Here is a 288,358-nt window from a genome sequence, read left to right as displayed (position 1 = left end):
GAATGACTATTTCTACATGGAACATGTTAGCAGAGGCTTACTCACAGGTCACTCCTCGACATGTGGGAGTTTGCTTTACTTTCACACTGGAGGATTGGGCTTTAAGCGGGGGTCTAGTTTTCCTCTCCTAAGAAATGCTGAGCATCTTATGGTGCACTTGCTGCATCGTACACATGCTGATCTTCCACAAACTCATCCAGTTGCCATGGGCTTTGTCTATGCCTGTGGTTTTTCTTTATAACTCTTAGTCCATCACTTCCTATGTGTTTTTAATGTTGCTTCTTGCTTCCTGTTTTTTTTCTTTTTCTTCTTTGTTCTTTTGTCTGTGGTTCACTGTTGCTAGTGTAGGTTTGCTAATCCTGTTCCCTCTTTTGTTTCCTGCTTTATTTTGAAGATTTGTTCCTTATATGGCTTCAGGATTTTTGGCTTTCATTTCACATCCCAAATATTATTGCTTTTCAACCATGCACTTAAACTTCATTGAAAAAAAAGACAAGCATTAATAAACCTGAAGTGAGTTTTTGATCCTCTCTTTGATCCTTCCTTATTTTCTGTCACATGTATACATACTGTTAGCCCAAGATTACAAAGACTACACCCTTGCCACATTCTTGCTCCAGCACAGCCAATGGAGCTAAACATGCTGGATGGCGTTACAGAAGCATCCCAGAATTGTCCCAGACGTGGCTCTCCCTGTGGTTCAAAACGGCTCTATTTTACAATGAAGTAACGTCATCCTGGTCAGAACAGATAAGGAGGACAGGAAGTCAAATGCAAGAATGCCCTAAACAATTGGGTAGAATTGTAAATTTTCAAAATAAGAGACATTTTGCAGGCTTATCAGGTGAAACAAAAACGCTTCACAGGCAGGCACCTGATGTACAGTATTCCTGAGATTATAATGGTGGATGCTCATAGTAAACATTTCAGTTAATGAGGTCAGTGCATGAACAAGTAATCTCCACGAGTCAGAAGCTCGGTCTTCAGAGTAATCTGAAGCTCAGTTTCTTTCTGTTTTTGCTTCGCAGAAGAAAATTCACCAGTAAAAGAAAACCAATCATTTGGCTTAAAGGGAATGGGTTTCCTTTAGTGGAAAATAGCTAAAACTGCTTATTACTAGGAAGGAGGGTGGGAGGCAGGGGAAAGGAATACATTGTGTATCTGACAACAGATACACAATGCTCATGCTGGCATGTGGTCTACTAACTTCCTCCTCCGTGTTGCTTACCTGCTTGCTGAATGGCTGATTGCATGGCTTGATGAGTCAGTGGCATGCTGGGCTGCTCGAGTGTGTCTGTAGTGATAGAGTAACTGATTTGCTGACTGACTGGCTGTCTGAAAAACTCAGATAAAGCCATCCCTCGTCAGAGCCAGAAGAAGGCCTCCACACCCACCAAGGACTATGAGATACAGGAGAGGGAAAAAAGAAAGGGGCGGGGTTGGGGGATGGGGAGAATAAGAAGCAGAAGACATACGAGGTGACTGAGAATAAGAGAGAGAGAAGAGTACTGTGAATCCAATACTGTTCTATTAGGAGTGATTAGATTTTGAAGCTCTGAGCTGAAGCATAGATCTCGTGGGAATATGGCTAGAGTTACAGCTTTGATGTTGACCTTGCATGAACTGATCTCACTCTGTAACCCACATTTATTGAAATTTTTCAGCCCCCAGATCCACTCTGAGTCAGTGCATTCCTCAGAGTTTATCATTGTTTATCACGCCACTAGTCGCTTGGATGGTTTATCCTGTGTTTTGGGGAAAATTCTGCAGTGTTGATAGTTACCACCAAATTCCATCCAACTTTTGGCTTTGACATTTTCATGATATCGATTGTATTTACTACTGCATCTCAAAGAAGAGCTGAGGATGGGCAGGGTGCGATCAGACTGCACCCTATACTGCACATATATTGTTATCAAATTTTGTTTTCATATTTATTTGTTTTTAAAGGCTTGACATGGCACTTTTTGGGAGATAACTAATATAGATTATACATAAAAGATAGTTACCAGCCACTGTCAGATAAGCCACTGATTATGGAAGTCCTGTGGTGAAGCTTCAAGCTGAGCATTTTTGCCGTCTAGTCATGAAAATAAGTTATACTGCACACTCATTACTTAACCATAATTTACAAACCCAGCGTCAGTGTGACTTGAAAAGTGGTCATGACCATAAACTCATTAGAAAAGGGTTTATCGAGGTCATAGATAGCTTTAGCGTTATTTTCCTGTAGACTTCTATCTAACTGGACTTTTTGTCCAACCAGGCGACTCACCCATGGTGGCCATTAGAACAAGGCAGGTTTGGTGCACTTATTGACTGGCTTCTCATCATTTCTTCATATGCAGTCTTTACTAATTGCCCACTGTTGAGGTCCCTGAATGTCTTCATATGGCTTTTTTTCTTGTTTGCACTCATTTAATCAGTCAGAATGTTAATGCAGTATAATAGGCAGTTGGTAATTGGTATTACAACAACTGAGCTACCCCAGTTTTTGAACACCTAAGGTTGAACAACTAGTTCAGTCAAGTTTGGGGGATTTCCTTACCTGGTTGATCAAGACAAACAACTGCCACAAGCTCAAAAAGTTGGAAGATCCCAGTTCTTTATAATCTCAACAACATCAAGATGGAAAGATGTGTGGTTGAAAGCATCAATTTTGTGCTCCTTGGACTTGTATAATGCACATTATACAACAAGTGACAAGTATTGCTAAGCATGCAAAGAACCTTAGACCTCCTCTGTGCCAGAAGTAGTAGAAGGACTATTTGCTGGTGTGTAGGCCCGACTATATCAGTTCAGATGCGGTTTGATAATTGTGCTGTTCTACTTGTAACTTTATTTCAGCTTCATCTACACTGCTTTGCAGTGCGTGGATGCTTCACATAGCTGAGAATAACAAACCTCTTGTATTTGCTCCAAGATTTAGGGTTAATCAAACCTACACTTGATGGTTGCTTCACTTTTCTGTGTTTTGATTAATTTTTAGAGCTATGTGTTCAAATTCTTCATACAATGCCTCTGGTAATATTTAAAGTTTTGTTCTTTTCTTTTTTTAATATGGCAGCTGCTGGTGCTGCACCACACAGTCGGAAGTTTCCTTTTGAGTTGAAGAGGATCTGTCCTGAAGTAGGAACTTTAATGGCTCAAAATACAAAAACAATGGACGTCCATCAAGAGCGACACTTATGAAAAGGTTCGTGACAGCAAAGGAGCTTCTGGCATTCAAAGCGGGTTACATTGTGTCATGGGGAAAAGACTTTGTACATACATTTCATGTTTTCATATCACATATATTAATTTAGCAACTTGCACTATCATGACAGATTTTTCCTTTTCCTTCCCACTGTCGCCAAAGTGCTTGCTCATAGGGGGTCATATGATTGTTGGGTTTTTCTCTGTATCTGTTATTGTAGGATCTACTGTGCAATATAAAGCGCCTTGAGGCGACTTGTTGTGATTTGGCGCTTTATAAATAAAATTGAATTGAATTGAATAGATTTAAATTGTTTAAACTTTGTTATGACTCAAGCAGTTATTACTTGGAAATGAATTTAAACTTTGATGACCAATAAAGCATTAACATGAACCAGTACAAACCACACGCCACAGACTCTAAAACAGGCTGTGAAACACCTCTGTACTAAAACACCAAAATGTAGTTTCTAGAAAACATTCCCACAGCAGGGGAAACATAAAACCAGTAACGCAACACTGACTACACCTTCAGTTAGAAGTTCCAAAGCCAGAAGGACGGTAAGTCTGTGGCTGTGACATTTGACACCACTCTGCTGCCCCACTTCCTAAAAGTCAAGGTTGGTTTCTTTTAACTACAACTAACCTCAGCTTAATGTTTTCATTTGGCGCTACACCTAACCAAACCTAAACTGTAGTACTGACACACCAGAAAGTACAATTGATGCACAACGCTGTCCTCTTGATATGAGTGCAAGATGAGAAAACAACTTTTGGGCAACCTTTTCTGTCATTTAGATTGGAGAACTTGTCTGCTGTGTGATCATGTTGCTAAACAATTTGCCCTTTTAGGAGGGAAGTTGGGTTGATAATTTGACTGCGGTCAGTTTGCTATGAGAAGCAGCCTGACCCGAGTTTGCATTTGTATGAACTTTGCAACAAACAAGATAAAAATTAGTCGTATAAAACGGTCACTTTAAATACATGTGATGCTTCTTATCAGACAGCTGAAAGATGTGCATCCCTTCAATGTCATTGCAATTGTCAGATGTCATGTTTGCTGTTATTAGCTTTGTATGAGCAGGTATTAGGAAGCTAAAATGAAAAACTTTCCCAGGCTCCTCTAACAGAGTGGCTTTCACCCCAAACCAGAAATCAAAGGTATTTGCAACTAATACTTAAAACCGAGCCAAACTTACTCTTAGAAAGCCTCTGAGCGGAGAGCTAAATCTGTTCAGGGAATCTGTTGCCTTGGTTCCTGATGCTGTACCATTGCCATGCTGGCTCTGGGCCCACTACTATACTCTCCTCTTTCAGCAACCAGTGAGGGAACATTTGGCACCATGGCAATGCCGCTACATCACATCAGGAGTCATTTTGAGTGTTTAAATGAGGTTTAATTTAAGGTGTCCCTCAGCTGTTCAGACTTACGTGAATGCAATTTGTAATTTTTATGTGGCTTTCTATAAGAAGTTGTTGTGTAAAACATCAGACACAGCCTTATATAATCCCAAGGCCCCAAAGCCCAGAACTCATTTGCTAATCAGAAGACATCCTGCAACCTGCTGCAGCCCCATGGCTACCCTCTGTAGTGCAAACTGGGTGTACCTGAGACAAAATATTCATCCCAAAGCATTCATCTGTGGGAATCCTCTAAAAATGAACCAGCTGTTTTCTAAGTATTTGGTTTCACAGGAAGGTTATGTATGAACAGACTTGTGTTTGTGCTCAATAGTGTTCAAAAAATAGGTTCCTGTGTGGTTTTGCAGGCGCGGGGGTTAATTTGGGTGATTCTCAGAAGAGGAGGCAAATATCTTGCACTCATCAGTTATGCAGGTTTTGTAATGCAGTACATCTATAAAATATCTCCAGTTGTATGCATTAGCGACCTCAATCCATCTCCAAGTCCTGGGCCTTCTCTCCCATAAATATTAAGCACACAGGCTTGCAGACATCTGAAAATCATTCTAAAAGTGACAGGTATACATAAAAGTCGATTCTGCAGAGAAGCGCATTAATACCATGTGATGAAATGGAGCAAACAGGATGAACACTCAGGCAAGAAATGCTTCAAATACCAAAAGGACCAAGCAAGCAGATGGGGATGGCAAAAGAAGAGAGAGAGGAAGAGGTGAGTAAACACCACTAGACATGGTAACAGATGGAGACATAAGAGAGGAAGACAGAGTCATTTAGGGACGGAGCACAGGAGCAGACGGAGATGAGGAGAGGCAGAGAGCAAGTGAACAGATGAGTGTATTAGAAAACCACTCGGTCGCTTTAGACAGCTTGTGGAAACAGACCACAGAAAAGGTTCGTGTCAGGTAACGGCTGCTGCATTCATCCATACAGCTGATAATAAGACAACTGAGCTGTGAAAAAGTAGAGCAGTGAGAGGTTAGCCAACTCTGTGGAGGATCATTATCTCCAAAATCACACTCTCAAAAGAGGACTGAGCTGTCTCATATATTTCACTTTTCAGTATTAGTCACTCACGGGGTTTTTTCCCTCATGGTGGGTAGCTCATTTGACATTGTCAAACAGTTTGGGAAAAGCTTCTGTCTACTTAGATTTGAAGCACCAGCAGCCAGTCAGCTTAGATCAGCATGCACTTTGGAGAAGAGCTAACCAGACTTCTACAATGTAAAAGAAAACTTCTGCACTTACTGGTCACCTTGTTGGGTATACCTGTTCAGCTCATTAATACAAATATGTAAACAGCCAATCACATGGCAGCACCTCAGTGCATTTAGGCATGTAGACATGGTCAACATGAACCTGCTGAAGTTCAAAGACAAAAATACAAAAATAGTTGTTTTAGCCTGTCCACAATTGATGCACACCTGCAGGCCAATTTGCACATCCACCACTTGGAAAATGGGGAACAAAGTAAGTAATCCTTCTAACTGATACATGTGAAAAACTATTCATGCTTTTTTAACAAAAAGGTCAGTTTTGGCCTCCTCCAAAATATAGGGTTAATGTAGGTTAGCACCTATAATGACTTAGGCCAGACCTCCATCCATTTTCTTCCGCTTATCCGGGGCTGGGTCGCCAGGGCAGCAGCCTAAGCAGAGAAGCCCAGAACTCCCTCTCTCTGGTCACCTCCTCCAGCTTATCCAGGGGAACACCAAGGCGTTTCCATGCCAGCTGAGAGATATAATCTGTCCAGCGTGTCCTGGGTCTGCCCTGGGGCCTCCTCCCAGTGGGACATGCCTGGAACACCTCAGCCAGGACGCATCCTTATCAGATGCCCGAGCCACCACAACTGGCTCCTTTCAATGTGGAGGAGCATGCCTGAACTCCTCAGGGAGGGGCTTAGGCCAGGCCTCTGAGGGTTTATTGATGTCATCTATTGTCATCTGTTCTGTACTGTGCTAAATTACTGCAGAATGGAAAAAGAATATAATACATTTAGTCATGAGAAATGGTGTAAATAAAACAAAACAAAGTTAAAAAATTTAGTGTGGCAACCTTACTACTGTTTCCCTGCATCCAGGATTCTTGCAAAGTTTAAGTGAAGGAGGATGGGCTATTTCAGCTAATTCCAGCTGCGTATCACAAATGAGATTGATATTGTCCTATTTTTAACTGTAATTTCTTAAGATGACTGAGAAGTAGAGCAGAGGGAAATGCAATAAATCACAATGCACCACAACTCCTACATCCAACAGCAAGAAAATGTCCAGCTGCTCTATACATTATTAAACACAGCAGCATCCTGTTTGTTCTGCTCTAGCAACGCATTTACTATCATGAGGAACAGCAGCTGGCTGATGATTTGCTATATATGGACAATTATTATGTCATATAACAACTAAGGAGCAAACTCAAGGACATCACAGAATATTTTCCCTGCTTGCTGTTTGACTGTTTCTCTATCAGCCGAAGGATTACTCTGGAAAAAGAACCAGCAGCAGTGATGAAGCGCAGATGCCACGCAGTGTGACAAGACGCATTTGCAATGAGCTTTCCAGGAACTCATTTGTTGTTTCATAGTTGTCTGGGAGACTCAGCTGCTGACAAGCTTTTTGTTTGGGAAAGGGTAGATGTACGGGAGCTCAGTCAGGCTGAAAGTCATATCTGAATCACTCCAGTACACTAGCTTCAGTCTCACTATGATAGTGAGCAAAAAACAAGCAGAGACCCTTTGACAGGAAGTTCAGTCATTCAGTTTAAGCTTTCGTTCTTAATAATGCAGCTGGGTTGTGTGCTTAAGAAGAAGCCAATATAATCAGCACTGACAGTAAGTTAAGATAACGGAATTTCTATTGAATCATAATTGTTCAGCTGTAATTCACAGGAATTCTGGTCAGGCTTGAGTCTGGACTGAGATCAGCGCCACAGCTGTTTTCATCACCTCACTAAACTCTGGGAAGGGGCCACAGAATCAGCTGCCAGGGGTCAGTGAGTGTGCCTGTGTGTCCATGTGAGAGAGAATATCAACTGTAAAGTAAAAAAGGAGGTCACTGAGTTGGTGGAAGATTGCCCAAGTGTTGTTACATGTGTGTGTCTCGCTCTGTGTTTGTGTTTGAGTCAGCTGGATATGGAGTCGCTGAGGCCTAAGTGAGGGTGAGGTAGAGCAGATCAGCAACATTAACCAGACATGGCAATGAAACAGCCTCACGGCCTTGGAGATGCTACACTTTCCTGGAAAGAATGTGACCTGTAGCAGCATACCTCTAACTGTCCATGCTTTTCCAACAAAGAACATGTGGACAGCCAGGAACCTGTGTTTAACTTTGCCCCTAGTCACAAGGCTGGTTAGACTCTGATACAATTCTGACGATCTAAAATGAAGCCTTGAGCCTCACAACATTCAACTTCACATTGTGTGAAGTTAACCCAAAGCATGTTAAGTTGGACTGTAGGGATTTCATGCTACAAAGTTCCTTTTAAGCTCACTGGTGCTGCCTGGAGAATGTTCCTGAAGCCCGAGGAATGCACTGACATCACTTTTAGCATTTTGCCAGAGCTGAAAGGTTGGGAGTAGCTAGATGGACCGAATCTCCTCACATGTTTTTCTACCACTGTGTGTCTATATAGTGTGTGTGTGTGTGTGTGTGTGTGTGTGTGTGTGTGTGTGTGTGTGTGTGTGTGTGTGTGTGTGTGTGTGTGTGTGTGTGTGTGTGTGTGACTGTGACTGTGTCTATATACTACAGATGGCTTTCTATTCCTTCACTTTGGACCAGAGTGAAAAATAAGATTTGCCACTGAGGACAAATGAAAATGCTTTAACTCACCTACAGAAGGGTAACTGAGATTTCAAGTGAAAGACCTTTCAAGTGCTACATGAATCAAACAGATTTGTGTGCTCTCCAGACTTTGAGACTGCCAGATGGAATTTTTGGATGAAATTAACCTGAAACTGCTGGAACAGCAGCATCACCGTCTGCAGTGAAGTGAGTTGCTACGGATGGGGAGTGCATACAAGAAACCTGGTCCAAAATCTGCATCTTCAAGTTCGATAGAAATTCACAGCTAGCCACATAAACAAGCCATATCCTTCCAGGAGAACATTTTCATGGTCAGACAAGACAAAGGTTGAGCTATCAGGCCAACATCACATGAGGTATGCTTGGAGGAGTAACACTGAGACCTTCATACCTAAGAACACTATACCAACTGTCAAGAATGGTGGCTGTAGCTAGGTTGTTTTGCGTTCATGCTACTAGTGTATACCCAAAATAGAGTGGAATAATGATGAAGGAAAACTATCTTCTAATCATTCAACAGCTAGATTTTTGAGACTTGGGTACAACTGGATGTTCCAACAGGATAAAAACACAGTAAAAACTGGTTTTGGGAGAAATACTGCATTATTCCTTCCAAAACCAGTTTTTGGAAGGAACAGCTGACATTAACGTCTGGAATGATCTTTCCAAAGGCGCAACCTCAACCTTATTTATAATTAATTTGCTTTGCTTAAAAAACAGTGAACCAGTTTTGACAAGAAGAGTGGTCAACAAAACGTATGACGCCTTTTGTATGGCCTGCTTTAACAACGTGCTAACCTTATTTACAATCAATATTGTATGGATGTAATAATGGTGCTAATATTCAGCTGGAATTATGCCAGAAGCGTGTTGAGGGCTACCAAAATCCTCTGGTCGAGGTACAAGTTTCTAAGAGACATTTGATCAAATATGGTGGTGGGGTTGTACGCATATATCTGTACCTCTATGCATACTTTAAACCCTACGTAAATCAGAAAAAGAAACGAATTCAGACTTGTGCACACAGTTCCCATCTTTGAAGCAACCATTTCAAAGGCCATGAGATTGCACACAGTCACAATAATTTCGATCATGCTGCAGACTGTAGCATAAAGCAGCTTAAATGACAGCCAGCCCAGTCTGTGGGCTGGCCGAGATAATGATCTACCAGGTTTGTTTCAGCTTTTTGCTATCAGAAGTAACATTACTCATTTTCTGATGTATGACTTCGGCATCTTTTAATGTATTGTAGCCCCACCAGCATTGCATGAGACAGGGTGCCCTCTCTTTATCATGTGTGAACAAAGTTGTGACACTCACAGAATTACAGCTGCATTCTCATTTGGCATGTCATCACAAGAAAGCATTCCTCTAAGACGAGTTTGCTGTAATTTTACATGCTGGTTGGTAGGTACCCAGACACTTTGCAGAACTGAGATATCATCAGTGAAACTTTTATCACATGTCTGTTTGTTGTGAAGAGTCAAAATGTCTACACTGAATTATTATAATGCGGGCCTTACCCTGGGCCAACAACGTCTACAACACCAGAACCTGGAAACTGAAGATATGAAATGGAACTGAGCTGTCACATCTTCACAGGCAAGAGTACACAATACTTAAAATATGAAAAAGTGCTTTAGCTTCCTAATCCCGCCCAAACCACATAGAAATCTCGAAGTTTGGGTTAATGCTATGAAGCTTGGAAAACAAGGAGCAGCTCATGGATGCATGTATAATATGTACACAAAAAACTCAAACTAGCCTGTTATTAGTTGTTGTTATTTGTTTTTCTGCGTAGACAAAAAAATTGTAAAATCCTATAAAAGAAAGAAAGAAAGACAGAAAAATAATACCAGGTGTACTGACTTTTTGCTGTTGAGCTGATATTCTTATAAAAACAATCATTTACAACCTTGGAAATACAGTTTCTTCTATTCCATATAGAAATCAGTTTCCCCTGCTTCCTGTAAGGTCTACATACAATGCATGTTCATGTTTACATAATAAGAAAAGCCGCTATGGAAGGCACAAGTCATAAGACAAAATAACCTTGTTATTTGCGAAAGCAGAGGAAAAAGCCTTCGGCCTGAATAGTAATATACAGCATCTAAATGGATTTTTTCACACTTACGCATCACATATGTAGCCTACTATTGCTTAATCAAAAAAAAAATGACACCAGGGGTCTCAAAAGTATCCATCACTTTCATTTTAACAAAAACAATACCAGCGTGAACATGGGGGTACCACAGGGGCTGCATGGCTCTTCTAGGAAAACTGCTCTGACCACAGGCCACCGCAATGTATGCTGTGTTATTATAAACAAACACACGAGGATGTGCAATATTAATCACACAAACCTCCCGCCTGCTTTCCTGTGTAGCCACACACACACACACAAATATACTTGTGTGCAGAGGAACAAACGCACATGTTACAAACATGAGGCAGGGGTGCGGATTCTCTGGAAGTGTGAGGTTTAGATAAGAACAGTTCTACGGAACAAGTAAGACGCAGCCACATGACAGTTGAGAGTGAGAAAGCACAGGGGTAGCAGGGGGGGGGGTGGAGTTGAATAAAAGCAAACCCATCCAGGACCTCTTGTAGCGAACGAGTGGCTGCACTCCTTTGTTTCTCTGGAAACATTCTACACGGTTTGTTGAGGGAATAAAAATGAGTCACATTGATAAGGCCAAAATAGCTCCCAGCATGCTCACTGAAGCTGTTTTATGGCTTAACTCCCTCTCTTTCTGCATTATTTCCCATAGTGGGTTTGGATGCTTCATAATATCTACAGTGACGCTGCTGAACTAACAACTAAATATAGACCTACGATGGATTTAGGCTCATTTCCAAATAAGATGATTTGCATTTGTTAATACCAAACACTAGTGTGTTCTCACTAACTGACAGTCACCACCGATATAACTACGAATCAACAATGGATGGAACATTTTGCTCTAAAGTAAGGAGCTGCTAATATTGCTGTAATAAATTGCCCTTCATAAATGTCTTGAATTACCCGTTGTCTTTTAATGACCTTTAATAGTGCGTGTTGTTTTAATTTAATATTAAAGTATTTAATCTTCTGTTATTTCCAGCTCAAGATTTCAGTTTTGTGCACAGATGAATGTGTATTTTACTTGTGCACCCAAAGGGCTAATAACTCACATCTTGGTGCATCAAAGTATGCTCATCTAACAAATGTACCCTGTGGTAAAGTCAGCGTGCCAGATGTGTGACAGACAAAACTCAATGTTCTGCCAATTCTGTACCTGGAGTCACACCCATAACACTTGCTGCTGCCAGATACTGGTGTGGTATTACACTGATAGCTTATTAAGCAGCCTTTTGTGTAGGTTATTGGCCGCATACAATATGAATAGGCTTCTATTAAAAGGTTAGCAGTAATTAACCCAGGAACTCTAATTGAAATGCAGAAAACTAATTTAAAGACTTCTGAAAAATTTGCTAAATTCATTAAAGGTGTGGTTTAGGCCACAGCAAACAGCACATAATGTTTTGCAATCTCTCATCTGAGTTGGACAATTTAGCTTTTATATTATCTTGGCTGCATGCATGTTTACCTTAGGAAGCACTGTTGTAAATCAACTCCCAATGTGGCTCATCCAACAAGTACAAGGACTTCTTGGTCTTCTTGCACAAGTTCAGGAGTGCCTTTTGAGGGGAGGATGCTATAGCATACTTTGGCTTGTTACTTAACCCTCCTGCCATCCTTTAAAAAACTCACACCCATCACCCTAGGGACCATTCTCAGCCACGCCATAAAAAGACCATATATCCATATTTTATTCCACTTTAAATTAGCCAACCTTGTAAAACTACTTCTCCCTGAAATATTCATGTAAAGTTTTAATTATATTTTCGTTGTTTTAACCCTTCAAATCCCAGTGTTATTACATGAGCGCCCTGTGTTATAAGCCCCAAAAACCAAAAAACGAAACTAAATATTTCCACAAAAAACCAGTTGAAGTAATATGTGATTGTCATTATAAGTAGGCCTTTAGATGGACCAAAGATTGGCACCAACATACATTTTGACCTGCCATTATTTTTTTTGCATTTTTTTTGCAATTTAAAAATTAAAACTTCAAGGCCCTGAGTCTTCATTGACATCCAAGAAAAGAAGAAAAAATAAAATCATATGATGATAATTTGGGGTTGAAAAATAGCGTTTATAATGGAAGTCAATGGGCAGAAAATGGTCCCCAGGGTGATGGGTGTGGGGATTTCTGCTGCTCAGCCATTTTAGGCTGATTTAAGGAATTCACACTGGAATATTAACATTGACAGGTAAAAACTATCCTGTGGCAAGTTTGGTTATATTCCACTGAACACAGTGGAAATGGCAGCCATTTAACACATAGCAGTGGCACAAAAAGGTCCCAAGAAGGCAGGAGGGTTAACTGAGGCCCCTCCAGCATTGCATTGAACTATTTTAGGAGCAAGAGAATGCATCTTATGAGGGTTGAACTATTTGGAAGCCAGGTGCAGTGACTTCCTGAAATGTTATCATTATCATTCTTCTAGCAGGAACTTAACAGTGCATGGTCAGAAAAATTGCCTCTTTTCTCGGTACTTGGGGTTTTCATATGGCTTAAACAGAAATACAAAAAGTAATAGAAAGAATTTGTGGCTTTGTGGCAGTCATCATTCTTATGATTAGGTCACTGGCATTATTATCATATCTAGTCAACAGACATCAGAGTGGTGTTCAATGGACCCTTGGTTGTTAGGGACAAATCTGTCTTTGGTAGAATCTGGTAGAGTCCAAGAATAAGATTATGGTGCAAGAAAATAGCATAACAGATTGATGATCTGAGCGCATGAAAGTGAAATTTATCCTGCTACTAGTTTTCCATGCTTTCACAAAGAAGTATGAAGGAGCATGCTTATTTTTGTGTGACTGTAAAATCGAGATCTAAATCTGGGGCCAACAAAAAGTCACCGTAACATAAATCATTAAATTTGAAATAATGATTATCCATCCATTCTTTTCCGCTTATTCTTTTTCAGGGTCGCGGGGGGGCTGGAGCCAATCCCAACTGTCTTGGCGAGAGGCAAGGTACAACCTAGACAGGTCACCAGTCTGTCACAGGGTTAACACATAGACAGTCATTCACACCTATTGGCAATTTAGAGAGACCAATTAACCTAACCCAACTCACTGTATGTCTTTGGACTGTGGGAGGAAACCGGAGTACTGGGAGAGAACCCACACAAACACGGGAAAACATGCAAACTCCACACAGAAAGACCCCGGTCTGATGGTAGAACTGAACTCAGGACCACCATGCTGCCCCATAATGATTGTTGTAAAAAAAAGAAGTTGCTGAAAAACATTTAGGTTGAGAATGAGGTTTGGGAAGCAGGAGTTATTGTTACATTAGCATAAAATGTATGTGTGAGTGTGAACTATTATTAAATGTTGAGTACACAACACTGACCTGAAGAAAAAAAAAGCAGCATCCACTTGCATCCAAGTTGGAAAAAAGAAAGTGCCACACCTTTTTGCTCCTATTTCTCCACTTCTCACACCCCACCCAAGCCACACACGAAACCAAACACACCCCGGCTAAATATCTGTTCACGTGACCCTTTGTTTTGCCGCCTCCACCACGTGTTAGATGCTCTGCCTTGTTGTTAACCTGCGCTTTACTTTCACACTTGCACTGTGACTCATAAACAGAAAGAATTGTGCGTGCGTGTGTGTGTGTGTGTGTGTGTGTGTACACGCATGCATAACCATCTTTGTTTTCATGTTCGTGGCTGTGTGACTCACATCCTCTTAGTTTTATTAAGTGGACAATCAAGTGCTGTAAACAGTAGCTGTGTGAGTAAAAGGGCGATCCACTTCTCTTTTCTTTATTTCTCATACTCTATTTTCAAGCTTTCTGTTTCCATATCTCTGTCTGTCTGTCTGCCTCCTACACACGTGTTTACTATACAGATGTAGGAATTTTACAACAAAAAAACATAACTCTCAGTCCCATTTTCCCCAGAACACTATTCTCATACTGCAGGTGCTTCAGGTTTCTGATTTTAAAACAGCTGTGCATTTTAAGAGGCCTGTTTTGTAGCTTATGGCCTCACCCATTTTTATTGTCATACATGAAAGCATGTTCTCTCCTTACCACATATTTAGACAACAGTTACTGTACAGGAGTTCTCACAGTGACAAGTTTGTATTATTTATCCACAGTCTTTCTGGTTGCACCCAATAGCTGCGATTAATAAAATTAACAATGAAAAGCCGTCCTGTCCTCCTGGCGTTGCATAACACCTGCGCATATCAGTTCTCTCTCTCATGCAGATTCAGCTGCAGCATTAGTGTCTCTATCACACCTGACCATGATAATAATGCCAACTTCCTTACAACAGAATAGCTCACTTCATTGTTGAACAAATGGAAACTAGGTCGGAAGAAATCCCCATTGACAACTGCTTTCCAGTTCCCTTCCAGAAGATATAGTGTCACTTCCTCATTCTCGGCTTTTTTGGGCAGCCAGTGACCTGCTAGTGATGGTGATACTGTTGACTGGAAGGCAGCTGTTCCGCATTGTTACTCAGTGGCTACATAACTTCTTCCCTAATGTGACGCACAACGAACCAAAACTTCATGTTTCTGCCTTATCCTGTCTCCAACTGATTGACCGCTGCTAGCAAGTCAATTCATCTGGATCAGTCTAACTTAAGCAGCAAAGAACAGCTCTGAGCTTTAAAGCACTTCAGACTTCGATTTGTGATGAACCCCGGCTCAAAAGCTACTCTTTCTATTCACTGCAACCAAAAAAAAGTGTCGTCCGAACTGAATAAATTTCTCTAGACATCACAAACTTTACAAAACTGCTCTTTATCATGGAAATTTGGTCCATGCTGTTAAATAGCATTTGTCTTATATAGAAAAACATCATTGATTCATTTTGTGTTCAAGAACCCAACAGGAAGTCTAAAATGTGCAGTGTGTCTCTCACACTTGTGAATGGGTAGCCATCTTTAAACATTCTACCCGGCTGTCCCTAACACACCCACAGTCTGGCTGTTGAATCCAAAGAGCGTGAATCTGGCTGAGACATGCTGACCACTAAACTGAGGAATTGAAAGAACATTACCGGGATTAGAAACTGTAACTAACTGCTGAATTTAAAATGAGAGGAAGCACATATGTAATGTTTCATTGATTTTGCACATTAGGGTGATAAAGCGTTGCTTCCATAATTACTGTATATGTTCGTGTGTGTGTGTGTGTGTGTTATAATTTTTTGTGCCAAGTTAATTTTTTCTGCTTTTTTAATAAAGTAAGCCACATACTCAACTCTCCTGGCGTTCTTGCGGCAGCGCCGTTGCTATGTGATTGCCATTAAAGCAATTCTTGGAAAAGCATCGTTAATTGATGAGTAACACAAGCGACCTGATTCCCAACCAGTGAAATGCACTCAGCAGGGCGTCCAAGCAGCCAGCAGCACTGATGTTTCGGCACAGATCAGCATGGAGGTATTGTGGTGCTAACTGTCCCTGGACCTCTATTGTTGCTCGATGGACCCTTGCAACAATAGGTCGCATTCCAGTCCTGCTGGGCCTGCAGCCGCGGTCAGCTACTGTGGCTGCACAGGCCGATGAGAGGTATCACTGTCGTTGCATGTGTGTGAAATGTGCACGCCAACTTTGTGCGTTTGCACGGTTCATTTCATGCACCGCCACCTCCTGCAGAGTGCATGGTTGTCTGTGTGTGGCCTGTCTGCCCACTGGAGGAGTTTGTCAAAGTGAACTTGCCCTTGATGACACCATTGTGGCTCCACACAGATTTTGCCCCTTCATGTGCTGCCACAACGATTCTCATAGAGGGGAAAATGGAGAGAAAGAAGAAAAACAAATGAATCTCCGGAAAAAAGCAGTAAGTGCTGAAGAGGAGTCTGTAAATCACAAGCCTGTTCTGCAATAGGAGGATTTTTAATAGGCCAATATTCCTCCTTTTGGTATCTGACTCAGAACATTTTTGGAGCATCATGCGAAACAAATGAAAGACATCAATGAGTGTGTGTTTTGTTTTTTGTTTTTAATGAAAACAGACACTTTCTGTGCCTGGGGCTAAGTACCAAATGGGGATGTCCCCTGGAAACTACTAACTTTTCTGTTTTCATTATTCTGCTGCAGGCTGAATGCTGAAGTGATATCATAACCAGATAGCAGCTGGTAATACAACATCACTTTTTGTGATGGGCTTTCATTTTCTTGTTATGCTGTTTTTCTTTTTTTTTCTCTACTTTGTCCCGTGGTGTGTGGATGCTTAGTTCTAACACAAAGGAACTGGTAGTGAAGTTTTTGATGTTTTGCTCTGACTAATTAAAACTGATTTAGATTTCCTCCATGGCATACGTGATTTTAAGCTCTACTGACAATAATCACATTATACTATATTTAGTGTGTTGGTCATTTCAAAGTTTCACTAACTTTGAAATTAGCTGCTTCAAACACTACAAATGTTTATTGATTCTGGTTACCAGCAGATTCATGCATTTGTCAATCAACACATGCTCACATCTACAGAGTTCCTTTTATGGAGGGAAGGCATGGTAGTCATTGATAAAAATAAAAAAAAAAGAGTTCTATGAACTACAGACCCAAGTTGTTATAGGGCAGACAGTTATAAGAGCTGAAAAATTCCTGTAGCATCTATTCGTATATTTATCACATTCAAGTGTCTCACTGGCCATAATTTAGGGAGGAAAATTCAGAGGACTCAGATGCTACGTGTCAATCAAAGTACATCAAATAAATTAAGACAAAGACAAATTTAAATTTCATTTAAAAATTTTCATCCATCCGTTTTTCTTAATCCCAGTCAAGGTTACAGAGGGCTGAAGTTTATACCAGCAGTCAAAGGGTATAAAATAAGCCAACCCAAAAAGGGTCACCAGGCTATCACAGGGCTAACACAGAGAGACAGATGATCATTCATACCAATGGTCGATTTAAAATCACTAGAATAAATTAACTTAGCAATACTTTTCCTGCAGGCCAGAGAAAAAATCAAACAAATTACAGGAAAAATGCATCATCATCTTTGAAAGTGAGGGAGGAAGATGGTACCTGGAAAAAAGCCACTCAGTCTCAGGGAGGGCATGCAAACAAACCAGAAATGGTGAGAGCCAGTTAGTGAATTCAAACTCAGGACTTTTTAGCTGATAACAATTCTAACCACTGCACAACTGTGGTGCTAAGGTGCAGTCACGTACATTTAGAGACCGGATGGTGACCATTTGACAACCGCAAGTCACGAGGGAGAAAACTCATTTCCAGTCAGCTGATGAGAGGATGTTACCAGTTGCTGTTAAATTGATTGTTAAAGCTCCATTCACACAGGCCTAGAGACCAGTCAGCTTCCCCCTGGCAACTGCTGGTCACTAGCAAAAAGTATTCCCCAACAGGTTGCTGAGTGGTTGCGTGAAATTGGTCATAAAGAGGTATAACATGCTGTACTAAAAAATCTCCTTGCACTCACTTGACTCATTAGCAGGTTGACGTGGTTGCCAGTAGACTACATGGAATACGTCGAGTTTCCTAACATGAAAACCTTGTGCCTTTTAAAATGTGTTGGCTGCATTGGTAAAGGACAACTCTGTGTTTCATGCAAGCTGCAGGTGATTGCTGCAATCTGCTAGCAATCAAAGCAAGCACGAGGAGGAACTAACTTATCCCAGTGTTAGCCTGAAAAGAATAAAAGATTTTCCCTTGTAGCTGGTGGTTGCCAGATGAATAAGTCCAGGTCTCTAGGTCCATGTCATTAGTGCTCGTTTTGCTATTAGACAAAAATATCTGCTCACGGGTGCTGTTGCTACCACAAAAATTCCAGAGTTTCACATACAACCACAGCAGTCATTACAGGTCACACATTGCCTAATGCCCCGTTAAACTCTTGCTTATCAAAAATCTAAAATGTAGTCTCTTTCCCAGGGATTTATTCTCATTAAAACATATTATCATGAGGGGATCCATCACTAATAGGCCCACAACCTATTTAGAATCCTGACCCACAGGAAGCAATTCAAAAGGAATTTCCCCAGAGAAATGCTTCATTTCTCCCACCCTCTCTCATCCACTTTTTTTTTCATAATCTATTGATCCAAAAGAAGAGTTGCTCTTTTCACATCCCTCCTTCACAAGGAGGTCAGGGGTCAGGCTGAGCTATAGAGCACCGTTGGAGATAGACGAGATTCAGTATCTAGTGAAGGACACTTGCTGCCTCAGGGGCCTTGATCAGGTGGAGCAAAGGCTCCCTATGAGCACAACAGCAGTTCAACTCTGTGTTTTCCACGCTAAGCAAACATTGCCCTTTGTTGCTGTAATTAAGCTCAGTTTCACTGCAAACAGCAAAAGCTATTTCCCGATTGAGCTACTCCAGAGAAGATATGTAACTGGCATAATGCAGATTTATTGGATCAGCACAATCTCTCACTCTGTCTGCTCGATAATGTGCCCACTGTCAACCTAGTTCTGAACTATAAATTGTTTCCACACAGCAGAATTTCCTGTATCTGTCAGTAATAAACGGGGACTTCTTGTGTTCTACGATCTTCCCCCTTAAAACAAAAACCAGCCAGCAGTAAAAAGTTATATCAGACTACTCAAAGAGATTATGGATGAGTCATGAGAGATCCCAAAGGTGTTCTCACCAGCACCTCACAGGTCAAACAATTTATGTTATGCAACACAACAAGACAGTCCTGAGATACCGGATCTTTGAGAACCTTTGAGAAACCACACTCAAACTGCTTTTCCTTAAATGCATTCATTCAGAATGAGAGGTCAGCAATTATTGTGCAGTTACTGTTTGTAGTTAAGTGCAAACAGATTTGAATTTTGATTTGGTTTTTCCCTTCATAAATGTGTTTTCTAGAGCATTTTCTCCTCTCACTTTCTTAGGAGCCTTTTGCTCTTAAAGTTTATCTGAGCATTGTCCATACTGTCAGACAAGATGGCAGAAGATCCCAGTTCATTTTTTAAAAAATGAACATATGAATCACTTTGCAACTTTTTTCCCCATCTGTGATCTGAACCACTCGGATCACTGTTTACCATTTATTGATAATGGAACAGATGAAAGCCTGAGCAGGAAAAATTCAGACACATACAGACACAGTTTGTCTGTCTTTCTACAAAGTCATTCCTCCAATCTTGTTAGCTTCTCAAACAAAGCTTTCATAAGGGGCGAAGCCTGCCTTAAATTGCATTAAATGACCGTTCAGCCCTACATTCGTCAGCTAGCACTTGATTAGACCTACTTTTAGGAGCCCAAAGTGGGCCAAGAAAGTATCTCGCATATACTACTATGGCTGTGAGCGCAGAAGCCCCACCCACCTTCTGTCCGAATCTTCTGTTTACCTGCAGCATCCAGTCAGATTAAAAGCAGTGGATGAGCTGATGAGCTGCAAGCTCAGTATAAAATAAATAAGGATTATTTTGAAATGTGAATCTGTAGGAAAGTATGACAAGAATGACAATATGTAGATAAACACAATAGGTTCCTTTTAAGGTATTCTCCTAAAAATACTCTACAATTAATAATCCAGGAAAGACAGTAAGGGATAGTGTTTATTGAAGTGTCACATATATATCAAATATTAGCTAAGAGTGGCCAGATCACCAAACACAGTAGGAAACATGAATAATTTACCCTCACATCCTTAATGGGTGTCTCTGTGTGCAGTTCTGCTTCTGTGAGTATTACATAAAATCTGACATTTGACTTTTACGCAACTGAATTTCAAAATACATGCATTTGTCTCCTTATGTGCACAATGTTGACCTTGCAAAGCCTGTACTATATAGGGCTCACCCTCTCAGCTGATGTTTATACCCACGTTTGTAAGAATTTAACCGTAGCTCTGTAGTAGCATACTCAGCTTCTCCTTTCATTCCTGCTCGCCACTCAGAAACAGTGCTAAATGTTTTACCCAGGCCAGCCATGTTTCACATCAGCTCATTTTTGGCTCATTAAGTAATCTTATCCATTAAATGCAACACTCCTAAAATGCATGTGCAGAGTGCTCTGCTTGCCGATATGGATCATGTTCTTCCACCTTCCAGCCTGTCTTACCAACAGATGTCTGTTTCATTGCTCTAACACTGGGAAATGGACACACTGTTCCACAAAATGTGAGCTTTCTATGAAGACTTTGTGCTTTATGGAGAACATCTAGTTCTCTCTGTTTAAGAAGAAATACACTTTTGTTTTAGTGGTTAACATTTTTCCATTTCTGACTTTACTTACAGATGATGAGTCATTACGTATCTTATATAGTCTCCTAAGTTGACTGTTTATAGATTCAGCTCAGGGTTTAGTACAAAAATATAAAAATTACACCAGCAGGTGCGATGAGTGCATGTGGCAGTGCAAGAAGTAAGATTGTAACTAATCACTTTTTCTGCATTACTTTTTCAGTAAGGAACATTTTTTTGTGAGTGGCTCTCGCTCCCGACGCATAATAACCCGCCAATTTCGTCCCGAGGACGATTTGTCACGTCCCGAGCCGTTCCATGGGAATGCGTTCCTAGGCTAGACACTGGATTTTGGATGAAATCGAATAGAATGAAGCTCCCACGGCAACACACATTCCACCTGTTTATTCCAGCCTAACCCGAACCTTATCCCTAACATTAACCACCACCTTAATTGTGTTAGTGTTTTCCTAAGCGATTTAAGTAAAATAAACGTACTGTACATGTGTAGATTCATTCCAATCAGTTTTTACATTTCCTCATTTTTCCGAACTCATAATATAGGGACGTGTTGGGTGGCTGAAAGCATAATATACCGACAATTTGTCACCGAGCGTAAAATGTTACGCTTTAGGAGTGAGAACGTGTTGCAGCAATAGGCCAATCTTTTTTCCTTAAACTTTTATTCAACTAAATTTCTTCTACCTTCGCATAAAGTGGAGAGTGTAGCAAGTTTTCTTTGTGCTGTGAAGAATTATTGATGATGATTCCTTGGGTGTCCCAAGTGTCCTTTGGCAAAACATTGAATCCAGAGTTGCTCCTGATTTGTTCATATGTGTGTGACTGTAAGACAAAAAGCACTTACACGTAGAAAAATGTGCTTATATGAACGTGTGTGAATGGCTGGATGAGGCTTGTTGTATAAAATGTATTGAGCGCTCATGTTTAGTAGAAAGTTGGCAAATCTCATATAGGGCACACTTTTTAAGCTGGTTCAGCCTGACCACACTTGCTACATCTTGGCAAGATGATTCGTAACCCACCATTGCCCCAGCTCCTAACTTTAGACCAACAAGGTCTCGATCATAATTGGTACGGGCCCCAACACTGATTTCAACAGAAAAGATCAGAGGACAAAGAAAATAATCACTCTGACACACATCTTGTTTTTTAAGTACTTACAGGTTTAGTGTTTGGAACTAGGGTCACTAATGATGACTTAGACTTCGGGGGCTTAATTAATGTTATATCTGTTACTGATCACTCTTTTCCATGCTGTGCTGTCACTACCTATGCTTCCTAAACATGCATATCCCAAAACATGGACTCGCTACCAAATATAAATGAGCACAGATGGAAATAGCAATCCCTTTTCAACAATAGTGGTCTCAGCTGAAATATTCCTGACAATGCACCACAAGCTTCATTGCTTTATTTGTATCATAAAACTGTCTTGATCCTATGTGTATTGCTGGTGCAGCAGCTGTCAAATCGTGGTCATCTGCTTCACCCCACTAGAGTTACAAAAGCCGACAGGCGATCACCCTCGAGGCCCGAAACTGTAAGAGCAGGTCCAACCAGGAGATTACTGGTGTTACAAAAGTTCAAGTCAGAACTGCTTTCCTCACCTGCGTGAACAGGATTCCTTTGGAAAGTATTACCATGACAATTCATGACTAATAGCACAAAGTGAAATGTATGAATTTCGATTGCTTGCAGAGAGAAGCGGAGCACTTGGGCGCGGCCTGTGTGCATTCATTCCTTGACAGCTCACCTGCTGTAAAAGTTAAACCAGCATATTACTGAAAGGCATGTAGCTGTCAGCATATATTGCGTAAGAGGAATCCACTGTCATGAGAACCGAGCACAGGAGCTGCCTTTCCACAGTTGCCCCCAGGGCAATACCTCAGAGTCAAATCATAAATGTCACATTTGTTATGAATACTGATGGAGCTGCTGCTGCAGGGCTGCAGGATAGGTGGAGCTAAAGTGGGAAAGTTGCAAGTGTCAACTGCTCCTCCCTGACTTGAATCCGAATGAATTAACCGAGAAAAAGGTGCGAAAGGTGCGAGTGAAAGTCGAGAAATCAGTTTGCGTGCATCAGCGGAGATATACACAGGCGAGCGGTGAGCTCCAAGGGGAGGAAGGGGTTATTAACTGGGCTAAGCTCAGAGTTTCAAAATGGAAATCTCTTGTGCGATGCCTGACGTCTGCCCGTGGCTCAGGTTACCTGGAGTGACGACTCCTGCTGCGGCAGCCTGTATTTGCTTAACAAGGCCGTGCAGCTTTACCTTTGGCTTCAAACTCCTGTCTTTTTCCACACAGTGTTTTTGTTATCGGCTCATTCTACGCTTCTCCCTGCTTCTGTGTTTCCATCCTCCCCATCTCCTGTTTGCTAAAGATGTAGCAGAGTGCTACAGTAATTTTCCCAGGTAAGTAAACAGGACCCTCCCGTATGGCCACTGTTGATCCACCAAGCCCTGAGCTCGCCGCTGACGTCAGGGCTGGAGAATGTAAACAAAGGTTGGGACTCCAGGCAGTGCCTCTCCCACGTTTTCCTTACATTAATGGCTGCTGTTTATAGTAGGCTTCCCTGTAAACAAGCATCCACGATGGTGTGTGAGGAACATTAAAGGAAAGTTACACATCCGTGTGTGTTGTTAAAACCTGGGCTCAGAGGTTTTGCGTAGCTTTTGTTTGACCTGTCCACATTCTGAAGCACTGTGAGTATAGCAGGCGGTCATCTGTGGGAGAAGACCAAAGCAAACAGCTGCTCTGACGTAAAACAAAGTGCACGTTCCTCATAAAATATAGACTGTTTTACACTGTACATAACAACAGACTGCTGATATGGTCATGGAATTGAAATTATGTCTTAAATATAACAGGTTCATGATGGAACGCTACAGTCAATCATCTTGTTTTTATTACTTTAAATACAGAACATATGACGAGTTTGTAAAATATGAGAAACTGAAGTGGACCTGTTGCGCTTTTGCTTATATTCTCTCATACATTGGACATCTAACATTGCCAGAGTATTTATATAATGAGGTCATTGGATAAACTGAGGAACTGCTGGTAAGCTAAATTCTTAGGAAGCCCCAACTTCCTCTAAACACTCCATTACAGACCACTTTTGTCCAGGTCTTTGTAAACTGTATGTTCAATATTTCTCTTCCTTTCCACTGTCAAATATTGTATCTTGGATTTTGTTTTTAAATGTTATTGTTCATCTAACTTGGTCATTAAAATGCCTCTTTGTTTTCCTGCCAGTTCAACCAGGTTTTCTGTCTGTATTTCCTACTGTTGGGTCTTTGTGATGTCAAAGAGAGAGGATATCCCTAATATGGTCCTCACAGGCACACAGCTGCTGAAACCTGTTTGTATGCAAAGGGTAACAAATCTGAAGAAAAGCAGATTAAAAGGTGCTGCAAGAGACCTAAAACAGCGTTTCTAATGCTGTGGATGAACTAATAGACAGTACCAAAGACCGAGGTAAGATTTTAAAAAAGCATTAATTTGAACTGTGACGCTAACTCTAGAGCACAAAAATAAAACAGTGGAGCTGGAAATGAGTATAAAAGCTTCTTGAAATACTGAGACAACCATATACACACACTCACCAGCCACTTCATCGCGTGCATCTATTCAACTCATTGATAATACAAATATGAGTCACATGACAGCACCTCAAGGCATCGTGGCATGTCGACAATGGTCGAGTCAACCTGCTGAAGTTCAAAACTAACCATCAGAATAGGGAAAACGGTAAATTGGAAAAGGAAAATTAAGTGACTTTGAGTATCAAACTGCCGATTTACTGGAAATTTAGCACACTACCAACTCCAAGATTTACAAAATATGAGCCAAAAGGAGAAACTGTCCAGTGAGCACTAGTTCTCCTCATTCAAATACCTCATTCATACTAGAGGTCAGAGGAAGGTTGTCCAACTGCTTCAAGCTGATAGAAAGGATAAGCTAACAACAGCAGCAAAAGAAAATACCTCTAAGAACAGGAAACCAAGGCTACAAGTTGGACTGGCTCACCAAAATTGGACACTAGAAAACTGTAAAAATGTTGCCTGGTCTGATAAGTCTCAATTTTTGCTGCAAATTTCAGAGAGTAATGTCAGAATTTGGTGTAAACACTATGAAAGCATGGATCCTTGCTGCCTTACGTCAATGCTTCAGATTGCTGGTGGTAGTGTGATGGTGTCGGAAACATTTTCTTGGCACACTTCAGTTCCCTTAAGACCAACTGAACAATGCTTAAACACCACAGTCCATCTGTGTACTTTTAGTGACCATGTCCCTTTATGACACAGTGTAAATATCTCCTGATGGCTGCTTCCAGCAGCATAATGTCCCAGGTCACGGTGTATCTGATATCCCTGTGCTGTTGTTCCTACATCATCATGATAATGTTGGTGCAGGATCAACATTGCAACTGACCAATCACGTTGTCATGATGCCATGGCTTTGCATTGCGAGTAAAAAAGAAAAACATGTCCTTGTTTATATAAAACTCTTTTTTCTGGGACAAATCGTAAGCTTTATTCATTTATACAATATAATATGTAGTTAGGTTTGCTGTTAATGCGCAATAGTATTAGCCAAGTGAATTCTCAAACGTCATTAGTAAGTTGTCAGTAATAATGTTGGTCCCAGACCAACACTGATATATGAGCACATAGCTCACCACCAGTTCCTCAGTTTAACCACTGACCTCAGTATATAAAAACTTTGTCAATGTTAGATATCCAATATATGAGAGAACACCAACAACATATCAGATCACAAAGCTCAGATGATCTCAGTGTAGTTTCTTGAGCATGACAGTGTGTTCAATGTACTCAAATGGCCTGTGCAGTCACCAGATCTCAATGAAAACCAAACAGGAATCAAAAGCTTCATATGAAAAAATAATCACAAACTAAGAGCACTGCAGCAGCAGTAAAACCAAACAGAAAACAAAACCTAATAACAACAAAGAGAAACCCTGGGAACGTGACAACAGATCACCTTTAAGCTTCTCACAGTGTAGCGAGAACTAAAACAGTTCCTAATAAAGCACCACTATAATTATCATACTACTTTTACAATGTTTTCATGGTGGCAGCACCTTTTACAAGATTACAGATTAAAAATGCCAGATGACATTTTTTTTCTACCAAGGCAAAAACTCTTTTTTTTTAAAGTGACAGCAGCTGCTATCATTCATCCGGCCAGCCAGCTGCCATACACTCATTGAGCTGGACCAGCAATTTGCGTGTCACCATGTGCTTCCTCTGTCATTAACTTCCAGAGTGACCCTCAACCGCAGCCTTAAAGAGGGTGGTCAGTGGCTGAGAGCCGAGAGCAAAGGCCACGTGAGAGAAGACAAAGAAAAACACAAACGCAAAAAGCGCTGCCTCGTGTAATCACATCAGGCGCAAAATCGTCAGTCCCTGAACAGTGTGTATACAGAATATCAGATCTTTTGGTGCTTACGAGAGCAAAAAGAAAAAGACAGGACATGTTCTTCATACCCCGGAACTAATTAGCACTGAATGTTTATTTACAATTTTATGAAGTGGGTGGTGTTTTCATTACAGTTTATCCCTGGGAAACGATATCAGATCTGAAAAAGGCAGAGTATGTGTCATCCTGTGATGGCACAGAGACAAGATGTAATCACTGGAGATAGAGGGGAAGAGAAGAAGGTTGGGAGCAAAGATATGTTTTTTCTCTGCATTCCCTCCCTTCCCTCTGGGGACCGCATGGCCAGATGACTCCTCATGCTTCCTCCTTCAACGCTACCATCCACCCACACCCCGCACACACATACATATATAGAGATATTTGCATGTGTGTGCAGGATGTGCAAGTGGGGAGGACCAGAAGGGAAAGTAGGCCAGAGCCAGCAGAATTATGCTTTGTGTCCCGCAGCCATTTAAAGGTAAATCAGTTCATTAGGGGGTAAAATAGGAAGCACTAGTGACACAAACCTTACTGTTTCAATGTGAATGTGACCACAGAGTCATGATTTACTTTGTTAAATGCATTACATTTACAAACATGGGTTGAAGCTCGGCGAGAGGGCTGCTGAATATTAAATAAGCAGTCACATGTCACACAGAAAACTGAGATTTACTCATATGATAAATATATTTTCAGAAGTATATTTATGTGGTATGGCATGTCAAACCACATGGTGCTGCTCATCAAGATCAATAAAGTATTTGGTAAATATTTATTCAAATTTCCACTTCCTTAGTTGTGGTAGTGACCAATGTTCCCTCTAAGCTGCGCAATTGCGCACACACAAAAATCTAACCTGAATTGAAATTAAAATTAAAACTTTAACAATTCTGTTTTGCAATGTTAGTCAGTAAGTCACTGGCTGCTCCCGTATGGGATTAGAACGATGCCACCTTATCCCATAGTCCAGCCAATAATGCAATTCACATTCGTATATACGCAGCTAATCAACGTCGTTGACAGGCTATGACAGCGTCCTCATGTGCCGACACCGGTGTTTTAGCTAACAAAGTGGCGTGGCTGATGTGGAGTGAAGCCACGTTAACGACAACGTGTACAACCATTGGAGATGTGAGCAGGACAGAGGGAAAACACGTGGACTTTATACCAGTTTTTAAATTGTGTTGATAGGTACGTAAAACCGGAGTTATGATAAAATTATATGCAATGTTTGGTTTTCTTCCTGAATACTATCATAGTTTATATCTTATATAAAAACTGTGTTTTATAAGGAAAACGCTAAAAAGCACTCTCCGCCTGTGAGAAAAGCCAAAACCAAAAAAAAAACCCAGCCTTTCCTATTGGTCGAAAAATGTACCATGTCGACCAATCAAAAAATGATATGGCAACATGGCATTTAGTTTTGTTTAGGAAGGGGGAAGTTTTAGAAGTGACGGCGGTGTTTTGAGATGTGAGTGATTTGCGACATTCAGCGCAAATCTTGTGTCGTTAGTGTGTAGTGTAGTCAATAGTTTTGTTGTGTGTGTCAGAACAATGAGGCGACTTCTGAATGTTACAGGTGTTACAACAGTGATACATCTCCTGTTGTCAAGCCTGCAGGTATCAGGCTGTTGTTCTCCTTTATCTCATAGTGGACAGGAATTATTCTTTGGAGTGGCACAAATGATTTGTGTGGCATCAAATTTGATACAGAACAGCTGATTGTTGTGTAAATATTGTGAAATGTTTGTTTAGAAAACACCTTGGCTGCATTTTAGGTAAACAGCTGCAAAAACCTTTGTTCGCAAAACTCAGCAACTTTTTTGAAGAAGTAACTATAAAATTAATTGCCCAGCATTGGTCATTATATACTGTATTTTGCAGACAGAGAGTTACAGGACTCTCTCCCAGACCACAGACTCATAGTACAAGTCAGAGCTTTATAATATGTAAAAGAAAGTTGTGTTTTCAAAATTGGAGTCCAAGTTATTTTTACTTCCAATAGTGCTAACATTTTTACACAGGTCATGAACAAGACTTTTTAAAATTTTGATTGTAAGTGGGCTAAAGCACTTAATTAAAAGTAGTCTAACATAAATGTAAATTCTGTAATTTGATTATTTTAATTAACCATGTAACTTATGAATGGATTCGATGCTGGCGTGACCACAGTGCACACGTCTGCTGTTGCTCACAGTGGTCCAAGGGACCGCTCAGAGAGTTTGTGCGTTCGCTCAGACACATGAAAAATTAGAGGGAACATTGGTAGTGACGGAGATGTTGCTGCCACAGGCACTATCAACTTCTGCAATTATGGTATTATAGCACCATAACAACTACCCTAACAAGTGACATTCCCTGCATTAGGAAGAATATGCAATAATGTGAGATACACAAAAGCAGCTGACAATGACACAGCAGGGGTTAGAAAAGTGAAGCCATACAGTTAGGCCTTGTAGATGTCACCGCTAATAGTAGCAAGCTAGGCTAGTTAGCATTTTCCCCCTGAAAATAATAAATGAAAAGAAAGATGATGCTTTGGGGATTTGTTTGGTAATGTTTCTGTTGCTAATAGGTGTTAGCAACAAAAACCATGTTATTAAAATGACAACAGCACAGCGGGTTTCCAGGGTTAGAAGAGTTACTATTCATGGGTGGCAAAGGCCTACAAAGTTCTCCAGTTGCAACAGTAAACCACAGTAGTTAACAGTTGCAGCAACTGCCATGGAAAACACTGACTCACAGGTGGCTCCCCAACTGTCCATAACAGTACTGTGAGAAACTTACACTTGACAGTCTATAACTCCATATAAAGCAATGGATAACAAAGAAATTGATAACATTGCTGATGCATAAATGGAGGAGAATAATATTCTGCCTAAGAAACGAAATATTTTATTGATTCTTGTCAGAGAGAAATAGAACTTTTGACCTTTTAAAACACAGGCCCTCTTCTGTGCACCAAAGTCTCCAGCTCTTCTATGAATGGTGTTGCTTTGTTATCTCAAACATCACCTGCTCCAGAACAAATTGTTGATGTATAAAACAGACAACAGTAAAAACAAAATAATTTTCGTGACAGTGGAAACTATAGTGAAACTGGGCTAACCCCGAAGTTACCCTGTAGTACAAAGCCCAAACTCTAGCTTTGTACAAAGACAGCCTGCAGAAATGTGTTATACTAGAATCTGGATTATGTAAAAACTATATCTCTTTACCATCAGTAAACAAGTCTCCTCCAATAAACATGCTCTTCCTAGTTCAAAAACACCAATCAGTTAGACCTGCTGAATGCACCCTTTTGTTTTGGGTTTCATAGTCCCCTCTTGTTCTCCTGTTGTTAGGTTGAATCAGCTGTTGGATATTTTTACTTGATGACTCATCGACAGCTGTATTTCATGGCTGCTTGTGGCCTAAGCCTGTATGCATGAATGCACAAAACAGCAACACAAATAATAAATCACAAATACTGGCAAGAGCTGTCTTTTTTAGAGCCGTGTTATATCCTTATTTTATTGCTTTAATGCAAATTTGGGGGGGGGGGGGGGGACAGGCAGATGAGTAGCCAAGCCGCTTTGGCATTTGAGTTCAGTGGGTTCACAGTGGCCTCTTCAACCAGCAGCGGATGGGAACCTAATCAGAAACCTCACAGTCTCTTCCAAGCTGCTCTGCTATAACAATCAAAGAGCGAGGGGGAAAAAAATCGTCTGGACTTCCTGATATGGGGTTTCCCAGGGAAGCAGGACTTTGAGCAGTTTCTGGGCCATGACATCACCGGCAGCAACACAGAGGTGTTTTGATTCAGTTGGAGGAGAGGGAAAAGCTGGTGGGAAAACCCCTCTACCATCACAACAACAATAACTGCTAACCCCACTCTCTGAGCGACAATGCAAATCAACTGTAGACACTCTAGGGGATGGGGGAGTGAAAAAGAAATGGAGAAAGTTCGACAGGGCACCGAAACAAGATACAGAAACCAAACAGATCAGTGAAAATAAATGCTAAAAAAAGATAAGGCAGCATTAGCTGTAACTCTTGTGGGGACTTTTTCAGCGTTCCATAACTTCGTCAGGGAATCTTAGTTGTTTGGGACAGGGCTATTTATAGGTGGCATCAGTGTAACCTGTCTCTAATTTCTCGAAATGAAAACAGACCACCTGATTGCCAAACATAAAGAAAGGGCAAAGGAGAAACTCCTTGTTCCATCCCTGTGGGAATTTTTTTGAAAGAACCCTGCCGCCAAAATTCTTTGGCCGTGACTGGTTGCAGTGTCACTGAGCTGTTTGTGTGATAGCAGTCTAATATGTCACTACTGTGTGTTTCCCACGTGGATGAATGCGTACTGCCCCCGCTAAACAACAGCTCTTCTCTCCTTCAAGTCCCTACCCCCTTGATCCCCCTAACCTCTGTGGGAAGGTGACACTAGCAGACTTCTTCCTGGTTCAGCACATTCCTTGCAGAAGCACACAGCTTCACAGCTCCCCTCAGTTCACCATTTCCTCACTGTGACCCTCAAAGCCATTACAGAACCAGTGGAAGGCCATTGCTGAGAGTGGTGTTTTCAGCAGACCTTCACCCAGGCATCTTGGGGGAAGGCTGGTTATTGCTATTTTAGCATAGCAGTGCAATTTCAAGAAGTCCTTAATGTCAAACAGAAACAACCAACAGGGCCCCAACAGAGAAAGCAAATTTCCCCCATATTATCTTCTCTTCATTGTCTCCCTGTTAAATACAATATCAAATTTGTAATCCTTCTCCTCTCATAGATAGCCTCAAATAATCAGATCCCATCTTATCTTTAAGACCTTATAGTACTATATCACCCCAATAGAGCATTTTGCTCCCATACTACTTACCTGTGGTACCAAAGATAAAAGTAAAATGGGAGGCAGAGCCTTCAGCTTACAGGATACTCTTCTGTGTATCTCCCAGTATCTCCCAGTTTGGATTGAGGAACTGGACAGTCACTCTACTATTAAGATAAGCCTTAATTTCCTTTTCATGAAGCCTAGTAATAAGTAGTAAAGCTTACCTTGAACCCTCCCTTAGTTCAGCTGCAATAGGGTTGGACTGCTGGGGGCTTCTCGTGATGTACTAGGTTTTTTTTCATCACTCATCTGTTTTCACTCTCTGTGTTTATACACTACTTTGCATGTAATCAGTAGTTATTATTATTATCTATGTTTGACATTTGTTCTGCTGTCGATTTCTTCCTGTTAAAAAGGGTTTTTTTCTCCCCACTGTTGTTAAGTGCTTTCTTATAGGGATTTGTCTAATTGTTGGGGTTTTCACTCTATTATTGTAGGGTCTTTACCATAAAGCGCCTGGAACTCAACAGGAAAGTGTTTACAGAGGTTACGTCAGAAAGCCCAATTCCCATGGACTTCTATACGACTGGAACTTTTTCTTCAACAACAGCTATCAGGTCTTCAGATAGAATTCCAGTTTAAAGCACTTCCTTTTTTAAAGCCAGAAGCTACGTCCATGTTTTCTATACAGCTGGAGCAGATGTGTGGCTTAGCAGATCAGCTACAGCTCCTGTGACACCTCTAAATTATAGTGGCCACATGCCAAACTCCAATATTCAGAGTGCATCAGGCTGTAAACATGCTTTTGATGTTTTAAAGATGGGCCCTTTAACATAGGGCCTGACTGGCCACTGCAGTTCCATATTAGGTTCATTTTTCTGCTCATAGTAAAGTTTTCAACTGTACACAATTACTTCTGGTTTAGAGCAGGTTCTGGTTAGTACTGGTTTGGCCTCATAGCAAAGAATAACATAACTTACCATGACCTATAACCCCAAAGCAGTTTAAAAAAAAGTAATGCTACTGCAGGTTATAGCCAAACATTCTAGTTTGCACCTTACATAAAAGCTACCAAAAACCAGTTTAACCATTTCCTTACACTATCACAACTCCACGTGTCTGCATTTTTATTTCTAATTACTGAACATTTTTTCAGGACTTTAGTAAGGCCATGTCATATGATATCATATAATCCTTTCTATCAGTAATGTCATTATCAGCAGTAATTGCTGGGATGAAGTTGCATGTGTTATTTCCTATGATCTGAAAGCCCACAGTAACAAGGCTAAACCTCACAATAGTTCTATTATTGTAACCGCTCGCAATGTGAAAAGCAGCCTGCCTGTTTTACACACTGATTATACCAACTCCTCTTTAACCAACACAACAAAGATCATAAACAACCCTTCAGTAGCAGAACCCCTAATTGGGACAAGTGGGGATAATTTCCTTAAAGAACAGTCTGAGTGGCCCAGGACAGGTATGCTAATAACCTCTGACCTGAAATCAGGCCTGTGCTGACATGAAAGTTGACCTGTGGTGACCTATGGGACTCTGTAGTGCTTTCCCACATAGGCCTTCTTTTGATGTGTATTGGAACCTTTTCCCATGAGCCCCACTAGCCAAGGCCTCTTATAACCTGAGGAGAGCAGTGGATAAGAGGCTACCTGAGGAGAGGTCAGGCCACACCGGAGGCTACCCAGCCCACAGCGAGTCTTTCTGCCTTTAAGTCATCTCTAAATATAACTTGCCCTCCCCATCTCATTCCTTAAACACACACAATCATTCACACATGCCCATGCTTTCCTTATTTAGGGGGGAACCTAAAAAGACTTTGCTGGTAATTTGGAAGCATGGCAGATAATGTTTCAGCGGTTGTATTTATTTGTGTGTGTTTAAGTGTGCACCACCTTTGGTGGTTGGGTTAGCAACTTCCAGGTCCTGTGTCGTAGCACAGGGCAATGGCCAGGCATTGTAACTTTCACCCCAGACATTATGAAGCACTGAAATCAGTGACTGCTCAAATGGGAAAGCAAGGGGAACCAAACTTTCAGCACTAAGCATTCATTCCTGACTATCCCATATAAATAACAGAACACAAGGACCCTGCAGGCTTCATTGTCATTCGGCTTCATTGTCAACATAAATGACACAGGCAGGCTTTGTTTGTCTGAGAGCAGCAAAGCTCCTGCTGAGCTGCAAGACAGTATTACGATCCTCCTCTAATTACGTGGTCATCTTTGTCAATCACTGTCACAGAGCACACACCTACCCATGATAATCGGCTATCAGTGATGAGCATACAGATGCCTTTTTGAGGTCCTTTGGGGGGATTTTAGCTGATGATCATGAGCTAATTGTTGCATTTGTTACACACTTTTTCATGCACATGGAATCTTCATTATGACAAATTATTTTTTTCTGCTCAGAAAATGACAGCAAAGCATGTCTATATGTAAAAGATATTAGGAGAGCTATATTTTTCTCCATTAGCATCATTACAGCTGAGAGGTTATTTGAGTTCACTATAGACTCACACAGCTTAAAGCAATTAGAATATATAAACAGCAATTATCCCTGCATTGGGGGGCTCTGCATTTATTGTGAGCTCTGAAGGTGCTGTCATGAATGATAAGGCTGTGAGTGAAGTATCAAACCCATTATGGGGGAAAATTACAGAGAATGTCCATTAACACAGTCATCACTATGCGTATCATAAGGAAAAGCCTGCATGTTTTTACTTAAACCAGCTATTTACAATAATTACCCGTCTCGATTCCACACAGACAGCAAAGGCATAAAATACAAATCAGTATATCTTATAATTATACATGCTTGTGTCGCAGGATTTTATGTGACTATAACAACATTGGAGAGTTCAATCTAGTGTTTAACTCATTGGAACCACTAGTGGACCTTTATCTCGTGACCTTCTGTAATCATTTTCCTGCTACTTACAGCAGGTGGGAACTGTGGTTCAGCTAAAGAAGGCGGCCCGGCCAGCAGTTAATGTTTGATGGATAGACACGTGTCTTAAGTGGTGTTTCACTTTTTACCCCAATCCAGAAAGACTGAGAGGAGTGAAAAAGAGGTCACACATGTGGGTGAGAGAGAAAGTGAATCATCTCCTTGAAAGGCAATGTGTTCTTAATAAATATGTCATATCGGACATTTCATAACTTTTACAGGAAGCGCGAAGGTGGAGTAGCAAGTCAGGAGTTTGCCAAAAGGTAACAGAGATAATAATTTTCTTTATGGCAAGCTCCCTCCCAAAGAAGCCAGCTCACAGTATCAAGATTTTCACTGGATATGATGTCTTGTTTTGTTTTCTTTTCAGGTTTTTTTGTTTTTTTGTTTGTTTTTTGTTTTGCTACGTTAAGCATTTAGCGATCTCATAAAACTCAGAATAAAAGAGCCTTTTATCCAAATATTTACAAAGGGTTATGCACATACTGATTATGACCAGTCATTCTACACAAACATTGGTGTTGTGAAACTTTCCAGTGGAAATGGTATTCATTTCTCTAGAAAGAGGAAGTAATTCATAGACATATTATGCAAGCCAACTTTAGCTATGTGGCTTTTTTATCCTGTGGCCTCTAAAGTTTCAATATGCAGAATAACACTGATGTAAATGAAAAACCTGCTACAAATTTGAGCCCACCAGCCCATTACACGGGTCACTGTGGCTCTGTTTGGCGACCATAAAGAGCGGGATGCCCTGCTTTACACTGAGAACCTGCCGCCCTCCCCTTAGGGGAAATACGTCAGGATATTGGAGTGAGCAGCTGGTCCCAAACTAATAACCTGTCCTTTTGACAGATGGGCTTAGATGGCTGTCATTTGAGCATTGCTGATCATGCAGGCAGGAATATCTGCAGCCTACAGAAAGATGATGCACTCACTTGTGGCATTTCACTGTGGCACTCATTGCTTTGGATCGTTTCATTTTCACACACTTCTCCTGTGCCCCTAACTGGGCATGAAGCGCACACTCCCATCAGAACCCATGCCACTGTAACACCACTTACCCTTACATTATTACAGCAGGAACATAAACGCATTAACAACAGTTTCATAGATTATCCACTTATTCACATATATTTCGACACTGAAGCTATGTTCAATTCGAATACAAGTGTGGCAAATGTGATTTAAGCTACAAAGCCTGGTCAGTGACATTAAAATCAAGGCCTTAAAAGGTCATAGTCTGATTAATGCAAACATATAAAGGAACTGAAAGGTGTGTAAATGAAATCTGAATGAATACGAGGTGGGCCTACCCACTTGGTGCATTGCATTGTGAAAAACTGTTCGAGCAAGTTGCTATCACCATCTCAGAAAAGGGTAACACAGAGATCAAGGGAGCCAAGGGCCATTTTCCAATAGACTTCTATACAACTGGATTTCTTTATTGCAGCAGAATGAGACTGTACACTGTACATGAGCATGCACAATGCTGGTTTAAATATTTGATAAAACAGTGCTACCAAAAGCAACATGAATGCTAATTGAAATGTTTTATATAAAAGGCAAGGGGAGGGAGGGAGTGTACGTGTTATGGAAAAGTGAAGCATAACCTAGATGCAAGAAATTGCATGAAATCTGAAAGAAGAAGAGGAAAGGTTTGAAGCTTACACGTTAGTGTTTTGGCCACCATCATGTTAATGACATTTTACAGATGAAATGGTATTATCATGACGTTTTCTGAAACCAAGCTGGCAATGGTAAAGGCTAATAAAGGCTAATCTCAAGGTTTCAAGATGTGTTCTTGCTTTGTTTTTGTTTTTTTCTTAATTTGTGCTATGCAAATAAAGTTTATGTTTATGACTTTTTGGAGCCTGCCTCAAGTGGCACTAAATGGGATAGCAGTGTTTGCACTGGCTTCTGTTTTAGGAATTTAGGCATTTCAAAATCTCTTCAGTAAAGTGCAGAAGGTTTTGAACATGGGGAGCAATCTTGCTGAAGCATAGCCGCTATTAAAGTCTATTAAAGTCTGGGGGCGGGGTTGTTATAAATTAAGCAAATGAATTTATCATTAATGTTATCAGATGACAAGGTTATACTTCCCCAAACAAAAGACACAAACACAGCCTGATGTCACACAGAATTATAAACTCATTACAGTTTGACTCTGACGTCTGGAGCCAAGCAAACAAAACAGGACAGAGCAAATAATGCTTACATCTTTCGACTCAGTGGGGATAATGTTAATGTGGAAAGGGTTCAGAATAATCCTTTTAAAGCAATGCAGGGCCTCACAGACATTCCATACATATATCCAGTAGATGTTGAGCTGGCGATGCATTTCTACTTTCAAATAATGCAGAAAAATGTGTGCAAACTGGCGCCTAAAATTTGCAAAAGAATGCAGGAAATGAAGTATCTGAAAGTCAACAGTTACTGGGGGCTACTTCATGTGTGTGTCCCCTTGCCTCCCTGTTGTCCTCAAATGGAATCTACACCCAGGAAGAATGGCTGGTGTAGATCCTAAAGAAAGAAGGAAGGTACATATGTTTGGTTACAGAGCCCTCATCCACACCAGTACTTGAAGGAAGCCTTTTAAATGAGATTGACATTTGGTTACATTGTTCTGCACCTGATTTGCATATTGTCTTCAAACATTTTAGGGCTGAAGGAATTTGCCCAGGGTGTCCCAAATGCATGTATCAACAACCCCGCTTTCTCTCATTGTCATTCCACTAAGCCAGACTGACCTGAAAATACCTTAAGAGAGTAGCCCACTGAGTCTTTTTTTCCTTACATGCACTCAATGACCTTCATGGTGCATTAAGCACACATTTTTGTGCATGCTAGCCCGTGCATTAAAAAAAACTACAAAAAACGAATCTCTGCCACTAAATGCAAACCAAAGCTGCAAAATAGTAAATCATCTGCACTTTATCTGTCACCTTTTTTTAAACTGTAGTGTATCTACAAAGCAGTGCTCCTCATGCACCAACACACCACTTACTGTTTTATTCTTTTGGGGTGCGTCATCTCACGACATACATGTGAAATGCATTAAATCAGCAGCATGACCGTTTAAGATCTGCTGTGAAATTTCAAAGGAAAACAGAATGCAACTTAAGCATGGGTGGGGGAAAGGGAGCATGCCATTCCGACAATAACATGCGCGGGAAAAAGAAGGCGGAGAGAGGAGGAGCAGAGAGGGCAAAAAGAGGAGGGGGCCTGGCAAGGGGGGTAAATGGAAGCCTATTTATCTCTAGTTTCCCACATCCTGTGAACGGCTGCAGACACGGCCACCCAATTTGAAAGAATGAGTGGAATGCAGCTATTCTCACTAGCGCCTCTTTGATGCAGCAGCCAGTTGAGAGGCATTGTCAACTGAAAGCGCAGTCCTGGGCTTCACTTCATCCCGTAAAGCTTTGTGTTGAATGTGAAATTAATCAGGTGATTGGCAGGGGGTGAGCATAACTGAAGTGCAAATTGATGAACTGCTCTCAGGTCATATCTATACTTTGAGTGCATACAAATGTGTGTGTTATAAGCACAAATATCTTTATGAAGCAATTTGGATGCTTCAGTGCAGCAACAGGGTGTTTATTTTGTTAAATGCAGGCTTAGCAAGTGACGTGCAAACAGTGGGAAAAAAAAAAGGAAAAACGCTCTGCAGGTGATATCAAGCTATGCCAGAGAGTAGACAAAATGTTATATGCAGCTTCACCAGTGCCGCCCTTTTATCTTCAGTCTTATTCCTAATGGTCTAGTTATATCCCCCTCACCCCACCCGGTTTGGTTTCCCGAGAAGGGAGGAGACAAGCACTTGGCCTTGGATTTGCATTTCCCTCCAACATGAATTCATAATTATTACTTTAGTCTCTCCCTTTTTGGCGCGTTTTGATTCCCGCCACGTCTGTGTCTGGCAGGCCGGTTAGCTTTATTTTCAGTCTGTGATTGACATGTGGTATTTGCTTTTTATTGGTGTAGAGGAGCGGAAGAGGGCGGGACCAATGTAGACGTCAGCATTTGGTACCCGCCTCCTTACTATAGTCATATAAGGGTCCTCCCCCCCCCCGATCAGATATTTTCAGGAGCCGGTGTCAGACTGAGGCACTAGGTTGAACCCTGCCTTATCTCCTTATATCGCGCATTTTTACTCAACTGTTTACAAAACATTGCAGGGGACTGCCGTAGCTCGCGTTAGGTTTTCATCCTTTTGCCGGGACTACGTTTTTGGCTATATTTTCCTGGACCACAGGGACTGTTTTTTTGTCTGCTATTCGGATGAAAGGATCCCTACCGCATTTTTGTTCCTGCAACGTGGACTCGGAGCTCAGCACGGGAAAGACGCACTGTCGGAATAAAACTACTCCTTTCAACAAAACAAAAACGAAGACGGAGGGCACACGTCGTTGACCTGCGGTGGATATTAAAGGAATGCTGCTGTCCAAGCTCAATTCTCTGGCCCACATCTCCACCGTAGACATGCCGGCGAAAATCCAGCTCCAGGTTCATCAAGGTTAGACGCCCTTTTTCTCCCCCCGCTGTGTTGTCATGGAGGACGGCGCTGCAGCAGTGGCTCAGTCTACACACGCTAGCAGCTAGTTTAACTTAATAACTGCCGAGGACGGTCATTTATTAACAGTAATGTTAGCCATGTTGCAATATTTTATATTCTTATATTAGCGCCGTTATATTGCGCTGTTTCCAGCGCGGATAAGCGGGTTTGCTCTCCGGTATTTACCGGCTATGTTTATACTGTGTTGCAGTGAAAGAGAGGGAGCCTTTCGAGAAGCTTTATCAGGTCGGCGCCGTGCTGGGCAGCGGCGGCTTCGGAACCGTCTACTCCGGAACGAAGATAGCGGACGGAGCTCCGGTTAGTACGCCATGTTTTAATATTAGAATACGTTTTTTATGTGCTCATTTATTTGTCATGGTTATTACATGTGCGGTTGTTGTACACGTTGTGTGACGCGGTCTCTCCTTTGCCATGGCAGGTCGCTGTCAAACATGTAGCCAAGGACAGAATCTCGGAGTGGGGAGAGCTGGTAAGAAGCAGTTTTATTATTAGCGCCTTTTTAATTAAGATGAAAAACATATTACTTATCAATACCCACACATGCGGGTTGGTTTAGGGCGTGTACGTGTGTATTGAGTGCTGTATTTGTCATTTGTCTCTAAAGCCTAACGGCTCTCGGGTCCCAATGGAGATCGTCCTGCTGAAAAAAGTCGGGACGGGCTTCCGCGGCGTTATCAAGATGCTGGACTGGTTCGAGCGGCCGGACAGCTTCATCATTGTAATGGAGAGACCCGAGAACGTCAAGGACTTGTTCGACTTCATCACCGAGAAAGGTGCCTTACCGGAGGACCTGGCGCGGAGCTTTTTCCGCCAGGTGCTGGAGGCCGTGCGGCACTGCCAGAACTGCGGCGTAGTGCACCGGGACATCAAAGACGAGAACATTCTCATCGACCTCCGCACCGGGGAGATGAAGCTCATCGATTTCGGCTCCGGAGCCCTGCTGAAGGACACCATTTACACGGACTTTGATGGTGAGTTCACTGCGCTCAGTATATAGTGCGCTGTATATTGTTTTTGTTTTTCACCTAACTTGTTTACATATACTTTTTATCGACATCATTAGGGTTATAAGGTTTTTGCCCGTTTAGACCACAGCAGAAATTCCCAGCTTGTGTAATCATACTCCACACAGCCGCCTTTTAGTACATGCTGGAAGGTTTTGCCTTAGTTTTGTTGCCCCCCACTGGAGGGAAGTGGTATTTTTACAACTCAAAGTTTGTAAACAAAGTCACATGTCTGCTCCCCCTCCCTCCAGTGCACTCTGTTACCGCATGCAAAAACTGCCTGTCACGCTGCCTGGCACCTGAGCCCAGATAACAGCCTGAGAAACAGGCTCAGCTGACAAATCCCCAGTCCTTGTTTATCATTCAACTCTCCCCAGAAATATTTTCATTTTCACTATTACTGTGTTATGATAAGTCACATGGTTTTCTGAGATTTTCAAATTTTCTTTTAGAAAGAGTACACCTTTTAAGCTAATTTGTTTCTTTTATTTTATTTTTGTCTCACAGGCACAAGAGTGTACAGTCCTCCAGAGTGGATCAAGTACCATCGCTACCACGGGCGCTCTGCCACAGTTTGGTCCCTGGGTATCCTGCTGTATGACATGGTGTGCGGGGACATCCCATTTGAACATGATGAGGAGATCATGAGGGGGCAGGTCTTCTTCCGGAGAAGAATCTCATCAGGTAAACCCACGTTGCAGCTCATATACCAGCCTTTCAGTCACACGTTGCACATCATCTACTTTACTCATGTGTTGACCAGGACCAATTGCATGTTGCTTCCTTTTCACCAGAATGCCAGCAGCTAATCAAATGGTGTCTGTCTCTGCGGCCAGCCGACCGCCCGTCCTTCGAGGACATCTTCAACCACTCGTGGATGCAGAGCATGTCCTCCTCTGTAGTACCGTCCTCGGTGCAGACAGAGAACCAGACCACAGAAATCAGACTGCACAGCATCGGCCACGAGCCCTCAGCCTTCACACCCACCCCCGTGGCCGTGGCTCGATGATACGGGCGCGGACTGTTACAATTGGGCTGTTCTGGTCCGAACTGGACTGCACTGATACAAAAGACTTGAAGCAGAGTGGAGAGGAACGTTGGCCACCCACACCCCAGAGCAAAGTGTATGCAACTGCACACATCTGGCAGTTTCGGCCTGGCGGGTCAGACCCTCTTCACTGTCACGACCCCAACTACTTGAGTTTCCCAGCCATTAGTGTCATGACATCATCCTCGCTGGACGCTGATCTAGGCACCGGACGTCCGTGAGTCTGCAGGAGGGCGTGCTCTGGACACACCTGCTTTGAGCAAACACACACCTGTGTGGCTGTTGTGCTGAATGGCAAGAGGACAGAGTTACATAAGCTCTCGTTGCACCGCTCTCTCCCTCGAGATCACAGCAAAGAGGGAAAAGCAAAGACGCTGGTGAAGAGAAGCTTGACTTTAGTTTTTTTTGTTTTCTCAAAGAAAAGTGCCTTCTGTGAGATTGTTGGGGGGGGTAGGCGCCTGAAAATACTTGAATTTGTGAAGCAAAAAGGCTTTTCATCAATGGCCTTTTTGCTCCTTACGCTCTACAAGGCTTTATAGCGTTTATTGCTGTCACTGTTTTTCCTCTCGTGGGCCTAGATCAGTAAAGCCTATGCCATTTATAACCACTACTATCACTATTTCTACTACTCCAATGTCATTAGCAACCAGACAACCTCATAGCTCTGGCAGCAACCTGTGCAAACAAATCATAAAAAAACTGGACTTACCTCACTCTTTACTACAGCATCCACCTCTATTCTACAACCTTTTCTTCCTCCTCCTTCTTGTGTTGTATACAAACACAAGGCTTAGGCAACCGCTCATTCAAACCCACCTGAATGCACACCACAATGCAAAACCATACCGAGATATAACATCCTCTGCTCTTCAATTTTTTTTCTTATAAACAGTGCCTCACACAGGTCTTAAAAAATCGCTGGGGACGAGAATTGTAAATAAGAACGATATTTATTATTGCTGTCTTCTTTTTCACACTCAATGAGGTTTTGTTTGTTTTTGGTCACAGATCTTATTTATTTATTTATGAGAGAATTTCGGCTGTTGATGTGTGCGCGTATGTGTGTATATATACAAATATATATATATATATATTTCATTCCACCATCACTGAAGGGCCCACATTATTTAAAAATAATAGCAGAGATGTGACCATATTTATGGCTTGAAAAATTTGAAAAGAGCAGATGTGTATGTTTGTATGTGTTGTAAATAACATGTAAATAGTCCCAAAAGCACTTCCATCCTAATGTATGTAAACATCCAATGTCTACTGATGGTAACTGGTTTTCGTTGCGCTGTTTGAGTGAATGTTGTGAGTGTGAGTGCGAGACTCAGCAGACTTTTCTGGCTGCATGATCGCAGCTTGGATATTTGTTTTGTTTTTCCATCTTTTCAAATTAGAATTGTAAATTATTTTAGAAGCTATTTTTATACAATTTCAATAAATATGTTTCTTTAAAACTATGACAACTTGTGCTCCTTTGTATTGCTTCAAAGAGTTCATTTGTTTTCTGGGGTTAAAAATAAACTTAGAACTGCAACAGACTAAAAATGGATTGACAACACTGCTTTTTTTTTTTTTTTAGGGTTGTTTTGGGGGGTGGGGTTTAAGCTAGAAACAACAATGGCCTATGCACTGTTTTTAACGCCTACAGAGAATTTACTAGGCCAGAAGGTTATACAACTTCCTGTTTAAGACTGTAGAAAAGCGTCAGAAACGGGAAACGGATGAAGAGATAAGAGGATGGTAGATGGCATCAACATAGGGCAGGGTGCCTATATCTATGTTAGCGAAGAGAAAACAAGCTCTGCGCTTGGCTTTCAAGTGCAGATAGATATACTCAAGCACTAGCTTCAGTATTAATAATTATTTAAAGAAACAAAAGAGGAAAATTAAAAAAAGATTTCTAAGCAAGAGAATATAATTGTTCATTATAATTGTTCATTCATATACAACAAAGACCTTTGAGAGGAGTTGGGGCTTCTTAAAGTGTTCAGTTTTTAATAACAGGGAAAAAGGGAAAACCCAGGCAATCATTCGCTTGCTTATGAGTAGCATCTGGGGAATGCGGGAAGGAAGAACTCTTTTTTTTTTTTTTTTTTTTTTTTTTTACAGGAAAAGACTTCTCTGACAAAAGTCATGCAGAAGTGGAATGTTAGTGTCTAGGTGATCTTTCATGGATGAATAAAAGCATTTACCCCAGGAAATAAAAAGGCACGCTTATTCCCTGAATTCAGCGAAACAACATTAAGTATAACACGAACAACGATGGAGACCGTAGGAGAGTTTTGAAGTCTTGAGTGATGAAACCCTCCAGTAAAAATCAATATAATTCTACCCAAACAACATCAAGTAACGCTTTTGTTGACAATGGATCAAATATTTTATAATCAAAATTGCAATAAATTGTCAACAGTAAGTCTTAGTAAATATAATACAAAATAAATAAAGCACAACACTGCTGCATGCATTTTATTTCATTGTACTACAAGGAGTCCTCTTCACTTTTTCACCTCTTCACTGACTTTGTACCCTCTCTTAACAGTGATGAAGGGTTGCATTTCAATGATAAATAGCGGTATATAAAGGGCATAAAAAGGGTAAGGTAAAACTAGCTGCTCATCAATGAGGGAAAGTATATTTATATGAGGACCAACACTAAGTCAATTTTTAAGATGTGTGTATCTGTGGTTATTTTTGCTTTGTTCTTTTACTGAAATACATTTTAAAGGATTGTTTTGGGGGGTTTATTACATCTGGCCACTACAGTTATTTTGTAGATAAAGATCTTACTGTAAAACTACAAAAGTCAAATAAAGCAAGATTTGAGTTGTAAAACTGAATTCTCCAACAACACAGCTTCATCGACTTGTTTAAGGGTCCTGAGCAGCTTTAAAAAATGAGAATTATTAGGGACTATTTTGGAGTATTTTTAGATGGATACATAAAAGTGAAGGATCTGAGAATTTTCGTCACCACCGCTCATTAAAGTATCAGTCATTAGGAATAAGGTTTGAACTAATTGCCCTCAGCCAATTCACAGCAGGATGGCCGCTTGTCTTCATGGGTTTAATCCCACTAATAGGCTGCAGATGCTCTTGTGGGTTAATCTAGACATTTGAGTGGTGATAGTAACCAGTGGGCAGCAGCCTATCGTGGATCTGTTCTCTTGGATAGATAAGAGCAGTAGGTTTAATCAGTTGTGATGCTCCCGGGGGGACTGCCGGCCTCGCCGCTAATCTTCCTTGAGATATCTCTGCCAGCACCCCACCTACAGCGAGACAAAGATTTACACAACATCAAATTACATGGAGGTTGGAAATGCTGGCGGGCCATCAGTCCCAGTTAGTGTCTGTCAGGTGAATATAATGTGTGTTTACAAGCCGAGATTTAAATGGACGGCTGAGAACTGAAATAAAGGACATGGGTGTGAAAGCGTTTATAGTTCCCCTAAGCTCAACAAAGCTTATTAGCATCTTTCAGATTATTGTTTTAGCCTCGCCGCTCTCAGGTTTACAGTTTTAGCTCCAGCTTACTGGTTACAGGAAGCAGTTTTTAATAGGAATGTTCTGAACACATTTAGCCCAGCCTTTCTCACATCAAACAACCGGCAGTTCCAGTTAGCAGCTAGCAGGTGACATTCCTCAGTGTCAGCTGAAAGGATGAAACGGTTTGTTTGTAGCTCCAAAGTTCATTAGGGATACCCAGAAGTGAAAAAAAGATATTACAAGTGTATTGATTTTTTTTTTTAGCTAGGCTAAGGAATGGTTATATAAATGGCAATGTCAGCTTTGGTCTACCCTGAACACAACTACTCACAACTACTTTAATGGTCCCACAAATTACCTTGCATTAAGCTTGCTAATGTTAGCTCATATCTTAGCACTCTATTCTCTTTCATATATTGCAACTTCTAGCTCCAAAAGAACCAACACAGTGTACAGGGGTGGCTGTATCTCAGGAGGTAGAGCATCCATCCGAATATGAATGTTGTTTAGGAAACGCTAAAAAGCTTAGAAGAAAGTGAATGTGTTGTATATGAGTACGTCAGGAGAGTAGAAAAGCGCTATGTAAGAATCAGTCTGTGTATTGTTGTGCAACAGGATAAAATGTAACAACTTTAGAATCCATTAACTTCTTAAAAATGTATTGTGCAACATTCCTGAGCCACCCTTTATTTCTTTCTATTTTGCTAGAAAATGGGAAATGAAATGGGTGTAGTTTTTTTAAAACATGCAAACATAGAGGGAAAAACAATGTATAAGCCAAAGGTTTAAAAGTCAACGCCTTTATTATTCAATGCAACCTGGACCCTCTCAGGCAAACTTTCTTATAATTTCTTTAAGTAGTCTTCAGGAATAATTCTCTAGGCTCCTCGAAAGACATTCAAAGTCTTCTATGAATGTTGGCCTGTTGCCTTTTATTCTGGTCTTTGCTAAGATGAAATCGCACTGCTCCATTCTCATCATTGTTGAAAAAAGCAGTTGGCAGTGAAACATTTTGCAGATTACATGATGGATCAAAATCTCACCGTACCTTCCTGAGTTCATAATTCCAAAAACATCCTCAAGACAACCATAATGTCCCCATGACAGAGCCTGCACCGTCTTTTACAGCCTGTAGACACTCACTGCTGACAATCGGGACAAAAAAAATATGTTTATATACAAATTTGGATTCATCATTCCATAAATACTGCTGCTATTGAATTTCAATCCAGTTTCTGTATAATTTAGCAAACCTCAGCCTTTTTCCCCCTCAGCCATTTCTGATGAGTAACAGTGTGGTCAAAGGCATCTTCCAGGTCCTGTGAATTAAAAAAAAAAAGTTTTCTAGTCCTGGCACTTCTACTTTTGTTTTCCATTTGATGTCTCTTAGCAAATAAAAATATTCTTCTAAAAATGATCAGGTACAAGGAGTGGACTAAAAAGGAGCAGAAAAGCAGCCAAGGTCCAATAAAAAGCCCAGAGAACTATTGCTCGCAACCACTTTATAAAAATACATGAAAGTTTGGTTTCTTGGAAGTAAAATATAAAGAAATGAGGGGTGACTCGAGGCGCTCGCACAGTACTGCAAGAGTACTTGCTAATTAGCTAAGATGATTAAATATTTGCAGTGAACATTTACACTCTGTGCATGTTAGTTCAAATTACTGCTGTGCCTAAGGACAGCCTCACAGAGTATTTAACCAGGCTTCCAGTGGCCAGAATTAGCTTTTAGGCTTTTAATTGCCTGTAATCTTTCCCACTCATTATAATTAAAAAAAAGAAAAACATTCAGAGCTAATGTTTTAATGACTTGTCTTAATATGCTGCAGGATTTCTGACCTTATGTTGCAGTTTAGACAGGACCCCATAAATGACACATAATCACTGATTTGTGACATAAAGGGGTTTAATTCAGTCATCCTAATGCCTCACCCCTGCTGCACACACACTCATATAATCAAACTCTGGGGGTCACGCTCCTGGAGCACCATTTAATCCTCAGCCTATCCCTGCTATCTGTTCTTAGGTCAGCTTGTGCAGGCCCTTAAGCCCATCAGCTTGACACAGAGTTAAAAGCAGAAAATGGAAGTGGTTCAAGTCCCTACATGTATTTTTATAACAGATAATAATAGACAGGCGAGGGGTGTCTTTCAAAGGACAACACAACAAAATTAACTAAATATAAAATGTCATCTGCAGCATGAACTGAAAATGTCATGTCAGTGTTCGAGTTTCTTTGATCTGACGCTGGGTTTCTTCTTTTTCGGATTTTCACACACCGCTCTATTTCCCTGAAGAAGCTGCAGTGTATCGGAGACCACAAGTTTCTACGAATGACACCACGATTCATTTCCCCTTTCGTTCTGAGAACCACATAACACTTAAAAGGCCGCCTCTGTTCTGTTGCACACTTGGAGCACGTTGGCTTTTATTCAGTCGGAGACAAAAAGTGGAAAGCAGGCAACAAGGGGCAGAGAAAACGTCCAGCAGAGCCACAGTTGCATCAACCCACACAGCGAGCTGCTTCGTCCTATTGTTCATTCGAAGGACTAATCATGCAAATCGCCTTCAGAGTCAAATGCAGGCTCAGGTATTTGCATGGACTGTCGTGAGTCACTGACACGCATCCATCCCCCAACCCTTGTTCTGTGTTCATTTGACTGCTTTGCTTCAACCCTGAGTCATTACAAAAATAAGCCACAACGTGAAAGAGCAACAGCAAACACTATGATTAGCTTTCAGAGGCACACTGATAAGGCTGATGTTTCCCTGTGAAGAGACCCTGTGTGTGATTCTGACTCAGTCAATGTGTCATTTGTTTTGATCAAGCGTGTTGGGAATATGGTCTTCTCATCTGCAGCCGATATGAGCCAGAGGCTTCTCAACACCTTAGCAATCAGAGCTGATTGGTTCATCTAGGCCTTTTTCCCGTAAGCCGTGTGTCGTCACCTTTATCTTGTGAGAAAGAAACAAAAAGCCAACTTGTTGCCTAATCAACCTCCTCCCTGTTCCAACTGTTAGATGTAGAGCAGGGGCAGTTGGGCAATGTTCTGAGGAACTTCCTTCAGCCCCTACCCCGCCCCTATCGCTGTCACTCTCTCAGTCTGTAAGCGTTTGGCCCCCTTCTTATCTGCCTGCTTCCACTACACGACACACTACACACACACATCTACATTCTTGCACAAAGGACTTACTGAAAGATGAATGGGAAACCACGTGCTCCCTGGCCCAACCTGTAATTTACCTCCTTGAGAAATGTTGATGTTGAAGTACTATGAAATATGCAGTGTTGGGCTTTACATTAAAGAATGGGGATCAGAAACAGCACAAGTGGAACAGCAATAACTCAAGAGTTATTAATACATAAGTGATAAATGGATTGATTTTTACACAGCGCTTATACAATATGCCTCATTCACTCATTTACATCCATTCATACAAACACGTTTTTCTGCACCTAAGTGCTTTCTAATGGCCCTTTTCCACAAGTACCTCCTCGGTTTGGCTTGACTCAACTCAGTTTTTAAGGTTTTTCATTAGGTGGTAGTACCTGTTACCAGGTACTTTTTTAGCACCTACTTGGCCGTGGTTCTAAGCGATTTGAGTCAGTCCAAAAGTGTGACGTCAGCAGACTGCATGCCACCAATTGGCCAGTCAGTGGGGTCACTCGATGAGTCATGAGTGCATCTCCTTCTTAAAAATCAACAATGCCATTTTTGAAACCCCAGCAACGAAATTGCCTCATTGTCCTACATTGTTGTGCTGTAAAAACCCAAGCACATTAAGGTGGTACTCAACTGTAATAGAAAACGATCCAAACCAAGCAGTGGAAAAGAGGTATAACACACACATTCCAAGGAATGCATCAGAGAGCGACTTGGGGTGCAATATCTTGCCCAAGGTTACTTTGGCATGGAGACTCGAACAGTCAATGATTGTAGCACCAGCCTTCCAATTAGTAGATGCCCTGCTCTGCCTCCTGGGCTGCAGTCACTCCAAACTAAAGTGATAAAATACATAAAAATCCTGCTAGCTCATTAATGGAGTTAGAAATGTAAATTTATCTTGGCCTGATCTTTTGTTAACACTATCAGAGCAAGATAGCGATACAAGCGGCGTAAATTAGCTTTCCCCAAAGGCTGGCTGCTCTTTCTCTTAGCGCTAGGGTTTAGTCATTCAGGAGGGGTTCAGAGTAGGGCTGTTCCTCCACATCGAAATGAGCCAGCTAAGGCTGTCGCCTCCTGGGTAAGGTGTTCTGGTCTGGCATGTCCTACCAGTGAAAGGCCCCGGCATAGACCCAGGACACACTGGAGCGATTACATCTATCAGCTGGCCTGGGAAGGCTCATTGGTTCCTCGGATAAGCTGGATGAAGAAGGAGGTCTGGGCTTCCCTTCTTAGGCTGTTGCCCCACGACCCAACTTCAGATAAACGTAAGAAAATGGCTGGATGATTTATTATTTCGTTATCTTAGAATTTTAACTTTTATTAAAGTGATTGTCACAAATTTTCAAACTGCGCATCATTGATAATGCACGGCACAACGGGCCACACTTTTCCATCATAGTTTAAGGGTTTTTCGGATGTTAATTTGTCATATTTTAACAATACATGAACAACTTTTTGTAGTAACATATTAAACATTGGTTTATTGTAAGTGTTTTTTTTTCTTCATTGTCTGTCTGGAGTACAATACATTACACGTGGCATGATTCATTATTAAAGAATGTGATTAATATTAATTTTTCATATTTTTAATTTTTTTTTTATTTCAGATGCCTTTTTTTAATCAGTTTTTGACATTTTCAACTAAACATTCTCAAATTTAATTTAATATCTGAGTGTTTCTTAGTTTTAGACTAGTCAGTTAGTCTAATGTTTTTCACTCATTTAGCCCTAGCATAGTCCTATTAGTGAAATAGAAAGGTTGGAGTAGGACAATATGGGGCCGAATGCGTTAAAAATGGAAGGTGGCATAGGTGGGTTGTTCCGTGAAACATCAGTCAGTGTCTCAGACCTAACGCCTTCAGAATCAGCTGATAAAGAAGTACAAATGGGTGGGTCAAAATTTGTGCTTTTTAATTTTCAAAGATTTTGTTTTGCAGCATTTTCAAAACATTAATAAATAATTTCATAAGTACAGGTGATAGACATCGTAAAAAAAAAAACAGCAGACTGTTCCAACCTAAAGTTAACTCAAACTCAAATGAGTGAGAGGGGCTTGCCATCTTATATCAAAAAAAGGTGAGCAGGAAATGAAGAAACAAACTGTTTCCAGACACTTATAGCATTCTGGAAAAACCACAGGACATGTTAATAATGTCTTTTGTTTGTTTTATTTTTAATTTAACAAGCTATATAAAAATTTGACTACATTAGAAAATTATTTTTGATCAAGTGGGCGCATGGCAATGAGATGAGCTTGGTGTCAAAATGTAGATAACACGGAGCCCTTTCATTTGCTATAACTGTTTTGTAACCTGACGTTAACCACCTTTTAAGGTGTACCCAAATATGCTTATAGAACATTTCAACAGTCATCACCCTGAATGCTGTATCTGCCATCTGATAACAAATGCTTGTTTCTGTTATTCAGTATTATAATTATCAATAGACAACAAAAATATATGAGCATTTTTGCTGCTGACGCGATGCTATAACCCATGGTCCTAATGCTCAAAGTGTATAAAAAAAATCCATGGAACAAAAAGAGAATTTTGGATTTGGAAACTTTTTTTGAATGATTTTGTTACCTAATAAGTCAGTGTTCAGCTCTGAAGCAATGCTATTGCTGGCAAGTGTGGGGCCAGTTGACATTTAGGTGACAATGCACAAGACACCTTTCAGTTCCTTAGAACACTATTTATAGTTTCCGAAGAAGTTAAAGCGGGTATGTAAAAATAAAAAAATACGTCAATTCGCTAGATGGTTTATCGTCCTATACGTGCATCTCTCATGAGGACTTTGCCTTTTGAGTCTTGAAATCCACATTGTTGGTAATACTTTTAGCAAAGTAAATATGTGAATGCACTGCTGTAAATGGCGCACACATAATCTTTTTTGAACCCTTTTTCTCCACACTGTATTTTCCTTATTCCATAGTTTTAAAGAGTTACTCTTGTAACTGTTCCTCATCATAGATTGATATCCAAAAAGCAAGCTCTGATCTTTTTGTGGAAATGGCACACATTTTTACAGGACACGCTGACACATGAAGCGAGGAGGAGGAAAATAGCTCCAGTTTCTTACATGGTTCCACCTTGATAAGGTCACTTCAACCTCATAATGGAACTCACACAAACAGTAAACGAGTAATAATGGTGGTCAGCCAGTGTCTGTGTCACTTGTTCCAGGGCATGATGCTCTGGTAAAGGTTGAGCTGAACTGCCTGCTCATACAGCAACACAGTGTTCTTGATGTCACCACTTGGCTCTGGCCTTCTTTTTTTCCTTTTTTTCACTGTCTATCTGACAGCTGATCCAGACTCTCTCCCTCTCTCTTTCAGTGTGTTGGCAGGGGTTCGGGCACCAGACTGCTGGGGCCTTCCTGGCTGCTATGCTCAATCAAATTTAGCCTATAAGGAGTAATTTGTCTGTCTGTTGCCAGATTGAAAGAAAAAAATACTTTCCAGAGATCAGATCATAGTTTCCATCCTCACACACTGGAGTGAATCACACATGGTGGGTAAAAGCATGGCCACCAGCTGCTGTTCATACAAATTATGAATTGTGTGAAGAAGAATATTTTGAATTGGTTGTGGGCCATTTGAAGTTATTTAAAGGCAGCTGACGGAGCTGTGCAGAGTAACTAAAGCTGAGTTTCATTTTCCAGAGAGTAACTGCTTAAAGCTTTTATGTAAGTCCAACACTAGCGTCTGCACAGGATAGCGTGAGCAGCATATTAGCACAGCAGCAGCTTCAGTGCTTCAGGGCACTAAGTGTAGGTCACCCACATTTTAGCAGCCTTCAGAGCCACAAACACATTCTCACTGTAGTTGCGTGCATAAGACGCAAATACACTTCATGCTACATTTACGCTGAAATTATATGTTGCTGGAGAAGACAGTTGGGTGGATAAAATGAAGTGTGAATAATTCCTGTGCAGGCTCATATCCCAGTTTGCAGATATTCTATTGGGTGAAAAAGATTCAGTACCTTTTTGGTGTCAGTAATATATAAACATCCTATAAGTTTCTATGCGTTTTGTTTTCAAGTAAGCGAAAGATGGTTTAACTTTTTTTCTGGCGGTCTGGTGAATTCTTCCATGCAACATCGATCCACTTTTAGCTCAGTTTTTGGTCTCCTCCATCTCTAAAGGCTTCATCTGGCTGTTTGGCTGCTAAACTCTCTGCTTTATTTAAGAAATGCTTCAGTGAAACGGTTCCATTAACAGAGCATTTTAAGCACGCATACCTTTTTTGTTTATTACCGGAAGCAAGCGGATACAAGTTGAGGATATTACACTGACATATCTAAGTAAGCAAAAAGTGTTTTTGCTTCAAACATCTGTCAGTTTCTCTGCCACGGGCAAACTGAGCATGAATTTAAACTCACCCAAGGACAGGGATCCGAGGGTTTGCAAAGATTGGAACAAAACCTTCCTGGAGAGGAATTTTGCAAACCTTCACAGTGCATTTGTATGGTGTCAGAACTGTTCCACAATACAGTCAATCAAGCTCACAAATTACAAAACCTACAGTTTGATCTTCTTTTTAAACAGTTAGCAGCTGGAGTGAACTTTAATTCTAAAGTTTCTGAGTTAAAAACTACAGTGAAAAAAGTTTTATTTATTTATTTTTTTCTGGCATCAAAGAAATCTGTCCCTTCTGAACTTCTGATCCTCCTTCTTCTTAAATACATTCCTCTGAAGCTAATATGAGGTTCCGGATCCCACAGTACAACAAATCAAGTGGCTGTTTTCCAGAGTTACACAATTTTCAAGACAAAATTCCTAATTTACGATACTGTCTGCTGTCTCTGAGCAGTCAGGGGAAGGTCAAAGAGGGGATTTTACACAAGACGTCAGTAACATTGGAATAGTTTATTTCAGTCTGCTGAAGTCTGGAATGCATTTCAACATATATTAGAGACTGTTTAATCCCAAAAGCTCCTCAGATGTCTCCCTCATAATTTTTGCTTCTCTTCGCACATTAATCATCGAAGAACCCCACAGTTAAAACTACCTCTGTTGACCAGCTACAACAGAAAAATCCTATGTATAGAATACCCGATGAACAGTTCCTTATTTACATATCCTTCCGTGGGGAGTTTCCAGCCACCTGACAAATGGGAGAAATAACTCTCAACATTCTGTTTGATGCTCGTTTTTGGACTCCCCCAACTCCACAGGGAAATGCTCCATGTTCACCTCACAAGCACATACGTGCTATTATTTTGATGCATGCTCATCCAGGAAAGGTGATTCTGTTCATCTGGACGTAGCGTTTTCATTTAAAATGCTACGTCCAGATAAACAGAATCAACTTTTGGGGATAAGTGCTGTTAGGTTACTGGAAGTGCACAGGTTTTTCAGAACTGTAAAACAGAATCCTCCTTTCGGCAAAAACAAAGCTAACTATTTATTTTTTAATTGGCACCATAAAGAGCGCAATCAAATTACACATTTCTAAAGATTTTCATTACTAGCTCTAAAAAGGTGGGAAAGCAAACACTCAAATTGTTGAATTTTGAATTTTAACAACCTTGTTTCATCATTTAATTGTAAAATTACTTTGTATTTTAAAAAGAAGAAGCATTTATAAGAGTGCTGATATGTGCAGGGCATTTTCAGTGTCTGCATTTCTTTTGGAAGCCACCAGACCAATGAAAAGGAGATGATGAATGCAAACACAATAATTGTCAGAATTACAATGCAGTGGCCGTTAGCCCCACCCATAACTGACTGTATGAGCAGTAAATAAAACAACAAAGCAATTCTTTTTAAAAGGCGCTTTTCCAAAATATTCATTAGTTTAATCTTAGTTTGCACTGCTGGCTGTTGCAAAAATCATCATCGTTTTGTATCCATAGTAAAGCTGCAGAACAGAGTATTCTCAGAGCACCGGGGGTGTTAATTGTATTTTGTTCATTTGAAGATGTGAAGCAAACGGAAGACAGCAGTGCGTGAAAATAATGAAAGCGAACTGGGCTGCACAGCATTTGTTCGTCGACTGATGTTCCCATGGCAATGTTATTTATTGCCTCATTAAGTAAGACTGTTTTCCTCTGCGCTGTGCTTAAACAACCCCTGCTCGGTTTAATCTCTACCAAACAGCCAGCAGTCATTCTTTGCCAACTTGTAGTCACATGAAGACACCTGTGTTGTTGACTTTGTCTCCACATTTTTGTGAATGACTCAGCCCTCATCATAAGAAAGGGAGAGAGGGAGAGGGCTGACAGCTCACTGCCCCACCTCTGCACTCTCTCTGAGAAGTTACGCAGGATCCCATGGGTTGTGGCCATCACCGGCCACGTTACACCTCCACTGCTAACAAGCCTGAACATGGAGGGGAGTACAGAGGGAGCTTTGGCCTGGGAAGGCTGCATAAACACACAGGTACCACCATATTGTGCAAGTGTTCTTGCGGCAACCTCTTTTCTCACCCAGTTTCTCCCTTACTGATAAGAAATATTAGGAACCAGAGGGCGTGCATTGTCATGTTGGCATTTTTGTCTAGCACATTGAAATTACAAACTACAAAGGCGTCAATTAACATCTGGGAGCATAATTTGAAGGAAATCATACTGAGGAATGTGAATCAGAGTGTAAGTACAAAACACCAGGATCTACTCTACACGATAACCAGTCAACAGGAAGCATTTCTCCTTCCTAATTGTATGCAAACTGCAAATTACAGCTTTACGTGTGCAAGCCACTGTGGGGGAGAAGAAACGGTTGTGCTTGGTATTATTGCACCCCTACTGGTTACAATGGTTAGGGTTAAACAGAATAGCAAAATTGTTTTAGTCAATCCACAACTCTGCTAAAAGATGATAAAACACACAAAACACACACAATTATGTGACTTGTTGTTCATTTGCAGTAGAAACAGCTTTAACACACTGATGAGGAGTTTTGCATTTGCAAAAGGTTAATTTGGGTCTGTGCCAGACAGACCAAGCAACTCAGGATGAGCGGAACTTTTCTTTTCTGTCTGCCAGAGGAAAACAACAGATAACACATTGAAGCTCTGAAGGAAATGGAGACTTGTGAGGCAATAGAGGCCAGTTAGAGCTTCTCACCAAACAAACTCAAGCAGCCTCTCAGCTTTTATTTGCCTTACATTTTCACTGGGTATTTTTCCCAGGCCTGGCTGGGAACTGTGGGAGTCCAGGAACTCTGTGTGGTAGCTCAGTGACTCTGTGTTTGTCTCCAGGATGCCTGTTGGGTTTCCAGGGTAGTGGGAGTAACTTGTCTGAGCCAAGGGTGACCCTGACTTTCTCTCTGGCTAATTCCCTGAGCAGCTGATAGGCTGCGGAAGGGGGAGGCAACGGATCCTTAAATCTGAAAGGTTATGGGAAGGGGAGGTTGAGGAAGCTCGGAAGAATGGTTCCGGACAAAATCACCAAAAAAGGGTTCTGCTCTGCATTCATGATGGTGTGTGAGCTAAAGTACATGTCATGACCTGAACGTGTCATTCTCTCTCTCGTCCCCATAAATGAATGATCAGCCCCACACTGGTCCCTTAATGGAAAAACTCAGCATTTTGAAAAGATATACATATTTGTTTTCTTGCTGAGGGTTAGGAGACGTCATTTGTTTACCTTCAGTTTCATTTTGAGTAGTTAGAGAGAGGAACTCTATTCACTGAACCTCATTTTAAAGTTGGCTGCACCTGACTTATTTGAAAACAGGACTGAGTTTCTGCTGCTTCGAAATAAAATCCCAGAACAAACGATAACATCGCTTGAACTATTTGGCTGCATGAAGTCAGAGAGTGGTGGAAGTTTTCTATGTTTTTTTTTTAAGTGTGGAGATTTTATCACATAAAAAATACTATCTAGAAAAATACTATTCACTTTTATCTGATCAATTATATCATACCAAGGTTGTTCTGTATGTTTAATATGTGAAAGAATCCACAAAGTTGTAACCAGTGAATGTTAATCCTGTTATTATTAATATAGCTTACATTTTTATGACAGGCTTATGTATGGGGTGTAGCCACTCTGTCTTGCAGGTGACTGCCAACACACATGGCTGCAGCTGGCAGCCTTCCTGACCTCGACCTCTTGAACCATTTGTGGTGTTGGTGCTTATAAGTGCTATGGTTTAATCTGCAGTTAATTTGACTTAATTAACTTTGCTCTATTAATTTTACTTGGGTGTTTGTGAAGCATTGCTTTCTATGGATAAATGCTGTATGGACAAATGTACTGGGCCACCTACACATTAAACCTACAGGAACTGCTGAGCCATGCAAACCCATGCCATGAAGCTCCTGGCACAGAGTTGTTATGCTGATATTAATACCAGAGGGGGCTTGAGACTTTTACATACTATTTGCCTTAACATTCTGTGACCCCGCTCTGTAATTTTACATGGTCTGCAACTTTGTGGCTGTGGTTGACACTTCCACTCTGTAGTAATACCACTTTTAGACAGACAGTCATGAAATATCAAGGAGAGAAGAAATTTGATTTGACAAAACTGATTTGTTGCTATGATGACATCCTTTTACACTAATATCATTGAATTCAATAAAATCCCCTCCACCTCACCCCCAACTGGTTGAGACAGATAGCAGCCCCTCCATGAGTCTGGTTCTGCTGGAAGTTTGTTTCTTCCAGTTTTTCGTTCCCACTGTCACCAACGTGCTTGCTAATAAGGGGTCATCTGATTGTTGGGGTTCCCTGTATTATTGTGGGGTTTTTACCTTACAATATTTAACCTCTTAAGCCCCAACGCCTAACTGATATCCTGCCTTTTGCCCCCGTATCTGGGGGCGTTGGGGCTTAAGAAGTTAAGTGCCTTTAGTTGACCGTTGTTGTGGTTTGGGTTATATAAATAAAATTGGATTGAGTTGACCTGAACTCTTTAGAATGACCCATTCTTTCACAAATGTTTGTAAAGGTAGACTGCACAATACACCGTACTAATGAGACTGAAAACGCCTGATTTCAAAGATTAAGAGATGTGGCGCAAAACTTTTGTACATATCATAAACCTTATATAGACAGAGATACTTGACAATAACAAGAAGTCAAATTCTGGTGGAGCAACACATCTACAAGCACAGAAAACAAAAGAAGAAGCCTAGAAGACAAAAGGCCCTTTCACAGATGTTGCATGCACTGCGCTGACCGCTACCTAGTGCGAATGGTCCAAAATTTGTGATGGCTGTTGCGTTTTTTTGTTGTCATTTTTTTTGCACCCGTTCTACATTTACTAGATGCGCCTGCTCCATGTCATGTGAAAACATGTGTCTCTCATCCATAAAGAAGTGAGCTTTGTCATGATCTCTACTAGTGAAGACTACTTTTCACCCCGAGGTCCTCAGAGACATTGAAAGGAATGACTTAGTCAAGGGCTCTGGCGGTGCCTATGTATGCACATAAACCTAAGTTATAAATTTCACTGAACTCCGATATGCACAGAATGCTTTTGTTCATTGTGTGTTTGAACTTAGCACGGCTGTAGGCTTCGTTTCTATTCGTCAAAGGTACGTCACAGCGCGCAACCGTTATTGTGCAGTGCAAGCAATAGAAAAGAATGGAGTTCAGTACAGCGCTGTGGGGCCCGTGTCCAATGTGAAAGGACCTACAAAGTGTTGAAGAACAGAATAAAACATCACAAACATATTACAAACTTCATACACGTCACTACCTCAAACACTTACCTGTAGAATCTCTCTCACACACACACACACACTTGCACACCTTCATACATCAAGTTTTTGCTTAATTCTCAGTATTTTGCACAACTCACTGTTATTGTTCACTTTTCTATTACACTGTTGTGTCTGCACTCTCTTGTGTCTGTATGATTCTGTTCTGTCTGGTGTTGCACTGTCTTTGTTTTTGTTTCTTTTTTGCAATTTTTGCACACTTGCACTTTAGGTAGTCATGTGTTGTTATATGTTATACATAGCACCGTGGTCTTGGAGGAACATTGTCTTGTTTCTCTGTGTACTGTACCACTGCACATGGTTGAAATGACAATAAAGCCGCTTGACAGGGCAAGCCTTTACTTTGCTCTTAAACAAGTATTCAGTGTTTTTAGCCTAAAATGTTAGCATGGTTGTTTGCAAAGTCTGTGAGCTACTTCTGCTACAAAGGTTAGCATTAACTTCTTCAGGATGGCCCAGATGTATAAAGAGAATTAAATATTAAATACTAGGTCCTACTCATAGCATAAATGCTTAATGTTACCACCAAGTGTGGTAAAATATGCATGTGTTCATACTTTTTTGTGGGAGAAAAAGGTTGAAATATATTCGTGTTTTTGGTTTAGAATCTGAGGGGCTGAACATTAACAATCACTGAATATTTTTGTGACATCGATGGTGTGAACAAGTACATGTTGCGAGGTTCTGACATGTATTGTGTGGGTGTACTGGCTGGTTTATGAGATAAACATGACTTATTTTCTCCAATTGCATTTTAATATTTCTGCTAAAACATACTTTTGTGGTTGTTTCATATGTAACAACATGAAAGGAAATATGGGTGAGTGGTATCAGCTCCTGTCAGTCTTCCCTAAACACCCCTCTTAGCTGTCTATCACTCTGTGAGAACCTGTGTGATGTTTACAGGAGATTCTAGGGGAGTGCCACATTCCTCTCCAACTGACTCACAGCATTACACATTGTGCTGGTTGGTGCCACGTCCGTTAAGGAAAGGTCAGCCTGCTTTCCCGCTCTGTCAGCAGGCAGTTTGGAAGTTGGGCAAAGGGTGAGGAGACACACACAGATCAATAAGGCAAACACATACATGTCAGTGATCTGTGATCAGCTTCACATTGTGTATTCTGTGTGCTGCAGTGCTTGCAAAGTAGAACACATCGTTTTTTTAATGGCATTGTGAAAGGGAACAGAATGTATGATCACCCCCAGCTATAATAATTCCCTCTTTGAATAAGCCATCCCTTTGCCAAATAAGACTCCTTTCACAACAACCACCGGTTTGCCAAGACATTGCAAGTAGTAACACAGGCAGGGCGGGTACACAACAAACCAACCGCAGTGTGAGTAAGATGAGAAATGAGATTATCCAGCCTCAAATGTAATTAAAGTTTTCCACCTTTGCACTTTGCCTTCTTCTCATCCAGCTCTTCCTGTCTGTCTTAACAAATATTTGTCATAACCTCCCTGCCCACGTGCATTCCCATCCGCCCCTCCCTCTCACACTGGCTGTCTTCCCGTAAAGATGCTGCCTCACTCACTTCCTCATTCCTGAAAAAACTAATAAAGAACACTGATGTGGCAACGCTCAAACTTCTGCCTGCTCGTGCTGGCTGCAGTGCAGGGTGTCTGATGCTTATTTACAGATAAGCTCCTCGGAAGCCAAGACAACACGCTTCATTTTCTTAAACGCGTCGTTATGGACTGTCAACTGCTGATGACTGATACTTCAAGGATTAATGATTAACAGTGTGAAAGAGGTGCAGGGGCAATAAAAAGGGTTTTACTGTGATACTGCTTAGTGTATCATAATACCTCGAAGGATTGGAGGGAAACACAAGGCGGGAATGTAATCCTTCCCTTTTGTGTTGGTCATTTGTTTGTTTTATCGGAAAAAAAAAGATTCCGTTGAGAAACTATAGATGAAAATGACAAAATAATCCTAATTAAGGAACAAAACAAGTCTGCATTCAAAATCAATGCACTGCTTCAACAACTGAACTTTGTGGAAGAATTAAACACGTGCAACATTTATTTGTAGCAACAATACAGACAATAGCAAAACATTATTCTCAGCATAATGAAACTGGAATGCTTGTATAAATATTATTTGGTTTTGGTCCTCTGTACACCACAATGCACAGTTTCACTTTCTTCAACATACAGCCATTAAACACAAAGCTTATCAAAAACTGCAGCATTAACTGATCATCAGCAAACGTGAGCACCTGTAGAAAAGCAGACGTTTTGGCAGTTTGCTGGTCTGAAGCTACATCTGAGACTCTACACGCCTCAACTAGCGTGTTAAATGTTGATGTTCGTGACAGTACAATTAGAAAAAGACTGAACAAGTGTGGCTAGTTTGGAAGAGCTGCCAGGGGAGTCTCTTCTCTTCAAAAAGAAAATGGCAGCATGGTGTCGGCAAACTTGCATCTAAGGAATCTGTAAACGTGTCCTCTGAACAGATGAAGCCAAAGTGGACATGTATTGCTACAATACATAGTACCACATTTAACAGAACCAAATACAGCACATCATAAAAAACCCGGAAACCAACTGTCAAGCATGGTGCAGAAGGGGTGATAAGCTATAACACCTGAGCACGTTGCATTGCACTTTAAGTTACTGCTGTTAAAGGTCATTACATAAGCTAATATATCATAGGGTGTATTTATTTTTCCACACGACTGCAGAGATTCCGGTGAAAACTTCAGTTTTTAATGGCTGTATGTATGTTTAACTGTATGTAGCACTGATACACATAGATATGACAATATGCATTAACGCGCCCATACTATTGGGACAAAAATGCCACAATCATCTGTGCAATGTGGCCACGCTTAAAGGCTTTTCGTTAACGTGGCATAAGGGATCAATAAGAATGTGCAGTGTCTTCCTGGTGTAAAGAACAGATATAACAGCAGTATTGATTTTCTCATCTACTGCTTGGAAAGAATATAAGCAGGCTCATTTCCCGATGTGTGGAATGATTTCTTAAAGCAATAAAGAAGAAAAAAGCTTGCCTCAGCAGCAAAGGTATCATCTACACTGAGTACTGATGTCTTCATAATCGGAACAACTCCTCCTCTGCACTCCATTGATTCTGTGGAATCTTCAGAGCTAGCACAAATAAAAGGCTATTACCGATCACTGAACACAGTACCTGACCAGCATAGGGGAAATAGTGACCTAGTTGAAAAGCTAAAAGTGTGTCCTGGTATTTAAAAAATAAACCAGTTAAAAGGAAGAGTTTATTTATAAACATGTAATTTAGTATCACAGAATAGACTTACTTTATTGCTGCAATCCTCAAAAATGAGCATTTAAAAATATTTCCCAATTTTCACGTGTCGTCAGATGCTGCAAGTAGTAAAATGGTAAAATGGTAAATGGCCTGTATTTATATAGCGCTTTACTAGTCCCTAAGGACCCCAAAGCGCTTTACATATCCAGTCATCCATCCACCCATTCACGCACACATTCACACACTGGTTGCCGATGGCCAAAAACAGCACTGTTGTCCTTTGTCCTCCAGCCTTTAGCCAACACACCAGATAGTTGCTGTGCTATCAGATGCACTAAACAACGCTTATTTAAAGACAACATTACATTAATGTTTCAAATTAATACTAGCAGAAATCTTGTGCCCGTACACCATCAACCAAGTCAACAAAACTAAGAGTTTGTTTAAGATAGCTATGTAGCCCTTCACGTTGCTTTAACGTCTGTACTTTGAAAGCTTTCATCCTTTAGCTGTGCTACATGAGGGATTCTTTACAAGATACCAATAGGTATCACTAAATTGAAGCTCTGGGAGAGACCTTGCAACTTTTAAATAAACCCAGGGCAGAATATGAATTTCCGAAAATTTTTAAATTATTTTCATATCTGCATTTTTCATCCATGGATAGAACATCCACAGAGTCTTTGCTTGAGACAGGTGAAAAAAAACAATACCTCCATCCTGCAATACCACCAACTGTCCACTACTGGCCGACACAATGGAGTAATGATTTTCCCACAAAGGTAGTGAGTCGGTGGCGTGACTAAAAACTGTGCAACTTAATAGGCTTATTGACTTTTCTAGATGTAGCTAAAGTCATTCTTAATGACTATTTTAGCTGCAACCATGTTGTTGGTAAATTGTCTTTAAATTTAAAGAAAAAACACCAAACCAATAAATTGAAAAACTGTTGATTAGGCTTACTTGCAAATCTTGTCATCGAAATGTTTGTTTTTTTTAACTCTGCAGTTAGCAGGAAAAATAAAACGTAATAAATTTTCATCTAAGATGCTAAGAATGTGGGAAAACGTTGAAAAAGATGTAACTTTGCTGGGGTTTTTGGCCCTTAAAAGGAGGATTTTGAAGATGATGGTAAGTTCATCAGTTGTCAGCTAATATTATTACATTTGGTTGCATGCACACCACAGACACAGGTATGTGCTAATTAATGCTAGCTAACAAACTAAAACGAATTTTCTCTCAACAAAACCACAAGTGAGGGCTGCTAACACACCTGACTGTGTCAGCATCTACCTATGAGTTAAAGCCAACACACCAGAAAAACATTCATGTTTTGAAGCCAGCCAATAGAGAAAGGTCAATTTTTATTGTATTTTTCAGCACCTGGTAGTTAGGCCCACAGTACGAAGCCAACCACCTGTATGAGCCTGAAAACCTGAATTTACAAATCCTTCTTACTAATACAGGCCTTTGTTGACTAGAAAAACCAACCTAAAACCAGTACTGGATGTAACATGTTACTGTAATCACATTATATTTTTAATAATGTAGAAATATGACACATTACTGTGCTAAAATCAGTAATTACAATACAGTTACATGATTACGGTATGCTAACGCAAAGCTAGCCAAAACCCCAGAGTGATTTAAAGAATCACGATAAGTGTAACAAATTGTTTTCTCCACTGAGGGATTGAAAATGGTTAATTTACTGCATTACTTTGAAGTAAAGTGCAGAATAATGTGTAATCATTAGTTTTCTGAGTAACGATTCCAACAGTACCCACAACAGACTTAAAAACTCCTTTGTCCCACACGCCATCAACTGTTTAACTCCTCTCTGGAGGAGAAACAGGAGGACAAAGGAGGGGGGAACAACTAAGCTGTAGGGCCTTTTCTCTTCGCTTCACTGTGCAATACTTCTTGTGCAATACTTTTTGTTAATAGTCAACAGTGCAATAGACTTCAATACTTGAAATGTGCAATTCCCTTGTATTCTTATTCCCATTTATCCCTTTCGTATATTTTATTTATATATGTCTCTGTATTTATATATGTGTATATATATAATATTCTGCTCACGTTCTGTAACTTCTGTCGGTGCTGTGCTTTTGGAAACCGAATTTCCCAGAGGAACCCACCCGAGGGATTAATAAAGTTTTATCTTATCTTATCTTAACACAAAAGACAAAACCCTTCGATACTCATCGTAGAGCGGTTTATCTTTTGAAACAAAATTTAGAAATCATTTCATCTCAAACACCTTTAATTCCTCTCTGCTTATTTTCCGGAACAGAATAAAATGGTGTAATGAATTTCCCACTCGAATGTTGTGAGTGAGAGCAAGCTTTCCGGCTCCTGCGATGCTGATAGTAACTGCTGAGTAGGGAGAGAAGGTCAGCAGTCGCTGACCATCGGTTACATAAAGCTGTGTCCTTGCTGAACTTTCCATTGGGCTGTTTGTTAATCAGTCATTATTAGCAGAGGAAACTGACGATTAAGCCGTGTGAGGTTTACAGTAATGTAGAACTCGAAAAAGGTACAAAAACAGGAACTGACCTCGACTCTTCCTGCTGACTGTTTGTGTGTGCATGTGCCTGTGTGTATGTGTGCGTGTCTTTGTGTGTAAATGGACATTCTTGCTTCCTCTGAGCCACCGCAGGTAGAGAAATCCATGTGTGTGTGTGTGTGTGTGTGTGTGTGTGTGTGTGTGTGTGTGTGTGTGTGTGTGTGTGCTGTAGCTGGAATGTACAGAGGAGTCTTTCCTGTGTGATGAAACTGGTCGATTGCTTGCTTGTTACTGGCATCACTTGTGGCAGCACACACAGTGATGACAGGACAGGACACAGTGATCGCCGGAGAGACAATGCAAACAATGCTGACATTAACATTACAAATATGGGTGCATGCAGAATGCACTGTACAGAATCGTGATAAGGAGACAGATTTTAAAGGCAAATGCTGACTTTCAACCCCATTTGCCTTTAATTGAATTGAAACTTGAAGTGCTGTTATCAGACCGCAGCAGTGTGTGATCATTTGCACATGAACCTGACAGCACAGTCTGTGACAGGTACGAGCGCAAAGCACATGTTGATTACTCAGGGAAAGTGTCTGTTCCATTGAATCAGACATTTGTGTTATCATTTGCAAGCCTAGCTTACTCTTCAGGGTCACATCAGGGTCAAACGTGAAACATAAATAATGTCTTATTTTGTCCAACTGTAATATTCTTCTTCTTTTTTAAAAACATTTTATTGTAAAAGGCTAGTTTTTTTCTTTACTTTCACAGCACATGTGACCTCAATAGCAGGACACTTGGATTGAGTTTGAATGGCTTGTTTTACTTGGGACGTTTTCTAGTAAATGAGAGAAGTGAACCGGAAGTATCTGTGAGGAAACCATATGAGGAGCTGGTTGAATTCTCTGAATTAAAACTCCTTTATTAAGAGGGACCTCTTCTGTATCAAAGCAAAGGAGATAAGGCTGTCGCACAATTTGAAGCAATGCACTACCATAACACGTTACACAAGCGACGCTGTCGTGGAACGAGAGGTCTGAGCAGGTCACCAGTTAGTCACAGGGCTGACACATAGGACAGGAAATGATTTCAAATGAAATTTCATTCATCTTGTTGTTATAGTTTTCTGTTAAAAGTTTGTAGGAGTTCCAATAAAAAGGGGTGAACATTAAAGAAGCCCTAAACCTAATCACAGAAACCTGAAGGAAGACTGGAACATCTGGAACAAAACATATGTGTGGACAGCAGGATGAGCATCAATTCTTAATACTGCATTTTCATATCTCTGTTGTTACTAGGAAGCTATAGTGTTTTAAAGCAGCTGTCCCCAACCCCCGGGCCAACTGAGCGGTACTGGTCTGTGAGTTGCTTGGTACCGGGCCGCGAGAGTTGAGGCTCGAGTGTGAAATTTATGGTTTTCAGGGTTTTTAGCAGTTTTTAGCGTTATGTTTCATCGTTTTTATCATTAACCTGGTTTCCCTGGGTCTTTTCACATGTGTTATGAATAAATCTTCTTTTTTTTGGTACCGGTACTGGTTTTATTTTGTTGTATTTATACGCAACACCTTAAAGACCGGTCCATAAAATATTTCTTTCTTGAATCTTGGGGCACTTTAGTTTGTCAAAAGTTCAACATTTGCTCTCATAATATAAAGATGTCTTTGCTCAGAATCTATGAATAGACACCGCTATCCTGTCCAGTGTGCGAGGCATGGACAGCAGTGCTTTAAGCTAAATGCCAGAATCAGCATGCTAAAGCCTTCATTCTCCAAAGCAGGTATCGTTTTTTGTCTTGTGCACTGCTTCAGCAGCATAGTATCACTGAACAAACTGCAGCAAATGAACAAATCAAATAAAAAGACATTCACCGATCGCCCTTACCAACACTCTGTATCAAATCTTATCAAGGGTAAGCACTTTCAAAATAAAGAGTTGAGGAATTAGACTTACATATATTATCTTCACACTATTTTCTTTCATTAGAATAATCTTTTTTTTAAAAACACAAACACACAATAATGTGTTTTGTACACGGTATTGACTGTAAAAGCTAAAGTGCTACTTCCACTTTTTTCTGCATTATCAGAAAGAATCCATTTCAGTAAATAATTCCTCATCTCCAACAAATATCTGTTAATTCAGATCTGGGCTGATGTCATTTATGGACTATTTATGTAATCTTTAAAAGTATTTTGTCCTAAAGTGGAGCCGAAACTAAAGAAAATGTTATGGTGTCACTAACATAATTACATTTCTTCCCAAGGCGCCCATATATGTTTGCATTACATGAAGTAACAGTCCGTGCAGCAGTTATCAGGTCGTTTCATTTGACAAATGTGAGCCTCGCGGTGGTGGGTGAAAGTCATCAAAAAAGACATCAAAGTCTGAGAATCGTGACAAAGTTTAACCTCGCAGGTGTTGAGAGTGAAACTTTGACCTGCTTCTTGCAGAGGACCACAGGAAATCAATCCATCCATGTTTGTCTGCTTATCCAGTTGAGGCTTGCTAAAAACAAAAAATCGACAGGCGTGGTGGTACCTGATCAGGTGATGACCAGTTTAGCTCTAAAGGGGTTGCAAATGGATGTACTAAAATGTATCCTGCAGCAACTGAGATACACCATGCACCCTGTGGTGGCACAAGAGGAAAATTCAGGAGACAGTTAGTTGGAAGTCATTAGACACATCTTGAACCTGTGGAAGCCCGTTTCTGCCTCTTAAAAAAAGTATCCATATCTTTCTTGAAATTTAGAGTTATTTTCTTGAAGGTTCAACTTATTAACTCGAAATTTTGAGAAAAGTAACTCTTCACAAATGATAAAATTCTTGTGTTATTAGCCGAATCACATGGCGTTACTATCTGCAAACGTACTCTCGAGGGTGCCAATTTGTTGCAATCCAGTTTTGAGTGTGCATTCCTCTGCGCCATATCCTTCCGGGTAACAAGAAAATGACGTCATTCATGTAGATTACTGGTTGGCAGAGCTAACTCGAAATTTCGAGTTACTTTTCTCAAACTTTAGAGCTAATAAGTCAAAATTTCAAGTTAATAAGTCAAAATATCGAGTTATGTATAGCTTTTCTTTTTTTTGTGTGGCAAAAATGGGCTTCCATATGAACCCACTAGCTGTTGAGATATTTAAAAATATGAAAGGTCAACCTCACAGTGATACTAAAAAAAGTGATAGTGTTACGAAAGTTAGCATAACTTGTTGTGAAAGTATTCATTATATCCTGGGCTAACCAGTCAACCAATGACATGGTTGGCATACCACCATAGTCGCACTTGGAGTCACCACGCTACTGTTGCTAAAGCTGTATTTTTGCACAGGATTTCCTTTTTGCAGTTTACTTTTAGCAGAATGTTTGTTCCACTAACATAACATGGGATTTTTTTTAGCGCCTTTTTTAGCAGCATGCCAGTAATGCTGCTTTTTATAAAGGGTAATATATTGGTAATATTTATAGATGTGTTCTGGCACTTGGAGAGGAAAACTGACATACCACAATAGGAAATTAGCAGTTGTGGTCAAAGATACAATGGGAGTCAGAGGGCACATGTTCCAGCCTATGAAAGTGGTGCTTTTACTTCCAGTTATTGTTAATGGGACGTACAAAATAACGCTAGGAATGAAGCAGCGGGCGCTATCTGCCGTCGCTGTGTCTCCTCGTAGAGACCCACAGGATAAACACGCAGACACACACCCTACATTTTATGAGAAACTGTTATTGATTAAGAGTGCACTAACACATCTCAAAATCCTGCTGATGCCTCTGCTTCCCACTCTTCCTCTTTACAAAACCAGAGCAGGGTGACTCTGACCCACTTACATCCTGCTGTGACCCACATCGCAATTCTCTTCTTCTGTCCTCTGCCTGTGCAACATAACTGTATACTAACACAGATGTAGGATTTAAAGGAAATACATCAAAGAATTTAAAAGGAAATCTTTTTGTTAATAATCGGTTTTGTTAAATTGTTTGAAACTGGCTGATGGTGCACATTCTTGCCATTAAATCATAACCCGAAACTAAAAGTCAAACATCAGCAATGGTTTGAACTTTGCTGATGTTTGACTTTTAGTCAGCATATTTTTGATGCTGATATATTCAAAATATATCAGCATCAAAAAAACAAAAATGAAAACCGCATGCAAACTACCAGAATTCATAGCAGCAACATTGCATTGACATTTAGGGGGAAAACCGCTTCCACAGAGGTGTTTGTCTGGAGCTATTATCGCAGTGGAACGATGAATGCTGCGTGTTTCCTGTGGGAGATTGTGCCGTGGCGATGGCCCTCACTGACAGTGACATGTGTTTCTGTTTCATGACCCTGGCAGCTAACTAGAATGTGGCACTCGCAAGTCAGCACCAACAACTTCTAATCTGGAAGAAGCAGAAAAACAGGAGGTGGATATATAACAGGAAGATTTCTGTGGCACAAGCAATGAGTGATGTGTAAGGGATGAGACCAACTGCTGTGCAACTTATAGCACTTATTTGCATAGAGATCTAGATTCTGACTGGCTGGCTGGAAGGCATGGATTAATTTTTGGTATATAACAAGTGTAGCTGAACACCTGTGCCACATGTCATTACGCACCAAAGATTCTAAGTTTTCCATTGATGTGAGCACAGAATGAATGCATGGTTAAATGTAGCTTGTAGACTAAAGAGTAGACACAGGTAGAATAGTAGAAAAGTGCTAAATACCAGCCCGGTGTCATTCCTTGCACACAAAAAATACCCTAACTTTGAATCATCAACAGTTTACTTTGTAAAATTAAATATCTAAACTCATACATGCATAAGTAAATGGCCTGTATTTGTATAGCGCTTTACTAGTCCCTAAGGACCCCAAAGCGCTTTACACAACCTGTCATCCACCCATTCACACACACATTCACACACTGGTGATGGCAAGCTACAATGTAGCCACAGCCACCCTGGGGCGCACTGACAGAGGCGAGGCTGCCGGACACTGGCAGTTAATAATAAATTGTAATGAGGATGTTTTCACATTACTGATGTAAATATGTTCAGTTTAATCTCTAAGCATGTCATGCTGCACGCTGAGGAGCCCTCGTGAGCTCTGCTGCCTGCAGATTTCCTCAGGTTTGGCTGTTACTGGTGCAAAATGCCTTTGGCTCTTCTGCCACCTTGTGTTCACTCTGTTAACTGCAGGCCGCTTCATTTTGATTAAAAAACGCAGCACTCCTTGGCCCAACTTTGTGTGCATCACATAGAGCCACAGCCCAAAAAAATATAATGCTTTATTTTTAATAAGAGAAAAGAAAAAGAAAGAAATACATAATGTGGATTGCACAACACTGGACATTATATTCTTCATTTCCAGTTAATACTTGTACAGCTGCTGTTATTGTGTATATATTTATTTATATTTCTTCATACATTCTTATATAGTTCTATATTGTGTATTTTGTTGTACAGTTATTTTCAACTTTAATTTATATATTTTATCTTATTCTTTCCCAGTTAAATTTACCCTTCATTCTAATTTGTGTTGTACAGTTATTTCATTTTTAACCTTAATTTATATTTTATTCCTTCCTAGTAAATTTACCCTTTTTAATTTTTCATATTTATTTCCTATCTTATTCATAGCCTTTTCCTTTTTTTTTCCCTTTAGGTCACGAGCAGTTGTCCAAGCATTTCACTACATATCGTACCGTGTATGACTGTGTACGTGACAAATAAAATTTGAATTTGAAATTTTGAATTTGAATTTGAAAAGAAAAGCATGTGTTGCGGTCCTAGCAGGGCCTCCTCCTGAAGTTGCCTGTGTGGGCGTGTCCTACCATCTCTCCTGTGCCAAAGGTGCCACCTTTTTCTTTTGTGCAGCTGTGAGTGGTTGCTGCTAGTGAGCTGCGTGTTTGTGTGGTTGCCGCTAGTGAGCTGCTCTTTTTTGACTTACTTTTTTTGACCAACACTTGAGTTTTGTTTGTTTCCTTAAATGGTGATAGCGGCTTGTCCATCTCTTTTAGTTGAGCTACTTTAATAAAACTCTTTAATTTGACCCTTTTGCCTCCTTGTCTCCTTTTTCTGACCTGGACACTTTTTGTTACCTTCCGTCATCGTCTTGACCCTTTTAGGGGAACGTAACAGCTGGACAATCTAACTCAAAAACACACAGTTAGCTCGAGGTGTGATCTGTTTGCCTCTCAGCTCTGATTTACAGCTGAACAAAAAACTGTAGCAAGAAATAATTATTTACCTATAATTATACAATAATCAAGAAATTACAGTTCAACAAATTTATACATAGTAAAATCATAAATAACATGCATAGAACATTACCTTCGTAGCTTCAAAATTCCTTGAGTTTGAGCTGTTGTCCATCTTTCCTTTGTCATTGTCCAGTCACTAGCACTTGGATGAAACTGAGCATAAAGTATATTCTTTTACACCTTTGATTAAAAAAATGACTGCTATTGTCTTCTGTCAGGCCATCAGTAAACACACATGATCCATCAGCATTTGAAGTGTGCTTCCTGTTTTAAAAATAGTAAATGGTGATCAGCACAGCTGTGAATGCTTCTAGAGAGGGTGCACTGTATAGAGATACTAGTGACCCATCACTCAAAATGATGTTTCCTGACCACAAGGACAAACTCAACATAATCTTTGCTGCCTGGACATTTTGAAAAGAATCAGTGAGTGAGATTTACTCACATCTGGTGAGGCAAATCCACAAGCAATGGAAGTAGTCTGATCCAGGCTAGTGTGATATGCATGACACAGACTTATTCCATCAACACAGCTTATGGTAGCATACAAAGAGAGACTCCACGTCTTCAACTCTCTCACTGTTTCTTAGAACTTTGTTTGTTTGTGACCTCTTGTATCTTGTGGGTTTATGCTTTTATCATTGGTAGCCTCTACAGGTTGCTGTTATAGACTGCTATGCCATAAGGGTTGCTAGATTGCTACCCATGGCTGATGTTAAACTTAGTCTGATGATGTATTTGTCAAATCCTGAAGAAGCTTTTCATATTGATATATGCTGGTTTGTTTTTTGTCATTATCCACAAAAAATAAAGTTAAAATATTACATCATTTCTCTCAGTATACTTCCACCGCATATATACCACATTTGGAAATATTTTACATATAGTGCTGTTGAAAGAACCTTTTTCCCCTCTTCTTGATATGTTATGTTTTGCATAATTATCCTGTTTGCATATTATCATTAAACACAAAAGTAAATACAAAATACAGTTTATAAATTAAATTTAAATTGTAAAAAACTTATTTCAAAAGCTATATTTCAACAGTGATTGTGAAGGGAAAATAAGTTCATCATTATAAGGTCACATAGGCCTGCAAATTTTTATGGTATTTATTTTCTGTTGTAAGTTGGTACAGGAGAACACAATTACACACAATTATATTGGCAAAATTCATTTTTCACCATGACAATGATCACAAACTCTCTGCCAGTTCAGTAAATGGCTATCTGGATAGAAAAACACAATGGACCATCATAAGTCATGACTGTTCGGAGCTCAGGCCTTAACATTATTGAAGAAGTGTGGGATCATCTTTACAGAGAATGGGATCTGAGCTGATACAGGACGGTGTATTATTGCAGGGTCTACCTTACAATATAAAGCACCTTGAGGCGGCTGTTGTAATTTGGCGCTATATAAATAAAATTGAATTGAATAAGCCTCCACATATCTCAGAAATACTGAGAGAAAGTTTCAGCCAGCAGAGACATTTACTTAAGTCTGGTTGTCTAGCACAAGGGTGTGAGACGTCACACCTGGGTGCAGCCCATGTCTGAGTCCCAAAGCTATCATTCAGCTCTCCATACAGCTGATGAGCATGGGACAGACACTGATGAGGGGTTACAAGTTCATTCTCAGGGGTCTTAAGAACTGAAGATTCTTATTTTTCCTCTTAACATTAGGCATGCACCTCCTTTCTCTCCCCGTTATCAAGGAGTTTAATAGAATAATGATGAAGTGACACTGAACTAAACAACTGTTTTTTGTCACTTTGTCATTCAGACTGTTCTAAAAGCCTTATATGATTTTATAATGTAAGATGATGTTCAAAGTCAGGAATATGATCCAATATTTCATAATAAAACCACGAATTCAAATCAAGAAGCTTGTTGTGAAGCCACAATGCTGCAGTACTGTACCACACTTCTAAATGGATTATTTTTTCTGGAGCCTTCTTCAGAATATATCACACAACATATTATAATACTGTACAGATTATCTTTGTTATAGTACAGCCTGCACATGATTGACATGGGATCAGAGCAATAAGGGAACACATAGTTACATTCAGCTATTTTAAATACCCAAAATACCCATTGCTAGCTTTACCATATAAATATATCACAAATAACAAAAGCCAAAGATATTAAGACATACCCACTACCCCAGCTTTTGTTAAATATATCAGCAGGGTAATATAGCTGTAAACAGTATACAAAAAGAGGACACAGTTGTACAAACCCACAACATGATTCAGTGTGCCAGTCTGCATGCAAAATGCCAGCAATGATAAGAAGTCCTTTACTGAGGTGCTCTGTTGGGTCTGTTCAGATGCATGTTCAGGAGGGATTTTTCAACATCTTGTTCCCATTATGATCGATTTGGACCAAACAGTTTCAACATTTTGTTTTTAAAATCTCTCATCTATTTCTTTTACCATAATAAAATTTCCCTGCTCCATCCATATTTATTTGAGTAGATTTTTATTTATTACAATGTATTTATTCTAATCTTATACTGGGTCTAAGAGCAACCCCTCAGTTGAACCTTTGTTTCGAACAGATTGTTTTAGCTCTCCTGTCCTTTTGTTTAAGCCAGTTTCCTTGGAAAGGCTCTCCTTGTATACAGAAGGTTTCCCACGGGATGAGATAGCTGCTTTTTCTGACATCAAACCAAGCTGAGTAGAGGGAACTGTCTGAAATAGCGTGGCAGTCTGAAGACTGAATTTTGAATCATACAACTGTAAATGAGCTTCAAGCCACATGAGATATAAAACAAGGATAAGCTGAGGTCACCGTCCACATTAATATAATAAGGCTTTTGAACTACTGTTAATAATTATGGCATAATAAATAAATAAATAAATAAATAAATAAATAAATAAATAAATAAACAATGTTTTCATATTTTACACTTTCAGTTAATGTGAACATGTCTCTCTTCCTTTTATTTTTATTTATTTATTTAAATAAATGAATAACAAATTATTTATTTTATCAAAATAACTAAAATAATAATAAAAGTCCTTTTATTTTTCTATGAAAGTCCTCGTACCGGAAGTTGCACACTACTTCCGGGTCGAGCTCGCCACACCGTTCCACATCATGGCGGCCCTCTTCGGATCTACCGTACTCCGCAGAGCGTGGCTGGGACCTTCCAGCCTGTGCTGCAGGACACCGGGGGCTCCTGTCTCTGCTGCCGGGCTCCGGTTTGTGAGTAATGCTGCTCCAGAAGATAATCGGTCGCCGATAATAGAGTCCACGGAGGAATACAAGTACGTTGAGCGGCTCATCCCCTCATCACGGATTCCCACTCCGCCTAAACACACCGGTCCTACCCCATCGGGCTGGATCCCTCCTGCGGATTCACCGCCGTCTCTGCCCTACATGATCCGCCGCTCCCGCATGCACAACATCCCGATTTATACCGACGTGACCAATAGCAACCGGAAATTAACGTTGATACGGAAAGTGGAGGGCGACATTTGGGCTCTAGAGAAGGACGTGAGGCAGTACCTGCAGGAGGTGACGGGAAAAGAGCTACCTACACAGGTCAACGAGGTCACCATGACCCTGAAGGTCAAAGGTCACTTCGATAAGGAGTTGAAGGACTGGCTGGTCAGCAAAGGTTTTTGACTGAAAGAGCTTCAGTTGCTGGCATCGACCTGCTGAAGGGACAGAGAGCCGTGGAGGAGGAGGCCTGTCAGCAGGAGCACACTTCAAAGCCTGCTTCAGTCCTTATGGAAGCGAGACTGCTGACCTGGGCCAATTTAATGAACTCTTTGACAGCAGTGAGATGCGATGTGACCACTGAGTGTAAAATGATGCAGGCCAGTTTAAGTCATTGTGATTAAACATTGAAGCATAGCAACTGTCTGTTTAATGTCATCCATGCTTTCTCCAAAAATGATGTAAAAAATCTCGACTCACAGTTTGTAGATTATTCAGACTGAGACTGAGTGCGCACAAACATTAAAATTACCTGCTTTAACAGTGACACTTTTCTGTGGAGGTCAATGTGCAGAAGTGTTACTGGTGGGCGGTTTGTTTGTTTGTTATTTTCAGTTTGGCCGACAAGATGACGTCAGATGTCTGTGATATGAGTGTGACAAACGCTTTCAGCCTTAAAGGGTCCAAAAGCATTTATTCACTAATGAAATTCACAAATCTCTACATCAACACTGAGTGCAGTACTTTCCCAACATGTCAGTCATGCTCATATTAAAACAGGGTGTATGACTCCAGTGAACACGCACCTCTTTCTGTCCCTCACAGTTAAAGAAAGAGGTGTGTGGTCCTGTAATGATAGCTGTGTTGTCTGTGTCTTAACACAACCACAGCTCAGACCCTCCTCCATGATTTTGATGAGTCTGTCACTCTAAACAACATCATTAATTTAGCTGAGAGAGAAAGTCTAGAATTCACCTGATAACCTTTTCCAGTTGAACAGCTAGTGGAGAAAAAAAAGAAGAGCGAGGAAACAAATATTAAACAAACTCTAAATGTGAGCGTGAGTATTAAAACTGACGGCTCCAGTAGCGAGGCTGTGTTTGAAGCTGCTTTACCTCCTCGCTCATGGACTCAGAAGCTTCTGACACTTCCTTCAGCATTTCCAACTCCTGACAGATGCACACACACACACAAGAGGACAGAACATGTCACTGTGTTTTTGTCCTACGAGACCAGCTCTGTTGAAGCTACACCCAAGTGTTACTTTATTGGTTACTCCGACCTGATATCAGTCCTGCAAAGCATCCTGACTAACTGAAGGTTCAGCTTTTGTTAAAACTGTTTCTGAGACGTTTGGACAGATAGATTCAGAATCTCTGTGAAACACTTCCAAGATAGTAGACACTTCTAAGTAGTGCTGCCAAATAGATAAATAGAATTTCATGTACAACAAGCCTGGATAAGCCATTAGTATGACCAGCTGCACTGCAGCACCAAACCTAGGACCTCGAGAGGTCCAGATCAGTAAGTAAAATGAGATGAATTGAAGCCTAGCAGGCAGAGGTTGGCTGTATGGCTGCCTGTGTCTGCACACCTTCCCATCAAAGTGTCACTAAGTGTAAGTTTCAAAACAGCTGAGTTATAAAAACAGAACAATCAAAACACCATTCAGTAGTTAAGTAAAGGGAACATAATCTAGCTATAGAAACTGGTTTTTGTTTCTGGCTGTAAAATCTGAACCACGTCTTCACTTAGATTGTCGGTGTTTCTATCCGTGTCTGAGACTGGAGTTTGGGAAAAGCTTCATTGCACCCTTCTGACTGACAGCAGGTACTAATGATAAGTAAGAATAGAGAAGGGTGTGGGCACGAAAATGAGAACAAAAAGTGTGTAATGTGGGAATACAATCAGTTATAAAACTAAAAGGGGAGTGTATGAGGTGCAGTCCCACTCCCAGAATTAAGACAAAATATTTTAATTTCACTAGCAGGGAACACATCCTCAGTTATAGTTTCTTGAAAGTGAATGGTGGATGGAATAAACTTTAAGATTGATGAAAAAATATATAAGTGGTAGGCTTCCAATGACCTTAATGAGTTGGTCGGGGATTCTTTTGCGTGAAGCTGCTCTCCTTGTATGTACCCGTCCCAGTTTAGAAGGAAAGGCCAGAGAAGGGATCGGGAAAAATTCCAGGCAATGAGAAAACTTAATGGAAGTCTGAGTAGGACCAGAATCTGGCAGCAATGTGGCCGGACTCAGTGATGACTGGAGGGTCTGAAGGGGAAACTTGCTGGGATTTCTGAAGCTGGAGGTAACAGGCTAACTGCTTTCAAGGACTTGGGAGTTTATCTTGAAGTTAAACATGGGCAGGGGGCTGCTGCTTGCAATCTTATGAAATTAAGTGAAGGCTAGAGACCCACCCATGATGATCTGGATTGAATTTGGTTAGTTTCAAGTCTGAGCAGCGTAGGAATTTGAAGAAAGCAAGCTGGGAGTTCAATTGGAAGTACTAGCTGGACTCAAAGGGCTATTTAAAGAGTTAAACAGTTTACTATTCATTATAGGGAAACATCAAACGGGGGATGTAGTCGCTGTGGAACAGGTGAAACCATTGAATATGTTCTGTTGCGTTGTCAAATTTATCAGGAAGAAAGAAGCCAACTGATTCCAAACCTAGGGGAAAACAAGATTAAGCTAGATATAAAGGATTTACTGCAAATGAACTCCAGAAATTGTGGTTATAAATATTTTGTACTTGTAAATCAAATGCATATTTGTGAACTGAGTTTTGTAACCTTCTAAATTAAAATATGTGAAAATTGTATGTTTGTGCATCTACAGATGGTAATTTGTGTGTTTACACGAGTTACACATTTTTTTAAGGTCTGCTTACAGATACAAAGCAAAAAACTACGTGTAAAACTGCGCTCAGGTTCCCTGGCTGTGTGTAACTCTCAACTTAAAAGTACAACTTTTGACTTGATTTTTCTTCCTTTCAGCTGATGGTTAAATTTGTGACTGACATGACATTGACCAATCTAATCAGAGAACAGATGGCTTTGGCTGTTGGAGGGGTGCTTTACTGAGCTTCAGGTCCTGGAAGGGTAATACTAGTGATGGGAATTCCAACTCTTTTTAGAGAACCGGCTCTTTCGGCTCCCAACCGGCTATTCGGGTTGTTTTGTTTCTTTAATTAATTTATTATCAACAACAATATAAAATTATGCACAAACGGAATTACTAATATAAAAAAAAAAAAAACGTGGGTTTTTTACATATGTTTATATATAAATATATACGGTGGCCCCTAGAGACAAAGCACGTACAAACTCCAAAACACATTTCTAGCATGAACTGAACTTCCAAAACAGAGCTACCTAGATCACTTAAATTACACAATTGAAAGCATGAAAGCATGTGTGTATTGTTTGTGTATTTATACACAAACATTCATTCATATATATTCAAATAATTAAAAAAAAAAAAAAAAAAAAAAAAAAAAGTTCATTTACCTGTTACTACCACACACCAAATCCGGTCATTGGTACTTGCTGGCTTGTGTAGCCACTAGGTAACAAAAGCTCAACACTGCCCCTAGCATCCTGGAGCACTTCTGTTGTGTTTTGGAGTTTGTACGTGCTGCTTTGTCTCTAGGGGCCACCGTAAATATACTTTTATTTATTCACTCCACATAAAATGTAATAAATAAATTATATAATACAAAAACCAACTATTTACATTTCAACTTTTTCCTTTTAAACTAATTTAAAGTGAAATAACACAAAACACTGCAAACCACAACACAATTAAATATAAATTACAGTATGCAAAACAAAAAGAAGATGCATATTCTCTGTCATATGGGCCTGCATGAATAAACTTTCTGAATCCTTTATCATCTGCAACTGAAAATAGTTGTGGATGATTACTATACCTTTCCAATGTGACGATGTTGTCCCTGGCTTTCTTTCTCTCTCTCTCCCTCTGGCTCTGTTCCTGTGCTACTGCAAGTGTAACTACCGCCCCTCCTCCCAGCGCAAAGCACAAGGCTCGCATGCGGAGTGAAGCGGAAAAAAAGGATGAGAGAGAGGGTGAGAGGAAGAAAAAAAAAACCCACGGCTCGTGATAAGGAGCCAGCTCACGTCGTTCATGTCAAAGATCCGGCTCTAAGAGCCATTTCGTTCGTGACCGACACATCACTACTCTGCAGTGTTAACATCATCCTGAGAAGTAGTGCCTGGGTTATACTGAGCTGCCAGGTTGTGCACAAAGGACTTTGCTGCTTGCTGTATCTGGTGACTGAAATCAGTGATTTGGATCTAACAGGCAGGCTCCTGCTGGTGTAGCATCAAACTGTGTGGAATCAGGATTAAGAATAGCAGCAAAACGTTCTCTTAAACACTTCAGCAGCACTTGATTCCTAAAAGGACTTGTCAGTAGATGTGCCTCGAGGTTGAGCAGACATGGCACTACTTGTAATTGAGAGCGACTGGCTGTCACTCTGAAGATGGTCTGTATGAGCGTTCAAACAGCTTGACAAGGTTCTCCATCTTGGCACAATCATTTGTGAGAAGTGTGTCCATCCTCAGCTGCTCAAGCAGTTGGTTTTGTTCAGCTCTGGTTTCTAGCAGTCATCTGAACATGTCAAAAGTACTTTTCCAACGAGCAGTACAATCCCGGATCTGAGTTTTGCCATGTTTTTTGGACATTTCTTCATTTGCCACTGATGATTTTCTGACAGCATGTACCAGTTTTCTTGCTTTAGTTATGACCAGAGATGGTAATCCGATTACTTTTTTCAAGTAACGTGTAAAGTAAGGGATTACTATTGCAAAAAAGGTAATTAGATTACTGTTACTTTCCCGTAAGCACGCTGCATTACTGCGTTACTAAAACCGTGATTTTTTTTTACCAGAATGTGTCATGACAATGACGTAAGCAAGTGCAACATTTGTGGCAACAGCTGTGTGCAGATCAACAATGGATAATATATCGAGTGCAGGAGAGAGTATGAGCATGCAACGTTTAAAGCATGTAAGTACTGACCTCACTGAGTTTCATTCTGTGATAAAAACATTAGCGTCCATTGTGTGTGGGAAGAAAACTTCTCTTTACAGCGAAAAAAAACCCCTAAACTTCCAAGCAAGCACCGAGTGCGCTACGACGTAATGGGAAATTCACCTCGCGGATTCTTCCACTGACCGCTGCGGCTCACCTGCACCAGGGTAAACCTCCGCCTACCCCACTCCTGGTTTACAGGTGACAATAGAGCAAAAGGACCGCTAGTCTTTGATTTTATTTATTTTCTGCTGTGATCTGATGTGAAAGACTGAGTGTAAACACAAAAAAATATTTTATTTTATGTGCTGGAATGTGCAGAAAATAGGTTTAAATGTTAAACAACAACAACAAGTGAAAAAGCACAACTTCACCCATCTCCCTGCTACCCAAAACCTTTCTGCAGAGAACCCAGCGGTCCCGTTCCCAGCTGAAAAGTGTGTGGAAGCACTGGACATGCTGAAGGTGGAGTTCAGTGTGCGATTCCATCAACTACATGTTCATGCAAAAGAAATCCGTCTTTTCCAAAAACCCCTTTGTTGCCGACAACGATGAAGCCCAATAAATGTTTACATTTCAGCAAACCTGCAATCGTCACACTTTTTCTGTTACAAACTGACCCTGGCCCCCCATCAGAGAAGGGAAAAGTTATGTGGCCCTCACTGGAAAAAGTTTGGGGACCCCTGCACTACACCATCAAACACAGCGGTTACTGTGAATGAGCAGCAGCAGCTAGAAGATGTGGACAGGTTCATGTACCTGAGTTGCACTTTTAGCAGTGATGGGGACGTGGAGCATGACGTTAATTGGGAAAGCATGGGCAGCCTTTCAACGTCTACGACCTATATGGATGACCACCGCACTGCCTTTACCAAGTTGCTGCTCCTGAAGACCATCGTTATACCGACGGCACTGTACGTAGCGGAGACTTGGAAATCGACTGCAAACATCAACCGCCATCTCGACGTCTTCCAACAACGTTGTCTTCGACGGCTGCTCAAGATCACATATCGGGATCGCTTTGCCAATGGGGAAGTATATCGCCATGCGGGAGTAGAGCCGCTCAATGTCCAAGTCACCAAGCGTCGCTTCAGATTTGCCGGTCACATCCTTCGGCTACCGGACCCGGGACCTGCCCGTGTCGTGGTTCTTTGGAACCTGAAGAATGGAAAGAGATGGCGAGGAAGACCCAAAATAACATGGAGGAGGACTTTCCTTGAAGATTTACGCTCAGCCGAACTGGGATGAAGCAACAACTGCCGCAATGGACCGAGTTCAATGGCGCTCTCTTGTCGCCCGATGCGCGGGAGGATCTAAGTCTAAGTAAGACACCTGTCAAGCCTACACTTAAGATACAGTATATCATCTCATCCTAATTAATGTTGAAAAAAAAGCTTGTACTTGTCTTATTATATACTTTTTGTACACATTAGTCTGAGTCCAATAATCAAATAGGCTGATCGGAGAGTACTATGAAGAAGTCAAATATGGTTCGATTATTATACGTTTCTGTCTTTCATTTATTATCAGTGAGTTCAAAGTCAAATAACTTCATGATTAAAAAGGGCAAAGCCTGGTTCACTATTTTGCTTTTTATTATTTAGTGTAGTATCTATCAATACCAAGTGAATACAGGCTGGTATCGCTGATAACAATACTGATACTATTCAATAAATAAGGTGGATGCGTTATTGAATTGCCAAATCTCAATTAATTTTCATGACCTTAAGTGTTTTTTGTGATGTTTCCTTTTGTATTATTAAATAGTTAAACCCAGGACATAATTAGGACAAAGTTTATAATTATATAGAAAATGCTTATAGAAAATTAATATTCTTCATCTTAAATAAAAAGTGCACACAAACCAGTAAACAAATTAAAACAAACAAGTACAGTCCACAGCATTGCAAACAAGAGCAGAACTTAAAGTAAAGAATCGATCTCACCAGGCTAGTATCGATCCGATACCGATGCCGACTGGGTATCGATACAATCGATATTTGGGTCGATCCGCCCACCACTAGTTTATTAGTCAAAGAGTCAAGAGACCAGCTCACAGACAGGTCAGCTGATACTGCATGATTAGATGTCCAATCAGCTGAACTGTCACTGCGGGGTACAGCCCAACCACACCAGGATTACTTTTGTCAGTATTACACTACTGGGTATTTAAACCCGTCCAACTTCACTACCCTCTATTCCTTGCAGCTTCAGCTAAAAATGATAGGAAGAGATACAAACCTGTTTGAACGACAAACAGCTGCTATAACACTCCATGTAACACTCCCAACTTCAGGAGATTTGTTTTTTCAGATGTTTAGAGAAATGCACCGTTCCTGGAAATACTGCAATACCAGATTCATGTGTGGAGTGGACGGAGCAAGCCCCTATTCCAGTGCTGTCCAAACCCAGGCCTCGAGGGCCGGTGTCCTGCAGGTTTTAGATGTGTGCTTAATCCAACACAGCTGATTTAAATGGCTAAATGACCTCCTCAACATGTCTTGAAGTTCTCCAGAGGCCTGGTAATGAACTAATCATTTGATTCAGGTGTGTTGACCCAGGATGAGATCTAAAACCTGCAGGACACCGGCCCTCGAGGTCTGGAGTTGGCCAAGCCTGCCCTATTCCACTTCCCCATCCTTAAAATCAAGTTAATATGTGTTCACACGTTTGTGAAGAAGAGAGCTATCTAGCTAAAGAATCAGTAGTATCCATCAGATATTTTATGCTAACACAATGTATACTTACCTCGTGTAGCAAAGAAATCCTAAGGTTTCACTTTAATTGTCTTCAGAGAACATGTTGAAACACATTCAGAGAGAACTGAAAAAGTTAGAAGTCTTCCTCCATGATATCAGGGTAAGTTTTGCCTTACTGAACAATTATTTGGTGAGGTTTAATACATATTTAGTCAAAATGTGTACAAAAAATGTGTAAATGTGTAAGTCACACTCAACAAGCACCAAGGCCAACCGAGCTCCAAGATCAGTGTGTCCTTAAAAAGCACAGGGAAAAAATGTACAGGAAGACGTGTGATATTTATGAAGTGCAGTGTGTGCCACTCCGGAAGCGAGAGCACGAACCATGTATTTGCCTTTGACAGTGTATAGAGTTTCATTTGCTTGTAGTACTATTCTCTTTCATTGTGACATAAGTACTTTCGTGAAGGTGTTACATCTAGTACTGTGCAAAAGTCTGAAGCCACATCACATAACCTCTGCCAGGGAGGTTGTTAGTGTTTGCATCTGTGCCTGATATTCTGTCATATTGTCTGTAAATAGGATTACTCAAAACTTTTTAATGAATTCAGATACAAAAATAAAAAAAATTAAAAAAAAAAAACCTTGTGGGGGTGTAGTGTGGGCTCAAGTGACCAATCCGTTTGATTTCACCCAACATCCACAGAGGTTTTCAAGGTCAGTGTCATGATCTGTTGGTCAAAAATTGACAAAAAGCCTTATAATTTAGAAAGTATGACTCTTAAAAGTGTACTGTGTATTGTCATCATGTAGAAAGTAGTGTATAAACATATGTCACATTTGACCTGTGACCTCTTCGTTAATAAATTGATCTGAAGGTCGAAGTGCTAGTAATGCCATATAGAGCTATTTAAAACCATGTTTCTTACTGCCAGTTTGACAGCATATAGACATATGGGAACAATTTATTTAAAAATGAATTGAGTTTCTTATTTCCTTCTAACTGTCCCATCTTACTCTTGTTTTAGTTTTTTAAATACATTTCCTGAAAAGTCCACAATTTCTATGATCAGACATGTGAGACTGATCTCACTAGATTAGATTAGATGAAACTTTATTAATCCCTCAGGTGGGTTCCTCCGGGGAATTCAGTTTCCAGTAGCACTGACAGAAGTTGCATGTTACAGATACAATCAAGGGGAATCAGAGCAGAATTTAAACATAAATATACCATATATATATATTTATATATATATACACAGAATATATAATATGGATAAATAGGAATACCTGTGGATTGCACATTTGAGTGAGTCTATTGCACAGTCGAATATAAGAGGAAATATTGTGAATATTGCACAGTGTAAAAAAACCCACTACAGCTCAGTTGCTCCCACTCTCCTTTGTCCCCGTTTCCCCTCCCTCTCTCCTCCAACGAGGAGTTAAACAGCTGGATGGCGTTTGGGACAAAGGAGTTTTTAAGTCTGTTGGTTCTTGACTTTGGGAGAAGCAACCTGTCGCTGAATAGGGGCTACTTGGGGCTAGGGTTAGGCAAATGAACAGAGAAGAAAGTCCAGCCTTACAGTCATAACATTTATTTTTTTCATTTACATCATACTGGATATTATTCTTTGGTCCACAAGGTGCACCAACTTCAGCAAGTTATCTGTCACTGTACTATGCAATTAACAGCATTAACCCTTCAATGCCTAGAAGAAGAAAAACTGAACGTCCTTCACATGATCCAAAGTGGGCCCTTCAAAAAGTCCAGAACCTGGAACTGTTTGTATACTTAATAATATATTGCTGAGCTTCTCTAAGTTACAGTAGCTTGTGTTAGTATGTGTACACAAAGATTATAAAAACACAGAATAAAATTGTAAGAAGTCATCAGTTGATGCAGTTTAAGGACACTTGTTCTTCTGTGCAGTCTCACCTGGAGCTCACGTTTGTAGTTCATGCCATCGTGACAAAAGACGTCCATGAATGCACTGCTAACTGCTCTTCAACCTTATAAAATTAACGTGCATTTTGATTATGAACCACTTTTACAAAACCAAAAGCTTCACTGTCTTTAGTGATTTATATGTCTAAAAAAACGGGTTCAGTTTGTAACTGAGAGAGCGGCTCAGTGGCGCTGAATTATATTTCCAATAGAAACACAATTTCATATGTTGTAGTAACAACACACTGCCACAAGATGGCAGAGCCTTGAAAGAGTGACAGTGACACTTTTTATGAACTCATCTGTAATGTGTCACCTTTTCTGTAGAATGAAGAAGTGCTTCCCTTCTTTTAAAGTAAATACAGGCTTACAAAGATCCTCTAAACATGTTTCTGAAATAATCCTAAACACAATCATTAATTCAAAAATGCAAGAAACAATTTATCTAATCACTTTTCTTCACTTAATTACTGAACTTATTAAAAAAATAAACAAAGACTTTTTCTTTTTTTTTAAAGAGACATTTCTGCTGTGACTTCACTGTGGTTTGTATGTGCAGGCAGGAGTGTGAAATCTCAGAACAGCAGAGGATTGTCGAGCACGGCCACTCCTGCTGCGACGCCCCCGTCTGAGTGTTCTGAGCTCTTGGTCCTCAGCAGATGGCCCACACACTCATTTGTCACCATGTCTTTACCCTGTCTGTAAGAAAACAAAGAAAAGGCTAAAATTAGAAACAACCACTACACTGGGAATCTGCAAATACTTCTAAAAAAACAGCCACAAACAAAATGCATTTAATATCAATGCAGTAGTGGTCACATACCTTACATATGCTCCAAACACTCCCAGTTCACTGAGACAGTTGCTTATTTTCAGGGGGCTGCCTTGTCTCATCAGGTAGTTCCTTACAGGGGTTGGATGGATTTTATCCATCAGAATATAGGCTGTACGCTCGGTACTCTCCTTCACTTCTTCCAGGACCTGGCAGATCTCTGATCCATAAATGTTGTTACCTAGAAAAACAATTCTACACTTAAGTATAGATAAAATGGACATGGCTAGATAGGAATTATTTCACATTAGCAGATGAGCAAACTTTTGTAAAACACTTTTTAAAATTAGTGAAGAGAAAGTTCAGTTTTACCCAGTGAACCACACCTGGCTACACCCGGCCAGTCTGACAGGCAAATGGAGAGATCTTTATTTGGCTGGGTTTTTTCCTACTTATGTTGGATAATGCTAGCCTGCTTGCTAGTACAAGCAAGTTGCTACATATTTAGAATAAAGAAATATTAAACAAATACTGCCTCAAGTAGTCTTTCTTTCAGATGCTCCCTTTAGGGGTTGCCACAGCGGATCATCTGCCCCTTTGTCATGCTATCCCTAACATCCTCCTCTGTCACACCAACCCTGTGCATGTCCTCCTTCACCACATCCATCAATCTCTTTGGTTTTTCGCTTCCTCCTGCCTGGCAGCTCCATCTTCAGCTCTGCTACCTCCAGCCCAGCCTCCTGTCTTTTTGTCAATGCCATTGTCACCAAACCATACATCATAGCAGGCCTCACTGCCATCTTGTAATCCTTCCCTTTCACTCTTGCTGCTATCCTTCTGTCACAAATCCCCTCTGACACTTGTCTCCACCCACTCCACCCTGCCTGCACCCAACTCTTTACTTCTCTTGTGTGCTGTCTGTTGCTGTGGATGACCCCAAGTATTAAATCTCATCTACCTTCACTATCTCTACTTCTTCTATCTCCACCATTATACCTGCCTCCCTCTGACTCACATACATGTATTCTGTCTCGCGTCAGCTGACTTTCCTTCACCTTCTCTCCAGAGAATCTGTTGTGCTCTTTTCAGCACGAAGCCACACTCCTGCTCACTGAACGTCACCTCTCATTTTCACCTAGTCTCAGCAACTTTGTCCCAAAGCTTCTTGATTTATCCTTCTGTAGTTACTACAGCTTTGCACATCTGTCTTGTTCTTGAAAATCAGCAGCAGCACACCTCTCCATTCCTCGGGCATCCTCTCAGTCTCTGTTAAACGGTCTGGTCAGATTGCCCTCTCATCTAACTCCCCTCCTCCATCCTCCTCTCTCTTTCATCTTCTACATTCATCAGCTCCTCAAAGTTCTCCTTCCAGTTCATGTGTAAAATTACTGCTAAAATAGCTCATATGAACCCTGATACTGACCTAAGTATTTATCAAAACAAATGCTCTGATATTACAAAGAAAACTAATGATTGCTTTTTACAGTATTAGCCCAGAGTGATGTAAGGCAGGGTGGTTAGTCAGCCATAACCTGCTGACAACTTGTATCTGGTAGCTTTTTCACATCCTGATCAATGTTGTTGTCAAGTGTGTCTCATACACACTATTATCTCAGTCACAGTACAGCATGCATGAATCACAGTAGATACACAGTAATGCAAAACAGCAGGCAGTCATGTATGTGTCGTTACTGTTTTGACTGAGGCTAGCTCATACGTGGAATGAAGCAAATACTGCACGTGTGTGCAGATCCATGCACTGCTTAAACTTCCCGAGTTTAACAAATGGTGAGCAGCAAACACAAGTTCCATCATTTGCTTCTGGTGTTAACATCAAGTGTGCTTTATTAAAAAGTTCAGTTTACCTCCTCCTTCTCGCTGAGGCTTCAAGACAAACCGCTCTGGTGCTGCCAAGGCCATTGACACTGTTTTGTCCCCCTCTGGACCCTGTAGACGAGCACAACCACAGAGAAATAAATGAGAGGAATAAAATGTGAATGATATTGCTTACACTGAACATCAACACCCAGGTGAGGATTATCTAATGCCAAACTTTCCAAACAATGAAAAAATCGTGTGCTTTTTCTCACCATGTCTAGAGTGTAGAGGCCGGCGAACGTCGCTCGGATCTGCTGCACAGCTTGAGGCTGGTCCGGGAAGAACCTCTCCAGGACTCCGGGTCTGGCGAGCACTTGCTGAACCTTCTTGGTACCAGCCAGGTGAGTGCTGATATCTGGACACTTCACAGCTCGAGAGCGCTCCATGAGGAGACGAGCATCCCAGCTCTGTAATTGAAAACAGACAATGAATTCTCTGCTTGTCTTTTTATCATTAGATGATTTTCCAGCATAAAATAGCCTCTATCATTTCACTAACTCTTGGAATCTTATTTCACTGCTGCTAATAACGTTTTACACACTGTCGCAGGTTTTTTTTAGCTTCGTTCGTACAAACTTTCTCGTGGTTGAGATTCCAGACAAAACAGCCAGCACACCGACCAGCAGAGCGTGACAATAGTTGGTTTATATTATGCTGAGATTTGACAGAGACAGAAGAATGAAGGAGAACAACACAGAGTCACACTATCAAAGAGAGCCTGGACAGTAGATTCAGCAGTTTGGCTTAAATTTGCAAACTGTTTTAACTCGTTATGTCCAATTAAGTGTTGGTTCCATGGTGCTCGCCAGTTTTCCTTCACTTCCTGTTCCTGCCTGCAGAATTAACACACAGCTGCACGTATCTACACACAATGTTGCAGAGAACATTGTGGCTCAAGAGTTGGCAGTTTGTCTTGTAATCGGAAGGTTGCCGGTTCGAGCCCCGGCACCAACAGTCTAGGTCGCCTACTGGTGGTGGTCAGAGGGCCCGGTGGCGCCAGTGTCCGGCAGCCTCACCTCTGTCAGTGCGCCCCAGGGCAGCTGTGGCTACAATGTAGCTTGCCATCCCCAGTGTGTGAATGACTGAATGTAGTGTAAAGCGCTATACAAATACAGGCCATTTACCATCTAATCACCCATTCAGACTGACAAGGCGACAGGTCTGTTGTCACTTATATCAGCCAATCAGGGCTAGACTTGGTGTTGCTAGGCAGGGAAAGAAATAAACTGGATGATAATGACGTTCTAGTTTCTCATGAATACGAATCATTTTAAGTAAGTCTGCATGTTGCATGTTTCTAACTAAACTCTAATGTAATCTTCCATTCTGTGTGCAAATCAAAAGTTGGACCTGTTCAGAAGTGTAGTTGTCAGGCATGTAACCATTCCTGAAATACACCACGGCGACCTCTTTGCCGTCCCTGAAGTGAAAGCGACATAAAAGACACATTAAGGACCACTGCTATGCGTAACACAGTTTTTGTTTGAGAATAATACACTTAAATAATGTGTCAGTGCATTGTGAGCTGACAGAAATCGACTTACACAAAAAGCCTCTTGTCCTGATCAAGGGACCCTGCTTTAAAGACATCTTCAAACCGCAGTCTTATTACGTGAATGTTTCTGAAACACGGCATGTTGGTGAAAAGCACAACTCTTCAAATGCTTTAAGATAATGTTTTAACTTCCACACAAAGAAAACATGCAGGTATGAGAGCTCTAACCCTTCACACACACCTACCTCTTCCAAAGTTCATACTCAACGAATCGCTGATCAAAGATATTTCTCTGGACGTCTTCCACAAAGAACGCGACGACTGCTCTGCAACGACAACAACTGCATCTCAAAATTTCTGGACTTTTGGTTCTCACGGTTTTGATTTTAACTGAAATGATTTGCTTTTTGGTGCCCCATACTACCAAAACTGTCACTGGCCTTTGTTGTCCTGAAGAAATGTTTGTAATATTATGATGCACTGAGCAACCACACCAGCAGAAGCAGTGTTTGAATGTACAGCTCCACTGGCAAGATGTTTTATTCTGGATGTACTAATTAATTCATCATGTATGGTGACATAATTAGACCAAGTGAATAAAGCAAAGAGCGATCAACAGCATGTCTGGCATGTACTCGATGGATGTACTTCATTCTTACTTCTCTGATCCATAGAGCTCCCAGGCTTTGGCAATAGCCCTGGCCAGACCAGCTGCAGGATTATTATCCAGGATACGCTTGCTCTCCTCCAGCCTGCCGGCCATCTTCAGGATATGTCTGTCAAGCAAGATTGTAAGCACTCTCAGCAAACCTAATCACAGCACATTATCATTATTATCATCATTATTTCCTGACCATGCCTCGAACAATCCAGTCTCACTCTAAGTCGCATGTGACGCCTTAAGATGAGCATTTTCGCTGCCATCATCTTGCCACCTTGAAACTGATAAACTGAGGGAAATTGTACAGCCATAGGCTAGCAACTTGTCGATCAATCCTGCCTTTTATAGTCTATATTAAATTAACTTTATATTGTATTTAATAAGACATGACATTAATGAGCCTATAAACTCATAACAGGGGCATTTTCATGTAGACGTCTATACAACGGAATATCTTTCACAACCACAAGAGGCGCCCCCCCCTGGCCATTGAAAAGAATGCAGATTAAAAGAACTTCTGCAGTGGCTACATTTTTCAGACACAAAAGCTAATGTCTATCTTTTATACAGGGTGGACCATTTATATGGATACACCGTAATAACATGGGAATGGTTGGTGATATTGAAGTCCTGTTTGTGGCACATTAGTATATGTGAGGGGGCAAACTCCTCAGGATGGGTGCTGACCATGGTGGCCATTTAGAAGTCGGCCATCTTGGATATAACTTTTGTATTTTCAATAGGAAGAGGGCCATGTGACACATCAAACTTATTGGTAATGTCACAAGAAAAACAATGGTGTGCTTGGTTTCAACGTAACTTTATTCTTTCATGAGTTATTTACAAGTTTCTGACCACTTATAAAATGTGTTTAGTGTGCTGCCCATTGTGTTGGATTGTCAATGCAACCCTCTTCTCCCACTCTTCACACACTGATAGCAACACCGCAGGAGAAATGCCAGCACAGGCATCCAGTATCCGTAGTTTCAGGTGTTGCAAATGTCATATCTTCACACCATAGACAATTGCCTTCAGATGATCCCAAAGATAAAAGGGGGGTCAGATCGGGAGACCTTGGGGGCCATTCAACTGGCCCACGACGACCAATCCACTTTCCAGGAAACTGTTCATCTAGGAATGCTCGGCCCTGGCACCCATAATGTGGTGGTGCACCATCTTGCTGGAAAAACTCAGGGAACGTGCCAGCTTCAGTGCATAAAGAGGGAAACTCATCATCATGTAGCAATTTCAAATATCCAGTGGCCTTGAGGTTTCCATTGATGAAGAATGGACCCACTATCGTTGTACCCCATATACCACACCAAACCATCACTTTTGTTGTTCCAACAGTCTTGGAGGGATCCATCCAATGTGGGTCAGTGTCAGACCAATAGCGGTGGTTTTGTTTGTTAACTTCACCATTCACATAAAAGTTTGCCTCATCACTGAACGAAATCTTCTTCGTGAACTGAGGGTCCTGTTCCAATTTTTGTTTTGCCCATTCTGCAAATTCTGTGCGCCAATCTGGGTCATCCTCATTGAGATGCTGCAGTAGCTGGAGTTTGTAAGGGTGCCATTTGTGAGTAGCTAATATCCGCCGAAGGGATGTTCGACTAATGCCACTCTCCAGTGACATGCGGTGAGTGCTACGCTGTGGGCTCTTGCTGAATGAAGCTAGGACAGCCACTGATGTTTCTTCATTAGTGACAGTTTTCTTGCGTCCACATTTTGGCAAATCCAACACTGAACCAGTTTCATGAAACTTAGCAAGCAGTTTGCTAACTGTAGCATGGGAGATGGGTGATCTCGTAGGGTGTCTTACATTGAAATCTGCTGCAATGACCCGGTATCACCAGATATTAACGCAATTTCGATCCGCTCCTCACGTGTTAACCTCTTTGACATGTCAATGGCTGTGAACTAAGAGAAACTTGTAAATAACTCATGAAAGAATAAAGTTACGTTGAAACCAAGCACACCATTGTTTTTCTTGTGAAATTACCAATAAGTTTGATGTGTCACATGACCCTCTTCCTATTGAAAAAAAAAACGATATATCCAAGATGGCCGACTTCTAAATGGCCACCATGGTCACCACCCATCTTGAGGAGTTTGCCCCCTCACATATACTAATGTGCCACAAACAGGACTTTAATATCACCAACCATTCCCATGTTATTATGCTGTATCCATATAAATGGCCCACCCTGTAGATTGTTTATAGCTGTATTAAATCCCAAACCTACTGACAGCAAAGCAAAGAGATTGGTGTCAACTGTAAGGGAAATAAAGGAATGTGGGGTTTTTATTTATCTTTTTTTTTAAATAAGGGTAAAGTAGCTGTGTGAAACGGTGGCTATAAAGATGACAGTAAATATATTTGAAGGTCTTGGCCAACATGATCACTCTTACTGCTGAGTTCTAGTGGCTAACCTACAGAATATGGGTGACACATAAATGACCTGCTTACCTGTGTACATCTGGCGTGCGCGATGAAAGGCCTCCGAAACTGGCAGCAATGGTGTTGATCTCTATCTGCTTTAGCGATGGCGTGTCATTCTCTCTCTGGTCCAGCATGTAGTCAGACCGATTGAGACCCAACACAATGGACTGTAACAAAGGCAAAGAATCCCAGCTGCAGCATTTGGTCACTTTATAATCCATTAATAGATTTTTATGGTCCCAGCTACACTGTTGTAAGAACCTAATGGTTTTCTTCATTCTATGCTACAGCAGATCTAAAGATGTCACAGAGTTTTAGAAAATTGTGAAGAACTTTGTCAAGCAATAAAGCAAAACAGCTGATAATTGAAACAAGATTTTAGTTTTAGCCAAAATATAGCTTTTGCCTCTCACCCCTCTCCTCCCTGTCGTTCCCTGTCTTTTTTTCTCATAAGAAATCTCTCAGGATTTAATGGCTAGCATACGAAGCCCAAAAAGAAAAGAGCCTGCATCATCGTTCCATTTCTAACTTTTTAAAAAATTCCCTCCAAAAATGGCCCCAAAAGAAGCCAGATAGAAAGGTTTTCATGGTGAAAATACATAGTGGTGAAGGTAACCCAAAACAGCCAACACCCCAAAGGAACAGATAGGCTGAAAAATCATTCCTGTAAACGTTTACACAACCTCACACCTGCAGTGATGACCCAAGATGTTCATTCTACAAATACTCTATTTGAAATCCAATCTTCCTTAACTAGAAACTGTTTGATTTTTTATACACTCTTTCTTTTCACTACTTTTGAATCCTTATTGAGTGCAAGCAAACAGCTTTGTTGGATTTAGCAACACACCAAGGCCTTAGAGCCCAAACAGCTCAAGTACAATGATGATGGGAAATGGAATGATAATTATGCAGCACTTTGCTCTAACTGAAAGGCGCATTTTACTGCAAACCCTATTCACCCAACCACACAAAAGCCTCCAAACTGCCTTGTCTAACTTCGCACACACTGGATGCACTGGGGGAAACTCAGGGTTCATCATCTTGCCTAAGAAAACTGGAATCTGGACAAACTGGGTAATCAATCCGCCAAACTTCCAACTTACAGACTCTGCCTCCTGAGCTCCCCCTAACACCAGTGTCGTCGGGGCTGTGCTGACGTACCTGTGACCTGCCTTCTTTAAGGATCTGTTGGTGGATTTTGAACAACCTTGCAGTGAAATCATCCACAGCGATGGTGCTGTAAACAGACACTTTGTTCAAATCTTGTCAGCAGGTTTTTCATCACAGTGTATTCATTTTGAATTAAACTAACGGGTCATTTGAAGACAGACTTCAGAGACTGTGACAATAATGAGTTTTTTTCTTCCAAACCACATACATGAGGTCATAATGCATCCTACCTAGCCAAAGCTTCTTGTAGGAAGTCTGCATCCTGACTAATCTTGTCCACCAGGGTGTTGTAGTGTGTTTGCACTGCCAGAGCCTGGGAGAATACAGCTTTAGGTACAGGTGTGGGGAACAGTGTGAATGGAGCAAAGGAGACCACCTGAAAAACAAGATGTAAAATGTGAGAAAAGAATGCTGACCAGGGGAAACAAAACAAAACAAACAAAACTGTTGGACAAACATTGGAGATGGCTTGTGGACTCAAAACACGGGCTTAATAAAGATCTCTCTGAAATCCTCTGCCCTAAGGCAGAACAAATTCCTAACATGACTTCACATTCAACACGGCCTTTTCATCAGCAACGGTTTAACATTCCACTGGTATGTGATCTTTGTTGTTGAGGCTTATTACCTAACATATGAATTCTGTTAAAGATGCTGAAAAAAATGTTTACTTACTTTTTTTTTTTTAGTTTAAGCATTTATTTAAAGTATAACTACTTCACTACTTTGCTCATGGCCATTCAATCACATTCAGCTAAAACTGGACAAACAGATTAAATCAGTTGTTAAGGTCAGTCTCATTCAGTTCAGTATGATTGAATTAACCCTTTGTTTTAAAGACCTGCAACTGGTCATACGCTATATTCCCAAAAGTCTCCGTCTGGCAATCCGATGGACGACTCTGGGTTTGTCCGTTGCCAGGAGAACTGTGCATTGGTCTTAATATGACATCTATTACACGTTTGCAGCTGGTCTAAAATACTGTAGGTTACCTATTAATGGCTAAAGAGAAGCAAGACCAGATTACTGAAATTTTAGCCTCCCTTCACTGGTTACCTGTTTGTTTAAGAATCAGTCAGTCAACATGTTCCCAGTAGTTCCATAATCCAAAAGCAACAAGGGAACGTGCTTTGTTACGTGGCTTCACTAAACCTAACACCAGGAAAAGTATAATATTACAAATATACACTACATGTTACAAATATGTAGCGTCTTCCCCTGAATGAATATTTTGAGGAAATGTATTCTCATGGTCTGTAGCTTTACTCTTTCAGGTGCAGTTGTTGGATGGGGCAAGAATGAATATAATAAGACGATTCAAAATCATACCTGAGCAGACTTGCAAATTTTATATGAGTTTCACAAGTACACATTCCCTCTTTAAGATTATATAACTATACTAACACTTATCCAGCAATGAAAAACCAGTGAAAGTGCTTCTACATGTAAATGGTAAATGGACTGTTTCTTATATGGTGCTTTTCTACTCTACCTAAGCACTGAAAGTACTTTATACAACTTGCCTCATTCACCCATTCATACAGGCACTTTTTTCTATACTTTTTATATGTGTTTTCTATCTAACATTCACACACATTCACACAACTTGTGGATAGTATCTTGCCCAGTGACATTTGGCATGCAGACTGGAGCAGCCAGCCACGATCAATGACCTGCTCTACCTCCTGACCTACAGCCACCCCTCAATGCTACAACCGCTACATGCTACATGTGTGTATAATTCGCACCTCAGATGAGTTGGGGGTCTCCTGGAGCCTCATTAGGACACCCTGTGTAACGGCTGAGTCTTTTGCCTCCTCTGCCAATTTTTTTATCAAAGCCGAGTTCATCAGCATCTCGTCTGGTAGCCCTTGCGCCATTCTCATTCACCTGAAGTAGGATAACCAAATAAGATTACTATTACTGCTAACGTTATTACCGCAGTGTTTGCTCATCACTTAAATTTCCTAAACTGCTTTAAATGATACACATATACATATACACAATACACAAGCGTAAATACTAAAATCAATTATATTTAAATAACAATAATTACAATGAAACACGTCATACATCGATAGTAACATTAAACAATACATTAAACATTTTCTTTTCTGTAATAATCGTGTTATAGGATAGTTTATAACATCAAAACAACACATGTGGCTAACTTACCTGCTTAAGTTTTAACCAGGTCGTTTAACACCGTCTGTTAGCAGTCACCGGTAGTAGAAGCTAGTTAGCCATCAACCTAGAAGGTTCCCTTGGACTGTGTTCTCATCAAGTACTTGCACACTTATGCAGAGAGCGATTAAGACTGCCACCCTTTACCTTCCACGGTGCATCACAAGACCTAACCGGAGCATGTACACACTTCAATCCCTGACGCATTAACTAGATGAACCGGCTGAACGGCTACTACTAACCAAAGCTGATTGGTTGACCGGGGAGCTAACCGGAACCACATGCTTCGCTTAGCCAATCAACGGCCAGAACGTCATCGGAAAAGCCAGAAGTTTTGAAAAGGCACTGCTGACTGAAGAATGAGACAGCATTTAATGTAGAACAGAGGTAAATGCGTGTGACTTATTAAACAAGCGGGTTTACTTCATTTTCGATTAGAAGTAATATTGTTTGACCAAACGCGGCACTAACCTTTATTTCGTGTTGCTATTATGTCAAAATATTAAGAAAATAATTTATAAACTGTACGATAACAGTGTTTGAATGTTAGTTAAGACATCAATCTCCTTAAATAAACAAATAGAAACACACACTTATTAAGAGAACTTAATGCTGGGGAAATATACTCATGTTTATAACGTCCATGCTTACCCAGCCTTTACCGCGCATTTTAGCTTGCTAAACGATGGGGAAGTGTAAGCGCAGAGCGGAGAGTGCCGGTGTTGCAGGTTAACTGTTTTGTTAACTGGTTGGATTTGTTTACATATTCCATTCTCCGTGTTTCAGATGTTGGATCCGCAGATTCGTCTTTTTCACCGCGTGGTCGTATGTCATATAGTTTGACAAGATTAAAGACCTCGACAAAAAAGGTTTCCATCTCCAGCTCGTGCAAATGCATACACGTGTCAATATTAAATAATTTATTTATTTTTTTAATAAAAAATAATTTCATTGTTGTCTGAAGATGATAGTGATACCTGTGTGTCATACTGGCAATAGAGACGACCGCTCGGTGAAAAGGACGAATCTGGGGGACCAGATTGTTGAGCCATCTACGGATCATTAAAACATCCATGCGCACAACTGCAAAGAATGGATTTGAATTCGAGCAGGAAAACTGAAAAAAGGAATAAACTTGACAAAATATATATGTTTTGACAGATCAAAGGAAAGAGTTCCACAAAACAAATTTGTGGGTTATTAGTGTTAGGTATTTTAGTACCATGGGAGCATTTACTGGATATTGTTTTATAGTGACATTATACAGGAAAACTCTGTCATTCAACAAGGTTGAAATACCACAGAGATCACTCCCTCAGCTACATTAGTTTCTTAATCTTTTAGACGCCTGTTGAAGGCCAAATGGTTTGTTTCAGATTTCACTAATGAAAGAACTCTTCGTTTTGTGCCTTGAAAATATGTCGCTGAGATAATCACAATTGTAGCTGAACTGATACACTACACAAAGGATGCTTCTTCACCCAAGGGCAGGAAGACGCTGCCTTATCTTGTTCTGTACTGGTTTAAACTGATAAATCTGCTGTCTCATGAATTTTACCCTCTATATAAACTGTTGTACTTGTGAATAAAGTTGAGTCACTTTGGGAAGACAATCTAAAGCAGTCTCTGTTTTCTTGTTCTCCCAAGCTGCTCCCGAGCTGCTCGTACTAACACGCTGAATGGCATGCTTGAATATTACTTGAGAATATATTTGACTGTGTTACAGACTAAGGGACATTCTCTGCTGATAGGTGAAGGTACATTCTCTGCTGATAGACGTCCACGCCTCGGAGGAAGCCGATCCACGGAGTAGGCCGATCCACGGAGTAGGCCCTGGAAACAGTTTCCTTCAATTAGCATTTTCTCAGTTCTGGATTACATGGTGATGTATTTTATTCATACACTGTTGCAGAGACGTCTGTGTTTGCACCTTCAGCCACTTCAGCACACAAAATGTCATCATAGGCCAGACATGATTTATTTTGATAGGCAATCGATCAAAATTAGAAATGAGCATGAGTTTCCAATATTTAACTGGATATAAAGTTAAAAAATATCTAAAAATGTTATGGCCAATGTGACGGTTTTGGGGTTTTTTTGGTCTGAAATGTATATTTCACCTTATTTTTAGTGCCAGCTGTTTGGATGTAATGTTCTACCACTGTCAGAAGGTGGCAGTCATACTTCAATCATAAAAACCTTGATTTTAGAGCGTGTTTTAATGCTGTTCATTGTTGGTTTTCACTAAACAATATTCTGACTCACTGAGTCTTAATTGGATCTTCTCTGTAGTGGGTCTCCAGTCGGTGGTGCCCGTAAGGCCCATATGGTTTGCTAATATACAACACTAACCCTGGCTGCTGAGGATTTAGCATAATTTTTCCAGTTAGAGCCTAAAGTATAAAAGACTGAAACTGAAAAAAAAAAATCAAAATTAAATAACTGACTTTGAGCAAAGCATCTTTAGTCCATTTTTAAATGACAGCCTCTTTCAATTTTAATGAACTATAAAGAATTTTAAAAAGCTGACCAAAGAATACATTAATCTGAGATCTGAGGAAATACAGATTAATTGTTTTATTTTGTATGCTTACATTGTTTTACTTTGCACACAGAAACAAAATAATTTCATAAAAATGAAAACCACCAAGGTCTAAATTAATTCCCTCCCCAATGCTAATAGTCAGTTGTGATTCCTTTTTGCTGGAACAGCCTGCAACCATTTGTTGTAGTTTTCAGCAAGTCTCACACACATCTCTGATCAATCCCAGCTCATTTGTCTTTCTTCTTCTGAGTCTCACATACTCCTCCATATCCTCATAAAATAGACTTGCCGTTTCTGTGCTGACTTGGTTATGATACTGAATGAAAGGCAACTGTGTCAAAATTCATAATCATATTCCAAATTTTGAGGAAAAGTTCACTATGGAACAGGGATTATCTCACTCGACAGTTTGCTCCACCCCAGTAGAGGGAGCTAAAGCTTTCCCAATGCAAGTCACTCAGATCTGTTGTGTTTTTTTTTCTGCATACAAGCCCACAGGCCTTCCAGCTAATCAGTAGGTTTCATTAAGGTCTGTTGGCTCAGCATATGAGGGAGAACAAATGACCAAAAAGAGCAGCTATAATAGGATGATGTCACTTTGGTAGCACATGGTAAAAGAGGGCATCCAGCCAGTGTGTTCAGGAAGCACTGAACTGTGACTGTATAATTTAGCACTGTGTTTGTGTGTATGCTTGTAGATGGCGAGTGGACAGCTGTCGAGGGCGGAGGCATTGGCATGCTCAGGCTGCAGGCATGCGTGCCATGTGATGCTCTACGCTGACACGAAAGCTCAGCTGTTTGGAAGAATTCCCATCAAACATATCATACTGGTGAGGTGTGTGTGTGTGTGTGTGTGTGTGTGTGTGTCATTTGAGCTACTCTAACACACACACACCTTTACATGTCTGCCTCTTTGAGTGAACAGGCATATTTCTGTGTGTCACTTCCACAGATGCAGATGCGCTTTGACGGTCTGCTGGGTTTCCCTGGCGGGTGAGTCTTTCCTGGTGCTGCTTTTGCTCCTTGCAAACATAGGTACATTTTAGCTTTTGGTTTGTAAAGCCTTCTTGTTCTTCACAGAAGAAAGAAAAAAGAAACCCTTTACAGCTCAGAACAAACATTCAAACACTGATGCTACAATCCTCGTCCTGCAAGGATTGGCGATGATAAAATGTGCCTGACGGCTTCTTGTTTAAAGCGACTTATCTTGCCTTAAACCCCTATTTGTAAAGATTGAGATTGTCACATACTGCTTAATTAGTATTCTGCTAAATGAATCACTTGTGCCTTTGTGATTTACTGTAGTCGCTGCCAGGATCTCTGGCATTTCATTTGCCAGCACAGTGAAATTATATAACGAGGAGGCAAAGAGACAGGGCTGAAAAATGATAGAGACATATGCAAAACAAGAGAAAACTACGTCAGCAAATAGCAACAGTGGCAGCTCTATTGATACAACTACATATGAATTGTGTAGCCTCTGTTTTTAATATACTGCTGCAGGTGGTGTATGAAGAAATCTTTCAAAAACGTGTACTGCCTGGCAACATTAAACATCCAAAACACTAGTTAGTTGTGTAAATTTGGTCTGCTACTAAAGTTAGCTGTTAGACTTGTGCAGGCATTCATACACATCCATCCATTTTTTGTCAGAGTCACAGGGGCAGCAGTCTAAGCACAAGTCCCCTCTCTTTCTCCCCGGCCAGTTCCTCCTTCTCATCTGGGAGGGACTCCGAGGCATTCCCCGAGGCATTCCCAAGCCAGCCAGGACACATGATCTGTGTCCTGGGACTGCCCTGGCATCTTCTGTCAGTAAGACATGCCCAAACCACCTTAACTGGTTCCTTTTGATATGTAGGAGTAGAGGCTATACTCTGAGTGCGTCCTAAATGTCCAAGTTCCTCAAACTCTTTGGCCAAGGGATCAACCTTTGAAGGAAGCTCATTTCCGCTGCCTCCACCCAGAACTTGTGGTCATAAGTGAGAGCAGAAGCGTAGATCAACCAGTAAACTCACACTTTTCCTTTCACACTCAGCTCTTTCTTTATCACAGAATACCTGTACAGCATCTGTATGACTGCAGACGCCACAGAAATCCATCTGCCAGTCTGCTGCTTCACTCACCCTCGCTTGTAAACTAGATCCTGATATACTTAGGGCAACAACTCATCCCTGAGTGTTCCACCCTTTTGCAGTTCAGGACCATGGTCTCAGACTTGAAGGTGTTACGGTAATTCCGATTTGCAATTTGGAACAAACATTCATGTCGCCCTTTTGGAGGCAGTCTGTTCACTTTGTATCAGTGGCCATCGTCAGCTCAAATGAGAAATTTACATTTTATTTGCGACAAAATGTTTTTGTTTTGGGTTTTTTTGCTTATGAATGCTAAACTAATATCTTCAAATCATCAGTCTGTTGGCACTGTGACTGATTCTACATGCCTGGATAAATTGAGTGAGAGTTTGAGTTTCTTTGGCTTTCTTATGCCTTAGACCAGTCAAACAAATAGTTATTGGCTGATTTTGAGTTTGAGGTTATACCAGAATTACATTAGAGCAGGTTGTGCCACAGATGGCTGTTCTATTGAAATGTGGTTATACGTTTCTCTAAAAAAAAAAAAAAGTTTTTTAATTTCTGAGCTCTTTGAAGTCTGTGTATTGACACAGTGTGTCACTACATTTCATGGTTACTTTTAGCCATATATTTGTTGTAGACAGCATCTGGGTCACTGCCCTCTGCAGCAGTGCCAAGTTGGAAGCAAAATCATCTCAAACTGGAAAAAAAAAGTTTGAGTTTATTTGAACCACAGCTCATTCTGCACTACACTCGTCTCGCATCATCAAAGGGGCCCTCTACTGCTTATTTCCATTTTAGTTTTTTTTAACTGATTTGATCTACTATTGTAGCTTTGCATGATTCACAATTCAAAATAGTCATTCATCTTATACTGAGCCTCTACAGTGGGGCAAAATAGTATTTAGTCAGCCACCGATTGTGCAAGTTCCCCCACCTAAAATGATGACAGAGGTCAGTAATTTGCACCAGAGGTACACTTCAACTGTGAGAGACAGAATGTGAAAAAAAAATCCATGAATCCACATGGTAGGATTTGTAAAGAATTTATTCGTAAATCAGGGTGGAAAATAAGTATTTGGTCAATAACAAAAATACAACTCAATACTTTGTAACATAACCTTTGTTGGCAATAACAGAGGTCAAACGTTTACTATAGGTCTTTACCAGGTTTGCACACACAGTAGCTGGTATTTTGGCCCATTCCTCCATGCAGATCTTCTCGAGAGCAGTGATGTTTTGGGGCTGTCGCCGAGCAACACGGACTTTCAACTCCCGCCACAGATTTTCTATGGGGTTGAGGTCTGGAGACTGGCTAGGCCACTCCAGGACTTTCAAATGCTTCTTACGGAGCCACTCCTTTGTTGCCCGGGCGGTGTGTTTTGGATCATTGTCATGTTGGAAGACCCAGCCTCGTTTCATCTTCAAAGTTCTCACTGATGGAAGGAGGTTTTGGCTCAAAATCTCACGATACATGGCCCCATTCATTCTGTCCTTAACACGGATCAGTCGTCCTGTCCCCTTGGCAGAAAAACAGCCCCATAGCATGATGTTTCCACCCCCATGCTTCACAGTAGGTATGGTGTTCTTGGGATGCAACTCAGTATTCTTCTTCCTCCAAACACGACGAGTTGAGTTTATACCAAAAAGTTCTACTTTGGTTTCATCTGACCACATGACATTCTCCCAATCCTCTGCTGTATCATCCATGTGCTCTCTGGCAAACTTCAGACGGGCCTGGACATGCACTGGCTTCAGCAGCGGAACACGTCTGGCACTGCGGGATTTGATTCCCTGCCGTTGTAGTGTGTTACTGATGGTGACCTTTGTTACTTTGGTCCCAGCTCTCTGCAGGTCATTCACCAGGTCCCCCCGTGTGGTTCTGGGATCTTTGCTCACCGTTCTCATGATCATTTTGACCCCACGGGATGAGATCTTGCGTGGAGCCCCAGATCGAGGGAGATTATCAGTGGTCTTGTATGTCTTCCATTTTCTGATGATTGCTCCCACAGTTGATTTTTTCACACCAAACTGCTTGCCTATTGTAGATTCACTCTTCCCAGTCTGGTGCAGGTCTACAATACTTTTCCTGGTGTCCTTCGAAAGCTCTTTGGTCTTGGCCATGGCGGAGTTTGGAGTCTGACTGTTTGAGGCTGTGGACAGGTGTCTTTTATACAGATGATGAGTTCAAACAGGTGCCATTCATACAGGTAACGAGTGGGGGACAGAAAAGCTTCTTACAGAAGACATTACAGGTCTGTGAGAGCCAGAGATTTTCCTTGTTTGAGGTGACCAAATACTTATTTTCCACCCTAATTTACGAATAAAGTCTTTACAAATCCTACCATGTGGATTCATGGATTTTTTTTTTCACATTCTGTCTCTCACAGTTGAAGTGTACCTCTGGTGCAAATTACTGACCTCTGTCATCATTTTAAGTGGGGGAACTTGCACAATCGGTGGCTGACTAAATACTTTTTTGCCCCACTGTATGTAGCCACACTTTTAGCTACTGTCCCTTTAAGTTCACTTTCCCTTTCAGACAACTTTCTTCTGATTGGCTGCCCCTCAAGAAGAGATGTTGTTAACGGTATGTGGGTGGGGCTGTTCCCGCTCTGTGACCCAAACACTGAAGCCTGAACTGTTGGCTCATGAGGATTGCCTTAACTCACATTTTCCTCATTATTTAAATCTTTAGCCCTGTTAATATGGACATGCATAATAGCACCATTTTAACCTATTATTAATTGTGGGGCCACAATTAAGCTGTGCATGAGTTATCACTCATGTTCTATGGAAAAAAAAACAAAAGAATCCAAGCACCACAGCAGAAAATACTCAGTAAGCGTAACAAAGATTGATAATGATACCAATAATGATAATAAACGTGTTAAAAAGGACTCCCAACTGTGCCCAGTCACAGTTCTGTCCACACAGCTTTGTTAGAGAGTGACCTGCTGAGACACGATACATGTAAAAGCAGCGGTCACTTCAGTTAATTGCACGACAGCAAGTGGCCTTTTCTGTCTCTTCCAGTGACATTTATGAGGGTTAAGAACCTCTCTAAAGAGCTGCTCTTAGTTGTCGGTGTTCTCCTAATGATAATGGAAATGTGCATCTGGATGTTGACCAATGCTTTGACACTATGGCAACAGTACAAAACACACCTAAACTCCTTCAGAGATTTTTATAGAAGCCTATAAATTGCTCTGAAATATATATAAAAAAAGAAAACGTGACAAACTTGATATGTTAGAATCACACGGAGCTGTTGATAAGCAAGTGTTCCGTATAAAACAGTTGTTGGCTGATATCCAAAGCGATTTGCTTTTAGGCATTTAACATCCCGCTAGCTGTTACCTTTTGCTTTCCTTTTGCTGTACTTGTGCTCTTCTGGATACAAACGTCACTCTGATCACTTTGGCAAATGTTTTTATTTTTGCGCACTGTCAAACACAGTGAAACTGTATCTTTAGCCTCTGTGCATTTCGTCCATTATGTCCGGTATATTGTTATTGTAACAGCTCAGGTTGAGCTTTTGTTACTATATTTTTTTTGCACATTTTCTAAGATGAGACTCGAAATCTAGTGACTTGAAGGAGAAGTGATCAGCACCATCACCTGGACAAACTAACTTAGGGCTTTAAATTGAATTAGCCTTTCAATTAGTGTGATTTATTGTCAGGAGAGCAGTGCCTCTGACATCGTTTATCTACTTTCACATCTGTTGCTGACCTTTGATTCTCACACTTCAGGCTCGTTAACCCTTCGGAGGAGACCCTTGAGTCGGGGCTTAGCAGGGAATTGTCAGAAGAGCTAGGCCTGGCTTTGCCAATCTCTGTTGAAGATCATGTGGATTCTTGCTATGCACCTCCTTCCTCCCCCTCCTCCTCTTCACGTCTTATCACTCACTTTTACGTGAAGAAGATGGATGAAGAGCAGATTAGGGAGGTGGAGAGGGCAGCTGCATCCACTGCAGCAGATCACGGTTTGGAGGTAATGTGTCCTTCCAGAGTGACTGATTGCAGCGATTTACCTGATCTCATGCTCTGATCCTCACCACCTTCTTTCTCTGCCTGACTCCAGGTCCTGGGAATGGTCAGAGTCCCTCTCTACACCATGAAAGGAGGAGGAGGGCTCGCATCCTTCCTGTCACACTCTTTCATCGGCAACGCTCGCTCCCAGCTGGTCCACTCGATGCTGAGACTCAACCTGGTCGCCCCCGGGGAGTTGCACAAAGCCCTGACGCACTCTCTAAAGACTCATGCACACACGAAACAGGACCTGCAAGCAGCCCTGGCACTGACCCAGGGATTGAGGAAACAGTTTTAAAAAAATGCAGCTGCATTGCTACATCCTCTCAAAATGTAAATACAGATCCATCAGGACTGTTATAGACAAAAGATGATTTCAAATCCACTGTAACTTATACTCTGGAAACTCCCCGCCATACATGAGTATGGAAAGCCAAAGGTGGGAGGCCAGCAGCAAGAACAGAGCAGGCATTAAGGACAACGGATATGACACTAATTGAGTCAGACATGGCATTAAAATAAGAGAGGCAGGAGTGGAGGTGGGTTCCAAAGCGGCTTGTAGATGCACAGTAACCGTGGGCAGACTGAACCGGCTTAAATAGCGTGCCCTATTTGACATTTGTCAATTAACTGTGTAGAAGGGTCTCAGCTGAGCTTGATTTCCGTGGCCCGCCTGAACTAACCCTATGCTCGGTTTTGACCCTCCGCAGCACAATCTCACACATAAACCTCCACACTCACACTCATGCTGTCACGCTGACTCTGAGCTGGTGACTCATAATTGCATACTGTGCACCAAACAGTTTGGGGCAAAACATTATCAGCTCCCTTACAATTAATGGAAATAAAGCTGTTCACACTGCCCATCACGTCTGAGTCTTTCCTGTCATTTCTCTTCATTTCAGTCGTCAGCACTGTGTTGATTTCAAACAGCCAAAATTGAAATGCTAATTACAAGGCGCGAGAGCATTTTTAAATTTTTTTTTTTTTTTACATTTACAGTCACATCTTTATGTGCTGGTGAAGGTTACTTTTCTGTTATTCTAGCAGCAATTTTGACACTTATCTCACAGGCATCTATCAAAAGTGCTACACAGCACTCAGAGAAGCAACATAAGATGAGGGGTTACCTTATATGGCATTGCATAGGCACCCTGTGGTTTCCTTTATCTGCTGGTATCAATAATGAGGCAGGATGTGTATGATCTACAGCCTTTTCAGTCAGAAGGGATTCTTTGTCTGTGTGCTCCTCACATTTCCTTTTCTTTCTTTCTTTCTTTTTTTGTTGTTGTTGGTAGGTTTCATTTGAAGTTGTAGCACATCAGCAGTGGTGGTGCTGGTGGTGGAGGATTAATTACGTCCGTGACATACTATACAGCCTGCAGGCGAAGATTTGATTCTGTTTAAGTGCACCCTTGGTGCACATAACGCGCTTGCTCCAGATGTTAGTAACCTCATTCCCCAACATTATTGCTGCCAGTGAGGAAGAGCAGAGACAGGATGTTGCTCAGCGTTCATGATACCTACTGTACTGAAAGTATAAGATCCATTCTCTGGTTTTATTTTATTTTTATTTATTTTTAAATCAGTCAACTTCTGCAGGTGCAGGAGCATCATTTATCCATGTCATATTATTACTACACTGCATTCATCCTCCTGCATTCATCAGATAAAAGCTGGAACGCGTGGAAGAAATGTGCAGAGTATCCCGCTCGTTCACTCATCTAACATAATGGATTTCATGGGGACTTATTGCATTCTTACAGGGGTGTCCATTAATCATGGCTACATGCAGATTGACTCATCATCGAGCAGGTGTTAATGCTATTAGTGATGAAGGTAGAATTAATTTGTGCAGCGGAGTACGGTGCGATCTGCTGTCGGTGCGCGTCTCTCGATCCGAGCGTGTTTTTCTGAGCTGTGAGGAGGAGGGGGGGAATACGCACCACATCCGACACGATAGACAGGAAGCAAAAGAGACTGGTAGTACCAATCGCTCCTGTCTGTGGTTGCCTTTTATGTGATCCTGTGGCCCTTTTTGTGTTTTTGTGTGTCGACGGTTGCATCTTGCATGACAGTAAGGTGTGTGTGTGGGGGGGGGGTAAAAGGATGCTGTCGTGTGCTGCAAGGGAAAATAATACAAGGTCATTAGGAAACATTTAGAAAAAGATTGGTGGGGGTTGAAGGGTGGTGCAGTGTAGGTGAGGGGGAAGGATGGATGCAGGGGGGAGAGAGCAGGAGCGAGGGATGCTGAGGGAGAAAGACGGTATATTCATAGCAGCAGCGGTATTTATAGCCGCCCAGAGGAGAGGAGAGAGCGCGGGGGCGTGGCTTTTTGCGCTGCTTCGCATGGCGGAGAGGGAGAGTGGGGAGGAGAGAGGCAGCTCTGGCGCGAGTGAGTGAGCGAGAGGAGAGGCTATTTGGCAGGAGAGGGAAGGAAGAAAGAAAGGCGGGAGAGAGGGAGGGCTGTTTTTTGAGTGAGCGAGTTTGTGTGTGTGTGTGTGTCCCTGAGAAATAGAGAGAGAGGGTGGAGAGTACTGAGCTGAGAGAAATCTGTCAGATTCAAACACACTGTCTGTGTGTGTGTATGTGTGTGTGTGTGTCTGTGGTAGAAAGAGAGCGAAGGATGTAAAGAGAGGTGGAGAGCTGAGGAACACAGAAAGAGACCGAAGAGGACCACAAAGTGAGGTATGTACGGCTGTCATGCTGCTCATAAATCCAGAAACAACCTGTGTGTGTGAGCATGTGCATGCGTGACTGAAGTGAATGTGTCTGTGTGTTTATATATAGTTTGGTGTCTTAAATGGACACTGTGTCCTCTTGGGGGGTTTGTAAGTGGACAAATGGAGCTACTGGCTGTTAGAGGAGTATCAATTATGTAATACAGTGTGCACCATTTTCACTGTTGATGCTCTGTATATGAGTGTGAGTGTGTGAGAGAGAGAGTGTGTGTGTTTGCGTGCTTGTGTAATTATGCTGAGGTGTTTATGTGGCCATTGTGTGGAGCCCTGCCACTGTGCCTTGACCATATGGGGTGATTTACAGCCACTGTTAAAAACAAAAAAACACCAGTGCTGATGGAGCTGTGGAACCTTAAATCCCACCTGCTGGCCTTCTCACCTATAAGGAGTTCACAGCTATTTTCATGTTATGTTATTAAGGCACGCAGATAAACAAGCTTCTCAGAGGCATCTGCAAAGTAGCGCTCCCTTTGTGCTGTTGGTTCACAGTGCAACAACAAAGATTGTGATAGTAATGTAAGACAGCAGCTCGAGTACAGACACAGCAAGCTCAAAAGCTTATGTAGGAAGCCGAATGGTGTGTTTTGTTTTCTTATTTGATGAGCTTACCTTTAGTTAAACCCAGGAGGAGCAGCAGATTCGAGAGCGACATTGTCACGATAAAACTTGAAATTCTCACGTTGATTGAAATCGTAGCCCTTCCGGCTCACAGGTTGGCCTGATCTAAGATGCAAATCCCTGACCTCAGATGGCAACACGAGCGTCCTTGCTTTCACTGCATCAAAACAACTGCACAGACAGTGGTGTGCTTCAAGCGTGTTTGCTGTGCTTGCGCATGCATAACGTGGTGCTAATTTTGACCTACTCCACTTCCCTCATGTGTTGATTTGCCAATGAGCTGTGCCGGACACTTAAGTGACATTACAGGAAATCAGGCGTGACACTTTTTCCACAGAATTTGAAACCACATGTGGTCACAGTCTTTAGGTCACAGTCATTTTAACCCAAAGGATGCAGAACAATTTAACAGTAATTTTACTTTCTATCTATTGATGCAGTCATATGCTGTAACCAATTCAATATAGGTGAATGTATGTCAGGTAGGGTGGACCTGCTTTATAACTATTTTATGACCATAACTTCAAATTTGTAATAGCAGGTCTGGCTAAAAGATGGTGGAGTCAAAAGTAGTTTTGTTTCCGTAAATGTAGAACAATGGAAATGGAAAGTGGCCTCAAATATGCTTACTATTAATATATATGCATATCTTAAAAAAACTGTAGTTAGATTTAGTAGCAGTGGAGATATTTGTGTAAATGTCCCTGATTTCATATTACAGCAGTGAGATTTTCTCTTTCAGTACTGTAGACCCGAGGAGCAAAAATATCAGTAGAACTAAACCTAAAGCGCTGATTAATTATCTCACTTAGAGAAGGTTTCAGCGCTGTGCTCAGGCAGTTTCAGCTGTGCCTGAGGAGCGGATGTGGCCTGACAGCCTTCCACCCCCTCACACTGCCCAACTGTTTCATTTCACCTTTTTTTTTTTTTGATATCTGACGGGATCTACAGGTATGCATTCCACAAACATTGCCTGTAAATGATCTTCTGCATTAAAGTCAACTCTCCGTGCTTTTGCAATTAGGTATCATGCCAGAATCTAAAAGGCGCCTGCCATGTGTATAATATGGCTACTGTGCTACTGCCAGAAAAAATGTATGTCCTTTTGCAAATGTAAATCTTTTTGCTCTGTGCCGGTACTTAGTGGACTGCTGGCCGCACTTTCTTTTATGGGATGAATTCCGTGTGGTTCTCCTCTACCACCTTGAAACTAGCTGACCCTGTGCTGTGTGTTTTTGGCTGTGACGCGAGCCAGGATTAAGCTGCTGCTAAAAAGATTTGGTGAGATTTTCAGGTAACAGAGTAATTCTCTACAGATGGTTGTGAGAGGAAAAAAACCTGTGGTAGCATACTATTATGCAGTTTCCTGTTTGCTGTGGAAGTTTCTGCACAAGCAGCACTTCACAGGGTACACAGGAGTGTATAGAAACTCTGGCAAGAAGCAAACAAACCTGGATTTTGGCTACTTTGCATGGCGAATATAGCGTCCTAAATCTCATGGCAGATTCTTAATAAGTTATGGGCCTGGAGTCGGTATGAGTTTGTGCTACCTTTTGTTGTGATGCAGTCACGTTGGCTGTATACTGTGGTTTCAGAATTACCGTCATGCAGCCAGTTGGCTGACAAATAAGGTAACTTCCAGCAGTTGAAAGTCGGTTGATACCCACTACCTTTCTAGTTATCTTGATGACTCAAATCATTTTACACTGCAAGTCACACTCAGCCATTCACTAATACTGTTCTTTTGTAGAGTCTAAGCAAAAAAACTGTATATCAAAGATGGATGTAGCCACAATATCATCACTTGGGTTTTAGACTCCGTAGCTTGAAACCTCAGCGTTAGCATTTTACCTTCTGCTGTGCTGTGCGGGGGGATTTTGTAGATCCATATAACCATATCTGGAAGGGAGTTCTAAGTGCTAAGTTATTAGTTAATGCTAGCAAGCTTAGCAAGGTGCATCAGGTTGTAAACCTGCTAATTAATGCTACGTAGGATTTCACTCACTAAAACTGAATCATTAACTTTTTGGGCAAGAAACTCCGCACCACACAGCAGGCCATATTATTGATCAGATAATTTTCTTTAAAAATCCGCCAAGTGGCACCAACAACACTAGGGCTGCCACGATTAGTCGACTAGTCACGATTACGTCGACTATCAAAATCGTCGACGACTGATTTAATAGTCGACGCGTCGTTTGAAGCTTTGTAAGATCACAAAAGACGCAGGAATATGTAGTAGGATTTAAGAGTGTAATAACGGATTGAAACAGAAGATGGCAGCACTGCATGTACAAGGATGCCAGCTGCCGTTAAACCCCGAAGAAGAAGCTGTGTCCCAGAATTCATAGCGCGGCCCAGCTCAGTTTCCAACAATGGCGGCAGCTAGTTAGTTTTAATATTACTCTTATTATTCTTTCTGGGTCACAAAATAAACGTTTAACATATTTTCAGGCGGGAATGTAGCTGTGGAAACCTCAAATATCTGCTCAGTTTATCAAGACACCGCATATTTTCAAAAGCACTCCGACGTTTTCGGAGACGTCTGTTACCCACTAGCTCGATAGACATTTTAACAATGGAGCAAATGGGACGTGACTCAGTTTTGGAGCCAGCATCAAGTGGACAATAAAGGAAGTGTAGTTTTCAGTTCATCTACTTTGGTTAAATGTAAAACCTGTTGAAGTTGCTGTTGGCTTTTAGCATGTGTCAATCTCCAGCTGTGATTTGTAGTCACAGAGGTGAAAATTAAAAAAAAAAAAAGGCTACAAAAACTCACTGTAAGAGTTACTACAGAAAGTCAGTGTTGCATTTTCACAAAACTGGGATACTCAAACCAGACGACTTTTAGAAACAGTAGTCAAAACGGAAGCAGCCAACTTCTAAGATATCTACACATTCAGCTGGTTATATGAGAAAGCTCTTCATGAACCATATCGTGACTGGACAGCGGGTTTTATTCAGTCTCTTTCTGCCCACTACAGAAGTTTTATTTATTTTTTAATTCCACACCCACGATGTGTGGCATGCACTTACTCTTTAGATAACTCTGATTACATCATCAGGGTTTCCTCTAGACCATTAAACATTTATGATCATGTCCTGAGAAGTACTTATCATGATTAGTAAACAGAATTGGCCGAAGGTGTGATCCCTCATTTAGGTTACCTCCCTATGTGTGGAACAATATATGCTTAAAAATACATGATGCAGCTATATTTTTCCATCCACAGGTCCAGATTGTTGATCATTTATGCAAATTCTGTTTCATCAGTATGCTTTTTTTACATTGCACATTGTACAATAATATGACGTGCCAGACACAGTATGGGTCTATACTTTTCTTTTTTTTTTTGTAAGCCATGTAATGTAACATTTTTGTTAGCTGATGTTTATCCTACTCACTCCTCCTGCAGTATAAGCTGCAACCAGCTCCATCCTGTCCCAGGTCCTGATTGCATCTAAAAGAGGCTCTCCAATCAGCACGTCAATTGATCGGTGTCACACCTGACTCTGTCTGACTTGGGCTTTCACATCAGTCAATGCACAGCTAGAGCATACATTAGCATGATCATGCATTCATGATTTTCAACATTCATCTGTGGTGACGAAGCTGCTTCAGCACCTGTGTCTGCAGTGCTGTTGAGCGGAAGCCTAATAGTTCCCAAAAGTCAGCTTTTCGGGAAGTTAGATCATCTGGCCGAGGGTCCCGCTGGCTGACACCCATATGTTTCCTTACTTGTTTTTATGATTTTTTTTGTTTGTTTTTACGGTTTGGCTATGTCCTGAGTTCAGGGGGTTTTGGGATAGTTTTCCTCCGAGGCAGCTGTGAGAAGTCTTACAATTTGCAATTAGACAGCACAACATAAAGTTCTGCACATTAACACGGTCAACATAGCAAATCGTTGCTGGCTAACAGTAGTGTCAGGAAATCCCCGTGCAGTATCAGCATAACATCTAACACAATATCATCCTTGTATTGATTCTGCTTAGTGTCCCTTTTTCTTTTTTCCTTTAACTGACATTAGCAGGAAACCCCCTGATGGCAGTAAAGCTCTAAGACACGCTACCACATTTATCCTGCCCTGTCGTCAGTCTGCTTTATATTCACCACGTGCACCACGTGACCTCTTTCATTCAGTGACCTTGACTTTAAGTATGAAACACTGGTCCCCTCTAACCTCTGTCTCTCTGTCCCGGCCGCCACCCACCCACCCCCACTGTTTTCCCTCGTCTTTTGCTGAATCCCTCACATCCCCTCCTCTCTCCTCAGATCATTTACAGTGGCTTTGTTCTGTGCAGATTAAGGTCGCACGCTGATGAAGGCTTCCTGTGCCTTCAGAGGTCTCGGGACCCTTGGAGTCTCATTTGCAGATTTTCTCTTCGCGTTCGCTCGCTCTGCTTCCAGATTTACTCTCCACTTGAAACCATGACTGACTATGTCTGGATCACATTCAGTGCACTGTTTTTGGAGGAAATGAAAGCACAGGTCTGACAACAGTTGTTAAGATGGCATTGAAGAGATGCCAGGCCAGCTTTCTTGTTTGTTTTTTATCTCCTTGAGTGTGCCGTACTGCCGTACAATCTACCTGCATCAACAGTATTAACTTTACAGTATAAATGAAACTGCATTAAACCACCTGGTGTCTTTTAACTTCAGTTACTTTTGTGAACTGAACACAATTGATTGCTTGTGGCGGATTGAGGAACAATTTCCACTGAAGGATTTTTTTTTTGTATCCTTCACAGGGTTCTGAAACCTGTTGAGAAACTGACACAGGATGTGGGGGGTGAAGCTGCCTCTGTATATATGGGTGTGTGTGTGCTTCCTTGCATGTGTGTTGAAGTTAAAAGTGAGAGATGAGTAAGAAACTGATTTTCATTGACAGCCTCGAAGGACTTGAAAGTCGTCCTCAAAGTACAGAAAATCAAGCGCACTTTGCATTCTCTAAATATGTTATTTTCTCCCGGTCTCTTTCCTGTTGGCTTCTCTTCTCTGTATGTTTAGTTATGCATAGGCACAATATATTTACATTGTGAACTTGTGAACATGACACGTCACAGCACTATGATTTGACTACAAACAAAAGATAACCAGACCTTATATTACACAGTGAATGGTAAAAATGTTTAAATATTAAGAGCACTAGACCAGAAGATGATTTAAGTTAAAAAAAAACCCTCACCCAGTTACCAAGCTTAAAAGGTTATTCTGTGTTGGAGAAATCAGCTTGTAGCCATTTTTAAAACCCAACCCAGTGTGATATTACGAGGTTCAACCAATGAAAAACCTGCCCACTAACTGAATACACTGAGGTAGGGAATAGACACCACCTGTTTGCACAGTAGAAATCATTAGCAAACATAGACTGTATATATGTGATGGATGTAGCCACTGTTGTTTCATGAAGTCCTTTTATGAAACCCCAAAGTCAGAGCGCTGTCTTAGTATTTTGGAAGAAGTAGTAACTATATTTAGGCTGGGGATGTGCACGTCGGGACATTTGTATGTTGCTGCTCTTGTTCGTCTGCGTCAGAAATGCTAGTAGGTTAAACATAGTTTATTAGTGCATAATTGCAGCTGTTTCAGAAATGCCACTAGCCAGGATGATAGCCCCTTATTTCTTTTCTTTTTCTGCTATTCTTTTCTAGATTAGCTGGGATCATTGTCCTGTTGCATCACCCAGTTTCAGTCGAGCTTTAGCTATGTCAAAGTTTTCCGTGTCCGAGAAGTGGCTAACTTTTTCATCCGGCTAAATCACCACGGTAACTTATGCTGAACACATAATGTTGTCTGGAACAGGCTATTCTCAGAGTTTCCACTTAAAATCGACTGGAAGCGCTACGTTTTCACTCATAAGCAATGTCTGAGATGAGGTGTTTGCGCTGTTAAGCTGTGTTTGGTTGTTGCTGTGCTTTGTGACCAGTCATCTCCAGTTTGGTCTGGTCTGTCCAGAAAAGGTTATTACAGAAGTCTTGTGGTTTCTTCATGTTGTTTGCTCAGATACAACTTTGTAAACCTAGGCTGTGTTTCCATGCACTCTCATTTAACATGCTGTCTGATGCCTGTACTGTCTGAGATGTGACTCTTGGGTTTTTTGCAGTTTGTGTGAGCTCTGCACAGTCTGACCTTGAGTTGGATTTATTGGACTACCCACTCCTGGGAAGATTGTGACATTGTGTGAACACACACCTGGATGCTCCGGACCAGAAAACTGCCAGAACGTCTGGTTTTATAGAGGTGCTCAAGCAGGCTACTGATCAATTAATGAAGTACATTTGATTATCACTACCTGGCTGCTACTCCCTCTTAAGTAGTTACCCATAAGTTACGCTTAATTCCTATGGAAGCAGTAAGTGTGTACTTGCTTTTTCAGAGGAGACTGTGAATAATGCCCAACTGTTGGGAAATTTAAAATGGGAATTGACTCACTTCTGAAGTCGGCCTCTACTGGCCATTTTTAGGAACTGCAGTTTTTTGTCTCTTACATGTTAGCATCCCTTTTCATCTTGAAGGTGGCCTCTTGTTTCACCAATGCCTGTAGATGGGTATAACAAGTATACAATACTATAATGGGTATAACTTGAACTAATGTTCTCTATAGTGCTTCATAAATAAAGTTGTCTCGGATTAAAGTTGAGGAGCAGAATTAGGGGATCTCACAACAGATTTTTATGTCTTTTACCTGATGGTTGATGTTCTTCTCAGCCTGAGTAGCACATACACTGACTTTGCTGTGGGGTCACCTCTTAACACAAACCAACCCTCAAACCAAGAATGACAAGTCATTAATAGATCAGCAAACCACCAGTGATTGAAAAAACAAAAACATAGACCAGTGTGTGGTTGTTCTCTAACCAGCATTCATATATATGTGCTTCTGGAAAAGAAAAGAAAAATCACTGAATCACTGGAGGTATTTCCTTGCCTATTACCTTCACGGACATCCCCAACAACCAACCCTACGAGGCTACGACTGTCCTTCATTATTGGTGTTACTCATCATCTCTCATCTCCCTCCCACCCCAGTCCTTAATCCTTCACATCCCCATCACTCTGCCCTCTTACTGTCCCTTCTCTGCACCACCCTTGTCTCTCCACCCCTCCTATTATATCTCCATCTCTGGTGTCACTGTCCCTTTCTGTCTTGTCACCCTGCCCCCATGTGTCCACTTCCTCTCATTCGTTCACTCTCTCATTGCGGCCTCCGTAAATCTGTTCCTGCTGCCTTTTTCCTCATCCATATCCAATCTCATTGTACTTCTATCTTTTTTTTTCTCCCCTGCCCGCTGCTCAGGCCAGCTCACCTATGGATCACCGCTCACATCGGAAACCCAGGGGATTCCATGGACGCATCGACCTGACTCACATCCCCGCCAAGAGCAGCCAATCGACACTGATGCCGATGCACTGCACTCAGCTGTAGAGCAGTGAGGCCAAGGGGTCAAGGGTGAAAGGTCACAGGCTACTGATCAAGAGCAGAAGCTGAGGTTACAAGGTTTCAGAAAGAGGGAAGGACAGCGAGACTCCGAGAAGCTATCGGGAAGGAGCGTCTCAGTGACAGACGAGGGCCAGGGGATCGAAGATGATGACTTCACACGGAAAGCTGAGGCGGGAGAAGGGGAGCCTGGCTGAGTATGAATCGCAGATGAAAGGTGAATATGCATGCGCTTGTCTCCGTGTATACGCTTGCGTTTGTACATGTGCGTTTGCCTGCACACATGACTGCACACAAGACAGCACACGGGCAGTCATGCATGAATGTGTGCACTGCGCAGTCATCCACACACACCCACACAAATATACATAACACACACAGTATCTGAACATATGTGTGCGTACTCAAACCTAAGCTCCGTGCAGAGTAAAGGGAGGAGAGCAGAAAAGCTTGCCTAGAAAGAAGCAAATCATTTTTGTGTAAGTGAAAACAAAACAACAGCAAAAATGACCAGTGCTGGCGTAATGAGGTTTTCTCGTGACACCAGCATGTTTTTGTGTGTTTGTGTGTGCGCATGTGTGCGTCGTGATTTGGAGGCTTCATGCCGTGGCTGCCTGGCTCTGTGTACTGTACTACAAGGGTGTATTTATAGCTAGTATTAGTGATGCTGTCTCCTCACATCCAGTCAGCCCCGGGCTGTGTACTCACACAAAGACAGAGGAAAAAGAGTAAAGAGGGGAAAGAAGGAGCGGGCGGAGTAGAGGGATGAGCAATGAGAGGGTGGGGGTAGGGGGGCAGGGGGTGAGGTGAAAGAGCCAAGCGAAGGTGGTGTTTTCTGAGAGAAGGATGTTTGTATTATCCTTTTTAGAGCAAAGAGCAGCACTGGGTCGCTGTGCTACTGCTTTAGTTGTGTTTGCATACAAGCTAGTGTGTAATACATATCGATATGATTATAACAATTAGTATATCACTATCACATTACAGGGGTAGTCAAACAGCTGTATCGGTCACACCACTGGCTGCGTTTTATAAACCTGATCATAAGACATGAATTATTATTGATCCTCTATCTGAGTTAGAGGGAAAGAATTCCAGTGAAATGATTCATATACTAATGGTGAATGTGCGTGCATTATTTCCAAATGTGCAGAGATACAGTGTGTCTCCAGCTTGTACTTCAGGAGCCGTTGTGATAGGGGTTTTTATTTTTCCTGTCCTCTGTTATTGGTGTCTGGGGATGCCTGTCTTTGAGTGGTGGTGGTAGACGTACTCTCATTCTTTGCAATTAAAAGTAAAAAAAAATACTTACAAATGTACAAAATGTCCTTAAACATGAAAAGTTTGAGCTGATTGGCCCTTGTGAGAACACCTTTTAAGACTGTAAACACTGTTTTAATCTGATTTAAGTCCTCATCCTGATGCTCATGTTTGAACTTCAGATACTCATATTGTCTGCATCTTCATGCCTCAGTGCAGTGAGTTGCTGCTTTCTGAGTGGCTGATTGGATATTTAGGTAAGCGAGAGGTTGCACCTGATAAAGTGTCTGAGTGCGTGTAGCAATAATAAGTCAATATAAGTCACAAACTCCTTATTCAGTATTTTTTTCTATTTATAATGTCAGTGAAGACAGATGCCCCGAATAGGGTTGTGCAATTATCCACATTTTAATTTTTGTTAATAATCCAAATGTTATTAAACACACACAGGGAAGATAAACTGTGTTGCTTTCTAACGCTTTAAATAAACAAAATTAAAGAAAAAAACACTGAAAACAACCTATACAATACTCTATAGTAGCTTTTGAATCAGTTATAAAAATCATAATCCTTATTTATTTTCCTGTGCTTATGTTATTTTAAAGTTCGTTTCCAAACCTTTATTTAGTGATTCAGTTGGACATCAGGCACATACTGTATTTTATGCACTGGCTGAGCAGGTAATTACATTTGCTGTGATTGTTAGAGGTTGTGAGCATGTGTTTACTTCAGTGTCTAATCTATTTTTTGTCTCCCCTGTCTCCATCTCCCTCGCATCTCAGACCTGCGGGCCCAGCTGACAGACCAGATAAAGATTTTAGACTCCCAGGTGGAGGTGAAACAGCAGCAGCTCTCAGACCTGTCTGAGTTTCTCCGCCGTCGGGGTGACATCGAGTCTGAATATGCACGGGCCCTTGACAAACTCACAGAGAGGTTTACTCATAAAACAAAAAAGTAAGGCTGCATCAGTTGTGTTTATACATTTGGGTCTTTTCTGTTCCTCTCATGGGTCTGACGTGCGTGATCGTGCCATAATCTCGGTGCGCATCTCTGTTACTGTACAGGAAGGAGCAGTGGGGTCAGTCCGTGTGTCAGGTCTGGTCTGTTCTGCTGACTCAGACCCGTCTGGAGAGCCGGGAACATGCAGCACTGGGTGACACCTGCTGCAACACGCTCACACAAAGGCTGGCACATGGTACAGAGGACACACATCGCCTGCACAAACGGGTGAGAGGATGTTATAGTGTAAGGTCACATGTATGAAAAGCAGCAAAAGGTAGAGGGAGAGTCCTTCTACTCCAAAACAAGCCAATCATTTATTTTTTTCAAATAAAAAGATGATTTTACTTCTTTTACTTTACTCTAAAATGACTCCTTTAAAACTGAGCAGGCTCCCAGATATGAACTTGCAGCTTTGACAAATACCAAATACAGTGACGGCTTTAATATAGATCCTAATTTGTCTTGGTAACGCTGGGCCTCATTCACTTAAAAAAACATTACACAGACTCATCTTGTTCAAATTACTGGATGTCAGACATGCTCTCCGTACCTTCTTGTGGTTGAAATGTGAGCAGAATCTTAATTAAGCCACTACAGACATGTCAGAGGAGCTAAGAGGTTTTGTCTGGCCCGACATCAAGCAGAGGAACTCTTTTAGTTTTTCTAATATCACTTTCAGCACTGTATTAAATGAATTACTGCTACAGATCAAAGTAATACTATGGAAACAATATGAAGTGAAGAGATAATTTTACCAAGACAGAATAACTAAATCATATTTAATAAACCTCCAGGTTTTAATGCTGTCAAGCTCTGAAGGTCCTAAATTCCCACAGACTCAAATTTAAAGGTTCCATGTTTTTCACCCTTTTCACTCCTAATCGTACCCTAATTCTAGCGTTTAGCTGCTAGTACTATTTCTAGTACTCTTACCTGTACTAGGAGACTTAGTGTAACAGGCCTTTAAAGTGTAAAGGGCATATTGCATTGGTGGGCAACAGGAAGCCATTTTTATATATTTTGTCTTTATTTCAGAGCAAAGAAGTTGGAATCCAGATGCAAGATGAGCTGCTGAAGGTTACCACTGAACTGCAGACGGTGAGCACATTATACAGCCGTCCTGAGTGTAACAAGACAAAATACTACAGTCACTGAGACTAGCATGTTGACATGGGTTTGTGCTATTGATGAAGGCTCTGAAGACATATAACCAGTACCACACCGACTGCCTAATAGCTGAGGGGAAACTGAAGGAAGCCGAGCGGTTGGAGGAGAGACACACCGGCAAGTCAGCCGAACTGGGCCCCGGACAGCTGGGAGGGCAAAGGCGAAGCTCTGTTAAGAAGATGGAAAGACTGATGGAGAAGGTGAGCCTGTATTTCTGTGAACGATAAAGAACAACAGCAGTCTTAATATGTTTTTGTTTTTTTTATTTTTTATTTTTTTATTCATTTTCAGGCACAACAAATACCTATATTGAACATAAAATACACAAAACAAAAAACAAAACTTGCCTGAAAAAGGAGTGGGACGAAGAAAACTTATTAAATCCCACCCCTATACTCACTCATCAACAAAAAAAAACAATAAACTTCCCGCAGCTACGCCCATCATTGCATACAGACCCATGTTTCTCACAAAGCAAACCACTTCCTGTATTCAAGTGCCAGATACTTGAGTACTGTACATCCGGATATTTATCACTAGATGTGCTTTCAAGTTGTTATTCGTGCTAATTCTCTTTCTTACTTTTTATGTTTGTGTATGCACACGCAGAGGCATGGCAGAGTGCAGGAGACCCAGCTGAAGTGTACCAAGGCTCGTAATGACTACCTGCTGAATCTAGCAGGAGCAAATGCTGCCATGAACAAGTACTACCTGCAGGATGTCAGCACCCTCATCGACGTAAGAAACATGCACTTTGTGTCGGGTGATTGTATGTTCATGCATTTATGACACACCTCAGCAGAATAATAAATGAAAGTTGTCACAGGGAGAAGAAAAACAATAGTTTGAATGCACATTCATCCACATTTTCTCACGCTTTTCTTACACCCTTCATTTCTTCTCCCTCTCTCCTGCCAGTGCTGTGACCTTGGTTTCCATCTGTCTGTGGAGAGAGTGATGAAATGCTACCTGGCCAGCAGGTGGCGCATCCAAAAGACTGAGGAGACGGGGCTTAAGCAGTTGGAGACTGCGGTGACATCGCTGGACCAGAGCGGAGACAGAGATGCATTGCTGCAGCAACATGACGCCGCCTTCTGCCTTCCTTTCAGATTCAACTACCACCCACATGAAGGAGACCAGGTGAAGCTACCGTACCTCTGGTAGAGCTGTATGACCCAGCTCAAAGTGTTCAATAAAATGTGTGAAAGTCTAAGTATAAATGCAAGAACAGCCACATCCATTTAAGATAAGGTAAGGTTCATTTATTATAGGTGACCTATGTGTTAATAACAGACCTATACACAGGGTTCTACCATTTCCTTTATTTCATTCGCCTCTCTCTCTTTCTACTCTCTCTGAGCAGTCCCATGAAATAAAGGCTAAAATGCTCCCCTAACATCTTAAAAACAATACAAGTTACAAGTTTTCATTTCCTAGTGCTGTGTGATTTCACTGGTCAAAATATACCTGAATGTTTGCTGAGATCAGCACCACTTTTCTTTTACTATACCTTATTTGACATTAGTTTTATATCTCTTGTGCATTTCAGGTGTGCGAGGTCAGTGCGGAGAGCCAGGTGAGGTACGAGTTGGAGACCAGGTTCCAGCAACTTCAGTCTCGACTTGCTGCCGTTACCTTGGAAACAGAGGAGGTCAGCTATTTGTTTTCTGCCTGTTTCCTTAATGGTCTGTCTGCCCTAGTCTGTCTGACACTGCGTTAGCCAGGGTGGAGCTTTGCAACATGAGCCTTAAACCTTGAACTCGGAGCAGCTAAACCCACAAATCGCCTTTTTTTTGCCTTTCTCAGATCAGTAAAACGCTTAAAGCCACACTCGCAGCCCTTCTGGACACTATGTGCGACAGCGACTGTAACCCCTCCCCCGATGTGCCCAGCAACCTATCACACGAGCCGCCCGGTGGAGGCACCCTTCCAAAACTTACCCTTGCCAAGCGTCGAGCCAATCAACAGGAGACAGAGACCTACTACTTCACAGTGAGTTAATGAATTGACATGATTGACAGGAGTTTCCTGATAGCAGTTTAAATGAGCAGTGGCTTTTTTTTCCAAACACAGATAAAAATGATCAACTGTTTTTGATTTATTCACTATTTCTTTCTTTTTTTCATCTTAGAAAGTGAAAGAGTTCCTTACCAGCAGCTCTCTGGCCTCCAAACTTCAAGCCAAACATGATATCCTACAAGATGCCATACAGAAAGGTACAAGGAGGATGGATTTAATGCAGTTTGTTCCAGTGTTGCCTTTGATTATGTCTGCAAAATATCCACATACATTAACCAAATTCCAACATGGCCACAAACTGCCTCTTGGCTTAATGAGCATCTTGCAGGTTTTGTCACTCATATGAAAAAACCTGTTAAAAATAAAACAGAAAGAAAGCATGACTGTACATGCTCCACAGTAACATTTAGAGCAGCTACAACAGGCCAAGTATAATAAGACTGCATCAGTGGTAGTCTCAGATTCTGATACTGTGCATTGCACTGAACTCTGTCATACACACACATATACATATGTTATGAGAGATGTCCTCACGCTCTCCAAAGTTATAGACTGTATACAAAAGATGGACATAGCCATGATGTCACTCTTTCACATATTTTCTGTTTCTGTCTTCCAGCTGAAGCCGTTGACAGCGACCCTTCCAGGTAAACAGACTGTATATAAGAGCTGAGAATAAATCAGTGTGACTGAAATGGAGAGAGTACAGAGGACATGGAGAGAGGACAGTGATGGGCTAAATTTAAACCAAAATTGCTTTTTCCATGATGTATACGAATCTATTTCTAGAGGGGCGGACACCTGACTTTGCAGTTATCAACAATACTACATCTTGACTGTCACTATGGGATCATGCATTTTATCTATTATATTTCCCAGAATGCAATGTGCTCGGTCAGTGCGCGTTCGGAAGTCCAGACCTGTTTCCCAATTCTGCCACACACTCTTCAATACAGACATACTGTCCTACATAGAGGTAACACTCACATTCATTCACACAGAAAACCAAATCCGCTCTTCATTTGTTTTTACTTGTCTTGTATTGTTTGCTGCGCTGCTGTTCAAACCTTCCAAATGAAAACCTGCCACATTGATGCAGAAGAATTGGGGATTGTTGAGGGTTCTTGCAGCACATGCGCACAATGACAGCCCCCCACCCCCCTTGCCCCCTCCAGTGTAGTTACTGCTGCCTTCGTGTGTATGGTCATGCTTATGGCTTACTGCTGGCTTTCTCTCCTTTCAATCCATTCCCCCTTTTATCTCCTCCTCTCTCTCTTGTGAAAGGATTAAAATGCACTGGCCTCTTTGCTGCCTCCTCTCAACTCCTCTATTCAGTGTGTGTGTACATGAGCGTATGTGTGCGTGCGCGTATGCTTATGTGTGCCTCTTCCCACTGCCTCTAAATCTTTATTCCCCTTATTGTCCCCTCTCCCTTCTCTTCTAATCTGCTTTTTCTGTGTCCCCGCTCTGCTGTGTTTGGCTTGGTGCAGAAGAAGAAGGCGAATGTCTCGGACACAGGTACTCAGCACCGTCTGTGTGACTGCTTATGCAGTGCATGCAGACTTGGGACTGTTTACCACAAAAAAGCAGTCACCATGTCTAAGTCGTGTCCAGTGCAGCTTTTTTCAGGGAAGTTTTAGCAGCAGGTGTAAAGCTCTTTTTATGAAATGTGTATGCAGTATTCCCCCTTCAGTCTGGGTCTCTCATGTTCATTAGCCAACTTGTAAAGCACTTTGCTCAACCTTTTACGATAGAATGTGCTATAGAAATAGAATTGACACTGGCAGCCTGGCCTCAGCAACACGCACCGTAAATGTTTAATCTACTGATGCCCTGAAAAACTGGTGAAATACTCTTAATCTAACCATTTGCATGTTTACATACAGTACAACAGCTGAAAGTCATAGAAGTTGCTGGGTTTTTATTTATTTACATTACACCTATAGTTGTACTATATAATACAGTTTTTTTTTTTTCTGTGTACAATATCTCATCTCTTCATTGTCTTCATCATTCACCTTCCACACACATTTGAGTAGAGTTTTTCACCGACTAAAATGCCCAGTAGACAAAAAAGAGCAGACAAGAAAAACTGGTGCAGCTGCAAATGCACAGTCACGTTAAGCTCCAATTTAACAACTAAAGAGTCAAAAATATTTCCCATTTTCTCTCATTTGATGATGATGATAGCTCAGTCATTTCAATGCACACAAAAGTTCAGGCATGAACTTCTGTGCACAATCATGAGACTGGAAGGTTGAGTTTATTATGAACCTAATAATAATGATATTAATTTTATGCATCAGTGAGGAAATTGCCTAAAAATCACCTTTACTGGTGAACTATCAAATTGACAGTCATTATCAGTGTCACAGCCCTAATTTACTGTAGCACTTTAATCGTTGAAAATATCAGCTGTCGGTTAGCCTAGCATAGCGCATAAACTGGATGCAGAGAAGAAGAGTTAGCTGAGTTTTGTTGAAAAAGTTGTTTTTTCTAAAATATTTTTTAGATGTTTCTTTTTTTGTGTGCCTTAAACTAACATAGGACACTGTCAGTCTGCATGCTAGCTCTTGTTTCCACTGTGCTAAGCTACTAGCTTTAGCCAAAGTCTTTCTAGAAGTAAGTCTTGTGACTGGTAATGCCCTGTGCAGTTATGTGGGCAGTTATTTTTGATGCCCCTATTTGAATGAATGAGAAAAGAGCCATAACCCTTTAATTATCGCTTGGTCTTAAAAACATCATGTGTAGAATCGACAGTCAAATCTGTTTAGAAAATGCTTTAAAGGTTAGCTAAACTTTTCCTGTGCATGTGCAAAGTTTCATTAAGGCTGCATATCCCATCTGAATCTTGCAGTAATACAAAAAGGATCATCATTACATTACAGAAGTGTCCCATAGATTTCTATTCAGGACTCTTTAAGTGTCGACTTGCTTTTATAAAGTCTTTGTTTTAGCTTTACATAATGGACAACGGTGGTTGTATAGTTTTTAGTTACTTGTAGCCAAGTGCCCTTAAAAGAACCTCAATTGATGAAACTTGTACTTTTCAGTCATCTTTAGTTTCTTGCATTGCATCTTTCTGTCTTGCATATTTCCCTTCCCTGTTATTGGTCTTCCTTTCTTTCATCCTTTTTTTCCTCCCCCTCTCTTTGCATCTCCCTCTGCACTCTGTTTCTGTCTTCAGCACCGCATTCTCGTCTCATCTCTCTTCTTCTAACCGTCTTTTTTCTGCAGAGCTCTGGACAGCAGATTCCTGTGGTGGTTGAAAGCTGCATTCGCTTCATAAACCTTCATGGTGAGTCAGTTTTTGTCATATCAGTAAGTCATGCTGTGAGAGCTTTGGACAGTGAAAATGAGTAGGTGGAAGGACCTGTTTTGTATTTTTTTTTGTGCACTTGTGCATATCAGGCATCTATGAACGCGTCATATGGTGTGAATATGTGTTTGTGTGTATCGCAGGCCTCCACCATGAAGGAATTTTCAGAGTTCCAGGCTCACAGAGGGAGGTGAACCTCCTCAGAGATGCATTTGAAAGAGGTAAGTGCTTTCCTCGTTTTTTCTTTCGTTTTTTTTTTTGTTTGTTTGTTTTTTGTACATGTGCTGAGATAGCAGAACTTTTTCCTCAGATGGAGAAAACTAAATCAAAGAAGGGAAGTTGTTTATTTACATTGCAATAAATATGTCAGTTAAAGTTTACACAATTAAAACTGCAGAACACTATAGTTGTTCCATTAGCACAAACTAGTGGTTTACAAAAACTGCGTTTGCAATGAAGCCAGAGCCAGTGAATGTAAGTCTAGCATAACTGAGGGTTGACCTCAATCGACCAAGTAAATTTTAGCAACTCGAATGTGTGAGCTGGATCATTCATGGCCATTTATTTACACAGGAATACTACATTTGTCTTTATCAAGCTTGCACTGTTTCCCAGCCATCTATCTTCTTCCACTTATCCAATTCAGGATCATTGTTGGGGTGGCTCGTGGATTCAAACCCAGGAAACTTCCTGTCATAGTCCTGGGATTTTTGAGCTTGGAATTTTGAACATTTTTAGTTTTGTACAATCAGTTGGGTTTTTTATTACTCACAAAATGAGTTTGATGTCTTTAGAATCTCTTTAGTTCCAGTTTCCATTTGTACTAGAGATTTATTGTTCCTCAACGTTTGATTTCCTTTTATTCACCAATCTCTGTGGTTTCATAGTTTCAGGTGTTTATTGTTTAGATTTTTGTGTTCTTTGTTCCCATTAGGTAGTTGTTTTCCTTTTCTCATAACCTTAAGTAGTTTCTGCTGTGTAATTAAAAACATTTTTTTTGTTTACCTAGTTTGCCAGTGAGTCCTGTATTTGGGTCCTGTTTCTTCCAGAACCATGACACTTTTTTGTTGTTGCTGTGAGGCAGTGATGCTAACTACCACACCAACATACCATCCTAAAATGGTTTAATGTGATTAATTATAGTTTTTCAACCATCCATCCATCTACCAATCACCATAGGGCTAGATGCATGCTACATTCTGGGCCGTGTCAGTAATCAGTTTTCAGTTATTTTTTTGGCATCAATGTTCCACCAAATCATTATGCCATATGTGGCTGTTTTAGACAGGATGCACTGCCTGAAACTGCACCTGTCTCTAAAACCACTAACCTTATCCACACACACACACACACACAACATTGTCCAAATACCCCAGCAAGTTTGTCTGCGGCCTGCTTGCCCATCTGCTCTGGATGCTCAGATGTCAAATTGCATGTGCCTCAGGATATCTCTGAACCCTAGTTTAGGTCTGACATGGTTTTTTGTTTTTTTGATGAAAAAGATAATGTAAAAATTATTAACTTCCCGCTAACCATTGGCCACAATGAGTTTTAAGAAACACCCCACAACAGCACACATAAAATAGGTCTGGGAGAAATTACAAATATAATACGTCTATAAATAAATATCTGCATATGACCACACAGATATCTGTAGGTAGGGGACGTGACTTTTGGTTCTAAAAGCTTTCTGGTTTCTGGTCCGCTTCTAGTTCGGTTGGTACTGACAGCCAGTGGCTTTGTTTGCGAGCTTGTAAAAAGGTCATGTGAAGTGCAGAAGACTAAACGTTTTTCCCAAATCAACCTCAAACTACCGGCTGACAGTTTTAGCTTCTTAATAGCTCTTTGTATTCATAAACAAGAACTAGTACACAACGTTTTGGCTCAAATGTTCTTTAGTTACAGCCCTGAAAAGCAGACCATGTTCCAAGAGGCTGACACCAACGTTACAGTGTCCTCCTCATGATTCTGCAAGGGCTTGGATCTGCTTGGAGAGCGCCAAACATAGCACTTTCTTCACTTTTCTTTTCTTCTGTGTTGCAGTTTTTAATACCAAAGCAGTTCATCATTTTCTCCTCATGTGGATGTCGCTTTTTTGAGAGAGAGAGAGAGAGAGAGAGAGAGAGAGAGAGAGAGAGAGAGATATTTAATGTGTGTGAGTGAAACAAATCCTTTCAGTTTACTCAAGTGGAACTAAACGAGTATAATAGGATCACCCACTTGTCCGTGTTGTCAGCAGCTCTTCATGATTGAGTCAGCAAGCGAGTATTAGCCTGTAACCTGGTCTAAGTTAGATTGCAAATACATCTTACCTTTACAGTTTTGCAAATTCTAACTGGCATGAATCCTTTTTGCCAGTGACTTTCATCATCTATTCGCTAACTTTGTCTTTTCAGCACTGAGCTGGTAGCATGCAGTTTACACTGTAAGATCTGAGACAACAACATAGAGCTAAAAGGCTTCATAGAGTGAAGGAAAAAGCTCATGCCTGTGTCCTCTGCTACTCCGATTCAGTCATCTCACGTGTGTTTAACCTCTGTGTAGGAGAGGATCCTCTGTCAGATAGTGAGTGTGACCTGGACTCTGTGGCCGGTGTGCTGAAGCTGTACTTCAGAGGCCTCGAGCCTCCTCTCTTCCCCTACGACAGCTACACTCAGCTGCTGGAGTGTGTCCGTAAGACCCCTTATGTAACTTCTCTATGTGTGTGTGTCTGTTTTCAGATTGTGTACTGGTTTCACTTGGGCTTTTTCATGTCTGCTTTCAGTTACTCGAGTATTTCTGGAACATTGTAGTTCCTAGATACTTTCTCAACCTTGGTTAAGCTGACTCAGCCCGTCGCGTACTGTGCAGTGAACCATTTTTTGCCTGTGATCCTGTTTATCTTGATATAACTTCACTGATGCTCAAACACAAAGCAGCAAAAACAATGCAGCATTGATGCAAGAAGATGCAACTTATACAGCTGGTTCTTGCAGCGCATAGTTTGCTGTGTGTTTATCCCTTCCACTATCTCCCTGTTATTTCTGTAGGTCTCTTCCCAATTCAGTTTTTTTATTTTTCCAGGACAGATGCTCTGAGTCACAATTTGCACAGCTAACCAGTGCAGCAAACCTGCCTGGGGGTTGTTTACTCCCCTTAAATTTGTAGATTTTCCATTAGTGGCATAGCATAATCAATCCATCCTCCTCGCCTCTTTCTTTAAGGAAGGATTTTGGGTGAATTTTGGTCAATGCAGGCTTGGAAAAACTTAAATGCAACAACTAAAAGTTTTAGTTCATCAGGTCATTTTGTTTTCTTCCTGTCATCAGAAATCGAGGAGGAGGTGGACAAAGCCGTCCAGATTAAAACGATTGTCTCGACCTTCCCGAGGCCTCTCCTCATCGTGATGCGTTACCTTTTTGCTTTCCTCAACCAGTAAGTTGCACCAAAACCCAGTGTGGGATATTTTCACATATCAGATATGTGCCATCCTCATAAAACTGCACACTCGTGCCAGAAATAGAAAGTCACCATGTGCGTGTTTGTGTTTCTCTTTTTTTCTCAGTGTGTCTCAGTACAGCGACGAGAACATGATGCAGCCCTACAACCTGGCTGTTTGCTTTGGTCCAAGCCTGCTGAGGGGGATGGATTCTGATGACGCTGTTGCTAGGCAGCCACAGGTTAACGACCTTGTCAAGACCATGATCCTTCAGCATGACAGCATCTTCCCCAGCCAATCGGAGCTGCCGGGCCCTGTTTACGAGAAGCACATGACTCTGGAGCAGGAGTACTGGTGAGAGGAGTACTCATTGATAAAAATGTTGTTTTTGCTGCAAAAAGACAACAACTCTAAGTTCTTAACAGACAGCAATTTCAGTGAACACAACGCAAAGTAAGAAAACAACTTTTTCAGTTTGACATCAGAAGCAGCGAGTTGCGACCTGCTAGTCATGAAAATAATGTTGTCTAGTCCCTTTGTTAACCCTTTGTTTAAGCCAACGTTCATTGCATTGGCTGCCCCTCACAAACCGATGGTTTGAAATGCAGGTGGGTGGGGCTCTTTGTTTACATCGAACTACAGAGGACTGATTTCAAAGACACCCTGAAAATCAAAGTGTAAAAGTTCTGCAGCAGGCTAGTTCATTTTGCAGAAATTTAATTGTAGCAACTCAAAATGGTACTCAATTTGTATGCCCCCACCTGCTCGTATACATGCATCACTATAAATAAGATGGTGGATAGTGTCCTGGGGATCTCCTCCCACAACTGGACCATCGCTGAGCTCCTGGATAGGCTGAGGTGCAACCTGGAAGCATCAATGGACGGAAACATAATTTCCCCGAGGTGTTCCATTAGGTCAGGTGGGGTCCTCAGGCCACCACATGAAGTCTGTTTCACATTGTTGGTCAGAGACATTCACACCAGTGTCCTGCTGGAGGTCATTTTTAAGCTCTGGCAGTGCTCAGCCTGCTCCTCCTTGCACAAAGGAGAAGATATCTGTCCTGCTGATGAGTTAAGGACGTTCTACATCCCTGTCCAGCTCTCCTAGAGTAAATGCCTCTCCCGGAGTCTCCTCCATGCTCTTAAGACTGCGAGGAGACACAGCAAACCTTCTAGCAATGACACGTATTGATGTGCCATCTTGAGGAGTTGGACTACCTGTGGAACCTCTGTAGGGTCCAGGTATTGCCTCATGCTGCCAGTAGTGACACTAAACTAATGCAAAACTAGTGAGAAAAAGTAAAAATACGAGGAGGGGAAAAAATGTCAGAGGCCTCCAGCTGTAAAAGCATTTCTGTTTTAGGGGTTGTCCCATTGTTGCCCCTCTAGTGCATTACCACCAAAGCAACTGAAACTGATTAATACCCCCTCTGCTACAAAACTGAGAGGATCAATATCCCAGAAATTCGGCTGATGTTTGATCCTGTACTCAGATTAAAAAGTGTACCTTTGGGCTTTTTTGAGCAGTAAATTAAGTAAATACATAAAAGTGCCTATCACGCTCAGTCTGAAAAGATATTTGTTGAAGTATTTACTGTCATCAGTAAATAATTGGGCAGCAGCCTTTTTGCTCCAGAGATTTGTTGTTCATGTCAAACTTTTAAGACTCAGGCTGAGATGGTTCCAAGTACATAAAGCATCTTCACCCCTCAGCCCCCTTTTCATGGTTCATCCTCTTGAAACAGAATTTCATGCCACGCCAAAGGCACTTCTGTGTAGCTCATAATGCTTTGTGTAAAAACATAACGCGTAATGCTATTAAGCCGATTGCTCGCTAAAATGGAACACTAGCCTCCAGGCTAACCCCCTACAACCCAAAGTCAGTCTGTTTCCTTCATGATCTTTTTATTAAAAATCATTCAGTATGACATTAGACCAAGCCTGAGGTTTTAGGGTCATTTGGGAAATCTCACAGCAGTATGAAGTCTTGCATAAAGAGAGGCTGTGGTGTGACAGTTAGCGGAAGAGAAGAGGAACTGAGCATGACTTTGTTTTTCTGCTTTTCTGCAGTGAACCAATCACAGAAGAGGGAGATGGTGAGACCGAGCATCTGCCCAGTGAGGATGGTCAGTACGCATAAGCACCAACCCTGTCACATTATTGTACTGTTACACCACAAAGGTACATTATAACCTTGCTTTGTGTGTCTGCTGGTGTGTACAGAATGGGAGGCGGTGGCTATGTTTGACTACGTGGCGAGATCCCCGGCGGAGCTTTCCTTCAAGCAGGGAGAGCCTCTCATCCTTCACAGCAAGGCCTCTTCTGATTGGTGGCGAGGAGAGGTGGGAGGGGTTAAGGGCCTCATCCCTCACAAGTACATCAGTGTGCTGGAAGGGTGAGTGACATTTCTATGTCACATAACCACTGCCAAAATGAAATTTCATGACACCCTTAAGGCATCATTATCATTTCATACAGAATTTACTGTTTTTGCCTGCTATTCAGGTCAGTTTATTCAGTGCCACAATTCAAAGTGAAATTAAGGCAAATCGGTTTCCCTGAGTGAGCGCCACGGCAGCCTGCAGTATGACTGGATAGATTTTCTTTAATAACTCATACGTTTGGATACTGTTAAGGTTTAAAGTTAGGAGTGTGGCTGCTTTGAACGACAAGTGCCGACACGGGCACCTTGGGTAATTCGATTCACTGAACTGGACCTCTCCATTACAAATGGCCCTACTAATATTCTTTACCAGTTAAAGTGACAGGAAGTGACAAAATGAAAGAAAAACAGCGTCTGTGTGTGTGTGTGTGTATGCTGATTGGATGCCATTAAATCAGATAAACTGGTAGAATTTAAAACCCACAAGTGGAGAGAGAAAGTATTTCAGCATCAATTCATATTCTCTGCTTGTGTGTAGGTGTCTGAACTGCATATCTAATTCATAGCGCCTTATACCAATCCCCAGTTATCTCTAATACAGATATGAAGAGATAACAGTGCTATGATATCCAACATTTATCAAAGTTAAAAACTGTGGCCTCAAACATTCCCAGGAGGGTGATTAAATATCAGTGCAGACTAAGCACCACCAGGACATCACAAGTTTCTCAAAGGTCATTTTCTTTTTTGAGGAGCTGTTGCTTTATTTTGAAGTTATTTTGTTCTTGTCACACATAAGTTCACCTCTGCTGCTGGTCCCTCCTACAAAACGTTTGTTGCTCAGTCTTCATCCCATATTTAAAACTGTACTGCTTGTGCTTTCTCTCGTGAAATATATATCTCTCTCCTTCTCCTCCCTTAGGTCAGATCGAGGGAAAAGAGAAGAAGGAGGAGGAGGTGGAGGAGGAGGCAGCACTGGAAACCTGACAACAGAAGATCCACAGACAGAGAACACAACCCGGTACACAGAAGCATACACAGACGAACAAACACACTCAAATGCACACTGCGGTTTATTAAAAACATGTAATAGCCATAAACATCTAAGTACACAAACTCATACGTCTACCCAGCTCCACATTTTTGTACAAAGAAGCATATAAGCTCGTGTGCGTAAATAGACTTGAAAGTTCAGAAGTTTCTGTGTGTGTCTTCACAGGATGCGGGTGAACAGCGATAGCGCTTCGTTGCCAGGACGGCAGAGAGGAAGTGAGGGGAGCCCTAGTCGAAAGCCACCAACCTCCCCCGCCACACGACACCTGCCAGTGTAAGACTCGCACCTATCTTGACGCACTGCAGGCCTCATGCATGTGCAGCGTTACTCAGATTGATATAAATTAGGTTTGCAGCCAGTTGAGACTGTGGATAAACTCTGTTCAGGAAAAAACTGCATGAGGGGAAGTAATGTACACGTGAGAGCCACGAAGGTTTTGCATTACATTTTTTGTACAGCACCACATCACCCTCTGTTTGGACTGCTTACTGAGAGTTACAGTGGGAGAAAATAAAACTGTCATTATCTATATACGTGTGCATCTGTCTATATAAACAATGTGCAACATTACCATTTACATAGTAGTACACAGTCTTTATTTGCATACATCTGGTCATTTGCAAACTGAAGGCATATTACATCCACTGTAATATCTCATTTTTTTCCACTTACAGTCAGGTACATTCAGTAATTTTTTTAGGTTATGAATTACAAAAAACTGTATCATAAGTCTACACAGAAGAAGATGGAGAGAAACTTTTCCAACACATTAAAGTAAGGTTCAGATCAGAGGTGGCATCTGCCCGTGTCTTTCAACATCTCTGTTAAGCTGTTTATGTTTTTTTCTTTCAGGTCTCAGGAGCGAAGGCACACGTTGGACACTCTGAGACAGGGAAACTTCAGACCCCCTGACAGACCTCCATTCATTCAGGCAGAAAGAACACCAATTGATAAGGTTAGCGGTGTAACATATTCAACCCTTTGTTAACAACCAAAACAAAAGCATTACATTACGAAAAATTCTAAAATGTGGGTATGACTTTTTATAAAAAACATCCAGAAGTTCAAATGTATGCACAATATGAAGCAGTAACTTTGCTGGTGGTGTTTTTTTACGATGTTTCATCTGACGAGTGTTAGCTTGCTAGTTTTGCTCGTTGACGTTAGATTTATATTAGACTTTTGCATTGTGGCTCACAGCTGCAGGTCTATTTTTGCTTTAAAATGTTAGTTTTAGAGTTGCATCTCTGTCCTGGCTTGCTTTACTGGGGGTTTATTATGCACTCACATAGTCTAAAAGTAGATGTTGGTGCAATTTATGAAGGTTGGTATTACTACATAAAGACTATTAAAAGCAGCCGTGGTGGGCTTTGGGGTTTTTTTTGCTCTTCTTTCTGGTTAACACCACTAATGCAACTGTGAGAAAGGCGGTTATATATATTCAGAACTGATGATTAGAGAGGGGAAGTACTTTTTATTTTACAGAGAAGGGCTCTAGATAGAAAAATCTGAAAATCCTCTGGAGCCCACTGAAACTCTGAGGTCTTCATCACGGCTGTTTTTATTAGTTCATTTCATTTATTAGTTCAGATTGCTTTAAAAAAATTCATTTAAACAATCAGTTGCCATATTTGTTCCAAGTGACGCATTTTTGTCAACCTGCACAGTAACTTAACTAACCACTTACCACCACTGCAAACCATGCATGATCAATCACTGCTCTAAGGCATTACTATCATCACATAATTATTTCCCAGCATACAGTAATGTTTAATCAAAGCATGTTTTCACATAATAAGTGTGTGGTTGTGTAGCATTACTTCTTGAGAGCAATTTCCTCATACTCTTTCCATCCTTGTTAAATTGGACAAGTAACGCATGTGATAAAACACTCCAATAATCTAAACAAAGAATGACACCATCCATTTTCTTGGAAATGGTCCTTTATATCAGCGGTCCCCAACCTTTTTTGCGCCACAGACCGGTTTAATGTCAGACAATATTTTTACGGACGGGCCTTTAAGGTGTCTGTGATAAATACAACAAAATAAAATGATACGATCAAGACAAAAACTGTGGTATTTTGTAAATATAATAATAAACGCAAATTCACTGTGTGATTGTGTAACTTTATTAGCAGCGTCCTGAAATGCACCAACAACATTGAGAATAACATCCTCCTCTCTGCCCCTTAAAGCTCTCTGGTCGCTATGGTAACGCATAAATATTTCTTTCAAAATAAGACACACAACTTCAACACGGGAAACCGAGTTAACGATAAAAGCCCCCGAAAACCTTAAAATTTACACCCGAGCCACAACTCTGGCGGCCTGGTACCAAACGACTCACGGACCAGTACCGGTCCGTGGCCCGGGGGTTGGGGACCGCTGCTTTATATGATATTTGGATCACATCACTTCTTGATTCTGAGTAAGTAACTATGATGTTAGATGTGAGAGTGAATTCATTCTGCAGTGAGAACACCACCAGCAACTTATGTTGTTCAGTCAGTGGACTTTCTGTTAAAGTCTAGATTAAATTGACTTTGTATACAAAACTCCACCTTCAGAGTCGCTCAGTTATGAGATTCCAAGTTAGAGCCTTCACAAAAAAGTGATGAAAAAAAAGGACCTTCCAGTCTTTAACAGTGTCAGGATGCAGCAGTAGAATAATGCAGTATGTAACAGAAAAACTTTGATGTTCACCTCCCCTCCTCCTCCTCCTCCTCCTCTCGCTCTCTCAGGAGATGATCAACCGTCAGATGAACTCGGTGTTCAAGGAGCTCCTGTCTCGCCAGCCTCCCTTGCAGGGGTCCGGCATCACTGCACCTGTGGCCACTGCAGCCCCTGCACCCTCCTCTTCCTCCTCTTCATTGTCCACCTCCTCCTCTGTTCCTCAGGCTGCCCCTGTGGCCAAAAAAGCAGGATTCGGTCTCAGGGGACGGGCCCTTTTCAGACCGGTGGACTGAGACTAAGGAGGGGACAGCCAGGAAATTATTGATTCATTGTCTGACAATGATAATTATCCCGCTGATGCCAATTGTGCATTTGGGAAAGATCTTGATTTTTTTTCTTCTGTTTTTTCCCATTTTTTTTTTGGACACGTGTATAATAAGTGAGTCTCTGCCATCTCATAGTGCCACTATTCCCTGTGCCGTGTATGTCCAGTGTGTCTGGTTTTGGTCTCTTTTTTTGCTTTGTTGTTGTTTTTTTATGGCCTGGTCTGCTTTTGTTCTCAATCAGGGATGTGACTTCACCAGACTGACTATTTAAACACAGTTGCCATGATACTAACTGTACATCAACAACAGAAGACTAAAACTGCCCCCTAGTGGCAGGTCTGAGATCAGTTCACCCAAAAACCTTTTTCCTTATTTAAAAGAGAAAAGAAAACTGATCTGGGGCCTGTGTCTAGGAGTGCCTTCACATCTTTTACTCTACATGTTTAATTCACTTGAAAAGATCTGATAATTTTCAATTCTGCATATTATAATAAAAATGTGACCCAGGCAGATGTGTATGGAACCCAAAGTGTTCAGTATTAGCAGCAAAACATTGTGGCATGATAAAAAGAAAGTGCTCCCTGTTTCAATTCTAAAGGTTTGACACATCACTGCATAATAAAAATAATCTTTAGCAGATCTTAAAATTAAGTAAATAAAGCCTCAGATGAAATACAAAATACAACACATTTTATTGAGGTATTGAAGTGTGTGAAGAATTAAGTACTCCTTTACTGCTTTCATATGAAGTAACAGGAATAGTGTCCAGGTGCTGCTATTTAAATCCACCTGATTAACTGAATCAACAAGCAAGTGTCACCATGTATCATCTGCAATGATCTTGGGAGGCATCTGTTGCTGTCCATCAGTCTGGAAAGGTTTTTTTTACACATTCCAAACAGTCTGAAGTCCATCATTCTACAGTGGAAAGGAATATTTACAAGTGATAAATATTTAGGAATGTTGTCAATTTTCTCAGGAGTGAATGTCCTGGGAAATTTATCCCGAAGTGATATGAGCTACAACTGAGTGAACAGGCCTCATTTAGAAAGTTTAAGTTATTAGCAGTATACCTGGAAAAACACTGATCCAATATGGTTTGTATGGAACAGGAAATGGCCGATTTTAAACATGACATCAGCTAACTACTTCACCAGTTAACGAAAGTTTACTGTCTAACCCATTTGTTTTTTCCAGCTGACTCTTTTTGGAGAACAACATGCTAGGCACATCATATTTGTTGCTTTATATAAAATAAGTTTATTGGAGTTACAGCAGTAGCTAATTTAGAATTGGTTTGGTTTGGTTAGCAGCTAACCCTGCTAGCTCAACAGCTAGCAAGGTTAGCTGTTAGCTGCTTTAGGATGGTAGCATACTGCTAAAAAAAAGGTAGTGGAAAAACACCTCTGTCATTAAATAGTGTGTTATTGGAGAAAAAAAATGAAACAAAAAGGTTTTTTTTAATATTTTGTGAATATTTTTTGAAAAATTCCTTTCAAGCTAAAAAAAAAAAGATCAAACAACTTTTTATAATGATTATATCCTAAATCATCTCACAAATTACAACTTAACATTTACATTTATTATTCTGTTGATTTTTTATTTCATATTAATTTATTGAAAACTGAACACTTTGAGACTCCGTGTGTGTTAGCTAGATACGCTGTTAGCATTGAGGTTGGTATACTTGGTCTTTGCATAACAGCATGTTGTGTTGAAAAAACACAGAGAAGAAAAACACATTCCCCTTCATATGTGACGTGGCCTGATATGTTGGCCAAATCTCAGGGCTTATGCAGAGTTAAGGACAGGCTAACTCAGGTTTGGCTTAGAAGGAATAAGAAAAGGTTTTCTCTCAGGTCTTAGGTCGACTTACTCTTCAGCTGGAAACTGTGCCCTTGTCTCGAGAGCCAAAACGGCCCCTATATCAGAGAGGTGTCCGACTCTTTCTCTGATTTAAACTGTGAACACCATGGCGCCATTTTGGTGCCACAATTGAAACTCTTGTCTCATTCATCCACACTTTGGGCCCCCCTTGCTGTGTTTATGGCATCATCATAGGCACTATAAAACATGGACGTAGCTACCGTGATGTCACCTGTTGGTGTCTGAGGTCCCGTTTTGAAGCCACAAGATGAACATTTCTGTTGTCGCCATCTTGGTTGCAAGACACTGGCTCCAATGAGGACAAGCAGCAGTGAAACTGCTTGTTCATTGCTCAATATCTTGTGCCTGACAAGTCGTTAGACAGTGCATGAGCAGAAAATGCCACTGCTAATCTTCCTTTTTGAGACATGATATAACCAAGATTTTACTTTTTATTATTATTGTATATGACCCAAAACAAGTGACTAAAGTAAAGTTTTACCCAAAGACCCCTACAGTCTTTTTCAACAACAGCTATTGCCATCTGGTGGCCTTCAGAGAGAATGCAGGTTTTTAGGCACTTCTGCATTGGCTTTATTTTTAGGACCAGGAAGCATGTTTTTTCCCCACAGGTCCCATTCAAACGTGTTTCAGGATTCCTGCAGCGAGGTGAACAGCTCCTTTGACTCTAAAAGCATTTTAAAATCTTACATACATCATCTCACATTTTTTGTGTTTCAGTATTGGAAAAATGAAAGAAGAGTTGTTTTGTTTTCCCTTCTTTTATTGATTCTGCATCTATGGTTAAAACACCCTGTTGTTCTGGATCACTGTTCGATGATGTCACTAAGTTTACTGCGTCCAACTGTATATGTGGTTAAAAAAAATGAATAAAGATGACAAAGTGATGAATGGTTAACAGATTGTTGTTGTATTTAAGGGGATTGTTGTTCATTTGACTGGTGTGACTGCCACACGTGGTTCAGCTGAACTCGGGCATGATGGGGGTACAAGTGGTTGCGCTGTGCTTCTGAACATGGCTCTCCAGTAGTCACTCAAAGATTTTGCCTCTGGAAAAATAAGCAACCCCAACTTCCTGCGTGTGACAGTCTCTCTTGCAGTCTGACTCATCACTGTGGTGAATCAGTGTTGTATTAATGTTAATTGAAACATGTTTACGACATAATTGGTCTCTGTGGGTGCATGTGTCATTGTTTCTGTTTTAGGAAACCACACCAATTCTGTAATGCGATCATTCGGACCCGTCTGCTCCTTCTCCTAAAATAACCCCTTGACACAGCCACCCAACACACACGCACACACACACACACACACACACACACATAGAGAGCTACTGTACCGCATTTGCACTCCTGACACACTAAGTCGGTGTCAGACACTGTAGGTGTCTGTGTTGTGTCTCTGCATGTCCTGTAAATTCCACTTCAGCTTCGAGGGACATTGTGATGAAGCCGCTGAACTGATCTCATTGACATTTCAGATTAGCACTAAGCAGAGCACCCCTGCCCCATCTTTCTCTCTCTCTGAGGGTCTCTGTCAGTGAGAAAGGATTAAGATAGCATTTTGTTTTTAAAAAAAAGGTAAGTCAGACATGATTTATTCATATCTTTGCTGTCTCTGTGGTGAATCGTAAATCTTGAATTGAAAGTTTCATAGGACGCACCGATATATTTTTTCACCTTTTTGATAGAAATGTTCTAAATGCACACGTGTTAGATCCGACCACTGGCTGCACTGTATCTAATGCGACCACTGGCCGCACTGCAGAGCTTTCCATTTAAAAATGCCGTCTTAAAATTACCAGCTGCTATTTACAGATTTTGGACTGACTTCTTTTTCGGGAGGCTGAAGAACAGGTGGAAGTGCCAGAGCTCAGCTCGCTTTTACACTGGCCTGCAATCAGCTGGAGGAGTGAGTCTCTCTGTCTGTGGGTTGAATCTAGTTGGCTTCAACAATTCTGCGTGATTCGAATGCAAACATTTACATTTGCTTTTAGCGAAGATGATGATGGTGAGCGACGACTGCCTGGTGGAGTGTAAGATTGACGACAGCGATGAAAACGACGAAGGGGAAGAACAGATAAACACTCCCCCTCCTCCCCCAGAGTTTGCATCCAAATCCTCAACCCCTGCACCCAAAGCTCCAACTCCACCTGGAGCTCTGACTACGCCCAGGGCCCCGACTCCACCCATAGCTCCAGCTCCACCTGCTGCTCCTCCTACAGCAGCAGCTACTCGTCCTGTCAGCAGGGATCCTCGTGGTATCAACCAGCACCTAAAGGTCCTGATGTTTGTTCTCTTTATTATCAGTCTGCTTTGTCACAACATCTGCCCTTGAGTCCTAAAATCCAGATGTCACATGCATAGACACAGTCCTACCAGAAAATTGTTTTTTTAACCTTCTAATTGGATCTGACCAGTCTCAGAACTGTTATCTATATCTATGACAAAATATCTGAGATAAAAATGTATTTTGGGGGAATTTGTACACTCTTTATAAGACTATCTTGGTTTTTAAAATGCTGCACACTTGTGAGGCTACACAATCATTTTCACCCTCATTTTCCCATCCGACAGACAGATGTCCCTGTTTATTTATTTTTTTCCCTGGGTTTCTTTTTGGCTTTTTTGGGAGGGGGCTCTTTCTCTTTGGAAAGAGTTAAATGGGACAATCTATAGATGACACAAATAAAACCCCAAAGAACACAACAAAACAGCAGTGAAATAACCCTTATTGATTGAAAGAGTTAATGCAACAGAAAACCTCAGATAAGCCAGACATGACACATTTCATTTTCCCAAACTTTGTGACATTTTGATAATAAAACGAATTTAAATCATTTTATATTGTTTTATTTTGAAGTTAACTAGATCATTTTTAATCATTTTTAATATAACATTAAGCTGACCAGAAATGCTGTGAATGGTATTCCCAGAGTGATCGCTCAGATACAGATATTCCAGATAATTTCCTGCTGCAAACATAGTTTCCAACATGAGTTGTCTGAGTGAAAAAACATAAAATATAATAAATTATTTCTGTTATAATGGAATATCTAGGAATAGGAATGAAATAGCTTTCAGTACAGATACACAAACCAAAACCTGCATGTTCCCAAAGCACATTGTGCATGGTTGTCATGTTAAAGATCTAACTGATCAAGATAGCAGTTGAAACTATCCTGATAAAAATAGAATTAACGTTGGCTAGTTTATTGTGTTCAGCCTCAGCGTTCTCTCCTGTTACCTTTTACAGGTGGAGGTCAGTGATGTGTTGGCAGAACCCAGCAAACCTCACAGCATAGACCAAGTGTGGATTTACAGCGTCACTGGCTTTGAGAATGCTCGTATCTGGACGTACCAGTGCCTCTCCTTGCTTTTTGCTGTGCCCTGCGCTCTCGTTTGTGGCATTTTCCTGGCCATTCTTGCCTGCCTTCATGTCTGGTATGTTGGAGAGTTATTAAATATTTCTCCTCTGGACACACATTGCTTTATCTGCAAATAACCACAAACACACATCCACAGTATTATTAGGATTATTGGCATGTTTTTTTTTTCCTAGCAAGAAAGAGTGTAGTTAGCCTCTAATGAAACATCAGACACAGTCTCTACTTTAAAACATGTTCAATATAACATTTGAGTGCATGGACTATATATCAGAGATGGACAAAGTTGTCACGTAACCCCTTACATATTCGTCTCTGCCCAGTTCATACCAGCATCCTGTTTTACTGTGTGTATACAGTTAGGATTAGGACTAAGGGGCAGGGGCAGTTCTTTATGGCGCAATTCACATGTGCAGAAATACGTTTGCAGACAGTCACATGTTTAATAGCTTTCTTTGCAGATTCCTGCTTGACATTATACCAATGTCACATGAATAAAACTCTCTTCTAGACACTGAGGAAGGTTCACTAAAATGAAACCTCAGTGGACTAAGGTCATAAGTACGGAAGAGCCCACTTTTCTTTTTCCAGTGGCCCTAATCCTCTTCCATACACAAGCAAAAGAAACCTTATTTACAGTCTTGGCTATCCTGTTAGCAGTATTGCAGATGTCTCACTTATAAATGTAAAAGGATTTTTGGGTCAAATAAGACTTTGTTGTTGTTGTACTGCAAGTGTGGTCGCACCACAGCCAGCAGATATTCAGCAGTACAAATTTTCAGCTTTGTTACATGCGCGCAGAAATTTCTCCAATTTGTGTGAATCTTTTGATTATGTCCTATAGATGATGAGATATGTAAAATCTTTGTAAATGTGCAGCTGTTGCAGCTTTGGACAAGTCTTGTGTTTTTGTTACTGGTGTTTGAACAATTGTTTCACAATTTATAGATTTATTTTTGCAAGCTGGTGAACTTCTGCCCCTCTTTACTTCTGAGAAACTCAGCCTCTCTTCCTGTAGCTGTTTGCCACATGAGTGTTCAGACACATTACACAGGTGTTTCTGCTGCCTAAGCCGTCTTCACTAACTTACTCTGATCTTTGTCTGTGCCTAGGTTTCTGGTTCCCTGCATACAGCTGAGCAACACTTTCCTTCCATGCCTGCGGTCCTTGTGTATGTGTGCCGTCAACGTTGTCATCTCTCCATTCTGTGCATCTGTTGCTCTCTGCTGCAGCCAAATCGCAATTTCACTGTCGAACAAGGACTGGATTCAAATGAAAGACAAAGACACAGTATGAATGCAAGATATGCACTCAGTGGGTGACTGAGTGAATGCTTAAATTGGGGGCCTATTTCTCATTTCTTTCTTTTTCTTCATGTTTTTTTTTATTTATGTTTTATTAACCTGCTCTGTTAATCCTACTCAAAATGTTTTCTACATGTAAACCAATTTCTGCTATTATTTCCACCATCAGGCTATAAAGAAATGTACTGCTACTACTGCTACTACTATTATTATTGTTGTTGTTGTTGTTAATCATTTGATTTCTGGTTTATTTGTATGAAAGCTGAAACAAACTACAAATAAAAATGTCAAGACTTCCACGGGTATTTTTTTTTTATATTGGGTATTTATTTATTTTCCAAAATGAAATAGATATGAGTGTAAATCAAACAACTTTCAAGAAATATTAAGGTCACAAATATTTTGTTTTTAGTTAGTTTTTTTTTTTAAGTAGAAAGTTTACACATACTATAAAATATAAATGTTCAAATAATTATCTCGTCTTAAAAATAATTTATGAAGCAAAAATATAAGTCCTATTCATTTGTTTCAAACTTGGCTTTGGGGCTTTTTTTCAGCTTTTCCTAAAAAACTATGGATGATTTTCACAAATTAATCAGAACATTTTGATTGATTGCTTAATCAGTAGTTGAAGCATGCGAACTTAGTGTTAATTGCTTCGAGAGAGAAATTTTTTTTCCACAATTATTCCGAGCTTCCCTGAAGCCCTTGAAGGCATCGTTTAATACGTAACTACCCGGCATGCACTTCGCCGTCGCCATTTTTCTTGTTGTGATTTGCGAGATACGCTGTCTTTACAGTTCTGGAAAAGTCTCTGAGAGATTTTATTATTAATCTTGTATTTGAACAAATATCTTTTTAAGCTCATTTTGAAAACATGGCGCAGTACAAAGGCGCTGCCAGTGAGGCTGGCAGGGCCATGCAGCTCATGAAGAAGCGTGAAAAAGAAAGAGAGCAGCTGGAGCAACTAAAGCAGAAGATTGCAGAGGTTTGGAACTTCTCCCCCTTGATTATAACAAGTCCAATAATAGTTCAGTGTCAATGAGAGCTACTTTAGCCGTTTATAAGTGGTCAAAACGACAGAACGCAGTCGCGTAAGGCCGGGAGCAAAGCGAGTGAAGGACAGTGGCGGAGCCAGGAAATTGTCCGTGGGGTGGCCAGGATGGATCTGTGATGATTTTAGAGGGCATACATCTCTCACAAAATATTGTATTGCTATTTAAGCTCCTTAAACTACACGCCTGTACAATATTTGAATCTAGGTAGTGGTGGCAAAGATCAAATGCTATCTCTAACATTTTTTCTTATTTGTGCAGATAAAGTAACAAAGAAGCACAATACAAATGTAGCACCACTTATAGACAGTTGTACTGTGTATTACTACTGTGCTGAGTTTAGCTTATGGTGATCAGCAGTATTATGAGCTAATCTGCTGTGTCATCAAGATACACAGATACATAATTAACTTTTTTTTATGTAGTTCGATCCAGGTATTTATACACGAAACAAACTACTTTACCGTTACAATCGCATAAAACATGGGAAAAATGTTTAAAATGAGAGATTTGTCCAAATTTCTGTTTGAATTCTAAGATTTTTGAGACAAAGGCTGTAAGGGCTCTCTGATCTGTTCTAATATTGTGACCACACCAGGATAACAACATGCCTGACCTGCTCTTCACTGAGCCTTCACTGTGTGTGTGTGTTTTCTCATAGGACAACATGGTCAAGTCCAACATTGACAAGAAGTTCTCGGCTCACTATGATGCTGTAGAGGCAGAGCTGAAGTCCAGCACAGTTGGTGAGTGTGTTGTGTTATATTTAGATTAGGATGATTTGTTTCTGGCATTCTTGCTTACTTTTTAATTTACCTGTTGTGGTTTTTGTTTGTTTCTTTGTTCTCTTAAATCTCTTGATCAGGTCTGGTGACACTGAATGATATGAAAGCCAAGCAGGAGGCGCTGGTAAAAGAGCGAGAGAAACAGCTGGCCAAGAAGGAGCAGTCCAAGGAACTCCAGCTGTGAGTTTTTCTTACTGATGCTCTGGGGCCTCTGTTACGATCCAGGATTCAGTCTTATCTGGTTAAATTCAAGTTTCAACCTTGGTTGAGGAAAACAGCTGGATTTCCAGTAATTTAACAACAACTACATTTCCAGAAATTAGCGTCACCGTTCCCAGAAGATCAGCCAGACTTCTGGGCGTGGACATTTGGAGGAGGGTCTAAAGTTTTTGTTTTTGCCCAACGAGCACAGATGGACATAGATTCTTAAACACCACTTTATTACTTGATTCCTATTGTCTGCGAATGGTTTCACAGCAGTTTTATTCTATGAACAATAATTAATTAATTAACTATTAATCAATTAATATATGACATAGCGCCTGTTTGTATTTGCTTACCTCATATCAAACTTGCATGTAGACTAAGCCTACGTTTGAATTTTCTTTTAATATGAATTCTTTATTCTCTTAAACGGCACCGATGCTGCAGAAATAATTGATTGCTATCCATCAGATTCTCTCATGTCCTATTGATAGAGTTGTGATATTGATAAGTCTGTTGACTCACACAGTCAGTTTTGTTTTCTTTCTTCTGAATATAGCAGCTGTTTTCCAGTCTTACTGACCGGAGCAGTTAAAGTGCACATTTTTAATACTGTAACACTCCACAGTGCTTTTCCTCACACTCACATCGCCGTGTGAATTTCAGTTTCTATTATGTGTTTTACCTCGTCATATTTTCTTGCACTATAATTTGATCTTCTTTTATGAAATCAGTCGCTCTGCTGCGAGGATACTTATCCATATTTGCGATTAGTTAGATGCAACCAGGGTCAGCCCTGTCGTGCGAATGTGCAGGGGAAACGCTGAAATTAATGAGAGGATTACCCAAGTTAGGATAAGTGTATCCAGATAATGTAGCATCTGGTCTGTGGCTGATCTAACTCTCCTTGGTGGTGTGGTGTGTGAATAGAAGAATAGAATAGAATAATCCTTTAATTGTCCCACAAGGGGAAATTTGGTTGTAACAGCAGCCAGAAAGACACATATACAAACAGGACACAGAACAGAAACATACACAATTTTTCTTAGATATTTACATTAAGGACAATGGTTACTATAAACAGAGTACTGTACAGTTATTAAATAAAATAAAATTAACTACAGATAAGAGGCAAACCAGGTTGTAGTGCGAATTGGTTGATTGAATTATTGCAGTTACAGCGCAGATGTAAACATCTGTGATTGTTGGGAGCAGTTTTGATTGTACAGTCTGACAGCTGCAGGGAGGAAGGACCTGCAGAAATGTCCTTCCTCGTACAACATACAACACTGTAAAAAATGACAGATGCCACCACAGAGTCATAGAAGGTCTTCAAAATCGCTCCCTGTACTCCAAATGACCTCAGCAGGTAGAGTCTGCTCTGACCCTTCCTGTAAAGAGCATCAGTGTTGTGGCTCCAGTCCAGTTTATTATTCAGGCAGGTGAACACCCAGATACCTATAAGAGTCCACTATCTCAATGTCCACTCCCTGGATGTTCACTGGTGTCAGTGTGGTGGGTCTGCGTCTCCGGAAGTCCACCACCAACTCCTTGGTTTTCCCAGCATTGATCAGCAGGTGGTTCTGCTGACACCAGTCTACAAAGTCCAGAGTCCACTGTCTGTACTCTGAGTCGTCCTCACCTGGGATGAGGCCGACTATGGCAGAGTCGTCAGAGAACATCTGTAGGTGGCAGCGTGGGGAGTTGATGGAGAAGTCTGCAGTGTAGAGGGTGAAGAGGAACGGTGCCAGCACAGTTCCCTGTGGGGCCCCCGTACTGCAGACCAGCGTATCAGAGACACAGCCCCGTGTCCTCACATGGGCGTTCTGTGAGGTAGTCCAGTATCCACTAGGACATGTGGTGGTCCACTCCCGATAGCTCCAGCTTGTCTCTCAGAAGTCGTGGCTGGATGGTGTTGAAAGCACTGGAAAAATCAAAGAACATGATCCTCACAGTGCTTCCAGGCTTCTCCAGGTGAGTCAGAGCTTGGTGCAGGAGGTAGATGATGGCGTCCTCCACCCCGATGCCAGGCTGGTAAGAAAACTGCAGCGGATCCAATGAAGAACTCACCAGGGGGCGCAGATGGTTTAGAACCAACCTCTCGAGGGTCTTCATCAGATGTGATGTCAGGGCTACCGGCCTGTAGCTGCTGAGGTCCTTGGGATGGGAGGTCTTTGGTACCGGTACCACACAGGAGGTCTTCCACAGCTGTGGTACTTTCCCCAGTGACAGGCTCAGGTTGAACAGATATCCTAGGATGCCACACAGTTAATCTGTGCAGCACCTCAGGAGCCTGGAGCTGATGCCATCTGGACCTGCAGCCTTTCGCACCTTGATCTTGCGAAGCTCGTTCCTCACTTGAAGTGCTGAGATAGAAAGAGTGGATTTTGGGGGAGGGGGGTGTATGTTGGAGTCTATAGAAGCCGGGGGTGGGTGTAATGACTGGGAGCTGGGAGGTGTGAAGTCCTGTGATGAAAGACAGGCAGGCCCTGAAGATGAGGGAGATTGCAGCAGGGGGGACGATGCTGGGGGAGGGATGGGTGGTTGATCAAACCTATTAAAATATTTATTTAGGTCATTCACCCACCCCAAGTCTCCTGCAGCCTGGGGGTTGGTTTTTGTCCTGAGATTGTCTTCAGGCTGTTCCAAACCCCTCTGAAGTTGTCCTGTTGCAGCTGCTCTTCCATCTTCCTCCTGTAGTTTTCCTTCCTTTGCCTTATCTTCCATTTCAGCTTCTTCTGAACAACTCTCAGCTCCTGTTTGTCTCCAGATCTAAAGACTCTCTTCTTCTCCTTGAGGAGAGCCTTAATTTCAGGATTTATCCATGGCTTGTTGTTAGAAAAACACCGTACCTTTATGAGTATGGGTACGGTGTTGTCCACACAGAAGTTCATGTAATCTGTAATGCAGTCTGTGATGCTGTTGAGGTCATCCTCCAGGGGGCTGCAGAGGTTGTCCCACACAGTAGAACGGAAACAGTCCCTCAGGGCCTCTTCAGTCTCTGCCGACCATTTGCTTAATGGGTGTTTCACAACTGTTTCTCTGTGTACTAGAGGTTTATACACAGGCTGGAGATGAACCAGGCTGTGATCTGAGCCCCCCAGGGGAGGGAGAGGTGATGAGCTGTATGCCTTCTTGGTGTTGGCATACAATAAGTCCAATGTTTTATTGTCTCTGGTGTGGCAGGTGACGTACTGGGTGAAGGTGGGGAGAGTGGAGGACATGTGATGTGATTAAAGCCCCCAGAGATCAGGAAAAGGGCCTGAGGGTGCTGTGTTTGGAGTCTGCTGGTTACAGTGTGCAGGACCTCACAGCCTGCTGTAAAAAATATAATAAAGAACACGATTGTCCATAGAATTCTGAGCTCCATTGTGGGGACAACAGTCCAAAAACAAGAAACACAAGAACAACAAAGAAACAACTATTAAAGAGAAAAAAGGACTCGGTCAGGTCGGAGCTGCTGATACTGGCTGCCAGCTCGGAGCGGCGCCGGAAGTAATGACAGTAAATGTCAGAGAACCAGCTGTGGGGTGTCCTTTTGTGTACTGCTTAATGATGTGGTCTAAAAGGAAGCGTTCCAGCAGCAGTGGTTCAAACCCTGCTCCCCCCAGAAGAGGTCGCCAAATGATCACATTTAAAAAAAAAAAGTTCATTTATTTATTTCCTTTCTTACTTTTAACCTTCTACTTGTGAGGTACCCACACATTTTTCAGGCTAATAATTCTGGGAAATAATTGCTAAACATAAATACCAAACATTTAAATACCAGATTACAAAATTTGCTATCTTTGAGTTTTGGACTAAAAGTTGTGGAAGATGTCATCTGCGTCACAGAAAATTGTGATGTACCTTTTTGTTTTGGTTTATTGTTTACTGGCTTATCAAACTATTAAAATGGCCTAATTTACATTGATGGATAGTGAATGTAGTTCCTGAGTTCAGTTCTTCTGAAATGTATCTGATGTGTGTACATCCCATGGAAATTGTTAGCTTTTTGGCCTTTTTGGTAAGCAACACGTTACCCTTCTACTTCAGGAGCTGCCTCGCTTCAGTTATGTGCACTGTAATAATTTCACTTCAGCTGAATTGAAATCAATGTTTTCTTTTTTTTAAATCTTGGCTGTTAGTCTCCGTGCAGATGAAACAGAAAGAATGCAGACTGTGCACCGACCTGCAGATCCTGTTTTTGAAATGTTGGGCTTCTTGGAAACAAACTCTTCTAAATTTTTGTTTTTAAAATTCTCACCAGATGCCTCACATGTGTATTCTTACTAAGTTGGCAGTAATTCTGCATTTGTGAACGAATGCTGCCAGATCATTAAATACGTGTGTGTGAACAGTTTAAGGAAACTCTAAACAGTCCCTCTAAGGACCCAAATAAAATACAGATGAATAACACTCCTTGGTGCTGTCCAACCTGAATTGCGTTGCCAAACATATGAAACCTACAAGCAGCTTATCACAGCGTGTAAACAGTAAATTTTCTTTTCTGGGCTCTAGCTCAGCTCAGCCAAGCTCAGCAGCAAATAATTGTTTGACTGTAAGTATTTGCTTTCACGGACACCCTCTTGTGTCTCGATGGGTCAATATTTATATTTTCTCTTCTCTTTCCAGCAAGCTCGAGAAGCAGAAAGAGAAAAAGAGAAAGGAGGAGCAGAAGAGGAAAATAGCCAGCTTGTCATTTAATCCCGAGGACGAGGAAGAGGAGGAGGAGGATGAAGAGGAAGAGCAAGACTGTGAGCATTCGTTCTGTTTGGGACGTTAAGGCCTCAGTCATCTGAAGCAGTTTTCTTTCTTTATCTGTAACTTTGTTTAAAATCTCTTCTAAATCTGTTAGATTAGGTCAGAGCCTTACTGCTGAAATGAACATGTTCAGACCGAGCCCTGCAGGGAGACTAATCTGAATTCCAGAAACGGCAGAGATCTCGTTATACTTGTTAAAGGTTCATTTGAACTTGTTGATTTGTCGCTTCTCTTTTTCTGAACTATACAATTGGTTATACGTCACTCCTTACAAGTCGTTTAGATCATCAGATTAGAGGGATTGATAATACTCAGTACTGCTGGCCAGACCCCACGTGTAACCATAAGAGTTATGTTAAGAGCAGCAGTGGTGCAGGAGCAGCCAAAGTCTTTTCTGTGTGTTCATACAGATTAAAGGTAACAAAACACCCCACTCAGAGATTTCGTCACCACCGTGAGGCAACAAGTGCAGACTGATGGTGGTGATCACAGTTATTTTCTTATTGCCAAATAAAATTCCAGAAAGATCAAAAGTTAATGTGCGAAAATCTTGAGCCACCCCTCAAAGATGGCCTCAGTTTACGTCTCCACAATGGGGTTTCAGTCATGATGGCCTTGTCTATCTTCATGTATACAGTGACTTGGTTTGGTCTTTCTCATTAGAGATTGTAAGAGTCTTAATTAGACTTGGTGACTAACACAGTCTTGGATTTTAAAGTCTGCTTAATAACTGTGATTTTTTTTTTTCTTGTACTGCTAAAACATAAATAATCTAGATGTCACATGATTTCTTATTGATCTTTGGTTTTGTCTTGTAGATCCAGTCAAGAAGAAAAAACTGGGGAAAAATCCAGATGTGGACACAAGTTTCCTGCCTGATCGAGACAGAGAGGTGAGGTGGTTGTAAATCACATTTACTCCATGAGCGTGTGATAACATAATATGGTTGCACTTCTGGCTCTGTTTTACCTGGCAAGCTGCCAGACACTGCAAATCTTAAGAAACGCGAAGGCTAAGAAGTGATGAATGATTACCTCTCCACAAGTAGCTCCACTTCACTGTCAGTTGTCCATGTCAGCAAAATAACAAACAGATTTCTGAATAATTGGAGCTCAAAAGTTAAGAGTTGGTGTCACTGTTGATCAGTTGGTGGTGTTGTCAATCTTCTGTAATCTGATCGTCTTTAAATGTAAAACTTGTTTGTAAGTATTTTTGCTCCACTGATGGGCTTTGTGTACTCAGGAGGAGGAGAACCGGCTCAGAGAGGAGCTCAGGCAGGAGTGGGAGCTCAAACAGGAGAAAATTAAGAGTGAGTATCAGGATTACAAAGTAAGTAATGATGATCACTTTAATACTGAATACAAGGAGGCAGGCAGGAGCTACACAATGATCCATTTTGGATATTTTCCGTGAGGACAGTTGACACTTTCCTCAAAGTGAAGTGCCGACCAAAGTGTTTTCCCCTGAGCCCAGCATGTTTTTTAGTTCTTTGCAATGGGAGTGTCACTGTGCTAGTGGCAGTGTGACAAGGTGCTGTGCACATCGCTGTTTGCTCTGACCCAGCCGCCTAACCGTCATCTCACAACCTTTAAATAACAATGGGAACTGTTTTCCTCCTGACATCCCCAGAGCCGTTGAATGAATGGCTTACTGAAAAGCTCTGAAGGTCTCTATATTTGCACGCAAACTAGTACAATGAAAACAGTCAAAGTTCAACTGCCATGATCGCTGTGATCTCAACTCTTTTTTTTCTGCACAACTTCACTGAACCGTCCCATACCAGCAACCGCCACAGCCAAACTCTTCTCGGGCAGTACTCGATAAGACTCCTGCTTTAGCTTGAAAGCTCCCTTCACCTCTGGTGTCTACCATCTGGTTCAGGGATTACCACCACTAGTATTTAGTATTTTAGTATTTATTTATTTATTGTCATTGTCAAGAACAATGAAATTGCGTTTGGGGCTTCCATACAACCCAAATACAAGTATTAGCTACAGCTCCATGCAGCCGCTTCAGCAGTGGAGGTTAGACTCACTGACCCTCAGAATGCTGTTGAAGTTCTGTCGGAGGAGCCACATCCTCCACCTTATTGTAGTGGAGCAGTTTGTGTATACTTGGATTTCCTAGAAGCAATGTGGTTAGATGCTTTTGCTTCAGGTAGTGTCTCCCAAGTCATATTAGTCCTGGGTGAGGGCCTGACAAAGAGTGATTCAGAGCCAGGAAGAACGCTTATTTGCCAAGCTTTAGGAGAAGATGACTCTTTATTGTCATTGGACAGTCATACCTAGTACAATAGTACAACGAAGTTGGAAAGCGTCCCACGTTGGCACTACACACAACGCAGTAACTTAAAGTGGATTTTTTTAAAAGTGCAAGAAAGATATGAACAAAAAAAGGAATGACTTAATAAATAAATAAAAGAATGAGTGAATGTTTATTGCACATTATTATTATTATCATTATTATTATTATTGTTATGTTATTGCCCCCCAAAAACAAAAACAAAACAAACAAAAACACCAGGGAGGTATCCAATGAGGTCAGCTGTTAGCATTGAGCTAACAAAGCTATTGCCCTGTTGTAAAGGTTTCCTTGAGTCTGTTTGTCCGAGACATCAGCAGCCTGAATCTCCTGCCAGACGGCAGCAGCTTAAACACCCGGTGTCCTGGATGTGTGCAGTCCTGTAGGATGCTGTACAGGTCCTTCAGGGAGGGAAGAGGATGTCCAATGATTTTTGGGGCCATATTAATGACCCTCTGTAGTGCTTTTTTGTGTGCCATGGTGCAGCTGGAGAACCACACACAGATGCAGCATGTCAGCACATGTTCAGTGGAGCAACGGTAGAAGACAATCAGCAGCTCCCTCTTCACGTCCATTTTTCTGAGGATTCTCAGAAAATGGAGACACTGTTGGGCCTTCTTTACAACCACCAAGGTCTTTGAGCTCCACTGGATGTCTGTCTGCGTCTAGCCCGTGCGGTCCGGTCACGGAGACCAGACTCACCCTCTTGGGGCCTCATTACTTTTAGAAGGCACTGCAGGGGCTGGGTGCAGTGTGCATCAGGCTGCAGGGCCCCGGTGATCTGAAAACGAACATCCTAATTAAAAAGTTGCTATTGCATTATTATGAAATCAGTGTGGCAGTACAGCAGTGCGCAACCCTATGTCTCTCTAAATCTGTAATAACTGTACATCTGTGTCATCAGATGAAGAGATTGAGATTACGTTCAGTTACTGGGACGGCTCTGGACATCGGAAAACTGTCAAGGTAAAGATTGAACCAACTGGCACTGAGGTTTTTAAGGAGAAAAAAAATGTTATCTGCACCGTGCGTAGCAACACTTTACACACCGGTTTCTCTCCTCATGCTTTTGTTTTCTCTCCGTTTGTGTATTTCTGCTTCAGATGAAGAAAGGTAACACCATTCAGAACTTCCTGCAGAAAGCCCTGGAAGTCCTCAGAAAGGACTTCAGCGAGCTCCGGTGAGTTTAGACATGAAAATAGGATCATTTTTGTTTTTCACTCGGACTGTTTGAGAATGCAGGTATTTACAAAAGTAGCTGCAGTTATGCCATACGAAAAGAAGGTTCCATGGTGGGAGTGTTCATCACTACAGGCCATCATATAACTGAATGCGGCATCAGCTGAAATTGACACCGATGAGTAAAAGTAGAGTGAAGAAAAACAAACTAAGATGTTGTCTGTGTAAGGAAAAAATTTTTTAGGGGAGTTTGAAAATAAAAGAATATTTTCCATCAGCCCAAATAGAAGCTTTTCTGTAGTTTAGCCAAACAGTTGCAAAAAAGCTTTGACAGTGGTGTAAGTGCTGTCTGTAAGAGACCTCCTGCAGTGAACAGCTGGCCAATTTCTGACTTGCCAGAACTGACTTGGCGCACATCATGTGTCCTTCTCAGTTTCTCCATCTTTTAACGCTAGAGTGATAAACTGAAGCATTGCTGTCAGCCCCAGTGTTTTATTTCAGTTCCCATGGAGACATTAAAAAAAAGGCACCTTGGAGTTAATGGATGTGACAAAATGATAAATGGGATTTTTTTCCACAGATCTGCTGGAGTAGAGCAGCTGATGTACATTAAAGAAGATCTGATAATCCCACATGTAAGTGCTGTGACACACCCAGTTAACTGCTGCCAAACCTTTGCTTAACTTTGTTTTTTCCCTTTTTTCCTCCCTCTCTTGTTTAAACACCTGTGCGCCATTCAAATTCACTTTGATAGTTAAGTGTAGTCACACTAGTAGATTGTAATCAGAAAGAGAATTTTGTTTTTGATGTAAAGTTGTTTGTCTCCTTGTCTCCTTCAGCATCACAGTTTCTATGACTTCATTGTGACCAAAGCCAGAGGCAAATCAGGTAATCAGGCATCAACAGCTTCCACACTGTTGACATCCAATATCCCAATTTCCTGCTACAGACGATAGAAAAGCTCTAATATAAAACATTTTTGTTGTGCTATAGAGTGTATATAAAAGATGAACCAAGCCACAGTGACATGTGACACAAAGGCCCAAACATAAATAGTCCCTCATTAAACCAGAATGTTTTGTTAGAAATCAACTGTGGTTTAGTGTTTATTAATCCTTGTTTTTAAACTAATAGCATTTTGTGTCGTTCCTTTTTTACACAATATTTCATATTCAATTTAAAGTTAAATAGCACAGCTCGTCCAATCGCGATAAGTGGACGGGGGATTTTATTCTGGACATGTTTGTATGTTGTTGCTTTAGACTGCGGCTGTCTAAAGAGAAAAGCGCGAGACCAGGAATATTGTCCACATTTGGCTACCCCTAATCTGATATAACTAGTGATGTGTCGGTCGCGAACGAAACGACTCTTAGAGCCGGATCTTTGAAGTCAACGATGCAAGTCGTGTTTTTTTTTGTTTTTTTTTCTCTCACCCCCTCTCGCACTTTTTTTCCGCTTCACTCCGCATGCGAGCCTTGTGCTTTGCGCTGGGAAGTGGGGGGAGGGGCGGTAGTTACACTCGCAGTAGCACAGGAACAGAGCGGGAGGGAGAGAGAGAGAAAGAGACAACAACGTCACATTAGAAAGGTATAGTAATCATCCACAACTATTGTTCAGTTGCGGATGATAAAGGATTCAGAAAGTTTATTCATGCAGTGAATCCTGTGTATGGAATTCCAAGCAGGAAAACACTCTCCCAAAAAATCATCCCCGGCCCATATGACAGAGAATGTGCATCTTTTTTTTTGTTTTGCATATTTTAATATATATTTAATTGTGTTGTGGTTTGCAGTGTTTTGTGCTGTTTCACTTTAAATGTGTTTAAAAGGAAAAAGCTGAAAATTTAAATAGTTAAAAGTTGAAATGTAAATAGTTGGTTTTTGTATTTTATAGTTTATTTAGTTTAGTACAAACTCCAAAACAAATGCAAATTCCGAAGCACAACAGAAGTGCTCCAGGATGCTGAGCGCAGTGTTGAGCTTTTGTTAACTAGTGGCTACACAAGCCAGGAAGTACCATCGACCAGATTTGGTGTGTGGTAACAGGTAAATGAACAGTTTTTAAAAATAATTTCAACATTCTTTTTGTGCATAATTTTATATTGTTGTTAATAATAAATTAATTAACGCAACAAAACAACCTGAAGAGCCGGTTCGGAGCCGAGAGAGCTGTTTCTCTAAAAAGAGCCGGAAATCCCATCACTAGTTATAACATTCAGGCTTCATTCTAACAGAGTCTCATTAATCACTGCACTTTGATAGTCTAAGAAGCTTGGAAACAAAAGCAGAGAGTCCCTCCACCAGCCCTATAGGGGTTAAATCTGGGCCCATGGGGGATGTTATAGTCTCTGTAGTTTATATTATCATGAGGCAATTATGTGTCGGAAATTCTTTCTTTCTTAAATGCCTCATGCTTCTTAGTTTTCTGCTTTTTCACCCAGTTGATATTTCTTCTCCGCAGGCCCTCTGTTCAGCTTTGATGTCCACGATGATATCCGATTGGTCAATGATGCCACTGTGGAGAAAGATGAGGTGAGGGGGAAAAACAGTTTATGGGAAATGGTTTCCTTTTTTTAGCTGATTAGAGCTACTCCTAAAGTACTCAAAAAAAGAAATGTCATAAGTCTGTTTCTACAGTTGCTTTGATTAGAAATACTCATAAGAAAGATGAAATATTTGTGTATCTGATACAGGAAAGGGAGTTTATAAGATTATAGAGGAATGAACAGAAAGAGTGTGATGTTGAAGTCAGACACAAGCCGAGATCAGAGAGAGAGCAAACAGAAGAAACAAGGCAGCGCGCTACATATAGGTAGACTGAAAAAATTAAGCAAGCATCAATTCTGGACCAAAATGGAGATAAAATGTAAAACTGACACAAAAATAGACACAGACACACACTGTTAATTGGACTGATACATCAGTGTCGGAGTCTAAAAGTATCACAAGTCACTGAATTCTGATTGTAAAATGTAAAAACAGCATTAATTTAATAGTTTACTGTCCTGTGCAACGTCTAACTTGAAATGAGTCAGTCTCTTCATCATGTATTAGTAGGATTTCTTTTCTCTTCACTGAATTTAGAAGGATAAAAATCCTTTAAAATGTCCTAAATTGTCCTCTTTGACAGGAAGAATGTTGAGTAGTTTGCAGTTGTGTTTTCAGAGTTTGAAAACAGATTTTGCTTACCCAGAAATCATCTTTACACTGACACTAATGTAGAAGAAACCAATACTACACCCTAGAGCCACGTTTGGACTTGTTGACTTGCCAAGCATATGTGGCTGAGACACATGGGTCCAATCCACTGTGTACCCACAAACTGAGCAGTGGGGGTCTGATGTCATATGGATTGTGTATCGTTGAAGGCTTTGGAGGTCTGGCTGTCCTGACTGGTTTTAGGGACAGAAATGTCTGAATATCTCTGTAAAATGTATTCTCCACCCATGCTGTATTGTGAAAACAAACAAAAATATTAAGTGCAGCTTTGCTCTTTTACCTCAAGTCTCATGCAGGGAAAGTGGTGCTGAGGAGCTGGTATGAGAAGAACAAGCATATCTTCCCTGCTAGTCGCTGGGAGCCATACGATCCTGAGAAGAAATGGGACAAATACACGGTAAGAGTCATTTCTGCCAAGCAAAAATTAATCAGCTGGTTATTTCCCCAGTTTCATTTTAAATTGGAGTCTCGTTGGCTCTGTGTGGCCTCACCACCAACGCTGCAAGCAAAGCTTTGAAGCTGACCCAGCTTTTCTCAGGTTCATCATTAACTGCAGGTGGAGCACCAGAATGCGAGGCAGAGGGGAGATGACTGGACCTCATTACTCTAATATATCTTCCATGTGTGCAGTTCAGTTTCAGTTTAGTTGTATTTATATAGTGCTGTTTCACAGTGACAGTCATCTCAAGGCGCTTCTATATGGGACATAAAAGCCCCACAATATTAGAGAGAAAAACCCCAAATATTGGATTACCTGTGAAAAGCAGGATGGGAAGAACTCCCTTTAAACAGGAAGTGACCCTGAACCAGGGTCAGACAGGGCCAGCCATCTGCTGAATGAGGTGAGGAGAAAGGAAAGACCAAAATGAAGAGCACAGTGAGACAAGAGTTAATGACATGCAGTGCTGGCAAAAGCACATGAGGAGTGAAAAGAAGAAGGTACATGTATACTGCTCAGTGCATCATGGGAAATCTATGAGTGTACCTGGCAGTCTGATCCTGTGGCATCCTTATAAGAGCATAATAAAGGGGAAAATCCAAGGTCAGAGCAAGCTGCTCTACATGAAAGCTGTGGTACTGTAGCTGTGGCCTGAGTAATGAGCAGGGTTTTAAAGTTGCTCCTGGATTCAATGATGAGTCAGTGAAGAGAAACAGCATGGGAGAAATGTAATGATATTTCTGCTCCCTGCGTCAGGCTCATTGCTGCGTGCTGACAGGATGATTTGTGGCACGAGTTTTCTTTGTAATTGTTCAGAGGGATGCTGGAAGGAAGTCCAGAGCTTTGTACTGTCACATTGTGACTGAGAAGATGCTTTTCACTTTATGGCATGCATTTAATTTTTAAATGCAGAAAATTGCATGGAAATTGTTAAGCACATATATTACAAATGTAGTGAAACTTTAATGAGCACCTCTGGGACTCTGCTCTGCAAGCTGCATGGTACAGCTTCTTCCCTCATCAGTGCTTTCTTACACGAGGCGGCTTCAGAGCAGTGAGGTCTAACCGCTGGTTTCAGGCTGACTTGATGGTTCTGGAAACTCTAGTAGTCCAAGAAAAAAAGGCTTTGAGGCTGGAAATGAACATAATCAGAACTGCTTTAACCTCCTAGGACCTGGCATCCACATATGTGGACATCACATTTTGGGTTATTTAGACCAAAATACTACATCTTGCTCTACAAGGGCCTGATATCCACTTACGAGGACATTATACTGCCACTGTTTTATCTAAATTTTAAACAAATGTATGTGGCTCTAATTTTTCTTAGAAACAGAAATCAGGAAATTCTTTTTTACATTCATCAGGTTCCAATCAGCCCAAATATCAAAGAGAAATTAAAAATACTTGCCATGAAAGAGTTTGGGTCTTAGGAGGTTAAAAATGAGCAAAATTCTGTAATACTTCAAATAAGCAGCTGTTTCAGCTTATTTAGATATTACTTTATCATTGATTGTTAGTGAGTAAATAGTTTATTGACACTCCAATGACTGGATGACTGTTTGCAGTGGGAATAGGGGAAAAGCTCAAGTGTTTGTTGAGCATCTAGTGGCCTTTTGTGGTATTGCACAAGGCGATTTTTTTATTCTTATTTGTTTTTCATTGTTTTCAGCCTCAGGACCTGGAAAAAAATATGGCAGTTTGATGAGAAGCATGCATGATACACTCTATCTAATCAGCGTGTTTGTATTTGATTCTTTTGGCGTTACATAATATTTTTTTGTTTTCCAGATCCGATGAGACGCCGATGCTCCATCGCTATGTCCGGTCCTCGACGCAAATAGTTGCTAATTTCCATCTTTACTTGTTCTATTATTTGTTTTAATGTCAGTATTTCTTTTCAACATTTGATTGGTTTTATTTGAAAACAAAATTTTTTGTGTACATAGTTGATTACTCCTAAACCTTTGTTGGAACATCTGCTGAATAAAATGAACCTGGCTAACACCTCAAAGGTCTTTGGTGAAATTTGTGCAATGACTTGTTTTTCCTCACCTGATACTTAGGTTTAATAGACTTGCCATGAGATGTTTGTTTTTTTCTGCACTCTAATAACTTATTGTGGCAGCAGAGCTGTTCCAACATGTACAGGGAGTTTATAGGCCACACCTCCCCCGTGTAGCCTGAAGATACCACTCCCCTCCACGTCTTTCTTCCTTCTCCAAGGTTGCTGTCACTTAATGCTCGAGCACAACTTGGAGGTGCTTCAGCTGCCAGAGTGTCGGTGAGAGTTTGAGATCCAGTGCTCGCCATGACAATGAGGTCCTGGCCCTAGAAGCATGTGGAAGCTTTTGTACCTGTTTTTGACGCTTTGTCAGCTGCTCTGCTGTCAGGCTGAGGCCACAGCTGCTCCTGTCACCCCTCAGAGCTGCAGTCTGGACTGTATCCAGCAGGTAAGCTGGAGGTTGTATCTCCTTCATAGTCAACTGTTAACTCACCTTAATTCAGTAACTTTGTATAATTCGTACAATATGCAGCATCATGTTTTATTTTTTGTTTTGTGACAGATGTTCTCTCAGCCTTTGTTTGAAAAGTAAGAAAAACTCCCGACTAAAGATAATTCACATAACACATTTTTTTAAGAGAATTATTCAGTTTGTCCTGGTTTTAAGAAAAGTTTAGGTCTTCGTTAAGTGGTCGCAAGATAAATCTAAAGAATAGCAAATAAACAACCTGCAGATTGAGTTCCTGCTGCGTAACTGATGAGTTACACAGAAAACGACATCCTCAATTCTTCAAATATAAGATCCAAATTTAGTAGGGAAAAAAATTCATTTTAAACCGTCAAACTGCTGCATGGTTTAAAATCCCAGGTGTCACATTTTATTTCCCGCCCCTTCAGTGGGTATGTTGTTCTCTGTAGTGGAAAGTATGACGTGTACAAGATTTCCTATATTTGTTATCATCTAAGAAACAAATCTTATGTTCCTTTAATGTGTGTGTGTGTGTGTGTGTGTGTGTGTGTGTAACCCTGTAATCTTGAACATAAATCAAGTTAGAAATTGAGGGGGGCTTGAGTGGATTTTCTCATGCTATCGTCTCACACTACAAGCTCTAACAGTTTCAATCTGTCCACACTCTCGGTGGATGTCGGAATGTTTTCACTGCGTTATTGAGGGTGGCTGGAGTTACACATACTGGCTGTAAACAGATTATACCGTGATGACTGTGTGGTGTGTATTCACATAATGAACCTATGATTGTTATTATCAGAGAAGGAAATCTGCAGCAGTTACCTTTAGTTTTAGGTGTCACAAGAAGAAGAGGGGAGGGGGGAGTTGTAATGATTTCCCGGCACAAAGATAAATTCATGGAGAGATTTTAAATGTGAAAAAGTTTAAAAAGCAAAGGAGGAGAGCATTTGGAGACTTTTCACTGGAGCTTGTGCCACAGAGATTTATGATGCAACTCATTAAAATGGATCCAGTCGTGAGCGATTATCCAAAATGTTGATTTTATTTGAGCCAGATTTGCTGTCAGTAATGCAGTGTTTTTACTTGAAAAGATATTACCCCTGGGTTACCATACCACAGTGAGATGGTTAAACCAAAGGGCCATGCTCACGTTTTCACGTGAAGTTAATCAAAATTTTATTTTGATTAATGGAAAGTGGGGCACTCAGTCATCTTGTAGAAATTAGACTTTGATTTTTCTCCAAAACTTAATTTGTGTGGGCTTTTTATATGGATTCCTCCATGTTTGCTCAGCTGGTTTGCTCCAGAAAACGAGGGTTTAGGCTACGCAGACTTTCTACCTAACCTTCCGCACACACGGTTTCTCTTTTATCATCCTATTAGTCATGATGTCTAAAACCTGTAGAGCAAGTCAGCAGTGTAAGAAAGTGATCAAACAATTTCTTAATGACAGAAACACCAACAGCCAGTGCTATATCTGTCTAGGGGCACACCAGACTTTCATTTTCACAGAAGGTGGAGGTAAACAGCTGTTTTATTACAGAGAAACTATAACAAATTCAGTGACCCAGTCACACTTTCACTGCTCCAACAAGTCAAATATGTCCTTCTATAATTTAGCGTGCTTTGAGTGTGAAGCAGCATTAACTATAATTACACAAACACCCCGTAAAAGCGATGCTTTGGGAAATGCACTGTCCTGCTCTTCATTGATAATGTTCACTCAACAGCAGAGCACAGTGAGTCAACCCTGATCAGTGCCTTCACTACACAGTATGTTGAGAAGCATCCACTGTTTAAACACAAGAACAAGCCGCAGCACATACTGTACAGATGGGAATCAGATTTTACATGGAGAATCTTACAAAAACAAGAACCATATTGTTTGTAATATAGCAACAAGGTTCTCCAAACTTACCATGAAGGGTTGTCAGTGCTGATCCACTGTTTAAGCTGTGATAGGTAAGTATGTGCAGATGTTTGGAAATCAAAGCACCTCTGATGATTGTTACTTGAACTGAACTGAACTGAACTGAAGTGGTGCACTACCTTTTTTTATGGCAGGCAAACTGAACATGCAATACAATTCTTTTCAATTCAATTGTACTTTTACAGCGCCAAATCACACCACACTTACCTCAAGGTGCTTTATATTGTAAGGTAAAGACCCCAAAATAATAAAGAGAAAACACTGAAAACCCCAACAATCACATGACTCCCTATGAGCAAGCACTTTGGCGACAGTGGGGAGGAAAAACTTCCTTTTAACAGGAAGTGTGGCCATTAGCCACGACCGGTTGGGGGTGAGGGGAGATAGACAGGATAAAGACACACTTTGGAAGAGTGCACAGTTGAACGTTTTCAGACTGTCTCTCATGGAAGGCTTTCATAGTGTTGGACAGATACATTTCAGATACGTAAGTTACTGAAACTTAAGCTCTATGAAGAGTAAAGCAAAACTGCCGCGTCCAGGGTCTCTTGTGATTCTGGAGCTTTTTGCCAAAGGATATCAGTTCATTGTTGGGAAGCAGGAATTGCGACACAGTTCTGTGACATCCATTTTATTGTTGCTGCTATTAAGTCACATTTTTCCCTTCCCTACTCCTCCTCACTTTTGGCAGCTGAACAGGGATTGTACACAGTCCTGCTTTTCATTATAAAGTTAAAGGGAAGGTCAAATTGAACCTTGTGTGCACAAAACTACGAAAGAGATATAGATGAGTGTGTACAGTTTGACTTCTTTATTTTCTCCTATGCAGGGCGGTCCAGCATGTGAATACTGCAGAATAACAAGGAGGGATGTCAGAAAGGCTCTGGGCTTTAAATCCATTGAAAGGTTTGGAAGTAAGTCAGGTTCAAACATCATACTGCAAATATCTGAGCTCTATGTGAGTTTGAGGTTTGAATGAACTTGGTTCACACCTATTTCCACAGTGCTAAGAATGTGGTTCACCTTGTAATTATTATCTCTGCGCAGCATCTGCTTCAACCATCATTTTTTTCTCTCTTTCCTGGTAAACTTCCGACCCTTCCACCTTCCGTGCTCGATCTTTTTCTAATTGTACTGTGATTAATTTCAACATTTAACATGCTAACTTTTGCAGAATTGGCAGAGATGTCCACTCCTTTCAACATTGTCTTCAGTGTTTTCCATTTGTAAATAATATTTCTCTCTGTAGAATGACAGACTAATTACCTCATAACGCTTCTCAGATCAATGGTTGTTTCACTAGGATCATCACAGTTTCAACACCAGTTCCTTCTTGGCACTGCACTAGCACATAGCTGAATGCTTCAGACCAGCAGGTTAGAGGTCAAGCCTTCTGAATGCGATAACTTAAGAATAAGGCAACCCAGTATTTTGACATTCATAACATAGGTGCATCTACTTGGAGGCTGAGGCACTACAGCTGACTGCTGCCAATATGTTTTTTATAACGTAATGACTGGCAGCTGTTGGTCCAACTAGATCCATGTCAACACAAAACTTTGCTTAGCTGTCAGCAAATCTCCATGTAATTTGGTTATTCATGGTCCCCAGAGGATTAATCGGTCTTTTAGCTTTTAAAAGTGCTTTTGAGAAATAGTTTCTTTCTGGAGGTTTTTCAAAGTTTTTCTTTTGGCTGCTTTTACACTCATTTTCACTCAAGTCCCAAGGAATGCTTTTTTGTTTGCTTAGCCACTTCACACTGACCTATGAATCATTCAAGCATAAAAAAGACCCCTAAATCAATGGATGAGTGATTGTTGTAGCTACATGCTACTGAGAATTTTGCAAAGAATCAGTGTTAAAATATATCTTTTTTCTTTCTTTTTTTCCTTGTTTTTTTTTACAAATGGCTTGGCACAAAAACAACAATTTGTTCTCTTTTATTTAGCTGAATCCACAAAAAAAGGTTTAAAAAAATACAAAAATAAAGACAACATAGTTGTATTGCACTCATCCCATAAACAGGCATCGTGTAGAATTTGCACATGTACATGTCAAATAATGTCTAGAAGTATTAAAACTGCAGTACATTTATCAGGATTACTACAGCTAGTGCTTGTCTAATTGATGCTAACACCATGACTAATATTAAATCTGCTTTAGACAGTCATGTTCCCCACTGCCCGGTCGTTCCAAAGATGAAAATTGTCTGGGTTTGGTAATACATTTTTTTCCTTCCATGGATCGAGTAATACCGCTCAATTTTGTTCCAGTAGTTCAAACAAGAATGAATGTATGCTGATCAAGGTACAGACTTTTGAGGATTATCAAATCCGGCTCATCAAATTACTGGGATTAACTGGGATTCAGGGGGGTTCCAAAATTCACATAAAATAAAAGATAACTGATTAATTACACTAGCAAAAACTCACCTTTTAGGCTGTTTTTGTCAGGGATTTTTCAGTTTTCTTCATTCCAAATTTAGCGGCTAGTCGAACGATATTTTGTTGTGGTTCCAAATTTTGGTGACCGTTAAGTTATGTAGGAGTGATGTATGTTGAATGTGACATGTGAAACAAATGCAAATGGTGAACATAACACCATAACACCAAGTCTTGTTCAGATTATCCCCACTGTGATGAAGGAGAGAGGGTTCATGCATGTAGTTGACAAAGCAGGTTTTAAAACATGAACATTGCTCTTTGTACAGCAACAACATGCTGATGGCAGAAATCATTAAGAGCATGTCCACAGATTTAAGTTTGCAATGGTTTAACTGTTATGTACTGCAATCAGCTTTAACATTCATAATTGATTACTTGTATTTCCTCTCTTTACCACTTTAATTAATTAAAAACTGAAGATCGTAATGTTTATATTGTATCTATAAAATACAGTGCATCATAAAATGACTGAAATAAGTGCATAACAATATTTTGTTGCATAAATACCTAACACAGAGTAGGCAATAATCCAGTTTGCCAGCTCTTAACTCTGTTTATCACGTCTAGTTTTCTTGTTTGATTGCTTTTTGAGTTTTGATTTTTCCTTTGTGATCAGACTGAATTCAACCCTCTGCTGGGATCCGGGTAATCCTGATATTCTGGATCAAATAAATTATTTTCCTATTAAAATGTGTTTAATCCAGATTTTAAAAAATAATAATTTTGGATTACCTGATCTTATCCGATCTTGCAATCCTATTTCTCCATTGAACCAGATTTGGATTGGGTCAGTTCAGATAGATTATATTTGAAAAACTGAGGATTGGTCAGAGAATTGTGTTATCTGTCTTTTCCTTTCATTACCGCTGTCAGCTTTATGACCATTGTTTACAATAACATTCCCATCAGCCCAAACTGTAACTATTTGTGGTGCAAATATTACCATCTTAGCATTCCAACCATATTAATTTAAATGTGTTAGCATGTTGGGATTAGCAAGTGCAGCCTCTCAGAGCTATTATTGAAGTATTTTCCTCATTATTCCTCTTCAGGTTGTATTCCATGGCCATGTTTTGAGCTGCTGGGAAATGAAGACCCTAAAATCTGTCAACACTACGTCCAAGCACCAAATGATGTGAAGGTTGAGTTTTTAAATGACTCAAACTCCCAATCTGACACCATCATTGTCTCCTGGAAACCCAGTTACTATGGTAAAATTTGTTTGCTTATTGAGAATATATACCTATCATTTATCATGTCGTATCCTAAGTTTCTAAGTGAAAAGAGTAATTTTTCACTTGGTGGTGGGATATCTATGATTTGTTTTTCTTTATTATTATGAGAGGTTAAAAAAGACATCTGACTTCAATTATGAGACATATGCGAGATGTCTCCAAAATTATTTTTCTTATTGTACTATGTGACTGAGGCACTGACACATGACAACGTCGGAGCCTGATAAAAAAACAAAAGAAAGAACAAACTCTCAGACGTAAACACTCGTACACACAGTGTGCAAGTTTGATGAAGGGTTGTTGCTAATTCTTTGTTTCTTTTGTGTTTGCTGCAGGGATCGCCTTCCTTCGTGGCTTTCAGGTGTCCCTCCAGGCTCTGGGAGGGACTAGCGTTGCCTGTCAGCTCTTTCTCTTCCACCGCAACTTATCCCTCCCAACTTCACATGCTCAACGGGTAGGAAGAGCCCCGCTGGCTTTGGCCTTTGGCTGTGTTATTTTTCCTTTTATTGTGTTAGACCACACAAAGAAAACGTGAAGCTTTTAAAGTTTTAAGTTACAGCTAGTTATGACAATAACTGGCTTCATGTGGATATATTTCCATTTACAAATGTTTTGAGTTACAAGTGGTTTCTAAATTTTTCTCAGTTACATTCCCTTGAACCAGAGCTTAAACAGCATCTTTCAGTTTTGGGGTGAAAACTGCAAAACACTGAATACAGAATAAAACAAAATAATGTTCTGGATGAGATTACGATCAAACATAAAACTGACAACATGTCCTTGGAGGAAACAGTTTAACCGCAGTGGACTTAAATTATTTACATATGTGGCGTGAATAAGACACGGCGGGACCACGGAGCAACGTTCAGAGTCATCTTTATTTACATCTCACCACACCACAACCCCCCCAAACCCCTCAGTCCCCGTGTTTTTAACTAGGCGGGCGTGATTAAGGATGCCGTGCAGGTGCGTCCGCCCTCCCTGCACGGCACCGCAGACCACGCCCCACCACATACCCCCATCGCCCGATTGAGGCCGGGGAGCCATCCGGCCGAACCTACTCCCCCACCGCCAGTGGGAGAGGGAATCAGCCCGGACAGCTGGCAACCCCAGGCCCCGGCCAAGCGACGGGGAGGTGCGAGTTCAGGCGGCCGCCCGCGAATCCAGCGGCGCAGGCAAAGCTGGTTCGGAAGTCGGACACGTGACAGGTGCACCCGGCGCGGCCGGCACAAGCGTGAGCCCCAGCTCACAGGTGGCTGGGCAGAGGTGTGGCGTGTACAGGCCTCTGGTGGTGGTGAGGCCGGTCTGGCGAGCACGGCGATCTCAAGCGTGGCGCCCGCCTCGCTCGCCAGTTCCACTCGAGCAAGCTCCCCTGGCACTGGGACCTCCAGCTCCTTGCGCGGCCCCTCCGTCACCGCTGTCGCTCCCTGCTGGAGCAGCCCATAGCGCGACTCCTCCGTCACTACTGCTCCCTCCGCCGCCACTCCCGGCTCGAGCAGCCCCTCGTGCAGCTCCTCTTTCTCCAACCGGCGCAGACCCTCGCGCACCTCGTCTGCCGCCTCCGGTTGGAGCGGCTCATCCACCACTCCCGGCAGGAGCAGCCCTTCACCTGGCTGTTCCCCCTCCTCCGGCAGGCGCAGATCCCCGCGCGCCTCGTCTGCCACCTCCGGCTGCTGAGGTGCCTCACGCGGCTCCTCCACCGCTTCACTGTCCTCGGGACACCCCTGTGGGGGTGGCGCCCAGGCCCAGAGCAGCGCCGCCAGCTCCCCAATCCTTTCCAGGTGCCGCTCGGACTGGTCCTGCAGCTCTTCCTGCTGGCGACGCACCTCCGCCGCCTGCTCCCGCTGGGCGGCCGCCATTTCGGCCACCCTCTGGGCCAGCTCCTCCATTCCCTGGCTCCGATATGGACCCGCCGTGCTGCCTCCTGGGATTCGGCACCAATGTGGCGTGAATAAGACACGGCGGGACCACGGAGCAACGTTCAGAGTCATCTTTATTTACATCTCACCACACCACAACCCCCCCAAACCCCTCAGTCCCCGTGTTTTTAACTAGGCGGGCGTGATTAAGGATGCCGTGCAGGTGCGTCCGCCCTCCCTGCACGGCACCGCAGACCACGCCCCACCACAACATATATTCAAACCACATGGACAAACAATGAATAGCTCCATTCAATTTTTTTAACTGGTAAGTCTCAAAGAATGAAAAAGCAGCAACACTACTGACAGTAACAACAACATGTAACTAGCTTCTTTTTACTTCTTCTTCTTGACGAAGAATCGCTCTTTCACACTAAAGTTCCCCTGTGCGATATTGCCTAAAATTTAAATAAAAACACAATGCAATGATTTGCAAACAAGGAAAAACATAAAAAATCTGAACTGAGTAAACAGCTGGAGGAACATTAGGTTAACTGGCAACAGGTCAGTAATATTATTGGGTATAAAAAGAGGTTCTTAGAGAGGCAAAGTGTCTCAGAAGTAAAGATGAGCAGAAGTTCACTGATCTGGAAAAAGGCAGCATCTACAAATTCCTCTTTCAGAATAGTTTCAGTTTTAAATTGAGAAGATTAAATATCTCATCTACAGTACACAATTTAATCTAAAGATTCTGAGAATCTGAAAAAATCTCAGTAAGTAGGGGACAAGGCTGAAATTTCCGGACCCTCATGGACCCTCTTGGGTGACGTTGCATTAAAAACAGACACGATTCTGTCATTGAAATCCCTGCATGAGCTCAGGAGCACAGGAACCATCGTCTGTGATCACAGTTCACTGCCCCAAACCATATATGAAGTGTATAATGTGCCCATGCTATTCTGCAGGTGTACAAGTCAGACCCGTTCCCCGGCCTCTCCCTTGGATCCCAGTATGCTGTTACTGTCATGGCTCTGCCAGTGCCTGAGGAGTGGGAGAGGTTCTACCGCAGTGAGATCTTCTCTACACGATGTAAGATGCTGTTTGGTGACCTTTATTATTTAAATCTGCCTTTTTAGTTTTGGTCCAACTTCAGTGAATAGCATTATCATAAATTTACATATTTTGCCACCAATCAGCTCTGCTATTCTGTCAACACTGCATTAAATCAATATTTAGAGTAACATGTGCTTCATGTTCTTGCAGCATGTGCAGAGAAGAATGGCTTTGAGCAGTGTAAAAATGGTGAGAAAACTTATTTTCATGTGAAGTCCAGTCTGTGACAGTCTTTCTCCAAAGATCTGCTTTATTCATGACATTATGTTATTGTTATGGTCTGGTTACAGACTGGTACCCTAAACATATTGAGGTTCAGCAGGAAGGCAGTGCCATCACTGTGACCTTTAACTTGGCTCCTCCAAATCTGGGAATAAGAAGCTACTTCTCGCTGTGTTACATAAATGGCAGGAAAAAATACACCGACATAATACCGGTAAGTAATTTCCTGTGCTGCACCTTTGTTTCATTCAGTGCCTTTTATTTATTTTTAGATATTTCTGATCATTTAGGTTCTCTTTATAAATGTAACAAGCATTAATTTCATCATCTTAGGATCTGACTACAAATAAAACTCACCATAGCTATCAGCTGAGCGACCTTCAAGAAGGAACCAATTACACCTGTGAGGTAAAAGAATTATGACTAACACTGTTTATAGTATATGTGGACATAAGTATAACTGCTTTCCACCAAAAGACTTGGTTGATGAATAAACTTGAATACTTGAATGGACTTTGTGTTTATTGACTTTTTCCCCCAAATCTTTTTACCACATGTGTGGATTTCATCAGAAAATAGTTTGCTCATCAGTCATATTGCGCGAGGTGATGACATTGTAGGTCTTTTCATATTCTTTTACTGTCTTTTAACTAACCGTTCAATTTTTATGGACAGCAGCTTTCCTGTTTTTGTGCACTTTCATTGTTCTCTTTCCCAGAAACAGCTAACTTTGTCTGATACAACAGCTCAACCCCCCCCCCCCCCCCCCCCCCCCCCCACACACACACACACACACACACACACAATCAAAGTTAGCAAATAAGTGGTTGTGAAATGCATATACGAAGATCACACATATCATTGTGACCACCTGCCTAATATTGTGTTAATCTCCTTTTGCTGCCAAAACAGCCCTGACCCATCGAAGCATGGACTTTATTACCATTCCTGAATGTGTGCTTTGGTATCTGGCTTGTTTAACCAGCACATGCATGGCTTGATTGGATTAGGGTATTTAGAGGCCAGTTCAACACCTCAAACTTGTTGTTGTGCTCCTTAAACCATTCCTGAAGCATTTTTGCTTTGTGGCAGGGTGCATTATCCTGCTGAAAGAGCCCCACAGCTATTAGGGAACACCGTTTCTATGAAAGCATATACATGTTCTGCAATAATTCTTAGGTACACTACCAGTCAAAAGTTTGGACACACCTTCTGATTTAATGGTTTTTATTTATTTTAATGACTATTTACATTGTAGATTCTCACTGAAGACATCAAAACTATCAATGAACACATATGGAATCATTTAGTAAACAAAAAAGTGTGAAGTAACTCAAAACATGTTTTAGATTTTAGTTTTGTTTTTTTTTTTAAATAGGCTCCCTTTATTACTTTGCACACTCTTGGCATTCCCCTCGATTAGCTTCATGAGGTAGTCACCTGAAATGGTTTTCCAAGAGTCTTGAAGGAGTTCCCGGAGATGCACTCGTTGGCCCTTTTGCCTTCACTCTGCAGTCTATCTCACCCCAAGGTGTGGTAAGCTGAACACAGCTTCAACCGTCTGTTTGTTGGAAAATAGTAACGCGACCGCACCGCATTTTCTTGTTAGTAACAGTAATGCCGTTGTAACGATAGAAATACTAATTAGTTAGATTACTCGTTACTGAAAAAAGTAACGCCGTCATTCCCATCACTGATTGTAACGCTTGATGGGTTTTGCGACTGCACTCGGGGACACATTCAAAGTTTTTGCAATTTTCTGGACTGACTGACCTTCATTTCTTAAAGTAATGACGGCCTGTTCTTTCTCTTTACTTAGCCGATTAGTTCTTGCCATAACACAAATTCTAACAGTTGTCAGATAGGGCTGCCAGCAGGCAAGAAATTCCACAAATGAACCCTGATGAGGCACAGCTGTGAGGTGAAAACCATTTCAGGAGACTACATCATGAAGCTTGAGAGAAGGGTTTAGCCAGAAGAACCAGGCTCAGGGAGGGGCGGGGCCATCTGCTGCGACCGGTTGGGGTGAGAGAAGGAAGACAGGATAAAAGACATGCTGTGGAAGAGAGACAGAGGTTAATAACAGATAAGATTCAATGCAGAGAGGTCTGTTAATACATAGTGAGAGAGAAAGGTGACTGGAAAGGAAAAACTCAATGCATCATGGGAATCCCCCGGCAGCCTATGTCTATTGCAGCATAACTAAGGGAGGATTCAGGGTCACCTGGTCCAGCCCTAACTATATGCTTTAGCAAAAAGGGAAGTTTTAAGCCTAATCTTAAAAGTAGAGATAGTGTCTGTCTCCTGAATCCAAACTGGAAGCTGGTTCCACAGAAGAGAGGCCTAAAAACTGAAGTCTCTCCCTCCCATTCTACTTTTAAATACTCTAGGAACAACAAGTAGGCCTGCAGAGCGAGAGCGAAGTGCTCTAATAGGGTGATATGGTACTACAAGGTCATTAAGATAAGATGGGGCCTGATTATTTAAGACCTTGTATGTGAGGAGCAGGATTTTGAATTCAATTCTGGATTTAACAGGAAGCCAATGAAGGGAAGCCAAAACAGGAGAAATCTGCTCTCTCTTTCTAGTCCCTGTCAGCACTCTTGCTGCAGCATTTTGGATTAGCTGAAGGCTTTTCAGTGAGTTTTTTGGACATCCTGATAATAATGAATTACAGTCGTCCAGCCTGGAAGTAATAAATGCATGAACTCGTTTTTCAGCGTCACTCTGAGACAGGATATTTCTAATTTTAGAGATGTTGCGCAAATGGAAGAACGCAGTCTTACATATCTGTTTAATATGTGCATTGAAGGACATGTCCTGGTCAAAAATGACTCCAAGGTTCCTCACAGTGTTACTGGAGGCCAAGGTAATGCCATCCAGAGTAAGAATCTGGTTAGATACCATATTTCTAAGCTTTTCAGGGCAGAGTACAATAACCTCAGTTTTATTTGAATTAAGAAGCAGAAAGTTAGCGGCCATCCAGGTCTTTATGTCTTTAAGACATTCCTGCAGTTTAACTAATTGGTGTGTGTTATCTGGCTTCATGGACAGATAGAGCTGGGTGTCATCTGCATAGCAGTGAAAATGTATGCTATGTCTTCTAATGATACTGCCTAAGAGAAGCATGTATAATGTAAACAGAATTGGTCCTAGCACTGAACCCTGTGGAACTCCATAATTAACCTCAGTGTGTGAAGAGGACTCTCCATTTACATGAACAAACTGGAGTCTATTATATAGATATGATACAAACCACTGCAGTGCAGTACCTGTAATACCTACAGCATGTTCTAATCGCTCTAATAGGATATTATGGTCGACAGTATCGAATGCTGCACTAAGGTCTAGCAGGACAAGCACAGAGATGAGTCCACTGTCAGAGGCCATAAGAAGATCATTTGTAACCTTCACTAAAGCTGTTTCTGTGCTGTGATTAGCTCTGAAACCTGACTGAAACTCTTCAAATAAACCATTCCTCTGCAGATGATCTGTTAGCTGTTTGACAACTACTCTTTCAAGGATTTTTGATATGAAAGGAAGGTTGGAGATTGGCCTATAATTAGCTAAGACTGCTGGGTCTAGAGATGGCTTTTTGAGTAAAGGTTTAACTACAGCTAGCTTGAAACGCCTGTGGTACATAGCTGATTATTAGAGATAGGTTGATCATATTTAAGATCGAAGAATAGATTAATGGCAGGACTTCTTTGAGCAGTTTTGTAGGAATGGGGTCTAAAAGACACGTTGATGGTTTGGAGGAAGTAATTATTGAAGTTAACTCAGAAAGATCAATTGGAGAAAAAGAGTCTAACTTAACATCAATGGTACTAAGAGTAGCTGTAGATAATATTACATCTGTGGGATGATTACTGGTAATTTTTTCTCTAATGATAAAAATTTTATTTGTGAAGAAGTTCATGAAGTCATTACTAGTTAACGTTAAAGGGATGGTTGACTCAAAAGAGCTCTGACTTTTTGTCAGCCTGGCTACAGTGCTGAAGAGAAACCTGGGGTTGTTCTTATTTTCTTCAATCAGTGATGAATAGTAAGATGTTCTGGCTTTGCGGAGGGCTTTCTTATAAAGCAGCAAACTATTTCTCCAGGCTAAATGATGATCCTCTAAATTTGTGACACGCCATTTCCTCTCCAGATTACGAGTCATCTGCTTTAGGGTACGTGTTTGAGAATTATACCACGGAGTCAGGTACTTCTGATTAGAGACCTTAGTTTTCACTGGAGCTACAGTATCCAGAGTCGTACGTAGTGAGGAGGTGAAATTATTAACAAGATAATCGACCTCTGTTGGGGTAGCGTTCAGATAGCTGCTCTGCTCTGTGTTGGTACAGGGCATTGAAGATGATAACAGTGGGTGGATTATATTCTTAAACTTAGTTACAGCACTTTCAGAAAGACATCTACTTTGTCTACTCCCCACCGCTGTGTAATCAATTATTGTAAATGTAAATGTTATCAGGAAATGATCAGACAGGAGAGGGTTTTCAGGAAACACTATTAAATGTTCAGTTTCTATGCCATATGTTAAAACAAGATCTAGAGTGTGATTAAAGTGGTGGGTGGGTTCTTTTACATTTTGAGAGAAGCCAATTGAGTCTAATAACAGATTAAATGCCATGTTGAGGCTGTCATTTTTAGCATCTACATGGATGTTAAAATCACCCACAATAATTATTTTATCTGAGCTCAGAACTAAATTAGATATAAAGTCTGAGAAATCAGACAGAAACTCTGTGTAAGGCCCAGGTGGACGATAGATGATAACAAGTAAGACTGGTTTCTGAGTTTTACAGCTGGGGTGGACAATGTTAAGCATCAGGCTTTCAAATGAATTAAGTCTGTCTTGGTCTTTCATTAATTAATAGGCTGGTGTGAAAAATTGCTGCCACACCGCCCCCTCGGCCTGTGCTTCGAGATTTCTGGTAGTTAGAATGACTCGGGGGTGTTGATTCATTTAAACTAACATAATCATCCTGCTGCAACCAGGTTTCTGTAAGGCAGAGTAAATCAATTTGTTGATCAATTATTAAGTCATGTACTAACAAAGACTTGGAGGAGAGAGACCTAATATTTAATAATCCACATTTCACTGTTTTACTCTTTGGTTCAGATGTGGATACTGTATTGTTCTTTCTTTGTAATTGTTTATGTTTAAGTTGTTTGTTGATGGTTTTTAGTTTGTTTTTTGTCTGTTTGGGAGCTGACACAGTCTCTATGGAGATGGGTTTTTGGGGGGGGTAGCAGGAGGAGAGAAGCTGCAGAGAGGCGTGTAAGACTGCAACTCTGCTTCCTGGTCCCAACTCTGGATAGTCATATTTTGGGAGGTTTAATAAATTTGTCCATATTTCTAGAAATGAGAGCTGCTCCATCCAAAGTGGGATGGATGCCGTCTCTCCTAACAAGACCAGGTTTCCTCCAGAAGGTTTGCCAATTATCTATGAAGCCCACATCGTTTCTGGGACACCACTCAGACAGCCAGCAATTTAAGGAGAACATGCGGCTAAACATGTCACTCCTGGTCTGATTGGGGAGGGGACCAGAGAAAACTACAGAGTCCGACATTGTTTTGGCAAAGTTGCTCAAATCCTTGGGCTTGCCTAATCTTCCTGCTCCTAACACATTAACTTAGAGGACAAAATGTTCACTTGCTCTTCACTTGCTCAGTCAGATATGTACTTTCATGCTTCACCTATTTGACTTTTTTCCACAGATTGCAGCTAATGAAGTGGATGCAGTTAGGAAAATGTTCAATGTTCATGTCGTGCACACTCAGAAAGGTAAGGAAAGCTGTTTTGTTGCTGCATATTCACACAATTACTATGTCACAGTGTGTACAAAGCTTTCTGTACTTTTAGTTGTAAAGTTATATCTCCTGAACCATATGCAGGTTTCTTGCATGCATGCACAAATTTCTCAAGAACTATCACTGGACATGAAAAATGTGTATTCCCCAATGGCAAGCAGTTACTGGCTTTCACTAGGTGAAGGTGCGGCAGCAAGCAACCCTCCTAATTGTTTTGGTCGCAAGATTTCCACCCTTGTGTAGATGACGCCGACTTCTGTGCAAAATAGGAAACACATTAATGCTACTTTGTTAGTTATACTTGTTATACGTATTTCGCTGTCTGTTTGTTACTGATACACACTTGTGGCCAATGCAATAAGTCTTTTTATTTTAACTATTCTAATACTTTGAAAAGCAGTGGGATAATCCACTAAACTGTCTCAAGAAATAATTCAAACTTTGGTGTTATCAGAAGATGCCTCTCCACGCTCTGTCACTCCCTCCTTGGCTTTTGTCCTTCCTCTGAGTCTGGTCGCGGTAGCCGTACTTGGAGGCTGTCTGGCTATTGTCATTAGGAGGAGGACCAAGCTGCAGATGAAGAAATTTGACATACAACTAGGTGCAAAAACAACCCAGACATGTCATGTAAAATCAGTATTTGAACCACTGCCAGTTATTACGTTTATACATTTTCATTTAGTATCTCTAATCCATCTGCTCCTTTCCCCAGCAGCACATGAAAATGTTTTGTTTTTTTAATCATCAGATATCATCAACAAACATGAGGAAGTTGGGAATCAGGAAGAATTGGTATCACTGCGCAAAAACAGGCTGACCCCTCCTCGTCTTCTGATTTGCTACAGCAGCCATGAGGGCCCCGCTCATGTCAAAGCTGTCATGCAGTTAGGTGTTTTCATACAGCAGCACATGGCCACTCAGGTACAGTTTTACATTTTATCTCTTAACTTGCAGCACATTTTGTAAGGGCAGTTTTGGCAAGATTTTGCCAAAGTGTTCGTTAGTATGAGATGCATTTAATAAGAGAAAGAGATGGGATTCGGTTTATATTAACAGTCTTCCCACTTATTTTTCTTCAAAGGTGTGTCTGGATCTTTGGGACTCTCTGAGCGTGGCTGAGGAAGGCAGCATGGCCTGGCACTGCCGGCAGATCCGGGAAAGTGACTTTGTCTTGGTGATGTGCTCTAGGGGCTTTAACCAAAGACCCAAGCCAGAGGATGATGATGGTGATGAAGATCAGGCCTACAGCTCTGATGCAATCATCCAGCTTATTGGTGCAGAGGTGGGCCGAGCCAAAGCCTGGGGCCAGGACCTGTCCAAATACATGGCAGCCATTTTCGAGTACTCAGAGGAGACAGACATTCCCACTGAACTGAGGCTCATTTCTCACTATGTACTGACAAGTGACTTACCACTGCTCTTCTCCCACCTCCATGGAGTGGCCCTGCACAGGCCTGGGGCTTACCTTAAGATAGACCACATCTCAGAGAAAGGCTTTGCCAAGGTGCCAGCTGGAGCTGCTCTGCAGTGGGCTATCTATGAGGCTGGAATGGCATTGGAGGGAAAAGGACAGCACTCTCTGGAAGAAGGGGACTAGATAGTGAAGAAGGGACTTACACACCCTCAGTTAATGATAGTTCTCAGCTCGATATGTGATAGTTGAATGAAACTGTGAGTTTACACCTCAAACGTGAGGAGTGGATCTACACCTGTGCCTCAGCACACACTATGACCTCTGCAATGCCTTAATATGCAACTTAATATGCACCCAGTATTATGTGTCCTGGCCAAAAAGATATTTTCTCAAATAAATATTTTCAGTCAATTTTCTTGCAGTATTGTGTAATAGGTTCCATGAATACATCAGCTATTAATCTTATTATCAAGCTTACTCTGTAAGACTGTTTATTTTGAAGTTGAATTTTAAATATTGTAAACAAGCAACTTTACAGCCATGCTTCACGTGTCTGTGTACATCTCTGCGTACAAATGGAAATCAAAGCTTCATGTCATTTAAACATATGAATAAATGTCTTGTCTTGTATATTACATTATATTTGTGTAAAATAATACAATTTATTTACATCGAAAATTTTAATAAAATAAAAAAGTTTCAAATAATGCCATTTTATTGCGACTTGTTTTTTGTTTGTTTTTTAACATTTTGCTGGTGCTGTAAGTCCTCAGCTTGTCTTTGATCAGAAACAGTCTTGGTTAAATATTGGCTCATACACACACTGTATTAAAAACAGGGGGAAATTTTATATCGTCAATCACTGTTCCATTTTTCTGAATATAAACTTTACAAGACAGACCATAATTGAAGATTATCTGTTTATTACCAAATGTCAGCAGCGTAACTAACAGCTCACTTGTTGGAATAGGTCAACAAAAGGCTGGAAAAGTCAAGTGACACTAAAATGAAACAGCTGGAGGAACAATTTGCAACTAATATGGTTAAATGGCAACAGTTTACGATATGAGTTTACAAAAGAAGCCAGATGTGAACAAAATCCAGATCACTGTTGTCTAATTTTGGCCAGAGTTCATTTGAAATAGACTGAGACGAGGTGGAAAACTGTTCTGTGGTCAGACGAATTTAAATTTGAAATTCTTTTTGAAAACATGGACGCTGCTTTGTCTGGATTAAAGAGGAGACTGAACATCCAGCTTGTTCAAAAGTTTGCATCTCTGATGGTATGGGGGTGCATTGGTGAAGATGGAATTGGCACCTTACACATCTGGAAAGGCACCATTCGCCTCCGTCAGTGCGCCCCAGGGCGGCTGTGGCTACACTGTAGCTTGCCATCACCAGTGTGTGAATGTGTGTTCAAGTTCAAGTTCAAATTTTTTTGCCACAAGCAGTGGCAGGTTGCCTGGCAGTGGAATGAACCCGCCCCCGACCTTACACACAGTACACAGACATCACATGGGGGATACAAGTCAGAGAACGGTTGCATTACAGAAAAAAACACTGCAATATACACTACAATGGGAAAGTACAAGAGGAAAAAAAGAGACCTCTGTTCATGCTGGGCTATAGAGGACAGCATGAGAACAGGAAACAAAAACACTCCTCTGCACAGAAAGCACATAAATGTCCACAGTACAACATTATGGAGCACGTGACCAGCAACAGGGTTGGGTAAGGGATGAGGAGTAATCCCAGGCAACACAGCAGCCATCCTGCCACTGTACCGACTCTCCAGCGCGGGCCCAGACCCGCCTCGTGTTCCCAGGAGGGAACAAGCATCAAAGGCATTGGAAGGGGAGGGGGGATGTATGAGTGCTTATCAGTGTAAGTGTATGTGTGTGCGTGTCCATAGTTCAGCTGAGACAGATGATTTTATTGTGATATTTATATTGCATGTTTGTTTATTGATATTTATATTGCATAGTTTTATCCTCATATTTATATTATGTGTGTTAGTGTTGTTGTACCATATTCCTTTAATCCACTGTGGACTAAGCAGACAATTGTAGGCACCTGTGAGGTGGGGGCGTTCACTAAGATGCCCTATCAGCCGCCGGGCTGACCTGTTAAAGGGGATAGTGAGCGCAGAGACAAGAGAAGGTTGTTTGCCAACCGCCATTAAAATGGAGGAGGAGGAGGAGGAGGAGGAGGAGGAGGAGAAGAAGAAGAAGAAGAAACAAGAGAAGCGATGCATGAAAGGTGAGCAGGAGAAAAAGGAACGCGTGTAAGCCCGCACGTGTGTTGAAGGAACTGCTGCCTGACTGTGGGGTGCCACGAGTCGTTCAGTGATCCAGTCCCAACGGCAGGAACAACAACAGTGGGTGGCGATGGCCGCAATTCACAACAGGGCAGGGATGCCCCTCTGCCTGCATCTGACAGTGCTACGAGGGAGGTAGGTGCAGGTATGGAGTGGGGCGAGACTGTGCGGTGACGTGCTGTCAGGAGGAGACAGGTCTGCGACAGGAGCCCCCTCCTTGTTCTTCTGCCCGGCGTGGTTTCCATCCCGGAAGAGAAATTCCTCTCCTGTGTCAGATAAGGAACATTCGCCCACGTGTGGCTGTACTGTGGGATTATGGGACTGTGGGAGGGGAATTTTAGCATATGGGAGACATTCGTTTAGCTTTGTTTTAATAGTGTATAATTATTTCTGCCGGCAGGGTTTTTAGCACATTGAGAACTCTTTTTTTATTGTATACGGGGGATTTTAACTTGTATTTGTGATTCTGGCTGTGTTTTTTATGGAAATAAATGGTGTGTGTTCCAAGCCAGCGTAGTTTCTGTGCCCTGAGCGCTGACCCGCTCACTCCCCTTCCTCTTGTATGTGAACGGACTTGGAGGTGAAGATTTAGGTCCACCAGTCTTTGTGTGTGTGTGTGTGTGTGTGTGTGTGTGTGTGTGTGTGTGTGTGTGTGTGTGTGTGTGTGTGTGTGTGTGTGTGTGTGTGTGTGTGTACAGAAGGAAGGTCATGGCAGGAGCCTTTTTTTTTTAATGCATTTCCAATCAGCTTTTTTACAAGAAGTGTATTTCATACATTGGAATAAATGTATTCTTTTCGATCAAGGGCGTAGATTTGGTTTTGGCATTGGTGGGGACGGATGATTCAACCACCGAACCCTGCCCTGTTTCTTTTTTTCCCCTTTTTGTCTTTGCTTCTTGATAAAAGGAGAAATACACTTTCCTACATATGCTATTCTACATGCTTTTAAACCATTTAAAATTACAATTCATAGTTTTACATTTGAATTATATAATGTTAAATTACTATTAAACAAATGACTGACTAAGTATTTTAGGCTTTAGTTTACTTCAATCATATTTCATATAAATCAGGTATCATACAAACATAAAAATAGCTTCAAATACAGTCATGACAATAAAAGAATATGACTTTAAAGACTTAACAACATTACTTCAGTTACACCAACATCTGTTATACATTAGCACTAAGGGAACACTGAATGACCTGGTGGGTTTTGTCCATAAAACTACTCATCTAAGATTACCACAAAGTAAAAGATCTCTCAGCAATTTTATGCAACATTTTAGGCACTATTGGCCCGATCAACTCAGTGAGCTGGGATTTTTTTTATTCTAAACATGAACTACTGTTACAGCAACAGAGACGGACTACTGGTGTCCCACACAACAACTCAATGTCCACTATGTGAAGCAGCCAAACACATGCCTGCTCCTCTTGTTAACTGAGATAAACTGCTGGCATATTGGTTTTACTTCTATACTGTCCAGTCTCTCCTGGTGGACATACAGCAGCATTGTTTAATCTCATTCGAGTCAATGTTAACCTTACCCATCTTTTTAGTCTTCTTAGGGGTGGCTGTATCTCAGGTGGCAGAGCAGGTCAGCCACTAACCAGAAGGTCAGTGATTTGATCCTAGGCTGCCTCCTGGCTGCATGCCAAATATCCTTGGGCAAGATACTAACCCCGTGTTTGGTGGTGGTCAGAGGGCCCGGTGGCGCCAGTGTCCGGCAGCCTCGCCTCTGTCAGTGCGCCCCAGGGCAGCTGTGGCTAAAATGTAGCTTGCCGTCACCAGTGTGTGAATGGGTGAATGACTGAATGTAGTGAAGCTTCTTTCAGCCTCAGTACATGCGTTTTATCCTCAGATTACAATTATTATTCTGTGCTTGATGTGCCTCAGCTTTGGTCCTGGCTCTTCCCCTCTGACTGCACTAGGACATATTGCTGTCTGATAAAATAACACATGGATTCGTGCCATATAAAAAGTGAGACATGTCAATTCAGATTCTTTGTCAAATATACACTAATGAATCAGCAGCCTAACAACTGTCATGATAATAAATACTAGTTAATCTATAGCACCAAATCATCAGTCAGTCACCTGTGACCTCGCCTCTCCACCTCTGTCTGAGCTACAACATGGCAGAGCTGCCTCTGTCACCTGATGAATAACAGTGAGACATTCCACATACATGCAGTCACACATGTGCTTCAAATACAGTCATGAACCATCAAGTCATCATCCAATTTCACCTGTGATCTTGTGTCACCATTACTCTCTGAGCTTTGTGTTGGTTGGAATATTTGCAAAATCATGACTACCTCATGATATTTTGTCTCAAAAATTAACCCTATGAATATGTCAGTGCCATTAGGATGAAATTATTGTGTCACCAACATTTTAACGTTAGACATATAATTTTAACAGCCTCTGTAAACTAATATCCTGGCTTGCTCGAGGCTGCCGTTTTCTCTGACAGTTTCAATCAAAATTAGAAATGCTACTCTGAGACTGAGCTAACTAATAGTGCTGCCTGTTGTGCAGTTAGTTTCCAAAACACATTATTCATGGTTACATACAGTTTTAGACTGATGTGGGCCAAAGCCTATAGCATAGCCTGTAACGTTATTATGACGGACATATTTTATGAGTGAACTTGGCTTTAAGTGACTTACAGGTTTCTTTGAAAAATGCTTTCATATACCCAGGTTCTTCCTTTTTGCTGCCATCCTCCTCTCCTTGCAGCGCAGAGTTGCCGCTGCTAAAACTAAACAGAGCTCCCTGAAAGGCACAGCCAATCACATTGGCCATATTTGTCACATGACGTAGGACTCCAGTCTTTCTGCACCGCTGGGTGAATGAGACGTTGACAGATGTTTTTTCTTTCTATCGGGTTAGTTTTTCTTTACTCGAAGAGATCAAATTATTGGTGGGGACAATTCAATAATCGCTGGATATTGGTGGGGACATGTCCCTTCCTTCCATGCCAAATCTACGCCCTTGTTTTCGATACTTTATAAATATGAAACTAAAGATTTTGAGTTCATGCACATTGTGAAATAAGAATCTAAATATTTGTGTCACAATGAGTTCTATAAAAACATGTTTATGGGGACAATGTGACAAATCTTTGGTCCCTATTAATGGTTACTGAAGAGGAAGCTTGAACCATGGGGCTCTCCACCATCTGACCCTAGAACTGAAGAAGCTTCTCGGATGAGAGGCGCAACGTCTTCTAGCAAAGAAGTCCAGACGCTTTTCTTTCCAAGCTCCTTAGACTACGATGAACTGGATGACTGAGAACCTTAACAGACATTTAAATCAAGTGAGCAAACTCATCAAACAAATGTTTGCTACACACAGTTTACTTCCAACTGTGCTGATTTTTAACAATAAAAAAAATTACTGTCTTCATTTTTTGTAGTTTAAATGTCACAATTGAAATGAGAGGACTTCTCCTGTGTTTAGAAAAAAATGCAATTTCTGTAAATCAGCCTTAAAACTATTGCACTCTGCGCTCTCATTTGACTAAACATTTTTTATTTTTTGTTTGAATGGTACTAACGTGTAGTAGAAAGTTTTATTCTGGCTCTTTTTTTTTTCTTCTTCCAATTTTACGTGACAGGGAGCCGGGATATATCGACCGAGGTTACCGCCATCAACTGCCTAACTGATAGTAAACTGTGGTATGGAGACAACTGATTATAATATTTCCAGTGATACTCACAAGGTCTATCTTATAAGGTCCTTTTTTTTGCATTTAGACCTGGTTTAATTCTGGTATAGAACCAGTTGAATATTTGTATATATTCCCTGCAGCTGTCAGACTCTATAGCAGGGGTCACCAGCCTTTCTTAAAACTCAGACCTAGATAAAAATGTGAACAGTTCCTCTTTAGTTATATGATAATAACAATTCTATCTTGATATGCTGTGTCTTATCACAGGTTAATTTTTCAAAAAAGGCAAAAAAGGCCTGGGTCGTGTAGCAGCCAACAACTCCTCCAGAGAGGCTGTCCTGGTGAGGGAGAAGTCCATGGCCCACTTCTCAAAGGAGGGAGCAGTGTCTTGGCAGCCAAACGAATAGCCCATTTGAAGTCCCAGTAACTTCCCCACAACGGCTCTGAGCCACCCACAAACCTCTAAAGAGCATTCCTGCCTTTTTAAAAAAAAATTCTTAATAAATGGAGCTTGCCTCCAAAATAAACTAACTTCTCTTTATTCTCTTAAATAATTGGTCTTCACTATGTTCCTATATAGTAGGATATTTTTCCATTAGTATAACATGAAATAAATTCTACATATGTCAAGCTGTGTGCCAATATTTGCTGTGTAATAGAACTGAGACATTAGTCATTACAAAAATTTGAAATAATATTAAAATTCTCAAACAGAAAAACATTAAACATAAATATATAAAATATAGCTATTTACAGAGAGACAGGAATAAAAAGGACCCAGCTTAAAGTGGAAGAGCATCAGGGAGAAGGAGGAGAAAAATAGGAACATTGTTTCTGCCCTGGAGAGCCTGCTTTTTTCACACATACAGGAGCATTACTCGCAGTTCTCACAAGTTGATTCTCAAAGTGCAAACCTTTGTAGATTTCAAAACGTAAAAGTATTATTTTTCCAGGGTTTTCCTTCGTCTGCGCGCCACGTTTGTGCGCCTTTTTCCCTCCCGGAAAGTTCCACTTGTACTTGAGACCCGAGCAGCCCTTGCCAGTGTGCACAGTGCAGCAGCACAGACACCTCGGGGTCCATTATTTCCCCACTGTGGCTCTTCACTGGAAGCATTAGTTACTTGATTCAGTTGTGTCCTTTGAGAGGACTTGGAGGTGGGATGGTTGGAGATGTTAAGATGGTTGCTGGAAGTGATCAGAATGGACAGGATTAGAAATGAGTCTATCATAGGGACAGCTCAGGTTGAGCACTTTGAAGACAAAGTCAGAGAGGCAAGGCTGAGATCATTTGGACATGTTGGATAAAGAATGCTGAAGATGGATCTGCCTCGAAGTAAGGAAAAGAGGAGGACAATGGAGAAGACTGATGGAGCGAAGGAGGACATGCAAAGGGTTGGAGTGACAGAAGAGGGTGTTGAGGACAGGGTGAAATAATCCTCTGTGGTGACCCATAAAGGGAACAGCCAAAAGAAGAAGAAAATGTGAGCGGTTTCAGCTGAAGCTTTAAACCTTAAGGCCCATGAAGGCATCAAATCAAGTGAGGTGATCAACTATGTGCATGTTAATAAGTCCCCTCCAGTTATACAAAGACACACATCAAGTGCACCCACATATAAGAGACTAAAGCAGGCAAATAAATATCTGACCAATGGGTCAATGGAAGCACAACATCAAACTATTAAAAACAGATTTCTAAAAATATTTGAATTTTGTTGCTATCATGGCAGTAACTACTCCTAAAAGGCGTGATTTTTAAAATAGGCACAAAATAATTGACCAAAATGACTGATGTAACTAATTCAACTTGGCATAAATGCAGGTCCAGGTGAGCTGTGAGTATACTGCAGAGTCATCCTCTAATTCAGGGGTATATAATGACAGTTTCAACAGGGCCCGTGGGATCAAGATACCATTGGGTGCAGTGGCATAACCAAAAACGGAAGGACAACTTCCGTCAACAATTTGTGCAGTTTAATGCAGATTTCTCTTATCTAATTATCAGTGACGCTGCAAAGAAGAACAGACACATTTAATAACGTGGTATTCAAAAACAAGACTGCTCAGCGTCATTTTACTCACATAGAGCACCACTAGGGGGGGGGTTCCTGCCCTTTTTATGGCTTCACTGTGTTGTGTATGGTGAACCAATACAGGAATTGAGCCATACATTGGGTGTGGGGGAGATTACCCCCTTTATGACCAAGGATGTTGTTAGAAACAGTTGTGATCAGGAAGTCATGCACACACACACACACACACACACACACACACACCCACACACACACACACAATCACAGTGCCTTGTCTTTGTAACCAAGGGGGGTTTATGAGGGGAGGTACTTGTGTAAACCATTGTTTATTGTGACAGTTTTTTTTTCAATAAAAGGCAGCGAGCGGAGGCCGGAGTCGGGGTCAGTCGTGATGGGATTCGAAGTGCGTTTCTGAGATAGCGACTGAGGCCTCCCTTGCGCAAGTAAATCGATCAATGCTGTTGCCTTCTTTTTTCATTCACGGGAATAACTCTCTGAGTCGGCGGGGTCTGAGTTTAGACTCCACACTCATAAATGAATCAGTGAATCAATAAAGTTCACATGTTTTCAAAACTTTCAATTCCTAAAAAAAGAAGAAGAATTTTTCATGTTATTTTAGGGTTTGTAAACCATGATTGGGCAGCAAGTCCCTCACACTACAGCCACAGTTTGAGCAGATTCTTGGAGTCGGACTCATTCCCATCACCTCAGGATTGTACTACGAAGTGAGACTAAGGGCAGGAAGCTTATGTCAAGCTTACAGTCAGAGTTCTTAGTGTCTCAAAAGCAGCTCTCCTAGCTCTTATTAACAAAGGTAGGATGATTTGCCACTTAATTGTAGCCGTTAAAGTATGCTTCTAGCTAATATTCATAAAGGTAGGACGGTTCGCCACTTAATTTCGTGTTGTGCGCATGTGCAGAACAACGGGTAGGATGGTTTGTCAGGTAGGATGGATTCCCAGAACACCGGCTGTGTATTTTTGTTACGTTTGCTACGTTCCTGTACCCCTAGACTGGGGAGTAACACATCTGAAATGAAAAGCCTGTAAACGTGTGTTCCAGCCTCCTGACTTTGCTGGCACTCGGTCTTCATACTCGACTCCAGATCTGGACTTGTGTTGAACTCGACTGAGGTGGTGTGATCAGACACAGCGCTGCTCTTCACTGCAGCTGTCCACAAATCACAGAGGAAGTCAGGAGTGTTTTTACCTCGTCTAGCTGCCTCTGTGTGTGTGTGTCTCTTTAATTCATTTTTCTTTGTAAGCTACAGAGACCTTCACAGGACAATAATTGATCCTCGTCTTCGCATGAAATCACTAAATACATGCAGCAAAGCCCAGAGGACACAGGTAACCGATACAGGAGACTTTTCCTGCCCTTCCAGGGAGAAAGTCGATTTCTTCAGTTATACTTCCTGTTGGTTTTTTGGTTTTTACGTTGAAGATTTTAGATGTTTGGCTTTTAATTCTGGTACTCCTGTTTTAATTTCAAGGACTGAGGTTGTTCTTCTTGCACCCGTGGACAGAATCGTCTGTTTTTATAGTTTTATAGTTGTTTTGGAGTCAATTTTGCTTCAGTTAGTTCATTTAAAATATTTTAAATAGTTTTTTTTATTTTCAGTGGTAGTTTGCTGTGTATTGTGTTGTGTGAACTTGGCAAACTAACTAAAGGAAACATGTCCCAGGTCTGGTTTGTGGGTGGTTGTCTGCTTAGTAATGAACTCTGCAGACCACATCAAGCTTTCTGCTTCCCACAGGTGTAGCATATGGACTGAAAGCAAACAGGTGTTAGTGTGTTGTTGTGTAGTTTCTATTCAAGCTGACATCATTTAATGCTGTTTCTGCATGCTGGTCAGTGCCATCCAGACAGCAGGTATGACTGAGCTTTTGAACCAGGAGAAGGTGTTTACCTTCTTCGCTCCCAACGACGATGCCTTCAATGCACTGCCGCAGGATGAACTCAGCAGGCTGATGTGTGAGTTTTATTCAACTACACAGCTTCTCTTCATTCACTTTCTTAATTTATCCACATGGACACTTTCCACACACGTGTGTAAAGCGTCTCTCTTCTTTACAGCAGCTTATGCTGAGAGGTGCCTTGTAGAGATTTCTCAGTGGGGCTATTTTCCTGCTTTTTGATTGGACTGAACATGCTGAATGTTCACAAACTGTTTGTTTAGTCTGCTGCACAAATATCAGTAGCAGCTTCCACCCTAATAAAGACATGCAGAGACTCTGCTCTGATTCCAGTCATCTACAAACACGCGGCAAAGCAAGTTGTGGCTTATAGCAGAGCTTAGCATGAAGAAGGAAATGAGATCAGACCTGTTTGTGTTTCTGTGTCCAGGTGACCCTCAGCAGCTGTCAGGTATGCTCAAGTATCACCTGGGTGAGAGCATGCTGGTGTTTTTTAAATTGCTCCCTTTTTTTTTTGTTTAATCAAACCTTTGTGTGTGTGTGTGTGTGTGTGTGTGTGTGTGTGTGTGTGTGTGTGTGTGTGTGTGTGTGTGTGTGTGTGTGTGTGTGTGTGTGAGAGAGAGAGACAGAGAGACAGAGAGAACAGGTCACATGGCAGCACAGCATTTTCTACCCACAGTTTGAACTGAGTAAGAAATAACAAATTATTAAAAGTTATGAGGGTCATTTATGGGTGTTTTTGTGTTGTCTTTTCTATTGGACGTGATGGTTATCAAAACCAAACACGGTAAATTTGGCAAGTGCAGGAGACGCGACACGGAGGAGATTTGTCGATCAGGCTGCAGAATGCAATGCGCATTGTTGAAAGCTGTACTGTGTAATAAACAAATCTGCGAAAAAGCGAGGCAACATGAACAGCGGGACCACTGTGTGCTGTTTATTAATAAACAATAACATATATTCCTATATGACAACATGCATAAAAGCAGAAAGGTATTTGTACATCAGTGGGAAAATAGCAAGACAGTAGGCCGGTGTTGTGCCAATGTAACCGGTGTGATTCTGCGTTGTGTCTGATAAAAAAAAGGTAAAAGAAAGAAAGACCTCCAAGTAAATAATTTGCCCACTCCAGCTCCTCTCCCACAGGGGAATTGTAGGAAAAGGGGAGAGGCAAAAGGGGTACACTGTATTTATAGTATTGCACCAAAGAAGAAGAAGAAAAGAATGAGGAGGGGCTCTAACTGATAATGAACACAACTACAGGCTTGGAGGTCCTAAAAGTCAGGTATAAAAGGAGCAGTTTGGGGGTTTAGAACACATTTTGTGTAATTATAACAATGTGATTTATGACTCTGTTACACCAAAAAGTGATTTCCAATGTTTCTGTGTATTTTTTATGTGTAATAGCTTTACGTTTGTTGGTAAATAGACTTTGGTGAACAGGGGTTACAAAGGGGTATATAGAATTCAAAAATTATGTGTTTTTCAAGTATCTTCATAACTCTATTATTCCTTCCTATTAGTACTATTGTACTAATAGTTTTTGCGCGGCTTCGGCTCAGTCAAAAATTTCAAAAGAGAAATGAATGAACTTACCAGGTTGCCCGATCTTTTCACATATCTTCCTCCAAGCTCGGTCCTTTTTATTCCTGTCTCGGTACAGAAAGGAACTGGTGTCGTACAGCTGCGGGTTTGCTACGGCGTTGATTAGCCTTTCCTCCATAGCATATGCTATTTCCGGTGGGGAAACTCCTGTAAGGCGCTTCGTTTTCGGTGTGATATTCGCACCTTGTTTACGGTCGATTTTCCAAAAAAAAAAAAGTCAACCAAATGGATGACTCAAGCAGCGATTTACATTTCTCAAGATGTCTTGAGCATTTACCGAATAGGGCCTACATCTGTAAATGGCGTTCATCGACTTGTGATGCTTTCCCCCCTGGCCTCAGAGCAAAATAGAGAAAGGATTCAAATTCTATATTTCTCAGTATTTGTATATAGTGTTCTCTCGTTTATCGCGGGTGTTATGTTCTAAAAAATAAGCAGCAATAGGTGAAATCCACAAAGTAGCCTACTTTATTTTTATTTTTATACAATTATTTTAGATGTTTTAAGGCTGTAAAACCCCTCACTGTCATGATCCTGGGTCCTTTTGACCCAGCGTTTTGTGTTTTCTCTTCGTGATTGTGGTTCTGTTAATTCTCTGGTTAGTGTTTACTCTGTTCTGCCCGTGTGTTCCTGTATCTAGTCCGCGTTTCTTAGTTTGTGTCTTTTCTTGTGTAAGTTCCTGTTTTATTGTGAAGGTCTGTGTCTTATGTGAGTGTTTTCAGTTTGCCTCCCTAGTCTCGTCATGTTAATCACTCCCAGCTGTGTTCCCACCTGTATGTAATCTCTCTGTGTTCTCTGATTGTATTTAAGTTGTGTCTTCTGTCATAGTAATTGCTGGTTCGTCTGTGTTATTTCCCTTCCACCCTTCTGTGTTGTTTCTCTGGTCATTCTCCCTGCAAATCACGTTCGTATTCCGGTTAGTGTTTTATTTAGTTTTCCCAGTTTAGAGTTTTCACCGTTCTGTTCTTCGCCACCCTGTCTGTTGTACCTTTTGGTTGCAAATAAACTCACCCTCCACTTCAGCAGCCTGCAGTTTGGATCCATTATTATTCACACGGCTTGCCCCGGCAAACCGTGACACTCACTTTATACACTTTTCTCAGACAGGCATCGACATTGTCCCACTTTTCTCTCTCGTTTAAACACTCAAAGTTCAAGAAAAAAAAAGTCCAGTATTATAGAATGAAACCGAAGATCAAAACCAGTTTTCAGTCCCAAATATTTATTTGAAAAATAAACATACAGTATATTTGTTTTTTTTCTATAAATAATAATGACGGATTTTAGAACGAATCAATTTACCTTTAAGCTTAAGTGCTTAATTTCAGCTTAATGCACTTTATAATCCGGTGCGCCGTATGGTCCCAGAAGTCCAACGTCTTTTGTCCGATGCTTATCGCCCAGGAGGCATCCTTGTCAGATGCCCGAACCACCTCAGCTGGCTCCTTTTGATGTGGAGCAGCAGCGGCTCTACTCTGAGCCCCTCCCGGATGGCCGAACTTCTCACCCTATCTCTAAGGGAGAGGCCAGCCACCCTTCGGAGGAAGCTCATTTCTGCCGCTTGTATCCGCGATCTCGTTCTTTCGGTCACTACCCACAGCTCGTGGCCATAGGTGAGGGTAGGGACGTAGATCGACCGGTAAATTGAGAGCTTCGCTTTTACACTCAGCTCCCTCTTCACCACGACGGACCGGTGCAGCGTCCACATCACTGGGGCCACAGCACCAATCTGTCTGTCGATCTCCGGCTCCCTTCTCCCATCACTCGCGAACAAGACCCCGAGATACTTGAACTCCTCCACTTGGGGCAGGAACTCATCCCCGACCCGGAGTAGGCACTCCACCTTTTTCTGGCTGAGAACCATGGCCTCAGATTTGGAGGTGCTGATCCTCATTCCCGCTGCTTCACACTCGGCTGCGAACCGTTCCAATGCGAGCTGGAGGCCCTCACCCGATGAAGCCAACGGAACCACATCATCCGCAAAAATCAGAGATGAGATTCTGAGGCCACCAAAGTGAAAGCCCTCCGCCACTTGGCTGCGCCTAGAAATCCTGTCCATAAAAATTATGAACAGAACCGGAGACAAAGGGCAGCCCTGGCGGAGCCCATCACCCACCGGGAACGAGTCCGACTTATTGCCGGCAATGCAAACCAAGCTCTTGCAACGGTTGTATAGGGATCGAATGGCCCGTAGCAATGGGCCAGACACCCCATACTCCCGCAACACCTCCCACAGGACACCCCGAGGGACACGGTCGAATGCCTTCTCCAAGTCCACAAAACACATGTAGACTGGTTGGGCAAACTCCCATGCACCCTCAAGTATCCTTGAGAGGATAAAGAGCTGGTCCAGTGTTCCGCGACCAGGACGAAAACCGCATTGTTCCTCCTGTATCCGAGGTTCGACTAACGGACGAACTCTCCTTTCCAGCACCCTGGCATAGACTTTCCCAGGGAGGCTGAGGAGTGTGATCCCCCTGTAGTTGGAACACACCCTCCGGTCTCCCTACTTAAAGATGGGGACCACCACCAGTCCAGGTGTACTGCCCCTGATCTCCACGCAACATTGCATGTCTCTTGTGTTCTGGGGGCCTCTGGATGTCTGGAGTTTTGATCTCCTCCATACCTGCTTCATGCCCTGGAGGACGGGGCTGTGGCCCCACCACACCCTCTAGCAGATCGTTACATGAAGGAACCTTTTAAAAAAAAACAAAAACAAGCGCGTCCATGCTCACAGGTGTACACACGGGTGATCACACCCACAAACTACACCCTTTTTGGCTCCTACCTCAAAGCACACTGTGTTCTGTTGATCTTATGTGCTACACAATAATGTTTAATATTTAGTATTTACTGTCATATTCCCATATATCATTGTGATGTTGTTTATTCTCTTCTGCTTGTTTTCTTTTTTCTTTCTCAACAGGTGATCCAGGTGATCGATAGATGCATTTTTTTTCTGCCCATTCTCTTGTTTTTTTTTTTTTGCCCTTCTCCCCCGTCCCTCTTCTCAGCTGTTTCTCTTTCCCTCTTTCTTTCTCCCCTTCTTTCCTCCAGTCCAGTCTGTCCCGTATTCAGCAAGTGAAAATAAAATAAACAATAAAAGGTGAATCAAATGGACCATTACGGCAAGGCTGGGATGGTCAATTTGGTAAAGTAAATCCGTTGGGCATCTTTCTTTGCCTTTAGACAATAATTCTGATGGCAAAAGAGCCAAACGGGACAGGCAAAAAAGAAAAAAAAAAAAAAAAAGAGAAGCTGATCAGGGACTTCGTTTGCTCCGCACTACCCGACTCACTGGACCCTCTGCAATTTGCATACCGCCACAACAGGTCCACTGATGATGCCATAGCCCTGACACTACACACTGCCCTGTCACACCTGGAGAAGAGAGACACGTATGTGAGGATGCTGTTTGTAGATTACAGCTCAGCATTCAATACCATCGCTCCCTCGAAGCTGGACAGGAAACTGCAGGATCTAGGACTGAGCAGCTCCCTCTGCAGCTGGATCCTTAACTTCCTGTCTGACAGACGCCAAGTGGTCAGACTGGGCAGCATCACCTCATCCCCCGTCACACTGAACACTGGTGCTCCACAGGGGTGTGTACTGAGCCCTCTCCTGTACTCACTCTACACCTACGACTGCACGGCCACTAACAACTCCAACATCATTGTGAAGTTTGCGGACGACACTACAGTGGTGGGTCTTATCACCAAAGGTGATGAGACGGCCTACAGGGAGGAGGTCAGCGCCCTGACCCACTGGTGTCAAGACAACCATCTCACCCTCAACATCGCAAAGACAAAGGAGTTGATAGTGGACTTCCGGAGGTGCAGAGAAGTACACACCCCCATCACCATCAGCGGTGCTGCTGTGGAGAGAGTGAGCAGCTTCCGCTTCCTGGGTGTACATCTGGCTGAGGATCTTACGTGGTCAGTACACATAAACAAAAACAGTGAAGAAGGCGCAACAGCGCCTCTTCTTTCTCAGGAGACTGAAAAGATTCGGCATGAGCCCCCGCATCCTCAGGACCTTCTATCACTGTGCCATTGAGAGCATCCTCACTGGATGCATCACCACCTGGTATGGCAACAGCACCGCCTACAACTGCAAAGCTCTCCAGCGAGTAGTGCGGTGCTCTGAACGGATAATTGGAGGTGAGCTTCCCTCCCTCCAAGACATCTACAGGAAGCGGTGCCTGAGGAAAGCGGGGAGGATCATCAAGGACTCCAGTCACCCCAGCCATAAACTGTTCAGACTACTTCCATCAGGAAGGAGGTTCTGCAGCATCCGGTCCCGTACCAGCAGACTGAGAGACAGCTTTTTCCACCAGGCCATCAGACTGCTGAACACTTCATAGACACCTCACCTTCACTACTGGAACTTCAACATTATGCACTCCATACTGTATATAAATGCCACTTGTTTTGCACAATATCCAACTACCAACCTCTGTATATTTTATATACTTTTATTTTATTGTTTACTCTATTTATTTGTAAAATATGTACACACACACACATATATATACACACACGTAGATATACATATTTAGTATACACATTCAGTAATATGCATACACCCTTATATTGTACATATATTTATTCATATAATTCTCAGATTTAGCCATTCTTATATGTTGCTTGTCTTATGTTATTGTATTTTTGCACACCTCTGTTGCTTGTGAAGCTTGCACACAAGAATTTCACTCACATGTACTGTACCAGTGTACCTGCACATGTGATGTGACAATAAAAGTGATTTGATTTGATTTGTTTCTGTATGTATCAGCATCTATGATTAAACAAAGTTTTTCCTCCACGTGGTTAAGAAGAGTATTCTAGGATTCTCAAAATGCCTCCATAACACCAGTAGGTGTTTTTAAAAGGACAAATTATTTTATGGGAAGTTGAACTTCCTTTTACTGTTAATATATCAACAAATAACTAACAAAGAAAACTTGAAAAAGGGTCTATTGTAAATATTCACATTACACCCTCTGCTACGCTGGAAATTACTTTCTTTGTTGGGGTTTATGAAAGAAGTCTGTCCATGTTTGAGTGTATTCTTTTTGGCAAAAGAACAAGAATAAAAGAATCATCTATATTTAGCATTTCAATCTCCTTCATGCTTTCTGGTAGAGAGCCAGAGCCATCAATTATGGCCAGGGGTCCAGGTCCTGACCTTAGCCATCTAAGGTGGTACGCTTAGACGACAGCTCAGTGGCAAAAACAGCAATGAGGCTTGAGCCCGGTGGCCAGTAACCGCGTTGCTGACATGAAGATCGTCAATGTCGCCCCAGAAGACGCCTTCGATCGTGCTAAATGGAGACGGATTTTTCGCAAAGCTGACCCTGTCACATGGGACAAACGCCAGGAAGAAGAAGGTCCAGGTCCTGAAGCAACAAGCAGCCCTGTTTGAAAAAGCAATCCCATTTACATTTACCAATAAAACAAAGGTGTATGTGTGTCTGTGTTGAAGATGTTAAGATGCTAACTTTTTCATTGAAAGTAACCAGGATGGACACACAACATGTCACACAAAATGGAGAAGGATGCTTGGGATAGACTGAGATAAAGGCAGAAGACGCACTGTGGCGACCCCTAAAGGGAGCAGCAGAAAGATAGCGACTCTCCTCAATGGTTAGTACATTTCCATCTTGATCCTTAATCACTCTACTCTCTTGCAAGTCCAGGCTCTGCTTGTCTTTCTGTAAAAGTCACCTCTCTTTTTTTTGTTGTAATCCTAGCCTCTCAGGACCCCTGTCCACTTTCTTCATCTCTCTGACTATCCTACTTCAGCCGTACATCTGCAGTCGTCTAGTAATTCTATCTCACCTCCTTTCTGAACTCTCTGCAACATCCTTCTTTCTTCAATGTTCACCATTTAATCTTTGACTGCCTTAACTTGTTTTCTCTTCTTAATGACTAAATTCATCCTACATACTACCACCTGATGCTGCCTTGTCACATTCTCCCCAGAGGAAAAATGTGACTTCGATTTTTCCCTAGCTTTCTTCTCAGGAGAGAAGGAAGCCAGGCAGCACATTCTCAGCTCACCTGTGTGCACAGAATAGTTCACCTGTGTGCACCTTCCTCCACTCTTATATGTATTTTTGTCCTTCTACACTTTACCTACGCAACACCTTCTCATCACCTCTGTTCCCTTCAGGTACATGTCCTCTGAAGTCTTCTCCAACCACCAGTCTCTCACCCCCGAGAACACACCATCTAATTCCAAATGTAGGATATATAAATGGTCAGTTATGATTATAATTACTGCTAATATAATTGCAATATACGGTATTTCCTATTTTTAACGGAACGTGTTTCAAAGAAGGGGTCGCTCAGGTGCTGCAGATTTTGAGAGCCATATTATCTGAGCTAAAGGAGTCCATCTCCAGGTTGTATATTACTCACATTTTAGGCTTTTGCTTCAGGGATCAAGTGTGAGTCACTGAGCTTAGGTTTCCAGATACTTTTCCAATTCTTTTGTACATCTGGACACACAGTAGGTGCTTACCAGTTGTGACAGCCCCTGTTCCCATGTTTTACACATACTGTTTTTATGGTGTCCCAACTGAGATGTTTATTCCCCATGAGGAAGAAGAAGCTGATGTTTTCTTATTTATGCTATTTTTCAGTGTGCCAATCTCAATTGGCTAATTAGTTAGTTAGTTAGTTTTTTTTTTTTGGTCACTCACTTCTTCTGCATTTGCAAATGCAAGAGTGACTCTTATGTAGAGCTGCACCACAGCAGTTTTACAGAGCTTTTTTGAATGGTTCTACCAGAAAAACTTAATGATCAGGGCCCAATTATTTTGATCAAATTTGAGATCACAGTCATTTATCACGATTATGCATTGAGTTAAATGCTCCCCGAGTTTGTCCTCGAATTCTAGAATACCCTGGTTTTTCAAAGCATTTTAACAATGCATCAGGATCTGCTTCCATCGACAAGGTCTTCACCTTCTGCTCTGCCAGACATTTAAACTGTGTTTTGAAGGTCTGTTTTTGAAGAGTATTTGAGAAACTTCATTCTGCTTGGTGCAGGGAACAGCTGTGATGGGAGGCAGATCGTCAGGCGATGAATTAGAAATTCCCTGATCTGGTTTTGCTTTGTGATCTACTGGTGGAGCATGCATTTTGATATTGTTCAACACCTCCAGGGATAAGCAGACTAACCAGGCAGCCCCCCACAGCACTTGAAATCTCACACAAGGTAGCCTCAAGTAGACATAAGAGGAAATGCAGTTTGTGGCACTTCATTGTTGAATAACATATTAGCCAGCAGAGATAATTTCTGTATAAATGTTTTTTAACAATTAATTTCATAAATTAAATGTATTTAAAAACTGACAATACACCCTAGTTAACATGAGCATTTGGGTCTATTGTATTTATCATGAACAAAATATTGATCTCATTCAAGTTAAAATACTTGTTTGCATTGGAGTAACAAAAGAACTCAATGGACGTCGGGGACTCCGTACAACTAGGATTACGTGGCTAGGGTTTTTTTTTTTTTTTTACGTGAACAACAGAATCTGGCAACTCGGTGGGAGGCGGCGTCGGCAAGAGCTCTATCGGTTTCTTCTCTGACAGCCAGCGTGGAAAGATGGTGCTCGACTTGGACCTGTTTCGAACCGACAAAGGCGGCGACCCCGAAGTCGTCCGTGAGACTCAAAGAAAGAGGTTTAAAGATGTTACCCTGGTTGACAAGCTGGTGGCCGCAGACACAGAGTGGAGAAAATGTAAGTCACTCTGCAGCTAACGTCAACGCGGTGGCTAACGATGCTAATGTTAGCGTAGCCGTCAATGAATCTTATAATGGAGAAGAGTTCACGCCAGACTCCATTTAACAAAATGTCTTTTTTAAACTGTTACAGTTTAATTGTGGTTAACTGTTTGATCCGAAATGGGACCGAACAAGGTTTTTGACTTATTCAGGGTCCACCTGTTTATTCGGCTCATTGTAATACTAAATATAAAATCTTCAGAATAAATTTAGGGAATACTTTTGGTTGTTAGCTTCACTGTGTTGCTGCGCAAGCTAAAAGCTCACTGCACTGCAGTGGTCTGATCTCACTTATGAAAGTCAGTAATTTAAATGGTAAACGTGCTGGTTGGTGTGTTATATTTGCGCCGTATTGATTAGTGGATAGATGTTGTACACTGTTTCTTAAGCAATTCATTGAAGTTTGTCTGTCATTTTATTTAGTATAACCAGATGTGAATAGCACGCTAATCTTAGCGCAGCTAGCATAATTCAGCAAATCTAGAAAAGCCATTGTGGTTGTTATTTAATAAGTACCTAGTTATTTAAGACCAAATTTTCACAAGACGAGTCACTAGTTAACCTCCTGTTCCCATTATTCCGTTGACTTAGCCAGCGTTTCCCATTAAGCTAACGCCGGGTTAGCTAAACGATGCCGGGTAGTCAATCTGATGCAATCCCAGCCAGCAACATGTCAAGTCAACGTCGCCCTGTAGTGTGACTACTGAGATAGTCAACATGATCCAGTTTTAATAATTTCTTCTGTACATTATTACAGGTATGAAAGTTGCCAAGATAGTGTTATGTTTATATTATTATTTTGGGCTGTTTAATACTTAGTTACTGTAAATCATGTCACCAGGTTATTAGACCAGCTGCTGTGGCACACACACAATCTCATAATGCACTGAGTCACTGATTTTACCCCCTGACAGGCCGCTTCACTGCAGACAACCTGAACAAAGCAAAGAACCTTTGCAGCAAAAGCATCGGGGAAAAAATGAAGGTATTTCAACATAACACTAAATGGGGACTGTTGAGCATTGTATTTGTTTTCCAGTCCCTTCAGAAATAAACAAGGTTTAGCATTGTCTGTCTTTAACCCTCTGCTTTGTTGCTCATGCAGAAGAAGGAACCAGTTGGAGAGGATGAGGCTGTTCCTGAAGAAGCGCAGAACCTGGAGTCTCTTACGGCTGAAGTTCTGTCGGTATGACTGACTGCACTCTTTTCTGTCTACACAGCATAACTGTTTGTAAGATGGCAAACAGATCTAACAAGCTTGTTTGCATTTTTTTTGTCCTGTGCCAGGCCCTGACAGTAACCCAGATTAAAAAGGTGCGTTTGTTGGTGGATGAAGCGATAGAGAAGATGGACAGTGAGAGAGTAAAGCTGGAGGCGGAACGTTTCGAGTACCTGAGAGAGATCGGCAACCTTTTGCACCCCTCTGTACCCATCAGCAATGATGAGGTGTGTGGTTTGGTTTGAGGGGGGGGTTAATACTAGAGCCCAACATTGATCTTGAATGTCTGAAAAGAAGACCGCTAGACTTTTTTTTTTTTTTGGTTTGGGCATCAATCGTACTACATGGTCTTTTACATGGTCAGTGCTAGAAGCAGCTTTTTCTTTGTAAATAACATCCACATGTCTGTAATGAATGTGGTTATTGATTTATCATCCATTAAATGGACACAGCCCACGCACAGATCAAAACACCATCATATCATGATGATTTTTCTGTCCTAATTTTCTGCCTTGTTCATTTACCACATCCATAGCAAGGGAAATAGAGCCACCATGAGGGGTCCTGTAAGCCAGCAGTGAGCTGGTGTTGTACACTGAAAAGTTGCAGGCAGGGGAAGAAAAGTATAATCATTTATTTAGCTAACCCTTCCTGTTATCAGCTGCACCTTCTAATGCTGATCACCCATAAAGTGAAAAGTAAAACTCGATGACACAAGACTGGATCACCAGCAAATAGCAGGGTGTCTCGCTGTCAAGTCCTGATAATTGATTTAATGTATTGTGCTGTGGGGAGTATTTGCTGGCTTAATCTGGGTCCACATCACCCAAAAGTGAAAGGTCACTCACCATTCGTGTGAAAGTTATTCATATGCTATAGTCTTCCCAGATAAACAGTGCTCTCCTCACAAACAACATAAAAACACTGATATAATTCCAATAGTTTTTCAGAGTTCCAGAGGTTTGTAGAGTGTGGCTTTCAGGCAATTCTGGCAGCATAATACAGCTTTAACACCTCATTAAAACCTTCAAATAAACTTTGAGCTTTTTGTGAATCTGAAAATAAAAACACATGTTTTCCTTATTAGTAATTCACAGAATCTGGTAGTATGATAAATGTCTTGTCAGTTCAAGATTTTCTGATCATACAATCAAATTGTTTATTGTTTGCTGTCAGGATGCAGACAATAAGGTGGAGCGTACCTGGGGTGACTGCACTGCCCAGAAGAAGTACTCCCATGTTGACCTGGTGGTCATGATCGATGGTTTTGATGGCGAGAGGGGAGCAGTTGTAGCTGGCAGCAGAGGTTATTTTCTCAAGGTATGTTTTCATATGAAGAAAAGTAAGTAGAGAAACAAAGTAACACATAGTAGCATGACCAGGTTTCCCTTTCCTCTTCCTTTCCTTTACTGACCAGCTGTTTATCTCCTCTCTGCTGTGTTCAGGGTCCCCTGGTGTTCCTGGAGCAGGCTCTGATCAATTTTGCCTTAAGGATCCTCTACAGCAAGAACTACACCATGCTGTACACACCTTTCTTCATGAGGAAGGAGGTCATGCAGGAAGTCGCCCAGCTCAGCCAGTTTGATGAAGAGCTTTACAAGGTATGGAGACTGTCTCTGAATTGGAGCATGCAGTATACTTGTTCCAAAGTGGTAAAAATATAAAACCTGTGCATTAGAGATGCAGCAGTTGCATTTTTGTAGATATTGTGTGAATAGTTCTCGTTATTAGATTTACAGTCCCAACCGTGTCAAACTGGTATCCTGATGATGATGACAGTGAGTTGAGTGGACTTGGGCAGCCTGCCTGCTCTGAATCCAGTAGAAGATAATTGGAGTGTGGCAGAAAAGAAGATTGGCAACCAACAAATATGTCTATACATGGATTTAGGTTCCCTCTTCAACCTCTCTACGTGTTTCTGTCAGGTCATCGGAAAGGGAAGTGAGAAATCAGATGACAGTTCCATAGATGAGAAATACCTCATCGCCACCTCAGAGCAGCCCATCGCTGCCTTCCTGAGGGAAGAATGGCTCAAACCAGAGGACCTGCCCATCCGCTACGCTGGCTTCTCCACCTGCTTCAGACAGGAAGTGGGTTCCCATGGCCGAGACACCCGTGGGATCTTCAGAGTGCACCAGTTTGAGAAGGTCAGTTTTGTTGAAATTGTGATATTTTTTTGTATAATTACATTTTTAAATTTATTTTTATTCAAAAACAATATGTCAGATTAAAACTAATATAGTTTCAAAAACATTAATAACAAAAGTACTTTTTGCTTTTAATTTTAAACATTGTTTCTTCTACGTCTGCTTGTAGATTGAGCAGTTTGTCTATGCCTCACCGCATGACGGCAAATCATGGGAGATGTTCGATGAGATGATAGGAACAGCAGAAGAGTTCTACCAGTCACTAGGAATTCCTTATCGTATCGTCAACATTGTCTCTGGTAGGTCAAATACACGCACTCTCACTCCTCATACCACACTGAGCATTTTTAGTTGCTGGACACACACAGACAACACAATACAAGGAATAAATATTTAATTCAGGTCTTTTTATTTTTTAGGGATATTTTTTCTTCTCCATCATTTACTCAGATCTTATATTTTGTAGATGGTCTCACATTGTGAATATCACAGAATCACTGTATTGCAATACAGTAATATTATACCATGAGACTACAGCTAACCATACCACAATTGAAAGTGACAACTTTAAATATATTATAAATATTACATATCCAAGTGTTTTGGTAGGAAGGAAGAAACACAACTGTTGGGCCATCCTGTGTACTACATATTACTGATTTCTTATATCCACACACATTCAGTCTCACCCTAAAGTGAGACGGAATAAATATCAGACGTGAATGTGGCCCATTCTTGAAGGTACAGCATCAAGTCTGTTTGTGTTGGAAACTAAAAGAAATCCAATACAAACAGTTTGTTTTGTTTTTTTTAAATTGTGCATGAAGAAGAAAAGAAAGACACATGGACTGACCTTCACCAAACCAATCATCATGCATGTTTGTACATAAATACCATCCCTCAGTTGGACAGTCATTCATGACTTGAACTATCCACTTCAGTAATTACTTTCAGCACAGTGGACAGACATTGAAAAATGAATGATTGTTTTGCACATGTAGGCCTACAAAATCTAGAACGCATTACAAACAGGATAAATGTGTTCTTCATTTAGTCAATAATTAGATTTTTACACTATCTGAACTATCAGTCCAGTATAACTCTGTATAACATCCACTAGGGGTGAATTGTTTGAAGCAGCATGAACAGAGTTGAGTTAAACATGCACAGCAGACAGTTGAAGATGACACAACCAGGCTGCGTCTGGGTCACCTGCATTTGTATGTGGAAAAATGAAGACAGTATGAAAATGCTTCATGAATTTCTTTGTGGTTTATCTGATGGAACTGAAACATTACAAACTGAATTCCTTCTGTAGATAAATTAGATAAACGTAATATCCAGCACTACCTGCTAGGCATTCACCTAACTGTGCTTCAAACAAGCAGAAAGAGTTTTAGATGATTTCTTTATAACTCAACCATGACATAAACCAGGGCTGCCCAATCCCAGTCCTCGAGAGCTACTATCCTGCAGCTTTTAGATGCATCCCTACTCCAACACAGCTGAATCAAATGGTTTGATTACCTCTTCAGCATGCCATCGTGTTTGGCAAAGGCCTGATAACAAGCCATTCATTTGATTCGGGTGTGTGGGAACAAGGATGCATCTAAAAGCTGCAGGACGGTAGCTCTCGAGGACCGGGATTGGGCACCCCTGACATAAACTAACTGCTCTCTCCTTCATGTGTACTGTAGGTGCCCTGAACCATGCAGCCAGTAAGAAGCTGGATCTGGAGGCCTGGTTCCCCGGCTCAGGGGCCTTCAGAGAGCTGGTCTCCTGCTCAAACTGCACAGACTACCAGGCCAGGCGGCTGCGCATCCGCTACGGACAGACCAAAAAAATGATGGACAAGGTGAGTGCTCAGTTCCAACACAGCGTACAAGAACTAATGCAGTTTGTGTGTCTTGTCTGCTATTTCGTAAGGGATCAAAGATAAAGCGAATTACTGGGAAGCAGAAAAATCTTAACTTGCTTCCCCCTGCACATGCGTTTCACTTTTCTGTAGCCACACTCTAAATTCATATCTCTCGTTGTCTGTGTGTTTTGTAGGCGGAGTTTGTGCACATGTTGAATGCAACCATGTGCGCCACCACACGTGTAATGTGTGCCATCCTAGAGAACTACCAAACTGAAGAAGGAATCATTGTTCCAGAGAAGCTCAGGGAGTTCATGCCTCCTGGTAAGCTGTGCTGGCTTTCTTACCTGTTTACTGCACCTAGAGACTTTTGATGTTAATGTACACTATCATCTCAACTGCGTTTGTCTCCATATAATACTTAGCATTTGGAACAAATTTCAAATGCTTTGCAGCTTTCTTAGAGGAAAAAAAATTGACATTTTTGGAAGTGTTGTCCAGCTGAGAGGTACATGTTAACATCCATATCCGTCAATCGTATGTGTATCCAACACTTGAAGCTGATCACAGGGACTGACTGCTACCCTGCCTCTGTCCCAAGTTAAACTAAGATGACTCCTAACATCTCTACATATCATATTTGACACAGTGTCATGACAGTGATTGTTTATATTAGAGATGGTTAGTTTAAAGGCTCAAGGCTTCCCCCTGCTGGCCATTTAAAAAAAATTAAAGTTTAAGAAACGTGACCACAGACTTCACTTCTCATACCCAGAAGCTGCATCCATGCTTTATATATTTATTATTTATTATTATTATTTATATTATTTACTTTATATGTAGTCTGTGCGCCATTAACATTCTTGTTCAGTGACTGTCAGCAAACAGCTTGCAGGAGCGTAGCTGTCACCCTCTGGTGCATTCTACCAGATGGTTGGAAAAACAAGGGAAAATATGTTTTTAAGACAAGAAATGTAAAATATTGGATATATTAAATGTTTGTTTTTGTTGTTTTTCCCATCTTCAGGTTTGACAGAGATCATTAAGTTTGTCAAGCCAGCTCCCATTGATCAGGAAATGTCCAAGAAATCAAAGAAACAGCAGGAAGGAGGGAAGAAGAAGAAGCAGGGAGGAGGCGGCGGAGACCAGAACCTGCCCGATGCCATAGAGAACATGTCCGTGAACGATTCGTAGACCCCGGCACACAGCAGCAGTGTCGCCTCACCAGCCTCACAGATGCACACTAATAGAACAGACTGTTGCTTGAATTGTAATGATCAGGGATTAGTTTGTCACGTCTCACAAACTAAACCTGAAATTGGCACTTAACGGTAATGTGAACGCTCGGCTCTGTTCCATCTGTGTCCGTCTGAGTGGGTGGTGTTATGTCATCTCATCATTCACATAAAGCTTGCCACAAAAAGGGATCCTTTAGTCAGCCATCCCCAGGTCACTTCACCCCTCTATCACTGTATGACATCACGAACACGAAGCCTAAAGCACAGCTGCCGACACCTCATGGAGCGTGTCGGCAGCTGTGCTGAGAGTCAGGCTTCTTTTCTGTCTATTTCTGTCATTGATTTGATACAAGCAGTCTTTTGGGAACAAGCAGTCTTTTGGGAATATGTTATAAAAAGTATGTTTGCAGGATGTTGGGCATTGTTGATAATGTGTTCAAAAACTGTCTGAACTCACCGTTTGTTGACTGTGAGAAGTGAATGGTTGGGTATTTTAACTGTCTGGTTTAGGCTTCTCTTTGCGTTGTCTGACCACAATCATCATTTTCATCCACTGTTTAACACGATGCTCTTCTCCACCTCGAGACGTTGATGTTTCCTGTATGTACTTGCTAAGACAAATATATATATAATTGCGCATTGATGAAGTGGCACGCACTGTAAACAATAAATACAGTTGAACTGGAAGTTCTTGTGTTTGTTTGTTTGTTTGTTTGTTTGTTTGTTTGTTTTTAAGTATATGCACAAAGCAGACTAGATCAGTGGTGATGGTAATGTGACTAACCACACAGCAAGCCAGGCTGTTTATTAACCAATTACATTCAAAATGCTTTAATAGGCACCCAGTTCACAAAGTGGAGAGATCTGGTTTAGGAAGGCAAATTAGATGGTAGCAGTTGTTTGCCTGTATATATGTGTGTCCAAGCAGCCGTGCCCCTAATGACTTCAAGCCTGACTGCATTAAAGTTATCAAAGCATCTGAATGTGGTGTAATGAGCTGTGACCGCAGTAAAGAAGGCTAAATCAAATCTCTAGTTAAGGTGTCAATATGAGATCACCAGTAACCATATGAAAACAAATTCTGAGCTTTTTCTAACACAAACTTCAGTATTCTATAATATTATGGCTGTAAATAGATATGTTAAAGATGCTCTCAGTGTCAAAAGGTTCAGGGTTTTCCTTTGACTTGTCACCGGTCTGGATTTTCTAATACTGCACAGGTGTTAGGGTGTGTACTACCACATGCCACATCCCCAGTTTCACTCTCAACCAGCGGCACCTTTGTTACCTGTGTTTACTCGTTTACTGTCTGTTTCTACAGCAACTATTCAATTACATCCCAAAAATAAAATATCTTAAAGAAAAAGCTTAGCTAAGCAAAGAGAAGAGTTAGTCTACCTCTACTTTAGAACAGTCCACACATATGTATGTATTTATATTTATATTTAATTATTTTTGTCCTGATCTTCGTGTCACGAAAGAGCTTTTAAACACAATAAAACATCTTGCTTAGATGTCTGGCTGGCTGGTTATCAGATAGATGTGCAATAAGCAATAAGGAAGACAAATCAGTTATTCATTAACTCTGACAGACTTTACACTCCCTGCAGTTGGAAGCCAATTCACTCCGTTTGCGGTATATTTACAAAAGGTAAGAAGAAATCTCCAGCACTTCTTTTCTTTATATAGTTGATTAGATCATTTGTATAATATATATTTATTTAAACCTAATTTATGTCTGTCTTTGACAGATCCAGGCTTTAGTTTGGTACGAGTGTTGAGATGAATGACGTGGAAGACGACGTTGAGATCTCCTTTCCAGTAAAGGTAAATGCTGATCTTTAACAGCCACAGTTTTGTTGCAGAGTGTTGAAAAATATTCTCAGCTCTGAGATTACTTATTTTTTATTCAACTTTATTTGTATACTTGATAGGTAGCAACCAAATATATATATAAAAAAACATACTGTGTAAAGTAAAATGCTAAGTAAAGTTCTTATTATTACTATTATTAAAAACAAAAACAACACTTGTTTCTGTAAACTGTAGTTTCTCGGTCGAGTAGAGGTGGTCCGCCCCGATGGAATACAGATCCTGGAAGAAGCCGCTCAGAACCTCAAGGTGAGCCACCGACATATTTAATACATTTACAATGTTATTTTTAGTCGTGCTGGTGTCATAGATCATGCATTCATGTAGTCAGCGACCATCGGCTCCACACTGACAACATGAAGTGTTGAAAAGAGCGCCCAACACCTCTGCCACGCCACATATGAGAAACTGTTATTGCAATCATTTACACTGCTCTGTGGATGTTTTACACAACTTTGAGATCATTTTTCACAACTTTGTAGTTGTTTTGTGTCTTTGTGGCTATTGTTGTCGCTTTTAAGTTGTTTAGTGCTTTGTTGTACGTTTTCATTGTTTGTAGTTGTTTTTCAGCACTTTGTATTTGTTTTGTGGCACTCTGTAGTCATTTTGCATCTCTTTGTGGTTATTCTTCCGTGTGTGGTTGGTTTGTACCCCTTTGATGTCCCATTTTAGCCTTTTTATGGTTGCTGTGTATTTATTTGTAGTGCCCCGTGCCTCTTTGTTGCTTTGCGTCTCTGTGATTATTTTGTGTGAGTGGTTGTCTTGTTCCTCTTTGTACTTGTTTTGCTCACTTTTATGATTTGTTCTCTGTGTTTGTGGTTGTTTTGTATCCCTATTTTGTTATGTCCTGTCTCTTTATACTCATATCAAGTCTCATAAACCCTTTTACTGCTCATAATAATAGAGCAGCGTCAATGTATCCAGTGCATTGACTCATGACCAAATATGTAAATACCACCCGCCTCTGCTCCACCTAATTGGGCAGCTGGTAAGTGCTAGCTTGCAGACATGCATATATTGGTTTAATTATGCTTGAGCTATTAGAGCCACCGCTTCAGCTCCTACAGGGCTGCTAACATGGCTGCAGACTCTCATTATTGTCTATAATGTACCCCTTTAAAATAGTCTTGTATTCTAGTAGGGAAAGGCCAACTTTGTGTGCATCTGCAGGATTATTTATACTGTTTAAATGAAACAATTTTGTGTGTTTTTGTCATTCCTAGACTTCAGATGAATTCTCCTCTGAGAAAGCTGCAAAGAAGAGCAAAGTCCATCTGTTCCTGTCTCTGAGTGGGATAGACATTTTGGAAAACAAAACCAAGGTGTGTGACAAAAGTGTCCTAATTACAAAACTGCTCATTCTCATGATGTATTCAGCTTTCATGATGTTTTAAAATGTTAATTCTCATCATCTTCCCTTCCCTCAGTTCCTATTGTACTCGTGCAACCTCTCTACTATTTCCTTCTGTGCTGTCCATCCTTCTTCACCCAAAGTTTTTGGGTTTGTGGCCAAGCACCCTGCAGCGGACACGTACCACTGTTATCTGTTTCAGAGCGCAAAGTTTGTGAGTATTCCCAAGGCTGAAACTAAAGACCAACTTTGAAGTTTGATGTTGGTAGAGCAGAAGACTACAAATCCACAGCTGAATGACATATTCTGGCTTCTAGTGTCCCAGATGTGATTTTTTCTGAATTACTTTTTAGTCTCACGTGCTGGTCTCAGTTATTGGGGACGCCTTTCGGGTTTCAAAGAAGGAGGAGACACACAGAGTAGGACGAGACATAAAAGTGGAGGCGCTCCAACATAAGGTCAGTCCTGAGTTGTCATGGCTGTTTTTTTTTCTATTTCTGTTAAAGAACTTACAGAGCTTATGAAATTAAATATTTCCAATATTCACGAAAGCTTTAAATGAGTCTCTCAGTCTTTTTAATACTTCTTTTTCAGAATAAAATGCTGCAAAGAGAGAATGATAAGCTGAAGAGGAGGCTTGCAGGAGAAACTGATGACTGATGATTGCATACAATGTTGCTGTTGTGGGTACATATAAGTACACAACGAGCGTGAGAGACTGCTTCCTATTAAATTTTACATGATGCTGAAATAAATGTCTGTAATTTTCTTTTCTTTTTTTTTCTTATTCAGCGTAGAATCCATTTTAGCTGCTTTACCCAAATCCTTTCTACTAGATGGCAGCAGCGAGTTGTCATTCTCACTATGTTGGCAAGTCTCTGGATGCGTTCAAGTGTTTTAAAAACATAATAAATATTGCACTTAATTGTTTCACTTACAGTTAAAAATAAAAAACAAACAAACAAATGCTTTAACATCACTCAGAACACTGAGATGTTTGATGAAGTCTGTAATTTTAAAGAGCTGTCTTGTAAGAAATAAAAATGTGTTTCATTTAAACGGCCATTTGTAGTGTAGATGTTTCAAACTGTGCTGTGTGTCAATAATAGATTAAGTTCAATTTTTCAAAATAATTTATGGCTAAATGTCATAATGCTTGACTTGTAAAACACGACATAACTGAATTGAAAATTCGTTTCGTTACCATTGGTAGCAGTAGCATTTGTTATGCATTTGCTGTGTATTGGATCGGACACTTAGGTTACGTGAAGGCAACAATATGTAAACTTTATTGAGAAAGTAACAGGGAGCGGCGGGAGTCCGAGGCTGTTTTGTTGGAAGATGTGACTTTATGCTAACGACAGCTAGTTTTGTCTAAAGGGTATTTAAAGTTTACTCAGTCATGCTTACGGACGTCTCCCATAACTCACCACAGGTGCTAACCGAGAAATTGTGCGTTAGCAGATTAGCTAGCCGAGAGACGTCACTCTGAGGCACGGCGTAAACTTTGCGCGTTCAGCGACATTTGGTGTGTTTTCGTTTACCGAACACAATTATCTGTAAATCACCGAGTCTTCACTTTTCTGGGGGGGCTCCTTATTATCCACCTCCGAACGGGAGACTCTGGCTCTGCTGTCTTTACCACTCACAAACACCCGCCATGGGGACGCGGTGGTCTCGTAGCAGCAGCAGCCAGTCTCTCCTCCCGGAGGAGCAGAGGGTAACGCGGTACACTGAACGCAGAGACTCCGATAACGACTCTTTGGATGGACTAGTCCGGCGGGAGGACATAGCCCAGTTCCCGTACGTGGAGTTCACCGGCAGAGACAGCGTAACTTGTCCGACCTGCCAAGGCACTGGACGCATACCTTCAGGTGAGTAGAAAGAGTTGATAAATCAGTAAGCGTTAGTGTCGGACATACTGACATTTAGCTAAAGTTGTGCTGGTAATTCTGAACGAGACACATTGAGTTTGTTTTGCAAGGTTTTGAAGCTCTGTGAACAAATGGAAAAATCAAGAAATTACTAGATTGTCCAGAAAACTGGTCTGCACTTATCCACTAAGAAAACACTTAAAGTAATGTTTTTAATGGAGTTTATGACCCACCGTGCATAACGCAGAACTTTGACCTCACATGAGGCCATGTGACACCAGCAATAAGAAACGTGGGCGCAAACACTAGTTTAGAAGATGCTGAAAATGTACATTCGTACAGATATGAAGGGGCACAGCTGTACAATTATGAGCCTGTCAGACATCAGAGAGGCCAGGGGGTGATGTCGGCATTTAAGTGCCATTTATTGAGTTTTTGTTTTCTCTCACCATCCCTGATCCTCCCGTATGGAAAAACTGCTCTAGAAGGTGAAAGTGAAAGAGCTGCATGTACAGAAACAACCGCATGAGTTGTTGTAATCACACATTCCTGACTTCTAAATTCCAAATCTGGAATATCTTCAGAAGCATAATCACCTTGTCCATCACAGAGGCAGGAGTCCCATTGTTTGCTTGGCTAATGTCTGAGGATGATGGTCTATGAGATGTACCTCATACATCTGGTACTTTTTTGTCCATAGTACTCCCAGAGCAGATTAATGTAAGTAATGACATATAGCTATGCATGGTTCCCTGTGCTCAACATAAAATAACTTGGTACTATGCTGTATGTTTTATACAATTTTGTGTCTCACCTAAGAAAATGTGTTAGAGTAATGATTAGATTCATGAAGAGCTGCACCAGTGAATCTGTTAAACAGAAGCTATTATTTTAAGTTGGGGGTTCGTTTGCTTAGCTGTAAAAGGCTGACGGGGTATTGTCATCACCCTGCCAAGTGGGCGGGCAGGCAGGATGTATGGACAAGTTTGTGAATGCAATAACGCACAAATGAGGGGAAGTAGGAGCTTCAAATTCAAATACCATTTGTGTTTCTACTAAGATGTCAGATGAGTTTGAATCTCAGTGACCTCAACATTAGGGTCAGAGTAAGTTTTCTGTATGTAAACAAGGTGACACAGGATCTTGAACTTGATACCACAGGTGTGTTACCTGGGAGGCGGAGGGGTAGCACTTTTAGCTGATGTCCTGTGTTTAATTTCTCCGTCTTTGTCGTGTTTCCAAAAAAACAGTTTTAATGGGAAATGCTAAACATCATTTTTCTTCTTGCTCTGCAGAACAAGTGAATGAACTGGTTGCACTGATCCCGTACAATGACCAAAGACTGCAACCCCAAAGAACGTGAGTAACTGCAGCACACTGATGTGTTCCTGTGTCTGTTCCCTCTGGACGTGTGGGTCTCTCACTCTGTCTGAGGTGATGTAGGAGGTGAGTGCATTGTCTGGAGAGAACCTTCCCTCTCTGTGTCGTAGGAAGCTCTACGTGGTCCTGTCAGTTGTGCTCTGCCTGCTGGCCTCTTCGCTTGTTGCCTTCTTCCTTTTCCCACGTCCAGTGGTTGTGGTGGACGGAGGGATCCGCTCGGTGACGGTGACGTTCGACCGCAACAACACAAAGGTCCTGATGAACATGACGGTAGGTTTCATATCACAGCTTCTAATAATCTACACAAACAGCATGACAAAGCACAACTCTCAGCCTCTGCAGGCTCAGGTTTCACTTCACTAAGAACTCCTCTGTGGGATCAGCACCGATGTGTTTCCATACAAATGTGTCTGAAGTGACTAATGAGTGGAAGGACGGGTTTGCAAGCTAGCAACAATCTTCAGCTTCTGTAACGCTCTTCTTTATCACATGTGGTCAGTGGGTAAATACTTAGACAGTTTCATTATTTCAGTTCAACTTTGGGAAAGTACAGCCAGTTAAGCAACACAACGACCACAGTGAATTTGAAATGCTAATAGCGTGATTCAAGTGTTGAGTCTTGGCTTGAATTCAGCTGCTACAACTAAAACATCACATTAACACCTTAGGAGTCATTTTTTGTCTGTTTTCACTTGCTCAGCATTAACCAGACAAATGAGTCTGGCAGTTTCATGGCTAGAAGAGCCCTGCTTTCTTATTATTCCACAACAAGTTAATGTAAACAGTGGTCAGGAGATGAATCCGAGTGTTGAATTAGCATTTGTTTGCTGTTCAGAGCCTGATATCTCGCAGTCTGAAGTCCAAGGAGGTGTGGCAGGAAATGATGATGCTGATAGAAAACAGACTGTATCAGGAAGATGACAGATGTTCTTTTAAAAAGCAAACAAAACACAATGAAGTGGTGAAATGTATTATGTTACCCTGCCTGGTTGCTTTAGAGTCTGTGGAAATAGAGGAATTGTCTAACAAGCACTTGGTACTTTGATTGCATGTTGATCGGAGCCTTTCAGATTCACTGTGGTGCTGTACAGAGGCAAAGCTTGAATAAGTGTCCAAAAACATCTGGACATTTATCTTTTGTAAATATAGACACACAAACAAGATAAAAAAAAAAAAACCTCCCCAAAAAACCCAAAACTGTAACAAAAAACATCAAACGTCACAGATGACAGCTAAACACATTTTAGTGCTTTCTCGTGTTGTTTTGTAAAGAAGGGAAAAGATTCCATTCTTTTTTTGACCTGGAGGAGCTCCACTTTATAAAACCAAATAAATATTTAGTGTGCAAAAATGACTTTGACAAGAAGGGTTTGATTTCATCTACTAAATGTGTATGCTCCCTTGTGCTGCCAAAACAGCCCTGAGCACTTGAGGCATGAACTCCATTTGACCCCTGAAGGTGTGCTGTGGTATCTGACACCAAGATGTTAGCATCAGACCCTCTAAGTCCTGTAAGCTGTAAGGTGGGGCCTCCTTGTTTATCCAGCACATCCCACAGGTGCTCTATTGGAATGAGATCTGGGGAATTTGGAGGCCCAGTCAACACCCCAGGTTCATCGCTGTGCTCCTGGAATGAGTCTTGTGGTGCATTATCCTGCTGAAAGAGGCCAAAGCCATCAGGGAACATGGTTTCCATGAGAGGAAGCACATGATGTGCAACAATGATTAGGTAGTTGGTATGTGTCAAAGTAACATCCACATGGATTCAGGACCAAAGGATTCCCAGCAGAACATGGCCCATGGCTGCCTCTCCTGGCTTGTCTTCTTCCCATAATGCATCCTTGTAGCAGGTGTTACCGAGTTTAAGCGATAGAAACGCAGTACCAACCGTTAGTGTGATTCATCAGACCAGCCTCCTTCTTCCATTGCTCCATGGTCCAGTTCTTATATTTGCATATGCATTGTTGTGCTTTTGCTGGTGGTTATGGGCAACCTGACTGCTCTGCAGCTGTTCAGCCTCATTCACAACAAACTGTGATGAACCTTATATTTTCACAACTTTTCTTTCAGAACAAACAGTAACTTATGTTTTTTTTTGTTTTTTTGGGGAAATTTAAGCTACAGTAGCTCATCTGTTGGGTCAGACCACAAAGACCAGCCATGGATCTGTGCCCATGATTCCTGGTTCTCTATTGTTTCCTCCCTTGAACCACTTTTGATAGATACTGACCGCTGCAGACTCAGAACAGCTCACAAGAGCTGCTTTTGTTTTGGGGATGCTCTGACCGGGTCATCTAGCGATCACAGCTTGATCCCTGTTAAACTCGCTCAAATCCTTACACTTGTCATTTTTCCTGCTTCTAACTCATCAACTTTGAGGACAAAATGTTCACTTGCTCCCTAATATATCACACCCACTAACAGGTGCCACGATGAAGAGATAATCAGTGCTATTCACTCCACCTGAGAGTGGTCATAATATTATACCTGATCAGTATACACATTTGCTTTCCTTGTTTTTGACAGAAGAGCAAATCCTGCGCTCTTGAATACATACGAGATCTTAGAATGAATGGTTGAGGTTAATTCAGAGTCGTACTTTGCTATGTGACTATCTTCATGTAAAAGTTGAGCGTGTGAATGACAAAATGTTGTCTCCCTCATCACGATAGTGGTTCTAAACCATCTGAGGATGTGAAACAATCGTCAGGTTTCATTTAAGCTGTGCACTGTGTAAGAGCTGCTTCACTAGTCTAGTTCAGATCTGCACTTTAGTGCACTGAAGCACTCTGCAGGCCACGCTTCCTTTATGAAACCGCAAAACGTGGCAACAGCGTTGACATTTTTTAGGATTTAGTTTAGAAAACATGTTGATGTTGCTGCTTTTGCCACTTTCTGCTTGTGTAGTAAATGGATGTTGATAATAATAATAGCTTCTGCCATCTGAGTGTCTTTTGATGAAACTTAACTAGAAGTGTCAAAAACAGGCTGTGTTGTAGGTGCTGTCTTTTTATTCCTCTGTGTGTCTTTTGTTCTTTATTTTACTCAGAGCACGCTCAACTTCAGCAACCCCAACTTCTTCTCGGTGCATGTGCAGAGCATCAGCTCCCAGGTCCTCTACATGAAGTCGGTGATCGGGACTGAGCTGCTCCACAACGTCACCACAGTGCTGCCACTCAGCGCGTGTCAGGTACAGGATTTCAGCCACTCAAAGTACAATCAATCAAGATGCTTGTCTCCTTTGCTGTTTTACACAATTTTAATGTTTCCGCTCCATCGATGCTGATACATTATCACTACTGCTGTCAGTGTTCCTTTCCATATAAGCCATATCACTCTTATGGCTATTTTTAAGCAATTTGCAAGCTCCCCTATTAGTGTTGTTGGTTTTTTGTGTGGGTGTGTGGCAGCTGGTGCCAACAGCTGTGCTAATCTCCCCACAGCTGAAAATAGTAACCATAAACATGACAGAACTAATAATCAGTGGTTGTCAGGACCGCTCACTCTAACTTCATAGCAGGTAAGGTGAAGTTAACTAAGTTAGAGGGGGATACATACAAACGCCCCTGCACGCTTGTGTCAGGCTTACAAACAAGTGGCACACTGAATATCGACAGCAGATCAGAGCACAGCAGCCGCAGCATGATTCATTCATCACACTTCTGTGGTTGTGTACAGCTACAACAGGATGCTGGATGGCAGCTTATTTAAGCATTCAATCACACAAGCAGTTTGATAATTAGGACTGTTTTTTGGCCTTTGATTTACAGTGAGATCAATAAGAACATTTCTAACTCCACCCTTGGCTGTCTTCATGGCATCGTGGCCTGGGCCTGTTCACCGTATGTTGTTGTGTGTCAGCTCGAGTGGAGCGGCCGCAGCTGCACATATCCACCTCACGCTGAAGTGCTTCTCACAGTACACTTGTTAGTAGCCCAGAATTTTTCTTGTATCATTTCCCCACATGTGATCGAGAACAGGTCTGCCTCAGTAAACCAGGCGCTGTACCAAAGCAGTCAAACTCCTTGTGCTAAAGAACTGAATGATTAAAATCTGAAGAGACGACTGATACTATTCCTCTAACACACAGCCTGAGGATGGCTTCAACCAGCATTTGTCACACTGGATGTGCTGGTCACTGAATAAGCCATTTGGCACTGGCAGAGAAGATTTGGCCAGTTTTTCACACAGCCCACATACTCAGCTCTGCTGCTTCAGTACAGCGCTGTGGCTCAATGAAGCAGCAGATCTTTAGCTAAAAGTAAACGCCAGATAAAATCACCATTTCCTCTTTTTTTTTGGGTAATGTTTGTTGTTATCTACCCAGCATTTACAGGAAATCAGTGTTTTTGTTTTGTTTTCCCCTCTTGTTTTAACAACCTTCTGTCTGCAGATCACCTCAGCTGAAGCAGTAAACAAAGCTCAAAGAGTTGCTGTGGTTGCTTCATTCTGTAGTTTCACTGCTGATAATGGCCTGAATTGTCTTCCTGTGCTGCTCTTGAAATACTTCTGTTGTTGGTGTGACGTATTGTGTCAATCTTCTGCAGGTGAACTACACTGTCAGCGTGGAGATCGGCAGTAACGCTCCGTACGTCTAGTAAGTGTCTGCGCCTGAGCTTATAGAGGAAATTAAGCTTCTTTGCAAACCTACACATGAATTCCAGTTCAGTAATCTGAGCCTTTGTGTTTTGTTTTTTCAGTACGTTATGCACCATGTCCAGCATCAAGGTTCACAACATTCTCGTACTCATGCAGTAAGTGTCCTTACCCCGACAGATATCTTTATCTTCATTTTACTTTGTTACTTCTGTCTTTTATCTTAACACTTGCAGCAGAAAAATCACTGTGATGTCTAATAGACTATGTGCACGTTAGCATATGCTACTTCCGGTGCGGAAACTCCTGTGGGGAGCTTTGTTTCCGGTGTCCTATTCGCGCCTTGTTTACAGTCCAAAACAAGTTAAGCAAATGAATGAATCAAGCGGCGATTTACATTTCTATAGATGTCTTTGGCATTTACCCAATATATCTGTAAATGATGTTCATCGACTTGTCTATATTTTTTCCCCGCGCCTCAGGGCAAAAGAGAAAAGGGATTCAACTATTATATTTCTCAGCTGTCCCTTGTTTATCGCGGGTGTTATGTTCTAAAAATAACCAGCGATAGGTGAAATCAAGTAGCCAATTTTATTTTTTGACGGTGCAAAATGTTTCGTCGACATACAGCACTGCACTTCAGAGTCACACTGCTAGCGATCGATGCAGCGATTCTGTACTGTACAGGAGAGACGTCACGGAGGAGATCGTCTGCAGCGATCAGGACGCAGGACACAATGTGACGTAAAAAAAAATAAGAAAAAAAAATAAGCATGCAAACTTGCACTAAAAAAATCTGCGAAACAGCAGGTGAAAGGTGAACCGCGTTATAGCGAGGGACCACTGTAATTTTGAAGGTAAGTCACAACATACCCTTCGTAAATACTAATGTATAGAAACCGTTACCAGCAATCATTCATTTTTTGTGTGCCTTTTTTTCACGGTTTGTTAACATGCTGTGTAGGTGTGTACTTGAATAGCTGATATTGACATAACGGGGGAAACATCTGGTTTGACTATTCTTCACCTGTAGTTTGAATGCTGAACATTTTGCCTGTTTAAATCATAATAACTATACAGAGATGTGCTTCTGAATGTGGACGATGTGTCTTCTGCTGCAGTAATGCAGTTCTGCTTGTGTTGAGTGATGTAAACAACTGATCGATCTAAACTCTTTAAACGTCAAAATCGATCATTAGATTTTTTTATGACACAACAGTGGTGAGTGTTCCCACCTTCTCCTCTTTGTAACTTAACATGATCTTTCCGTTTTTGAGTTTTGGACATGATTTTGGAGTATATCCTCGCAGTAGCGATTGATCGCAAAGTGAAGCTACCGGAAATGTACACCCCTACATCTGGTCTCAAACCAGGAAGTTAGCATTTTCTCGTGCACAGGGTCTATATGGTCATATGAAGCAGCATGCGGGGGCAGCCAATCAGAATAAGTTGGTCTAAAAGGGGGAGGAGCTAAAATGGCTTGTTTCAGAGAGTGGATGATCTGATGAGCTGTGCCAAAGGCCCACATAAATAAGGACGTTTTAATGAATCAAGAGTGAAGGAGAAAGAGTGCATCATGGGAAGCCCCCAGCAGCCTAGGGAGGGTTCAGGGTCACCTGATCCATCAGGAACTATATATTTAGAGGATTCAGGATTTATACATCGGGGAAACCAAACAACCTCTGGCGAAGCAGATGGCACAACACAGAAGAGCTACCTCGTCAGGCCAGGACTCTGCAGTCTATTTACACCTACAGGGCAGTGGACACTCTTTCAATGATGAGGATGTGCACATCCTGGACAGGGAGGAACGCTGGTTTGAGTGCGGAGTCAAGGAGGCCATTTACGTGAAAAGGGAAAGACCATCTCTAAATTGAGGAGGGGGCCTAAGGGTACATCTTTCACCATCTTACAATGCTGTGATTGCAGCCATTCCCCAACTCTCTGTGAATGGTACTCATGGCCACTGATCAGTGGTTATTGATCAATGGTCATGAGAATTTGCATAATTAAGATTAAGGAACTGACCTCCCAGCCCATTGTTCCTTCAGTGGGCTGGTTTCAGTCATTATGCAAATGTACTGTTTATAAGAGTGGGGAAACCTGCAGTCAGCTGAGACTGAAGAAGTCACTTGGATGAGTGATCAAACGTTTCTCCCACTGAAAGTGCGACGTCCAGATGAATCAACTTTTGGAGATTTACTTACCTGGATGATTGAGCATGCATCAAGACGTTTTAAGCCTAGTCTTACAAGTACAGAGGGCGTCTGCCTCGTGAATCAAAAATGGGAGTTGGTTTCATAGAAGAGGGGCTTGAAAGAAATCACTGAGCTGAACCAGATTTACAGGATTTAAAATCAGGGACAGCACCTATTGCTGTCTGCATGCGCTAGCACATGTGATCAAACTTTTGTCGTGCCGTGCAGTTTGTCAGGGCGAGAACGGCGAGCATAATGGCCCCATAACAGTTATTAAGGGTCAGTTTGAAGCTTCCTGTCTTCAGCTCTCACTGGTTCTGTCTTGTAGCCAGTGGCTTCTGCACGAGTAGTGTAAACACAGCCTTAGATAAGAGATGCTGTTAACATATAAACCACATTGTCAGGGTGAGGTACTTTGGGGAAACTGGGTAACCCACTGCTTTTTCTTTCTTTTCCCAAACCCTTTAATTCTTGTTTTGCAGTCTAGAGAGAAGTCATTTGTGCAGGTGCAGTTTCGTGCCCTGTGGTTCTCGATATCACACTTACAGAGCTGTGAGAAATCATTACTGTGGCAACGTGCTTTTCTTCTGTGAGCAATTAACTGGTTGAGATGTGACAGCAACATGGTAAACAGCCTGATTCTTACATCTCTGTCCTCTCCTGTTTTCAGAACCTCAGTGAAAACCTCGTACATGGTGCGAACGTCCCAGAACAGCCTGGAGGCCTATCGCTACATCGACTGCGGCTCCAACACCACGTACCAGCAGCCGGAGAATTACAAGATCCACTCCTCTGGTGACACAACGGCCCTATCCCTCCGTCACTCACTTCCGTGAGGGGCGCAGATCTGGGACTACAAGGACTGTGTTAGTGTACACTGCAGGATGGACTAACAGCTCGGCAGCAGGGAAATGCTTAATATCGTCTCATTTTCTACACTTGCTAAAAAGAGCCGACATTGACCCGCTGTTATCTCGTGCTCATCCAGGATTTGGCTGTATCTCGGAAAACAAGGGCTCTGACAAGGGAATGTTGTTCTAGCCATCAACAGATAAAGGGTCTTTGATGGACTTGTGAAATGTGGAATTATGGCCTGTAATGTCAAGCTCAGCACTGTGTTTGTGAAATGTTCTTGCCTGACTTCCTGTCCAAGTCCAGAGAGCAGTTTTGCTGTTTCAGAGCAACACGAGTCTGAGTGGAGAACTGAATGAGTCACTAGCAGCGAGCACTCCTTGTGTTGTAAGCAGGACAAAGGTCACAGAAAGCTCTTTCTTTAAGGGAACATTCTCAGCCAGGATGCTATTCGTGTTAATTATGGCTGCAGAGCTCCCTCTCTGTGCTGCTGCTGCAATGTCATTAGAATTCAATCAAAATTCCTTAGTGTGGCTTGAATGACTGTTACACTGTGATCACTACTGACTGTTGTTGGTTTTTTTTGTTTATTTGTTTTTGGCAGCTTGAAACTGGTGTGGATTGTAGATATTTTTTAATGGTTCGATAAGTTATTGCTTGCCAAGTCTCATTTGAGCACATCTATAAGGAGAGAGGGATAACATCACATGTTTTCTTCCATTTAACTGCTTTTACTATTCACTTAGTAGAAATCTACTCACAGAATCCTTAATACAGATCCAGTTAAGCTACAAAAAGAAGTCCCACCACCATACCACATGAGTGCAATTTAAAAATGAAAAACAATGCCTTTAGATAGTGAGAGAGCTGATTATTTGCAGTGAGACATTATTTCCAGCTGAACCCACCAAGCTTTACACATGCAGATAAATCTCAGGCAGGCTCAGAGAAGACTGTTATAGAGGATTTAGAAAGTGGCCGTACCAATGCTAATAATTATAAAGGTAGTATATCCTGCTGTATACGGTTCCCTGTGATTCCCACCTCTTTGTGCAGAATAATATGCAGCGTCCCAACCAGAAGACGGCACGTCCTCTACAATCACAGCCAGGGTTGTGCAGGGAGTGACCGTCTGTGAGACCTGCAGTAATGTTCTGAGACGTCTGAGGGGCGTTTCATTCAAACATCTTCAACTGTAGTGCACACAGTAGATTTAAAAAGGCTGCAGGTATTTGGGCATCAACAAAATCTTCAGCCGCCTTAATATAAAACTGATGTTAGGATTCGAGTTACAGGTGTTCTTTAATGGGTTAATTGGTCAAACTTTGCAATAGAATCTTGCTGTGTGAAATTAGTGTTTTGTTGAAAATTGGTCTTAACAATTAGGATTTGCAGCTGCACTCAGCGTTTACCCTGCTTCTGCCAGACTGACTGTAATAGCGTCACATGCATTTCCTTCTGGTTCGCAGCTTTTCTAACTCCTTGTGTGATGGATTTCAGCACATTCTCACGCTGCCTGGAGGCTGACTGTAACTTTGCCTTTAGACCAGCTTCAGTGTGGAAGCAGTTTGATAGATTGATTTTTACTTTAAAGGGACAAATGCTGTAAATTTCTGAAACATTTTTACCTATTTTGTTTGTGGGTTTTTTTTTTTTTTTTTTTATTGCACCAATTAACCTTTTGGTTTAAGTTATCAAAAAAAAAGAAAAGACATTAAAGGGATTTGTGAATTAATAAAATGAATAATGAATACCAATAATTGTTTTGTTCTTGCCCACCACTTACAGTGGACAGAGTACACCACGTATGAGCTACATTGCCCAACGTATTCACTCAACCATCCAAATCATTGAATTCAGGTGTTCCGGTCACTTTCTTGGGCAAAGGTATATAAAATCAAGCAGCAAGCATGCAGACTGCTTCTGCAAACACTTGTGCAGGAATGGGTCTCTCTCAGGAGCTCAGTGAATTCCAGCGTGGTACCGTGATGGGATGCCACCTGTGCAACAAGTCCAATTATGAAATTTACTCACTACTAAATATTCTACAGTCAGCTGTTAGTGGTATTATAATAAAGTGGAGGCAACTGGGAACAACAGCACCTCAGGCACAAAGTGGTAGGCCACGTAAAATGACAGCAGGGTCAGCTGATGCTGAGGCACATACTGGGCAGGGGCCACCTGCTTTCTGCAGACTCAATCACTACAGACCTCCAAATTTCATGTGGCCTTCAGAATAGCTCAGGAATAGTGTACAGATAGCTTCATGGAGTGGGTTTCCATGGCCAAGCAGCAAGGCAAAGCGTCGGATGCAGTGATGTAAAGCACTCCGCCACTGGACTCCAGAACAGTGGAATTGTTTTCTCTGAAGAGATGACTCACACTTCTCCATCTGGCAATCTGATGGACTGGTCTGGGTTTGGTTGCCAGGGGAACAGTACTGGTCTGACTGCACCGTGCCGGGTGTAAAGTCTGGTGTTGTGGGGTTGTATTTTAGGAGCTGCGCTTGAGCCCCTTATTCCAGTGAAAGGAACTCTTATTGGTCAGCATACCAAGACATTTTGGACAATGCCACATGGGAACAGTTTGGGGAGTCCGCTGCCTGTTCCAACATGACTGCACACCAGTGCAGTGCAGTAAGCACAAAAACCCCCCAAAAAAACCCACAGATGAGTGAGTTGGTGTGGAGGAACGTGACTGGCCTGCACAGAGTCCTGACCTCAACCTGAGTGAATCCCTTTGGGATGAATTAGAGTGGAAACTGCAAACCACATCAACAGTGTCTGACTCACAAATGGACTTCTGGAAGAATGGTCAGAAATTCCTAAATGTTGTGGAAAGCCTTCCCAGAAGTGTTGAAGCCCAGATCTAAGCGCTGCCTGTTGGTCCCACAGATCAACACTGGGTGTCCAACGTGATTGGGCCCCTGAAATCCTGGAAATGTTGGGCCAATATCATATTACATCTGCTCATGGGAATAATCTTGAGTACAGCAGTCATGACTGAAATAACGAGTGACACAAGGAGAGTTCGGGTACCACATCACTTCAGTTTAATTCTATTCTTCATCTTCTTCCATATAAAAAGAGCGTAATAACCTTTCCAGACAAACATGTTTCTGTTTTATATCTTATACACTGTCCTATAGCTGCATGTGAAAATATATTACTACATAATAGATCAACAGACCACAATATATTATCGCTGTAATACAAGTAGTGTTTTTTTCCTCTACCAAACAAGGCAACACACTAAATAAATGCATAGTAAAAATAAAAGAAGCAATAAGTACAAAAATATAACTGATAAAAAGCTTATTAATACAGGAGTGCTTCATCTTTGGTTAAGTACATCTTTCTTTAGGTCACTGTCTTATGTGTGTGTGTCTTCTCTTTGTTACATATTTGTGTGAATAACTTTTATACTGCCTTTGGTCATGACATGAAGCAGTTGGAGGGGTGGGGGACAACCCCCCCCCCAAAAAAAACCTAAAAGTAAAAAACCCAGCAAGCATTTCACGGCAATGGTGTGCTTATATCCTATACGTCCTCCCACAACTAGCTTTTTCCCCTTTTCACATACAAGTCTTTAACAGTGGACGTAACAATACCTGCCCGCATATTTACCTGAACACTCTCAACGCACACACACACGCCTCTCCCTAACACATACACTTGTTAAAAGGTAAAAAACCTCACATTCCTTTTTCCTTTCATTAGTTATTCCTCTGTCTGCTTTACTAGAAGTGTATGAGTGGAAAACAAAACGAAAAACAAAAACCCACGATTGTCAATTTCTGATTACACTGATAAACGAGCTACTGAAGGCAGGCGTGACTGTAAATGTGCTGTACATACATGTGAACACCTGAACATCTCAAAGATACAGAGAGTAAATTACATCATCAGGGCTTTGGTCATGGTTTAACAAAGAAAAAAATACATGCTTTTGTATCAGTACAAAATATGAACACCAGTCATTTTTAAAGGAAATCATTATATTTGAATGGTGACCTTCCTTAAGCTTTTACAGCCTATACTGGTGCAAGCACGCATCGTCTTTGTAACTGCTACCACAAAGCCGTTTGCAGCACTTCAGCGCTGTCACTGGTTTACTGGAAACTGGCAGGACTGAGGTCATAAAAGCTCTGCTTAACCATTAAAACGGGCCTGGACCAACAAAGACATTCTGACAGGGTTCAGTGAGCCTGGATACCCACAGTCATGAAGCTCATTATCAGCCAGCTCAGCTAAATCTGGTTTCCCGTCTATTCATCATAGAGCAGGAAAGGAGAGGCCAATTACAAGCCAGTTATAAAATGGTTTGTATCCATGTGTATTTCTGCAATTATCAAGGCTAAATGGCAAAAAAAAGTCTTTAGATGGTATTCAACCATGGAGGACTTCATGGCAACATAAAGGAAACAGTGAGACCTCCCCTAACATAAAACAAATAATTTGATTAGTACAATGGAATAAGATGCTCTTATGAAAGCCTTGAGAACCTATTAATGCTCCTTAATGAAACCGAGGTACCATAGATTGTATTAAAAAAAAGAGGACTTGGACAATCCAGATGGACTTTAAACTTGTATTCTCTCTCATGGCCAGTAGGGGGCGAACATCAGATTCAAATATACAACTCTTAGAGAAACCGACCCTTCCTCTGCCTTGATTCAAGAGCTCAGTGAACGTTCAACAGAGTTTCTTTTGTCCTATCACCCCCAACTGGTCGCAGCAGACGGCTGCCCCTCTCTGAACCTGGTTCTGCCGGAGGTTTCTTCCTGTTAAAAGTGAATTTTTCCTTCCCACTGTTGCCAAGTTGCTGCCTCACAGGGTTGGTTTGATTGTTGGGTTTCCTCTGAATTATTGTAGGCTCTTTACCATATAACGCGCCTTGAGGTGACTGCTGTTGTGATTTGGTACAGAATTGAAATTCCCTTACAGGTTTGTGATATCAGTTGGAAATTTTAGCTCTCCTGCAATAATTTTCATTTTGTAAATTACGGTACTATTTAGAGTGAAACAGGTGATAAAGCAGGGCATACTTTTCTGGGCTCAGTCTTATGACTGAGAAGTAATAAGCCTATGGACGTGGAGTATCCTCTGTCCTCTTATCCAAGTATTGTCTAAATGAGGCTTCACAACACTAGTCCTCTCACCTCAAGGTCCATATATGGGATACAAAAGACAAATGTGACCCAGGGCCTCTGGACTCTGGAGCCCTGTTTCGGCTGCTTCTGTGTAGGTCAAATAGGCCACTTGTAGCTACAAAAAACCTAAGACAGGTAAAAGTGAGCCGACTTTGTGATAGTGCAAACCTAAAGGTAGCTTGCTTCGTGATAGCAGCCCTTGGTAGATGCTTGTTTGCTTTGTTGGAAAGCCATTTCCTCTGAAGCCTCCTCAAACTTGGAGTTGTGACACTGTACATCATGGCTTGTAAAAGAAACAAATAAACAACCAGAAGGGATCTCACACTGATTTTAAGTTGGCTTTAAACACTCAACAACATTCCTCATCACAAAGGCACAGAGTCATAAATAGGGATGGGTATCGTAACCCGGTTCTTGTTGAGAACCGGTTCCCACTGTTTCAATTCCTTGGAATTGTTTGCCATTTTTGCAAACGATTCCTTTATCGATTCCAGTCGTCCCGAAGGACGTCACCACGTTGCGGAGCGTCATTTAGCTGGCAGGAAACACGGCGGCTCAAACGCTCAAAAGTTTGATTATACTTTACGAGAACGGATGACAACAGGGCAACTTGCAATACTTGCAAAGTAGATATTTCATTTAAGGGAGGAAACACTATGAATATACAAAAGCATTTGCTCACAAAACACGCGATGACCTTAAATGAATGTCGTGTTTTTAATTCCGCTCCGGACTCGTGAATCTCAACCCAGCAGCAGCAGTAACGTTTGCACGTCCTCTCCCGTTAATGCGGCAGGTAAATAATCAACTAACAGTGCATATTATGTTAGCGCGATCTGCCTTATTACAAAACCTGCCATTACTGTGCGTTTAGTGACCATGATGAGACAGACAGACAGAGTCTGGCTCAGATGCTGGTAGTTCTCGCTGCAGTCTACCGGTAGCGTCTCCTTTCAGGCCAGGATAGTCACTGCTCGGTGACATTCGTCTAAGTTTGTGGTAAAAGGCTGCCACAGCAGATGCCCCGATTTTCGGTAAGTGAATGTGTTTAATTGTAGGCAGGGACATTACTGGATATTCTTGTGTAATTGCTACAGAATAATTTATGTTACACTTTGTTATTGCTACAGAAGAATATTTATTTTATTATTTTACATTTACATTTTTTTTCCTGGGGACCCTGTGACACCCCATTGAAGAGCTGCAGGCTGTGGATCTCTTAAGAGCTCACTGTTGGGTTTGTAAGGCCACGTTACTCCTAAATTTCTACCTTGTTCAAAGAGAAGATATAAAACAAAGTTCTAAGCTAATCGACCTTAGTGTTCTCCTTTTTTAAAAAGAATCGATAAGAGAATTGATAAAGAATCGAATCGTTAAACAGAATCGAAAATGGAATCGGAGTCGTGAAAATCTTATCAATACCCATCCCTAGTCATAAATGAACAGTAACGGCCTTGGCAGGGTGACTGTATATGTTGCCCATGCCTCTTTCTCAGAGTGTTTTCCTCTCTTTGTCTCCCTCTATCGGCGCTGAGACAGCATGACCTTGTTGATGAAGTTGACGATGGCAGAAGCAGGTTGGTCGGGGTCCAACTCAGCAAATAAGTGGCAGACGTTCTCTGCCGTGCTGCCGGGCTTCTTAGCGACAAAACCAAACACCCTGAGATGGGAAGGGTGGAGAAAAAAAGAGAGGATGTGAAAAAAGGAAGAGACAACAAAAAGAGAAGCAAAGGCAATCACACAAAGACTCTTGAGTTTGTCCAGTCTGTGACAGCCTACTGCGTAAAACTACCATGAAACAATTAGTGTAACGTATGGCGTGATCATGTAGGACTTATAATTTACTAATTAAATCATCAAAAGTTTGCAGGATAAATTTTGCCAAGATGCACACACAGTTTGATGCCATGCAGCGGCATACACACGTCTATACTTCCTGTCAGCCTTTAAAACACAAACAGAGCACTTACTTAACAGTTGTGTTGTCTGAGTTAGTCCACCTAAATCCAAGAGACAGACAAAGAGAGAGAGACAGAAGACTCAGGCGTGCACATTCACACAGGCAGAGCTGCCAAACAAGCTGATGCATCCGCAGCCTCGGCCGCAGTCCGCATGCTCGCGTCTCTCGTGGACGCTCACGCACATTCATTAGCCCCACACGGGTACAGACTCACGCGAGGACTCAAGGCAACGAATGCAATGAATGATCATGATGCAGTGATCTGTTCATTAGCGACAGTACTAACTAAGGCTACAAGACACAAAGATGTCTTTTTCTTCTGAGTTTCCCACCTCCTGTCCTTTGGATCGATGCTGCTGAAGGTCACACTGTTCACTGCGTAATGTCTCCTGAAGAAAACTCTGGAAGAAGACAGACGTGTAAAGAAGTGCCAAAATTAATGTAAATAGTTTTCTAAAAATAAGAATCCAGGGGGGAATCTCTTACCTGCGCTGGTTGTCGGTCAGCGTGATACCCTGTGATGTCACTTTGAACTGGACGACTGTGGCAGCAGGACGCGGGCTACGACCCAATGTGGCATCTGTTGCCTTGGCAATGGCCTGGGGGCCCGTCAGGGACTCTGTTTCCACAGAGTTCAGATAGAGGACGTTACAGGCTGAGGGAAGAAGGACAGAGAGGTCAGCGTGTTGACCACAGACTTTATACGAACAATGGACGTATAGAAGACATCGTGACATCACTGGTTTATGGAAATGCATTTTGAAACCTGTCCCTTAGCTTCACAGCCATCACCGCCTGCTCGTTTCTGGAGTAAAGTCGGGCATTTTAACATGGCAGACTTTTGGAAGCACACTCAAGTGTCCATTCAAGGAACAGCAATTAAATCCAGGAATAATATGATTGTAAAACATACATGATTATAGCCAATATGCTAATGAGAAAACGAAGGTTTTGTTGTGAATCAGTTCCAAAGATGAGGCGCAGCACAGTTAAAGGCTCTGACACCCGTGGTCTTAAATCTGAAGCGAGGAGCAGTGAGAAGAGCAGCTGAAGCTGAGCAGAAGGAGTGTAAGGATGAAGGAGGTCTGAAAGGTATGGCAGTGCCAAGTCACTGAGACATTTGAAAACGAGAAGCAAAATCTTCTTTTGGATCCATTGAGGAATGGGGACCCAACACTGGATGAAAATGGGTGGTAATGTCACTTTTATTGCCACTGAATTTGAACCATCATCCTAGTGGTGATGCCCTGTAGGCAGGAGGTGAGGATAGTAAGGGGAAAACAAGTTCTGGGTTTTATAGACCAATACAGTTGTGTGTCATCTGCATAAAAATGAAACTGTAAACCAAAGTGATGTAAGATATTTCTGAGAGGATGAGTTATAAATAGCAGGGGTCCCAGCACTGATCCCTGTGTGACTCAGGCTGATGGAGAGTGAACAGTCTAGCCTTGAACAAACTGTAAACCACTGAAGGGCTGCGTCACTAAATCCAGTGTTAGCCAGTCGTTCTAACAGAAGACGACACGATGTGGTGTCAAAAGCATCTCTGAGGTAAAGGAGGATGCTGAGAAGGCCAGCATCAGATATGAGGAGGTCGTTTAAGAGCTGTTTCAGTACTCAGCTCAGAGGCTGTTATTAACTAAGCAGGGCTGGAGTTGAGATGTTACAGTGGGTTCGAGAAGAATTCAGCTGAAAATGGATGTTGGAAATATTACTGGAGAATAAATTCTGGAATACTGCACACTGTGTCATGGAGGCGAGATGAGAAGTAGTTTCTGTGGGCTTGAATAGCTTGTGTACAGTTTGAGTAATATGATGATTCGGCAGCATGCAGAGCATTCTTATTGAGGAACAATGATCAAGGCGAATTTTCTTCGACAGCCGTTAGTTACTGGTCGACTGTTTGGCACTTCCTCTTTGGCTTCCTCTTTTTTTAAACCGGACAGAAGTGCTTGCATTTTCTCTGGTGCATCTATTCCTTGCATGTTACATCATTTCTCAGCCAGGCTTTATGTCCAGTATTGCATCAGTTTCCTATTATTTGACCTGTGCAAAGGTTTTAGAAACTGAAAACTAAAAAATGTGACGTTATAGGAAAGAAAAAAAGTACCAATTTGGTACTTATTTTGTAATCTAAAAAATAAGATTTAAACTTTAAGAGTCTTCCTTTGCACTTAACTGTTCATACATGAATACATAACACAGTGTGTTTCAGGAATAGAGAAAGAGAGAACTTACCGGCTCCCTGCTTCAGCAGGTCAGCAGCTGTGCTGATGTTACTGACTGGTTGAACCTCCTGCACCTCTCCTATGAGATCTGACAACAGACAGATAAACCATGAATTATATCTGATAGATTACAAAATACCTTGAAACACATGATTTATTTATTTGAAGGCCTGTGTGGCCTTCAAATATTCCATTACCCTTCTCAAGGATTTTAAGAGCACAGGGCAAAGAGATGGGTGTGATGGAGTGCTGGTAAACGAGTGCAGACAGACTCCCTGTGAAAAAACAGAGGAAATCATTAATAGATCTGAGACAGCAAGGTGCACAGGAATGCCCATTTCTAACTGGAAATAGATGGAATGAAACGTACCAAAGTAGGGCTCGTTCTGACAGCCTTTAATCTTCACTCCTCGAGGACTAGTTTCAATCAGAAAATGTCTCACCAGCTGCTCCAGAGGGTCGCTCACTGTAAAACCAGATTCATAAAAAGTTATAAAGGAACAAAAACAGAGCAGAGGGACAAATCTGTCAAAATGAGACATCTATGTGATGGAGGCAATCATTTTTCACCTTTGTTGCTGTGGTTGCTGACATTGGGAGGAGGTGTAACCACCTTCAGAGCCAGCCCATAGGCTCCCTGGAACGAGTTACTATCCCTGATTAGGAAAGTGCCAGGCTCCCTCTCCTTCAGTGCTGCGATTGCTGTGCCCAAGCACAGTGATAATTTAGGAAATTTACTTATGTAGGCTTTTGAAGAAAAAGAAACAAGTATGAACTAAAGAGCTTACCTTGCTCTCTAGAGATGCTGGGCTTATACCAAAACTTGGAACTATCCTGGACAAACTTCACACTGACCCTGTTTGCAGTTTCTGCCTCTACTTGGTCATTTTGGTCAGCAGGGGGTGCAATTTCCCCCACCGTGGGAGAAAACGTGACGTGGTGCTGATGCTGAGGAGCAGTGGAGGCAGGCACGTGACCCACAGCTGGCTTTACCCCATTGCTAGGTGAACCCGAATGTCCGGGCAAATGCCGCTTCTCTGGCAAGGGGGGTTGAGGGTGAGGAAGAGGGATGGAGATTGTGGTGTAGCTCGAATAGGATTGTGGGGTGTGAGGAGAGTAGCAGGGCCTCTTGTTGGTGTCCACAGCTGCACTGTGCTCCGTGCTGGCTTGGTAGTTGTGATGTGGGGGCCCGTGCGTGTGGTTTAGGTGGTTGTGGGGGTCGGACCCACTCAGCATCAACCTTCTACCCAAGGTGGCGAATCCGGGAACTGGTGCATCAGACACAGGGGAGCCGTCCATGCTGCTGGGCCCAGGCTGTGGGGATGATGGTGCAGGAGAAGATGTTGGGTTGGTGGTGCTGGTGTGTTTAGGAACCTCTGCGTGAGACTCCCTGGTCGGAGAGGATCCATTAACCAGTGCTACAGATGGTCCCACAGAGCTGGTAGCTTGGGTGTGGCTCTGAGGCTGTGACATTTCAGATGGTGGACCACCAGCTCCTGCAGGAGAAAAGGTCTGCAGTGGGCCAGTGGGATGAGGGTGTGCATCTGATATAGGCGAGGTATGGACAGGGGAAGAAGGTGTCTGGCAGTGTGCTTGGTTTGTGGTGGTTGGTGTCACAGAATCACGAGCTGAGGACATATCTGAGCTACAGTGCTGCTGTTGAGGAGCAGCTGGCGACAGGTTTGTTGGTGCAGGGCACTGATTGGTGGATTCTGTTTGTTTCGGTGAGGCTGTGTGTGACTGTGCTTCTTTGGTGTGTGGCTCCAGGCGCTCTGTGCTGCTTCTTTGCCTGTCTGGTGATTCCTGGATGACGTTAGTGTGACAGTGGGCCTCGTGAGTCTGGGGAGCCTCGTAGTCACTGATGATGTCTGTGGTTCGAATATCATACTCTCTCCTTCCTGGACTGGGGCTAAAATGGACACATGTGAGTATTATTATTAAAGACTAGCAATTTCTTCACTGTAATATCAGAGTGAACTCTCATATATTAAAAACACCTGAGCGATATACTGTATATGTAAATTAATCAAGAACAAATACAAACCCAAAGCCCCCAACATGGGCACCCTGCGTGAAATGCTTGAACAGAAGAAAATCCCCTTTTCTTTCAACAACAGTCTGTAAATTAGAGTTGGGCAGATCGATACACTGGTATTGGTAATAAATTGATACTAGGGCGTCAGGGTGATTACTTTGTTTCCATCCAGTTCAGTATGTAGGACACTGAAATGTGTTTTTTCTTTTTGGAGCATGACAAAGTAAACCTCAAACATCCACTATGAGAACTATCTGAACCTTTGTGTGTTGACTGTCACGTTTACTGTTATTTTTACCCCACATTTAACCTCCTAGGACCTGGTGTCCCCATATGTGAACATCACATCACCAGGATATTAGCGAGTGATCCCAAAAACAAGCTGCATGTTAGCTGGCACCCCCGCTCCTTCATGGCGTCTGACCGCTCTGTTCTGGGCTGTGTCTTCATCATACTTTCCCCATGAGCCATGCCACCAAATATAAATTCCAATAGAAAGAAATAAGCTTTTGACTATGGTGTTCTAATTAGACTAACATTATTTATGATTCACTGTCATAGCTACATATTTATTTCCACTACGGTTGTGAGAAACAGCTCATCCGACACTACCAAGGTTGGGTAGCAGTGGAATACCTTTCCTGTGTGCGTAGAGGACTGCTGGTGTGAACGGGAGTGGGCGATCCAGACATGTCGGATGGTGTGGAACACGCGGCATGGCCGTTTCTGTGCACCCTCTTAAAAGAACCATGGGTAATGTGATCCCTCCAGCCCACGCTTTCACCAGAACTACGGAGGCCATCTGACAGAGGATGGAAACAATGAAGCATTTTTACTAAAAATGACCTCAGTAAACAGCATCAGCTGTTACTTAGTTAATATGTTCCCAGCTGATTCTTATGCAAGTTCCCTGTAAAAACCCAGTCTGTGCTTAAGGCATGTATCAAGTTAAAACCAAATTTTCAGTGCATGCTGTTCCTCATTATTCCTACATTACTGAGTGTTTTTTTTTAATGTGACTCACCAGTGTGTGAGTCAGAGCTGTATGACTGCTGTGAGTCTGGATGGTGATGATGGTGGTTGTGGTTATGCTCTGCTGGTCCGCTGCTATGGCCGCAGTGGCCCATCACAGCGGAAGCAGGAGGCAGCGGGGATGTGGACTCGGACTGGTAGCCTGAAGCGTAGCCCCTGCTCTCAGATGGCGAGGGTTGGTAAGGTGAGCAGGGGCACACCTGACGTGGTGTCTGGTAACCGCTGCTGCTGCTGCTGTACTTCATGTCCAGGTGGGAATGAGCGTGGGACCTCGATGCCTCTGGATAAGCTGGGTGACCTGATGGCAAGGGGTCAAAGGTAAAGGCTAGAAGATCTTGGCCCTGTGGGCCATAGGAGGCTACGGTGGCTCTCCTGTGCCAATATTCAGCCTGTCTGTCCCTCTCCCACTGCAGCTCCGCCTCCCTGTCTCGCTCCCAGTGAAGGGACAGTTCTCTGCCTCGTCTCAGCCCTGGGTCCCTCTCCCAGTGGAGCTCTGACCCCCTGGGTAACTCCTCCCTCGTTCTCCTAAGCCCCACCTCCCTCTGATGAAGCTCCGCCTCTCTGTCCCAATGGAAGTTGTCGCCACGCTCCATCCTGAGGGTGTGATAGGCCACCGAGTCCTCTCTCCTCATGCTGCAGTCTCTGCAGGGACAGCCAGAGGGCGGCAGACCATCCATTAGCATGATGTCATGGTAAGTAGGGCTGGTGGCTGGTTTCTGGTGCTGGTGGGGATGGTGGTGGCTGTGAGGTGGAGGAGGGTGGTGATAGGGTGTGTACTCATCTTCCCGATAGCAAAGGCGACCTGGGGCAGACATAGGGTGGTGATGGGGGTGGTTGTGAGCATGAGGGGTAAGGTCTGCTGATGGGTAAGGACAGGTATGACGCGATGACGGAGCCTCTGAGCAGGAGCGGTGCAGGTAGTGTGGCGAGCCACTCTGACGGTCCCACACCAGATCTGGAGGTGGGAGGGACTGGTGGGAGTGGGGGCTATAGTGTTGGCACAGATCCATGTGTGATGGTGGAGCAGCGGGGTTGGGGCTAGCTGAAGGAGGAGCCCCGTGATGGCCGTTGGTACCTGGAGCCCGATCGAGGCAGTAGCCATTAGGCATGAGAAGGGTGCGGTCGCATCCTGGCTCTGCACAGCGCTGCGACCGGTAACCATCCCGGCAGGAACAAGACCGACTGAGCCTCAGCGTGCCCGTTCTCTCAGACTGAATAGAATCTCCATCATCCAAAATGGCGGTCTCTCGCTCTCCATCTCGGCTTCCCTCGATGCCGCCGAGAAGACGTTCGAGCTCCTCCCTTTCCTGTCTGGTGGGCGGCGGCGGACGATTGGACTCCTCCTGATGGTCTGGATGGATAGAAGACTGGTTCAAATGGAGGGAATGTGCTGAAAGGCCGGAGTCAGAGCCTTGGGTGATGTGGTGATCGGGCCTGTCTTCTGCAGCTACTCCCCCTGCGATGCTGCCGTTGGCTGAGGTGAGAGAACCAGAGCCTGGACCTCGCCGCTTCTTTATCTGAGCGTAGAGGCTACCATCCAGAGGACCTCTGGTGTGGGCAATATCTACGACGCAATGATAGATAAACTTAGTTTTTAATCTCACAATAAACATCAGCTACTGTTGGAGCTTTAGTAGACTTAAGTATACTTGAACTCTGTCTTAATAATGGCTAGCACCATGAGTGCTGCTGTTAAAGGCTTCTACCGCTCCACCATGACGACTATGAAGACATCGGTTACCTTCCAGGCTATCCTGGTATCGCTGGTTAAAATTTTCATAGGAATCCCAGCGAACCACGGGGTCAGCGGTGTTGTAGTCCACTGTGACAGCCGGATCATTCTTGTGGTATTCACGGCCTGAGAAGACATATATTACCGTGTAGTTCTGTTCCTCAAAATATAATCAAAACATTTTTTTCCTTTTTGTAGGAGCCTATCCCAGCACAGGGCTAACAAACAAACAACCATTCATACTCACAGTCACACCTACGGGCAATTTAGAATCACCAGTTAACTTAACCCCACCAACTGTATGTCTTTGGACTGTGGGTGGCTTGATTATTTATTATTATCCCTCCCAGAAGAAACTGTGAACTAACCTTTGATCCGCTCTGGTCCGGAGGAGAAGACAAACTCCACTGTGGCATCAGATGGGAAACGCTCATCTGGGGAGAAGGAAAAAGGATATTCCCCGCGATCAGGATAAATATTTTTGTTCCTAGCTTAAGAAATATACCCACAGTCTACAAATATACATGATGCATTGAGTTTTTCCTTTCCAGTCACCTTTCTCACTCACTATGTATTAACAGACCTCTCTGCATTGAATCATATCTGTTATTAACCTCTGTCTCTCCTCCACAGCATGTCTTTTATCCTGTCTTCCTTCTCTCACCCCAACCGGTCGCAGCAGATGGCCCCGCCCCTCCCTGAGCCTGGTTCTGCTGGAGGTTTCTTCCTGTTAAAAGGGAGTTTTTCCTTCCCACTGTCGCCAAAGTGCTTGCTCATAGGGGGTCACATGATTGTTGGGTTTTTCTCTGTATCTATGAAGCGCCTTGAGGTGACTTTTGTTGTGATTTGGCGCTATATAAATAAAGTTGAATTGAATTGAAATATCGGCGTAATCTCCACATGAGATCCAGATTCATGAAAGCATACTGGTGCTTTTGAGACATGTAGAGTATATCTGAAGGAAACAAACTGCTGCTTCAGGATATCAAACACAATAATGCGTTTCACAGATGTGTTTGGAGTTGTATTTACCCACAGTCATGTGTTCATGTGTAACGGATCGACTGCCACAGAGCTTTAAGAACATGCTTCCACACATATTCTGTCATTTCAGGAAAAAAAAACGATGCGGAAATGAAGTAATGAGCATATTCATTATGGGCTTAGGCAGCAGATAAGCACTTATTAGATATGATTCAATCTCTCTGTGGGATATTTGGTGATGTACGGTATTAGCACAGCTCACGCTCACTACCCTCTCCTCCAGCGAGCTGCTATTATATCCTCAATGTGGATTAAGCTACTACTATTGTGGGATTTATTTAACCATGACATTAAGAAGCCAAACCGCTGTGAATATATTCCCACAATGCCAATTCAAAGAGCTGCTATTATGTCAGTTAGTTGTAAGTGGTGATTATCCAACCACCACTAACAAGTCGTGCCAGAGTGACAATTTCAAAGTATCCACAGAAGCAAAATCGGGCATGTAGGGAGCTTTATCATTTGTTTCTGAATGTTTAAAGTGAGATTATTTTTATACTAAGCTAATTCCAAAAAGCTGGGATGCTGAAATCTCATAAACTCATAAAACATAGCATAAAACACACCTGGAGGAACTCTTAGCAACTAATTAGTTTAACTGGCAACATGACAGTAACATGAATGGGTATAACAAGAGCTTCTTAGAGAGGCAGTTTCTCAAAAGTAAAGCTCGAAGTGGTTCAACAATCTGAAAAGCACAAACTATGGGACTTTTTTAGAATAACGTTTCTCAACATAAAACTGAAATCCGTGTAAATGTCATCATCTACAGTACATAACATCATCAAAATGCACAGAAATGTCTGTGTGCAAGCGAAAAGGCTGGATGTACATATTGGATAACAGTGATTTTTGGGCTCTCAGCTGACACTGCATATTACTGGCTCTTTTGCTATTATCAATATAATATAATACCTGCAAATTTTCTACTTATCACTTCAGTTTCTCAAACTTTGACCCATCAGGCGGTGCTCTACACAGTGTGCACAGGCACCTGCAAGCTTAGAAGCTACCAAACACAAAACGCCAAAGAAATGTGTTCCTGATCAAATTCAGTCAAGTGAAGCCAAGCAGAACTGACTGTACAGAAATCTGTGGATCCATTTGTCACGATTTCTATTTAACATCTTCATTCTTGAATCAATAATTTTAAAATATGCCACCTAAATTTTAATAATGTGGACTGTAAAGTCGCTGAACTGAAAAACAGGCATGCAGCTACAGCAAAATGTCTTTCTTTGAGCACAAAGCAAAGAAAAGTAAGCTTCATTTTCATGTGCAGCTAGTTTTGTGGCAGAATAGGCTGCATAGTCCAGATAAACAACATCTTTTATTTTCTTTTTTCTAAAATGAAAATTCCTGAATTGTCATTTTGCTTTAATTAGCTTAAATTTTAGAGTGCATGCACTTTTACTGAACTACACATACTACACGTAGCTGTCTTAATCAAGGTTTTGAAACAGGTTCCTCTGAGTTGTTATGGTAACCTTCTTAGAACTATAATCAGAGTGCTGTATTTAAATGCTAATCATTAATAATCATTAAATTAACACCGCCAACGAATTTCCCAGAGTGGTCCAGAGTGACGCACCAGTACACGCTTCGTCCAGCTCCCCTTTGCCAAACCACAGCTGGGATCCGTGGATGGTGCAGGTGTGGAACTGCAGCCTGAACACGGTGTCTCTGTCAGCACTTTGAGCTCGCCTGTGGTAGCACTTGACCTGCAGAGGGTAGCAGAGAGTGAGGAAAAAGAGCTGCAGAATAAAGTGCATGTGGGATAATGATAGCTTGGCGCAGTAAATAAAGGGATTTGTGTTCCACATGAGTGACACCTACAACTTTGGAAATGGCGGAGCACACAAAACAAATTATGACTCCGTGTTAACAAAGGGAAAAGAAACTTTTCCAGACCAAAATGTATATTTTAGAGATTTTACCACAGTTGTTTCATGTTTGTTGAACATAAATTAAGTCATTTAGTCATAATCCCACCCCCACCCATAACTGGGGGCTTCTGGTTGTCATTTCCTTCCCATATGACTCACCATGATGTCACCCTTTAGCAGCAGTGCTGGTTCAATGGTCACACACAGTCTTCTGCCTCCAGTGCCTTGAAGATCACTGTGGACAATAAAGGGTACACAAACGAGCCTGTTACGTATCCACGGAAAGCATGGGGGTGTACATGGGGGTGTAAGGAGTGTGAAAGATCGATTGTTTACACTTGTTTTATACTACCACAATCTGTGACCATGTTCTCTCAACACTTTTAAACCTGGAAAAAGCCTTGAGGTAAAAATGAAAACATGATAGGAGGCGGAGTAAAGGAGAAGAAACGCATCCCTTTACTCCCGTCTCTTTAATTACGCTGTGATGATGCTGAAACTTCAGCGCATGAAAGAAAACATCCCAGAGCAAACAAATACATTCAGCTTATCCGGGCTATCAGTTGGCCTCACGACAGAAAGATAGACTCACTATATGCCTGAAGTGTAGACCAACTGCATGGACTGGTAGATTTTCAAGAAAGGGTAGTAACCTGGAAAGAGGAGAGAGAGATTTTAGACATGGCAGGCACTATCAGCACGAAGACAGGAATGCGCTGACTCCTTGTGGACTCGATCATCAGATTAACGTGTGTGGGTAGAGGCTGTATGTGACCGTGCATGTCATCTGCATTCAATAACACTGTCCCAGCACCTAGCCAAGAAAAACATGGCGCCGCATGTGCATTTTATCTGCGTAAGGAAGCAGAGTGAGGACAGACTGGAGATAATCAGACAGGAGATTAGATACCTCAAGTCTGTTTACACTTTTCTCACTTGTATTTTAGCAAGTGAGAAAAGCGCAGCTGAGGCGGGGTACACCCTGAGGGGTGAACTGCAGTTCCTCCAATGGCCACTTGAGGCCATCCCCAATGCCTGACTTCGACCATAAAATGAACACAACTACAGCAACGATTCGGATCTCTTCAGCTAAACAAATATACTTTTAGTACTTTATAATAATCCAGTTGGATTTTGTTTTGGCTTTGATGTTAGGCTTTGCTGAACTGGACCTCTCGACTACGTTTGCTCAGTTGACACCTTTTCAAGCGCATGCCTTTTTTTTATCTAAATAGACAGTAATGCTCAAACTGTTAAAACTGAAGCTTCAAAATGCAGAATCAAAATTCCACACTGAGTATGAGAGAGAGATTTGGGGTTAAGAACAGGCAGAAATAAAATTTTTATTCAGTGATTTGGCCAAAAGGTCAGGAAACACACCTCCTTCCCCCTGGAAGTTGGGGAGCGACGGGATGAGTACTTGATGAAGGAAGAGAGGGCTGCTGTTCATCTTGATCGCCCCAGACAGAAGGCCTCCAAAATAATATATATACCTGGAATATAAAGAGGGATTATGAGAAGTTCTTATCATGGAAAATTACATTTACCACCTCTGAGGACAAATGATAAATGTAAAACAGCCGCCGAGCCATGCTGCTGTCAGACAGCCCCCAACAGCGGAGAGCCAGGTACGAAAGCAGCAAGGAATATCTAACGCCGGCTGTGTGGACTCCACGTTTCCATTTCCCATCTGTCTTCTTGTCTCCAACACAGCTGGAAGTGATTCGATATTCCTGAATCAGTTGTCATTTCCTTGAGCTCTGTGTTGGCCTTTAATCGTTGTAAGACGCGGGTTTCTTTTAAAAGTATCTATGTGTGAAGCTGCACACTCAGCAGGCAAAGAGCTCAACTCAGCAGTTCTCCAAAAGAAGCGGGCAACCAGGTGACAAATATGAAAGGAAACTAATTCAATAAGAATTTTGCAGACAAAATAAAATTATTATGGTACTGTGCTGACCTCAAATTGAATCTGTTTATATAATTGAAGGTAAAAATGACTGGGAGTGATACATTTTTCATTTTCTGAAGTAAGACAGCACAACATCAGAAAACCACCTTAAATCCAGTTACAGCATGTACATGGACAGTTTGTTGATTAGAAGTATGAAATGTTCCCTCTGTTTAAAGTGGATTGCACCCTACACAACTTCTGGCTCTAGTTTCTTTTTGTAAGCATACAGAAATACATGTTATATACACATAAAGATAAGTCAGAAAATGCTAAACTCTTTCCTGAAGTATTAACATTTTATTAAAGGGGACATATATGTAGAGTTTTGGTAGAGTAGCTCTAAATGATTCACACTTCTATATCTTATGCTGGTTGGACCTTCCTGAAACCCATGGATTCTCCCTCTCAGTGAAATATCCCCTTTTAGCTCCTGTATTTTTAAAAAACACCCGCCTTCAAATTCCACTTTCTTCTAAACATAAGCTTCCTGAAGAGCTGCACCTGGTGCTTGGTAGTCGGGTGCTCTGTGCATGCTGCAGATAACCGTGTAAAAGTGTCAGCTCATCGCATCAGTAGAAGCCAGTATTCAGGGCAATCTGAACCCTGAGATCTTTGCTCATAGGGATTCATTTTATACAGGATTATTTGAGTATTTGGGGATGGAATTATTATTAATATCCAATACTGTAAAATTAGATATTTGGCAGAAAATAAGGAAAAACAAATGAGGTCCCCTTTAAAGTGTCTGGGGTAAGCGTACTTACTATTCCATGTCAAAGGGAAAGGATTATATTCCATCTAAGGAGCCAAATTCACTTTTTTATTCAATTTACAAGCTCCATCTTTCTTTCATTTCACCTTTTAAAATCATTTTCATACTAGGAAAAGCATGATTATTACTAACAAGATTGACAATAGCTGTGTTGTTCTATTTAAATGCCCAAAACTCTGACAGGGAGCCAGAAGCTGAGGCAGCTAAATGATATGGAGCTCTGATTCATTATATTATTTGTTGAGCTATAAATCCAATCCAGAATCCTAAAATACATTTCTTTCCCCTAGAGGATGGAAGGATGATGCATTTAATAACTTTAGTATGACGTGGGAAACCCACACTCACCACTTCTCCCCACCCCCACACCCACTCATTTTCCACTCAGATCATCCCGTGGCCTCTACCTGTTTTGGGACGGCTGGAGAGACGAGGACACCTTATCTTCACAGAACTTCCTCATGGCAAGAGTACTGAGAGCCTGGTCCGCCCTGTAGATGAATGCACAAATACAAACACACACACACACACACACACACACACACACACACACACACACACACACACACACACACACACACACACTTACTTTTAGCCAACAATTTCCATCATGGGACTTGCACCAGACTCTCTAGATGCCAGAAAGTACATGGAGAGGATACAGCTGGCATTGGCCACAGGATAAACCAGTTTCCACTGTTCCTGTGCAAAATCCGGAGGGCTTCATTTATCAAATGACTTATCATCCAAGTCTGAATGGAAATCTTTGTCCTGCACGTACATAAACCTGCACACATCAGCCTCACTGCTGGAATATGTTTAAAAGCATTTTAGGTTATGCATGTTTGAGTAGCTGAATTTAAGCCGAACATGTTTTTGCTAGTTGCTTCAAACTTCAAGTGCTGACGCATCGATGCTCCGATAATATTGCTTGTTGGGTACAAGCCTCCACTGCATGTGCTGCAGTCTATTATACCTGAGCCCAAACAAAGAACGATACGGCAAAGTATTGCGATATTTTATGTTGCGATTTTATATCGATAGAGATACCAAATATTGACATTTAATTGAATACATTAAAATATTCTTAGTATAATATGAATCAGAGGGCACCAAAACCCTCAGATAATGTTAGTCGAGCAAACGTGGACTGACTGCAGTTGCTCAGAGACATTACGAGCACAACTCGAGGGGACTCGACTTTAACCGGCTGTCGGCTGGTTGTATTCTGTTATATTCTTAGAAAACGTGAAGGATGAAGAGCACAAATGTGATAATTACATGTGGCTTTCTGTCCATGTAAACAACATGATATATGTGATTTTTAACCATTTATCACAGTTAATTCCTGTATCATCACAAACAGACTGCATGTAATAGCCAGCTTGTTCCCATTCAATTGCAGACTGATAACAGACCAGTAGCAGACAGAATCCGACTTATGGCAAGATTTATGGCATGTTTTAGGTTTTATAATTTACAGTTGAATAAAGGTTATAAATAGCAATACTGCAAAACTTGCAATAATGTTAAACATTGCAATAATATCAAATCATGAGGGACGTGTGGTGGTAATCTGTCACAATCACAATACTGGATCACCCCAGTCTGGGCCACAACATCCTAAAGGTAAAACTAAACAACCAAAACAAAGCAAGTGTTTCATGCAGCGGAGCATATCAGTCATTGCAGCCCCTGCACATGATCTCTTTCCCCCCAAATGGAAGCCAGGACAGCACTCTTGATTGGAACATCTGGGAGCACAACAACACTGACCACTTTTAGACTGTTTTAACTGTGTTTGTTTGCTTTTGGGAACTGAACGTAAACAGGTTATTGCCCCAGACAGTCTTTAACACATTAAATGTGCAGATACTCTGATTGATTGCTCTGATTGTCTCTGACATTAACAAACACATACTCACCCTGCAGAGATCTTGCTGTAGTGCATGTAGGCTGCGATAATGACGCCAGTTTTACCTTTGTTACCCTGTAAGAGGGAGAGGACAAAGAAATGATGACGATGTGCTGATCTCACCCTCAGGTGTGGACAGCTCATTTTCACGCTTTATAAGACCAGATGGTTTTAACAGATTTTTCATAGGAAAAAAAAAGGAGCAAAGCAGAAGAGCAGGACACATGGGAGTGTCATGGCGAGATGTGAAAAAGGCTGCTTGACTTCAAATTAAAAAGCTCCCTGTGGTGTTTTTTTCACACTGGTTGCTCTTTACTTCCTGACACATTCCAAAGACATTCCAGCTCCGAATTCCTGAAGTGACCCTTCCAGATCCCAGTAGGGAGGCTGCACCTCCACACGCTGAGCACAAATTAAAGCTTGTTTTGCACAGCAGATCTCTCAGCGGAGGACGTTTCATTGACAACAACTTGTTTATTCACGTCCCTGGCGTGATCTGCAGCTGGCAAAGGATTGCTTGTAGCTGGAATGTTCTGGAAAGTTGGCAGACCACAGAAGTAGTCTGGTTTTAGGATTTCAATTCTCCTGACCAAAACCAATAAATAAAACATCTAGACGAGGTCTGGGAGCTCAGACACCACCAGCATTAGCTGGTGACTGTTCAGTAATGGTCCAAGCGTTCAAATCACCACCTCTCTTCTGATTGGACGATGGAAAAGAGTCTCTAAACGATGTGCAAAGGCGTGGAAGTTAAATGTCAGGATGACAGAGTTTGATCTTAATTGCATGGTTAATTTTTTTTACCATGGGTGGAAGGAGCTTATTGAATTATATGGTGCACTCTGCAATTTTGGTTCTAGTCAAGTTGTGTGAACAGCAGTATCTAATAAAGTGTTCTTTACGGAGCAATTATGTCTGATTAAACATGCACAAGCAAGCAAGAGAAATACTAGACTGTAACGTCACATGCCCAAAGGTCAGCTAGCCATTTGTTTCTATAATATTGCTGCTCACAGTTTCACAGGCTTGTTTCAGGCATCTGGTAGTGTTGGGATCCGATACTGCTAAGTATAATTTGGATATGCTTCACTTCACTATTTCATCTTTATACTACTTCACACTTCTAGAATGGTACGCTACAGTAGAAAACGTTTTCCTTTTATTCATTAAATTAATTTGCTGAATCCTAATACTAGCTGCTGGTTGAGATTTTAGAATTCACAAATGCTGCTGATTTATAAATGTGGTGCACATGGATGGTAAGACCCAAGGTTTCTCCTGGAACATAACCCAAAGCATCACACTGCCTCCACCAGCTTGCTTTCTTCCCATAATGCATCCTGGTGCCTTGTGATCACCAGGTAAGTGACACACCTGAGCATCCACGCTGATGTCAAAGAAATGTGATTCATCAGACCAGCCCACCTACTTCCATTGCTCCAATGGAAGAAGGTGGGCTGGTCTGATGAATGGGCTGGACTTCTACTCCACATGCTGTAATGATACATAAGTTCTGATGGCCAAGTGGCGGAGGGCTTTCGCTTTGGTGGCCTCAGAATCTCATCTCTGATTTTTGCAGATGATGTGGTTCTGTTGGCTTCATCGGGTGAGGGCCTCCAGCTCGCACTGGAACGGTTCGCAGCCGAGTGTGAAGCAGCGGGAATGAGGATCAGCACCTCCAAATCTGAGGCCATGGTTCTCAGCCGGAAAAGGGTGGAGTGCCCACTCCGGGTCGGGGATGAGTTCCTGCCCCAAGTGGAGGAGTTCAAGTATCTCGGGGTCTTGTTCGCGAGTGATGGGAGAAGGGAGCCGGGGATCGACAGACGGATTGGGGCTGCAGCTGCAGTAATGCGGACGCTGCACCGGTCCGTCGTGGTGAAGAGGGAGCTGAGTGTAAAAGCGAAGCTCTCAATTTACCGGTCGATCTACGTCCCTACCCTCACCTATGGCCACGAGCTGTGGGTAGTGACCGAAAGAACGAGATTGCGGATACAAGCGGCAGAAATGAGCTTCCTCCGAAGGGTGGCTGGCCTCTCCCTTAGAGATAGGGTGAGAAGTTCGGCCATCCGGGAGGGGCTCAGAGTAGAGCAGCTGCTGCTCCACATCGAACATTGCATGTGCCTGTTTTAAAGCCTGGGAAATGGTGTGATGTCCGTCTGAGAAACCTCAGAGGGCCCCTAAAGTCTGACCTTGCAGTGTAAGACCACCACGTGCTGGGGGTCAGAGTTCAACCAGTTCTCCATGGCCTTGCATATGGCACAGATCTTATCCAGCGGTGGGGCGTGGAGGTCGGGCCAGCCAAAGTCGTGGACCTGATGGTGGGTGGAGACGGGAGAAGCAGATTAAATGAACGTTTCTGAAGTGAATTCTTAACATGAAGAATTACAGGAAGTCCTACCTTTGGGTTCAGTCGGGTGATATCGTGGCGCCTTTCAGAAAGATTCAGGAGCTGAAAACAGAAAGGTTTGTTTTTTTTATATCATCACTACACTGCATCACAGTAACAAGCTGTCATCACTATTATTTTATTATGGGCGTGACAGAAAAAAAACAAACAGACTGCTTATTTGTGGGTTTCTATTTTGTCGCTTCCTGTGGCTATATGCCAAAGTGTATTGTGCAACAATGCTTCAAATGCTTCAAATGTATTTAGCTGAATGCTCCCAGGAGTAAACAATGTCTTGCAAAGGCTTCTGTACTTACGGTATAACTCAGCTGATGAGTGTATTGCATTTCTCTTCACTCACCAGAAACTTTTCCTGGTGTTTGGACTTGAGCATGGCAGCCACCTCCTTCAGGTTCAGCCGGTATCTCTGCTCTTCCAGCTTCGGAGGGAAGAAGACGGAGATGATCCTCTCGGTGATGTAGGTGAGGTCAAAGTCGTAGTTTCGTTCCATCACTCGCTCCATCACACGGTCCACGCTGAAACTCCTGGAGGAACCGAAAAGAGACAGCAGGGGTCAGTGGGTTGTTTGTGGTAGCTTAGCACAGACCCTGAGACGCACTCTGAAGAAGCTCCTAACTGGATGAATGGAGAGAAACCATCACGTAAGAGAGAAACTGGGTAGTGCTTCACAAGCAGGTCACGCAATAAAAACATTTGTCTAAGGAACAGGTATAAGATGGTGCAAGTTTCAGAGCAAGCAGAGCGTTGTGCCAGTGTAGAGACATTATTTACATTTGTATTTAATGATTTCTGTAGAAACTTCCCCAACGTGGAAAATGAATGAAATGGTGTTACCTTGGCAGGGTGTTTCTCTGTTTGGTGTAGGTTAAAGATTTGGTGGATCCCTGTAGAAAAAACAAATATGCAATAAGACACAGTCAAAGCTCATCTATACCTCATTACCACTTTAACAATGATGTACTTTGGGCCCTTTTTGATAATGATAACAAATGAGCAAGTTACTTATCTGTCCACATTGGATATGGACTACCCTCAAGTCCCTGAAGTTTGCCTTTCAGGCCTCCTTTGAAAGCTTGTTCATCTCTTCTCTCACAGTAAACTGGACACTCTCTAGTCAATCTTGTACACAGTAAGTTAAGTAAATTATAATAAATTAAGATGTCAAATCATGTCATCGCATTGACCTGTGCATTGTTTTAATGTTCCACTGGAGATATAATTTACACTGAGATAAAACGGCAGAGAGCAAAGGTATGGCATTAAAGTTGTGGAACCACGATCCTCCTTCAAGATTTCAGCCTAAAGGCAGGGCGATCGTGGCTCAAGAGTTGGGAGTTCGCCTTGTAATCTGAAGGTTGCCGGTTCGAGCCCCGGCTTGGACAGTCTCGGTCGTTGTGTCCTTGGGCAAGACACTTCACCCGTTGCCTACTGGTGGTGGTCAGAGGGCCCGGTGGCGCCAGTGTCTGGCAGCCTCGCCTCTGTCAGTGCGCCCCAGGGTGGCTGTGGCTACAATGTAGCTGCCATCACCAGTGTGTGAATGTGTGTGTGAATGGGTGGATGACTGGATATGTAAAGCGCTTTGGGGTCCTTAGGGACTAGTAAAGCGCTATATAAATACAGGCCCTTTAAAGCGAACAGCTCCAGAACATAGACTGTACATGAAAGACGGTCACAACCACAGTGATTTCAGCCATTGGTTAGTGAGAGGTTTTGTTGCTGTGAACCTTTTGTTCTATTGTTGACCAATAATGTTACAAAATAAACATAATGTTTTATACATTACATATAATATGTTGCCACGGGTTTCTCTAGAACCAGACTTCTTCTTGAGACCAAAGCCCCTTGATCGCTCTTTAGGTTTAAGGCACTTACCATGTTTTATTTACAGTCTATGGGATGAATTTAAAAAAATCTAATCTGCAGATTATTATTAACCCTTTCTTGTTCTGAGGCACTTTGATCCTTTGTTTGCACATTTACAAAGCTAAAATATGTCACGATGAAGAAGTAGGTTAAATCTGCCCAACACACTAGTTCTTTAAGGGATAAATCACTTTGAGCTCAATTACATACTTCATGGCCTTTAGTAAAGTATCTGCCATCGCTCTCTCTTCGATTTGTTTAGTATGTGATAAATCAAAATGAGTGAAGCCACAAACTTTTTATTCCTTGACAGGTTTGGACATTGCCCAGACAGACAGCTTGATACTGGCGGCGTGTAGGAAAAAGGGGGAAGATACAGAGCGAAAAAGCATGAGGGTTATGAGGAGGACGAGGAGAGAGCATGGAGGTCAAAGTATGCTCACCAGGTGTTGGATGTGTCGAGAAGGAGCCGTCCCTCTACGCTGCTGGATGTGAGGAAGGAGCGGTGATAGGATGAAGGTGAAGTGAACGAAAGCGAGAAGAAGAGGGGCAAAGGGAGGAGGTTGAAAGGAGGTGAGAGTGGGGAGAAAGGGGAGAGAAGAGGAGGCAATACAGAGGAAGGAAAGGAGAGTTAATTAAACAAACAGACTCCCTAATAGGTAAACATTACTACTTCCTACATCAACTCTTTTTTTTTTTTCCTCTTGTGGACTGAAATCCCACAGAGCTCGAGGAATGAGCACTAACTGGGCTGAGGGCTCGGCTTCCCAAAAGGAATTCAGCAAGAGGAAACCATACAGTGGTTTTGGGGAGCCATGCCTCCTAACTATGGACAGACAGGGTGGGAAAAGTTTCTTTTGAGGAAAAGAAATGAGGAAATGGAGGGGACTTACCAGATCATTGGAGGGAGCTGGGGTGCATGCAAAGGTCACCTAGAACACACAAATGCAGACACATCTGAATACATGAATGACACACATGCCCACACACACACGCACACAAAGAGGATAAAAAAGCAACAAAACCAAACATCCTTTTCGCTTGAGGACAGAGTGATGAGGTCGGACGTGGGAAGCAATTGCTTCCTAAAACAAGATGATAGGGAGGAAAATCCACAAATAAAACTGAGAAGCCGTTAAGTAGAAGCTGGAAGGTTTACGATGATACAGTCCACTCATACACAGCATCTGTATTTAATATGAAGATTAAGCTGCGACATGATTAGTCCCATGACTGCAAGGCTATGTTCATCAAGCTCTACACTTACATTTCCATTTTGGTTTTTGCAAATTACAAACAAAGACATAATGAAGGTTTGTGAAAAGTATTAAAATTGTACTCGAGAAGATGTAACGTGCATCACACTCAAGATCCACACAATTAAAATCCTATTTAACATTCTCACAGTCAGTTATATACTGATCAAACACAACATTATGGCCGCTGACGGACGACATGACTAACACTGATTATCTCTTCATCATGGCACCTGTTAGTGGGTGGGATATAACAGGGAGCAAGTAAGCACTTTGTCCTCAATGTTGATGTCTTAGAAGCAGGAAAAACAGACAAATGTAAGGATCTGAGCAGTGGTCACTGACTGCAGTGTTTAGTGTCTATCACAAGTGGTCCAACGAAGGAACATTGGTAAACCAATAACAGGGTGATGGGTGGCCAAGGCTCACTGATGCATATGGGGAGTGAAGGTTGGTGCACGTGGTCCAATTTGAGCTACTGTAGCTCAAATTGCTGAAAGAAATAACAAATAAAATGCTGGTTCTGATAAAAAGGCATCAGATTATACAGTGTATCACAGTTTGTTGCGTATGTGGCTGCATAGCTGTAGACCAGTCCATGCTACAACCTGTCCACCACTAAAGGACCATCAATGGGCATGTGGGCATTCGAACTAATGCAAAGGAAGAAGGTTGCCTGTGTGATGATCTGGTCTGCCACAAAGCAGAAATAGCTTGAGGAGCACACCAATGAGTCTGAGGTGTTGAGTCCATGCCTCGATTGGTTTAGGGCTGTTTTGGCAGCATAAAGGGGACAAACACAACATTAGGCCATGTTATGTTTGATTGGTATATGGTGTCTTCTTGCCAAGATCTCACTCAACAAGGCCTTTAGAAAAAGAAAAAAAAAAACAAAAGGAAAAAGGTTGTACATGGTTTTGGGATCGTTTTGCTGACTCACAGACTGGGCAGCAGGTATATATCCAAAGGTTTGGCACAACTTCACCTACTTCCAAGGGACACGGAGAAAGATAAAGAGCTGGTGGAAAGAAGAGTTTGTGTTAAAAATAAAACAGTAGACTCCAGAAAAAAATCAAATAAACCAATCACCCATTAACGCATAAATAGGCTGAACAATCAGCATTCAAGGGGATGATGCTTGCTGGCTGGTTAAACCAAAGGGTCTGGACTGACTCATTACAGATTTAAAGATGTTTAAAGAATCCTCACGAAACGGCAACTTATGAAAAAAGGTAAAACATTAGGGTTCGGGTTGTTAGAGCTTCACATGATTGCCCAACAACAACTGTGATATAACCTACATAGCCTACAAGGTAATTTTGAATTTGGGTCTTGCATAAATTACCAATACACTTAAAATCATCTAAAGACCCTATAAGTGGCAAGATTATTTATGTAAAAAGCTTTATTAATAAAATATATATATATTGTGTCCTCTCAAAGGCTACGTTCACACTGCAGGTCTTAATGCTCAATTCCGATTTTTTGATCAAATCTGATTTTTTTGTCTGCTCGTTCACACTACAAATAAAATGCGACAGCAAACACGCTCTAGTGTGAACACTCAAAGCGGCCCGCATGCGCAAAAGAAGTTTAGACCCAGAGCAAACAATATTGTTTGACTGATGGCCCTTAATATAAAGACTTCGGACTTTACGTTTCCCAGTTTTTGCTTTAAGTTATTTTGTTATTTACATAATAATGTAAATTACCTAATAATTATCCTTATTGCTGTTTTAGAGGAGCGGTGCTTCAAAGGATAGTTGCAGATTCTGACTATACAGTATAAATAAAATGTTCACGTTTCTCCAACATTATCTTCCCAACAGTTTCACTGACATCTACGCTGGACGCCCAGGAAGCATTCGCGATGTCTTATCGGGCGCTTCTCCAGAGCTGATAATTGCCGTCTGTCTTGTGTCAGTGACTTAAAAGACGGATTTAATGCGACATGACCGTTCAAACAGCAGTCGCTTTCTAAAACATCGGATATGTATCGGATTCAGTACCACATACGAAAGTGACCCAGATCGGATTTAAAAATATCGGATTTGTGCCGTTCACACTGTCATACCATGATCGGATATGGGTCGCATAGGGTCAAAAAAAATCGGATTTGATGCGCTTTCGCCTGCAGTGTGAACGTAGCCATAAAAGGAAATAAACAATACAGAAGTTCTATTTAAAGGAATGATTGCAAGACATTTTAATGAAAAACACTGTAGCTCATCTTTATTCTTTATAGGTATTAAAGCTGTTAAGCCCAGTCAAAGAGATATCAGTTTTATCAGGAACAAGAGAGAGCTATTGTGGATATTCCATTTAAAGAGTTTATTTCCAACAGGTATGAATGAGGATCTATTTATTAATAAGTTTACTCATTTTTGTTTTTATGTCTCTAAACATGTTTTTGACATTGATTTTATATATTTATAGTTTGTTAATTGTGAGGTGAGTTGGACTGGATGGACTGGTTCTTATATAGCACTTTTCTACTCTTCTGAGCACTCAAAGCGCTTTACACAACTTGTGCATTCACCCATTCACACAAGCACTTTTTCTTTGTGCTTTCTAACTAGCATTCACACTCCGATGGATGCATCGGAGAGCAATTTGTATCTTGCCCAAGGATATTTGGCATACAGACTAGGTGAAGCCAGGAATCGAACCACCAACCTTCCGATCAGTAGATGACCTGCTAAGGTGATCAAATTCTTGCTTTTCACTAGTAACATTTTTTACGACTGGATGTTAACTAGTGAGCAAGCGGCTTAGTACATTATTTAATGGCTATAACTAAACAAACAAACAAACAAACAGAAAAGCTAGACTGAAAAACTAAAGCATGCTAAAGAGGTACGAGCGAGAGCCTGCTGACAGACTACATCACATTTTGGTATAGGGATAAATCTACCAACAGAGCCTTCCTGCTATTATAAGAACATCTCCCTCCAAGGTCCCTGTGTGAGTCCACTTTATTATCAAGGATCATCCAGCACATAATCTCTTCTCCTTATTACCACCAGGCAGGCTGGAACAGCAACGGTTGTTATTGCCGAGCCATCATGCTCCTCAGCCGACGTTGTGGTCAATTACTTATGAGAAATAAAACTGAAACTCAGCTGTGCCTCAGAAAGGTTTCATTATGATGAGAAGGTGTCTCTGACCATCGTGATGAGGCAAAACTGTTTTGCAATCTTAGAGAAGAAATAATGTCAACAGGACTTTGGATCCTTAATCAACAACAAACCAACTCGGTATTCTTGTGAAAGAACATGTAACTGCCCAAAAGTCCCACATTTTAATCAGGTGTTTAAATGTATTAACCACGACTGGGAGAACTGCCCGTCCTATTTTAAGATCACTGATATCACGCAGGATGCAAAGACAAAACCAATGCACATGATAAACACAGCACAAGATCGAGATGTCCTTGAGTTCCGAGTAATTACAAGAACAACTCGTTTTTGAGAGTGTGTTTACAAAATGTGAAGCATGTGCAAACGCGAAGCCAGATATCCTGGCTACACAGCTGGAGGAGCACTGAGACAGAAACGCACACACACTTGGAATGACACATCCGATTCCCATGTCTGTTATGGGCCTACAGGTCAATGAACTGTGACCAAAGGAAGCAGGGGCTGAACAGCAGCCCTAATGAAGGGGGCTGAGGGCCACAGTCAAGCTTACGTAACGTACGACAACACGTGTGCACGCACACACATACGCAAAAGGCAATGTTCCACCGAAAGAGCCCTTTTTGGACTGTTTATTTGGACACAGGAAAAGGGCAAGGGCTTGTGTATATCTCATTGTGCACAAAGGGGAAGTTACACAGGCCCTGAACCCAGGGGGCGTGTCACCACAGTGACTATGTGCTGTGGAGTTTGTGTTAGGCGTTCTTTCTTTAGAATAAAGTGCAGTCTCTTAGTGTTGCCTGTGTGTGACACAGACATCAGCAGGAAGGCAGAGGAGCAGACAATGAGCTAAATTGAGGGACAACGTTGTTTGATAAGTTGCAGGAAACTGGTTCAGGTTTAACATCGGCTATCAAATGACTAACTGGACAATGTTCCTGTATGACTCACTCTAAGAATTAATGTTTCTTTTCCATGTCCACAGGGGACTGAATCTCAGATCTTTTCCTGTGTACTTTTTTAAAGCTGAGTCTGAACCCACTGCATCAAAAGGCAGAGTTTGGGCTGGGCCAGGATCTAATTTCTCTTAATTCCCTCTGGCTGGTGAAGGTCAGTTTCATTTTAAAAGAGTCTTTTTTCCCGTTTTTTTCTCCCCCAACTAGAGCAAGTGAAGCAGCACATTTTCTACTGTGTGGTCCATTCTGCTATTCTTAAATAACACAAAACAGTCTTCTTACAGCCCCAGTCAAATATATCTTTGGCTCTCACATGGAAGAGAAATGATTCTTTTCACATGTTATCAAATTCTCTTTTCGGGACATATTCTAAAGCGTTTAAGATAGACACTGCCTGCATTAATTTCTACATCCCTTCCTTTGGGTGTGGGTTTGAACTCAGAGTCAACGTTCAGGGCTCAAAATTTAGGCTACTATGAAAAAAAAAAAAACAAGCGCCATATCTGAAAATCTTAAAAATCTAGTTCATACGTCGGCCATTTTTTTTAGATACAGGGCTGAACAAGAAGATCTGAGATCTGTCCTCTCACACAACTCTTCCATAAATTTCTTCCTGTTGATGGATATGGATGTTAGTATTTGTTTTTAGATGAATGGATGTAAACAGTAAAAATAATCTGTTAATATATTCTATCCATTCCTCCTCTTTTGCTTCTCGTGGGGGAGCTGGAGCCTATCTCAGCAGCCAGGTACACCTTGGACAGTATATTACAGGGCTAACACAACCATTCACACCTATGGGCAATTTCGAATCACCAGTTAACCTAACCCCACTAACTGCATGTCTTTGGACTGTGGGAGGAAGCCAGAGCACCTGAGAGAACCCCTACAGACACGGAGAGAAGATCCAAACTCCACACAGACAGATTCTGGTTGAATGGTGATTCAAACCCAGGACCTGTGAGGCAACAGTGCCAATCACTGCACCACCGTGCCCTATTACAAATTACTTTATTTTTTTGAATAAGTGCAGGGCTTGCAAAATCGCTAGCCCGACGTCCCAGGGCTAGTGATATTTCCAGTCGGGCTACCAAAATCTATCTCAGCCCTGCCCGTCGGGCTATCATAGGAAGTAAAAATATATGACAATGCCTTTGCTTTCTTTCAAATGTAGCTGAGTAATTAGCTGAGTCCTCATCAAAGAACAGTGCTCTTTAATGAATGCAGCACATAACTTTACATCGTAGAGGTAACAGGGAGACATATCGAGTTATCAGATAGCCGTCTTAACTATATTCTAACTCTACAATTTCCCGACTGCACTTTCCTCTTATTTCACGACACCACCCTCTAGTGGTGCAATATGGTATAGTCAGACAGGACACAACATCACTCACTAGCTTACTCTTCAAACGTGGCACGTGAAATCTCCCGCAGCAAGCTTAAACGTGCTAGAGGTTGACTGCGCAGAGAATTTAAAAAAAAAAATCTCTGGCATGTGTAAAGACAGATGGATTTACGCAGGTATTTTAGTTCTGCTGAGCCAAAAAAGACAGGTCAGGATGAAGAAGGGACAGGCAAAGAAAGGCCTACCACAAAGCGGAAAAGTTATGATAAATCAGATTACGAGGCAAAAAGAAAGCACAGTTTTTTGGATTCATGGACAAAAGAATTTCTGTGGCTGGAATATGACAAGGTAAATAACATGATGTTCTGCCGGGTGTGTCGTGAGTTTCCCTCTATTGCTGAGTCGACAAGCGCCTTTGTTACTGGGACCAGTAATTTTAGGAAAGACCCCATCAGAACTCATGAGAAATCTCTGCATCACAAGAAATGCATTGGTGCTCAGTCTGCAGCATCTGTCCCAGAACAAACACCAATTGCAAAAACCATACTAAAAATAAACCAAGCACAACAAGAAGTCCTGAAAAAGCTGTTTAGAACTGCGTACTATGTGGCAAAGAGTGAACTACCACTGGCAAAATTTAGCAGTCTTTGCAAACTTCAGAAAGCAAATGGCCTAGATCTTGGTTCCACTTACCTCAATGACCATGCTTGCAGAGAGTTTATTGGAGCAATAGCACAAACTTCAAGAGACCAGATTGAAAAGGAAATTCAAGAAAGCAGGTTCTTATCCATTCTTGCAGATGGCAGTACAGACACTGGTATAATAGAACAGGAGTTGGTTCACGTCAGGTATGTGAGGGATAATGGTGACATAGCCACATACATGATCAAATGTCAGCCAGTCAAGAGTGCAAATGCTGCAGGTATTTTAGAGGCTATTGATGAAGCAGTGAACACCATGGGTATCAGAGAGGACACATGGAAAAAGAAAGTAGTGTGTGCAAATTTTGATGGTGCTGCAGTGATGATGGGTGAGAAAACAGGAGTAGCTGGGAGACTGAAACAGAGGATACCCCACATCATAACAATCCACTGTGTGGCACACAAACTAGAGCTAGCCGTGCTGGATAGCGTGAAAGGCTGTGAGTACCTGGTGAAATTTGAAGATACACTGAAAACCATCTTTAAGATGTACTACTATTCCCCAAAGAAGCGAAGAGAGCTGACAGAAATAAGTGAACTGCTAAATGAGAGGCTGGAACATTTCAGTGGGCTGAAGAGCACACGGTGGCTTCCAAGCCGGCTGAGATGTCTAAAGGCTGTGGAAAAAAATTACACTCCCACTGTTGTTCATATGGAGAACATGGCAGAAGGAAGTGATGTCAAAGCCGAGGATGCAGCCAAGGCTAAGGGGGTGGTGCAGGAGATGAAGACTGAGAAATTTGTTCGCTTCCTGCATTTCATGTTGGACTACAGTACCATCTTATCCAAGTGCTCTACTGATTTTCAGCATGATAACCTAAACATCACACGAACAAATCAGTTAGTTGAGAGCACAACATCACGCTTACTCAGCCTAAAAACAAAACCAGGAGAATATCAGAAAACCTTGGACACAAAGTTCACAGCGAACCAGGATGGTAGCATTTGCTACTGTGGAACTCAGCTAACAAAAAGTCAGCGACCTGCTAGAAGAGGTGAGGGAACAGACAAAGACACCTTTGGTGCAGAGATCCAGAAGATTATTGACAACACAGTCAAGTACATGGACAACAGATTTAAAAATCTCCATGAAAAGCCTCTCTCTTGTTTCAAGGTTTTTGACCCTTCCACTCTTCCCTACCCCAGAGAAGAACTAGCAAATTATGGGGATGAAGAGGTGGATTATCTTGTCACACATTTTGCCTGTTTGCTAGATGCAGAAGAGAAAGAGAAAATTCCACAAGAATGGATGGATCTAAAAGTGTGGCTTGCAGAACGCCGGGGTCGCAAAGTAGATTGCTTGTACAGAGATCTCCTCTCTGAGAATCCAGAACATCTCTCTCATATCTTGTTGCTGCTGAAATTAATGCTGACACTTAGTCCATCGACAGCCATCTGTGAGAGAGGATTTTCTTGCATGAACCGAGTGAAGACAACACATCGTACCTCTCTACACCCTGAAACACTGAATGACTGCATGCAACTCTCCATTAATGGGGAAACAGTTGAATCTTTTTGCCCTGACAAGTCGATTCGTTTCTGGATGTTTTCTGGAAAAGGTTCAAGACACCTGGATCATAAAACCCCGACAAGAACAAAGAGCAGTGAAATGGAGGGCAATGCACAGGAAGAGAAAGCTGATGAAGGAGATGCTATGCCCTCAACGTCGAGTGGCATTTTCTCATCCGAGACTTCAGTGGAAATTTCAGATTCAGGATCTGACACAGACTAATTCATGTTCTACACAGTTCTAACAAGTTCACAGAAAATTCTGTTTAATTAGAACCAGATATTTGAGTTGATTGTAATGTTTACACAGTTGTTGTAATTTGTGTTTTAACAATTTTTTGATTGATGTTTTGTTTCCTTTACAATATTATACAATAAAAATAATCTTTTTTTATTCGGGCTACTCAAATTTATTTCGGGCTACCAAAAACTAAAGAGTGCCTGCCCGAAGGGCTACCAGGGATTTTAAAATTTTGCGAGCCCTGAAGTGACTCACATTCTTTATGTGATGAGTCATCTTAAGCATGAGGCCTGACCAAACTGTACTGTCCACACATTTGCTCAGTTTTTTGTACATTTCAGACACTGTCCATAATTCAGTCTCATACTGCAGAAGTTGACAGTCGGTAGGAGGGAACAAGATGGCATTACTGTTACCATAGCAAGTGTCCGTAAGCTGTTTAGGTCTGACGCTGGAAATTTGGGGGAATTCTGCAAAAATTATGATCTATAACATGAAAGACCATGAAAGGATCTTTAATATGGTCAAGCCAGTATTATACAGTACAAATGTTGTGCATCTATTCACGTTATGTAATAAAATGCAGTACAGTAGTTCCATCTCTTCTCATTAGATCATCATTCAAATATCAAATTATACTTTAATCGCTTGAACGTGACGTCCAACGAGTGATGCCACAGGTTTAAAGAAAGATATAAAATTGGTGCTGTTACTGGAACAAAAAAATGAATAAAAATAAAATAAATTTAGTAGTTCAACAAGAAAATCAAAGCCTTATGGGATCATCCAATGCTTCCAGTTTGCAGTCCTGGAAGTGATCCACACTGTTTCAGATTTCCATTTGTTATGACTACAGTTGCTCGATTTTCAACCCGCACCCTTTAGTGCTTTTGTTTCTCAAAGCAGGCTGTACCTCGTTTTGGCGCTTGCGCACTGGTTATCGACTTTTCAAAACCATTTTCTCAGTTTTTAGCCCTCTGCATCCCTCTCTCCCACAGTGCCCAGTGAAGGGGCCTGCTGAGGGTGGCCGCTAAGCCAGAACAAACACACCACACCACACCAGATTCCATCTCCCCAGGCCAACACTTACGCACAAACTTCCTGCTAACAGACCTCCACCCATCACTTCGTTTCTCTTTTCATCCTTCTTGCATCGCTTTTCTCCTACCTTGTTACCTTCTTATCTGCTCATTTATCTCCTCTTCCTTCTTTTCCTTTCTCAGCTTGCTCCCTTTATTTTCCACGCTTATTCACTTCCCTCTTTACGGTTTTGTTTTTCTTCTGCTTCCCTTTTCTTTTGGTCCATATCTGTTTTCCTCTCCAGCTTTTTAACTTCTTCCTTTCTCTTTCCTCTGTTTTTCTCAGTTCTACTCGATCAACTTTCTCCTAATCGCAGACTTTCTTCCCTTGGATATCCTCTCACAATCCTGGTGTTTCCTTCCTTTTCTTCTCTAATCTGTTTCTGACAAAACCATTCCTGTTTGTCTTCCTCTCACATCTCCAACTTCTGTGCCTCCCCCTACTTTTATTGGAATCTTTTTATTCCCTGCACCCTGCTTCTGAACTTCTGACTTTCTTACATCTTTACAGTCCTTGTCTTTGTGTGTTTGAAGCAAAGGAAAGTCATAACGAGTGACAAATGTTATTAAAATGACAAAAATCAATATGCCTACTCTGTCTTACTAATATACTTGCTCTCTGTACTCCATCATGTACACACACTCAGTGAAACGCTGCCTGTCGTTTTGCCTCTGCTGCCTCTTTTCAAATGTGTCCTGCTGACAATGTCCAGAAACCTCTGACCTCCATAACCCTCTCCACCATCTCCTTCTGCTAGCTCTCCATCTTCTTCTTGCCTGTAGTGGCCCTGGCTCCTAAACCTCCCAACTTGCCCTTTGATCCATCAAAACCAGAAAAAACATAGTAAATGAATAAAGCACAGGTCTCTCCTCTCAATGCATTGCTTAAGAGCTGTGGGCTGTGACAGGAGTAACTACAGAGTGAGCTATTAGCCTTGGTATGTCATTACTGTAAGAAACAGCGTCAGACACAGTCTGTGCGTGAATAGCTACGAGCTAAAGTACTTTTTTGCCGCTTGTAATATTTCCTTGCATATAAATAACCAGCAGTGCCTTTAAGAAGCACACACAAGCAACAAGGCCATACAGCAGCACTCACTGCTCATTCTGATACATCAAATGAAGCAACATAAGTTTTACTTTAAATATTTTTCATCTGATTGACATTTAGCTGAGTACTTGGTGACTGTTTTTCTCTAACCAATCCAAACCCAGAACACCGGGGTTTTAGTATTCTCCCAGCAAATGATGCTATCAGTCTGAGGCATTGATAAGCATTGATTTCTAAGGCTAGCTGGGAACATTTGGGCTTTCTTTCCTTGGGGTATCCTCATGAGTGCTTCTGTGACTACACGTAGCCCTTCCAGCTCACAGCAGATCTGACAGGAGGAGCACTGTTGCTGCCAGCTGCAGGGGGAGTTGGAGTATGTCCCACTACAAAATAAGATGGGGAGGCAGCTCAGTTACATTAATGACCACTACAACAACACCCTTGCCATCAAGCCTAATGGCAGCAAAGAAGATCTTAAAATACCATGGTGTTCCCTCAGGTAGTGTTGAACGGGAAAACATCAAATCAATGGATTAATGCAAGTGAGATCAGTGTGCAGATGAGGAAACTGTGGACAAAGTTCCCCAAGCATATAAACCCACAGTGACACTAAACCATGACTCAAGGGAAGCAGTGGAGACCTCAAATGATCGCAGATGTTAAGGTGTGGGAGCCATACCAATTACATTCTTTGTCTGTAGGGTTTTTGCAACAGACACCCAACAATAGATGTGTCTGTTGTCCTTATGACAAACCAACAAAAACTACGTCTATGAGCAAAGCAAACTGTACCAACCAATCCGGACCCCAATCAAGCCACGTCCAGCTACATATGAACGCTGTTCACATGCACCATTTCCTTTGATGTTAAGCCTTAGGCCTAACAGGCTCCTCATTCCTTCAGCTCCCTTAGGAGAGCCAATCAGAGGACACTGATGAAAGCAGCAAAGATTCAGCTGTCGAACAAAATGCTGGCTGTGACCTTGTGTGCTTTAGTGATCACCATCATCACCTACATCAGTGAGCGAGCCTGAGAAGAATGCAGGGGGCCTTATAAAGTGATGTATTACACTCATATGATCGCAGAGGGGAAACTTTTTCAAGCTGTAAGAGAAATGCTGATGAAACATTGAAGCACTTACAGAAACGAGGAAGCAGGACGGATACAGCAGCAAGCTTGAACTGTCTGTGCTCATTTGCTCAATCTGACATTTTGTAATAATAATTTATTTAGATTTTTTTTAAACAAAGGCTCCCTTTAATGCACTTAAGGGGGTAATTACACAATCCTTCACTGATATACAAATACGGATATATAAAGTTCACCAAATTAAAGCACATCATTGCACACCAGTTGTTTTTACTATAGCTCAACAAAAAGGTCAGTTTTTCAGGGCTTATTCTGTTATTGTGCGCAAATAGAAATAATTTACGCTTTCTAAAGAAACTTATATGTTTAAAGATGCTATGTTGAAAATCCCTTGCTCTGTTAAAGGAGCGCTTAGTAGTGGTAGAATAGTTATGTTAAGCTATATAGTTTATGTTTTGCATATTTCCACAACCATATCCTTAATCACATACTGTGTATGCTACTGTTGTATATAGTGTATTATCTTACTTATTTTTTATTTGTTTGTATTTTATTTGTATTTTCCTTCTGCTATCTGTACCTGAGCTGGGGGGTAATAACTTTGTCCTCATCTGTAACTAATGTAAAACTGACACATAAGACTGGGTTTTGTTTTAAGACCGTTTTGGCAGTCAGAAACACAGATGGTCACTCTTTAGCACAAACCTGCCTGACTTATGCTATGGCACTTTTGATAGTTACCTGGCTTAGCTGTATAACTGCCCTTTAAATGCAACCCACATGTCCAATGCCTCTTAATCATCACAAGATGGTCTTCATGAGAAAACCAGAAACCCGACCTAACTCATGAGGGCTTCAAGACCATAGCTAAGCAAAAAAAACACCTATAGGTGAAAGACTTACATCCAGCAGATTTAGGAGTGCAATATTGTGCTCGTCTTTATACGAGGCCATCTAACAAAGCATTTGTGTTTTCCTTCCCCCCTCCTCACTCTTTGTCTCTTGTTCCCACACTTTATTTTGACCCCAAAAGGAAAGAAAGAGGTCTCTGTCTATCACGGTTACATTTTCGGTCCAAGCAGCTGAGAGGGCGGCTGAAGATCTCATAGGTCACATGGGTCCCTGTGGTGGAGCTTTTATGACCAAGTGGGATGCAAATCCCTGTTATGGATTTTGAGGTTCTGACTACACAGACTAAAGTTAAGCAGATGGAAAACACAAACAGGAATGCTGCTTGTACAGAGGGTTGCTAGGTACATGCTCAAGGTTAAAGCGCACACACACACACGCGTGTGCACACACACGCTGTGCACACACACAGCATTCTCATCCACCCATCTTTAACTTCCACCCAACCCAAACAAGCGCGGAGAGCTTGAAGCTGGATAAAAATAAACATGGGTAAATAAACAACACAGGAAGGCCAGGGTCATGATGTGATTGGGAGAGATCAACAATGGAAAAACCTCTTGTGAGCCAACCGATGTGGGGCATCATTACAGATCTTCATTCCACGTCTATGCTCTGCGGCTGGGCGCCGTCTCTCATTCATCTTGTCGATAAGCAGGCACTTGCACAATTCCCAAAAGCACAGTGTCTCCTCCTCTTTCTATATTTGCAGTCTTCGCATTGTTTACCATATGCACAAAAATGCATTTGCATTCTTCAGATGGGCAATGTCAACCACCGTTTTAGGACCCATCTCCTCCTGCACTACACCACAATTCACAAAATAGACGCCACTGTGGTCACAGTCTTCCATCTCTTCCTTTGACTTTTGTTTTTTTTAGGTTTTTTTCAGTTATTTCTTTGAGGTCTGGGGAGGTGAACTGACTGGGTACAACAGCCAAAAGAGGCAAGACAGGAAAACCCAATTAAACACAGGCACACATATGACAGACCCTGCCGGAAAGTATTCAACTTGCTATAAAGATGGTTTGTCTCTAAGAACGATTTACTCTTTTATACCAAATGTACAAAAGTCCATTTTTCTTTCCTAATTTAGTTTTAAGTGTTGATATTATTCAGACATGTTAAAATATAATGTGGACAAATGTTTCTTTTTGCACAAACAGTAGTAGAAACATGAAAAACGCATGCAGCCATTATACAACTAACCTTTTGTCAGCCAAGTGAGTTGTCCTATAGCAGCCACCGTAGCTAGGATTATGCACTTTGATTGGGAGGGGTAAGAAAACAGAACTCACCTGATTCAATCTGCAATCTAATGACATCTAACAGTGAAAATTTTATTGTAACTTTCAAATTAACAGGTGTGCAGATACAGGCAGTCGACGCCAACAGTGTGCTCAGCCTCATCTGTGCTCAGGGCTGGACTGGGATGGCTCCTTTAACCATGAGCAACTGCTAGTAGCTAAAATGTAGTTTTTAAATTGTCACATACTATAGATGTTTTTTACGCAAACATGAAATTGCCGATATTTTTTGTGCCAGCCCAGCCCTGCCTGTGCTAATTCATGGACCCATTTCTTTATAAGTGAAAAAATACAAGCACACACACACACACACACACACACACACACACACACACACACACACACACACACACACTTTGGGATTTTTAAATAATTAGAAACATTGTGTATTAGACAGGCATATTTAAACAGATTTCAGATTTTATAATCAAAACAGATGTGAGCTGATGATGGTGGTAGAAATTAAAAAATATATATATTTTTTTTCATCTTCCTATTAATTGTTGTACGAAAATGATTGAAATGGTTGAAAAATGGCAAAGTTAAGGCTGTAAACTGTGAAGTCGAAAATTCACAGTCATGGTCTATCTTATGTACAGTTAATAATTATTCTCTATAATAGTCTTGGGTCTTGCCCTCACTATAAGAAGGCTCCTTGAATGATGTATGAAATACCAGATACAAATGAAGTGAAGTGAAATATGCAAAAGTTCTGAGAACAAACCCATCGGCCAATTAGAACAGCTTATGTCCTAGCTAAGACACACACGCACACACATGTACGCATACACACACACAGAGTGGACTGGCTTAGTCCCAACTTGGCTAAGTAAGCTGTCATGCTTATGGTTTTAACTCTCATCAACAATGCTCACTCGCTCCTTCTCTCGCTTAGTCTGTACTGGACACAGACACACAGACACACACACACACACACACACACACACACACACACACACACACACACACACACACACACACGAACTGAAAACATGCCAACTTATCTCAGCAATTACCAGAGCTGTCTGTGATAAAGTTCGTTGAGTCAGAAGAGACGGTCATGGTCCCAGTAATGTTAAAATGATGCAGTTGGATCCTGTTATCCTGAATGACTCATGCTGACTACACGAGTATTTAGTGAAATACTGGAACTGCAGGGGGGGGGAACCAGAGGCCCGGGCTAGACGCCACAAGAATGACTTGCTGCTGATGTCACTGAGGCCCCCCAAAAACAACCTACTGAAACAATTAAAAGGTTTCTTACAGTAAACTGCTGCGATGGATATTTCTTATTTAAGCCTCCCTGTTACAGGAGACTGCTTAAAAGCATGCTGCAGCTGGCATGCTCTAATAGCAACGAGTGACATATTCCTATAGTGACGGGAAGTCTGTAGAGTAACAGGGATGTCGGGGTCAGCTGCATGTTGGGAAAACAGGGAATCTGGTCGACTTTTTGTTTCTGACATTGCTCTAAAATTCCATCCACTCATCGCTTCTGTTAGCCTGCAACTGCTTGATGTTTTTGAGAGTGTCACGTTAGTTAATGCAAAGTTAAAAAAGGAAAGAAAGTGGCAACACAGTCTTTTGAATCCTTCAGGAAATTTGTCACAGTAGAGGAAGTGCGCAGGAGACACTTCAAAGGGTTCTTTTCCTGAAAGTACTTCTATGTTTTGAATTTCCTTATTAGAAAAAAAGAGCCCCGAGGAGCACAACAGCAACCACAACTGTCTTGATGAAAGGCTCAGAGAAACATCAGGCGGGTTATGTTGCTCTTCTCCCCCATCCCTGCGTCCTCCCCCACTTCCACTCTATCTGTACTTGATTGTACAGCCTCTTCTTGTAAAGAGAACAGCAGGCAATGCAAACGGCACACAGCTTAGCCTCATGTAAAATATATTTTGACATGTTCAGTGGATGAGAGCTGTGACAAGGACGAGAGACAATAAGCAATCCCAATATGTGGGGGGCGGGGCCAGAGAGTGTAATTACTGTGATATGCAGCCCCACTTTACCAGCATAAGCATACACCATCTGCAGGACGACTTACCCCTAAAACAATGAAATTCCATTCTGAAATGTTTTCCTTTACTCACTGAACTGCAGTCGCAGACAGTCAGTGGTGGAATAATACTTAAAACAGGGAAAGTGAATAACGCTTATCTTGTTCTGCTGAGAAATCTTGCTTCATGTGGATGAAGCAGTACAACAATACACGCATGAAACTGTGAAATGTGCAATTTAATTTATATTTAATTTGGAATATTAGGCTGGCAACATGTCCAGAGTGTACCCTGCCTCTTTTCCCATGACAGCAGGGATAAGCTCCAGCACCCCCATAACCATTAACTGGATAAGCTGAAGAAAAAGTATTTATGGATGGATAGATGAATGGATGGTTGGCAACACCAGTTAGGAAAAAATGTTATCAGATTTGACCTCTTATGACCTTATACGAAGGGTTTAAACAAAGTTAAAACTTTTAGATTGCCTTTGGTTTCAGATGTCAATTCAAAGCACTGCTTACAGTAAGAAACCATCAGCAATCTACAGGAGCTCTTTTCAGTCAGCTCTGTTTTGTCTGATACAGCACATCTGGCAGTCAGCCACACATCCATTGATCCTGCCTGACTGATCACTGGTGGGCGTGACTCGGTTTGGGAACCAAGTAGTTAGCCACCAGCCCGTAGTTTGACCAGCGGAAATGCCTCTTCTTGCCTAATTAGACCAGACGGGCCGGTCAAATCGTCACGGGCTGCATTTCACTAATTTTAATCCTTCCTACTCCCACTGTTCCTCTCTCGCCCCCCTCTCTCTTCTCTCCCCGCCATCTCCTTCCCCACCACCCCCTACAAATTCCCTTCGGACTAAATTTTCCACTTGGGATCAAAGATAAGGGAGACTATTCTCTGAGAGAGAACATGGTGAAGTAAAACTGTTTATGGCCTTCTGCTCGTCTCTGTGAGAGTCTGTTCTTTTTAATAGAGACAGAGACGAGGCAGCTGGAGGCTGCTGACCTCATGGGCAAAGAGCAGGGAGCAGAATAACTGAAATTAAAAACATGCAGAGTACAATCACTACCAGTCAATCTTTATGAGATGTAGGTTTATGATTTCTTTTTTTCCCACCGTCACAGAGCTGAATTCTACTCTGACAACATACTGAATGGTGTGGTAAACAGGATGCCTTACAGATGACAGACCTCCAGAAGTGCTTAGGCGTGTGTGTATGCAGGAATATCACACACATACAAACACAGACACACACAAACGGGAGGAGAGGAGAGCTGGGCGATTCAAAGACAATGTAATTGTTAACAAAATCAACGTGAATGGCATGCAAAGTAACTGCTCTAACACAGGTAACTACACCTGTTTACCACAAACCAGGTGACACGCATTAGCTTGTTCATTTTTATTCAGTTTGCTGTGTCACTGTCTTTACTTCAAATATCTGAATTCACATTAGGAAAGACCAATGCCAATCCTTCATCCCTCCTCAAGTCTCTGCGTTATACATAAGGTTAGATAACAGCTAATATGTACAGAGAAGCCAGTCCTCCACACCCTCCCTTATCCGACCTCTCCCTTCCTGGGCAGCAGCGATGGATATCACAGTTTAACTCCCAGTCAACAACCACACATCAAACAGTTATAGTAAGGCTGTTTAAGAACATCCCGATCTTTGTTTTTTTGTAATAAATCTTAAAAATATAAAATATCTGTGGAATAATCAACTTTTTTCCTAATAAATTGGAAAACACTGGAACATTTCTCACCATTTAAAATATGTACTGCTAAATGAGGAGCATAAGTAGCCAAACTGCTGATTTGTACAAATTGACACAAACATTGTAATTATTTTATTCTCCCAAGTCTTTATTTACATTTTTCCCAAAATAATTGTCGCTCGTGTCCAGAGCAAAGGGTTAGGGTTTAAGTTCAGGGCTAGAACTGTGGTTAAAAAAATCACATGACAAGATAAACAAGAACACTGACACAGCCTTTTATGGCTATACAAACACATAGCGCTCTAGCTAGCACCTAGCCTAGCTTAAAAACAGATTAAATCTCTGATTATGTCTAAAGGTGAAGTTAACTGTATCTCTTAATTAACCAGTGAACACATTGTACTGTATTTTGTTTGTCTAAAGTCATTAAAAAGTAAAGTTATATTTCAAGTTGTGGTTTTACATCTAAACACAATCATGCTAGCTGTGCTGCTATAATGCTATGTTGCATTACTTTTAAGTTAAAATAAGAAACCAGCTGCGTTACTGAAAACTCATCTAATCCTTGAAGTTTCTCTTTCACAACAACGCATACAGACAGACAGTTCCTACAATGGAAGAAAACAAATACTATTTTCAGTCAGCCACAACATCAAAACCATCTTCCTATATTCTGTAGGTTCTCAGCTCTGACTGTGAAAGCATAGACACAGATAAGGCCTGTTCCTTCACCTCTGACAGTTTGGAGGGGTAGTTCCACTGGTATAGGAGACTACTGTAGTCAGTGATGTGGTGCAGCAATATTTTAGGTGGATAGTATGTAACAAAGGTTGTTTCCCAGCAGAGCATTCCATTGTAAAGACATTTTTATTGTTCTTTGTTTCACCTGTCAGTGGTTTTAATGTTGTGGCTTACTGGTCTATGTCCACTCTAGAGTCATAACCAACCTATAACTCTGTGCGACCAACACCACAAGCTGTCCTTAAAAAGCTGATTTTACTTTTTTATTGCGTGTGCTGTTTCAAAGCCATCCTTTCATCTCTGAACTCATCCCCAAGGCTCTCCGCAGATAAAAGACAAGAGGACAGAGGGATGCTAGAGGAATGATGCTCGTCTTTGCCACATGCCTTCACCCCTTAGCTTTATGTCAGTCAGCTGCTGCCTGCCAAGGTTCCCTGCCTCAGCCTTCTGCGCCTTTCACATTCTCCCCCTCAGCATCACTCTGTCCATTCATTATGCCATACTTCCATCAATGACTCTTTCACAGAGCCAGCAGTGTGGTGTTCGAAGGAAGGCTCGCAGCTTACATTGAGGAATGCAAATGAACAGGCTTCTTTTTAGAACGGCTCCTGAGATGTCTGCTTTTATAGAGATACTGTCATGTACCTATACCTTTATTTGAGGTAAAAGTTAATCATAAAGTAACATTACCTTTCACTGTTATGCTTTATAAACTTGTGATATTTATTTAGCACGTCGTTAAAAAAACAACAAAAAAAGAAGTCTATTTCATGTTATTATCACTCCCATGATCCTCTTCAGCTCAGAATGTGACAGCATTATGTTTGGACAACCCCAAAGAGTTTCCTTAATGTCATTTATCATTTCAGTGCCTGGGAACTGGCTTAATGAGTACATGCAAATGCATTTAATTTAGTGACCTTAATAGGAGTCAAGTTTACAGCAATTAATATCTGTATCCATCTAAGTTAGACCTCTCCCCAATCCTTGCTCTGGCCATTCAGAATATGTAATTTTTGTTCTTATGAAATTGTTCTTCTAAAAAAACAAAGACAATAATCATTCAAATGACACGTCAAAAACTATTCACATTTAAAAAAGACTAAAAGTCATTTTTATCTTTCTCCAAAACACAGTGTTGGGTAGACTTGGGGTTAAGAAGGGATGCTAATAGTAATTATTCTCACAAAAAATTCATGTGTTGTTTGTTTAGCCATAAGTCCAAAGCCCCAAAACTCCTCAGAAAACTGAACAAATATTTGGGATTTTTCTTTGAAAAGCTGCTGAAGTAGCCTTCACCTCAGTGTTAACCCCGTCTTTGCAATCAGGGGACAGGAATCTTGTTTTTCCACAAAACATCAGGGTTAGGATGAGGACAGTTGCCAAAGTATTTGCTGTCAATCAAGCCCTAAAAACTGGGCTCTCTGACACAACCAGCTGCCACTAATTCTACAATTGGATGCCATGAAATGTGAATAACACACATCATGGAAAACTGGCATTTATCCTTGTTGTGTGCAGTTTTTTGTGAAACATTAAGTAACATAAAAATTTCCTCTGTATTGTAATTTTTGTGTTTAGCGATACAGAATTTATTTTTCTCCATCTAAGTCAAGCCTGAAACTATTTCCTTTGGCGGTCGATCCTTACCTTTGCCTCGCACTTCCTGTGGGTGGCTGTTTTGCATACTGAGAAAAACACGTCAAGTGGGAGGGGGAAAAGAAAACAAAGGTTAGGATTAGTGACCTTACAGTTGTGTCCAATTTCTTTCTTTGGTTTTATTTTTAATAACAACAAAATTAGTGGGAGAAAGTCAACACAGGAGCACTCTCACCTCTGCAGAAGGAGCCCACGTTATCGACGCTCTGCCGACACACACTGCACTGCCGCTTCTTCTTGAAAGTCTTCTCCTTGAAGACGTGGGGCTCTCCTTTGCCTGCCTGCTCACAAACACACACAGAACAAAGGTTTACACTGTATTACATGCCTAATACTGGACTAGACATGCTACTGTTAGAAACACTTAAGAGTCCTTGTTTAACCTTCATCCAAGAGTTTCGACTTGGCAGACGTTCAATGTTTTCAGTCAGTCATCCTTACACCAACTATAGCAGGGGTGTCGAACTCCAGGCCACGAGGGCCGGGGTCCTGCAGGTTCTAGACATCCCCCTGGGTCAACACACCTGATTCAAATGATTAGGTCGTTACCAGGCCTCTGGAGAACTTCAAGACATGTTGAGGAGCTGTGTTGGATCAAGGACACATCTAAAACCTACAGGACACCGACCCTCGAGGCCTGGAGTTCGACACTCTTGAATTATAGTCATTTCACTGCAGCGTCCAGTGTAAATTAATTAATTAGAGACAAATAAAAGATCAAATAAAAGTTGGGTGAGTAAGTTGGTTATAACAGTAGCAGAAGCTTAAAGTTTTAACATGCAGACTTGTGTATGAATGAAGGTGCTTCTTTTACTCCCTTTGCCTCTCAAACTTCTGTTCTGGTTGTGTAACTGTCTTCCAGTAATAATCCATGAGATTCCCGCCCATAACCAACTCTAATCCTTAGTGTGTGTGTGAAGATTTGTGAAAAGAGAGGGGAAAAAGCAAACGTATCGAACTAGACAGCTAATTAAAGTGAAAGTACAAGAAAATCCCATCTTTTCTTTCTTACATTTCCAAGTGTACATGTATGTGTGTTTGATTTCATGCGTGTGTGCCAGTGTGGGTACATTAATGTGTGTCGTGTTGTCATTTCCACCCACGGAGTCTTTGTTTCTCAACATGGGATCAAATCTGCATATGACTCTGTGGAGGTTTGCAATACGAATCCATGGGCCAAGTGTGAGGATTGCTGCATAATGGGTCTTATCTGACATCAAATACGAGTCCCTCCCCCCCCACACATACACCGAACACGCACCAGTGCTGTCGTCACCCAGAGTAAACAGCTATATTTAAGAAAGCAATCGTGCTGCTAACGTGTCCATAACGTGTCCATAGCCTTGGATAATTAAAGTGATACAGAGACAAAAAGGGTTTTGTTGCCTCTGCTTGTGCTTTTACTCCTTGGCAACAAAGAAAGGGAGCTGTTTGCACACTTCTTCCATTATCCTGCTTCCCTGGCTCTGTTCTAGGGACCGGACAGTGTTTGGACAGCTGCCTCGCCTGGCATCACCCTCGTGCCTGCTGTGTGCAGCGGCTGCTGGCCTGCTGCTGTACAAGTGTACTGCGACCGCAGCACCTTGGATGGTGGAGGAGGATAGGGTGGGTGGCTCAGGGGCTGGTGTATGTTATATAATAACACATGGCTGGAAAAGCTCATCTTGCCAGTACTTGTGGGTGACGTATCATTTTAAATGCTGGGACTTTTTATTTTATTTGACTCATATGGTCTATTCTTGTTGGTGCTTTTATCACATTAGCAGACCAAAATCCACTCAGATTTCATTACAGTTTAGCATCATCTTATCTAGTCCTGTTTTGACGTATCTTCTGACTTAATACAATGTTGAATACAACAAACGCTCCTTTGCCTTTCCTCGTGACCAGTCTTGCTGCCTTTATGTAATGCACGTTCTATTTCTATTGCTTCGCAGTGACATTCAAGCCCACTGACAAAGCAAGTTAGTTAAACTCCTCCTGGACTTTAGCATGCATCTATAAAAGTATGCAATAGACCTTTAAAATATACATTATTGTACACAAGGGGGCCTACACTGAAATTTAAAAAAGCAACTAGTTACTGTCAGCTGAACCACAGCGGTGATGTGGGCTGAGAAATAAACACACTGAGGAAAGGCTGGCAGCATTCTTCCTGTTCCAGACACAATCAAGACCACTATATAGTCCCACCACAGGCAATCATGGTCAGACAGTGATACGGGGCTCTGCTACTGAATTCTTTGTTAAGGTGTTTAAAAAGCCTCTCTCAGGCGAGAGGACCTGAGGGTAAAAGCATGAAAACCAAGAAAGTGTAACAAAGGCAACACAATATGGTGATTCTATATGCAGAATAACCTCTGTGTAACAAGAACAAGGGCAATGAATGGATACCAAATGTTTGAAGTGTGCCATTTGCTTGGTTCCAATGTCCTTCTTCAAACTTGGAAGCAGTTGTTGACCAAGCAATCTCATCCCAAGGATCATTTAGTAGAACAAACTCATGCTTTAAGCCAACACGGATGAAAAGTCTTTCAAGCACTATGTAAAACATGACCATCTGCAAACTCATTACCCATGTGATCACAAGCTTCAGTCATGGTACCAAGTTGACTTGAAGTGAGGTGGTTTTGCACGCTGTAATTATTATGACTCGTCTGTTTGCTGTTAAAAGCAGCAAATAACTGCTGTTTCATTAGAGCCCACAATAGATGGCACCATATGCCTCCAACAGAAGAGACAAAGATAATAAATAGTAATCGAAAAGTTAAATATGTGTAATATCTTACTGTAAAAATGATGTTCTTTTACAGTTGCACACAGCAGCTGCTACTTTTGTTTATTAGCCAACTTTCCTTAAATCAACACTACAAGGATGCAGAGGTGGGCGATTCAATTCAAATATCAATCTAATCAATATCAAAGCCAGTAATGATATCATACTTTCTATCCAGTCCAGGATGTAACCCACTGAATTGTGTGAAATTAATTATGTTTTAGAAATGAAACATTATGCATCAGACATACTCTAAAAATCAGCTGTCACACGTCTGTTTTATCGATGTCCTATAGCAGCGGTCCCCAAACTTTTTTTGCACCACGGACCGGTTTATGTCCAACAATGTTTTCACGGACCGGCCTTTAAGGTGTTTTTTCTAATAAATTCAACAAAATAAAACCAGTACCGGTACCCAAAAATAGAAGATTTATTCATAACACAAGGGAAAAGACCCAGGAAAACCGAGTTAACAATAAAATAGATTAAAAAAAAGAAAAGAAAGATAAAACATAACAACAAAAACCCTGAAAACCATGAATTTCACACCTGAGCCGGGTACCAAACGACTCACACACCGGTATCGGTACGTGGCCCGGAGGTTGGGGACCGCTGTCCTACAGAACATTCAAACAACAGAATATCACCCAAAGTGCTTTAGAGACAGGCATGTTTACATTCCAGGTCTCCATAAAACCCCAAATAACTAAAAGCTGAAAGGTCTGTTTTTTTTTCAATAACTAATTATCATGGAAACAGATTTAGTGGTCATTAAAATGTGTTCAGAATTTCCAATAGTGATTCATCTCATAAATCGTGACACACTGCTCCCTTTCCTACATAAGCTGGTTAAAAGTATGACACAAATGACACAAAGCAGCATACAGGTACGCCGATGCTAGCTGGCTAACATGCTAACTTGAGTTGATGCTTCTGGAACACAAGGCTAATATTGCTCCATAACACTCAGTAACCTGTTGATAATTTTTGGTATTTTAAAGAATGTTTTAATCTCAAATTAATAATCCCACATAATGAAATTTGGTAAAGGTACAGTCAGTCATTTTTTGAGGCTTATTTAATAGAAAAGAAAAATGTTATATTTGCTTTCTTAAATAAACATTGAATATATAGAGTATATAGGAAAATACTAGCTAATGTAGCTGTTAAGCTAAATGTTTTATACTGTGTTAGCAAGCTCAGTTTAGCCCCTTTATCTTTCCTTACCCAAAAAATGAGTTTAAAATCACTTAAGAAGATGGTTTGTATGTTAAACAATATGTTGAGGCAGTTTCAGGATATGACAGATACTGCTTTACCTGACTCCTCAGAGATACAGTGTATCTTGCTAATAACATTAGTGTTCTGCTCTATGTAGCGCCTTAATTATTGTGACAACTGTGTTTAGCTACTATTTAACAAAAAAAAAAAAAAAAAAACTTGTCTAACCGAGCTTAGTACGTCTATTTTGACAGTCACAATCTAAAACAATATTACAGATTAAATTTGCTTTTACCTACATAATATCAGCATTTTCCTAAGCTCTGAAGTTTTTCTTTATTTTCGATGGCTCTTCCAAGTTGGGAACTTATATCTCCCATTATTCAACAACAAATGACTGCATCGTAGGAAAGAGCTAAGCATTAGCCAAAAGCATTAATGTCCATCTGTTGTTAGCATCTCTTTTTCATGTATTTGTAAGACATGCCGCTGCACTGATGGAAAGCTGTGTGCAAACTGAGTTCAAAACTCAAATCTCCTGAAACATTCCCGTCAGCTCAACTTGGGAGTCCAGCAGAGGAAACCACAGTGAAGGAGGTTTACAACTTTGTGTAGGATTACAACAGAAAACAGCTGGTAGAGTCTGAGTGCATGAGCACTAAAAACAACCTGCGATGCAGAGCCTGGTCCCCAGGATAGCAATTACTGTCACTGCTGCACTGGATAAAAAACATCTTCCTCTGGTAAAGCATGTGTTATCCACCATTTAGTACTCAGAGCCCCTAAAGAAACAACTTGTTAGAGAAAAGAACCACAAAACTCTCTGAACGTAATAATAATAATAATAATAATAATACCACCAAATCGATTGACTCCGTCTCACTATAGATGCTCATTTTAATCATCACAGTTACTGATGGACAAACCCTTATATGAATAGGCTACATGTGGCCATTCAAGCTCCAGTCCTAACCAGCTGAGGCCTGTCTACATTTCCAAAGCACTAACAGAAGTTGCAAACATCTACCTGAGACCTCAAGAGGAAAAACTTTGCTCACACATACACACTCACGTGCAGACGTGTATCCCTGCAGACAGCTGGAGAAAACAGACACACGTCCGCTCTCCTCTTCCCGTCCCCGTGTGCTGCAGGAAAGACCCCACCTCCCCCTCTGCAACATCTGCTACGCACAAGTGGGTCCTTTTTCTAATATTTTTAGCCTTTTGGCAGAATAAGGAACGGGGAGTTTAATGTTGTCAAAGAGATGCTTTCTAACCAGAGCTCCCTCCCCTTTCTCACTGCACCTCCTGTCCACCACCACAGAACAGTAGCTGGATTGAACGAGGGAGGGGTTGAACACACAAACAAGACATGAACACAGGCCTACAAATGTAAAAACAAATGCGCACATAGAGCAAGCCATTTGCAGCCACACACACACACCCACACATCTCTGGAAACTCTCTTGCCCCTACCCTTTCGTTTCTTACTAAAAATAGTCTTGATATTTGGACAATGATGGGCATTGTGTGGGAGTGGTTCATTCCTGACAGCAGGACTGGTGACTGTGACCTCGGCATCAGATGCAGATGGCCTCAGTAAGAGGACAGATTGAACATGCCCCAGAGGGGGAAAAGTCTTCCTAGTGCTTTTAGATGAAATGGGATTTTTGTCTTTACATCTTTAAATCATTATTAAAGCCTTTTTGCTGCACATGACATCTGCACTAGAAAAAGGAGCAGGTGTTTCAGAGTATAATCTGGAAAGTACCCGCAGATACGCCTGGGTTTTCAGTATTACTTGTACATCAGTGATTTTAATCTGATAGACTTAGATTGGTTCCTGGACTGTATTCACCAACCCCAACAACACATTCATTGATTTAAACTGCTTTTCTAATGAGCTACAAAAATGAATGTTCATCATTAATTTTGCCATACTTGCAAATCAATTAATAACTGGGACTATATAAAAAGACTGTAAAAGAAAGCCAACTATAGCATCACCAGATAATTTGGTGTTGTTATAGTGACTTAGAGCAGGGGAGTTAACAGGTTTAGAAAATCTACGACCTAGAGAAACAAAAAACAAAAAGTAGAGGCAACCATTTTTAATATTTAGTGTTGTTTTTGAAGGAGGAGTGTAAGTTTAAAATTTAATTTGGTGATTTACAGTCGACTCAAATGGAAGGGTCTATAAACAAGGAATTCAGGCTTGATGCTCAATACTAATAAAAACAGTTCTCAGCATCTAGAGTCTATCTGGAAACTCAAATAAGTTCATTTTTCAACTTAGAATTATACACACAATACCCCATAATGACAAAGTGAATATTCTTACTTGAAAATCACAGCCTTTGCCATGACACTCATAGTTGAACTTAGGTACATCCTATTTTTACTGATCATCTTTCACATATTTTCTACAACTTGGTTGGAGTCAATCTGTCAAATTTGGTTAATTGGACATGATTTTGAAAGGCAGAGTGGCCTTCATCATGCATAACTGGAAGAAGTTTGGTCTCTTCCGAGAACTGGCCATGCTGCCAATTTTTGAGTGATCGAGATAGAACGCAAGGTGACCAAGAACCAGATGCTTCCTCCACAGGACAACCATTTCTGCTGCACTCCACCAATCGGGCCTGTATGGTAGAGAGGCCAGACAGACACCACTCCTCAGTAAAAGGCACACGACAGCCTACCGGGAGTTTGCCCAAAGCCACCTGAAGGACTCTCAGACCATAAGAACCAAAATTCTCTGGTCTGATGAATCAAAGGTTGAACTCTTTGGCCTCAATGCCAAGCATTATGTCTGCAGGAAACCAGGGACTATTCATCATCTGACCAATACCGTCCCTACAGTGAAGCGTGGTGGTCGCAGCATCATGCTGTGAGGATGGTTTTCAGCAGCAGGACCTGGGAGACTAGTCAAAGTTGAGGGAAAGATGAATGCAGCAATGCACAAAGACATCATTGATAGCAACCTGCTCCAGAGTGCTCCGTTCCTTGGTCTGGGGCAAAGGTTCATCTTCCAATAGGACGACTACCCTAAGGACGCAGTCAAGAAACAAAGGAAATGCTTTGGGACCGCTCTGTGAATGTCCCAGAGCCCAGACTTGAATATGACTGAACATCTCTGGAGAGATCTGAAAATGACTGCTCATCCAGCCTGGTGGATCTTCAGAGATTCTGCAAGGAAGAATTGTAGAAACTGCCCCAAAATATTGGGATCAAGCTTGTAGCATCTTACTCAAAAATAATGAGCCTGTAATAGCTGCCAAAGGTGCTTCAACAAAGTACTGAGCAAACACTATGATTACTTATGTGCATGTTGTTTTTGTTTTCATTTTTAATACATTTTCAAGAATTTCAAGCAAATGCATATTTATTTATTTATTTATTTTGGGGGGGGGGGGGGGGGGTTTGAGGTGAAAAACAAATATAATCCATTTTGTAATAAGACTATAACAAGACAAAATGTGAAACAAGTAAAGTTTTCTGGATGGACTGTACCTCTCTTTATGGTCTATCAGATTATGAGTTTACCTTACAAAACACAATAACCCAAATTTGTTCAATTGTGGGCATCTAGTATTTACATTATGTTCATTTTATGCACCAGATCACACGGCTTAATGGTCGGTTTGTGACTAACTGTAAACCTAAATCCAACCCTCTACTGAGAACATCTCATGGGTATCTGAGTTCCTGCTTCTTATTTGTTGGCATCAAAGCCTGCATGTGTTATAAGCGCGTGTGTGCATGCATGTGTCCGAAGGGTGGGACAGGCAGTGGAGGGAACAGAGTGACTCCCTGTTCCAGAGGTGATGTCAACATGCTGCCATGATACACTTCCGTTCTCTTGTGGAACTCCTGCTGCAAGCGTACACACAAACACAGAAAGGTCTTATTGCAGCAAAACCACCAACACCCTTTGTTGCATTTGCTAAATAAAAATGTTACCCTTGTACTGCGATGTGGCCTCAGCCAGTGCACGACATTAAGGGATGTAAAGTATGCTGCCGTAGTTCCAGATCTGACACTTGTTTAAGAATCCCTGTTGCAACATCTGCTAGAGTATAAAGGAGTCACTTAGATTCATCCTGTGTTTACGGTGAAGAATTTTCCAGGTGTGAGTGACTAGCTGTTACTGCGGCTTTATATCCAGGGGAACGTGAACCAGCTTCTGTTTCAACCTCTTGACTTGGCAGTGGCCAGGAGGTGCCGCAAGCACACAGAATGTGTCGTTCCTGGGCCTTCAAGCTTCTCAGTTACACCCAGTAATTATAAATATAGTATAGCTGCTGTACACTGAAAACAACCACAGCACTGTACTGCTGGTCACTGAACATCTCCACTAGAGCAGCCGGCTTACATGCTTACACCGAGACAGTTATTTGAACAAGCTACTCAAGTTTTTCCAGAATGCTGGAATGTTTTTTTTAAAATCACCAGCTTCCTCTCTGATCTGATCGAAATGCAGCCCGACTTCCACTTATCTGCACCGAATATAGTTCACACAGGAGAAAAGTGACCAAAGGAAAGGTCGCACAATGTTATCTTGTTATTAATGCGTGGCTGTTTCCCTCATGTTGCAAAGGAAGATAGGAACTCTGACAAGCAGGAATCACGATGTGGAGCCAAAGCTAATTGTATGAACAATCATCAATCACCTGTGTGCACACTATACCTTGCTTTTGAGTTTGCACGATGAAGCCTGTGTGACAGATTTTTGTTCACAGCATCCCTGCAAACACACATGCATAGGCTCCGCATTGGCTCATTGCCACGAGACTGAAAGCGGCAAATTATATTCGCCTGAGTGATTTAAGCCTACTCCAGTGTGAATACAAGAAATGAGTTTTTATTAAAATAAAGACGGTATATTCCACTGGATAGAAATCATTGTAAAACAGTCATTTTGTGAGTCATGAATGAAGAAAAGCAAGCAAAAGGAAAGTCAGACTGAAGGTCCCAGTTGCATTTCCAGCTGTTGTTCTTGGCCAATTTATGTTGACACAGCTGGGAATACACTGGGAATTCATTTTTAATAAAATCTATGTGCTTTCCTCAAATTCTTTTAACTAGTTCACGTTTAGAAAGTAAACCTTCAAATACTTTAAATACTGATTTCATTTAACTTCAAAACTCAACGGCGCACATGGTTGAACAGGACAGTATAACTCTGCAGCTGTAAAACGACAATCAAAATTGCATGTCCACACTGGGACATGCATTGGTGTATGGAGCGCACATCAAGCAGGGAGCAGACACTGAAAAACACAGGCTGAAGAAAAGTTCAAGCTAGTTTTTTAACCAAAATGACAACAACAACACTTAAACCAATTTTTGTTGTTTGTTTTGTTGTTTTTTTGGAATTGTGTTGTTTCCGGTTTGTCCTGTTTACCCAAGAAAGTTGGGAAAGTATGGGACAGCTTTTCAAATGAAACGAAAATGTACATTGCTTTTAAAAAAGCATCACGTATACTCAAGATCAGGTATTCCCCGGCTATTTATGTGTGCAGACTCTTAGATATTGCTAACCCTTAAGACTTCTACAGTGCTGACGGTGCCATTTCTTTGGAGCTGCTGTAGTAGTACAGTTCCCATTCTCAGAGGTGGACACCGGACCAGCAAGGGTGGCAGTCTTGCCGCAACAATACCAGTTGCACTGTAAGGGACTGTACAGTGTAAGGAAATCACTGCTGTAAGGAAAGACAGCTTTATGTTCTACAGATTGTGGATGGAACTGGAAACTACTGGGCCCTCTGACCAACACCAGTAGGCAACGTGTGAAGTGTCTTGCCCAAGGACACAGCCGGGGCTCGAACTGGCAACCTTCCGATTACAAGACGAACTCCCAACCCTTGAGCCACGGGCCCCGAATAATTCCTGGCTGGCGCTGACGCAGAAGCGGTGGGGCTATGTGGGGTGGGGGGACTAAATGCGTCACATGACCCTATTCAAGACCATTTTATGTCCGTTTAATGAAGTGCGACACATCAAGAAACTTCCCTGAGAAAAGCACAAAGTCCCCGAAATCACTGAAACTTCAATGTTGACTCAATAGCTAAAAACATTAGCGAACATGTGACTGTCAGAGAGCACGCGCAGATAGGTATGTCAAAGGTGTATTGAAACTCTTAATGAATCCCACAAACTTATTAGTTACCGACTTTCTAAAAAAAAAACCACATAAATAAAAATAAAACAGTCTACAGACGAAAGTTAACGTAATTTTACATCTAAGCCAGTCAAATTGTCAAAAGTGCGCAACTGCTCAGCCAACACATGTGCATGAAAACCCAGCATCATACACCCACCCAAAACTCCTCCGCGCACACTTACACTGCAGATACTGACTATTAAATCATCAGGAGATCGATGAGCCAAGACAGACTAGATCAGACCCTCGAAACTTTCTTACCAGGGCTTTAGTAGACCTTCTCCTCTTACCTTGCTCATTTTCCCGCTAATCATATCCGCAGGCTTAAAGGCTGCCCCTCATTCTCAGGAAGGCCATCAATAACATGGCCTGGGACTATGAGATAACTTGTTTTCTTTACTCCGGTCCACCCTCTCCAGAGCTGGAACTGCGGGGTGGAGCTGCAAAGCGGGGGAAAGCGTGTGTGGAGTACTATTACTGGAATTTGTAACCCCCGCTGATTGGTCGGTTTCTGGAGGGGAGCGTAAAGATCCTAACTCCCGATTGGCTGAATTAAGCATATTAATATTTCCATTAGAAGCTCTGGAGTGATTGAGGTGTTTAATCCAGACCGCAAATTACAATTCAAGCTGTTTATTTGATCAAATAGTGCATATTTACTGATTATTAAGGCATTAATACGTTTGATTAGGTCGAGTAGTCAGGGCCTACTTGTCATTCAGTATACGAGACTGAAAACTAGGGGTGATAGAGCTTTTGCTACTGTGGCCGCCAGACTGTGGAATTCCCTTCCTCAGGACTTACGATCCGCTGATTCATTGATTACTTTTAAAAAACAGCTAAAAACACATCTTTTTAAAACTGCCTTTTGCTAACTTTGTTTGTATTTTGTCTTTTTAATCTGTTATATCTTGTAAAGCACTTTGTGATCTCTATCTAGAAATGTGCTATATAAATAAAATTTTACTTACTTACTTACTTACTTACTTGATTAATAACAAGCATATAAACAAGCAGAACATGAATGGAGACAAAAATGAATATCATCTACACACAGTTTACATCAGTACGGTTGTAAATGTGTGCAGTTGAAAGGGTTTAAATCTAATCGAGTATTTCTGACACATACGCGAGTGTTGCAGCAGTATTTTTGCAAGCCTTGGCTCTTTGTATTTTTAGCTCTTCCAGCTTAATAACTGTCACATTTCCTGCACTTTACTTGGACCTAAAGTTGTGGTTGTGCTGTCAACCTTTTCATATCCTGAGGGTTATTTTAGCAATAAATACACAGATCAGCATTTCGCCAGTTTGACCTTTCTTTGCAATGTAAACACGCGGATATGCATTGTGCAAAAACGTTCTTATCAATCTTTTTTTCTTTCTAAAAACAAATCCAACCCAGCCTACTGTTTAAAAGTTTCTTTCTTGACTTGAAATGTGTCTGTGGTCAGCACCCCTGTGCCCCACACTAAACCTCCCTGCGCACCAGTATCGACTCAGCTGCTAAACAGTAACTCGTGTGTTAGTAGCGGCACCTAGTGGCCAAACAAAAGAAATACAGCAGGTGAGCCAGCTTCTTTTCCAGGTATTTTATGAACATAACGTGTTTGCAGCTGAGAAAACGCAGGGTGTCTTTTGTTTCAGTATTTGAGCTTCTTATTCAAGCTTTCTTTCTCTTTGTGTGTTTTCTTTTTGTTGTTTTTGGCTTGTTTTTTGTATTAAACCTCAAAAGGAGACCGAAGTCTGGTTTTGTGTGGTTCTAAATCTATTTAAAACAGGAAAACAACCAACTTTCTGGATTACACCCCATACATGCCCATATATTCTTATATGTGGATTCCTCTGCCCTAAACTGTAATCCATAATATTCTCCTGCCTGAGACTGCAAATCCAAACAGCATCATGTCTGCCCGCTGCCTCAGTCCTGTAGTCGCTTCCATATATGTTAGAATGACATTCAGGTATTAAGGCTGTGCAGTATATCCCTACCAATCAGTGCAGAATCCAACTGTGAGTCATGACATGTGCTACAACCCCTCCAGTCACCCACCTACCTACACAATCACCAACTAAACAGCACGTGCAATTCTATTAGCTCATATTCCAAGAATTTCATAATAGAAAGTGAGGATTGATTTTTTTTAGTGGGGGTTCTTGCAAAGTTTAAATATTTGATAGATTTTCAGCTCCCTCTCTTTGGAGGGAGGTGAGGAGGGAAAGAGGAGGAGATGGAATAAGAAGTGAAGAACAAAGCAGTGAGGTGAAAAAAGGTAGACTAACAAAATGTCGAGGGATCATGAGAGACAGGAAACTGGTGCTTGGGATTGGAATGAGGGGTCGGGCAAAGTGGGGGGGGAGGGTCATGTTGGGGGAAAAGATGGAGAGGAGAAAAGAGGGGGATGAAACAGAAGAGGTGAATTCTAACATTTCTGGCAAACACTCAAACAAATCAGCAAGCTTTTAATGCAAGGTGCTGCACGCGTTCGTTTGACCTGCAGAAGGACAGAATTTTAGAGGCTTGATCATACTCGGAGGCAAACGAGAAAAACGGGGGAGCCCAGGCAAGAGGAAATGAAGGGAGGAGGAGGCTAGAAAATGGGGGCTGTGTGGCAAGACGATGGATTGTGTAAGACAGTGCTAAGCCAAGGCCTGATAAGGTGCAGCTGTTGAAGGAGCTAAAGAGCGAGACACAGAGATCCCGAAGACTCGAAAGAGCACGTGTTTGCATTTATTGCGTTGATGAATTCAATAAAATCCTATCTGTCAGCCAGAGCTGCTTAGACATTTGTGGAACTTACCCGAGAGTCGGGCATCAACATTTTTGTGTGGAAGCTAAGAAAATATTTTGTGCATACTTTGCTGGGAGGTGTTTCTTTAAAGGGTGGTGTTGGGATTTGTTGGGGACTTACTGAGGGAGGAAATGGTTTATGTCTTTCCCATTTTCCCTCCATCAGCTTTCATCTGCATGACCACTATGCACAAACACGCGCGCACACATACACACAAAAAGGCATTCCTCAAAGCCTGCGCAGAGTTTGGGACAGATCATTGTTTGCAAGCCACAGCAATCTAGTCTACGACAGCCACCCCCTGAGCCCGGACTTTACACAGGAACTTACCTTTTTCCTTAAAGGCAGGAGTGTGACAATTCTATTTCTCCTCTATTCTTTTCCAGTCTATTCTGGGTTTGGGGGGTGTCTATATTTAACCCCAACCAGTCATTGTTCCTTCCCCTGTTGGGTGTGTGTTTGTAGTGAATGCCTGTGGCTCACAGCCTCTGTATTGGTCATGGCCAATCTAAACTTTGTTGCTCATGAGAAATTATAGGGAAGCTACACAAATACATATAAAAGTGTTGTTGCAATGCCAGGTTTATATATACAGTACTTCAACAGCCAACAACACACACAAGAATAAAAATAGTGTGATTGCATTTTTTTCTCAGAAGTTGACCCCCCTCCCCCCAGTCTGGCTGAAAAAAACAAATTAAATTACTCACTCTCAACTGCGAGGGTTATATCTGATTGTTTTTACAATCTTCCAAAATAGGCAGTTTCATATTTGCACCATTGCCCCTCTGTAATTGCACAATATGAACTTCATTTGATACACTTCATTTGACCTTGTGGGTTGAGTTGCACCATTTCAAAAAGCTACTTTTTGTTACATGTCAGATGGAGTACTTCTGTCAAGAATCCAAAAGAGGACCCAAATGCATACAGAGAAACTGAATGAAAAAATGGTTTATTTAATAAAAAAGGTGAAACCAAGATACCGCAATAAAATGTGCGCAGGAAACAATAGCTCAAACAGGGAGTCCAACAAAGACACTGGGACTGACAAAATAAACTACAAGAACTGAACATAGGACTGACTGGGAAATCAGTCACAGATGAATAAAACTTGTTCTTAAGAACAATTGTACATCTAGTAATGAAACTATTACTTAACAAGAGCACTCAGAGAGCACGACTCCTTCTGAATCTCCTTCCTTATAACTTCGACCTTGGCCCATCATCCCAAGCTGTTATTGGTATCTACCATCACATAAAATGTGAACATGATATATCTTGAAACCTGTTGATGTCAGACTGCTAACAAATACACAAACAAGCAGAATGGATTACATACTCTGTCCCATCAGGGGGAGAAAAAGCCGTCAACCAAGCTGTTTTAGCTAATTAGCCTACAGGCCAGTCTTCAATCTTCCTTTTATTTCAAATATTGTGAAAGTCTAGTTTTAAAATAGCTAACTGATCATATGCAGGTAAATAATCTAACAGTGGACTGCGCTGCAGTGGTTTGAATCATATCTATTTAATAGACTCCATTTGTTAAATCCAAGGTTAATTGTGGAGTTCCACAGGGTTTAGTGCTAGGAACAATTCTATATACATTAAACATGTTTCCCCTAAGAACTATCATTAGAAGGAATCGCATGAAATTTTAGTGCTATGCAGATGATACTCAGCTTAATCTATCCATGAAGCCAGATGACACAATGGCTTCTTATCATTTACTCCGTTATAAATGCAGAATTAAATTTAAACTCCTTTACCTCACATATAAGGTCTTGAATGATCAGACCTAATCTTAAAGACCTCATAGTACCATATTACCCCAACAGAGCCCTTTGCTCTCAGACTGCTGGCTTACTCGTGGTTCTTAGGATATTTAACTGCAGAATGGAGGCAGACTTCAGCCTTTAGGCCACTTCTTTGTGGAACCAGCACAGTGGTGTGGTGGTTAGGACTGTTGCCTCACAACAAGAAAGTCCTGGGTTTTAATCCAGGGTCTTTTTGTGTGGAGTTTGCATATTCTCCCTATGTCTGTGTGGGTTCTCTCTAGGTACTCTGGTTTCCTCCCACAGTCCAAAGACATGCAGTTAGTGGTTAAGTTAAATGGTGATTCTAAATTAGCTGTAGGTATGAATTGCTGTCTGTCTCTCTGTGTTAGCCTTGTGACAGACTGGCAACCTGTCCAGGCTGCCCCCACCTTTGTGCTATTGCAGCTGGGATAGGCTTCAGAATTCCCAGAATCCTGAATAGGATAAGCGGGAGAAAATGGATGGATCTCACTGAGTGCTTGGTCATGGGGGCGTTGTCTGATTATTGAGGTTTTCTCTCTGTTATTATAGGGTATTTACCTTTTGGCTGTTGGACATGGACATAATGTGTAGACTCTCAGCTTTCATTTGAGGGTATCCACATCTAAATTGGATGAAGGGTTTTGGGGTTTCAGCTCCTTAACATGTTCCACCCTCTTTTTAAGGGGACCAAAGGTAATTGGACATTGGACTCAAAGGCTATTTCATGGGCAGGTGTGGGCAGCTCCTTTGTTATGTCATTATGAATTAAGCAGATAAAAGGCCTGGAGTTGATTTTACGTGTGGTGGTTGCATTTGGAAGATATTGCTGTGAATATACAACATGCGGTAAAAGGAGCTCTCCTTGCAGGTGAAGCGAACCATCCTTAAGCTGCAAAAACAGAAAAAACCCATTCGAGAAACTGCTACAATATCAGGAGTGTTAAAATATACAGTTTGGTACATCCTGAGAAAGCACTGGTGAACTTCAGCAATGGAAAAAGACCTGGACACCCACGGAAGATAACAGTGGGGATGATCGCAGAATCATTTCCATTTTGAAGAGAAACTCTTTCACAACAGCCAGAAGCAGCCAAATGAATTCTGAGGTGTTCAGAGAGATACTGTCTGCTCAAATCCAGCTTAATACACTCAGATTGATTGGGGGGCGTTTCCTAATACAGATAGACAATGACCCAAAGCACACAGCCAATGCAACCAAGGAATTCATTAAAGCAGAGCAGTGGAATATTCATGAATGGCCAAGTCAGTCGCCTGATCTTAACCCAATTGAGCTACATTTCACTTGGTGAACACTAAACAGCAAAGCGTTAAAAAGGAGGAAACAAGGGATCTGGTGATGTCCATGAGTTCAAGAAATAAGGCTGTCATTGCAAATAAAGGGTTTTCAACCAAGTGTTAGAAATGAAGATTTTATTTTCAGTTATTTAATTTGTCCAATTACTTTTGAGCCCCTGAAATGAAAGGATTGTGTTAATGCAATTGTTTTGTTCAACCCACTGAATTAAAGCTGAAAGTCTGCAACTCAACTCTATCTGAGTTGTTTCAATTAACATTGATTGTGGTAATGTACAGAACAGCAATTTGAAAAAAAAAAGTGTCTGTCCAAATATTTATGGACCTAACTGTAAATAACACCGAATTATATGAAAAATCATTCCTACATTCTGAAGGTTGTGTCATTTATGTCATATAAGTGGAACCTGAACAACATGTTCCTCAGCTTTGTTTTGACCTAATATGAAATTGTTGTGTTTAGGAAGGTAAATACTGCACCGGGGAAGACAGGACCCTGTGAACACGGATACGTCACTGTCATTACAGTTACTTCCTGAGTATTTGTGTCTGTTTGGTTTCACTCAGAACCTAAAATGATATTTGGCTACATCAGTGGGAAACTTGGCCTGCTGGTGTAGCTAGGGGAAAAGTCAGAGGACCACCAAGTCATTAGGAATCACTCTCCAGGAACCATGAACATTGACAACAGAATTCCCTTGAATCCCTGCAAAAGGTACTGAAATGAAGGGTAGGAATCATAGACTAACTAAAGAAACAATACTGATGATATTGTCCTCAATAAAAGAGGTTTCACAATAAAGCAACTTTATGTTGTATCACATTAACTGAAGAATTAAAAAATACTACTAAATTGCCAGTATATGTAAAATATATGTGATAACGATGCCTGTGCATTAGCTATTGTATTGCAAGAGGAAGTAACATGATATGTCATCTAAATGCACTGTTCAACACCAAACTGAAATATTTCACTGTGGACCAAAGTAGCTGACAGACTGTTGGTTTGTAGTCATGCTGCTAACGTGGCTCAAAGAAACCCTGCTTTTCCCCTTCTTTGTCAAAGGAAGCTGACACAGAGTACATGTCATATTAGATTTAACTCCCAACTGATTTCATTAATGACTCTCAGACTCTGTCCCTTGGCTGTGCCTGTGGGTAAATTAAACACATCTTTATCAAGACACCTGCCAAGATAATAAGACATTTAACTTTCAGCACCAGTATGCTCTAGCATGCAATCACAACACACTATGAGACAACTCAGAAAGGTAATTTTATTATATGGAAATCATGCTGCTCAGGATCATCACACAACAACAGTGCTTGCTGCTTTGCTTTTTTTCTAAAGAGAACCACATGTACTGCTGACTCTCGCTGCCAGGAGTTGTTTAGTTCAACAAATCATCTTTAGAATGTTGTTTATTGACGCTGAGCTACTCTCAAGATCTGCAACTGTCCAATAATCGCTGGACGAGGAGGTCAATTTGGCTCTGTCGAGTATTTTTGGAGCATTCTGAGCACAAGTGAATGAGAATCTGAGAACTACATGTGGACCATAATATTTTTTGTTGCTAAGTGTTTCCAGTAAGTACTTGGCATGGGTTTGCTTAGGAATGTATATGCGTGATTCTTGCCAGAGTATAAAGGCATTAAAACCTCATTTATATTCGTCAGGCTCTCACACATAGTTGCATCTGGACTGCAGTACCCGTCACATGGATGCTAGTTCAAATCTGAAAGTCCCCAAGAAGTGAAAAACAAGTTTATATATATAAAAAAAAATAGACCATAAAAATAGATAAGGCAACTACATCCTCCTACTCCTTGGATAATTGGGATCTAGCTTGTTCCCACACCCATGCAGTGGGGTCAGTCACAGCAGGATGACGTAATCCAGAGGGCTCCACATTCCCACGCTGCTCAGCATGTGATATGGAGCCACTGGGACCAAAAGCTTGTACACACATGCACAGATGCAAAACAAAAGGGGATGGATGCATGCAACCCAGCAGACTTGGGCACTGTAAACAAGTGTTTGAATCTGCACGAGCCCCAGCATGATATGAACTAGTGATCAGAGATCAAGCTTCTCTGTGGCCCTTTAAGATCCCCCCCCCTACAGCCAGCTAGCCTGCCTCTGTTTACATGATGGTAACTCCCAAGCAGTGGAGGCTATCACAAAAGTGCTATTGTAGCTGCACAGCTTGAAGATGCCAGTGTCATCCTCATCATCTTTTAAGACAAGTCACACACACACACACACACACACACACACACACACACACACACACACACACACACACACACACACACACACACACACATACAGAGCCTCCTTGTAGGGAACCAATATAAACAGCCACTTTTCCTATCTTTGGATCAGCACGTGTCTGTGACTCAATCAACAAACATTTCACTGTGGTGCAACACTAACGTTGCAGTTCACATTGACCTTTGACCCCTCTGCTTGCCAGTGGGTTTTAAAAGTATAACAAGTGAAGAGCCCTTGTGCTGTTCTGAGAGGGAACTGCAGTAGGATGCTAAAATTATTAAATCGGCATACTAATAATAATAATGATGATTTTATGCTGTTTTGTTGTTTCTGTGATCAGAAAAACATGTTATGTGTGTGTAAAAAAGGTAAAGAGGCCATGGTTCTATGTGTCTGCACTAAAGCTACATGCTAACTGGTGCATGGTGAAATGACAGTATGCTGATGTTTAGCAGGTGTAATGTGAACCTGTCACTATAGGCAGTTTAATATTTTCTCATTAGCACAAGTTCAGCATATAGCTGAGGTAGGCTGCTATATTATTAGCTACAGTAGGCAGGTTTTTGCTCATGAATGCCCTCCTATTGAAAAGTAAGGGGCTAATCAAAATGATTACAGAACCTGTTTAGTATGATCCTAATATTAGTGACAGAAGAAAGGGCCTGTCGTTTTTCAGGGATGTTAGGATTCATCCTTAAAAGAATAAGATAAATATTTAACATTTGATATATTTTAGTCTGGGTCAAAATGGAAACCGTGATTTAGCAACATTTGTTGGGATACTTTAGTGGATAAGTAGAAACCTAACCTAATTTTAAGTTAGAAATGTAATGGACGTTAAGATTCATCCTCAGATGGCCATGGATATTTGTATCAAATAAATATTGAAGTAATAAGACATTTTAGTCTAGACCATGGTGGGAATAAGAAACAGACTAGAACCAAGCTACCGTAGTCAGAAATCTCTGCATTGTGACACCTGACGTCTTGTATATGATCTAGGAAGGGCATGCTCACAGAGATTTATGTACAGTTTCATGAACATCACCACACTGACCTTTGTAAGTCTCATCCTGCCACTCTCACTCCTCTCCAGGCTCCTTTTCAGAGATGAGTTTCTGACCACTGGCACCGGTTGCACCTCTTCCTCCCCGCACCAGTCTGAACTCAGGACGCAACCCATATAGGTGGACAGGGTCCTGGACTTGGGGTTGTTTTTCACCTCCTCTCACTCTCTCTTCCTTCTGTCCTTCCTCCACCTCCTCCACTTTCTCTCCGTGTCCTCGTCCCCTCGTCCTCTAAACAGGCTCCAGGCTCCCTGGGTTCCTGGGCAGCTGTTTTTGTCAGCTGGAGAGGAGGAGACGGAGGCCCTTCCCCTTTTCCTGGCTCTTGATCAGCCCTGCTCCGGGGACAGAGGGAAGGATACACTCTGCCCCTCTCTGCTCACTTTAAAAACACCTCTCTCTCCAACTCTGTCCTGCTGCTTGTGGACTCCCCATTTTTCCTGCCTCCGCCCCCTCTCACTGCTCCTCTTTGTTTCCCACACGCAGTTGCAACCACTCAACTTTCTTGAGCACACCTAGGCCTCCAATTTTTCACCCTATTTCTTTGTGCCACTCAATCACACTCTTCACATCCCTCTGCTCTGTGCTCTCACTCTTGATCACTGTTCAGATATGAAGACTCAATGTTTCATCTTCCCATCTTGTGAAGCTCCTCTGTTTTTTCCTTATGCCTCTTCTTTCCTCTTGTTTTTTCCCTCTTGTTGTTTTGCAGTCCTCCCATCCCAAGAACACGTCTCTCCCTTCCTTCTTACTCCCATTCCTCCTTCTTCTACCTCTTCTGCCAGTGTTGCCTCACTCTTACATATACAATTACCTCTCTGTTCTTACCCCCACCCATCTCTCCTTCTTAGCTCCCCTCTGTTTCCTGCTCCCAGATACAGACAGACTCTCCTTAGCCAGTGCAGCACATTGTTGGTATTGTCCAGAAAACAAGTAAGAAAAACCCTCTCAACAGTGAGGGCAGCTGTTAGGATGCTGCTGTGCAATGTAGTGATTCAGAGTGCTCTTAGCTTTTGTTAGACTGAGCCTTTCCTTGTTTATGATGCAGGACCCTGTCTGTTGAAACTGTGAGGCAACATTGCTTTTCCCACATAATGCAAACCAACTAAATGAAGGGATGTCAGATATATTATGCCATCATCTTACTCATATTACTAGAAAAATCTTTGCATCTTTGCCTGTTTTTCTTCACCTACCTTAACAACCATGCTGAGCTTGACATCACTGAGATCGTTGCTGTCTGTGGTTTCCCCCTACAGTGACTACCTGCTCCCCTCTGTATAGGGGGAAGGGGACCAATACACACACACACGTTTTCTACTTTTGTGAGAACATTTATTGACATGAGTATATTCTCACGGCTAAGGCCTTACCTTTACCCTACCCTGAGCCTTAATTATAACTTTACAAGCACGTTTGCACTCTCCAACACGCCTTCAAAGTGTGAAAAATGTGACCTGGCCAGAAGGTTTGAACTTTATAGTATTTAGCCAATCAGATTGTCTAAACTTAAAACTGCCTCTCACAAAAGCAGGTGGATGTGCTTTTTACTAAATTATATTTATCTTGGCTTTTGTGTCCTGTAGTCTCCCAAGAAAGCTGCGGCTCACAATCTTCTTTTGCACGTATACACACACACACACACACACACACACACACACACACACACACACACACACACACACACACGCACGCACGCACGCACGCACACACACACACACACACACACACACACACACACACATGCATTCAGTGTATCCGTGTGGCGTCCTTTCCTGAAAACAGTGACTTAATGATTCCCTGTAGGTGATGAGTTTAACGAACATCTTATAACTGTAGTAACAAAAACAGTCATGTGTTGCACTCTCCCCATTTACTGCATAAGTTATGGATAAAGAAGAAAACTCCAAGCACAATGTGCTCCTGTGCCTTTTTAATGTGGCTGGTGTGTGAAAGATCTTAGGATTCCTCGTGTTTCTTTTTTCCTCGCAGTCTCTTTGCTGTTGTTTATTTCTTCTCCCTTTTTGGCTGCTGCGCAAGGCTTGGAAGAGTGAGACAGTGCCCCTTAAAAGGCAAATTCTTGATGCTCCTCCAAAAGCCCCTTCGCTCCTCCCAATTTTGTAATGACTCTTTTACACCCCCTCCTCCCACCCCCCATTCCTCTCATTTTGTTTTCTTCTTTCTTTCATTGTCTCCCTTGCCTCTCTCTTCACACTAAAACTACTAGTGAGCCATTTTTTTTTTAGTTGGAGGTACTTTGGCTGAGAAACCTACCAGGTGTCCTTCTTTTCCTCCCTTCCTGTACCCTACGATTGATCCATCCCTCCCCCAAGCCTTGTGCATTAGTCCCCCTTCCAGTTGACCCCAACCCTTTCTTACTCTATCCCCTCCTCTTTATGTATGTCTTTCAAGGCAATGTTTCAGACATGAGCTCAGGCTGTAGACAGTGTTTACAACAAGCCCCCTCCTGGTTTTACATGCCGTGAAATTAACTCCTTCTAATCAAGTGAGGTCCGGCTAGTTTTGCATCTGGAAAATATGGGGAAGGACACAGTAGTTTTCAGAGTGAGCCATTATTTACGGCTAATTTAAAAGCCCCCACACCCCCACCACAAAAATAATCATCTGATTACAGAAAATATGGTACTAAAAGAAGCCGAAAGCCCGGGCTTTCTGGCAAAAACATGGCCGCCATCCACTGCAGAATACTTGGCACTTGTAAGTGTACTTGGCGGGAATCACTCTCAGTCTGGATCAGTGATTAAGATAAATGACAGATTTCTGGATGGAGGTTTGTTAAGGAGGGGACAGACAGAGTGATAGGATGACTGAGCTCGCTACTATCTTCAAGAAGAGTCGAGAAACAACAACAACAACAATCTTTATTTATAGAGCACATTAAAAGCCAGGGGCATGCCAAAGTGCTTTACATAAAACAATAAAACAATAAAATGATTTACACTAAAACATCGGAGTCATATAAGTGTGGGATTATGTTCACAGGTAAAAACCACTAATAGGAATAATCTATAGCACACAGCTATAGCAAAGTAGAACTGTACCATCATACACAGTGATAGAGAACATAGACAACCCAACAATAAAATAATAAAAATAATTAGCACTATAACGTCAGAGTCATATAAGTGTGAGATTATGTTCACAGGTAAAGACCACTAATAAGAATAAACTATAGCACACAGCTATAGCAGAGTAAAGCTGTACCATCAAACACAGTGATAGAAAACATTGACAGCGCAGGACAACGCAAAACAACCAGACACATTAATAGAATAACTCACTAGAAGCGAGGCGAGAATTTAACTAGTAGAAAAAGCAAGTTCAAACAAATATGTTTTAAGCCGTGATTTAAAAGATTGAATAGAATCAGACGCCCGGATGCCAATCGGGAGATTGTTCCACAGCTCAGGTGCAGCTAGAGCAAACGCTCGATCACCTCTAGACTTCAAGCGAGATCTGGGCTGAACCAACAATGACTGTGAGGAAGATCTTAAGGCCCTCGTAGGAAGATATGAATTTAAGAGTTCCTTAAGATAACTTGGCCCTGTGTTATTAGTAATTTTAAAAGTAAACAACAGAATTTTAAATTGAATACGAAATTTCACAGGCAACCAGTGCAAATCAGCAAGGACGGGAGTGATGTGAGCAAACTTCTTAGTTTTAGTTAGAATGCGTGCAGCGGCATTCTGGACTGTCTGTAATCTATGTAAAAGGGTAGAGTGGAGACCATAATAAAGTGAATTACAGTAATCTAGTCTTGACGTTACAAAGGCATGGATAAGCTTTTCCAGGTCATTGTGCGGGATGTAATGTTTGGCCTTGGAAATAAGGCGAAGTTGGTAGAAACTAGATCTGACGACAGCAGATACTTGTTTATCAAGTTTAAATGAGCTGTCGAGTAGCACACCCAAATTCCTAACAGTGTCAGGGAAAGAACTAGTGAGAAAACCAAAAGCATCATGAAGTTTGGCACGAAGAGCGTCACTGCCAAAGATCATAATTTCAGTTTTCTTATCGTTAAGGATAAGAAAATTTGCCAGAAGCCATTGCTTGACCTCACACATGCACTCTTGAAAGTTACTCACGGACATAGCTAGATCATCATTCAGCTCAAAATAGATCTGGATGTCATCGGCATAATAGTGAAAGGCAATGTGGTATTTCTCAAAAATGACACTTAAAGGAAGCATATACAGTTAGAACAGGGTAGGGCCTAACACAGATCCCTGGGGGACACCACAGCAAACAGGTACAGCGGAGGAGGAGGAGGTGGCCAAGTGAACCGAAGAGAGCCGATCGGAGAGGTAAGATTTAAACCAATCCAAGGCAGCACCCTTGATGCCTACAGTGTGCTCTAGTCTCGCCAATAGTATGTTATGGTCAACCATGTCAAATGCCGATGAAAGATCCAATAGCACTAGGACAGAGGGGCGTCCATTGTCAGCCATTAGTAAAAGGTCATTAAAAACTCGGAGCAGTGCTGATTCAGTGCTGTGGTGTTGTTTAAAGGCTGATTGATATTTATCATTAATGTTATTCTCATCTAGGTAGGTCTGAAGTTGAAGCAGAACCACCTTCTCAAGAATTTTAGCCACGATATGGACAATAGACAAGGTCCAATTGCACTAAAACAATCCTTGACTATACGGGATGGAAGAGCATCATGTACAAGATTAGTATTGTTCAGTTTCTCAATTAGATGCTTCAGAGTAGAGAGAGAAACAGGTTCAAATTGACAAAAAGTAGTAGAACAATCAGGGGTGGGCATACGGTCGGTCACCAAAGGAAGAGTAGATTTAAGAGATGCGACTTTATCCAAAAAATAACTTGAAAATTTTTCACAAAGGCCCGGGGAGCACGGCAGAGGCATAGAGGGGCAGGGGTTGACCACAGAGTTGAAAATTTTGAATAAAATTCGAGGGTTGTTTCCATTGGTGGTGATAATTTTAGATAGGAAAGCTGCTTTAGCCGCTCTGGCAGCTGATTGAAACTTCGAGCGGCTAATGCATAAAATGTCATATGATGACTGGAGATTATCTTTCCTCCACCTCCTCTCATCCCGTCGACACATAACGTCGTAAGGCGCGAACAGAATCATTTAACCAACATTGTGAGTAGGTTCTGGGGCGTTTCATTTTGATCGGTGCTACAATGTCAAGGATAGAGGAACATGTAGTTAATAGAGTATTGGCGAAATTCTCAAGCGTATGTGGGGTAAGACAATCTGACGTAGTAAATGAAAAGTTCACAAAAGAATTAGAAAATTTCAACAGAGTATCAGCATTCACAGTACGCATAGGGCAAAGAGGAGCCTCAAAGCGTGATCCGGTGTTGCCAAGGTCAAGATCGAAAATAACCGGAGAATGGTCGGAAAGTCCAGTGTTTCTAATTTCCTTATATATCCACATCGTATGAAAAAACCAAATCAAGGGTGTGGCCCTTAACATGGGTAGGCTCATTCACCCACTGGGTAAGATTAAAAGAAGCAGTTAGTGCTAGAAAATCGTTAGCCAATTGGTCATCCATACAACAGACATGAATGTTAAAATCACCAGAAATAATAACAGAACCATATTTAAAAAGAATGGATCCCAAGAAGTCAGCAAATTCAGAAAGGCATGATCAACCGACTCCACAGAGAGGCAGCAGGAAAAAGAAGGGATTGTAATGTGAGGAAACAAAAGCTGAAGTAACAAAGGAGTACAGAAATAGCCACAGTTGTGATGATGTCACGTATTATACTACCCGAAGGCTTCATAGACATCACGGTGTTTACTGAAACGTTAAAGTTGATGACATTCGTCATCTCCAGTAGTTTGTTTTTCTGGAAGTTGTGAAATAGAAGTGTGTGCACATGATCATTCTCTTGTGCTAAATGATTCTCTCTCGCCCTCTCCCTGGCCTCTTCAAGAATCTGTTTTTGTGGGTCAGTCTTGGACTGTTCCACAGCTACACTGTGTGTGTATGATAAATGTACACAGCAATAACATGTTAGTCAGGCCACAGGCTAACCAAGGACATCTGTGCCAAGGGTGTGTGCACTGGTTAAGCTTTGAGATCCCATCCAGACATCCACACCACACCACTGAAATCAAAGGAAGACTATTGCAATGTCACTTACAGGCACTTGGGCCCAATTCAGATCACCTCCACTTTGTGTTTGGACAAAGTGTAGTCCATATTTGTAGTTTGTTTTTTTTTTGGTCCACAACCGGACTTGACTGGTTTCCTCAGGGTATTTCTGCCTCAGCTCATCCGCAAGTCCATCTTACATGGGAAAATCTCAGGTGTGTTATAGCAGTACGGCCACATCTAACCTGTTACCCAGGTTAAGCCAAGCTCATGACTTCTGGGCCACATCTGGCCCACAAAGCACTTGCCAGTAACTGGCATGCAAGTCCCAGAAGCAGCCCAGATAAAACCTGAATTCATCTGGGCTGCAAAGTGAATGTTTTGGGTCTTTTCCTAGCACTGATACACTTTTTAATAGGTTTGTTTATCAATTTATTTGTTTTTTTTTACAACCACTTGGCAAAAGTGTTTATTAGATAACTCTGGCCCAATATCACTGGCTAACCAAAATTGCAGGGTAGCATCCTTTTAGTTTTCACATCAGCATCAAAACCCATTACAAGTCCAAAGCCAGCAATAAAACTACCCTTTGAACATCTGCTGTGTGTGTTATGGTCAATCAATAAATTATCTGTAGCTGTGAACAGTTTCTCTCTGACCGATCCAAGTTTATAGTAAAGAGCTCTGTGTAACCTGATTGAATATTGGTTAAGGAAAGAGGTGTAGCGATAGATTAGCCCTGTATAAATTCCAGTCCCTTTGCTGTTACAAAGAAATGTTAATGTCCACTGCCAAAACTAACCTACACCCCCTTAAAAAGAGTTTCTCCTTATTCTTCTTATTTGCTGAAAACACAGCGCCCTGCTGTTTTAGAACAATTACTGAGCATTAAAAGATTATGCACTTGCAGAAAAATGAAAAATGGCTCCCATCTTTTATAAGAACCATTAGTAGGCAGGTGAGAAGTATTAAGAGATGTAGGGAATTGTTTGTTTTAGCTTTTTCTTGGATTTGCTGACAATATGAAAACTGTACAGTGCTGCCAGTCTTATCCTTTAAATCACACTTAATTCTCACCAAATGTTTTTGGTAAAACTAAAGAGGGTTTAAATAGGTTTAGGACAAAAAGTTAGACAATCAGCACAAGACAGAATAATGGGTTCAAGCTAGGCAGGATGAACGTTTCACACCTTGGCTGCCCTCTGTGGCATTGTGCCAACTTAACACCACAGGTTCATGAACAGGAACGAAATGAAAAAGAAGCCTACAGAAAGCCTACAGAGCCTACGTACAGAGAAACTGTGCAAAACTGAAAACTTTAGCTTAGGCGAGCTTTGCATTTTAACGTTTGCTCATGTTGCAAGGTCAGAAAGATTTGCCTTGATCTCTGTAATTGACGTCAAATTTTACAATGAGCGCACAACAAATACAAAAGCCGGAAAGAGAGTGTCTGAGTTTGAAAGACGCCTAGCTTAGTCATCATGGAAAAGATGGAGAGGAAACAAAAAGGAAAGCCAGGATGGACAAGTGACATGTTCATAGTTTGTGGCTGGTCCTGCAGACAGAAAATCATTCCAGTGCTGCATTCTCTTGTCTGGGCAGCATAAATCATTGGGCTTAAAGACAACAGGAGCGCCTCTAAAAACTGGCCTCTTGTATAAACATTAAATGCTTCAAACTGCAGCTCTCAGGAGGGTCACTGGCTAAAAAATGTGTGTATATATATATATATATATATATATATATATATATATATATATATATATATATATATATGTATAACACCCAGCACGCCCCTGCGGGCGGTTTATCCTTCAAGCTCGGGTCCTCTACCAGAGGCCTGGGAGCTTGAGGGTCCTGCGCAGTATCTTAGCTGTTCCCAGGACTGCGCTCTTCTGGACAGAGATCTCCGATGTTATTCCCGGGATCTGCTGGAGCCACTCGCCTAGCTTGGGAGTCACCGCACCTAGTGCTCCGATTACCACGGGGACCACCGTCACCTTCACCCTCCACATCCTCTCGAGCTCTTCTCTGAGCCCTTGGTATTTCTCCAGCTTCTCGTGTTCCTTCTTCCTGATATTGCTGTCATTCGGAACCGCTACATCGATCACTACGGCCGTCTTCTTCTGTTTGTCTACCACCACTATGTCCGGTTGGTTAGCCACCACCATTTTGTCCGTCTGTATCTGGAAGTCCCACAGGATCTTAGCTCGGTCATTCTCCACCACCCTTGGGGGCATCTCCCATTTTGACCTCGGGACTTCCAGGTTGTACTCGGCACAGATGTTCCTGTACACTATGACGGCCACTTGGTTATGGCGTTCCATGTATGCCTTGCCTGCTAGCATCTTGCACCCTGCTGTTATGTGCTGGATTGTCTCTGGGGCATCTTTACACAGCCTGCACCTGCGGTCTTGCCTGGTGTGATAGACCCCAGCCTCTATGGATCTTGTGCTCAGAGCTTGTTCTTGTGCTGCCATGATTAGTGCCTCTGTGCTGTCTTTCAGTCCAGCTTTGTCCAGCCACTGGTAGGATTTCTGGATATCAGCCACCTCCTCTATCTGCCGGTGGTACATACCGTGCAGGGGCCTGTCCTTCCATGATGGTTCCTCGTCTCCCTCCTCTTTCTTGGGTTTCTGCTGCCTGAGGTATTCACTGAGCACTCGGTCAGTTGGGGCCATCTTCCCAATGTATTCTTGGATGTTCCTTGTCTCATCCTGGACTGTGGTGCTGACACTCACCAGTCCCCGGCCCCCTTCCTTCCGCTTAGCGTACAGCCTCAGGGTGCTGGACTTGGGGTGAAACCCTCCATGCATGGTAAGGAGCTTTCTTGTCTTTATGTCAGTGGCTTCTATCTCCTCCTTTGGCCAGCCTATTACCCCAGCAGGGTACCTGATCACGGGCAGGGCGTACGTGCTGATGGCCCGGATCTTGTTCTTACCATTCAGCTGACTCCTCAGGACTTGCCTGACCCTCTGCAGGTACTTGGCGGTTGCAGCTTTTCTAGCGGCCTCTTCATGGTTCCCATTCGCCTGCGGGATCCCCAAGTACTTTTAACTGTCCTCTATGTCTGCAATGTTGCCTTCTGGTAGTTCAATCCCCTCAGTTCTGACTACCTTCCCTCTCTTTGATACCATCCCACTACACTTCTCCAGTCCGAACGACATTCCAATGTCATTGCTGTATAGCCTGGTAGTGTGGATCAGTGAATTGATGTCTCGTTCACTCTTGGCATACAGCTTGATGTCATCCATGTACAGGAGGTGGCTGACAACTGCTCCGTTCCGTAGTCGGTATCCGTAGCCAGCCTTGTTAATGATCTCACTGAGGGGGTTCAGGCCTATGCAGAACAGCAGTGGGGACAGAGCATCTCCTTGGTAGATCCCGCACTTGATGGTGACTTGTGCTATGGGCTTGGAGTTGGTTACGCCAGGGGGACCGCCTCCTCTTGTGTTGTACGCCACATCCCCATTGAGTTCCTGATGAAGGCTCTTAGGGTCCCATTGATCTTGTACAATTCTAGGCATTCCAGTATCCAGCTGTGGGGCACTGAGTCATAGGCCTTCTTGTAATCAATCCAGGCAGTGCACAGGTTGGTCAGTCTGGTCTTGCAGTCTCGGCTGATTGTTCTGTCTACCAGTAGCTGGTGTTTTGCGCCTCTGGTATTCTTGCCAATTCCTTTCTGTGTCCTGCTCATGTATTGACCCATGTGCCTGTTCATCTTAGCCGATATGATGCCTGACAGGAGCTTCCATGTAGTACTGAGGCAGGTTATTGGTCGGTAGTTGGAGGGGACCGGTCCCTTCTTGTGGTCCTTGGGGATCAGGACCGTCCGACCTTCGGTTAGCCATTCCGGGTGTCTCTCGTTAACTAGCAGCTGGTTCATTTGTGCTGCCAGGCGCTCGTGGAGTGCAGTCAGCTTCTTTAGCCAGTAGGCGTGAACCATGTCGGGCCCTGGTGCTGTCCAACTCTTCATACTGGAGACCCTTTCTTGGATATCTGCCACTGGGATGGTTACTGGACCCTGTTCAGGGAGGTCGCTGTGGTCTGCCCTCAGATCCACTAGCCACTGAGCATTGCCGTTATGGGTTGCGTCCTTCTCCCATATGCCCTTCCAGTATTGCTCCGTCTCCAGCCTTGGTGGTGCTGTTCTCTTATTGTTCCCTTGCCACTGAGAGTACACCTTTGCTGGTTCTGTGGAGAACAGCTGGTTTATTCTCCTGCCTTCTATCTCTCTGGTGTACCTCCTCAAGCGGCTGGCAAAGGCTGTGAGTCTTTGCTTGGCAGTTTCCAAGGCCTCAGGTATGGACAGCTTGCTGTATTTCTTATGCACCTTCTTTGTCGCACCTTTCTGCAACTCCGTTAGTTGGCTAACCTCCCTCCGTGCTACTTTGATCTTGTCCTCTAGCCTCCTTCTCCATGGAGGGTACTGCCCCTTGTGGCTGTTCAACTTGTAGCCAAGCATCTCACTGATCACTGCTGCCGTATTGTAGATCAGCTTGTTAGTGTCGGTAATCGTGGTTGTAGGTATTGTCCGTAGTGCTGCATTAACATCATCTAGCAGACCTTCTGTGGGTACTTCACGTAATCTTGGTAACCGGCTACGGGGGATCCAGGTTTCAAGCTTGGCCATGATCCTATTTTTCAGGTCAGTTCCTCTCGCACTCAACGGTCCTTCATGTACCCAATCTCGGGTGGGGGTGATGATATCTCCCCCCTGACCTGGCGTCCTGACTCCTCCTTGCCGTAGCATTTGTGTTGTACCTCGTCAATCTCTAGCTGTGAGAGCAGTCCCTTCTTTCGAATGTTGGAACACTGAGCTACTAGTTGTTTCGCCGTCATTGTGGATGTTGGGTATATATATATATATATATATATATACCAGCTACTGGTAGACAGAACAATCAGCCGAGACTGCAAGACCAGACTGACCAACCTGTGCACTGCCTGGATTGATTACAAGAAGGCCTATGACTCAATGCCCCACAGCTGGATACTGGAATGCCTAGAATTGTACAAGATCAATGGGACCCTAAGAGCCTTCATCAGGAACTCAATGGGGATGTGGCGTACAACACAAGAGGAGGCGGTCCCCCTGGCGTAACCAACTCCAAGCCCATAGCACAAGTCACCATCAAGTGCGGGATCTACCAAGGAGATGCTCTGTCCCCACTGCTGTTCTGCATAGGCCTGAACCCCCTCAGTGAGATCATTAACAAGGCTGGCTACGGATACCGACTACGGAACGGAGCAGTTGTCAGCCACCTCCTGTACATGGATGACATCAAGCTGTATGCCAAGAGTGAACGAGACATCGATTCACTGATCCACACTACCAGGCTATACAGCAATGACATTGGAATGTCGTTCGGACTGGAGAAGTGTAGTCGGATGGTATCAAAGAGAGGGAAGGTAGTCAGAACTGAGGGGATTGAACTACCAGAAGGCAACATTGCAGACATAGAGGACAGTTACAAGTACTTGGGGATCCCGCAGGCGAATGGGAACCATGAAGAGGCCGCTAGAAAAGCTGCAACCGCCAAGTACCTGCAGAGGGTCAGGCAAGTCCTGAGAAGTCAGCTGAATGGTAAGAACAAGATCCGGGCCATCAGCACGTACGCCCTGCCCGTGATCAGGTACCCTGCTGGGGTAATAGGCTGGCCAAAGGAGGAGATAGAAGCCACTGACATAAAGACAAGAAAGCTCCTTACCATGCATGGAGGGTTTCACCCCAAGTCCAGCACCCTGAGGCTGTACGCTAAGCGGAAGGAAGGGGGCCGGGGACTGGTGAGTGTCAGCACCACAGTCCAGGATGAGACAAGGAACATCCAAGAATACATTGGGAAGATGGCCCCAACTGACCGAGTGCTCAGTGAATACCTCAGGCAGCAGAAACCCAAGAAAGAGGAGGGAGACGAGGAACCATCATGGAAGGACAGGCCCCTGCACGGTATGTACCACCGGCAGATAGAGGAGGTGGCTGATATCCAGAAATCCTACCAGTGGCTGGACAAAGCTGGACTGAAAGACAGCACAGAGGCACTAATCATGGCAGCACAAGAACAAGCTCTGAGCACAAGATCCATAGAGGCTGGGGTCTATCACACCAGGCAAGACCCCAGGTGCAGGCTGTGTAAAGATGCCCCAGAGACAATCCAGCACATAACAGCAGGGTGCAAGATGCTAGCAGGCAAGGCATACATGGAACGCCATAACCAAGTGGCCGTCATAGTGTACAGGAACATCTGTGCCGAGTACAACCTGGAAGTCCCGAGGTCAAAATGGGAGATGCCCCCAAGGGTGGTGGAGAATGACCGAGCTAAGATCCTGTGGGACTTCCAGATACAGACGGACAAAATGGTGGTGGCTAACCAACCGGACATAGTGGTGGTAGACAAACAGAAGAAGACGGCCGTAGTGATCGATGTAGCGGTTCCGAATGACAGCAATATCAGGAAGAAGGAACACGAGAAGCTGGAGAAATACCAAGGGCTCAGAGAAGAGCTCGAGAGGATGTGGAGGGTGAAGGTGACG

At 41.7% G+C, this 288,358-nt stretch overlaps 12 protein-coding genes across 18 annotated transcripts; 10 read left to right on the top strand and 2 right to left on the bottom strand.

Annotated features, from left to right (window-relative positions):
• Window positions 1-37,990: 37,990 nt before the first annotated feature.
• Window positions 37,991-41,940, top strand: pim1 (Pim-1 proto-oncogene, serine/threonine kinase). Its single transcript, XM_085343879.1, has 6 exons — window positions 37,991-38,408; window positions 38,659-38,765; window positions 38,887-38,937; window positions 39,073-39,439; window positions 39,980-40,156; window positions 40,267-41,940. Exons 1-6 carry the CDS (start codon window positions 38,327-38,329, stop codon window positions 40,479-40,481), a joined length of 999 nt encoding a protein of 332 aa, XP_085200005.1. The 5' UTR covers window positions 37,991-38,326; the 3' UTR covers window positions 40,482-41,940.
• A 30,017-nt stretch (window positions 41,941-71,957) lies between these two features.
• Window positions 71,958-72,858, top strand: mrpl49 (mitochondrial ribosomal protein L49). The gene has a single exon (XM_085345085.1). It carries the CDS (start codon window positions 71,974-71,976, stop codon window positions 72,502-72,504), a length of 531 nt encoding a protein of 176 aa, XP_085201211.1. The 5' UTR covers window positions 71,958-71,973; the 3' UTR covers window positions 72,505-72,858.
• Window positions 72,859-82,551: 9,693 nt separating this feature from the next.
• gss (glutathione synthetase) lies at window positions 82,552-92,837 on the bottom strand. Its single transcript, XM_085344427.1, has 13 exons — window positions 92,618-92,837; window positions 92,191-92,332; window positions 90,673-90,818; window positions 90,434-90,509; window positions 89,297-89,436; window positions 86,825-86,941; window positions 86,411-86,491; window positions 86,215-86,292; window positions 86,021-86,090; window positions 84,883-85,077; window positions 84,658-84,739; window positions 82,844-83,033; window positions 82,552-82,719 (listed from the first exon to the last, which is right to left on the bottom strand). The coding sequence occupies exons 2-13, from the start codon at window positions 92,326-92,328 to the stop codon at window positions 82,596-82,598; spliced, it is 1,437 nt and encodes a 478-aa protein (XP_085200553.1). The 5' UTR covers window positions 92,329-92,332; window positions 92,618-92,837; the 3' UTR covers window positions 82,552-82,595.
• Window positions 92,838-92,950: 113 nt separating this feature from the next.
• Window positions 92,951-102,135, top strand: LOC146610736 (U8 snoRNA-decapping enzyme). Its single transcript, XM_085344876.1, has 5 exons — window positions 92,951-93,013; window positions 95,870-96,001; window positions 96,124-96,164; window positions 100,999-101,239; window positions 101,330-102,135. The coding sequence occupies exons 2-5, from the start codon at window positions 95,870-95,872 to the stop codon at window positions 101,573-101,575; spliced, it is 660 nt and encodes a 219-aa protein (XP_085201002.1). The 5' UTR covers window positions 92,951-93,013; the 3' UTR covers window positions 101,576-102,135.
• Window positions 102,136-103,892: 1,757 nt separating this feature from the next.
• Window positions 103,893-130,721, top strand: LOC146610735 (SLIT-ROBO Rho GTPase-activating protein 3-like). The gene is made up of 24 exons (XM_085345467.1): window positions 103,893-103,965; window positions 111,935-112,292; window positions 114,115-114,286; window positions 114,397-114,559; window positions 115,370-115,432; window positions 115,528-115,701; window positions 116,111-116,239; window positions 116,420-116,641; window positions 117,051-117,152; window positions 117,308-117,493; window positions 117,633-117,717; window positions 118,140-118,167; window positions 118,400-118,496; window positions 120,758-120,818; window positions 120,983-121,060; window positions 123,384-123,512; window positions 124,148-124,253; window positions 124,384-124,611; window positions 126,330-126,385; window positions 126,483-126,654; window positions 127,565-127,663; window positions 127,862-127,969; window positions 128,549-128,651; window positions 130,440-130,721. The coding sequence occupies exons 2-24, from the start codon at window positions 112,223-112,225 to the stop codon at window positions 130,662-130,664; spliced, it is 2,856 nt and encodes a 951-aa protein (XP_085201593.1). The 5' UTR covers window positions 103,893-103,965; window positions 111,935-112,222; the 3' UTR covers window positions 130,665-130,721.
• A 3,229-nt stretch (window positions 130,722-133,950) lies between these two features.
• On the top strand, window positions 133,951-137,438 carry cav4b (caveolin 4b). 2 transcript variants are annotated; one of them, XM_085344950.1, is made up of 5 exons: window positions 133,951-134,164; window positions 134,402-134,495; window positions 134,586-134,864; window positions 135,840-136,027; window positions 137,082-137,438. In XM_085344950.1, the coding sequence occupies exons 3-5, from the start codon at window positions 134,586-134,588 to the stop codon at window positions 137,263-137,265; spliced, it is 651 nt and encodes a 216-aa protein (XP_085201076.1). In that variant the 5' UTR covers window positions 133,951-134,164; window positions 134,402-134,495; the 3' UTR covers window positions 137,266-137,438. The 2 variants fall into 2 exon arrangements, with proteins under 2 accessions (XP_085201076.1, XP_085201075.1); XM_085344949.1 differs by having other exon boundaries at window positions 134,581-134,864.
• Window positions 137,439-138,047: 609 nt separating this feature from the next.
• fam50a (family with sequence similarity 50 member A) lies at window positions 138,048-153,197 on the top strand. Its single transcript, XM_085344311.1, has 13 exons — window positions 138,048-138,261; window positions 138,990-139,074; window positions 139,194-139,293; window positions 143,932-144,053; window positions 144,879-144,952; window positions 145,303-145,369; window positions 147,266-147,327; window positions 147,465-147,541; window positions 148,121-148,175; window positions 148,380-148,428; window positions 150,001-150,071; window positions 151,045-151,155; window positions 152,989-153,197. Exons 1-13 carry the CDS (start codon window positions 138,151-138,153, stop codon window positions 152,995-152,997), a joined length of 993 nt encoding a protein of 330 aa, XP_085200437.1. The 5' UTR covers window positions 138,048-138,150; the 3' UTR covers window positions 152,998-153,197.
• Window positions 153,198-153,536: 339 nt separating this feature from the next.
• On the top strand, window positions 153,537-169,889 carry LOC146610732 (interleukin-17 receptor D). Its single transcript, XM_085345305.1, has 12 exons — window positions 153,537-153,650; window positions 156,431-156,515; window positions 159,098-159,256; window positions 159,616-159,734; window positions 162,105-162,228; window positions 162,403-162,441; window positions 162,543-162,688; window positions 162,808-162,882; window positions 168,200-168,266; window positions 168,747-168,893; window positions 169,041-169,213; window positions 169,374-169,889. Exons 1-12 carry the CDS (start codon window positions 153,537-153,539, stop codon window positions 169,887-169,889), a joined length of 1,764 nt encoding a protein of 587 aa, XP_085201431.1.
• An 18,942-nt stretch (window positions 169,890-188,831) lies between these two features.
• Window positions 188,832-195,877, top strand: sars1 (seryl-tRNA synthetase 1). Its single transcript, XM_085344454.1, has 11 exons — window positions 188,832-189,010; window positions 189,969-190,039; window positions 190,160-190,240; window positions 190,342-190,500; window positions 191,450-191,593; window positions 191,719-191,874; window positions 192,199-192,420; window positions 192,590-192,719; window positions 194,118-194,275; window positions 194,473-194,602; window positions 195,306-195,877. The coding sequence occupies exons 1-11, from the start codon at window positions 188,875-188,877 to the stop codon at window positions 195,470-195,472; spliced, it is 1,554 nt and encodes a 517-aa protein (XP_085200580.1). The 5' UTR covers window positions 188,832-188,874; the 3' UTR covers window positions 195,473-195,877.
• Window positions 195,878-197,298: 1,421 nt separating this feature from the next.
• Window positions 197,299-199,399, top strand: LOC146610730 (PTB domain-containing engulfment adapter protein 1). Its single transcript, XM_085345336.1, has 6 exons — window positions 197,299-197,343; window positions 197,566-197,637; window positions 198,612-198,710; window positions 198,816-198,953; window positions 199,093-199,197; window positions 199,334-199,399. The coding sequence occupies exons 1-6, from the start codon at window positions 197,299-197,301 to the stop codon at window positions 199,397-199,399; spliced, it is 525 nt and encodes a 174-aa protein (XP_085201462.1).
• Window positions 199,400-200,031: 632 nt separating this feature from the next.
• LOC146610729 (transmembrane protein 106C-like) lies at window positions 200,032-209,716 on the top strand. Its single transcript, XM_085344898.1, has 7 exons — window positions 200,032-200,613; window positions 201,909-201,972; window positions 202,104-202,263; window positions 205,043-205,183; window positions 206,541-206,590; window positions 206,694-206,747; window positions 209,458-209,716. Exons 1-7 carry the CDS (start codon window positions 200,400-200,402, stop codon window positions 209,621-209,623), a joined length of 849 nt encoding a protein of 282 aa, XP_085201024.1. The 5' UTR covers window positions 200,032-200,399; the 3' UTR covers window positions 209,624-209,716.
• A 2,958-nt stretch (window positions 209,717-212,674) lies between these two features.
• tns2a (tensin 2a) lies at window positions 212,675-276,076 on the bottom strand. 6 transcript variants are annotated; one of them, XM_085343995.1, is made up of 28 exons: window positions 275,725-276,076; window positions 256,503-256,608; window positions 256,319-256,356; window positions 236,510-236,548; window positions 236,060-236,101; window positions 234,588-234,637; window positions 234,094-234,277; window positions 233,745-233,795; window positions 233,536-233,658; window positions 231,357-231,421; window positions 229,839-229,922; window positions 228,089-228,201; window positions 227,301-227,361; window positions 226,868-226,943; window positions 226,414-226,543; window positions 224,147-224,212; window positions 223,788-223,904; window positions 222,039-223,610; window positions 221,651-221,816; window positions 219,768-220,888; window positions 219,550-219,681; window positions 219,350-219,445; window positions 219,177-219,254; window positions 218,990-219,067; window positions 217,238-217,406; window positions 217,084-217,152; window positions 216,762-216,791; window positions 212,675-216,451 (listed from the first exon to the last, which is right to left on the bottom strand). In XM_085343995.1, the coding sequence occupies exons 1-28, from the start codon at window positions 275,848-275,850 to the stop codon at window positions 216,313-216,315; spliced, it is 5,121 nt and encodes a 1,706-aa protein (XP_085200121.1). In that variant the 5' UTR covers window positions 275,851-276,076; the 3' UTR covers window positions 212,675-216,312. The 6 variants fall into 6 exon arrangements, with proteins under 6 accessions (XP_085200121.1, XP_085200125.1, XP_085200126.1 ...); XM_085343999.1 differs by lacking the exon at window positions 275,725-276,076 and adding an exon at window positions 266,781-267,134; XM_085344000.1 differs by lacking the exon at window positions 275,725-276,076 and adding an exon at window positions 261,397-261,515.
• Between the last annotated feature and the right edge of the window lie 12,282 nt (window positions 276,077-288,358).

Source organism: Diplotaxodon limnothrissa, linkage group LG20 (genome assembly GCF_057381915.1).
Source record: "Diplotaxodon limnothrissa isolate DT_005_m linkage group LG20, D_limnothrissa_male_GT1.1, whole genome shotgun sequence".
NCBI classification, from domain to species: Eukaryota; Metazoa; Chordata; class Actinopteri; order Cichliformes; family Cichlidae; genus Diplotaxodon; species Diplotaxodon limnothrissa.
Note: the sequence above shows the minus strand (reverse complement) of the source record. Positions and strands in the feature narration are given on the sequence as shown.

What these genes read in the sequence shown, in the direction of transcription:
- LOC146610735 (XM_085345467.1), top strand. Translation starts at nt 112,223, where the DNA reads ATGATGACTTCACACGGAAAGCTGAGGCGGGAGAAGGGGAGCCTGGCT. An exon ending in TTACCTTGGAAACAGAGGAG is followed by an intron (nt 117,153 to 117,307) that starts GTCAGCTATTTG and finishes TGCCTTTCTCAG; the next exon opens with ATCAGTAAAACGCTTAAAGC. An exon ending in CTTTTTGCTTTCCTCAACCA is followed by an intron (nt 124,254 to 124,383) that starts GTAAGTTGCACC and finishes TTTTTTTCTCAG; the next exon opens with TGTGTCTCAGTACAGCGACG.
- LOC146610732 (XM_085345305.1), top strand. Translation starts at nt 153,537, where the DNA reads ATGTGGAAGCTTTTGTACCTGTTTTTGACGCTTTGTCAGCTGCTCTGC. An exon ending in ATCCATTGAAAGGTTTGGAA is followed by an intron (nt 156,516 to 159,097) that starts GTAAGTCAGGTT and finishes ATTCCTCTTCAG; the next exon opens with GTTGTATTCCATGGCCATGT. An exon ending in TGAGATCTTCTCTACACGAT is followed by an intron (nt 162,229 to 162,402) that starts GTAAGATGCTGT and finishes ATGTTCTTGCAG; the next exon opens with CATGTGCAGAGAAGAATGGC.
- LOC146610730 (XM_085345336.1), top strand. Translation starts at nt 197,299, where the DNA reads ATGAATGACGTGGAAGACGACGTTGAGATCTCCTTTCCAGTAAAG. An exon ending in AGATCTCCTTTCCAGTAAAG is followed by an intron (nt 197,344 to 197,565) that starts GTAAATGCTGAT and finishes TGTAAACTGTAG; the next exon opens with TTTCTCGGTCGAGTAGAGGT. An exon ending in TTTTGGAAAACAAAACCAAG is followed by an intron (nt 198,711 to 198,815) that starts GTGTGTGACAAA and finishes CCCTTCCCTCAG; the next exon opens with TTCCTATTGTACTCGTGCAA.
- gss (XM_085344427.1), bottom strand. Translation starts at nt 92,328, where the DNA reads ATGAGAATGGCGCAAGGGCTACCAGACGAGATGCTGATGAACTCGGCT. An exon ending in CAGGACAAGAGGCTTTTTGT is followed by an intron (nt 86,091 to 86,214) that starts GTAAGTCGATTT and finishes CTTTCACTTCAG; the next exon opens with GGACGGCAAAGAGGTCGCCG. An exon ending in ACAACTACACTTCTGAACAG is followed by an intron (nt 85,078 to 86,020) that starts GTCCAACTTTTG and finishes TTTCAATTACAG; the next exon opens with AGCTGGGATGCTCGTCTCCT.
- LOC146610729 (XM_085344898.1), top strand. Translation starts at nt 200,400, where the DNA reads ATGGGGACGCGGTGGTCTCGTAGCAGCAGCAGCCAGTCTCTCCTCCCG. An exon ending in AGACTGCAACCCCAAAGAAC is followed by an intron (nt 201,973 to 202,103) that starts GTGAGTAACTGC and finishes TCTGTGTCGTAG; the next exon opens with GAAGCTCTACGTGGTCCTGT. An exon ending in AGGTCCTGATGAACATGACG is followed by an intron (nt 202,264 to 205,042) that starts GTAGGTTTCATA and finishes TATTTTACTCAG; the next exon opens with AGCACGCTCAACTTCAGCAA.
- LOC146610736 (XM_085344876.1), top strand. Translation starts at nt 95,870, where the DNA reads ATGGCGAGTGGACAGCTGTCGAGGGCGGAGGCATTGGCATGCTCAGGC. An exon ending in CTGCTGGGTTTCCCTGGCGG is followed by an intron (nt 96,165 to 100,998) that starts GTGAGTCTTTCC and finishes CTCACACTTCAG; the next exon opens with GCTCGTTAACCCTTCGGAGG. An exon ending in CAGCAGATCACGGTTTGGAG is followed by an intron (nt 101,240 to 101,329) that starts GTAATGTGTCCT and finishes GCCTGACTCCAG; the next exon opens with GTCCTGGGAATGGTCAGAGT.
- tns2a (XM_085343995.1), bottom strand. Translation starts at nt 275,850, where the DNA reads ATGGGTTGCGTCCTGAGTTCAGACTGGTGCGGGGAGGAAGAGGTGCAA. An exon ending in GTCTACACTTCAGGCATATA is followed by an intron (nt 226,944 to 227,300) that starts GTGAGTCTATCT and finishes TATTGTCCACAG; the next exon opens with TGATCTTCAAGGCACTGGAG. An exon ending in CAGCAACCACAGCAACAAAG is followed by an intron (nt 219,446 to 219,549) that starts GTGAAAAATGAT and finishes CTGGTTTTACAG; the next exon opens with TGAGCGACCCTCTGGAGCAG.
- pim1 (XM_085343879.1), top strand. Translation starts at nt 38,327, where the DNA reads ATGCTGCTGTCCAAGCTCAATTCTCTGGCCCACATCTCCACCGTAGAC. An exon ending in TCTCGGAGTGGGGAGAGCTG is followed by an intron (nt 38,938 to 39,072) that starts GTAAGAAGCAGT and finishes TTGTCTCTAAAG; the next exon opens with CCTAACGGCTCTCGGGTCCC. An exon ending in CCGGAGAAGAATCTCATCAG is followed by an intron (nt 40,157 to 40,266) that starts GTAAACCCACGT and finishes CCTTTTCACCAG; the next exon opens with AATGCCAGCAGCTAATCAAA.
- sars1 (XM_085344454.1), top strand. Translation starts at nt 188,875, where the DNA reads ATGGTGCTCGACTTGGACCTGTTTCGAACCGACAAAGGCGGCGACCCC. An exon ending in TACCCATCAGCAATGATGAG is followed by an intron (nt 190,501 to 191,449) that starts GTGTGTGGTTTG and finishes GTTTGCTGTCAG; the next exon opens with GATGCAGACAATAAGGTGGA. An exon ending in CAGGGAGTTCATGCCTCCTG is followed by an intron (nt 194,603 to 195,305) that starts GTAAGCTGTGCT and finishes TCCCATCTTCAG; the next exon opens with GTTTGACAGAGATCATTAAG.
- cav4b (XM_085344950.1), top strand. Translation starts at nt 134,586, where the DNA reads ATGATGATGGTGAGCGACGACTGCCTGGTGGAGTGTAAGATTGACGAC. An exon ending in GTATCAACCAGCACCTAAAG is followed by an intron (nt 134,865 to 135,839) that starts GTCCTGATGTTT and finishes TACCTTTTACAG; the next exon opens with GTGGAGGTCAGTGATGTGTT. An exon ending in CTTGCCTGCCTTCATGTCTG is followed by an intron (nt 136,028 to 137,081) that starts GTATGTTGGAGA and finishes GTCTGTGCCTAG; the next exon opens with GTTTCTGGTTCCCTGCATAC.
- mrpl49 (XM_085345085.1), top strand. Translation starts at nt 71,974, where the DNA reads ATGGCGGCCCTCTTCGGATCTACCGTACTCCGCAGAGCGTGGCTGGGA.
- fam50a (XM_085344311.1), top strand. Translation starts at nt 138,151, where the DNA reads ATGGCGCAGTACAAAGGCGCTGCCAGTGAGGCTGGCAGGGCCATGCAG. An exon ending in CAAAGCCAGAGGCAAATCAG is followed by an intron (nt 148,429 to 150,000) that starts GTAATCAGGCAT and finishes TCTTCTCCGCAG; the next exon opens with GCCCTCTGTTCAGCTTTGAT. An exon ending in CCACTGTGGAGAAAGATGAG is followed by an intron (nt 150,072 to 151,044) that starts GTGAGGGGGAAA and finishes TTTTACCTCAAG; the next exon opens with TCTCATGCAGGGAAAGTGGT.